The sequence below is a fragment of the Aulonocara stuartgranti genome (assembly GCF_965226115.1).
Source record: "Aulonocara stuartgranti genome assembly, chromosome: 20".
NCBI lineage: Eukaryota > Metazoa > Chordata > Actinopteri > Cichliformes > Cichlidae > Aulonocara > Aulonocara stuartgranti.
In genome coordinates this window covers 33,708,858-33,997,215 of record NC_138956.1, presented here as the reverse complement: position 1 = coordinate 33,997,215, position 288,358 = coordinate 33,708,858, and the positions used below count along the sequence as shown (strand labels likewise).

The following is a 288,358-nucleotide window of genomic DNA, read 5'->3' as shown; positions in this document are numbered from 1 at the left end:
TTTACACATCCGAACTGAGCTCCACACTTCAATAAATAACACTAATCTTGGCCAAGAAGGACTGGATTGATGATGATGTGGGTACAGTAACGCAGAATCATGAAGATACTTCCAAAACAGGTCCTCTGTTTATTTGATATAAAACTGCTTTCTAAATCCTGCCGACTACAGTCTACTTAGCAACATAAAAACAATCACCACACAACCCCCGTGTGCCAAAAAGTGATTCCCGGTATTTACACTTCCATAAAAAAGACATTTTGACCTATAATATGTGAGATATATGTGAACTGTCTCCCTCATGTATGATATCATGAGCCACAAACAACATTCCTCTCACAAGGTAGAAGTCGCCGTCAGTTTGTGGCAGAGTGACTTTTGTATTTATCCTTTATTTATCCAGTTAAAAGGTCCCGCTGCCATAAAAATGCTCTGTGTAGGTCTGTGATTTGGTTTAACAGAACATAAGCTCCTCACGTGAGAAGCTGTTAGCATGTTAGCATCATATCGGTTATCGTTGAATCAGTAACCCGTCTGGGTATCAGCTGGACCCGTCTGCCTGCCGCTCCGGAGGCACTCGATCGGCTCTAACTCACCTGAAGAACTGGCCAGGTTTGAAGAACCGCTCGGACTCCCTCTGTGAAGACCTCACGTGAAGCCGCGGAGGCCGCCATGTTGGGTCTGACAGACAGAAGGAGCCGAGTGCAGAAACAGAGATCAGACAGAAGCGATCGTTCAGGAAAAGCGTGCTCCTTCCAATCGAAACGGACTGTGACAAAAAGCTAAAGAAATAAACAGACATGCATGTAAACTCTGAACTGCTCTAATTGTCAGATTCATCAAGGTGCTGGAAACTTTCCGCCCATGTTGACATTATTGTACTGTGGAGGCCCAGGAGTGCCAAAAGGAATTAAATAAATACATCATTTAAAAAATGAATTGAATGTGTCAATAATTAATTAAATATATCATTAATTAAAATGTCATCAATTAAATACAACTGAAAATAAATAATTAAATGTTTTAAATGAAATGAATGGCCATTTAATTAATTATTGAAATATTTATTTAATGAATTAATTCCAATTTTAAATAATTAATGAAACATTTAATTCATTATTTAATTAATCAGTTTTGTCACTCCCAGCTCTCCACAATTGTCCATGATGTGAATGTCCTTTTCTACCACAACCAGAAACCGGTTTAAGATGATTTTAGCTTTGTGACATTGTATGTTAGCCTGGTATCAGAACACGGGCATACTGTGGTCATAAATGGATGAACATGACATGGAAGATCTAAGGTTTTACAGATTATGTAACTGAAAGAATGTCTTCCCCTAGGAAGACCATTGACTAACCGCACTTACTTTTAAATAGCAAATGAGAAAATGAGAAACACGTAAACTCTCATAGACTGTATATAAATGATGGATGTAGCTGCTGGTTTCCACTGTTGTCATTTTAGTTTGTTTTTTTTTTAAACCAGACATTACACACACAGGAGACTGCTCAACTGTTATTGTACGGTGGCCCTGAGAGTTCAAATGGACTGCAACTTTTAAAAAAACACACACCAGCAAATAGGAAAATGCTGCAAAAGCACACAAAACACAAAGGAAATAGAAAAAGACAGCAACAAAAAACTGAGGAAAAAAATCAGGAAAGAAAACAGAAGCGTTTCTTGGGAAACAAAAACTTGACTGAACGCCGGGGGAAGTGACACGCTAACAGTAAACAGTAACAAACATGTGTGTAGAGTATTAAACGAATAATGTGATTAAATCACTCATTGCCTTACATCCTTAGATCTCACAACACTAATGAACCCTCTGCTTCTTTTGAACGTGCCTCACTGCAGTTCTTTGCAGCTGTTCAGTCAAGTGTCCCAGAAACACTTCCATTTTCTTTCCTGATTTTTTTTAAAGCTTTTGCAGCATTTTTTCTCTTTCCTCTCAGGGTCACCATCATCATCCTTTTCAACACTAATGTAAGATGAATGGTATGTATTTGCGCATAATAGAATCAAATATGTACTGTTGTCCAGTTTCGATCTGTGCAGGTTCTGTTGTCCACCTCCAGGTGGCAGCAACTCAACAGAAATCCACCTAAACATAAGCGAGACTTACAAAAAACAAACAAACCTACTGTCCATAATTTTTATTATTATTTTACTTAGAAATGTTCTACATTCATGCTGTCTTCATCTGCTGTCTGAGAAAGGATTTGATTCAGTTTGAGGCTTCTCAAATGTCTGCCTCTGGATGGAGGCCTGAGTGAAAGCAGGTTAGGTTCCAGATATCAGTTCAGCTCATATGAAAGCAATAAGTTCTCAGGAATATGGCATTAAAAGGTCTCAGTGTGCCATTCGTGAGAGTTATTAAGGAGTTTTTCAACACCTTTCACTGATTAACATCACTGTGAAAAAGAGATTCTCAGGGACGGCGCTGAGCTGCAGTCCGAGTGTTTCATAGTGTTTGTACAGGGATGTGATCCTAAACTGCAGACCCTGAAATCATTTACTTGTTGTTTGTGTATTCACTCTTCCTACGACCTCTAAACACAACCAGAACTGCATTTTGAAACTGTATTAAACAATTCATACATTTAATGAAATGGAGCTGATCTCCACCCGGCACCGCTGTTGAATAAAATGTTGGAGGTTTTGGCTCATAGGGATCGTTTTTATGGCCAAACTTAATATTTAAAACTTCAGCCATGTTTAAAGTGAACATCCATCATCGTAACACAAGACAGAGAATAAGAAAAAAAGCATAATAACTAAACTTTAATCGCACAATCAAAGCACAAAGAAGAATTTTAGTTCATTGGCTGACGTTACCTCGGAGTCTGCAGCTGTGGAGATTGTGTTATTGCAGCTGTTTCACTTTTCCAGACATTTTCAAATATTCACCTAATGAATGGATGCAACGCTTGCTTCCTCACCTCCCCAGTGATCCTATTAATATTAACTCACATGTTCACAGTCACATTTTTGCAGGTTTCCTTCAGCACCGGCAGCAGCAGCTGTGTTGCTTTTAGTCTGTATTATATTTTTAAATGTGACCCTGAAGCATGCATTAGTTCTGTCGCTATAGGCCCGGAGGAGCTTTCTTCATCTCTAATTTCCTTCGCACTCATTGAATTTATTTATGTACTGCTCTTGCATGCCGTTGCCTTTCTGTCTTCTCTCTTCAACAGTTTGTGCTCTATCTCTGTGCCTTTCTCCTGGAATAATATAAATTCCCACAGAAAGGAATCTCTGACACTGGACCTGCATATTCCTGATGTTTGGTTGATGGCTCCACTAACCTGCTGAGTTGTTTTTCATATATTCTTTTGCTGTTTGTCATCCCTTTGGGCCTTTGTGTTCATCTTTTCTCTTTTCCAGTTACTCCAACCTTTTAAGGCAGATATTTGGTGTCCGTTCTGATGGAAGCTTCTTCCTTTTAAAAGGGAGTTTTTTTCTCTCCACATGCTTTTATCTCTGTGATCGTTGCTATTTATTTTACCTTACAGTTTAAAGTGTCCTGGGAATGCATATATTGGAAATTGGCAGTGTATATAATTTATAAAAATAACCAGAAATCCTCCAAAATGATCATTTGAGCTTTCAGTCATTTACAGGTAGGTCCATAAATATTCGTATACCCTCAAATGAAAGCTGAGGGTCTGCACATTATGTCCATGTCCATTATATAACTAGAATTGGAATATGCTTCAGTAAACAGGTGAAAAAAACATAAACTCGTGTCAATGTCCAAATATATTTGCTAAGTATTTCTGTGTTATGCTTCCTTCTTCTGCGTTATTAAAATTTTGGATGCAAACTTTGTCCATACAATTATTGTAGAGTTTTAGAGCCTGAAGCAACTGCTGTTTCGATTTGGCACTATAGAAATAAACCTGAAGGGAAATGTTTAAACTTACTGTGCAGCCATTTTTCATGTAATACATCAGTAGGCAGGCCCAGGGCTGCACATGAGCCCCGTGATCACCAAAACCAATGCACTCTGCTCTAAACCAGCTCTTTACACTGAATGTGTTCCCTTTCTGCTTTGTTCAGTCCCCCATGTGCCGCTCAGGGTGAGCAGATGTCCCTCTTTAGGGGGAATCTGATACATGTTGATGAAGATGTCGCCTGCTGGTGAGCTGGTCACCATCTTTTGCTTTCTGTGCTCCGCCAAAAGTTGAAAGTCATATGCAAAAATTATTTGGGGAATATGATGAAGGCTACCTCTGATAAAAGGAAATAAAAACTGCAAATTAACTGGGTTAAAGTGGTGGAAGGTGGTTGTATTGTTTCCATATCTATTTAGAAACATTGATGTGTCTGAGAATTTAGTTCGTGGACGCCTCAGAGAAAGAAAAATGATCATTTTTCTTAAGCTTATTAAAATAAATAATAATAATAACAATAATAAATCCTTGATCAGTTTAACAGAAACCTTTATTGTCAGTGCAGAAATGACGATCACATCAACTTTATAAACACAGCAAATATAGAAACAGTTTATGGCCAAAAGTATGTGGACAGCTGTACACACATGACAGCGTAACATGCAGCTGTTTGTGTTAAAAACACAAACACAACAAATCCCTTAAAAACACATTTATGTGGAACTAAACTGTAAAATCACCACAAACGCCCAAAAGGACTGATGACGTTTCTCAAGACGAACTTTAAAACCGCAAAAATAATCTTTCAGCAGTACCTTAAAATATTTCAGTAATCTCATCCTCAAAAAGTCGTCTAATTACATGATAAATATAAAGTAAAACAAGTGTTTATTTCAAGATAAAACTTTCAGTCTTTATAAAATAAGACATGTCATTAATATTTGATTTAACCTGGAAAAAAACTAACCTCGTCTAAATAATGAACACTTCATTATGACATCACCACATCATCTTTGCACACCACAGATGGAAACTGGGAGATTCTTCTTTAACAGGCAACAAAATGCTAAATATTTGGCTACACCCAGCCGGTGCCGTCCACGTACTTTTGGCAGTACAGTATGAAATCACGGGTCCTCACAGACAAACAGAAAAGTGAGGGTCGAATTAATCAGCTGCTGACCTGCAGCTTTCTGTCTCTCTGACAACAAATTTATTGTGAAAATCCTGCTGGTCTTCTTTTTCTTTCAGAATAAAAGCTCATTCAGACAGGATTTCACTGCAGGCTTTTAATCCTCCTCCTGCACTCTCTCCTTCTCGTGCTCTGTTTCTTCTTTTACTGATTTCAGCACCCACACGTTTATCTGTGAATCCTCTGTATGTATGTGATGTTTCCTGCAGTGCGTGAGGGCTGATCTGGATGTGAACTCCATTTTTAAGAACTAAATATGAATTTAGAAACCTCAGAAAAAAACAAAAAACCCTTCATGGCTCCAGAACCCAGACCAGATCCTGGACCAGCAGCTGCAGGTGTTTGAGTATCAGACTAATATTTCATCACCTGCTCTGTCTGAAATATTAAATCCTGTCTGAATGAGATGGGAAAAGAAACACTTTGACATGAATGGATGAATAAATGAGGAGGTTTAAAAGCAACGATGGAGCTGCAGCTGCAGAAGATTCTCTGGGTCTTAATCCAGGACACTGAGCACTGTGATTGGTTCCTGTCTATGACCACGCCCACTCTGAGCAGTCATTGGCTTATTTCAGTTGTGTCTAGGTTCTGATGCATATATTTGTAGAAATGTTTTGTGTGTCTTCAAATGGTAGCTGGTTTAAAACACATAAAGTCTGTGCAGCAGCTGGATAAAATTTGTGCCTTGAGGCGACTGTTGTTGGGATTTAGCGCTGTATAAATAAAACTGAATTGAATAAACGTTACTGAGCGTGAGCGGGGCAGAAATCCTGGTCACCTACAAGGTGAGTCATCCCGAACTCCTCTGACCATCAACATCTGGCACACCGATCTGAGTCTGAGCGCCAACATCAAACTGATGCTGGTTCGCGTGACTTCACCATCAAACTAAATCCTCTTCATAAAATAAATGCTACGCGAACAGGAGTCCAGAAGCCTCATTCATAAAACATGTTTACACGCATGTCAGGGAGGAAAAGAATAGAAAAGTGCCATTTAAGTACTAGTCCATTTAACCATCATTGCGCATTAGTTTATCTGCAGTATTTGTACGTTTACACCAGAGAAAATGACCCACAACTTTCCGAAACTATGGCAACTACAGTACCTTCACCTCTGGATTCTCACGTGAACATCATTTATTTTTTTATTTGACAGGACAGTTGTGTTAACTGCAGTAATTTTCCACAAAACAAAATTAAAACTAACAGGATCACGTGTTGCTACAATCTACTAGTGCATCTAAAAACCATTGAATATCACAAAAAAATAAATTTGTGGTGATTTCAATAAATAACTTTTGAATATTTTGACTAAAAATGATGGTTTTTGTTTTCATTTTGGTGTTTATGGCTAATTACACCATTACAGCTAATGAAAATCAGAAATCCAGTATCTCAAATTATTAGGATATTTCCAAAGATCAATCTAAAAAGGAAATGCAGAAACCTTTGAAAACTGTATCTATTATATAATAATAATAATAATAATAATAAAAAGATTTGTCATCTTCAATAAACATGAAGCAATTATTTTGAGTAAAAACCCGAAATATATAAAATCAAAGGTTAAAATTAGAATTGTGGGCAGAATATATTTTAATAATAATAATAATAATGTAATAATGTGTAGTTTATTATGTTTTGATTGTATACACAGTACTCTTTTGAGGCTCCATGAATTACTGCATCAATGCAGCGTGGCATGGAGGTATGGATGTTACTGAAGCTCAGGTTGCTTTGACAGAAGCCTTCTGTGGATCAGGTTTTTCTCATCTTCCTCTTGACAATCTCCACAGATTCTCTGTGGGATCCAGATCAGGCAAGTTGGCTGTATGATTAAGCATGATAATAACATGATAATAACACGGTCAGCAAATCATTTGGGAGCAGTTTTAACATTGTGAGTGGTGCTAAGTCCTGGTGAAAAGGAATTTGGCTTCTCCATAAAGCTTTCAGTGAAAGGAAACATTACTTCAAAACCTCCTGGTAGATGTCTTGGTGTAGACTCAATGATCCAGATAAGGAAATCTCAGAAAGTTGATTTTGTTCATCTGGATTCAGCATTGTCTGTGGGAAAAAAGGTTTCATCACTCATGTCAGCTGACTGCAGGTTTCCCCAACTTTATATGATCATTTCTGTCACCTATCTCCAAGTTTCTGGCTTTGGTACTGAATTGCTTCGTGTGCAGCACCAAACGCAACATTCGAATCACGCTGGACGACACCAGATGAAACAATGGCCTCTTATGAGGCCGTTACATCTTCTTCACTTGTGTTGCAGCTACCGGACCAGCTCATAAGAGATTAGAGGACAAGCCCACCCTCGACACCAACCAAGTGTCTCTGTCCAGTCAAGCTTATTTATAAGCACATTTGAAAACAACAGATGTAAAAAGTGCTGTATATCTAAAAAAGATTAGAAGATAAGTAAAACAGCGTGGATAAAAAGTCATCGGAACGCAGTCCGGTTTAAAAGCCAAAGAATAAAAATACTGTCAACTGCCAGAGCATCTAAAAGCATCTAAAAATGAAAAAAGGACCAAGAATGGACTCGAGTGGCTCCACATAAGAAAGGAAGATGCACGCCTAAGCTGTAAAATTGTTTGGTAAAGCAAGATTTAAACCATTCCAGCCCCTTTTATTCTGAAACTCTTCAGTAACACTGCTTTGACACAAAAAGGAATAGAGAGAAGGAAAACAGCTTTCTCCAGGACCTTAGACTAGAAAGAAGTTTAGAAATCAGTCAGAAGTTGGATAAAACTGTGGGCTCAAGGTTTTGCTTTTAAACAATAGACTCCACCACAGTATGCCACGGCCATTGATAATAGTGAGTAAACTCTTTGCTATAGTGCCAAAAATATCCATCAGTCGCCAAGATGAATGTCCAGGAGACATTTTGTGGGTTTTAAGGGGCAAAGACACAGACTCAAAGTGGTCAAAAGCAACAGAGGATGTGTGAAACGATGGGTCAAAGCCAGGAGGGATGATATGAGACCGAATACTTACAATCCTGGCATCAAAAGCAAATTCTCATCTACTGCTTTGGACTCTATGAGAGGAGGAACCAGGAGGATTAACAACAGAGTTAATAATGCTGAATAAAACAGGGTCGTCTGTGACAGTTGTGAGAAACAATATCAGACAAACACTTTGTTTTTACTGGAACGCCTCTGATAATTTAACAGAGACTCTCTAAGAACATGAAAAGACACCAGAAGTCTATCCTTTATTTTTGTTCAGCTCTCCTACACACCCGTCTGAGTGCTTGGGTGGCATTATTTAACCAAGGCTGAATGTGAGGTTTCAGATTTTTGAGAGCTGTTACTTCAAGCTACATATTTCATATACAAAGGCCAGGACTTCAGACAGACACATTGATGCACCGTGGGTTTTCCACTTGACCCTATTGTGACTAACTTGCATATGGAGAAAGTCAAGAAGAGGGCTCTGATATCATTCCTGAAACACCACCGAGCTAATGGTTCAGGTATGCGGATGACACCTGGGTGAAAATCAAATCTCAGGATGAGCCACAGTTCACTGATCTTATTAACTTGGTGGACACACACATCACGTTCACCAGAGAGGATATAAAAATTACAGCTGTGCATTTTCAGACTGTGAAATTACCACATTACACAGGACTCTGCAAAACAGAGCGAACACCAGTCCCACAGACAAAGTGGGCAGAGAAGCAGAAGAACATCCAATCAAAGAGACCCAGATCAAATGTGCTTATCCCAGCTGGTCATGTGTCAAAACTAGTAAGATACCCAAAGAAACCATCGGTAAGCCATTATGAGTCAGAAGTATTGGAACAGGTGAGACATATTTTACAGTACATCAGGTCTCTGTGGCTTTCAAACGTGAAAACGCTGCATGCCAGAAAGTAATCCGGCGCATGGATCAGGTTCTGAACTGAGCAAACCAAACAAGTGCTGACTCAGGGAATGGCACAACACGGAAGAGATACGTCATCAGGCCAGGACTGTGTAGTCTATTTACACCTGAAGGCAAGCAACCACTCTTTCAGAGAGGAGCATGTGTGCATCCTGGACAGGAAGGAACACAAGTTTGAGCAGGAAGTCGAGGAGGCGGTTTACATGAAAAAGGGAAGACCATCTCTGCACCAGAGAGGGGGCCTCAGAGTACATATCTCACCATCTTACAACCAAAACTAGTACCGTTGCTTAACAATCTACAAGCTCAGTTTCATGATTGTTAATATGTGCTGTTATCTTGTCCAAGGATATTTAGGATGCAGACTGGAGCAGGTGACCTGCTCTGCTTCCTGAGCTTCAGCCACCCAACTGAATCTGTACTGTTAAGATAAGATAAGATAGAACTTTATTAATCCCTCAGGTGGGTTCCTCTGGGAAATATAAATAAAATATACAAAGGGGATAAATAGAATAAATAGGAATAAAAAATAAAAATACAAGTGAATTGCACATTTCAAGTATTGAGTCTATTGCACTGTTGACTATTTACAAAAAGTATTGCACAAATGGTAAATGGCCTGCATTTGTATAGCGCTTTTCTAGTCCGTAGGACCCCAAAGCGCTTTACACTACATTCAGTCATTCACCCATTCACACACACATTCACACACTGGTGATGACAGCTACATTGTAGCCACAGCTGCCCTGGGGCGCACTGACAGAGGCGAGGCTGCCGGACACAGGCGCCACCGGGCCCTCTGACCACCACCAGTAGGCAAACATGGGGTTAGTATCTTGCCCAAGGATATTTGGCATGCAGCCAGGATGCAGCCTGGGATCGAACCACCGACCTTCTGATTAGTGGCTGACCTGCTCTGCCACCTGAGCTACAGCCACCCACAAGGTATTGTACAGTGAGGTGAAGAGGCACTACAGCTTAGTTGTTCCCCCCTCCTTTGTCCTCCTGTTTCCCCTCCCTCTCCCCTCCAGAGAGGAGTTAAACAGTCTGATGGCGTGTGGGACAAAGGAGTTTTTAAGTCTGTTAGTTCTTGTCTTGGGGAGAAGCAACCTGTCACTGAACAGACTCTTCTGGTTGTTTATGGCCGTGTGCAGAGGATGCCCAACATTGTTCATAATGTCCATCAGTTTCTTTAATGTCCTTTTCTCTGCCACTGTCACCAGAGTGTCCAGCTTCATGCCCACCACAGAGCTAGCCCTCCTGATCAGTTTCTCCAGCCTGCATGAGTCCTTCTTTGCTGTGCTGCTCCCCCAGCACACCACAGCATAGAAAAGTACTCCAGCAACCACCGACTGGTAAAACATCCTCAGGAGCTTCCTGCAGATGTTAAAAGACCTCAGCCTCCTGAGGAAGTACAGTCGGCTTTGGGCTTTTTTATACAGGTGCTCTGTGTTGCATGACCAGTCCAGTTTATTGTCCACCCACAGCCCGGGGTACTTGTACTTGTTGACCACCTCCACCTCCTCCCCCTCTATCTGAACCGGCAGTGGACCTTCTCTGGACCTCCCGAAGTCCACAACCAGTTCCTTAGTCTTTGAGGTGTTGAGTTGCAGGTGGTTTGTGTGACTCCATGCGACAAAGTTCCTCACCAGACTTCTGTACTCCTCTTCCTGATCATCCCAGATACACCCCATGATGGCCGTGTCATCTGCAAACTTCTGAATGTGGCATAATTCAGAGTTGTAGCAGAAGTCAGAGGTGTACAGGGTGAAGAGAAGAGGGGACAGCACAGTTCCCTGTGGTGCTCCTGTGCTGCTGACCACAGTGTCAGACGTGATGTAATTCAGCCTGACGTACTGTGGTCTGTCGGTGAGGTAGTCGGAGATCCAAGCCACCAGGCAGGGGTCCACCTCCATCCTGTTCAGTTTTTCCTGAAGCATACAGGGCCGGATGGTATTAAAGGCACTGGAAAAGTCAAGAAACAGGATCCTGACCGTGCCTTTTCCCTCATCCAGGTGCGAGTGGGCTCTGTGTAGGAGGTACAGGATGGCATCCTCCACTCCGACACCCGCCTTGTATGCAAACTGTAGTGGGTCCTGGGCATGTTGTACCTGTGGTCGGAGGAAGTTGAGGAAGAGCCGCTCTAGAGTCTTCATAAGAGTCTGTTGATAGCGCTGGGGAAACCTGCAGTCAGCTGAAGACTGAAGAACTCACTTGGATGACTTAAGAAATGTTAAGAAATGTTCTTCCTGTTGAAAATGCTGCGTCCAGATGAACCGAATGGCACCTGACAGTGGGTGACCACCAACAGTAGATGATACGACACTCCAAACTTCACTCTGGACTTCAAACACCTTGGATTCACCTCTTCTTCCAGACTCTGGGACTTTCTCTAGCATCCTAGGATTGGACTTTCACAAAATGTGCTTTCTTCTAAAACCAGACCACTGCTCAACAGTCCAGCTCTTTTTCTCCTTTGACCAGGTAAGATGCTTACGGTGCTGTCGTTGGTTCAGGAGTGACTCGATGCATCAGTGGTGATTCTTGACACGCTGACACCAGCCTTAGCCCAATCCTTGTGAAGCTCTTATATTCTCGAACTGACTTTTCTCGTAAATCTTTTCGAGGCTGTGGTCATCCCTGTTGCCTTTTCTCCAGGCATACCTTTACCTTACAGCCGACTTTCCATTAATATGCGTCTATACATCACTCTGAACAGCCAGGTTTTTCAGCAACCAACTAGACTGAGAGATACACAGTAATTATGCCGTCTTAATAGTAAGTTATTTAATGATTTACTTATCAGGACAGAATGAAATGTCCTGATAATTTGAGATATTGGATTTCTTCAAAGTTTAAACAAAAAAAATCTTTAAATATTTCCTAGAAAATATGAAAATTCCTTTTTGAAATAAAAAAAATCTCACAACTATTAAATGTTTTGTGATCCACTAAAACTGGGACTTGGTTTTCTTGGTTAGTCGGTGATCGTCTTTTTTGTGTGAGGTGAAGAAAATTTCTGACAGGTTAACAGGTTAATATTGGGGAAAAACTGAGTCTGATTTTCCAGAATCCAGCTGCTACATCCCGGCATCATAATGCATTTCATTTGAGCTACTCCACTAAGTAGACATAACATTAGCTCTGGTTTGCCACTCAGTCAAGCTCAGCCAGCAGCTCCAGTATATCAGCTCACTCCAGTGCGTGCCATTCGGCACACCTTTTTTGAAAAATCTCTGCAAGCCACTTTGATACCCACCACCACCCCAACACCTCTATTTCATGCTACTTCTGACTTAAACAATCACTGTCACCGGTGGCTGCTCTGTTTAGTTCTCTGCCTTTAGGCTTTACACATATTTGCTTTTAAGAGCGGACGTGTCCCAGAACAGAGCTATATCACCAAATATAATTAGTGTAAAAGGAATAATAAAAAAAAAGAAACAGTCCTGGCAGGAAATCCTCAGGTTTACCTTTTCCGAGTCACAGCACACAGCCTGGGCCTCTCATCTGCACTCCAGGGCTGGTGAATGTGATGGTGACCGTGGTAAACAGAATTTGATTTGAAGTTTAAGCTGGTTGATTTAGTTGAAAGGTTTAATGCAGGAGAAAATGATGATAAAATGACTGATTTCAGTGTTTAGGAATAAGTTGGAATGATGAAAGTGAGAAATAAAATGTGTCGTATTTCTGTTTCATTTTCCCTCGTTTCCAAAATGAGAGTTTAGATCACAAATATTACCTGTGCCGTACTAGTTTTGTGTGTATGTAATGGTTATGAATGAGGCTCCCGGTGTTGCTTTATCTGAAAGTCGAGGGGGTGGGGTGGGGGGGGTGGGGGGGGGGGTGAACCTTGGGATGAACAGCCGAGCCAATCAGACTGACCACAGGATATGCCACAAACGGGGCTGTGGACCAGTTTAACCCATTCAGGTTTTCACTTTCATGAGACAAAAATCTTCTGTTTGTATTGTTAAGTTGTCGGTTGTTTTCAGACAGGAAGTTCTCAGGTTTACCTGGTTATCTGAGAGCTGTGGAAAGGTCACCGTGTGGCTTTAATCAAAGGGAGAGGCTACAGGCGCTTCAGCATGACCTCTCTGAGATGTTAGAGGATCCACTGTGACTTTTTGTCCTCACTGATATTATCTCTTTAGTGACAACAGAGCATCGTCAACATAATGACCAATGTTATGCTTCAGCCAATCATTTGAGCCAATTAGCGCACGTCTCTGTAACATTTCCTGTTCGTATTTAAGTTTCACAGATGAGCGATGAAGATTTTCTGCCTGAACCCACAGGAACCCCTGATGCTCCAGCAGATAGTTTCATTTTGACATAATATTATGCACTTGAGTGTACTGTTGTTCTGAGTGTGTGTGTGTGTGTGTGTGTGTGTGTGTGTGTGACCATGTGATCTTCATGATGATGTCATCAGGCTCTGCATGGGGATTGGTCCACAGCTACCTAAGGGGAAAAAAGCAAAAAACGAGTGAGTGCTTGAGTTGTGTTACCTGACACGTTTCCATTAGTCCTGATTATTATTCACATTTCCTTTTTGATTTAATTTTTAACTGTGTGAAAGTGCCTGCCTATGTGACGGCCCACCCTCCGTCACCAACACCAAAAACAACACGTCCTGAATGCTCATGTAAAGCAGGGGCACTAATCTGATGCTTAGTGGAGAATGGCTGGCTTTTTCACTCTAATACCGAAGGTCTTGACCTTCCTATGAAAAAGTGGCTCTGCGTTACATAACTTTGGATTTGGGACTGAAAATAAAATTGATTTGAACTAAAGGCAGGTGAGGCTGACAGCCAGCTGCTGTGCTGCACTCTGAGCAGTCAGCAGACGTTGGTATTTATTTATCGGAGCAACGAGCCACGCTGAAAGTGATGGGTTGTCTTCTGCAGTGTGGATCTGAAAGTCTGCTGCAGGTGGGCACACAAACCTCTAATGGTATGATGCCTGAATCTCATGCACACGTCTGAACAGAAAGAAGCAGGAGTCGATCAGACAATGAGGTGAAAGAAGTTTTATGTCTGACATGCGCTCGTTTCATTAATCTGATGGCAACTAAACATATCTGAATATGCAACCTCTTCATTTTTCTGTAGAAGTCAACAATAGATGATTAGTGAGTGTACAGTGTACAGTTTGTGGTGTTATTTGGATGCATAACATCCCAGAGGTTCTCAGTTGGATGCAGGTCTGTCCTGTCAGAAGCTTAATCATCCAGGAACTGTCTACACACACTGGCCTTGACATTGTCCTGGACCAGGATGAACTGAGGACCCAGTGCATCAGGATATGACTGACAGTAATGTGAGGATTTTAACCTGGTACCTAACAGCGGTCAGGGTACCACTGACTAGCACATGGTCCATATATGAACCTCCAAGGACATGAACTTGGACCCAGTGATACCTGCATGCCTTTAGCTGGCGGAGCTAAAATCATCAGTAATCTTTAGTTTTCCATTGTTCACTTTTCTCTGCAGTCTCACATCTATTACAAACTGACCAGACTGCAAGAACCAGAAGCTGGTTTGATGTAGTCTTTCCAGTGCATTTACTGTAAAACTCCAGATTTACAGGATGTAACTGGTGCTGAAAGGTCCACACGAGACCAAAGGACGAATGTTTTGTGCATTTCGGGAGCTACCCACACAAAACCACCAGGCTGCACTGAGGTGGTGCAACAGCCTCCTGTAGATGTTTTGGCTGAAAACACATCTTAAAGTTCAACCTCGTCATAAATAACCAGGTAGTTTTAGTTTGGTTTAGTTGCACTCTTTAATCTTGGTGATGTTTCTCACTCACACACACACACACACACACACACACACACACACACACACACACACACACACACACACACACACACACACTGGTGTTTATTATACGCAGTGTGCTGATACTTGCTTTTATCTGTGGATTTCCAAATGTGAAGCATTTTCTAAATGACAATGAAACTATTAATATGATTTAAAGAAAACGTAGCTGATGCACTGTCCATTTCTCTCTCTCTCTCACTGTTGTTTCTGACTGAAGCTGTAGAAAACACCAGCAGAAGAGTGACCCATATCTGACTGACAGTATGTCGCCACTTTACCAGATTGAATGTCTTATAAGGGCAGAGCAAACCTAGCTGTTGAACTGACACACAGGTATGTGCTCGGTGTTACACCCAGCCTGCTCTGATTCTCTGTCCGACCTGCAAACAGCTGAGCACGATCTACCAGTGACACATAATGAAGTGTTAAAAGATCCTACTCCACATCTCTTATTCAACAAAAATTCCAAAATTAGAAAAAAACCCAAACATGGGCATTTATTAAAAGTTTAGTGCTACAACATTTGCTATTTACAGGCAGGTGGTGGGAGTGTAACATCGTGCTGTTGTTTATTAAGAACAAACTGGATATCAGCCAATCAGGTTTGAGACAATTGCAGGATACAAACATAAATCCTGACTGACATGGGCTTTACACTTCACACTCTTTGCACACTGTAAAACATCACAACTTCCTGTTTCATAAAAGTAAAGTCATTTTAGCTTTTGACATTTTTGGTTAGAGATTCAGTTCCTGATCTTAAGAATCTATGTGCCTGAAAATGAAGATAGGTGATCTGAGGCAGCGGTCCCCAACCTTTTTTGGGCCACGGACCCGTTTAATGTCAGACAGCCTTTAAGGTGTCGCGGATAAAAACAACAAAATAAAACGATACGACTGAGACAAACTGTGGTATTTTGTAAATATAATAATAAACACGAATTCACGGTGTAATTGTGTAACTTTATTAATGGTGTCCACCTGAAATGCACCAACAACATTGAGAGTAACATCCTGCTCTCTGCCCCTTAGTGCTCTCTGGTTGCTATGGTAATGTGTAAATATTTCTTTCAAAATAAGACACAACTACAAATCTGTCAGTGCGCCTCAGGGTGGCTGTGGCTACAATGTAGCTGCCATCACCACTGTGTGAATGGGTGAGTGACTGGATGTGTAAAGCGCTTTGGGGTCCTTAGGGACTATTAAAGCGCTATACAAATACAGGCCATTTACCATTTTACAACACAGGAAAAGACCCAGGGAAACCGAGTTAACTATAAAAACCCTGAAAACCATAAATTTGCCCCCCGAGCTTCACGTGGCCCGGTACCAAGCGACTCACGGACGGGTTGGGGACCACTGATTGAACAATAGAAGGCTCAAAACCGTTGCCTGGTCTGATGAGTCTTGATTTTTTTTCTGCAGATTTTGGATAATAAAAACAGTTTTAACCGACTAGAACTTCAATCTTAATGTCTTGAACTTATATATCAAAGTTTGAAGCAAATAAAAAAAAAAAAACCTAGAAGATGCAGTAATTATGACTTCTTGTAAGTGCAGAAAAATACATTTTTTAAATCACTTTTTATCCTTCCTGCTCCACTTCACCCACCCATCTTCTGTGTTGGCATCCCTTTCTATTAATGCTTTGTGTCTGCGTTATGGTCTGCCTTCAGAAATGTACTTTAGGAGCTGAGTACATGGACAACGTGCAGTTTGTATTGAAGTGAATGAGAGCTCAGCTGTGGAGTATCCATCGATTAGGGTTTCAAATTTGAAAACATGAAACCCCAAATTAGAAGCAGCAGAACCTCTTTATCAGCAATAATCAGAGTTGTGTAACAGTTGAAAGCTGATCAAACACAACACTGGAAACCACTGGACGTGCAAAGATGGTGTTCCTCTGCTCTCTTAAGTTCACCCTGTGGCTAACAGTCTGGTGCTTTTCCCCGAGGAGAAAGGTAGCAGTCGCATCAGCCAGCAGAGAATACAGAAGAGGAATAAGATGCTACGCTAAGCCCTGTTCCACAGGGAATAGAACCGCCACCCGTTAGTGCTAGTGCCTTGCTTCTGAGGACAAAGAACCTCAGCTGTTAACATCAAGATAAATCTTTAACCAGCGGCTGAAATATTCATCAGAAGCTCCAAAAATATCTGCAGTGGCTTCCACGAGCCAGGAGTCGTCTGCCTTCTGTTCATTAGACACATGTAACCTCCACCTGCCATCCATGCAGGAGTCTTGGACTATCAGCAAACCAGCAGGATAAATTCACATGAGTGTTGGAGTCATCTCAGCTTCAGGGTTGTGTTTCCTCACATCCTGCCCGTCTCTTACTAGTACCAGACAAAGGCGGAAGTGCAAAAAACTGCAATTCCTTTAATGGCCACTTGAAGCTGCCTCTAAAAATGAGTGAATTATCATAAACTCACATGTTAGGAGACCTAACAGCCTGGTAAAGAAAAAAGGCTCAGCCTCTGTGGACAGCTTCATCCACTCATCCAACACTGGTGTTAGAGGGGCAGTTGCTGAAGGTTAACCACACTGTTGCGTTAGCAAAAGAACCACCACCAGAGGGCACTGTGAGATGCCTCATAAGCCGAACAAACTGTGCTGACAGGAAGAAGCTAAATATTGGAAAAGTTTACCAATGGCAATAAAGGGGAGCTCTAATTATCCCACATTTAAGACTCATCTCAAACAAAGGCCGATCGTCAGTGTGTACAGTTTGTAGTTTCAGTACCTTTAGTTTGTAGTATTACTGCAGCATTACTGCGATCTGTCAGGTTCAATCCTTGTCTCTCCATTCTGTTTGTCACTTGTAGATTTTTGAGACAATGTGGCAGCCTGGACAACAGCCTGCAACACAGCAACACAGCAACTGTGAGGCAACACAGCAACTTGGAAGCAACGACAACGACAGGAAGACGAAGATGCTCTCAGACCTTGAAGCTTCTCTTCCTCTTCTGGACGTTTTGCTCGGGATGGAAAACGATAACGTAAACTTTGGGCATGTAGAGCATCCCGAGAGAGACGGACGCACTGAGAGACATGGAGACGGTAAGAGTGGCTGTCTGGATGAACATCTGTGGAAAGAGAGGCTGATGCTGAAGAACGTTTGTCCACGTAAAGGTGACCTCTGTACAAATTCATTACTTTGACTTCTAGCAACCCTGACGTCCAGCAGATTCACCAACAGTCACGATTTTTTAAACTTTTCATGGTCGAGGCAGATTTTCTTTAGAACTCCAATCAGCAGAAAATTGCTCAGTGGGATATCGGTGAACGCCCGGAGTTCAGTAAGCCTTTGTAACAGCCTGAAAAGAAGAATTTCAATCAATTTGTGACCAAATCAGGCTTAAAGGGACATTTTTTTAAAGGTCACAACTGGACGACCAGTTTGCTATTCGAATGTTTTACTGGTGCACCTGTGAAATATGCAAAAACACACACTGCAACACGGAGGTGTAAACAGTACTGGGTGTTGCTGTGCAGTTTACCAGTTTATGCTTCACGTGAAACAGGAAATTTATCAAAACAAGTAGAAACATAGATGGAAACACAGAAACTAAGACAAAAACTGAATTTGTACAAGACTGACAAGCTGGAAAATAAAAGTTTGTTATGAATACTTTTGTTCTTCAACACATGCTGAAATCTCCAAGGCAGCTTTCTGTAATTTCTTTAAGTAGTCTTCAGGAATAATTTGGTACCTCAGCTTCTTCTTCCTGTCTCCCTTTTTACTGAGGCTTCAGCGAACAGTAGACAGATCAGCTGAAGGTTCATCTGCTGTAGATGTTTCTATACGCCTGTCACTTCTTCTTTTGTCCTCTACTTGTTTAGTTTCCTCAAATTTGAAAGAGAACTGCTCACGGTGCTGAGATATGCCACGTTTTCAGCTACAACCTCGTTGTGAATCACCTCGTCGGTGCATAAATAATATTTCATGCCAGTCAAATTTTGTTATCTCTGCCATTTTTCCTAGATTCGGCTAAAGAAATGTGAGTACATTGTGTGTTAGTAGCAGTGCCTAAATATACAAAACAAAATTGTCTGTTATGTGTAGACACTACACTTCCATAGAGAGAGTTTTTATGCCTGAATGATTCATTGGTCAACATTAAGATCTTTAATGAATAAAAAAATGATGAGGTACAGAAACTGGACTGAAAATGAGAGAAAAAGCAGCGAATGTCCAAAGAAAAACCTCTTCAGAAAGCCTGACGAGCGATGGTTCAAGACCAGTTTAAAAAAATAACTTGGAAGCAAAAAATAAAGAAAGGAAGAGTTCAGGACATTTGCACAATGCTGTGTGTGACATGTGAGGACATAAAATACATACAGCACACACACTGCAGCACGCACAGGAACCCACAAACACAGTGCCAGCAAGTTTCCATCGCGTTGCTTTATTTAAGTGCGTGTGAACTCCTGCAGACATGTTAATTCCCTCAACCACACAGCTGTGTTTCCATCACTTCAGACGATATCACACTAAGCTGGATTCGCTTTCTGGGGTCTGACCTTCACTCGAAGTCTTACTGCTGAACCGCAGTGATTTACAGGAACCTGTTTTTGTCTCCAGAAGAGAGGCGAGTGGCCACAGTGTGTAAACAGATTTATGTCCCCACAGTCAGAGTAAAACCACACACGCTCCCTCTCTCCGTTAATCCTCCTGCAGCTCTGTGTGCGTGTTTGTTCTCTCGGCCTCAGATAAAAAAAAAGACGACAATAAAAACAGCTTCTTTTATTTTCTCCTCCATCCAGCATCCGTCACTCCTCGACTCTGAGGCAGGAGGAGGAGAGACGAGGAGCGAGGAGGACTGAATGTTATCAGAGTGAGGCAGGAGGAGCAGAGGAGGAACAAAAGAGGAGGAGGCGGAAGGATTTTAATTCTAATTTTAGTGATTGCTCCTCCACAATATCGCACACTCTTTCCTGGATTTTACACAAACAAACAAACAAACAATCGCACTTAATGTAGTTTTAGCGTTTCTCGGTTTCCGTGGTGACGGCAGCTTATTCCGTTCAGGCTGACGGTGACAGGCAGGAGCCCGTGTGAGCTGATTGACTCCAACACGGAGGAAATCTGGCTCGTGCTTCACCTCTGTGCTGTTTCTGGCAGCTCTGGTTGGTTTTCAGCTGGAAGGAGGGCTGCTCAGTGCAGGTCTAATGAAACACCTGCCAGACTGGCTGCTGTGGTCTGCTGTACAGCTTCACACAACATGCAGACAACATGTCACCAAATCATTCAGCAGGACTGCAAACTGTGCTGTTACCATGAAAGTTTGGCCTAAGCGGTGACCTCAGGCTACAGGATCCGAGCTATTAAAGTGGAAAGAGCAGAAGCAAAAACACACGAGGATGGTCTGCTCTGTATCTTTATGTTTGCACTCGTGTTAAATCTCTTCTTCCCAGAAGCCTCTTTTCTTCTTCCCCTGTGGTTTCCTCTCCGCTCTGAGATAAATCTGCTGGACGTGCTTCTTTCTGACGCTGCTCTTTCCTTCCTCTTATTTTAGTCTTTTATTGTCTCTTTTATCTGTTTGGTGGAGCTCTTTGTAACTTTGGTTTAAAAAAGTTATTCTATAATTACGTCCTGTGTTTGTCCATAATCTGTATAATCCAGCTGTTCCCCTCTCAGCCTGGAAATGCCTCCACTTTGTGTCTAATTCTGCTCCGGTTTATCTGCAGCATTAAAGACTCGTCCCTCCCTCAGCTCAGACTAAACCACATACACTAAAACCCGCTTTCACCACATTTCTGGGTCAATTCACAGTTTTAATTTTCCCCTCACAGGAAACAAAAGCAGGAGCTCGTCGCTCTGCAGGTGAGGACGTATTTGTTTCCCCGTGGCTGTAAATAAATAAGCCCAGCGTTTAGGCACAGCTCGCGATTATATCACATGACCTTCCTCAGCGTGATGATGAAGGTCCTATTGCGGACATGCAGGAAGGACGAGTTCAGAAATGAGTTCAAGCACAGCTCACCAGAATTCAACAGTGACTCCTGGTTTCCTCCTTAAAGAGTAACGAGATCCTATGAGGTTCACCATTTCAGGTTATTTGTTAATGAGAGTAAAGAAATGCATTTTTTATATTAGCATCAAAAGACTTTTTATGTGTCTGCTGGGTTCAATCTCCCTGACGGTCTGTCACAAGAAAAACTGAGGATCTATTGATGTATATAACAGATGAAGCCAATATGATGTCAGCCATACCGTTCACATTTTGAACCCTGTGTGTTAGACTGATATTTGGTAATTAGTGCATAAAAATAAAACTAATTTGTCCAATCAAAGCACAGGCTTCCTGCATGGACATGCGTTTGTCTGATAAGTCCGTCACAGAGGCACCAGCACCAAAACATGACAGAGAAGTTCGATTAACCCTGAAAACAATATGCTGACAAGACAGTCAGCCTGGTACCGCCCGCTCTGACCAAGTTGACTGCAGTTCTTTGAATGTCCACCTGAGGCTGCGTCCAAAAGTGAATCATCTTCTACAAACAGGAAATTAGATCAGAAATAAACATGTTACAACCTGCTACATAAACGCCTTTGTAATCCTTAGGTTATTTCCCCCCACCGTAACAGCAGTATGGTGGCTTTATTTTTATGTAATTCAAAGATCTACATATTATTAATACATTATGCATTTTAGAAGCACATCTGCTCAGACTCTCTGCTGAACTTCAGCTAATATGTGCCAGTGAACTGGGTCACTTCACTGTATTTGTGCTGTTGGTGTCTTGTGGAGTATTCTTAATGCCATTATCTAACAGATAATATAACGCGGTGTGATTAACTCTAAAAAGTCTGCAGTCTAGTTTTGGTGAGTGAAACTCCAGCATCTGAACGTCACGTTACTCAGCATTAACTGTGTGTAAATGTGTGTATGTAATGCACTCCACCACAAAACAGCTCTATGCAAACCAGTAAGTCAGGTCACATGATTATATCTATGTTTTTGTACGTGCCTTCTTAAATATACCCGATTCTGGTTGCAGCTTGACCTAGCTTGGCTCGGTTTGGCCTGGTTCTTACCTTCTCGGTGGACTGTGCGGTACCAAAGAAGATGGGTACGAATGCGAGCCAGACGATGCAGGTTGTGTACATAGTGAAGCCAATTGGTTTTGCTTCGTTGAACGTCTCTGGAACGCCACGACTCTTCACGGCGTACACCGTACACGTTACCTAACAGCGAAACAAGCAGGATTGATAAAGGTTGCCTAGCAACATCGATGAATCTGTGCTCTATAAGATGGTCATTGACGTATCTGCTACAGGTCAGTGTGTTACCATGAGAACGATGCTGTAGCTGAGGCAGCAGATGATTGACAAGTCAGACATGTCACACTTCAGGATCCCCCGGGCCAGGTCAGGGTTCGGAGGGCGGAGCTCGTCATAATCGATAATGGTGTGAGGGGGGACGACGCCAAACCACACAAACACACCGAGGACCTGCCGCGCACACAGAGAACAAAAAGTGGGAATCATGTGAGGAGATGCTATAGGCGGAAACAGGAAGCCATGTGGCGCCTGTGGACTCACCTGGACACAGATGAGGATGAAGGTGATGACCAGCTGGGATGTGGGGCTGATGAATTTGGGCGGGGTCACCGACCTCTTGCCCTGTTCAAAGATGCGGTAGATGCGGTTGGTTTTGGTCAGCATGGCAGAGTAGGTGATGGCCATGCCGAGGCCCAGCAGGAGGCGCCGGAATGCACAAACTACCACACCTGGCTCCGCAATCATCAGGAAGGTGATCAGGTAGATCAGGAAGATACCTGCAGCGAGTGAGAGAGAGGGGCGGACAGGTGATGGCACCCTCAGAGCTGATGACGTCATCATCACAGCTGATGATGTAATTACCGATACACACCTGTCAGCAGTACATAGCTGAGCTCCCTCCCTGACGCCCTGACAATGGGCGTGTCATTGAAGCGGATGAAGGTGATAACCACAGCGCTGGTCGCCAGGATACCGAGCATAGCGAGAGAGGCAGGCACTAGGGCCCAGGGAGAGTTCCACTCCAGTTTGATGATGGGAGTGGGACGGCAGGCGGTTCTGTTGGGGACCGGCCGCATGTCTGACGGACAGGTCTCACAGTTAAACTCATCCAGCTGGTACTGATACCCATCACACAGCTGCAGACAGGGGAGAGAAACTGTTCAGACTGAAGAACGACTGTCATCGGTTTTAGAAGCACAACATTCAAACGATCAGAGAAAAGACAGGTTAGAAGACAAACTCGAATCCAGTGATCTGTAATGTGCAACACTTGGTGCCAGTGAGGGACAAAAATCTTTTTAACAGGAAGAAAACTGATGAAGCTTAGTGCTTGAGGGCTTTGCATGTCAGCAGAGTGATGTTATATTAAACTGTAGTCAGATTTTGTTGGGACAATAAAAGGAAGCTAATAGTTTTGATTTCTAGTTTCTGCTGCAACGTCTTGCATCAACTGCAGGCTTTCTCTAAGACAGGATGTTCCTAATTTTAATAATAGTGCACAGATAAAGCGAAGATGATCTAAACAGCAAATTAATTATAAATTCTCAGAATTCAGATAAAAAGATGCATGCATGCTGCACGTTTACCTCACAGTGCCAGCAGCAAGGAACCCCCTTCACCATCTTCTTCCTTTCTCCTGGTTTACAAGGAAAACTGCAGATGGACTCTGGAACGGATCTATCCCCTCCTGACCACTGCATCTCCTCCAGCTACAGACAGGAAGAAAGAGAGAGGCATACAGCCACACAAAGAAAGACAGAACACTAAAACCCAGCAGGAGTACTTTCATGTTCACTCTTCTTACATTGAGTCTCAAATTGTTGGTCCACTGGCCGATGACATGGTAGCCAGGGTGGCTGTGATTGGTCATCTGAAACTGGAAGATGTCGTAGCGTCCAGGAGCGTCTCCGTTCTCGTTGAACAAAACGCTTGTACCAGCACTTCCTGCGAGACAGACAGGCCACGTCACCTTTAACAGCTCATCTCCGTGAGGCCACATGTGGCATCTCCACTTTAAGGGGAAACAGCAGCTACACCCAGCTGCACAATAACTACATTATTTGGCTGATAGAAAGCTGGACAAGACAGTTAAAGACCCAACAACTCAGAGTGTAGCTAGTTAGGACACTTAGCTAAAAGTTGGTCATTCTCACATGGACGTGGACCTGAGCTGAAAGAAATAGCAGGAACATAATCCAGTTTGACAGTAGGACAGAATGAATCAACATATTAATGAACCCAAAGGGAACACTGAAGCTTCAGGTGGAGGGATTTAAAGGATCAGTTTGACAGAGCTGGACTTCCTGCTGGGATTACCTCTGACTTTCAAAGCTCTGTGTTGGTTTAACTTTGGTTTAACTGCTCTTGAGGTCTATCCCAACACAAGCCAACCTGCTGGTCTTTTTGCATTTGTGCATACAGACAAGACATCAGAAATTCATGGTTGTATTAAATCTGATTTTATCCTGAATAGTTCAGCAGATCACAGAGAGCAGAACTACCTTTACTGCCTGTAACTGCAGCACATTCACTCAACTCTCACAACTCTCTCGCTAGTCCTTTAAGCAGAAAGCTTCTTCAGAGTTTTCAGCAGCTGCATCCTTTAATTATTAACACACACACACACACACACGGTACATCAGAAAGACCGAGTCCACAGGGGAAACAGGCAAAGTGCATTAACTTATTATCTCTCCGTGACTCTGAATAAAAACAAAAACCAGCTGTGGAAATTAAACCAACACCTGAACCACGCAGCGATCAGAAGATAGAGAACTCCAGCTGATCCAGAACGTGTTGTCCTCGTAGAGTCATTTCCATTACAACTTGGTAATAACATGGTGACAGTGTGGTAATAAGCTGAAACAAGGCAGTAATAGTATGGAAACAAATTTTTACCTCTTAATTACTGGAAATTGCCAAAGTAATATCCAAATATTTATCTTGCGTCAACAGTGGTTTTAGCCGTTTAGTGGTTTTATATCAGATTGAAATGTATGTAACTGGGTAAGAACAGGTAATAACGAATGCCTGTAATGCAATACCAGTTTGTAGTAGTATAGTGATGTTTTGGTAACAACATCATAACCTGCCAGCAATAAAATGGTAATTTTCTATATCTTGACATGTGGCAATAACCTCATAGTATGAGCATAATATTGGTTGATTCCATACCATATTAGGATAAATGGCATGGCCTGTATTTTTATAGTGCTTTACTAGTCCCTAAGGACCCCCCAGCGCTTTACACAACCAGTCATCCACCCATTCACACACACATTCACACACTGGTGATGGCAGCTACATTGTAGCCACAGCCACCCTGGGGCGCACTGACAGAGGCGAGGCTGCCGGACACTGGCGCCACCGGGCCCTCTGACCATCACCAGTAGGCAACGGGTGAAGTGTCTTGCCCAAGGAGAAAACGACCAAGACTGTGCAAGCCGGGGCTCGAACCGGCAACCTTCCGATTACAAGGCGAACTCCCAACTCTTGAGCCCCGTGGCTCAAGATATTATTACCATGTAATAATGGTTGAATAAATCCTACCTTATGTCTGCAGTAGTATTTTTTGTTTGAAAGTAACATTATAAATAATGTGTTTAACATTGTGTGATATTAACTGAAAACATGCATGGTGGTCCTGTTTCTGTCTAATTCCACATTAAGAATGAACAATGAAGTTTTGCATTGTTTAGGGAATTATAAATAAACGATCACATGTGTTTCCAGGTTATCATCATTCTTCTTGAGGTTTACTTTAATAGGCTATTAACATGGAATTAGATATAAATGTGAAATTTTGACTCTTCACGAGTCACTTTATAAAAATTTGCACATTATGCAAAGATATTGTCATTTTATTGGTAGCAGGTTATGACATTGTTACAAATATATTACTGTCCTATAAAAACTGGTTTTGCTTCAAAGGCATTAATTTATTATAACATTATTATCCCCAGTTTCTTGCCTATTATTACATAGTTACATAGATTTCAATGTAATAATATTATCCTCCCCAGTGTTACCAGGTGCTCCTCAAATGGGATTGTCGATCATTGTGTAGTTCGCAATAATGTTATAAAGACTCGATTTTACAATAAAAAGTACCTTAAACTGGTCATTATTGTGATTATTACTGTTAAAAATAAGAATTATTATGATTTCAAGGCACTTTGTATTTTTTTTATATAAATAAAACTTGAAAAATCAGAGCAAACAATCCCCCTTCAGCACCCGCTGCCCATAACACCGAGGTTACAGTAATAACCGAATATATCAATATATCAGCAGGCTCTCCTTTAAAAGTAACTTTCAGTCTAAATGAAGAGAACATGAACTCAAAACACTGCTCCTCGTACTCTGTTGCTCTTTATGATGCAATATTTTCATTATAGAGAAAAATCCCAATATTAGTATGAGAGGGCCTCAGAGATCACATGACCACCAGGTGTCTGTCTGCAGGATTCAACTTTGGTTGTGTTGTCCCTGTTCAGGTTTGTGCCTAGTCTCACAGAACCAAAAATCAGCCTTTCTTAAAGTTCAATCTCCTAAAAATCAGAAAGAACCATAAATAAGAAAACAGTTGGACTAAAATGATAAAATATTGATGATTTGAAGAAGATGAAGTTTATGTAGAGGGAGACGAAGGAATGAGAGAGACTGGCGTGCTTTGTGGCATGCAGCTCCGGTGGTTACAGATGAAATCCTCTCGGTCTTCCAGCTGCTGCAGCTTCACATCTTTATAAAATATGGATTTGATGTCTAACAGGAACAGTTTGTTCAGTTGCTTGAAAAAAAAAAAATCTAAAACCTGGTCCTGAGGAGTTTCTGTAGATGTAGAGAGATGCTAAAAAAAACAAAAAATAAAAACCCATCGATGGGGTTAGATTGATTGGTTGATTCATTCTAAGTTGCTTACAGGTGTGAAAGTGAGTGCCAATGGTTGTCTGTCTCTTTGTGTTAGCCTTGCATCATATTGGTGACCTGTCCAGGGTGTACCCTGACCCTGTGGTAGCTGGGATAGACTCCAGCCCCTCTACGACTCCGATAAGGATACATGGAAGAGAATGGATGTTGGATGGATGGATGGATGGATGGAGACTCCTTCACTGGGACAGTGAAATCCTGCAGACCACCCGGCTGGTGTCCCTGATGTCTATGAAATGCTAACGGTTAAAAATGTGAAACTCCTCTTGAAAATTGAACTAAAGTTGCAGTTAACGCATTTATGCAGCATTTAAATAGATTAAAATGTCAATCATGTATATTTAATCTCTGTAATATTCTGGATATCTCTAATTGAGCTATTTGTAAGTATCAGAGCTGTTTCTTATATTCAGTAACTTTGTAATATGCTGTATTATTTAATTTAATTCAGTCTGTTGCTGTTCTTATCGTCTTCGAGCACCTGTAACCACATCATTTCCTTATGGATTAATAAAGTATTCTGATTCTGATAACAGAAAGAGTTTTTTGTAGCTTCTCTCTGGTCAAAACTGGTTGTGATACAACGGCAAAAACTGAACTGTAGACGTGTGAATGTTGATATTGATCCACAAAGATTAGAGATCTTTAGAGATCGAAGATCAAATCGTCTTTACAAAGGTAGAAACAGAGATCAGAATGAAACACATTTATCTGTTTTTCTTTTTAAAAGACAACTAACAGCAGCATACTGTGGACAGACGTGCACAGGCTGCAACACGAGTTATTTAAATTTCACTTCTGTTTCATTTGTGGCACGCTGAACTTACAGACTCAGGAATGCTGCTTGATTAATGTCAAGTCAATTATTCCAGTAGGAAACATGGAGGTTTCTTGTTATTCTTTCTATCAAACAACTTGCTTAAAAATGTGTTTATATCATTTTATTTGACATTTTATTCGATGCAGAGATTGTAGAAAGTAACTCCGGAATAAGGAATCATTCTTATTAGAAACTAATGAAACAAAGATGTAACTCAAGCCGACATCATGGTAAAGTCCAACTATGATTGGACGTCATGAAAAGACCAGCAGCTGACGGTTAATCAACGTCTAAATGTTTGATGGCAAAAACAGAAAAAAGTTCATTGAATTGACTGAAACATATTTGTATATGAATTAAAAGAGAGAAAAAGGCTACACTGCAGTCATACGGTAAATATTTTAGTCAGAAGATTATTCATCTGTCTCATGTTCATGTTGTGCTTTATTTTTTTTCTACTCTTTTGTCCTTCTGTGGTCAAATTGGGTGTGTTCCTGGGATTTGGTGGCATCACTGAAGGTTACTTGGCAGGAGCTTCAGTTTTTGTTGTGTCTGTTTAAACATGATAGATTGCATAAAAATGGTTGCTTTAAAAAAAAACAACCCTCAGCCCTCGAGGTTGCTGCTTGCTAAATGTGAGCTGTGCAGCTTCTTCTTCCACTCGTGTTGCACTGAGAGCAAACTACACAATCCCATTCCCTGCTATAAACTCTCACTGTTCCTCAGTCTGAGTGTAGCTCTTCTCCCCCTGCATATGTTTGATTTATGAAATCCAACGTCGTTTCACCACATGGCACACCTTTGACTGCCACATTCATTGTATCGTCCATTTGTGTTAACATTAAGCTCTTAGTTAACATAAATGATTCATGAGCCTCCTCCCTGCGTCTCCTCTCTGCCGTGATGCTTCACAGTCAGGTCCCGAGCCTTCAGCATCTTCAGAAGAATCTTGTTCACACCTGCAGACTCACATCAGCACACTCGTACATGGATATGTGTGAGCTTTTCTCTAAGTCTTACAGATTAGCCTTCTCTATTAAGGACAGATCCGTCACTTTCAGGAGTTCCTCAAAGGATTCTTTCCACTGCTTGTCAGTTATCCCTGGTCAGTGCATGCAAATCATCTTCTCACTCAAAACAGCCAGGACTGATTCTGCCCTGAAGCTCTGCTCCCCTCTTAACCTCAGTGTGGAAGATGTACACCTGACCACATCCTGGTCCTCAGGTGTTTTGGTGCTTCAAAAATGCCAATTTAATGTTTACCACCCACATATGACAGCATCCGCCCCTCGGGCCACTTGTTTTTCTTACTACTGCCACGTAGTGTGAATCCCAACCTTGATACCTCCGGAAAGGCAGTCCAGCTGCTCTCCAAGGGTTTGTTTCCAGAGTGCGGAGACGAATTACACCCAGTTGGCATCACGTTTTTTCCCCAGAGAGATGATGTCCATGGAACCAGTTTTACAATAGCAACCAAACCAAGCTCTCTGCCCATTCCTCTAGCAACCACAATGCCTCACGAGCCAAGGTTCAAGACCAGGTCTGAGTATGAGGACACATTCGTATCCTTACTTCAGGTAAAGCACTGTTACCGTAAAACAGTGTAATGTTTTGTCTGCGTGTTTTCTTACCATTGAAGTTGACGGTTCTAATGTAGTTCAGCAGCACTTGTCCCTCCACAGGGTCCATGTTGTTGCAGACTCCGGAGCTGCCGGGACACATATCCTGGTGCATGTTGTGCAGAGCGTGAGCCATGGCGTAGACCGCATCGATCACAAACTGAACCTTTCCTTCCTGCTCGTAGAGCGAGTCCCGTCCGATCCTCTCGTCACCTGCAGGAACACACACTGTGTCATATAATGGGAAACTACTCGATAAGTTGACTCACAGCTGGTCCCAGACGCCCTTCAGGTGTAGCCACACCTGTACATTTCTTCTTATCGGGGTCCAGTTTGATTCCAGGCCGAGTCAGTTTACATCTGAAATCGTCTTCCCAGAACTCAGCAAACCAGATGTTCCTGCGGTTGTTCTCCAGGGAGCGAGTCGTGAAGTACTGATCAAACCCTGCACAACAAAAGTATAACACGCATAAAACACAAACAGCATCGAGTCTGAAAACGTCCAGATGAATCAACTTTTTGGGATTCCAGCCTGTTGCGTTTTTGTTTTCTTGGTTTTACCGTCAATCGAAGCCCGCTTTGGCAGGATGGTGACTGCACCCTCGGCAACATCCTCCAGCTCAGTGACCGGTGAGCTTTTTGCACCCCAGCTGTCTGACCCCACAAACAGGAAGTGGCCCGTCAGGTTAGCACGTTTTGCTGCCTCAAGGACACGCCTACCAGAAAGAGACAGAAAGAATCAGACAGTAAGTGATGTGACAACACATGAGGATGAGTCCGCTGCCATTGCTACTCCTCAGCCTCTGAGCAGACACACATATGGTATCGATTTCAAAGTCGCCTCATTCCCCAGAAAACTTGACCTCTGACCTTGAGGTCAAGGTCAAAGAGATTGAAACTCATCTGAGTTTTTAATAGATGCAACTATGGTATTAATTTGAAAATTCTGACTTCCTTCTTGAGTTATCGCATTAACAAGATTTTCAGAACACTTCGAATTCCATCAACCTTAAACGGTTGAGAAGTAAAATAAAATCAGTTAAACCTGAGAAAAGTTCCAATAAGTTCTTCATATTATGACAATGTTGTAAAATATCTGCTGGTGGTTTTTGGAGGTCACTGGTTTTTCATAGTGTCTAATCACCTGCACTGCTGGTCAAAACTCCTGATCTGGACTAAACGTAAAAGGATTAATGGACTTAGTTGTGGTCAGGTTGGGTTTTTTGTTAAACAGACTTCTAGGACCGCCCACTTTCATCTGTGCAATATTGCCAAAATCAGCAACATCTGGTCTCAAAGTGCTGATGAAAAACTAGTTCATGCATTTGTTTCTAAGCTGGACTATTGTAAGTCTTTATTATCCGGTTGCTCTAAAAGCTCCATGAAAAGCCTTCAGTGGACACAAAAAGCTGCAGTGATTACTGAAAGGGACTAGAAATGGAGAACATATGTGTCCCATATTGGCTTCTGTTCATTGGCTCCCTGTTAAATCGTTTTCCTCACATACAAAGTTTCATGATCAGGCTCCATTGTGTCTCAAAGACTTCAAAGTGTCATATTATACCAAAAGAACGCTTCGCTTTTAGACTGCAGGCTTACTTATGGTTCTTTAGAGTTTCAATAAGGAAAATGGGAGGCAGCGCCTTCAGCTATCAGTGGAGCCAGCTCTCAGTTTGGGTTTTATTAAAGGTTAAAGTAAGTGCTGAATCAGCTGATCCTGAAGCATCCCTTATTTAAGCTCCCATAGGATTGTTGAACCTTCCTATAATGTCACCAGAAATGGCTGCCCCTGGTGTGTTGGAGATCTCTTCTTGTTACAAAGGAGTTCTTCCTTCCCACTGTTGCCAAATGCTTTCTCACTGGGGATTGTGTAATTGTAGTTCTCTCTTTAATACTTCATGGTCTTTACCATACAGTGAGACAGTTATGAAACGGACCTTGTTGTGAACTGTTGCTACATAAATAAAAAGGGGATTTCTACAAAGTGATGTTTGTGTGTTTGTGTGTTTACTTGATGTCATCCTCATTGGCAAAAATGATCACGCCTCTGGCATTACTCGTCTCCATCAGACGTTTGATGATCTTGTCAAACTCTCCAGCTGTTGGCTCGCGAGGAATCTTCACCGACTGAGCGATACACACCCCACCTGACATAAAAAGAAAGATGTTACCAAGAGATGGACAGATCAGGAAAAACACGCAAGTTGAAAGAAAGCTCTGTGTACCAGCCTCTCTGGAGATCTGCATGAAGGCGTCGACTCCGCTCTCTCCATAGTTACCCTCCGAGGCCAGGGTGGACACGTAGTTCCAGCCCATGGCTTTGACGATGTCCAGCATGGCCTGAGCCTGGTATGAGTCCGGAGGAACCACCCTGGAGAAGTAGTCGTACCGGTTGTTATCACTGAGCTCCGGAGCTGTGGATGCATAGCTCACCTGAGGGATCTGAGAGACAATCATCCAACAGGTGACAGGTTTAAACAGAATCTGATCAAAGACGCGTCCTTTATCCTGACAGTCAGCGCTCAGGTTAAATTAAACACACTGGTCAGACTGGAGACACTGCTGGAGTTTAACAGGCCAGGAACACAATACGCACACACGCACGCACATAGAGGATTAATGTTGTGTAACAGCTGAGCAGAATGTGTGTCAGAGCCTCAATAAACAGAATAACAATCACATTAACGCACAACACTGCGCCTGTGTGTATGTGTGTGTGTCTGTGAGCAAAATAATGAAGGTCTTCACATTAATGAGAGCAGACCTCGTTATGACAGCCATCATCATCATCAGGGAGAATCCTCAGTGGAGCGAAACAGACATGAACTGAGTCTCACTTTACAGCCTTCACTTTTATCTCTGCACTTAATTTATGTCAACAGTGAGCACCTAGGAACGCTCCATGGCACCATCAACCCCCCACCAACTCTCTGTGACATCACCTAGCAGGGGTGCAGGTCTGTGCTCAGGTGATCGGGTCCTCTCAGCTTTCGGTTCTCTATAAAAGAAGGCGTTAACGCAGATAACGCTGCTTGCAGCTAATTGACCAGTTTGCTAAATTTGGTAGCTATGGCTCATGGGATCAATTGGGTTATAATTGTAAGGTTGGTGGTTTGACACTTGGCTGTTCTAGTATACATGCAGCAGTGTCTCTGAGCACGACACCCATCCCAAATCATGAGCTTAAAGTACGTAAATGGAGAAAATGGCTTTCAGTGCACTTTCCATTCATCGGTCAAAACATAACAGTCATGATTTAATACAGATGGGGCTCCATATGTGCCAGAAGCTGAAGTTTGTGATGTGTGATTACGTGTATTCTGCTGGGGTTTGCTTTAAAATTCAGCTGCTGAAAATATACCCGAGACACGTGTGTGTGGTTCACGGACACTCAGTCAGGAGTGTAAACCCGGTTCTAGACTGAACCTTCAAACCCGGCTCTGAACGCTCAAAAACCCTTTAAAAATCTGACCTAATTTGAGGACACACATCTTCACAAAAACGCACACAGAGAGCACCCGTAACAGAGTCATTAAAAGCTTTCATTAGAGTCAGTCAGTCATCCAGACACAAAGTGTCTGTTTAAAACATTAATCCACCAACCAGACGGCTTCATCCATTCACTGTCTGCCCTACTGTACCTGTCTGTCTCTAAGAGTGTATGTTAAACCAGATTAGCCATCCTTATATATATATACACAATCCATAAGAAGTTATGGGTTGTATAGAAAACATGGGCGTGATCGTCGTGACATCACCTACTAGGTTGTAAAATCAATGCCGTTGCTGTCTGGGTTGTTATGAAAGAGGGGCGGATCTGACTGAGAAACCAAACAATACTGCACAATCATCTGAAAGCATACCTTTGAACCCAATGCCCTTTCATGTTTTTCTAACAAGAGCCACTGCCTGCTGACCACAAAGCTCTTATAAGGAGGGCAGTTTTAAGATAGTGGTGTCTTCACCATCCACACCTAGAAGATACGTACATATTGTATATGCATGGGTCTGTGGGTGAAATTTGTCTGTGGCATCTGCAAAAAGCACCATTACAACACACATGCACAATCAACCTACACTTGACTGCTCTTAGTTTTGCACCCAAAATGGGAAACCTGAACTATAGATACTGAAAATGAAAGCCAGACACCACATTTAATTATTATAATACAGTCACTCTTGATATATGACAGAGAGCGGCGATCTAAAGTGTACTCCTACATAAGTCGATTAAGTTGATGCAGCCCCTTTGAAACCAAAAGAAACAACTCAGAGAAATTGTACAATTCAAAAATGCTAATCTATAGAAGTTGTGGTGGCGGGTATACTCATATTCATCATTAAGAAACCAAGAACAACTTCAGGCTTCTTTTTAACACAAAAGGGTCACAGCTCTGTTGAGCCTTGTAATCCTTTAGTTCTCAGAATTAAATACTTTATGAAGTTCTATATAAATAAAGGCTGTGGTTCGTTTTTTGATCTTCAGCTGCTTCCTGCAGATGGCCCAGATACATCACCAAGCACAGATGCTTGCTTCTAAACCAACCTCAATATTCCATCCAAACCCGGCTCGGGTGTGAAATTTATGGTTTTGAGGGGTTTTGTTGTTAACTCAGTTTCCCTGGGTCTTCCCTGTTGTAGTTTTGTGTCTTATTTTGAAATAAATATTTACACATTACCATAGTGACCAGAGAGCACTAAGGGGCAGAGAGGAGGGTGTTACTCTCAATGTTGTCGGTGCATTTCAGGAGGACGTTGCTAATAAAGTTACACAATTACAAACAGAATTTATTATTATATTTAAAAAAAATACCACAGTTTATGTTTTGGTCGTATCATTTTATTTTGTTGCATTTATCCACAACACCTAAAGGCCGGTGGTGGAAATATTGTCTGACATTAAACCGTCCGTGGCACAAAAAAGTTTGGGGACGGCTGGGCTGCATATATAAACCTTTAACTTTGAGCCTTTTTGCTGATATCCAGCCTCTAACGCTGACAGCCTCTAACTATCTCCTCAAAGACTCACACATGGACTCGTCTCCATATTTGTCCTGCTGGATCTCAGTCCTGCATTTAGTTCATGTTAATGAAGAATGATGCAAACAGGCTTCTGTGATAGAGCCGGTACTTTTTAAACTTTACAGGTCAAAGTCTGGGTCACGGTCTTATCGTCAGCGCTGAATGAGGTTACTGAGATCCATCCATAAGGTTATGCTTCAATATTGCCCAGACTGCTGGGGGGCTTCTTATAATGCACTCACCACCTCAACCAACTCTGCTGTCTTTTGCTCTCCCTGCATTTATGTGTTATTAATAACTATTGAATATCATTAACTTTGCGTTTTTGGTCTCCTGTAGTTTGTGCTTTGTCACTGCTATTCTTACACCTCCTCGTACTGGTATCATCGGCTCCTGGGCTAAATCAACAATGTGTGTTATTATTATTTTGTTTGTTGTCTCCCTATGATCTTTTCTAAGTGTGCTCGAGGCGGCTTCCTGTTAAAAGGGTGTTTTATTCTCCCTCATGTTGCTAATAGGAGAACAGTTGGCCTTCTCTCTATAGAGTGAGTCCAAGGGTTTTTATCTTGAAATAGAAACTGCTTTGAATGGATCAGTGCTGGTGTGCTCTTACTTCAAAAAGCCGCAGGATGTTGGCCACCATGATCGACACAGAGCTGGCTGATGCTCCGATCACTCCCACCACCCTCTCCGGCTTTCGGATGATGGGCGGCTCGCCATTGGAGCAGCGAATGTCGGATGTGTCTTTCTGGATAAGAGCCTGAACAAAGGTGAGTGACTGTTCCAGAGCGTAGGTGTCTCTGGAGCAGGTGTCCAGGATCCGGGCCCCAAGTGTGATATTTGGCAGCAGCTCAGGGTCGCTGTTAATCTGGTCCAGAGCGTACAGCATGGCCTCCATGCGGTGGATCCCCTTTTCCTTCTTTAGCTCCCCACAATTTACACCATGGGGTCCGCGGGCATGGATGGGGAACAGCCCGCCCAGAGTGATGTCACCTGGTATCTTTATGGAGTGGGGGTGGAAGTGCTGGTGAGAAGCGCTCACCTGGACCACCTGTCCACCAGTCCAGAGGCAGAGAGATAGCAGGAGGCGGGGCCACAGATGATATTGGTAGAAAGTGCAGAAGAAGACATGAAGGTAATGAAGATGACGATGATGGCGGAGGGGGAGAGAGGATAGGGCAGGGCCTGATGATGTCATACTGAGGTGATGTTCAGAACTGAGCTTTCATCCTGCTGTGGAAACCTAAGGAGACAAGAAACAGTCAGTGGTGTCAGTAACTCCACTACGACTCAAAGATTGTCCTGGTTTTTGTGAAGAAAATAAGACCTGGGTTGATCTAATATAGCCTGAAAATGATCAGAACTGTTGCATAATAATCATAACTCATTAGACTGGTTCTCTGTGTAGGCATACAGAGGCAATATTTCACTACATTAGGAAAAAATGTGTCTAGTTCAGAGTCAGAAGAATCAGCTTGTGTGGGTTTGATAATGGCCAACAGGATGGCGTGAACTTTATTTCAGCTCCATGATGGAAATTAACAAAATGAAATAAATTTGATACAATTTGTGTTTGCTGTGCTATCACATATCACCACAAAAATGTGATAAGCAAAATACAAACAGAAACTGGCACAGGTCCTCAAATGGCTGCTTCATTAAACGGTCAGAGCCAAACTCTGCGAGGCTGTGAAAGGACAAGCGCACAGTTTAGCTTTTAGGGGCATTTTGAGGCTACAGTCAAACCCACAGTTGCTTCACACACTCAGTTCGCCAGATTTATTACTTCCTCTTTGATGATCACAGCAGTTTTCAGCTGTGCTAACATTTTAAAGAGATAAACTTTATTAGCAATCACAGTTCCAGTGGAACAGAGGAAAAGCTGGCTCTGTTCTTCTTCTTCCACCTGCTCTCTTTTGGGGTCACCACAGCAGATCATCTACCTCCACTGCACCCTCTAAACCATCCCCTCAACACTCTGCATGTCCTCTTTCACTGCATCCATGAATCTTCTCTGTGCTCCTCCTTTTCCCCTGCCCGGCAGCTTCATATTCAGCATCCTTTATCCAATATATCTGCTCCTCTGCACATGTCCAAACCTTCTCAACCTCATGTCTCTAACTTTGCCTCCAAACCGCTGAGCTGTCTTTTGCACCTTGCACCACCTCTTATCCTTTTGTCAGTGTCACTGTCTCCAAACCTCCGTTAGAAATAATAAACTATCTAATGATGAATGACTCCAATAATCACTGCCATTTAACACACTACTAATCAAATTAAAGTTGAATCAGATAAAATGCTCCAAATCTCTAAGCTCTACTGTACTCTTTATTTTTTGCTCCTTCAGCAGTTTGACACATCGTACGTGGCAGATGAAAGCACCAGAGAAGACCAAAGATAAGCTTAATTGCATGTTTCAAACTCACCATAAAAAAAAGAAAAACCGCTTTTTACACAAATTAAACAAAAGTGCGAGCCATGTTAACGAGACTCCAGCTTCACTCAGATCTTTTCCTCCTCCTTCCTTCTTGATTTTCCCAGAGGAACACTTCCTGATTAGATTAGCAGTCTAGTAATGATCAGATGATGTATTCTCACTAAGCACTCCCTGGTAAAGCATTATCTCTATATTCATGGAAAAATTTTGTTTCCTAGTACTGAAAAAAAATGCAGACTTAACCTTTTTTACTTTTGAGTGAAAGTCAGAAACTTATGTCTGTGCTGAATTTAATTAAGGATGTTGGATCCATCAGCAGCTCAGTTTGTTCTTGAAGTAGAAAGTCAGTTTGATATGTGTCATATTTTAATCTTAAATTTAGATTTTATTAACAGGATCATCCAGTGAGCCTGGTGGTTACTGAAGAGCAGCGAGAGCCTGTTATCAGTGAGCCGGAGGGGCTTTCAACAGAATGAGTCTTCAAAGAGGAAGATGGAAGTCCTGAAAAAATGATCTGCAGCGTGTGAGGCAAGAAGCATCTCTCAGCTCAACATCCTCCAAAAATTCAATATTATTGAAAAAAGCAATCTAAAGTTTAACAGTAATAGAGCGACCATCAGAACATAGACATTAATCACTTTCATGTATCTATTTATTGATCAGTTAAGTCACAAATATATTGATCAGATGAGTTCAGCTCATTGAATGTTTACACAGCCAAATGCGTGCTGCACATCACATTCACTCCTCCCCGGAGGTTAATCAGTTATCTGGGTTTAAAAGAAAAATAACCCTCACAGTTGACCATTACATAAAAGCAGCTTGTTTTCCGTGTTCGCCTGATAGTCCTGCTGTATCGTGGACTGGTTTCATTCACTGGTTCTGCTGGAATCATTTTCTCTGACTGGTTTTCCTTCACCGGGTTCTGCACTCACCGCAGCGGGATCCCTCTCCTCGCGGTCCGAGCTCAGTCCCGAACCCGCTCCGCCTGCAGGTCCGCAGACAGCCGCCGCTCCTCTCCGGTAAACTCTCCGCTGGTCCCGGCGACTGAGTCAAACTCCGGTTCACCTCCTGCTGCTCCTCCAATCAGCGGACTGAATATCCCGTCTGTCTCTCCACCTGCCTGTCTGTCTAATTAAAACATGCCCACTAACGCTCGGCGTGCACTGGTTTTACCATCCTTATGAGGACTGGGCTGAGGACTTCCCTGCAGCGCGAGGACCACGTTTTGCTCGCTGCTGTTTGAAGGTTTCCGCAAATCAGGTTGAATCATGTTAATGAGGGTCTTTGCGAGCACACAACGAGAAAGTAGGTGTGTGTGTTCCGTGAACATGTTTTTACTTTATTATTAGCTTTTTAATTTAGCCCAGTGATTATTTTAGAGTCGATCTCTGAAGGTCAGGTGTGACAAAAAGTACAATTTTACTTATATAGGACATTTCAAGGTAAATATAAAATGCTTCACAACCAAAAAGTTACCTATAAACAAGTTTAAAAGAATGACATTGAGTAATTTTTTATAAACAGACTGAATCCACCGATCTCAGGCTGAGAGATGGGGGTGATTCACCGTCCATACGGAGCTCTACAACTAAAAACCAGATTCTTAAAGTGGACTCTGAAGCTAATGAGGAGGTTTTACGAAGACAAATGAACAATGAACAACAGCAATCCAGGGGTGATGAAATAAAAGCATTAATGACAAAACATTAACATTTTTAAGTGAGTGAACATCTGTAGTGAAAGCCGAGGTTTCTGAAAAGGACCTGCAGTTTCCTTTAGCTTAGGCACAAATCTGTGCTGAAGGACTTCTGTTTGGTCTTCACTAAGCTGGAGAAACCAGTAACCACCCTACTTTTAATAAAGCATAGGCATATCCAATTTCTGTAACTCAGAAACATCTCTGGGCAGCAGTTATAAGAAATGCCCTGAAAAGTGCCCAAAATGTACCAAGCTGACCCTTTGTTTACCGACAGCCACCACTGCTGGCTTCCGTCACTTCTGAGTGTTTACCTGCTCAGGTGTCGGACAGGTGTTCAGTGTTTACCTCCTGATGTTTAAACCCACTTTGATCTTCCTGTGTGTAGTGATAACAACATCTGTTGCTAGGGAACATCTGCCTGTAAATATTCAGTGTCAAAAACAATAATAATAACAAAAAAGTTCGGAATGACAAAAACTTCTTTGAAATTATTTCAGTTTATTTCTGCAGCTGCCAATCATGTCAGCAGAAGTGCATCATGGGAGATGGTGTTTATTTATTAGTTGCCCTTTCTCTCCTTACTTCTGTGTGGAAAATCCACACACTGAAGAAGCTTTTTTCAGCTGCTCCCTTATTCACAACAGCACAGCAGGCAGCTCGACATGTTTTAATTTGCTAGATTTGTATTTATGTCAGATGTCCTACCTGAAGTAACCCCAACAGGCTTTGTGTGTGGACCCTCCCATGAGAAAAGACAGACTGTATATAAAAGATGGACACCGGGCATTGCTGTTAGCGTCTGGATTTTGAAGCCATAACCACGAGTGCCTCCAGAATTTTTTTCATATGGGGGCCACTAAAAATATTGAGATGGCGCACCAAAAACAGAACAGTGCAGGGACACAACGAAGGAAGGGACGACGGGAAATCGTGAAGGCATGACAAAAGAATTGTATACAGTTAATTCAAAATGATACACAATATTTCAACTCACTGTGAAGTGTCTTCCTGTCTCTTGTGCTCATGTTTAAAATAATAACCAAGACTGGACAGTCTTGTAAATTTTGGGGGGCGGCCAGTGGCCCCCCTGGCCCCCCTTGGTGGCGACCCTGGCCATAACATTTGTCCAAAAATGGCTGGATCTGAAAGGTGCTTCATCAATGAAGTTCATTATTTTAATTGTTGCTGTCACAATAATAAAAGAAAAGAATAAATCCATTTCATGTCAAAAAACTTTATCTTAATTGCCCCTCAGGGATAAATAAAGTTTTTTTGACTTTGACTTGACCTAAATGAAATTTAAACTCAACAGGTGAAAATTCCAGACACGATTTCTACAAGCAGTCATGAAGCTCTCCATTGTGGCTTGATGCTTATAGTCATCAGTCAGTAAGAAGCTTTAACACATCAATCCTCTTGTTTTCCATCAGTGAAAAGCGAGGACATCCCAAAGCTCGCCGCTGTATTTCTACCCCACCCCTTAATTAAGCGACCCTTAGGCACTCTAAACAGAATCACACTCATCATGGACTGAGAAGGTGGACTGGAAACGAGCCAGTGTTTCTGCCTATTTCCAGCAGAAGAAAAGCTTGAACACAACAGTAATGTGTGTTGCACCTGAGGGTAAGACAAGATCGTCTCAGTAGAAACAACAGAAACAATGTTTTAATAAACTAAATGAATCCAGATGTGTCTGTAGTGCTAATCTCCCTCTATAAATATTGACATATCTAAATATGAAGAATATGCAAGCAAGAGGGCCACCCTCTAACCTCTGACCCCTGCTCTTCTGCAGAGCAGCTTCTCTAAACGCAGAAGTATTCAGCATCTGCTCGGGAAAGTCAGGGATGAACGGCGCAGACAGGAGGAGCCACTGACTGATAACCAGTTCTGTGTCTCCACCTGCTGGACTCAAACTGAACTTTATTTAAACAGGAACCTCCTGTGTGAACACAGCAGTGTCATTAAATCCACACAAGACAAATGCTCAATCAGCCTCTTCTTACTGGACAGTTTCCCAATAATCAGCTGCTTGTGTCTTTTGGCTCAGCAGCTGATTGGTCAGTGTCCATTCGAGGCCGTTTGCTGTGCGCCATTTCTGATTGATCGGCATCTCTGAAGCCTTCGGGGGTGATCTGGTATTGCACCATGGTTTCCATGTGACATGGAGACTTAAAGATGGTCGCCAGACGCCGCGACCCTTCCCACTGTAGGAGGAGCCTGATTGTAGGGGCGTGGCCCCAACACTCCCCAAGGGCAGGGACAATGTGCGATTGGCCGTCCCGGATCCGGGTCGTCATCTGGTTGGTGATTACCACTGCAATGTTATGGTTTATTGCCATGGTGATTAGCTGCTGGCCGACGCCATTAAGGAGGTGTGTCCTTTGTGAAAGCTCGTCAAAGAGCAGGCGGAAAGGAAATGCCACACTGTCGATCACCAGGAGGCGGATCTTTGGATGCTGGGACAGGAAGTCAGGAAGTAGATGGAGCTCAGCTAGCAGCTCCACATAGTCATGGCAACGCACCTGAGTGAGGCGAGATAGAGAGCCAATCAGAATTTTAGAAGTTTGCAGATGCATAGTGACATCACTGCATACATCACTTAGTAGACATTACCAAGAAGATGTTGGACAGGATGGTCTCCACGGTGAAGGTCTCCATGGCGGCTCGTTGCTCATCGTCCTCAGCCAATAAGGAGCAGTGTCTAACGGCGGCTGCTGCGATGTCGGTGACCCTCTGAAGCAGGAAGCTGCCCACTGTGTCAATAAACATCACCTGACCTTCGACCCCCCCGAAGCACTGAGGCACCTGAACATCCACCGCCAGCTGCAGACTGAAAGGGCGACATCATCACTCACTTTACTGATCCACATCACGGTGACTAATTTTCCTCGACTGTTTTCCTCACGCCATCATCACAGCTCCAAAACATCTGTAAGGTTATAGATGATGGTGTGTGTGTGTGTGTGTGTGTGTGTGTGTGTGTGTGTGTGTGTGTGTGTGTGTATTTCTTACCACAGCTGCGTTTTTCCGATTCCCGGAACTCCACAGACTTCCGTTATTTTCCCGACAGGGATTCCTCCTCCGAGACATTCGTCTAGCTGAGAGGAGAATGTCACGATGCTCCTTAACTCCTCCTCCTTCTGCAGGAGCTCCAGAGCGGTCAGAGATGCTGAGATGTCACCACTTCCGCCTCCTCCTCCTCCACCTTTCACAGCCTTCAGCACCTCCACAGCCTCCTCTTCGCTCAGGCCGGTCTCTGAAATGAAACTCCGATAAATCTCACGTACTTGTTTTCTTCCAAAGGCTCAGCTGTGTTTCACATAAAAAGCAGCCTGATGTTTATTGTGATGAAGAACGTGACTCAGTTCAGTGTCAGTGTTTTGAGCACCTTCCTGTCCATAAGTCTGCATTTCAGCAGAATATAAAAGGTAAACAAACAAACTGTTTTCAGCCATCCCTGCTCCTTATTACAAACGGTCTTCTCAGAGGCTATGAGAAAACCATGAGTTAGCAGGACGCTGTGAACCTGTTTTAGCTGTGATTTTTACTGCTGCAGGGCTTTAAAAGACAGACGAGCTAAAATGTGACACATTTTGACCGGAGTTTTTGGGAACTGTGGGGGGAAATGGAGCGGTACCTTTGCTAAGCTTGTCCGGTTTGAAGTCCAATAGGTCCGCGGTGAGCTGGAAACCAGCACTACCCAGTTTCAGCCTCACAGCCTGGCTCAGAGGCAAACTGGACACCGGTCTCTGCATCTCCGCTGCTAAACGCTAACAGCTTCAAAGCAACCCGCCGTCACCGGCGTGCGTTTCACACGCGAAAACAAAAACTTACATCCGGATTGAATTTCAAAATAAGAGCCGTTTGACTTCCTTCAGCTGTTAATGATCTCTTGTTTCACTTTTTGAAAAAATAAATAAATCTAATATTGGTCCTGAATTTGGGATCCTCCTGTTTGCAGCATTTCTCGCCAGGTTTCCTGAAGGTTCGATGACTGAGTGCAGAACATGGTTCCTGGGATTTATTAAACTGAAAAAACAAGGTGGAAGAAATACAGCTTAGATTAAAGTTTGTAGAGAAAAACACTGCAGGATTTTTAGACTCATGAACCGCCAATGTCCTAAAGATGGAGCTGCGCTAGAATTCAACATCATATTGTTTTTAAGAAATATTTTACAAAGTCGAGAAAGGATTTTTCAGACTCTTTATTTAAGTAAATATCATAATCTACAGAAGTAACAGTACATGAAGTTCAGCATGTGAAAATACTTTATAACTAATTATTCAGAATCATATCCATGGCACTAATGAATCAGACATACTAGTCCATTAATGTGTATACCACTTTAATGTTGTAATTGAGAAGTTTTTCATTATTTCTGTACTGCCAGGCAGCGATGGCTATAATAATACAGCAGAACGTAGTAGTAAAATAACAGGTAATACCTAAAGCTTTAATAAAAATGCTATGGAGTTTAAGGTACATTTTGCCCACCTCCCCCAGCTTTGACATCATTTCACACAATAAATAAATAAATAAATAAATAAATAAATAAATCTGATTAAAAAATTGTTTCAACAAATAAACTGCTGGGGAAAGACAAAATTTTTTCCTTTATGAAAGAAGATTATACAACGCCCACCTAATGTTTTATTTTGAAGGCATAACCGGAAGTCAACTGTCAGCTGATCTTTGTTAGTGCGACGCTCTGTTTCGTCAATCACATGCGACGGTTTGCGCACGTGAAACGTAACTGTGACAGAAGTTCGTCAAAGAAACCTAAAGTAAGCATTTATTGTGAGTTTTAAGTGTTTTAGTTTGAAAAAGTCTGCACGCGGAAGTTATTCTGGGTCCAGTTTTGCTGCTCTCGCGATTATCTCTTCAGTCTGAGTCACGTGCAAACACGTTTTGTTTTATAGAGATGGAGAGAAGAGAGGAAGACGAGGACACGAAGGCGCTTGCTCAGACTGAAGATGAAGAAGAACAAGACGAGGAGGAGAAGCGGGAAGATGGTGATTTTGATGATGAGGAGGAGGAGGAGGGAGCTGCTGCAGACAGAAGAGATGATGAGGATAAAGATGTTGGTGACAAAGACGCTGTTGAGGTAAAAGAGAAGAAGAAGAAGGTAAAGAACGTATTTCAGGACAGGAAGTGCGTCCCTGGAATCATCTACCTGGGTCATATTCCTCCGAGGTTCCGCCCCAAACAGCTGAGGAACCTGCTATCAGTGTACGGAGAGATCGGACGCATATTTCTACAGCCTGAAGGTACAAGTACTACCAGAATACACACAGATATTACTACCACAGTATAACACAGACAGTATGTGGTGCAGATATACTCATTCGATACACACACAACACTAACGAATGAACGAAAACAAACTGTACCTGGATCAGTAATCTAGAGTACCAGCTCTCTGTGCTTTCTGGGTGTTTCTGGGAGTGATGGAATTTAAAAAAAATGAAACAAGGGTCACTGTTTCCATTTTTCACAGTTTATGTCCATCCATCTATGCATTTTCTTCCGCTTATCCGGGGTCGGGTTGCAGGGGCAGCAGCCCGAGCTGAGAAGCCCAGATCTCCCTCTCCCCAGCCATCTCCTCCAGCTTATCCGGGGGAACACCAAGGCGTTCCCAGGCCAGCCGAGAGATATAATCTCTCCAGCGTGTCCTGGGTCTGCCCTGGGGCCTCCGTTCGGTGGGACATGCCTGGAAGACCTCGCCCAGGGGGCATCCTTGTCAGATGCCCAAACCACCTCAACTGGCTCCTTTCAGTGTGGAGGAGCAGCGGCTCTACTCTGAGCCCCTCCCGAATGGCCGAACTTCTCACCCTATCTCTAAGGGAGAGACCAGCCACCCTTCGGAGGAAACTCATTTCCGCCGCTTGTATTCGCGATCTCGTTCTTTCGGTTTATGTCCTGAAAAAAAAAAAAATACACAATTAAAAGCTTCTCCTGGATATAAAAATTCCAGAGGGTCCAGTCCAAAAATGCCTTTTTTTGATTAACCTACAGACAGGCAGTGCTCTGAACTCTCAGACTTAAACCTTGTGTGGATGCCTTTTGTTATGGAGCAATACTAAATGTTTAAAGCAGAATTTTCAGCGAGTGTCTGCATTCTGCTTGTTTTTGGTTCTGTTTCCCCTCGAGGGGTTATTTTATACGAAATAAAACACTCCACGAAACGCACTCGAGCTGTAATTTTACAGTCAATGGTTTTATATCACATGTGGGCAGGAGTCAGCCTTCAGAACATCTCACTTCAGCCCACAACATCCTAAAAGGAAAACAGAACTCCTCCTCCAGAAATCAATAAGAGGCAGCGTTAAGCCAAGATGTCCCGAACTGCAACGGGACTGTACTGCTCTATAACTCGACTCCAGATTTACCGCTGACCTGATCATCCCAACAAAAGATCTTTAACTAACAAAGATGTTAGGGCCTTGGGAGGCTTACTGAAATAAAAATAAATAGAGGAAATATCCTTACTTCTAGTCTGTTTGGTGACATCTTTATTAAACATTATTTAAACTCTTAACGGATGTATTTATTGAGACCTTGGATGTCTATAAGACTGAGTCAGCTGCTTTCAAAAAGGTTTGTTTTTATTGAAATATAGGAAACATAACATGTTTAAAATCTTTACGATAAATATTCTAAATTTATCACCAAAAAAGTTTAAGGGACCTAATCTGTGTTGAGAAAATGTACACTCAAAGATCAAATGAGTGACAAATTAAAAAACCTGAATCAGTGGGTCTGATGTGGAGTTGGAGAACGTGGCTACCAGTTTTGTGGGTCCACCTGTCCTGTTGGGGGACAGGTAAAGTTCTGAGAGGCTAACCTGATCCTGTGATGGTACGTTTCAGCCATGTTAAACACTTGATCTCACACGTCAGCGCCACTGCATGAACAGAAAGTGAGGAAAAGTGAAGCTTTCACCATAGCCCCTCAGATATTTATCACCTGTTAATGTTCGATGCGCTCATCTTGCAGACAGACAGGTGAGGAAACGGAAGAAGAAGGCTGGGCTGCGGAGGTGTGACTTCACAGAAGGATGGGTGGAGTTCAGAGATAAACGTGTGGCTAAGAAAGTGGCGGCGTCGCTCCACAACACGCCGATGGGAACCAGGAAACGCCAGCGCTTCTCCTCTGACCTGTGGTGCATGAAGGTAGGTCTCTTCTTCCCTATTAATGCACACCGGTTACGCTGAAAATGCAGACAGACAGTTGTTTAATGTCATCATAGTGTCAAATAATTTGTCCCTACTGCTTACCTGTGTCCGCAGTACCTGCACAGGTTCCAGTGGATTCACCTGAGTGAGCGGCTGGCCTACGAGCAGACGGTCCTAAACCAGAGGCTCAGGACTGAAGTTTCACAGGCGAAGAGAGAAACAAACTTCTACCTGAACAACGTGGAGAAGAGCGCTCACCTGGACAAGCTGAGAAAGAAGAGGCAGAGAGACGGAGAGCAGGTAAATGCTGAAGCACGAGCTGAAGCGACGAATGTTAGCCCTGCTCAGGCAGAGACGCACGTTCGCTCTAAAACTGTTTGTCATCGTCAGGTGGAAGAGAAGACGTGGGACTTCACTCAGCGCCAGACGGAGGAGGAGATCCAGATGAAGAAGAAGAGGAAGAAGGACTCTGTTTTGCAGAAGCACCTGGACAAGGCCCGCCTCATGGAGCAGAAGAGCCAATCGAATGTCTCGCTTCTGACCAAAATTTTCAACTCCAAACCGTCACAATGACAACAGAGAGATGCTTCATGAACTCCTGGACCAATGTTTCCATAGAAAGTGTAGATTCCTTTCCCCAACCAATCAAAGGCCAGTTTTGGCAGGGGAGGGGGTGGAGCAAAGGGAGTGGAGGAGAGCCAATATGGAGGAGTCATTCCACTTCCTTTTCAGCTCATTGTATAGAAATTGTTGTGATTAACTTACAGGTACAGAAGAGGGCGCCCAGTGAAGCTAATGGCAGTGCCGCTAACATGTCTGAGCTGAAATACACAACACTTATATTTAGATTTTATTAAAGCAAAGTTGAGTTTGCTCATAAGATGCTAGCATTCTGCTAAAACATGCTGATTGGTCTGTCACCTCGAAGCACGTTTCCCAGTGATGACTCCCAACAGGCGTTACAAGCTTAGTTTAACCAGAGCAGGAAGTTTCCATGTGTGGATCCGGGCTGCTGACAGAAATTCTCTGATACTCACTTCAGCAGAATGTGGTGCTGCGAGGTCTCTTAAACCTTCAGAAAGATATTTGACTGCAGTCGAAGATCCACAGGGCCTCATATGGTACACGCTACCCTGTGAGTGTCCACTGAGAGTCTGGAGTGGGAGTTCTGGATTATATTAAAATATTTTTGGAAAGATTCAATATTTTTTCTTCACGTGTTATTTTATGTTAATGTTTGTGCGCTGTTCCAGCGATGCAGTGTTGGTGAGCAGACATTTCTGCCTGGGTATCTTTTCGGGATCAGCTCACATGTCATCAGGCTTGAGGACAGAAGCTGGGGTCATTTCTGAGAGAAGAAAATCACTGGGGACAAATTCTGTGGGCTGGATCTGCTGATCACTGGAGAATTACTATTCAAAGGTCTTGAGCCACTCCTGGTTTCTTGATATTTTGTTAGGAAATTGGGAAACAGTTTGAATAAACTCATGGGTTCATGAGCATGAAATTCGATATTTGATATGACGCCTTTATTTTTTCACCACAGCCTTCAGGAATAGTTCTCCAAAGTTGTTCTTTGGATGTCGGCTGCCTTTTGTTCTCTGTGACGATGATCCCACACTGCTTCAGTGATGATGAGGTGTGGGCTCTGGGGAGGCCGATCCATGACTGATTGTGTTTTTATATGCAGCTTTTACTGCATTGGCAGTATGTTTGCAATCACTGTCATGTTCAAAAATGAAGTTGTTGCTAATTAGACCCCACAGATGGTATTTTATGTATCAAAAGATGTTGATACTCTTCTGCATTCATAATTCCATCAATTTTGACAAAATCTCCAATAACACTGAAGTCCAAACCCACATGATGACAGAGGCTGTTTTATAGATGGCTGCAGACACTCACTCTCTCCTGACCTCCTCCATACGTATTGATGACTACTTAAACCAAACTCTGTACAACCTGAGGCAGGATTTTTGAGTCATGTTCCTTTGTAGCCACCCTTCCACTGATACCATTTGTGATGAGGCTTCAGTGATGAGTGGATCAACTCAAAGACCAGACATGTGTCAGGGCTTTTTTTCCTGTTTCTTAAAGGACATTACTCCACGTGTCCAGTTACTCTCCACATTATGTCAAGATATGGACATAACAGCGAATCAGCTTGCTGGTCTAACAGTCATGTTTGGTCATTTTTTTATAGATTGAAAAGCAATGAACGAACAAATTATGTGTTTGTGACGAGCTACTAACAAAGTGATTATTTAACTTTTTATTTAGTAAAAGTATAAAAAATATCCCTCATATCCAAGTGTGACTTATTAACTAAATTGTTTGTATAGCAAACAAACGACTGGCTTCTTTTCGGAACAATTTCTTGTTGTTTTTAGCTGCTCTGTTTGTATAATCAACATGTTTACATATTATTTAATAAAAAATATATATAAAGAAATGAAAAGGGGCGGGGACACGTGCCGGGTTGTTACGTCACCGACGGTGCCGTGAGCGTCTCCGTCAGGACGCACCGGAGGAGCGGAGCTGAGCAGAGCAGCAACATGGCTGCAGATTACTGGGAGCCAGGAAGATCCGAGAAGCCGTCAGACTGAACCGAGCCACGGATAACCCGGGACAGACCGGGATAAACCCTCCCGGTGAGTAACGGTCACCCCCGGGCCTCGCGTGTAACCGGAAAACCGTCTTTATCAAATGGTGAGTGAGTCGTTGAGGGAGCAGCGGCCGCTCCGCCTCCGCTGCTATTTATAACAGTGAGGAGGACGGTTTACTGCAGGAAATACACGGCTCCCGTCCTCGCCTCTCCAGCTCAGAAACACACAGGCGTAGGCAGGTCCACGGAGACGCGACACCCGAAGCGGCAGAACACAAACAACAGCTGCCACGGGGACACACACACGTAGTTTCAGTTCCCGTTCCGTGCCGTCAGATCCACGGGCAGTGACGTAACGCATCTGTCAGGTACATGTCCTGTCACTCAGCCAGGTGTTAGCCGTCAGGTGTGCACGTGACATGAAGCGGATCTAAGTGGCTGTTTGGGTTCATTAGTGAGTGCGGGTACTTCCTGCTACACAGATCCGAGGCCTCGAGTCTTTTCATCAACACTGAGTAACATCACACTCACCTGTGTGCGTCAGATTCACCAGTGGAAACTCGTGCCCGCGTTTTCAGGGTGTTCCGTGGGATTAGTTTTAAGTGTCACGCGATTACCTGCAGGTGAGATGAGAGTGCATGTAGTGATTTCAATGTGAGATGAGCATAAAGAGGATGATGTCTCAGGTAAACCAAATCCATAGGTGACATGAATACAGGTGAGCCGAATCTATAGCTGATGATCTACAGGTGATGATGTTCAGGTGAGACGAGTGATTCTTGTGAGGTAGACCTATTCGGCTGTGGTGTGGCAGGTGATGATGGTGAATGAATGGTAGATGAATATGCATAACTACTAATTCAGGCATGATGAGTCAGATGTTGAGGCGTTCAGGTGTTTCCAACTGTTTGGCTATTTACATTTCTGTCCTTTTATTTCTACCTGTCCAGGCGTGGTCTCCAGACTGGCAGCCCCGCCCCCCTTGGCGTCACGTCCCCCTCTCCCCCCTCAGCCCCCGCTAATGGAGAGGATGAGGAAGATCAAACGGCAGCTGTCACTCACTCTGGGGAGGGGTGGGTCAGGGGGAGGGGACAGGACACTGAGTGACACCATCACTCAGGAAGCAACGTCACACAGCGACTCAGGTAATCCTGTCAGGTGTGAACAGAGGCCTGTGCCGAGATTTTAGAGCTCAGCGCTGGGTTTTCAATTTTTATGATGGCGGCTTTAATTAATGCCACACACCTGGCTGCTCAGGTGCAGGTTATGCTTGAGATGAGAGATCAGCATGGAAAATTGCTGTCCACTGGATATAGTGTCACCATTCCTAGAAGATGTCTTGAACCTTGATGGACAGATATATATATATATATATATATATATATATATATATATATATATATATATATATATATATATACACAACAATAAATGGGAAATTAAAGTACTCTTATTTTCCCCTTATACAACATGTCATAAAGAGAAAAAAGGTAAAGTCCTAAAAATAAATAATGAAACTGGGAAATTCTTTGGTGCTCCCATTCCTGGGACATGTGAGCTTTGTCCAGTTTCCCTACATTACTGACATCTGTGAGAGAGAGAGAATGACCAGCTAACTATAAATTCCCTTGGAATTTACCTCCGAGTGATTTTTATTCACCGCGTGGGTGAACATCACCCGACGTTAGTGTTCTAGGGTTAAATACTTTATATGTTATATGAAATTTGCAAGGCAGCCTACTTACCATTTAGAATTATGTTTCCATTTGTTCTCAGACAGTCAAAAAGCCTCAGGGAAACAATAATGCTAATGCTGTTTTACACATAAGAATGCAGCGAGGCAACGCGTTCATTTAATGCAATACACAGTTGTAATTATAGTCGTATCCACTCGTGCTGCCATGACAAGTCTATTAAAGGAGACTTGTGCTCATTTTGTTTCTAATCTCTCGTTCTACTGCAGTAGTTTAGCTACTGATCTGTTTGGGGCTTATGTGTTTATCCTCCGTGGTGACCACGTCGGGGTTGTCCTCGCTTTCTGATGTCACACAGTGCAAAGAGTAACCCACTTCCCATCAGTATGTCCTGGCAACACCTGACACAGAGCTTGTTAAGCTGGGACTGCTTCCATGCTTACCTCGCTCATGTTCCAAGGTAGGCTTGAATAGCCTGGATGCTTGCTCTACCCGGGATTTGAACTCCGGACTTTATGTTCCAAAGACTACGCACTTGATAAATTTCCCAGCCCTAGCATCGACTGTTTTACCAGTATATGTATATATGACAGAAAATAAGGAATCCCACCCCCAGTGTTAGTTCCTGGATATAAATGCTGTTTATCCAATGCTTTTCCTGTCACACGCTTCCATTTGAACCACAGCAACTGTATAGTGTTTATGTTTTTGTGTTTTTCCCACATGATCCCAGCAGATTGTCACAGCTCGTGGGAACTCACTTGTAACTTGACTGAAAGCTTGTCGAGTTGATGGCCACCTTTGTGTGACTGTTCAGTCTGACTGTGGATGTCAGAGAAAGTGAAGCCCGATAAGGCAAAGATATTCTGGGCATGTTGGACATATGTTGTAGTACGGGCGACCACATGACCGGCTGTGCAGCGCTGGCTTGCCGTGATGCATGCTGGTTAAAGATTTGTCTGAAGTCCGCTGGTGCTGCAGAGTGTCACTGTGTCACATGGTGACATAACCTGCCGTGAGCTTGGCGACTGCAGTGAGCTGCAGACTTTTTCCTCCGGCTCCACCAATAGGGAACCACCTCTGTGATGGCAGAACTTTGTCCTGATTGGCTGAATGCTTTAGTATGTAAATAACATGAATAAAATATATTTATTCATTTTATTTCCCCCCTCTTTTTTTAAATATGTAGCTAACTAATTAAAATTATTCCCAGTTAAAACAGTCAAGAACTAACCAGCTGCTAACCAGCTTTATAAACTGGTCTGCCACTCACACAGCAAACCAGTAACTGGAAGCTCGCTGGTTTAATTCCTGACACTTCCCGCCTGATTCCCTCCTCTGATCTGACTGGTTGGTTGGATCTGTGATTTGATTGGTTGCCTCTTGGATCTGTCAATCAATCAATTAATCAATAATATAACACTTGTTTAATTTGAATTTATTTTTTCTCCTTTAACCCCACTTTCATTTTTTTTCCTTCCAAATCAACCAACCGTTACCCGCCTCCTCCCCTCACCTCCTCCTACACCTCCCTCATCCCTCCATCGCCCTTCTGTTACTTCCTTTCCTCCCCACATCCTTCCCTCACTTCGCCCCTTCATCTCTCCCCTCAGAGGTGGTGTCTCTTCGTTCCTCTGGAGGTTTGAAGGTTCGATCTTCATCCTCTTCAGTTCAGTCTTTACTTCAGTCGTACAGCACCTCACTGAGGAAACCCAGAGGCCTCGGACGCAGCCTGAGCTCCTACCTGAACCACGCCACCAGACTGGGTACTAATGCCGCAAATACATGTACATGCACAAGTACTGTACCACTAATACACACATACGTGCTGAATATATACAGTATAATCATGTACTGTGCATCTATCAACATTAAAATAGAAGTTGATTTTGCTGTATGCTTGAAAATGTAGATGAGTTTAACTGGTGATGTTTTATTTTAACGACTAAGTAAATTTAATTTCTCCTGTGAAGTGAAAACATAGATCAGTTGTTGGCTGTGAAACAGGAATGAAGTCATAATTGGTGAGTTTAAATCTGAATGCTGGAGCAGTGAAAGAGGCATTCCCCTCGATTTAAATTCAGTACAGCCAGAAAACAACAGTCTGACGGACGCTGTGGCTTCATGTGTTGGCAGGCTGAATGCTGCAACGTCACACTTCTGCTCTAATCAATGAAAGTGGCTTTTCTGGGCTTGAGAGTGTACGTGCTGCAGAGATGCACTCCATAAATATAAAAACACACCAGTCAAAATACTTTGTTTTACACACGGCGTGCACGATCATTTTACACAGAAATGGTGTTTGTATTTCTTCTTGTAATTGTAAATTTACAAAGTCTACTCTGTGGATGTTTTCTTAGCCACGTCATACAAACAGCGCTGCGTTTTGTCCATGAACTGATGAATTCTTTCCCAAATTTTTGCAGACTGTGACTGTGCAGAACATGCGCTGCATAGTTGCATTCTGCTGCATATCAGCTCTCTAGTAAAGCGCTATACAAATACAGGCCATTTACCATTTTTACCATTTACTCTGAACTGAGAAAGAAGAATTTGCCTGCAGCTGACCCAGGCCGTCTGCTGCAACCGGTCGCAGTGACAGGAAAAAGCAGAGTGATGTAGAAATAGAAAGAATATAAGATGAAATACTGAGCAGGTTGGCCTGCAGAACAGATACAGAGAGAGCAGAGACTGTGGGGAGATAGACGAAACCAAATGGATGCATGCAATCACAGCATATAAAAAGAGAGCACAGGAGAGGTGCGTAATATGAGAAGTTGTGTAACATGACCAAGGAGCGTTCGAGTCACCTGATCCAGCCCGAAATGTAATTGTTTCCAAAAAGAAAAGCTTAAAATCAGGGAGGGTGTCTGACTCCCGAACCCAGACTGGGAGCTGGTTCCACAGCAGAGACGTCTGATAGCTCAAGGCTCTGCCTCCAATTCTATGGAGTGTCGCAGGAAATAATGTCGTGCCATAGAAGAGATCAGCGTGGCTCTGCCTCTCAGTCTCCAGGAACCACAATAAGCCTGCACTGTGAGAGCGAAGTGCTCTGCTGGGATAATGCAATACTATTAAGTCTTTAAGATATGATGGACTCTGCTCATTCAGGACTTTGTGTGTGATGAAAATGATTTTAAGCTCTATACTAGAGTTCACAAGGGGCCAATGAAGACAAGTTAATATGAGAGAATTAATATGGGAGAAATGGCTCTTTCTCTAGTCCTCGTTAGTACTCTTACTACAGCATTTCTTTATCAGCTGGAGGCTTTTCAGAGAGCTATGAGTACATCCTGATATAAATGAATTACAGTAGTCCAGCCTGGAAGTGACAGATACAGCGGAGTGCGTTTTCAGCATCACTCTCAGGCAGGATATTCCTGTTTTTGACGCTACTGCAGAGGAGGATTAGTTGTGAGTCATGCCACCAAAACAGCTCTGACCTGCCTGGACACGGGATTTCTGAGATGAGTTGTAGGGAGGAGCCTCTGTAGATCGGACTTGTTTTGGTGCATTTGGTGATATGGGGAATTTAAGGCCTGCTCTACTCTTTGTATGCGTGTGACTGTTATTCGTGTGTGTTTTCAGAGATCGTCCATGAAGATGTGAAAATGAGCTCAGATGGAGAAAGCGATCCAGCTTCTTCTTCTGATGATGTTCAGAGTCCAGTTAAAGTCAGAATGAGGAATAAGAAGATCTCTACTGAGGTACACACACACACAGTGAGCTTACTAGCAGAGATGTTGGGATATTCCCCAGTCTTTAAGGAGCACTCACTATTTGTTTTCTGCAAAGCCTTGAGGACCTTTTAGCGGTTTGGTGCAGCTCTTCGCCTCCTTGGTTGGTTTCGTTTTTGATATTTTCTTACATTCCTTCCAAAGGAACATCTTCAGCCAAATGTGTTATAGAGCTAAGTCTGGTTTGAGATTTCTTGTTGCTTCTTCAGTCCAGCGCGTCGTAGCTGCTGACGGAGGGCCTTCACACTGCTCTGACTGAGACGGTGCCGTGTGTTTCTCTAACATTAATATTTATCAGATGCAAAGATGCGTTGGAGTGGTTTAGCCTGCAGCTTCCCAAACATGTCAGCGAGCTTGTCTTCATCTTTTTCACGACTGAAAGACTCGGCTGGTCTCCGGGTACAGATGCACAGCTGTCATGCTGGCTGGTCCAGGTCCTGCTTTTAAGGAACGAGCGAGCAAAATGTGTTCGTTTCAGCGCCAGACTCGAACTGGTGCTTAACAAAGCTGGGTTTACCTGTGCAGTGCTGGTAAAGCTGTAAATGAGCCAATAGGCTACAATAACTGTCAGGCTGAAGTGTGGGCTGATTGAGCTGCTGTGTCATTAAAAGCAAACCGCTTAGAGAGTGAGGACTCTTTCATCTGTGAGCTTTTTATTTTCTATGTGGGCTTTTGTTTTTGCAGGCAGATGTGTGACCCCCCCCCACACCACCTCCCCTCGCGGCTAATGGGTGATGCCAGTCTGTCACACATCTGTGGACAGATGTTCTGACTCCTGGCCGGAGGTTTTGTTTCTCTGCCTTCTGTTTTAAAATCCTCTAAAGGTTTTCTGATGGATTCAGGTCAGGGGACGGACTTTATCCAGCTCATAATTTCACATTGTTCTTCCATTAGTCTGTAAAGGTCTTCTCCTCCGAGGAACCTCCATGTGTCTGGCTCTGTAGCTACCGCTGGGTCAGATCAGGTCCATCAACCTGTATTTTCTTTTGGCTCCTCCTGTAGATCCTGACCTCTGCTGCTACATTAAAGCACAGGTACAGGTGGATTCCTCACCATGTTGGTCTCACCCTGAGAGCCAAACGAGCAGCTGTGGAGTTCGTGGGTTCTTTTTATAATCTCGCTCAGGCAGCCATCTTTAAGAGGAATCGGGTGCGATTACTGTTTGCTGCAGTGGTCACAGGTTGCATTCAGGGCCTGCATTTCCAGTGCTGTCTGCCCTTTGTTTGTTTTTAGTGCTACTTCAGATCCAATGCAGACATTTCATGTTAAAATGAAACGGTTCCTTTCATGATGACTGAACATTTACCTGCAGCGGTAAAAGGTCTTTGCTGATGAAAATAAACTGTCAGGTGCTGCGGAGGATGAAGGTGAACGTTCACGTGAATTCTGTTGTGTTTCTTCTCTGTTTCAGGACATCAACAAACGTCTGTCGTTACCGGCTGACATCCGTCTTCCAGACGATTACCTGGAGAAGTTTAATGTGATTGGTCCAGCTCTGTTCGAGCAGCCAATCAGCAGGCGGCTGCGTAGAGTGTCTCTGGTATGTGTAACTGCTTCTTTTTGTTTTCACGCAGGTGTTTGGGACAGTTTTGGGTAGGCCTGCCACAAACGATGATTTTGATAGTCGACTAGTCACCGATTATTTTTGTGATTAGTCGACTAATTGGATCATGCATCCAGTGGACGTGGAAAGTATAGCTTATTGGACCAGCATCTGCTCTAATATAACTATCATTTCTAACTAAAAATAAAGACAAGATGATGGTTTATTAAACTTTTAATGAAATTTGCAGATTGTCTCAGTGAAGTTTAATAAACTCTGCCGTCTGCTCCTTGCTGTTCAATATATAACAGGACATTGGAGTAAATTCGACCATCTCACACTTCTGTTTAATCAGTTTTCTGTGTGATGTTTATTCAGCTGTGTGAAAACTGTAACTTTAATCTCAGCCAAACCGATTTACTCAGGAACTAATAAAAGACTGAACAAAGCCAAACAACAACATTTTTAATTTATCTAACTGACTTATAAATCATGTTTAACCTGAGTAGCGAAAGATCGCGAGGGGGGGGGGGGGTTGAAAACGATGTGCTGGGAGTTCGCTGTTCTTGCCGGATCTAGTGAGCCTTGAACCCGGGCTCGCTATCCAGCTGGTGGGTAACAGACGTCTCCGAAAACGTCGGAGCGCTTTTACAAATATGTGATGTCTTGATAAACCGAGCAGATACTCGAGGTTTACACAGCTACATTCTCGCCTGGAAATATGTTAAACGTTTATTTTGTGACCCAGACATTTGGGCAGGCTTTGTCGCGCCGCTGTAACGTAATCGGCCTACAACTGCGGCCTCCGAAGGATGTGGCCCCTGAATTTGGATACGCTGGGCTGCAGACTGTGTGTCTGTAGGGGGGGGATGCAAGTGTGAAACCGGTTTCTGATTCTGTTGTTTCAAGTAATGCAGGATGTTTGTTGTGTTGTTTCTCTTGCATTTAGTGTGCCAGTGCAGGTTATTTTAACCCTCTCATCTCTGCCTCTTTGCCTGCAGTCAGAGATTGGTTTTGGGAAGCTGGAGACTTACATCAAGCTGGACAAACTGGGAGAGGTGAGGCCACATTATCTCCTTCTATCGGTTGATGTCAGACAGATCTTTGAAACTGTTTAATAAAGAACACAAACAGCATCTAAGTGCTCCGTGCTGCTCTGTGACACTCCTTAAAGGTTTCATTTCAGACTCACTAACTAATGTAAAGTTTTCTGACCTTTTCTACAAATTAAGTGTAAAAAGCTTTGCCTGACAGTCCACTCTTTTTGTTGTAATGTTTGCTTTTGGCTCCTGAAATCAATAAATAAGATTCCGATGGCCCAAATGCCCCGCCTCTCTCCTCTCTGTGTGTCACCTGTGTGTAGGGGACCTATGCCACAGTGTATAAAGGTCGGAGTAAACTGACTGAAAATCTCGTGGCTCTGAAGGAAATTAGACTGGAACATGAAGAAGGAGCTCCGTGTACTGCAATCAGAGAAGGTACTGCATCACTGACACTGAACCAACAGAAGTATTACTGGTACTACAGTAGTAGAAGTACTAATGACAGCATGTTTGTACTTTTTACTCCTCAGTGTCTCTGTTGAAGGATTTGAAACACGCCAACATCGTCACGCTTCATGACATCATCCACACGCAGAAATCCCTCACACTGGTGTTTGAGTACCTGGTAAGAAATGCACACAACAATACACAAACTCCTCTTCTTCTTCTTCTTTGGTGGGTTTGAATGTGTGTTCATGTGTTTCAGGACAAGGATCTGAAGCAGTATCTGGACGACTGTGGAAATGTCATTCATGTTCACAATGTCAAAGTGAGAAAAGTTTGTTTTATTCTTAGTATAATGAAATTAAGTGTGTGTGTGTGTGTGTGTGTGTGTGTGTGTGTGTGTGTGTGTGTGTGTGTGTGTGTGTGTGTGTGTGTGTGTGTGTGTGGCACAAACTGATGTGACAAACCTGCTGGTGATTTAACTTTTCTGATTTTGGTAGATTTTTAAACAATGATAAAAAATGAATTTAAAAAAGCAGAAGGAATTCTTCTTCTCTTGTTTCCCTGTTTTTGAGGGTTTTTCTTTGCATCGTGTGCTCATCGACTTTTCCTGTAACTGCAGTGGTGTTTCTGTCCTCAGCTCTTCCTTTTCCAGCTGCTGCGAGGTTTGTCGTACTGCCACCGGAGGAAAGTTCTCCATCGAGATCTAAAACCACAAAATCTGCTGATCAACGAGCGAGGAGAGCTCAAGCTAGCAGACTTTGGTGAGTCCTGCAGACACTGTCTTAATGTTTTTTTTTGTTTTTTTTTGTTTGTTTTTTTTGTGAAGTTAGGACCTATTTAAATCTTAGCGTCTGAGGTTTTTCTTGTGCAAAACTCACCTTTTGAGTGATGTAAATGTGTAATGATGTAAGCGTGAGCTACCGGCACCTGTCACGCTAAAACTAAGGAAAAGGCAAACAAGAAAACAAGAACAGTTGGCTCTGAAGGTGGAACAAAACATGAAGAAATGGACCGACATTCACGTCCATTATTTATTGGTTGGAGGAACATCTTGCTCGTCTGAGCAAAATATCAAATTTTATTTATTCTCAACTTCTGACTTCAGTGAAGCTGCGTAGGGAGAAAATTAAGACACTGGAAGAGGATTACAAGAAAGTAAAAGACCAAATCAACTGTGTGTGTGTGAAGAGCTGCCCAGCTGTTGCCAAGCCCATCTGTGACACACACACACACACACACACACACACACACACACACACACACACACACACACACACACACACACACACACACAACAAGTGCTACTTATTAAATTGCAGACCGAACCCTTGGCCAGTGGGAGCCCCCGGCTGAATCCCTGCCTTTCCAGCTCCACGATTATCACTAAACCTCGTGATTTTCTTCATCTTGTTGTTGTTGTCATTCCAACCAGCTGGCAGTTATGTCATGTTAGTGATGAAGATGTGAAGTTCTTCAGGGACCTCTCTCAGACCTTCACTTCATTTATTTATCACAGCATCGCAGAGAGCCGTTCTTCCTGTATTACCAGTGGAGACAGTTTTATTGGAAGAGAGTCGATTTTTGGTTCCCGTGAGAATTGGATATTAAAACCGCTTCGGGCCGTGCGGTTAAAGACACAGAGGGCGACCGATCCCTTTTTATGCCTGGACTTTGACGATGAGCCAGAGACATGGATTTGCTCTGTGCAGTTTGGCAGAGGAGGATTACAGACACACATCTGACCTCCACAACCAGAGACAGAATGACCTCCTCGGTGAATTCAGGACAGCAGAGTCACTGCACATCATCCCATCGTGTATTTGTAATGCAACACCCAGAAAGTATTTAAAATGCCTTTTGAGGCAGTGTGAGTCGTGGTCCTTACGGAGAATGAATACATTTATTTTAGCTGTTAGGATACAAATGTAATCTGAATCAGTGTAAAGACAGTGATGATGAGGCTTTAATGACACGTGTGTGTGTGTGTGTGTGTGTGTGTGTGTGTGTGTGTGTGTGCGTGTGTGTTTGTTTCAGGTTTGGCTCGAGCAAAGTCGATCCCAACAAAGACGTACTCCAACGAGGTGGTGACGCTGTGGTACCGACCACCTGACATCCTGCTGGGCAGCACCGACTACTCCACTCACATCGACATGTGGTCAGTGATGCAGTACACTGTACTACTCTATTGTAGTACTGCTACTAGAAAATTTGATAAATTACATTTTAAAAAAATCGATTCTTCTGTGGTGAAATGATCATCTATGGTTAAACCATCTGATGAGACAAACCTCTTGCCGTGTGTGTGCGTGTCTTTGCGCTTGTCTGTCTTTCTGTTTTTAGGGGTGTTGGCTGCATTTTTTACGAGATGGCGACAGGTCGACCTCTGTTTCCTGGTTCCACAGTCGAGGAGGAGCTTCACTTTATCTTTAAATTGTTGGGTGAGAATCATCTTCTACTTTGTAATCTTTTGAGGACTCCATCGACCTGTGTTGATTAAAAGCATGCCTTAGGTTGGACGTGGGAGGGACGTCACACCACACCTCATCATGCTGCTGTTTTTAGCTTTATTTTGTAAATTAATTTAAATGTATGTTTCAAAAAAATAGCTGTTAAGCTTTTGCATTTATATTTATAATAAACCTCGTATGTATTTTGTGTGCAGGTACTCCCACAGAGCAGACCTGGCCTGGGATCACGTCTAATGAGGAGTTTGTGGCGTTTAACTATCCTCAATACAAAGCAGAGAGACTGAGTAACCACACTCCCAGGTGCAGAGCTGCACACATGTACACCATGTTTTAGTAGCCGGGGGTTAAAACACTAAGCCTCCTCATCCATATGTCCAGCCTGTTGCTGCTGACCCACCAGGATCCATGTGATTCCTTTGCAGTGGCCTCCAGAGAGCCTTCCTCTTTACTTTATTTTAAGTCACCAGATCTGCAGTTGCACACAGATGTGCAGTAATCTTAAAGGCTCACTGCACCAGATAACGAAGTTTGTGTTTTTGTGTTCAGGCTCAGCACTGAAGGAGTGGAGCTGTTGTCAGAATTCCTACAGGTCAGTTAACCTCGCAGTGTTTGTGCGTCTCCTTTTCTTTCTGAATCATAACGAATAAATAACCTTTTGGGGTTTTTTTTTTTTTTTTTTTTGTGTTCATTTATGTGATGGGGAAAATAAAAATTTAAAGTTTAAACTTTATTTAAACTTTAGTTTGAGGGGAAGAAGAGGATCTCTGCAGACGAGTCGATGAACCACTCTTACTTCAGTAACCTTGGAAAGAGAGTGAAGTTACTTCCTGACAGTAAGTTTAAAGTTCACACCGGTCCCATTTGGTCCCTGTTGTTACGGTAACATCACAGAGGCGCTGTGGTTGTTTTTGTTTCAGCGACGTCCATCTTCACCCTGCCAGAGATTCAGCTTGAAAAGGAAACGATGAGACCAACAGCAGCAGCACCGGATCCAGGTAACAGTCTGTGTGGGAAGGAGGCAGAGCCGGCGTGGCTCCCTGCTGGGTTAGTCTGACACTGACATCGTCTATTTTTGTCTTTCTGTCCAGCAAACAGTCCAAACAGGAGGCGGAGTATGCTTTTCTGACATCGTGGCGAGGCGGAGTCAGCTGCTGGACAAACAAAGGGAAACTGACAGGACAGGAAGTGACGATGATGATGATGATGCTTTTTTTTTTTTGCTAGAGGATTTACTTTACTGACTAACAGCAAGTGCAACAGAGTAGAAGAAAACAGAAGTTACTATTATTTATGACGAGAAGATGAAGCCCGTTGTTTACACAGAGAGGAAATTATGATTCGCTGCAGCTACCTGACCAATCAGAGCACAGAATATTGGGACTAACGGGCTTCAGGGCTTCACCTCGGTACATGGAGAGATGAACGGGTGAATTGTAGTAAAAGCTTCTCCAGGAGGTTCTGTCTTCCATCTTCACTGCAAAGATTAAACACATAAATATCAAGTTGGTGAAAGTCCTGGAAAACCTGGAATTCAGCTCTGCTGTCATGGAAACCCCTGGAAACAGCCGTATACGTCATATCATCCGTGTGAACATCTGCGGCAGCAAAGTCAGCGTTAAACTGAAGCCACGATCCAGTCCCAGCGTGCTGAACTGTACCTGCTTAAAACTTTAATAACACCTGATGAAACACAATAAAAATTCAGTTTGTTAAACACACAAAAAACAAAAATTCAGAAATTTTGACTCCAAAGTTTTCCCTAAATTGCAGCTTGATTTATTTTAATATTTTTTTTAACGTGCTACCGAACATGAGATGAAACCGTCAGAGTAACGTCGAGCCTGCAGCGAGAGGAAAACAGGCGCTGTTTTCACATTAAAGGCTGAAGACGAATGTTCTCTGTTTCAAACCCGCAGCTCTTCAGCGGTCTCCTTATGTGTCGAGCTGCCGATTGTGTTTCGGTTTGCAGTATTACATTTTACACTTCAGTGTTACTATTAAACAGCCTGCAGGAGAAGCCAAACACACATCTGTGGAAATTTAAACCTTTGCTTTTATTTTGAAAGTGTGAACCTGATTTCTGCTGTTCTGCATGTGTGTGTCGTACACTCGAACTTTATACTGTAATACTGTTAATATATATATTAATACCAAGAGACGGTAACACCATAAATCTGCCGTATATAGCTTATCACAGAGAATTTATTTCAACTGGAGTTTTATTTATTGTTTTTTTTTTTGTGTTTATTGGAGATCAGTAAGTAGGGTTTTTTTTTTGTCATGGAGACTGTTGAAAAGTGTGATGCCTTTGCCTCATTAGACCCCATGACATGTCAGAGGAAAATGCAGGGCACTGATTGGCTAATTCGGTTTAAACAGCAGCAAACAAGTTTGTTTCTGCACAGACTCAACCAGCACTCAGCCGATTGGGAATTTCCTATGAAATGCGCAACAGACAATTTTTGATGGCAAATTACACGCAGCATCGCGTTCTCTTTCATAAAGAACTTTTTGCAGCTCGTGGTTTTTAGCCTGTGTGTAAACAGACTGCAAAAGAACATTTTAAAGAGATTCACATCCTCGTTGAGACCTAATCTTCCCCTGCACAGAGTCCAGGTGTCGCTGGATGGGATTCATATAACCTTCAGGTAGTTTTCAGATTTCATCCCTTCAAAAACAGATGTAATTTCAAAAAGCCAGTTTTTATTTTTATTTCATTTTTTTTGTATTCTTATCAGTTTTAAGAGTGTTCATATTTTTAAGAGATAAGCTGTTCTTGATGTGAATCTTTATTTTTTAGCTGTGAAGAAATCTTAGCAATAGAGAAATAATAAGACAATAATAACCATCGAACAAGGTGTTTGACTCAGAGGAAGCTGACTTTTCAATCTGCTGTAAAAATGTTGCATACAGTTGTATGTTTGTGGGAGGTTAGAGACATCCAGTGCCCGTAAACGAACGCACCTCCTTTATGTTTGATTGTTTTATTGAATGGCAGCAGAAGTCTGAAGTCTTAAAAAGTTAGAATGGATTCTAGAGGTGTACATTTTTTTAAATACCAGAAAAAGATATCAGACTGAAAATATTCAGACTTTTGCTCCCCGTGAATCATTGAAACGAAACGATAAAACATTGTGGAGGTGAGTTGCCGTTATAGGTAGTAATTCAGAGTGTTTACTGTGTTTCTGTGAATAAAATTGGACACTGGCTGCAGTCAAATGGTCAAAAGAAATGATCACCTGTGTAATTTTCTAATCACTTTTCCTTAACTTCAATGAAACATGTTACAAAAGGATGATTTATAAGGACTTCAAAGAGCCACAGTGCTCAGACTGCTCACACACTAAACTGGCAGCAGATGCTTTGGTGTTTCTGTCTCCAGCGATGCAAAAATCTCGTCTTAGTTATTTTGTCCCATGTGTTCTGTTTCAGGAAGAGTATAAATATGACTTCCTCACCAACCTTTGTCTAAGGCTTCCAGTATCTGTGACTGAAGTAACAGTAATAATCCTCAAAGCTGGCAACACAGCAAGGCACAAAAAGAGAACATACCCATGCAAACTGAGGTATACTGCAACCTTCCCTGTGGCTGTTTTATTTGACCTAATTACATATAATTGTTGCAAATTAGGCATGGGTATTAGCTGCTTACCTTTCCTGAGGAAAACTGACTATTTGACTGCAACCTGTGTGTTTTTCTTTTAGAACTTAAATGTGTTCAAAGTGATGTGACGGGGGGAGAGTCAGACTAAAGGTGAAGCTTCTGTGAGCCGTGCTAATGCTGGGTTAAACAAATGACTGTTGAATGTAACTCTAAACTGTTGATGTGGTCAGTAGTTTAATGTTGGCTGGGTTTACAGTAATAATGTGTACAGAGTTACTGATTATTAGAGATAATCACAGGTTTTAATCTGCACGCTGCAGTGTTGTTGTTCCTCAGCTGCTGCTCAATTGCACAGGAAACGGCGTATAGATGTGAAAGTTCAGAGCGCATGTTTCTTCAGAGGTCACTGATTGATCTGCATTTTTGGTTTTAGGAACATGAAATAATGGAAAAGAACTCAGGAGCACACTACGTCCCAGTTGTTGAAAGAAAAGCACTTTTGCTTTAATCTGAGATTAAAGCAAAATGGTCAGAAATCCTTCAGGACAGGATTTTACAGGTACATTTTCAGCAGTCATCACTTGAGTTTTCCACATACAGTGTGTTGCCTAATGCAGAGTTAACAGATCATCATACAGCATGTACTACTTTATTAAAAGGTGCACGTAAGACCGACTGGGCTGGTTCTCAAACTACAAACGCTGTATTTTCACATGTACACGTCTTCTCTCTCTTTTCCATTCTAATAGTATCCAGTCACTGAACCTCAGGGAAGGGAACAGTACATTGTGATGTATGAAGCCATTAGTTTCCCTTCTTTAAACAGCCTCCATTTATAACAACAAAAAGACGTCATTAAAATCAAAAGCTGGATCATCGTTTCGTGCATTGGTGTGTGCTGCTCCCACCACAAACCAAGCGTTTCACAGACCCTGAACTGGCAGCTTTGTTAAATGTGCCCATATCGTGCTGCTTTGTGGGGAGACTGTACATGTACATATGTGTCCTCTTGCTTAGATCCAGTTTGCACGGCTCTGTGATGGGAGCAGTACATCCTGGTGCATGAAATCTTCAGTTTGCCTCTATTTCATACAACAAAAACACACTTGATGCCTTTTAGAGGGAAGTTAATGTCCTCAAAATTGAAAGCCGGTGCTCCTGATGCTAAACTTCAAATCCGCTGTTGCTAAAGGGGATTTTTTTTTGTTGTATTAACACCTTTTATCAGATTTGGACATTTTGCTTTTACATGAATTATTAAACAAAACGGGACACAAAACAAGAATCATTCAAAATCATGCAAAGCGAGGCAGCAGCAGGGTTCATGTCTGCTATGTTTGTCACGTTTAGGAACATTTTAGTGACCTATGGAGAAACATGCATGTTTCTGGTCCACATAGATGCAAATGCTGTTTTCTCTGCTTTTGTAAATGAACTAACATGCTTTGTTTTGGTCGACACCATACCAAAGTTATCTGCAATATACTGCACTGCATGATGGGATTCTTCCAGATAACTTCTATGCTGTTCATTTGAATAATCTTCCATTTGCCAAGAAAGCACTGCGACATATCTGATGCTATAATGGATCTGCATACTTGAAATATGAGTCCAAGTATGAAAAAGAAAGTATATCCTGTTATTGTGTACAATTATGTTTACTTCATGTATACTGGATATATTTAAAGTACATAAATATTAAAATTCTTTATTTATTATCAGTGTTGGCTGTTTGTTTATTAGACTTTATTAGTGTTTCTACTTTGATATTACAGTTAACAGGTACGCTGTACTGTAGTATTCACTCGTCCATCCAAATCATTGAATTCAGGTGTTTCCATCACTTCCATGGCCGTGTTGCCAGGACAACAGTACATGCCTGACTGCATTGTGCCGAATTGTGGATTATGGTGTGGCGTTGTCCCCTTAGTTCAGGTCAAAGAAACTCTTAATGCTTCAGCACACCGAGACATTTGGGACAATTTCATGTTCCCAATTTTGTAGGAAGAGTCTGGACCTCAAGCCCGATAAAGCACCTTTGGGATCAGAGCGGAAACCAGGAGCCAGGCCTTTTTGTTCAATATCAGTGTGCGACCTCACAAATGTGCTTTTGGAAGAATGGTCAAGAATTCCCATAAACAACTGTTAACCATTGTATGGTGTTCGGGTCTGTGAGACCCGTTTTCAGGTTTTTTCAAAAGAAAAATTAAACAATTAATTATTTTTTCAACCTGAAATTCATTGGCTTTGGCTTATTTTCTGTGAAGAGCATGAATCTGAACAAATTTTCAATGACCTCATACTGTACCTCCCCCCACGCAATTACATTACATACAAGGTGTTCGGGTCCACTGGACCCAGGTCTAGTAAAAGTGTTGAAAGTGTAGGTCCTGTGTTCCCACACTCTGTCTTCCTCCTTTCTGGTGCTGCTGATAGTGTTTTCTTCCCCTCCTGCTCCCGCACAAAGTTGCAACATTGTTGAAAATTCAACTATCAACACCGTCTGCTCTTACATTCCCGCACATTTTACCCTCTTTCTTTAGGGATCCAAATTTTATTTTCTCATACCCTGTCCCACCTGCAAATTAGGGGCATAATACTATAAATAAGACTTTGCCAGTGTGGTTCTTTATCACAACTGATCAAGATGGCAAAATATTATCTGCTGCGAGGGCCATCCAATTGATTTTGGAAGAGAGAGGAGCTTCTGATGATGATGTTGACAAAGAGGTTTCAGAATATTTCACATTTCTGAGTCTGACAGTGACTTTGAAGAAGAGGATGAGGTTGAGCACCATTTAGTAACAAAACGAAGACGAGTACCCCATCTGCTGCCAGCTCCAGGACCAGAACAAGCCCACCAGACAGCAAGTAAAGAAATATGGATGTCAACAACTGGTGAAATTGAATGGTCTTCTTGCCCAAGAAATGAGCCACCCTGCAGAGCTGTTACTGTGATAAGCCAGGGCCAACACGGCTGACAGGTACTCATGTGCAGGACATCAAGTCTTCATTGGAGCTTTTCATCCCAGATTCCATCCAGAAAATTATTCTGGATTGCAGTAATCTAGAAGGAAGGTGTGTTTTTGGAGAGAGGTGGAAGGAGATGGACCAAATCCATCTAAGAACCCCAAACATAGCTGGACTGGCCATCGGGCATACCGGGCATTTGCCCGGTGGGCCGCTGGCGATTTTTTGTTTTGATGGGCCGATGGATTTTTTATTTTATTTTTTTTAGGAAGGGTATATATAATGAAAGGTGTTGGATTGGCCAATTGGTCATGATCGACTCTGGGCTGGACCAATTACAGCCGAGGAGGCCGGATGCACCCTCCCCCCTGTTTAGCAATCACGTGATTTTCGCGCATTGCATGCCGGGAACTCGTGGCAAAACAATCCAAGTACCGCATCAAATGCAAGCATTTGCAGCACCGCAAAACGTTCATTCTCCGGTTCCAACACCTTCTTGTTTTTTCTTTGCCGCACAAAAAAGGAATGTACAAAACAAAAGGAGAACAATGCTGGTCCGTAAAAAGACAGACTCGACGAAAAGACAAAGAAAAGATACGAGGAAAACATCAAAGGAGTGAAAGGGTCAGACCCTTACGAGCACACAGAGGGACAAAAGACGTTAGCGTGCTGCCCAACTTTCACCACGCTCATATTTATAATTATACGGTTCTTGGAGTGAGTGCATACACTCATGAAGTTTAGTAACTTCAGGTCACTGCAACAAGCCCAGGTACAGTTTACCGACGGATGGGTACAGGACCTTGAAATGCACCGTGTAGAACGAAAGACCATCGTACGAACAAAGGTAAGTTTACCAGTCTCACAAATCGTCGTCATAGATACATATTCGTTAACCGTTTATTAATAGGACCTTTGAGCTCAACGGTAATTAATTAGTAGTGGAAATAATTTCTGGTAGCATCACAGAAATGTAGCAGTGACAATAATACTGTATGCTGTAATCGTACTGGGCAATTAGTGATACAAAAAACCTGTTTTATCCTGTGAATAAAAGTATGTTTTTGTCAATGTACCATAATAACAGAAGCGAAACGCAATATTGTGTCAGGACAATTTACTATTTATGCACAATAAATAAAGGAGCATAGCGCGACAATTTCTGTTCAGCGCCAGACTTGCTTGTAACCTATATCACCAATTATGTTAAGAAAAATGACGTATTAACTACAAAACTCTGATCTTTGTGGGAATGCTTGGAGCAGACTAACATGTGAGCTGGAGTGTTCTGAGACGTTATATTTGGTATATCCAGACCATCCGTCGGCTATTACTTCGGAAACATGGCTTAAAAAATTTCTCTTCAACTACGTAAAAAAAACGATCTCTTTACCCGTCGGCTTTCCGTGGCTGTCATGCGACCGGCTATTGCAGTTAATAATACAACAGCTTCTTGCCATTTTTTGGGTTTCTTTTATCGCTAGTACCTCTTGCCACAAGTTCCCAGAATCCTTTGCGGTTTTACACCCGAATGACGTCACATTTTCAATCTTTATCCTGGTGGGCCGGTCTCTAGTCAAAATGCCCGGGCCGATTTTTTGTCCCAGTCCAGCCCTGACCCCAAAGGCCTACTTTGGGGTTCTTATCCTTGCTGGAGTTTTCAGGTCCAAAGGGGAATCCACAGAATCCCTGTGGGATGCAGAAACCGGCAAGAAACTTTCCATGCATCAATGTTTCTGGAAAACTTCAACAAAATTTCCAGGATTATCCGTTTTGATAACCGAGACGACAGACCAGCTCGACGGCAGAGAGACAAGCTAGCTGCCATCAGGACAGTGTGGGATAAGTGTGTGCACCACCTCCCCTGTTTTACAACCCTGGGCCTAATGTCACCATTGATGAGCAGCTGATCCCATTTAGTTGTGAAACATATTGCTTCACGTGTAAATGTGTTGTGTCTTTCCACTCACTCCACTTGATTATAACTGATTTTTTTATAACATTTTATATAAAAGAAAAACGAGAAGCACATTAATTCATAAATGTGATCTAACAAAGGTAAAGGGAAAAAATTAACCATGTTTGCTGTTCATATGGCTTGTAATTGGGATGAAGTAAACATCTGTTGAGTAATTTAACATAATGTTGTTTGATAGTGTTAATTTGGAAAGCCAAAACTCTAGCGGGTCCACCAGACCCATGAACACTGGCTGAGTAACAAAAATACAAACACCACACAAGGGTTAAACCTTGTGGGAAGTCTTCCCAGGAAGGTTGAAGCAGTTATAGCCCGAAAGAGTGGATCGCCGTAATATTAGACCTGTGGATTAAGAGTGAGATAAGTTCATATGTGTGTGAAGGCAGAGAAGCAAATGCTTTGGAAATATAGAGTAACTGCTAAAACAGGTTTGTTTGGAGGACTGAGTAAAGTGGAAATCCTGGATAAGGTGCAGACAGAGAGGGGTAATAAAAATGCAACTAAATCTAAAACAGAAAGAAAAGTAACTTAAATGACCGTGTACAAAAAAAGGACTCAGGCAGAGAAGCTGTTAGGAGATAAATGAAGTGAATCTGACTTGTGAGGAAACTTCACACAGCGCTTACAGACAGTATCTATTTGTTTTATGTACAAACTTCTCCACAGTAAAGTTGGTGTAATCGATACATGTAATTAGGGAATGTTTTCAAGCACAGATACTGTGTGAAGTCAGTCACTTTTACTAACTTAGGTGTGGAATACTAACCACAGGAAACTAGGACATCCCTCAATATATCAAACTAAAGTCATTTACAACTTATATAGTCCTTATCTTCGCCATTTTCCTGCCCACTGCACTTGTTCTTTATCTTCACGTCCTCTTCATTTTCCCGTTCTGTCTTTCTGAGCCTGCTGAGTCTGCATGTTGAGGCTTCCTACAGGCAACATTTGTGAGAGTGATAACCGATAAACTGCATACAATGGGCTGATACGTCAGAATTCATTTTGTGCAGAGACAAATGAAGATATTGGTGCTTTTTGCCAGAATGGAGTCAAAAAGCTGCTGCAGATTTGAGCTTCTCTCTCCATAAACATGAAACGTGTAAGCGCTGCTGCTGACGTGCACGAACATTCAGCGCTATCTGTCTGAGCACACTCTTCTTTTCTAAAGTGATTTTGTTTTTATAGGCTGCTGGAGAGTGTTTAGTCTTCTTTTCTTTCTTTTAGTGTTTGTGATGAAGTCGGTTTGGGATTCAAAAAACTCACATTAAACCCGAGGCTTCGATTCAATGCAGGTAAAAGTTCAGCATGACGTACCTTCATTTGAAGAGTGTGTTTTTATGTTTTTCCTGCCTAATTTATAAAGTTCTTTGTTTTAATTTGGCCGTTTCACATTTTTATTCTTCTTGAACACAGATTTATTTTTTTGTTTTTTTTAGATTTTGTTTTCCTTTAAAAAAAATCCTCTCAAAACTATTTTTTGTGTGTCTGTGAAGGTTTTCCAGTTGATCTGCTGCAGGTTTTGATTTACATTGTCTGGCTGTTAGTTTGTTATTGCATGGACAAGCAGAGGAAAATGAAATACTGGATAAAAACCATCATCTTTGATAAAAACTTCATAATGACCTGCTCAAGTCTTTTTCTATATAAGAGCTCAGCAGTCTCTCGTAAACTGTGAGCAGAGATGTTTTTCATTTGAAACAAAAAACAAAATGTATTCAAGTTAAAAGTTATATAATTTAAAGGTTTCAGCTGGACGCTCTGAGTTCAAACCAGCTGAATTATAGGACAAGCTGTGAAGCTGGATTCAATTATAAGATTTTTGAACTAACTGCAAAGTTCCACGATAACACTTATAACCAAATATCTTACTACCAAATCAGTTTGCTTACCGTCTGAGCTTATTATTATTATTATTATTATTGTTTCTGCATGGAATTTGCAACTTCTTCCTATGCTTGCATGAGTCTTCTCGAGCACCCAGGCTTCCTCCCACATGGGTTAGACTAATTAGCAATTCTTAATTGGCCACAGGTGTGAATGTGACTGTACGAGGTGGTCAGTCTTTCTATGTTACCCTGGCAAAACTGGTAACCTGTCCAGGGTGTACCCTGCTTTTTGTCCTGTGACTGCTGGGACAGGTTCCCTGAAGTGGATAAGTGGATGGATGGATCTTAAATTGCCTCTATGCTAAGACTATATTAGTCTTAATTCAGAGTTGACAGACACAGGCAGGCAGAGAGGGGCAGAGCAAAGTTCGAGTGGACCTATTACGCCTTCCTTCATCTCCTTTCATATGTATGTCCTGTTACAATAATGGATTATTTATTCAAATTATTTGTTATATTATACATATTCTCTTTAAGAAAGTTTAGCTCTATGATTTTGAAACATTTTAACTTGCAACATCTGAGCAATCAGTGGTTAATAATAATTAGCCAGTGCCATCACTATTACTAATTAAGGAAAAGTAACTATTAATAGTTACTATTAAAGGTATTATTATTATTTTTTTAGATTTTCAGTGCATCGGTTCATCTTCTCTGATCGTGATGTCATTACAGACTGTAATCAGCAGATGGCAGCAAGACAGCATCAGTGTCCCATCAAGCCAGCGTAGGCACCCTGAACACAGAAGTAAAGCTGATAGATCAGAAACACCAGCACATTACTTTAATGCTATAGCTGTCAGCATAACCCTCTCTGCTTTCAGATGGTTTCTTCCAAACGCGGGCTGTGAATGCAGCTTCTGTGTTAAAGCTGTTAAGAGGCTTTTCTATCCTGATGGAGTGACAGCGACAAAGATTGTGCCAGAAGCACGGTATCAGATGTGGAAGGCAGAGGATGGCTGGGTTAAAAAGTGAAGCAGGGACTGTGAAGACATGTGAAGTTCTGTGTTTATGCGATACTTTTAAAGACAATGAGAGAGCAGAGAGGTATCTCACAAAGAAAATGTTTCAGAAAGTGAGGCTGGTACAAGGTTATTCCAGTAAAAGTACATAGTACTAACTGAAAGAACAATAAAAGGCAAACAGTTATGTCTGTAACTTCTGTTCCCTGAAGATACAGGGAAGTGAGATATAGCGTAGTATATGACATGTGAGGTTGTGATATTCCACACTGTGTGTTGTACCAACTGAAAGGGAACCTGTGTTTAGATACAAACAAAGACAGAAGTCATATTATTCATGCAAAAGTAACTATTCTGCTCTCCTCTTGTGCCTGGGTGCAGACATAAGAGTTAGGGTATAACAAGCTTTTAAATTTGTGTTTTCAGGCCATTGTTTCCACCTTAAAAGCTCAGAAGTGTGTCAGAATGATTTCTGTCCAAGATTTCCAGCACATTACACAACATGACACACAATCTGTGTTCTAGGTTGCTTCTTAGGAACGTGCACATCTCAGCTGTATCACTGAGGCTGGCTGAAAACCACAGGTCAAGCAACACTGTCTAAGGATTATTTAGCAAACTAGCAACAACACTTCTAACCTTCTTACTCAGATCTTAGGTGTTTGAAAAAATGTCCTAGTATGTGACTTCCTCTGCCTCCTCATTTCCTTCTACTTACTGCAGCCTTAAAGTGCATCGACCTTGAAAAACCCAGGCTTGCAAAATTACAGTCTAGTACTCTCAGTTGGTAAACAGCTCCTTTAAAAAATTTATTTTGGTGTCAGATTTTTAAATATATTTATAAAAACATTTTAAGTATTCATGAGCTGCAGCATCAACAGCTCTAATCGATGTGAAAAATGACAGTCTGCTCTATGGGTTCAGCTTCTGTGTCACAGACGTTACCTCACTGTTCTGCTGTGATGTCACTGCATCTCTCTCCCTCTCCCTCAGACTGTCGTCTTTTTCCTCGGTTTCTGCTCTGTACTCTCCTCTGCATCTCCTTCATCTGTCTTCTTTTCTTCCTCTGCCTGTCGTCTTTTTATTCGTTTCTCTCTTCCACTGGTTACAGCGCTGCAGCAGAGACTCTGATATATTTTCAAATCTGTGCTTTAAAGCCTGTTTATATTTAGATAAGTGCAGCATTTGTACACATGCAAACACACACACACGGACAAGAAAAGTCTTCCTTTTCATTTCAGCTCAGGGGTCCGCCATGGAAACTGGGAAAGACAATTGAACTAATAGTCTTCACCGCTGACAGTGTCATCTAGAGTGGATAGCCTACTATTCAAAACAACACAACTTTCCCAAGGCATCAAGTGCAACTGCTTTGTCAGATGCTTTCTGCATCTTCCCGCTGTGGCATCAGCGCCCTGACAGAGTGGCTGCCTGGATGTAACGTTCTACTTTTAGAGATCTACAAAGTTCACATTAGGTGGTTACTGGAGCAGTGATGTTGACATAAATTGCATGTTTGTCAGCCAGGAAACTGTGGTTGGCTTCAGAATTGGTGTTTTGCACATCAGTTTTTTTCATAGGTAGGTTTAGGAGAGGAGTGGGGCCTGGTACAATGGTATCCTGCTCATCCACAGCACACTTCTACTGGCATACAGATATCTAATTGTTATGATATGCAGGGAGCAAATCTTATGTCTGGACTCAAATGCAGGACACCAAGCAGGCGGAACAAGATAAAATAAGCCTTTTATTAAGTGAACATCAAAATCGACGATGATAAAACATAAATCCAAAGAGAAGTCAAAAATGAAAAAACAAAATAGAGGAAAGAAAAAGAATGACAGTGGTGAGTGGAGATGATAATAACAAATAAATGTAATTATAAATAACTAAATGCTGCTAGTCTAGCAGTAAATGTGGGGGAATATACTTCAATGAGGCAACTTCCACCAGCAACAAATTATTTCATTTGTTTACTTTGACATTAGTTAGCTCAACTAGCAAAAGTTAGCTAAGTTAGCTAAATTATCTTAGCTAACTTCCACTAGCAACAAATTGGCTGTGTCCCAATTCCTAGGCTGCATCCTTCGGAGGCTGCATTTGAAGGCTGATTACGTCACAGCCAGGCGAGAATATTTTCAGGCGAGAATGTAGATGTGTAAACTTCAAATATCTGCTCGGTTTATCAAGACATCACATATTTGCAAAAGTGCTGCGACGTATGCGGAGACGTCTGTTACCCACCAGCTCGTTAGCTAGCCGGGAGTTCAAGGCTCACTAGAGCCGGCGAGAACAGTGAACTCCCAGCACATCGTTTTCAGACCCCCCGCGGTCTTTCGCTACTTAAATTAAATATGATATATAAAAATAAAAATGTTATTGTTTGGCTTTATCAGTGTTTGTTCCTGAGTAAATCAGTTTGGCTGAGATTAAAGTTATAGTTTTTACACAGCTGAATAAACATCAAACAGAAAACTGAATAAACAGAAGTGTGAGATGGTCGAGAATAGGGATGGGTGGGTGGGTGTCCGGTGCCATGATGGCACCGGTTCTGACATAAACGGTAGTAACCAGACCGAAAAGCAGCGCACATTTCGGTGCTTTATTTCGGTGCTTTTTTTTCCTGAGCTGTGATACACTTCTAGCCAATCATTTTACGTTTCCGAGGATAGTAGGCGGGTCCAGGTACGTACGTTCTTTTAGAGCAGAGCTACAGATTAAAAATGCCCAAGGCGAAGCGGTCAAAGTCTGGCTGTACTTCACAGCAAAATATGCAAACTCAGCAGCAACAAGTGCTTTAAGCTGATACTGTGATACTGTCAAAGGAGGTAACACCTCAAATCTGATGAAACACCTGGCGACGCACAGCGTTTTTTTTAAAAGCCGAGAAATGCGCCGTATTTAATAGCTTGCTGCGAGACCTCACACCGAGCGCATCTACTGCGGGTGTGGTGCCTGTTATCAGACCCGGAGTTAGCAACATACCCAAAAACCCGAAGAGGAGAGTCCTGGCCCCTAGCCCTGCCAGTGTAGCAGAAATGATGAGGATGATGATGCAGCAGCAGCCGTTCTTCTCTGCGTGAGTAGCTTAATGTTGTTTGTGTGTAATTTACGTTGAGTAGGCTCGTTATTACATTGTTACACAGTGAGGGGTGGTGAGGGAAACATCAGACTTCACTCCATCCCAATTAAAGTAATTGTTTTATTGTCTCTTGCCAACATCATGCACATGCAGACAGCAACTTTTCAAAATGGCCCCCAATCCATTTCCTGCTCCCTTTAAATACTCTAAAGACACACCTTCTTAATACAAGACCGGCCTATAAAAGAGCTGCAATTGAGGCAGGCTTCCTCTTTACTGGGAAAACAAGATGGCCACCACAAAGGTAACCTGCAACACTTTGTTACTTAAATGCTTCCCAACATACATTAATGCATGTAAAGTGAACTAGCAAACATCATCATAGCTACATGCGGCTGTCTTCTTGTTTGATGGCAGATACTTCCTTCACCCTGGCCAAAAAGGCTAAAATGACCAAAGAAAAAGTGGGAAACAGCTAAACATGAGAGGTTTTTGGACAAAGTTTGTGTTTTTTCCATTGTTTAAGCACTGCTTCCAGCCAAGAGTGATACCATATATGCCCCACAGCTGCAGAAAAGGCTAACATTGTTATCTTTTTACAAAAAACAGCTGAACATGAGAGGTTTTTGGACCAATTTTGTGTTCTCCATTCTTTAAGCACCGGTTTGAGCACCGTTTGAGCACCGGCACCGTTTCAAAAGTACTGATTTGGCACCGGTATCGGATAAAACCTAAACGATACCCATCCCTAGTCGAGAATATACTCCAATGTCCTGTTATATATTAGATAGCAAGGAGCAGACAGCTGAGTTTATTCAACTCCACAGAGACAGCTGGGGACGCAAATCTGAAGCCTAGGCCGTCCCATTCCACAGCCTCTTCTCTGTCTTCAGACCCGCCCACGTAGAACGCGAAGGCCGGGTCCTTTGAAGGATGTGGCCTAGGAATTGGGACAGATCTATTATTTAATTTGTTTACTTTGACAGTAGTTAGCTTAGTTTGTGGGAGTTAGCTAAGTTAGCTTAGCTAGAAGTAAAGCCATGTCCATCTCTGCATCATGAGTCGATTTTGCACACCTGGGAGTTTGAGTCATGTCACTGGCTGTCAGCTTGTTAGAGTAGCTAGCTGTATTAAAGTATAAGCTAGTTACAGTCAGCATAGTCTTGGAATTTGCTAACAAAATACACATGATTTCTGTCATTTCTAGAGTCATGTTTTATGTTTCTTTTTATAGGACTGGTGTTGTTGGTGTCTGATTATTTATAACATAACACGTTCTCATCCCAACGCGTAACATAGCGACGCATGTGAATTCTGTTGCATTCAATTGAAAACCTAGAGTGTCTCATAAGGACACTGAAGGGTACCTTTTGCATCCTGAGACGCCTCAGGCCATGAAAAATCGTGGGTATGTTACGTATTGGGAATGAGAATGCTCTGAACATAATGGCGATGAAGGCAAATCACATAATGGTAATGAAAACGTGTGCGGTTTTTTGGAGGGGGTGGGGGGATCCAGCTCCCTGTAGGTGTGTATTCAGCAGAGACTGTCTATCTAAGCACAGTCCAACTTGTTGCTAATGGTATTTAAAAAAAAATCTTATACAGAGAAACCTGCCGTTGGGAATAAGAGATGCCTCTTTCAGCATCATTGCACTTTCATCGTCTGTATGACTGACTTTATGCAGCTGAACATAATAGTAAGTATCGTGCTCGTGCAGTTCAGCTGTGTGCCTTTTTGTGTGTTTGCTCTCATTCAGACAGTTGGATAAAAAGACCTGATGTTGGATGACTGTCGGGCCACCTGAAGGTTTAATCTCTCTGCCTCATTGTGTTTTATTTGCACATTTTAGTGTGTGTGTAATGCTGATGTTTCTGCACTATAATCTACAGAGCAGGTTTCATTTTGTAGTGTAATAAAAGAAAAATATTTAGCCTAAAAACATAAGCTACCAAGCTGTTTTAAGGCTAGATTTAATTTGGCAGATCACTGACATCCAGCTGCGAATTAAGTATTCGGGCTATTTACTGAATAACTTTAGTTTTAACACAATGCAAAAATACTCTGTTGTGAGAGTTTTGTGAAAGTTTCTCATTTCTTATCCCCATGTTTCATTCTGTCTGAGTTACTGTCGTTTCTAACTGCTTCCACTGTTATTATACTGCTAACAACTGACTGTGGAGTATTTAGTAATTCAGTGAATTCCAGTTGGCACCACACTGGAATTCACTGAGCTCTTGAGTGAACCGTTCTTCACAATTTGTTTGTATAATGACAATAGAGAAAATTAATTCATTCATAGTTTTGAGACAAATTTAAAGCTACAGTAAGATATTTGTATCTTATACCAACTCATGTTTCACATTTTTGTGTTATAAATTACACTGAATGATTTGTTAGACTTTTAAAAAAGCTACTACTACACTGAGGTCTTAGTTGTCATTGGTGTCCAGCTGTAGCCTGGAACTCTAAACTTTTGAGTTGGAGACAAACAAGAAGTACTTTTTCGTTAAAAAAAAAGTTAACAGATTTTTATGTATGCCAGACTTGTGAGAACATTTTTAAAAAGAACAAAAATTACATATTCTTTTTTTTTTTTTTTTTTTTTTTTTCTTTTTTCTAAAATGACATCAGAAACAGCAGTATGCGACATTACGTGATGGCAGAGCTTCAGTTCATCCTTTGTCATTTTTTTTTTTTTTTTTTTTTTTTTTTTTAATAAATAGGACAGGGGGAATGAATGAGAGAGAGAGGGGGAGAGAAAGAAAGAAAACCCAAGGGGAGAAGAGACGGTGAGAAGGGGAGGGAAGAGAGACAAAAAACTCCTGGGTCACCTGTATGGAGAAAAAACAAACAAACAAACAAACAAACAAACAGAGGAGACAGCAAACAACAAAGAGCAACATAATAATAGAGAAAACAAAGCACCATCACAATAAACTAGCTAGTCATAGATATCAGTATTTACTAAGTAATAAACGATATTGTGCAGCACGCAAGATAGACAGCGCACAGTGTGCTTTGAGGTAGCAGCCAAGAAAGCTTTAGTCCGCGTCTGTGAATACCCATGTGTGCATACCTGTGTGGATCAGCATGCTTGCATTCCAAAGGTTTCTCCATGTAATGATCTGCTAGGGAGTGTGGGGGGGCCACAGCCCCGTCCTCCAGGGTGTGAAGCGGGTATGGAGGAGATCAAAACTCCAGACATCCAGAGGCCCCCAGAACACAAGAGACCATGGAAGACCAACAGAGGGGCAGCCGCGCCACTGTTCCAGTAAGAGCTGAGGAGAGTCCCAGATGAGGGCTCACTCAGCAGCCGCGGAGCAGAAGCCAGGGGGGGTTGCAGTGACGCGCCCGTGAGCTCCGCCGGCCCCCAGCTGCGCCTGAGTGACCGAGCCCTAGGCCGAGAGGCCGGGGGCACCCCACCTCCAAAGGGGCCCGAGCGAGCCCCAGGCCCCAGGCCCCGACAAGCGGCCGCCAAGGAGTGAGCCGGTGTGTACCCGGACGCCCACCCCCAGACACAAAGAACCACCAACACACCGACACCTGAGGGAGTCCGCCACCGGCAGGGGAAGTGGTGGTGGGTGGAGATAGGCCTCCAAACCTTGGAGGGCCTGAGGTGTCCCCAGAGAGGTGGCGTCTGATACCCAACCTGACATATAGACACAGACATACAGGCACATACAGACACAAACATCCATTCCCACCCTCATGCTCTCATATGCACTCACTCCACACTCAACCAACGTGGAGACAGACATAAAGAGACGCTGTACACACAATCACACTCCCCAAGCGTACTCTACAAACCGGGTCTAGGTACCCTTGCCCCTGGAGGGGGGAATTGCACCCAGACCCAGGTGGTGTTACCCTTTTCCCTGCGGTGGGGAGAGGCAGACCACCCCGACTCCGCAGCAGCAGGGAGGCCCCACACCCCAGACCGCAGTCGGACGGCCAACTCCTCCTACTAGCCCTCCCGCTCCAGCAGGCCGCAGAGAATGGGGGTGGGAGAAGACTCCAAACCTCCCTCCACCCGCTCATTGTAGTGTTGATGCATATGTGTTCTAAGGTGCAATTAAAACCCAGGAGGGCATGGAGCTACCTGCCAAGGAGCAGCAGGTAAGCGCATAGTCCCTCCTGCTAACCCTCAATGACTAAGTGTATTTAAAATTGAGAGGTGGGCAACGACGTCAGGGGTGAGGTATACACCCTGATGATGATTTGGACTCCGTGATTGTGCCCACCCCCAAGATCCTATATGTATGTGTAATGAGAGTGTGAATAATGTGAATGTCTAAGTTGTGGGATAAAATTGAGGCAGAGGCAGCCAGAAGGGGACAGGGGGGGGGGGTAGCCTCCTCTGCACCCTGGTGACATACCCCCACTCCAAGGCCCTGCATGTGTGGGTGGTTGTGGAGGAGCGGGAAGAGGGAGGCAGCTGGAGATGGGGAGGGAAGGAAGGGAGGGGCAGGTAACCCCTCCCTGGGGCCAGCTCCCCCGCTGACCCCAGTAGGCACTCCCACCCTCCGCGACCCGCCAGGGAAGGGGGGCCCAGGCCCATCAGACCGGGGCCCAGTGCAGTAGCGCCCCCCGGCTCCACAGAGCCCTGGACAGTCCACCCAACCCCACCACAGAGAAAACTGCACCCACCCCACCAACCACACATCTTCCAGACTACATAAGACGGTAAACGCCCAGGCTGAGATCTTCCTCCACCTCTCCTGTATCTCCCCCTCCTGCAGAGAGTTCCTGAGAGAAGAAAGCTCCTGCCAGATGTGACCATCCCCCCCACCAGTTGAAGAGCCCCCCAGGCGGCTCGATGCACCGGCGGCACCCTGCTCCAGGGCCGGGCCCCCATGCACCCACCCGCCCACAACCCCGGCAACACACCAACCAGGACCCGAGCCCCCGAGGCCCGGCCCGGGCCCCCGCCCAGAGACGGAGCACCCCCAGAACCTCACGCCCATCCCGGACCCACCCAGGGGCAGCCAGGTTGCCAGGTCAGTAACCCACGTCCGTCAGCACAGACCCTCCCCTAGCCCCGCTGCACGCAGCCGCGAGGAAACAGTCACCTGAGAGCCAACAGAGCCCTCAACCGGACGTGACCGCTACCCCGGGTTGAGCCCCCCAAGGAAGATGCCTCCGGGGAACCCCCCGACGCCCTAAGCCTGTCCCTACCCCCTCACCAATCACAACAGTGAAGGCGGGACCAAACTATGACCCCCCACCCCCACTAGGTGATGGAGCTGATAAAAGGGGCCCAGAGCAATTGATCTGATGTGGTGGCAGAGGCTGTGTCAAGACTAATGTAATCTAATAGATAATTTCTATATTGGTTAGAATTAAGATTATTTTTATTTTTCCAGTTCATGAGGACTGTTTTCTTGGCTATGCATAGGGCAGTGAAGATCATATGGGCTATATTCTTTTCTGAAGTGACATTATCTAAGCTGCCCAACAAACACACTAAGGGGGAGGTTGGAATGTTACATTTCAGACATTTTGATAAGTCTTCACATATCTCGCGCCAAAACTTTTGCACTGGTGGACAGAACCAAAGAGCGTGGATGTAATTGTCTGGTGTATTGCCTTGACAGTGTGAGCAGTTGTTGGAAGATGTAAAGCCCATCTTGAACATCCGATGACCTGTATAGTGCACTCTATGAAGTATTTTGTATTGTATTAATTGCAGACTGGGATTTTTAATTAATTTAAAAGTTTTTAAGCAAATCTGAGACCAGAAGTTTTGGTCTAGGTTGACTGATAAATCTGCTTCCCACTTTGCAGTAGGAAGGGATATTGATTCATCTAATTTAGAAAGTGTTCTGTATATTTTAGATAATAATTTGGGGGATTTAAGAGTAAGAAAATGTGCCGCACTTAGTGGTGTTTGTAATTCAACTTGACTGAGGTTAAATTTCTTTTTTACTATGGATTTAATTTGTTGATATTCTAAAAACCTTGTCTTGTTGATCCCATATTGTTCAACTAGTCTGTCAAATGGAATAAATTCTGTTCCCTCTAATATATGTTCTAAGTATTTAATTCCTTTACAACTCCATTCTGGGAAATTAATCATATTATTGTTTTGTAATATGTCAGGGTTATTCCAGATAGGTGTACGTTTGCATGGGATTAATGAAGACTCCGTTATTTTTAGAAACTCCCACCATGCTGTTAGAGAAAAGCTGATGTTGATACTTTTAAAGCATTCATGTCTTTTGATGTTTGAGCTAATAAATGGTAGGTCTGAAATCTCTAGATCCTTGCATAGTGCCTGTTCAACATCTAGCCAGGGCTCAACTAAGAAGGTATGTTTTAACCATTCTGAGATGAACTGAAGCCTGTTGGCTAAGAAGTATTGGTGAAAATTAGGCAGATCTAATCCTCCTCTATCCTTGGTTCTTTGTAGCGTTTTTAAGCTAATACGCGGGGGTTTATCTTTCCAAAGGAATTTGGAAATATATGAATCCAGAGATCTGAACCAATCTTGTGATGGTTTGTTAGGGATCATCAAAAATAAGTAATTTATTTTTGGCAAGATCATCATTTTTATAGTGGCGACCCTTCCCATGAGTGATATGGGTAAAGATTTCCATCTAGTCAGATCGCCTTCTACTTTCTTTAGAAGTGGGATGTGGTTTAGTTTAGTTAAGTCTGAAAGCTTAGGAGAGATATTAATACCTAAATATTTAATATTTCCGGATTGCAGTGGGGCAGAGGAAGAATTATGGAAGGAGCAGTTAATGGGGAGAACTGTAGATTTTGGCCAGTTAATTGAATAATCTGAAACTCTTGAAAACCAGTTTATTAGAGTAATTACCTCAGAGAGGTTGGTTTGTGTGTTTTGCAGAAAAAGCAACACATCATCCGCATAGAGACTGATTTTATGTTCTATGTTCTTACATTTTATGCCCTTAATTGTTGTAGCCTGTCTAAATGCTGCTGCTAGAGGTTCGATAAAAATTGCAAAAAGTGAGGGGGAGAGTGGGCATCCCTGTCTGGTGCCCCTCAGGAGACAGAAGCTGGAGGATGTCTGGTCATTTGTTCTGATACGAGCCGTTGGGGAATTGTATAATATTCTTATCCAGTTTATGAAAGAGTTTCCAAAACCAAATTTGTGTAAAGTTGCGAATAAAAATTTCCAATTAACTCTGTCAAATGCTTTTTCTGCATCTAGAGATAATATTATGGCTTCGATGTTTTTATCGTATGAGTAGTCTATTAAATTAAGTAATCTACGAGTGTTTGTTGAGGAGTGCCGACCTTTTATGAAACCAGTTTGGTCAGGATGAATTAAGAGGGGGGTCATTTTCTCTAATCTCTTTGAGAGAGCTTTGCAGATTATTTTAAGGTCTACATTTAAAAGAGAAATTGGACGATAGCTTGAGGGAAATAAAGGGTCTTTGCCTGGTTTTAGCAGGAGACTAATGTTGGCAGAATTCATATTTGGTGGTAGTCTGCCCTTTTCCTCGATTTCCTGCAACATGCTGTGGAATACTGGTGCCAAAATTGTCCAGAATTCTTTGTAGAATTCTGCAGGGAAGCCGTCTGGACCTGGAGCCTTATTATTGGGCATACTTATCAGGGCTTCCTGGAGTTCACTTGGCGTCAGTGGCGAATCCAATTCCATTGCTTGACTGTCTAGTAATTTTGGAAGAGTTACGTTGTCAAGAAACAGATCAATTTCATTTTTAGATGGGTTTATTTGTGGTGAGTATAAAGTTTCATAGAAATCCCTAAAAATGTTGTTTATTCTTCCAGGATCATATATTGTGTTCCCCGATAAATCTTTAGCAGCACATATAGTTGTTTTTTCTTTATTTATTTTTAGCTGGTTAGCTAGAAATCGACCTGATTTGTTACTGTGTTCAAAATTCTGCAAGCGAAGTCTTTGTATAAGGAATTGTGTTTTTTTATTAATAGTTTCATTTAATTCTAGTTTTGTTTTGCATATTTTGTTCAATGTTTCCTGATCTTGGTGGGACGCGTAGGCTTCTTCTAGTGATTTGATGTTTTTTTCTAATTCCTGAATATTTTTGTTTTCTTCTTTCTTTTTGTGTGATGAGAAAGAAATTATTTTACCTCTCATCACAAAAAATTACATATTCTGATAGATCAGGATCCTCACAGATGATGATTTAGACCTCAAAGGGTTAAATTCTATGACAGTGCTGCAGAAAACAACCTTCAAATTACTTAACCAAAAATTACATCATCTGAAAAGCCACAAGAAAAAAAGACACGAAACGTAGCCACAGTATATGAGAAATATTCCCCAGAGGGTTCAGTGCAGAAGAAGCAATGACTGGAACCACCTCACCCCCCCCTCACTGTGGCAAAACTGCAAACAAAATGAAAAATATCACCAAGAAGTGACAGTACTACTTTAAATGCAAATAAAAGCAGTTATAAAAGCAGGTGCACTTCTTCCCAGTCATTTTTCCTCTTAAAGGCTCTTTCAAAGTTTAGAGTCCCTGACTTCAAATACTTAAGTCAGGAGAAAAACCATCTGTCCTCTGTATTGATTGTGGACGCTAGCTTATGCTATCCCTGAATTGCCCATTTCATTATGCTTTGCTTTTGGTTTATTTGTTTTAAGGCATGAGGCTCCGAGGGGAGATGCGTTTAGCTTATTGCTTTGGCGGGATGAAGCGGCACCTGCTTATTGCTGGAGTCTGGAGGTCCAAGTGGCTTCTGCACCACAGGTACACAGTCATCTGTATTTCTGTTAGACACCAATGAGCCCAGTTTAGGTCAAAGCTGAAAACAACGCCTGAACAGGGAAACCATAACACTCTGTCCTCTCGCTCTGAACGGCCACAGTCTGTTGTAGCTACAGACTTTATAAATGCTTGAAAACTTGCAGCAGCACAGTGGAAGGTTGCCTTAATTTTGCTTTGTTTACAAGATGGATGGAGCCACCATAAGTTGATTTCCAGAGAAGGTTTTACATTAGTGTTCTGCCCCCTGATAGCTTGGTTTTTAGATCCAGAAGTGACTGAATCGGGATAGGAGGGTGGAGTGCTAAGTTATCTGCTAATGCTAGCCAAGCTAGATTGCATGAGTGCTTTGCATAGATACAGGCACTGTTAATTGATGCTATTTTTCGGACTATAAGGTGCACTTAAAATCCTTTAATTTTCTCAAAAATCAACAGTGCGCCTTGTAATCCGATACACCTTATGTATGAATTCTGGTTGTGCTTACTGACCTCAAACTGATTTTATGTGCTACATGGCGCTCAAAAATCTGTCAAAAAATGTTTTAGTACCACTTTGCTAAGCTACGAAGCCGCACTGCTTGATGGATTGTTGGAACATTACAGCTACCATAGTCAGGAGCCTTGCAGAGTAACCTGGGTCCAAAACTGTCTAAATTCTTTCATCTTTAATAAAATGATCAGCGTTGCTGCTTTACCGGGTGTAACAATTAAGTTTAACTGCCAGGCATCCATGAAAACAGAATTTATGAAATTTAACGGAGTTAGAAGTTAGCAGGAAGTTAGCTCGCTAGTTTCCACCTAAATATGACAGAGATTTTTGAAAAATTAAAACGTACAGCTGTGCTTTGCAACATGAATGAAGACAGAAAACTAAACAGCAGTGACGTTTGTAGGGTTACTGAAGTTGAGCTAGCTGGTATATAATGATGTGCTACGTGATTGCTAGCAACACAGCTATGTTAGCATAACATAAACACTGGAGGATGTAAGCTAACTTTTTCCCCACTTGATAAAAGTAAACGTGAGGGTTCCTGATGGTTAGGAACAAATGCAATCATATGGGTGGATGCTATAAACGGACCAAACTTCAGAACAACTGAGATGATCCATCCACAATACGAGGTTAGTTATACTGCAACAACATGGGAATAGAGCAGCTGCGAGAGAATTCAACATTAATGAATCAGTGGTACGGAAGTAGAGGAAGCAAGAAGAATGAGTTGAGTCAAGTTTGACTTATCTTACTGTTCTGTTTCGCTTAATGCACCTTATAACCCAGTGCACCTTATGGTCCGAAAAATACAGTAAATACTAGAATTTCACTCCCTATAAATGGGAATAAAAATAAATGGGAAAATGCGTGCACTGCTACAAAGTTAACATTACATTCCAGTTCATTTCGAGTTGGAGATTTTTGTTATAAAAATGTTATTTTAAATGTATGATGATGAATCCTTTCTAGGCCATCTGAAGGAGACAAACAGCTTGCACAGTATCTCAAAGAACCTAATCAAACACCCAGTGTTAGTATCATGCTTGTCTACCAGCTGTACCGTCTCAAATCCACCACTATTTTTAAATCATTGTGTCAGTTATGATACTGTGATTATGATGATCATAATCCACTGACCATGTGATTGTGCTGCACTTAAAAAAATCCTTTTAATACCTCTTCATTTTCCTCTGCACTTCATTTTTGTTCTTCTTATAGCTGAATCAGAGTTTCTTTCACCCTCATGTACATTTATGTCTCTCCTTAATTTCCTTCTCACCCACCCAGATGCACCTCTCACATTTATTCCCAGTTTTTTTCCCCCTTCACCTTAATTTTCTCTCACTTCATCTCCCCCCTCTGTCTCCAGACCCTCCATCAGTGATTACACATAACCCTGAAGTAATTAAGCTAAGAACACAGATGGGGATCTGGGTCGTAAATAAACAACTGTAAGTGATATTAAACTATCAGGCAGAGCGCTGGCAGGAGGAAAGACGTCGTCAGGAGTTTTTAAACCGACGCTGGCTGAGCAGCACTTCTGACCCCACAAATTCAGAAAATGACAGTGTTAGGAAATCCTTTTCATAGCCAGTGATGCTCAGGCCAAAGCCTTGTTTAAAATGCACCACAGTTTTTTTTCTAAACAATTTCTTTTTTTGATTTAATACTATCGAATAATCTTGTTAAGATCTAGAACCCTCAAAATCAGGCTGTTTTCACAAAAACCCCCAAAAAACAAAAGACAATGTGATACCTAAAACAAGCTACCGTAACTTTAATTTTCCTCCTCAGGAATTCCAGTGTTTTCAAGAGCGCCAATCATGCAGAAATCATTGGAATTAGTAGAACATTGTAAGATGGGGGTGAAGTGAATGAGTTGGTTAGCTAAGCGTGTGATACGTCAAGGTGAGTGTAGATGCATCTGCTCTTAAAGGAAAAAGGACACTCTTTTGAGGATGCTCACTTTTTTGACTGAGAGGACAGATGACATCGGCTTTCAGTCACTTACACTGCAGGCTTGATATCCTTTCCCAGGCAATTCAGCTCCCGCTTGACCCATGTGAACTCAATAGCTCAAATGATGACAGGTGGTCTCACAAAGGATTCACATCTTGGCTCCTGTGATGATAACAACCCATGCTTTCTTTCACACCTTGGTCCATGTGACCAGTAGTGATTCTGGAGTCCTTTGGGGCCTCACATTCATGAGTGTGACTCTCGGCCATGCACATTTGATCAAGTGTCATGATGACCAGCACAGCCAATTAAGTTGACCCAATCCTCAGTTATACTTTCTGCATCCATGAATCTGCCAAGGTCTGCTCTGGTCCAAATTACTACACATACCACAGCAAACTTAGAGCTGAAAAGGTGTTGACTACTAAAGGAATGACTACTCAACCACTGGGTCTCCAGGTGTCCGTGTCCACAATAGACTATTATTAAGGCATAATGTTAAAAATCAAAGTAAACAAAAGAAACAATGTAATCCCCCACAGTTATTACTATCTACTCATGACTGTCCACCTTTTCCCCCTCTTCCTCTTTTTTCTTCTGTTTTTACACATTGCCACAGCTGTAGTTTAAAGTTGTCAGTGTGCGTTGAGACCCCACTCTGGACACCAAACAGTTGCCCGCCCCACTTGGTGGCAAGCAGCTCCTCCCCATGTAACTCACTCACATGATCAGTAGTGGATCAATGACCCTCAGGACCACCACCAAGCAGACAGCCTTGCTAAGGTCTGATTTAGAGTTAATCAGGGAATCTCTGTAGAGCCTACGACGTAAGCGGCTGACGTTGTTGCTGTCATTTATAGTTGGGCTGGTGCAATATATGTTAATTAGCCTGTGGTTGTGGACAAAAACAGTAAAAGAGAAGTCAGAGATTTTAGAGTGATCATTGCTTGAGAGTGAGCAGGTAAGTATTCAAAACTTAAAAAGAAATAAGCCAGTAGGTGTGCTAGCCAGGGTGCAAATGTAAAGCCAGTCTTCTAGGAAGGAAGAGAGTGTTACAGGCCCCACTATGATGGGCGCGTAGCCAGATTACGATCCTGTAAAACAGGAGAGAAAGTGAGCACAGGAGACACGCTGCCGTTCGCCTGGTCAGTCTTGCCAGAATGGAAAACTTACGGCAGCTATGCACCCGACTCAGTTCCCAAAGCACGCTGCTGCCCCCTACTGTCCAAAGTGTTATACACTCTCCTGGCAACAGGGAACTTACATGACATTGTGGCTTTAAATTACACCAATAAACCAGCAAAATAAAACATGCAAAATAATCTCCATATATCACGACACTTAACTCACAATTGTGACCACATTTCTGTGTGGATCACATGCTCCCAAACAAAAAAAAGATGGCTCCAGACATTTCAAGAAAATACACAAAAAGTTCACACTTCTTAACACTTTAACTCGCTCACCTAGAAACAGTTCTTGATCTTCATATTTCAGAGCGAAGGTATTTCGTCAGTGTGTGTATCAATATGGGTTTGTGTATGGTACAACAGTGCAGGGGAATGGTTGGTATGGGATGTAGTGTGGCACAGTGAGGGGTGGCATTCCCCAGACTGGCAGGGCCTGTACTGTACAAAGTCCAGCGGGGTTAAGTGACCCGTGTGCTCGGTAAGATGGCTGGCCCAGGGACTCGTATGTGAGAACCCGAGGGGGTTTCCTGCCCCTGGCGGATCTCCTCACTGTGGCTTCCTGAGGAGTCAGCGGTCGAGCCTCATCACCCTCAGTCATTGTCTCTGGACACTCCTCCGCATCAAGGTGTTCTGGATCAGCAACAGAGCAGTCTGCAATTTGGTTTTCACCTTGTTCTTGTTCAACTTCTCTTTCAGGAGAAGTGCCTCTGGGTTGCTCTGCCATATGACCTCCTGACCGTGGCATGTATATTTGTTTTCCAGGGACATTCTGGGCTCCTTCAATATTTCTCTGGGACTGATGCATTGGTCTCAGATTCTTTGTTTGGCGTTGAGCCTGTGGTGATACTCTGAGCCAGTACTGCACTCTGGGTGCTTCACTGTCTGAGTTTTCAGAGTTGCTGCTTTCGGGCGTCTCCATCCCATCATGTCCCACAGCAGGGTCACTCCTTTTCCTTCGAGCCCCTCTGGATGGCAATGGCCCCCTCTGCAGGTCAGGTAAGTCCACAGGTAGATTATTTACAAGGTGTAGAAGGTTTCTGTGAAGTATGCGGGTTTTAGCACCACCTGCCTCAGAGCATACTTTGTAAATGGGACTGTCACCCACTTGTTCCTTGACGACATACACAGTTTGCTCCCAGTAGGGTCTCAATTTTCCAGGTCCTCCCCTCTCACTCATATTACGGACTAGGACCCTGTCACCAGACTGGAGAGTGACTGTGTTCTGTATGTGACGATCATAATACTTCTTACCCCTTGCACTGGAGTGCTGGCTATTCTCAGCTGCAATACGGTAAGCCTCCTTCATCCGTGATGCCCACTTTTTGGCATAACTCTGAGGTGTTTCAGATTGATCTCTGGTTAACAGGCCAAAAATTAGGTCTACTGGGAGGTGGGGGTGCCGACCAAACATGAGGTAGTGGGGTGAAAACGTCCTGTTAAATCGCTCGGCTGGGTTGCCCTGTGGATGATATGGTGTCGTCCTCGAGTGAGCAACCCCAGCCAGGCGTCGTAGGGCCATGAACAGGTCATTTTCAAATTCTCTGCCCTGGTCATGGTGTAGCCGCCTTGGAAATCCAAACCTGGGGATGAAGTCATTGAATATCTTCTCCGCCGCCGTCCTTCCCGACTTGTTTTTCGTGGGGTAGGCCTGAGCAAACCTGGTGAAGTGGTCGATGACTACTAAGATGTACTCGTAGCCCCCCCTACTGGCTTCTAGGTGCATATAGTCCACAGACACCAGTTAAAGCGGCGCAGAAGTGGAGATTGATCCCATCGGGGCTCTGATCTGTTTGACCGGCTTCTTTTTCTTAATGCAGGGGCATTTCCTGGTCACATACGCTTCAATGTCCCTCTTCATAAAAGGCCAGTAAAAACGGTCCCTTGCCAAGTGAATGACCCTCTCTGCCCCAATATGACCCAGGTCATCATGAAGATGTTTCAGCACTAGGGGGTGGTATTGTGTTGGAAGCACAAGCTGTCTCCGCTGTCCTGCCGTGCGATACAGTAGTTGGTTTTCGATATTGAGCTTTCCCCACTCGTGCATCAACTTCCTCACAGGGCCACTGGCTCTCCTTCTGTCGTCATTCGTTATTACTGTTTTTGTTTCTTTCCGTTTGATCAGTTCGCTGATAACAGGATCCCCCCTTTGTGATGTCACCAGATCACTGTGACAGACTGTAAATGGTGATCCGTTCACCGGTGGCTCCGGGCATGTTAAGCTCAGGGCAGCAACATATGCAACGTCCTCTGTCTTTGCTGACTCACAACCCTCCCAGGCAGCATGGACAGCGTCTCCCGTGAGCTCTTCCGTACACTTTGTGAGATAGGTGTCGATGTCAAGTGGGAACCGGGAGAATGTGTCCGCATCTATGTTCACCTTCCCCGGCCTGTACTTGACATCGAACCGGAAATCTGCCAGCTCACCCACCCAGCGGTGGCCCACCGCATTAAGCTTTGCAGTGCTCAGCACATAGGTGAGGGGATTATTGTCCGTATAGACTGTGAAATGGGGTGCATAAAACAGGTAATCCCTGAATTTCTCACATACCGCCCACTTAAGGGCGAGGAACTCCAGTTTCCCTGAGTGCAGGTTATAATTTTTCTCAGCAGGGGACAGAGTTCTCGAGCCATAAGCGATGACCCTCATTCTTCCACCCTGGCGCTGATACAACACAGCGCCTAGTCCCTCCTTAGAGGCATCTGTGTGGAGTACAAACGGGAGTTCAAAGTCTGGATACGCCAACACGGGTGGGTGCGACAGAGTGTCTATCAGCTGCTCTAGTATCCTCTGGTGCTCATCTGTCCACACGATAGGTGTCTTTGATGGCAGCTGGGCCCCCTTTCCCTTCGTGAGCTTTCCACTTGTTACTGCTGGGGCGGTTTTCACATTCAGCAGCTCGTAGATTGGCTTAGCGATGCTAGAGAAGTTTTGGATGTACATTCTGTAATAGCTCAGGAACCCAAGCAGCTTCCTCACCTCACCCACTGTATTGGGTGTTTTCTCTTGCAGCAGCCTGATCGCATCAGTGTCTTTTGGGTCAATCCTGACACCATCAGCTGAGACCAGCCTCCCCACATACCTGACCTCCTGCCGGAACAGCTCACATTTTGTGGGCCGAAGCTTGACACCATGGGCTTTTAGAGACCTCAGGACCTGACGTACTCCCTCGACATGCTCGTCAAAAGATTTTGCGTAGCAGAGGATGTCGTCGAGATAAGGGATGCAGCAGCTATCACGCAGGGAATCTAACATCTCCTCCATGCTGAGTTGAAAAGCGGCTGGGGCATTGGAGAGCCCAAATGGGATCCTCACCCATTCATAGAGACCCCAAGGAGTGATGAATGCTGTCATGTGTCTGGATCCCTCTGCCATGTAGCCCTGGTGATAGGCTTTGCCTTGATCCAGGATGGTGAACCAGCTGTGGCCTCCTAGTGTGTCTATGAGGTCCTGGATGCGAGGCAGTGGGTGGCGGTCTGGTACAGTCTTTTGATTTAAAAGCCTGTAATCGATACATAATCTCAATGTTCCATCTTTTTTTCTGACACACACGACAGGTGCTGCGTACGGTGACTTTGACTTAACTATCCACCCTTTGGCAAGCAGATCTTGGATGTATTCTTTAACCTCTTTGTAGAGGGGTTTGGGCACTGCAGCATAGGTTCGCTGTACTGGGATGTTGTCCTTTAAATTTATGGACATTTGCAGGCTTGGAATACACCCTATGTCTTCGTCATCACAAGCAAAAGCTCCTGACTCCTCGTATAGCATTTGTTTCACCTTTCTCTGTTGCTCATCACTTAGGTGACTAACATCCACTGGCGGGTGCCACAGTGTAGTAGGGGGCAGGTCACTCATGGAGCTTGGTGGCGGGTCAGTGTTGCCCCGGGCTTGACTGTGCTCGCCGCTTGGGCTGCCTGTTCCTATTACTCCATCAATAGCTTCAATGGTGCCTAGGACCGTGGAGCTGGGCAGGACCACCGTCTCGGTAGAGTGGTTGGAAACTGGTACCTTCACGAAGGGTCTCTCATCCTGCTGGATTGCCAATAGCCCTTCACCTATACTCAGTGGCAACAGTGGTGTGTCATCTAGGTTAGGTTCAAACAGCATGAGTGGGCTAGAGTCACTAATGTCTAAAGATACTCCACACCTAATATACGCTACTTGACCAGGATTAATAGTGGCACCTTTCCTGCCCACCTTTACAGTCGCATTCTGTTCTACTTTTGGTTTGGTCTGTATGAAGCTTACAATAGCCTCTGCCTTTGCACTGTTGATCTCTAGGGCACCAGTCAGCAGGTTGACGAGGATGGACATGATTTTGGGTCTGCTCTCGTTACTCTTGATGAGTTCTTGGATGACATTAAAACCAACCAATGGTCTTTCTAAATCTAGTCGACTAACTAGAAAAGGTACTCTAATGGATAGATCTGGATCGTTGTTGCCTTGCAGGTTTACCACCACTTCCATCCACCCATCATATGGCACTGCCTCCCCCGTGACAGCAGTTACACTGAGTTCCTCATCCATTAGTTCACTCAGTGGGCGGATCTCTTTTTCAGGTAGGTACTTGTTCTTCCAGGCGTGGTCTATGATGCTCACATTTGCCCCTGTGTCTAACATGGCAGTCACTGCATAGCCGTTCATGCTGCATTTCAATAGGGATTTTCGGCCTATCAGTGGGGCAACTTTCTCAGGTGGGGGTAGGTGGTTACCCATCTGTAAGCTCATAGACTGGTCCCTCTTTCCTAACTCTAGTACTGTGGCATCATGGGGCTGGGATTTGTCCCTTGGATTGGTCAGGGGTTGCCCCTCAGCCCTGACTGGCACTCGTTTCCCGACTGCATATTCCTTTTCAAGCAGCCAATAGCACGATGGCCTACTTCTCCACACGAAAAGCAGTGGTTACAGCTTGGCCTGCCTTGGGCTACACACTGTGGACACCCATATGATCTTTGTGTCTTTCTGTCCGATTTGGTCTTGTCAGAGGCACTCTGTTGGACAATTTGATGGGCAGCCCCGGGCACCAGGGCTGGAGCAGTGAGCTTTCTCAGTGTCTCCATGGCCTCCGTTAGAGCCTCGACCTGAGCACTCAGTCTCTGAATTACATTGTCTTTACCTTTGACTCTAGTCTCGCCCACAACGGCGGTCATTCCCTCTGGCTCTGCAACTGTGCTGTGGGCTTGTGTGAACTTCCGGCTGGCGCTACGCCCCAGTCGGCGTTTTCTCTCGTTGTCCTCCATCGTGGTCTGGATAACCTGTCTTAAGAGAGCTTCATCAGAAACAGTGGGGTTAGCCAGGAGCGGCTTCAGGTCCCGCCTGAGGTCCTCGTGCCTTTCTCCCATGCCTTGATAAACTGCGTTCAGGAACACGCCCTGGAGTGTGGAGGCATCATACTTTATGACTGAACTTGCCTGCTTGGATGTTATGCCCTTGAGTCAAAAGTCAGCGGTTGGTGTGTGTGCTGATTGAGCCACATAAGCAGAGTGATAAATAAGCTCAGAGTGAGACATCATTGCCACAAGAGATCTTTGTATCCTATGTGCGGAAATGGAGCGAGGGAGCGCTCTGTTCACTAACCTATCTTTGATGTACCCTTTCGTTTATGATGTCGTGAAAAAGTGCTCCGGCAGTTATTAAATAGGGACTAGTTCATGTTCACGCTAAGAGTGCTCTACACGTTCGCACCTCGGAAAACGTTCGTCTTTGTGAGTATTGACATGTGTAGAGACAGTCGTTATGTGTGTTTACATGGAGCGAACTGTATGCTGATGTAATGTACATGTTAAGCTAGGCTAATCGGCAAGTTGTTATTAAGATGTGTGTTAACCAGCGATTCATTTTCATTTTTTCTCATGTTCTAGTTACATAAAAACAAGAAAGTCAAGCCTTGTGTGGAAGACCTCTTCTATTTGTTCGCTAGCTGTCTAACCTCACAGGGTCACGTGTCGTGAGGGCAGCATAGTAAAAAGACGAAGGAAAAGACGCCTACTCAGCGGGTTCAAACATACAGAGCTACTTTAAGCAACATGAGTCTACGCTCAGGAAGAAATTACCTAAAAGACTACGCTGCTGAAGAGCTAGACGAAGCAGCCGGTGGTGAACAGCAACCAGACGTTGCCACTCAACCAGCTACAACGCAGCAACGGTCTCAACCATTCGACACCAAGTCGCAGCAATCCAGAACCTCGACAAGGCGTTCTCAACGGACATCCTCATCAACAGCTTCTGCAGCTGCAAGGGCCTACGCCAAAGCTCAAGCAGCACGAGCTCAACTGGCCTTCGCTGAAAAGGAAGCTAATGCAATGAAACAGAGAGCTGAACTGGATGCTCATCTACATGTCCTCCAGTGCCAAAAAGCAATAGCTGCAGCTGAAGCAGAGGCCTCAGCCTATGAAGAAGCAGAGATTCAGAGCGGGGAGCTCTACGGAGAACTTTGTGAGGAAGCTGAGCCCATCAGTACAGTGCACCGCACTAACGAATATGTTCAACAACAATGTGAGTTACTCTACCCAGACACTCAGCACGACTCAGCACAGCCTCCTAAAGGAAATTGCAATGAAGTAGATGCACAAGACAGTACACAAATAACTAATCCTTTTATAACCAACACTCAGACGAAAACACCACCTGTAAATAGAGAAAGGAAACAGGAGCAAACAGTGAACACTGGTGTAGTCGACACGTACTGGTCCAACTCCACAAAGCACACCCCCAACCTTAACAACTGTGTACCTGAATCAAGTGAAATGCAACAGTTTGCAAAATACCTAATTCGCAAAGAACTAGTCAGCACAGGTCTTTTGCAATTTGATGACAAACCTGAAAACTATTGGGCATGGAAAACCTCATTCATCAGTGCAACCAAAGACCTAAATTTGTCTCCAAGAGAGGAATTAGACTTGTTAACAAAATGGTTGGGTCCAACATCATCCGAACAGGCTAAGCGCATTCGTGCTGTACACACCCTCAATCCTGCTGCAGGTGCGAAGATGGTCTGGCAACGCCTTGAAGAGTGCTACGGCTCACCTGAGGCTATTGAGGACGCACTCTTAAAAAAGGTAGAGGACTTTCCCAAACTCACAAACAAAGACAATGTTAAGCTGCAGGAACTTAGTGACATCTTATTGGAGCTTCAGTGTGCTAAACAAGATGGCGTGCTTCCAGGACTTGCTTACCTGGACACAGCTAGAGGAGTCAGGCAAATAGTGGAAAAACTTCCCTTCAACCTACAGGAAAAGTGGACAACTGTAGGAACACAGTACAAGGAGACTCATAGTGTGTCATTTCCTCCTTTCTCAGTTTTCACACAATTTGTCCAGCGGCAAGCGAAAATGAGGAATGACCCAAGCTTTGCTATGTCCAAGGCCAACACCCATGTCCCTTCTCCCCCAACAGAAAAACTGAGGTCTTATAGTCGCAAACCTACTGTGTCAGCACACAAAATGGACATTACGGCAGAGTCGGACCAGAATAATCTCAGTCCAAAGAAAATGGAGGAACCGGATCGCCAGTGCCCAATCCACAAAAAACCACATCCACTCAAAAAGTGTAAGCTCTTTAGAGACAAAACTATTGAAGAAAGACAAGCCTATCTCAAAGAGCACCACATATGCTACAGATGCTGTGGGTCTGTCCAACACATTGCAAAAAACTGTAAAGCAGTGGTTAAGTGTATCGAGTGTGACAGCCTTAAACACTTATCTGCAATGCATCCTGGTCCTACTCCTGCCCCTAAGAGTACTACACCAGGAAACAACGACAATGAAGAGCAAATCGAGAGCTCACCTTCAGTCGAGTCGAAGTGCACAGAGGTATGTGGCCAAGGTGATAGCCCACGTTCATGTTCTAAGATCAGTTTGGTCAAAGTGTATCCCGCAGGCCAAAAAGAGAGAGCTATAAAAATGTATGCAGTAATAGATGATCAGTCCAACAGGTCACTGGTTAAGTCAGAGTTTTTCAGCCTTTTCAAAATCAATGCCAAACCCACTCCATACACCTTAAAGACTTGCTCTGGCAGAGAACAAACCTCAGGTAGGAGAGCTGTAAACTTCTTCCTCGAGTCTTTGGATGGAGAAGTCAACATCCAGCTACCCCCTTTAATTGAATGTGACTCTGTGCCGGACAATAGATCTGAAATACCCTCTCCAGAGATTGCCCAGCATCACCCACATCTTCTTCCAGTGACAGATAACATCCCACCTGTCGACCACCACGCCCCAATCCTTTTACTCCTTGGAAGGGACGTCATCAGGGTCCATAAGGTACGTGAGCAAATCAACGGACCCAATGATGCACCATACGCCCAAAGGCTAGACCTGGGTTGGGTTATTGTGGGGGAGGTGTGTCTAGGAAAAGTGCACAGTCAGTCAGAGGTCAATGTCTATAAAACACACACCTTAGATAATGGACGTGCATCCTATTTTGAGCCTTGCCCAAACACAATTCACGTTAAAGAGAATTATGGGGTCACTATGAATGCAACCTGCATCACAGACGATTTGGGACACTCTGTGTTTGTTAGATCTGAGGGTGATAACAAACAAGCCATGTCTATCGACGACAGAGCATTCCTGACAATAATGGACAGTGAAGTTTATCAAAACCAAGAGAACAGCTGGGTTGCACCTTTACCCTTTCGCTCACAGAGAAGGAGGCTCCCTGACAACAGAGAACAAGCCCTAAAACGCCTCTGCTCTCTCCGAAAGACTTTGGAAAAGAGACCAGAAATGAAAGATCACTACATCCAATTCATGCAGAAAATGTTGGATAACGACCAAGCCGAGCCTGCCCCTCCTCTGCCACTAAGTAAAGAACATTGGTATCTGCCCACGTTTGGGGTATACCACCCACAGAAGCCACAACAAATACGAGTCGTGTTTGATTCAAGTGCAGAATGTGATGGAATTTCGCTCAATCAAGTGCTTCTTGGCGGACCTGATTTGAACAACTCCCTATTGGGAGTGCTGTTGCGCTTCCGCAAAGAGCCCATAGCCCTGACAGCCGATGTGCAGCAAATGTTTTACTGCTTCGTTGTGCGCGAAGACCACAGAGATTATCTGCGTTATCTGTGGTATGAGGACAATGACATTACAAAGAGCATAGTTGAGTTTAGAATGAAGGTCCACGTGTTTGGAAACAGCCCGTCACCCGCTGTTGCTATCTACTGCATGAGACAGGCAGCACAGCAGGGAGAACGAGAACACGGATCTGATGCAAGACAGTTTGTTGAGCGTCAGTTTTATGTTGACGATGGTCTCACATCAGTCGCCACGCCAGAGGAAGCAATCAACCTGCTCACAAGAACGCAAAACATGTTGGCAGAGTCTAACTTGCGCCTCCACAAGGTGGCATCAAACTGCAGTCAAGTCATGGAAGCTTTCCCTGTTGAGGATCGTGCAAAGGACCTGAAAGATTTAGACCTAGGAGTAGACCCTCTTCCAGTTCAGAGAAGCTTGGGACTCTGTTGGAACCTACAATCTGACAGCTTCACTTACCAGGTGTCAAATGAGAGCAAACCATTCACACGGAGGGGAGTATTGTCGACAGTTAATAGCCTCTATGACCCTTTGGGATTTGCTGCTCCCATAATAATGCAGGGCAAAGCATTACTCAGAGAACTGTCATCTGATGGAAAAGACTGGGACACACTCTTACCCCCTGAGAAACAGGAGAGGTGGGACTCATGGAAAGACTCCTTGCAAGTCCTTGAGAACCTCCAAATACCAAGGTGCTACAGCCCAGGTACGTTAAGCACAACGAAAGCGAAAGAACTTTGCATTTTCTGTGATGCCTCCACTGTCGCTATAGGTGCAGTAGTCTATCTGCGTACAGTTGACAGTGAAGGACAGTGTCATACTGGGTTTGTGATGGGGAAGTCTAAACTCGCACCCCGCCCCGCACACACTGTACCACGCCTGGAACTATGTGCTGCTGTGCTCGCGGTGGAAATGTTTGAGCTCATCAGAGATGAGTTAGACATTAAAGTAGACAATGTGACTTTTTACACAGACAGTAGGATTGTGTTGGGGTACATACACAACACCTCCAGACGATTCCACATGTATGTTGCCAACAGGGTTACGCGCATTAGAGCATCCACCCATCCGAGTCAATGGCATTATGTACCAAGTGAGTTAAATCCAGCTGACCAGGCCACTCGGTTCATTCCAGCAGCAGACCTGCAGAACAGTACCTGGTTCTCAGGTCCACCCTTTCTGTACCCTGACCCACACACAGAACCACACACTGGTCCTTTCACGCTCATCGAACCTGAAAAAGACAGAGAGATACATCCGGAAATAAAAGTAATGAAAACTACTGTAGCAGCGCCACAGTTAGGTTCTGACCGTTTCAAAAAGTACTCAAACTGGATCACTCTTTGCAGAGTCATAGCCAGACTCATTCATGTAGTTACATCCTTTGCACAAAAGACAAGTGGACAAAGGGGATGGAAAGGTTTCAGTGAGACACCGAGCGTCCAAGAACTCACCCGAGCCCAAGCAGTCATTATTCGAGCCGTCCAACAAGAAGCTTACAAAGGGACGCTTGAAAACATTAAAAAAGGAAGGAAGGTCAGTGGCATATTTGATGCACTCAAAAAGCTCAATCCTGTAGTGGACAAAGACAGTCTCTTACGAGTCGGTGGACGTCTTTCCGCTGCCGATCTCACAGAGAATGAAAAGCACCCTCTGATTATCCCATCTACCAGCCACATCGCCATGCTAATTGTAACTCACTATCATGAACGAGTGGCTCATCAAGGAAGACACATAACTGAAGGAGCTATCCGTGGTGCTGGGTACTGGATAATTGGAGGGAAGCGGCTTGTGTCATCTGTCATTCATCGGTGTGTCACCTGTCGCAAGTTGCGAGGCAAAATGCAGATCCAGAAAATGGCAGACTTGCCTGCAGACCGAGTCACCCCTGAACCACCCTTTACCACTGTAGGCCTAGATGTATTTGGGCCATGGACTATTGTGACGCGTCGTACAAGAGGTGGTTGTTCCCAGAACAAACGTTGGGCTGTGTTATTCACATGCATGTCAACTAGGGCTGTGCATATCGAACTGATAGAGACTATGTCTGCTGATAGTTTTATCAATGCATTAAGAAGGCTCTTCTCTATTCGGGGCCCGGCCAAGTTTCTGCGCTCGGACAGAGGCACGAATTTTGTGGGCGCTTGTAAGGAATTAGACCTAAACTCAGGAAACAAAGAAGTAGGAAAGTACCTGCAAGAGAGAGGGTGTGTTTGGACTTTCAATCCCCCTCATGCGTCTCATATGGGAGGCTCGTGGGAGCGCCTTATAGGCGTTGCCAGGCGCATTCTGGATGCAATGTTGTTACGAACTGAACAAACACGTCTTACTCATGAAGTGTTGTGCACCTTCATGGCCGAGGTGATGGCAATTATTAATGCAAGGCCTCTTGTTCCCATATCCACCGACCCTGACAGTCCTGCAGTACTCACTCCAGCAGTGCTACTAACGCAGAAGATGAGTGCTGTGTCCGCCCCACTTGGGAACTTCTCATCAGGGCAGCTGTTTGGGAAACAATGGAAACATGTTCAACTCCTCGCTGACACTTTTTGGAAAAGGTGGAAGGGAGAGTATTTATCCACCTTACAAGGTCGTGCAAAATGGACAGAGACTAGACCTAATGTCAAAATAGGAGATGTGGTCCTGCTAAAGGACCTCCAAGCCAGCAGGAACGAATGGCCCATGGGACTAATAGTAAAAACATTCCCCAGCAGCGACAAGAAGGTCCGAAAAGTGGAAGTGCGGACTGTAAAAGATGGGACTGTTAAAATGTTTCTCAGACCAGTTTCAGAGATTGTTGTTTTGCTTGCAGAGACTGAATGAATATTCTTCAATGCTAGATGATGTTTGAATATGTTGTATTGATGTTTATTGTGATATAATGTGTGTATATCAAGCGGGGAGTGTTATGCCCTTGAGTCAAAAGTCAGCGGTTGGTGTGTGTGCTGATTGAGCCACATAAGCAGAGTGATAAATAAGCTCAGAGTGAGACATCATTGCCACAAGAGATCTTTGTATCCTATGTGCGGAAATGGAGCGAGGGAGCGCTCTGTTCACTAACCTATCTTTGATGTACCCTTTCGTTTATGATGTCGTGAAAAAGTGCTCCGGCAGTTATTAAATAGGGACTAGTTCATGTTCACGCTAAGAGTGCTCTACACGTTCGCACCTCGGAAAACGTTCGTCTTTGTGAGTATTGACATGTGTAGAGACAGTCGTTATGTGTGTTTACATGGAGCGAACTGTATGCTGATGTAATGTACATGTTAAGCTAGGCTAATCGGCAAGTTGTTATTAAGATGTGTGTTAACCAGCGATTCATTTTCATTTTTTCTCATGTTCTAGTTACATAAAAACAAGAAAGTCAAGCCTTGTGTGGAAGACCTCTTCTATTTGTTCGCTAGCTGTCTAACCTCACAGGGTCACGTGTCGTGAGGGCAGCATATTGGATGTGAACGTTATTCTCTGTTTCAGTCCGATCATGCGATACAGGAATTGCTGTGGAGATTCGTTCTCGTGTTGTTTAGCACACATCAGTTCCTGAAAGAGCCCGGTGCTGGTTTTCTCTCTCAAATGGGACTGTAGGAAACTTTTCAGTTCTGTAACTGTCAGGTCTTCCTCGTTCACAAGCATGTCTTTAAAGTTTCCACCCTTGATTACGCGTAGGACTCCTCTAATTATGTCGTCATCTGTGTGTTGTTCCCTGCGACCGTCATCAATCTGTTTGCAGATACTGTTAAAACTAATGTCCGATGCAGTATCAGTTATTTGCCCACCATGTATTTTGAATTCCTTCCTCTGTAACAGGGGCAGGTCGCGAAGGGCAATCACACTCTCGTGGGCTGGGGCAGGCAGTGCTCCTGCAGCCATGTGGTGTTGCTGGGGAATCAGTGGATGTCTGATGTCAGTTGGTGGTGAGTTAGTGGCACGAGGCCCGCTGATGTGACCGCAGCTACCCGTCCTACACTGTGGTCCCTCTGGGTCAGGTGCGTTGATGCTGTGTCTGTGAGATTTGTTCTGCCCCTCCCCTGAATCTGTGAGCAGTTGGTGTATGTCAAAGTTGGGGGTTGCCACTTCGGGAGCGTAGCCACCCATGGGAGATATATGTTTGCCATTAATGTTATCACTGGCTGGTGGCATCACAGGCGTCCCTTCACCACTAGCCAGATCTTTGGGGGGTGGTCTACCCTTATCCCGGTTAGTAATAACCAAGTCAATAGTGTCTTGTAAACATAACAACATGACCAAGCCCTCATCCTCTAGCTGTAGGAGTGTGGAGCTGTTCATATAAGCAGTGATGTACTCAATACAACCTTCCTCATCGTCCTTGTTTAGCCTTTCTGAGTCCAGTTCAGCCACCGGGTCAAGGTGAGTTGCAATGTCGTGTGCTTCATCAGCCGTTAGCTGGTAGAGTTTCTTTTTGATGGACCAGCTGAGTCTTCTCCTCTCGTCGCCTGACATGACTTTTGTTGCAGCCTGGTGGCGTTACCGGTCCCACCCTCTTTAGCAACACTGTCACTTTGGGTCCAATGATCACTGGATCAGCCGGACGTGCTCCTCAGACGCCGCCGATCCCGGACGAGCCCCCAGAAATCTGTTACAGGCCCCACTATGATGGGCGCGTAGCCAGATTACGATCCTGTAAAACAGGAGAGAAAGTGAGCACAGGAGACACGCTGCCGTTCGCCTGGTCAGTCTTGCCAGAATGGAAAACTTACGGCAGCTATGCACCCGACTCAGTTCCCAAAGCACGCTGCTGCCCCCTACTGTCCAAAGTGTTATACACTCTCCTGGCAACAGGGAACTTACATGACATTGTGGCTTTAAATTACACCAATAAACCAGCAAAATAAAACATGCAAAATAATCTCCATATATCACGACACTTAACTCACAATTGTGACCACATTTCTGTGTGGATCACAAGAGCACTGACCAATGCAGAGAGAAGGATACAAGGAAAGGTAGAGCAGTGAGAGCAAAGATAAAGACAGAAAGAAGCTGGGAGTAAAGGTGGGTGTAGCTGCTTTGTATCCTGGCTTTGTGACTTTTTACAACATGGAACACACAAATTAACAACTGATGGCCCTGATAATTAATCATGTAGAATCAGCTGAATAATTCCAAGATGGCTTCATTGTAGCCAGAGAATATATTTTACATAACTAATAAATAAAAATCAAGAAATAACATTTGAACTGACGTCATATTATCATCATACAGTATTTCCAGAGTTCTTCCAGTTAATAACGCTGTGTTATTCTCTCTCTCTTTTTTACTGTGGGATCAGCAGCAGCAGACCTGTAACACTAAAACCAACACTCATGGATGTTCACTTGGAACCTGACACCTGAAAAATAAATCTGGTAGAATTTGAAAAAAAAATTGCATTTAATTTTTTTCTTAAATACTTAAAACGCTGTGAATTAAAAAAAAAAACTACCGATGAGAAATCCTCTAAAGACCTAAAAATATCTTCCACCCAAAATAGCGACGAATGTGTGGCAGTAAAAATTGCCTTTCACCCATCCAGTTCTCGATCATTTGCCTCTCTTCTCCCATCCTTCTTGTAGGGGGCCCATTAAAATCCTAATGAGACTGTTGCCATTTCTGGAGAGCGAGATCGGAAAAGTAATTCATCCTCATTGCTGAAGCTAAATAATTGAAGCAGCTAAGGCTTTGGGAGATAGAGGCTACTGAAGTTTGGTGAGGAAAGTCATTGTTATTCATCACAGACGCTTATTTTTGAATCACAATCTGTTAGTAGCCAAAGTTTTAGCCCATGTGTGAGGAGTTTCCACAAAATGAACAATAACTGCTAAAGGTTTGGAAGGGAATTATACGGAATAAAGAACCGTGCAATCCATTGAAAACTAATCACAGCAGTTACAGACTTCAACATGGTTATTGTGTTCGTATCCAGGTTGAAATGACGATGAGGTGATCAAATTTTACTCTGCAGTGCAATCTAGATGTCAGTTAAGCCTTAAAATATAAATGGAAGACTAAAGGAAGAAGATTCAGCTACTGAGAAAGATCAAAGGTTTAGAATAAATGCATTTCTTAGAAAAGGCTTGATGAAATCCACTTGGCAGTTCAGCACAAGTGGCCTGCACGTGATACCTGTGTTTACCCTGCAGCGGTCTTCCACATGGTGTGGAGATGATCTACTTAAAGGAAGATCATTCTTAATCCAGTCGCTTGTGCTCCTGAACTGAAACAGTGCTCAGTATCCAATCTGAGTATTAGGATTTTAATCAGGCCGAATTAGGATGAATTACTTTGGAGGTTCAGATTGCTGGCTTCTGTTCACCGTCACTAACACTAAACAGACATGAAAGAGTTAACCAGTGACTAGCTAAGTTTTTTTTTGGTAGAACTCTGAGCTTGTTCTCTGTACAGTTTTCTTTTTGCGCCTACCATTTCCCAGTTTCTCCATGTTTGTGTTCATGTCTCTGTTTTAGTCATTTGCTGTTTTATTAATGTAATTTCTTTCTCTTGGTGATTTGGCTGGTTTTACATCGTGCCTTTGTCTGTTTCCCTCCATCCCGATGGTCTACCCCACCCTCACTCGTTGCACCTTTTGTGCAACAGTCCAAATGCATTTGCAGTGTGTGCCCTTTGTTAATTGTTGGTTTGTCCTTTTACTTACCTGAAACCCTCACTGTGTCCTCTTTGTACTTTTGAGATTTTCTTTTTGGCGCCCTTGATTACTTTTTTTTGTCCTTGATTCTCCAGTCCTCTGGTGTTTTGCGCCCACCACCATTTAATTGCACATTTACTTGAAATGAAAAAGACCTCCTGGTTTGCTATTCTTGCCTACAGTGTCCAGTGTTGTTGGCCCTTTATTGACTTTAACATTTGAGGTATAAAGCTGATGAGGCATAACATAAAGAAATGGGACAGAGTTTTTGAAGCTAGGTTGAGAAGAGAGATAATGATCTGTGAGCACTACAGATGTGATGTTTTCTTTGAGAGTTCTGATGGAGAAGTGTAGAGGAGGTCCGGGGGAGTTGCACTGTGTCTTTCTAGAGAAAGCATATGATAGCATGCCATGAGAGGAACTGTTATACTGCATGGGGACGTCAGGAGTACCAGAGAAGTACGTCAGGGTGGTGCAGGACATGTATGAGGACACAGAGAGAGAGAGTGGTGAAGAGTGTGGTAGGAGTGACAGATGGGCTCAAAGTGGGGGATCAAGCATTGGCTCTGAGCCCCTTATTGTTTGCAGTGGTGATGGACGGATTGACAGATGAAGTCATGCAAAATTCTCTGAGGCTTTGATCTGTAATGAGAATAGGGAGCAGGTGGAGGTATGCTCTGGAGTAAAAAGGAAAGGAAGTTAGACAGAATACATGTGTGTGAATGAGAGGGAAGCAGGTTGAAAGGTGAAGCTGCAAGGAGCAGAGACTGAAAGTAGATCAGTTAAAATACCTGGCATCAGTCATCCCAAGCAACTGCAACTGCACAAGAGACATGAAGAAGAGAGTGCAGGCGGGGTGGAGTGGGGGGGGGGAGTAGAGTGTCAGGGGTGTTTGTGGGGTTTGTGACAGAATTATAGCAACATGAGTGAAGGAGAAGGTTTAGACGATGGTAGTGAGGCCTGCTATGATGTGTGGTTTGCACACAGTGTCGCTAACAAAAAGACCGGAGGCAGAGCTGGAGATGTTAAGGTTTTCATTGGGAATGTCCAGGATGGACAGGATTAGAAACGAGTCCATCCGAGGCTCAGGTCAAGCAGTTTGGAGACAAAGTCAGGGACGCAAGGCTGAGATGGTTTGGGCATGCACAGAGGAGGGCTGGTGGATATAGTGGAGCTGTCAGGCAGGACGAAAAGGGAAAAACCACAGATTTGTGAAAGTCATGAAGGAGGATATGCCAGATATGTAATCGTAATGTAATTCTTGGTGTGACAGAAGACGATGCTGGAGTTGATCCACTGTGGTGGAATTTATTCATTATAATATTACAATAACTACATCGCTCGCTACTATTTCTTACAATAGGACACAGACTGTTCTCATTCCTGGGGCAATAAATACCATTGCTATGTCAGACGCTTTGGCATTGCATGGATAAGCACGCAGTGTCCTTCTATGGCAAATTTAATGAAGAATATATGAAAACACACCCAAATGTGCCTCAACTAACCAGTAAAAGTGAAAACAAAAAGTGAGTAAAACTAAAGTAAACTGATCAGTGAGGAAAAACTAAGCAGTGTGGACGTGTGGACGAGGAATACAGAGTTCATCACGCAACATCAAAGGTATGTGCCTTTTTTCATGTCACGCTGTGCGCACGTTATTTTTTTACATGAGATGAATTGCAGAATGGCAGATAGAGGCAAAATACTGTTAATCTGACTGTCTGCAGGTTTTACATGCTTACATACACACACGCAGTTACTGTCCCTCCATTTACAAAGGCAGAGGCGTCACAGTGTGATTATTTTACGTGTAGTTGTTTTTTTTCATGTGTAATAATATTCAACATTGCTATCAATACATTTTTCAAAAAATGCCTCTCTGTGCGAAATGGGTTTAAAAACATAAACAACTGTTTGTCCGTGATTTGAACAGCCCAGCGCTGCTCCCAACGAAGGGAAAACCAGTTCTGCAGGGAGACCTACCTCGGCACTTGTGCAGGTGGAACCAAAGGGAAGATTTGCTTCACCATATATTCTAGTCTTTAGCTTAGCATGAAGTTGGTTTGGAAACATATTCAGCTATGCTTCATCTCCTGCTTTGCGTTTGTGTGGCCACCCGTGATAGCAGTGTCCAAGCGTTTTGTTCCCCCCCCCTTAGGGGCCGGGCCCCACACTTTGGGAAGGTCTGGGTTATAGCATTTGTCTTGTGCAATAAGCAGGATCACCTTTGCGGTGTGTTCTATCTCTATTCCCAAAACCTAATCAAGGAAGAAAAAATGCCAGATTAGCTTGGGTAAAAGACTGAAAGTTGAGGCACACAACGAAGTGTGCAGCTGGTAAAGTTTCTGGGTTGCCTTTCTTCATAACAGCCATCCTCAAGATTCCCTCCATTTAAAGCAATGGATTATCAGGGATTCTAACATCTAGTCCTTTTACTGAATCAGAATAACCAATACAACTTTTTCCTGGTTGTAATCAAGTAGTTTTAGTGTTTAAACCTCACCATGAAATAAAATTATAAATAATGAGCTATCAGTAAGTGTAAAAAGAGCCAAACACAAAAAGGCTAGCACATAAACCACGGTTGGTCTGTCAAAACAATGACAATGACACTAGCATTGTAAAATACATTGGCAAAAACTAAGATATACCACCAGTCAATTGATGTTGAGCCCACCCTAATGATGCGAACCTCTAATGCTTTTTTGCTGCTGTCGTCGGCTCTCTAGCTCACTGTGGGCGATGCTGCCACGAGCCAGTCAGCCAAACTAGTACCAACCGTATCCACAATGCCTTAAAGAGGAAATAATCAGTACAGATTTAGCCTGTTTTCCCTGATTTTGATGACTATTTTGTGCTTGGCAGGTCCACAAAGGACCCTCATGTTGGCTTCAACTAAGAAGCCTCTCGTGTTTATATCAGTGTTGTGTTTTGGCCCGTCTCATCATTCTCTATCTTTTCATACATCTCATTTCATTTTAAGGGGTAACAAAGTGCTGCAGATAAAGGAGCAAGACTTACATTATTTATGGTGCAGTACAACTAGTCTGCAGAGCTTAATATGGGATCAGTGCTGTGAGCCAGTGGTGGCTCTCAATCACATTGTTCCCCGGTGGAAACATCAATCAGCCTTTAGACAGTGAATGATGGATTTACTCAGAGCTTAGACTGTTTGGACAGACAAGTCAAGCCTTGATTTATTGATGCTATGACAAAAAGTTTGGGGAATATATGCCCAAATCTCTCATTTCACTTCAGCTGAATGAAGGTATCACACAGAATATTGGTCTTGGTCGCAGAGAGTATAAAAGAAGTAGACACATCCACTGTGCTGCCACTCACTGGTTTGTGGGCTATCATTCTGATCAGACTATGATTTATTGGAGTGGCTTTCATGGGTGGGTTAAAGATTTAGGCGTACAATAAAAAGGTTCAAAGGTTTTAGTCCTTGCATTGTTAAATAATTCTAATCATTGCTTAAATCGATTAAATAAGTCTTGCTATTAATTAAAAAGCAACGTGTTCCTTCCAGTTTTATCTGATATCATCTTGTATTGACACCTACATCTATGCATACCTACAGATATTTTGGCAAGTCAGGTGTGATATCAAGCATTGTTATGGGAGGTTTCTAAGTTTGAATGTGTGAGAGCATGAATGTAATGCAAGGTGTTACTGGAGAAAAACACTATATCTGATCTTCTTTTGTTTCAGTTTAAAACATTATGAATAATGCGAGTTTTTCTTTAACAGGTACAAGTAACTATTCCCCTGCTTAGTTTCTCTTCTACATCCCTCCTGCCTCTCTCAACCCTGATCTCTCCTCATCCCAAGAAGAAAGAAGACTTTCCTGTAAATCCTCTGTGCAGATTCACCCATAATGCTGTGTCGTGTGACTTCTCACATACAGTGGATCCCATTTACACACCTGTCCACATAATAAGTTTCTTCCATTTCACCCTTTCCAATACCACGGCCAAGACCAAAGGGCTGTCAAAGGACATCACAAACTGTGGACCTGCACAAGGCTGAAAGATCATCAGCATGAAGGTTGGGAAGAAGGTGACAACTGTTGGTGTGATTATTTGGAAATGGAAGAAATATAAAATAACCATCAGTTGCCCCTGGTGTGGTGTTCCATGTAAGATCTTGCCTCATGGAGTGAGGAAAGAGTTTGTTAATAATCTGAGGGCTGAATGATTCAGAGAAAGTTTGGGGGAAAGTGCTGTGGTCATATGAAACCCAAATCGAGCTCTATGACATCAACTTGACCCGCCATGTTTGAAGAAAGAGAAGACCATCTCCACTGTGAAGCATGGAGGTGGAAACATTATGCTATTTGGCCTTTTGTCAGCTAAAGTTTGTCACGGTCCTGGGTTGGTGACCCAGTGTTTTTGAGTTTTTGGTTTCTTTCTCACGGCGTCTAGTTCCTTAGTCTTTTAGTATTTCTCGAGTTCTAGTTCTAGGTTTTGTTATGCGGCTCCTCTGTGTTCTGTGTTTCAAGTTTTACTTCGAAGGTCCGTGTCCCTCGTCTCATCATGTCAGTTGGAATCAGCTGTGCCTCCCTCCTGTTTTGCATTCCTCGTTTCCCCTCTGTATGTATAGTGTGTGATTACCTGTGCTGGTTGTCGGTCCGTCTGTGTTACCTCCCTGCATCACCCTGTGTTTCCTTCGTGTCTTCCTTTGTATTCGAGTTTCAGTTCTGTGCTGTTAGTTTTTCCAGTTTAGGTTTTTGCTTAGTTCTGGTCCTTGCCATCTCCGTTGCTGTTTGTTTCACCAACCTTAAATAAAGCTCAGTCGCATCTCAGCCGTGCCTGCATCTTGGGTCCTAATTTCCACACACCACACGGCTTGTGACAAGATTACATGATGGCTTCACCACACTGAGTAGCCAATGGACAGAGGCATGCAACATAAAAGCTATTGAGAGAACCTCTTTGCTTCAGCCAGTAGCCACTAAAGATGAGTCACGGACAAGGCTTTCAGCATGACAGTGACCCAAAACCACCAAGGTAACAACGGGGTGGCTAAAGAAGAAGCACATTAAGGTTATGGAGTGGCCTTGCCAGTCTCCAGACATCAATCCTATAGAAAATCTGTGGAGGGTGCTGAAATGTTGAGTTGCCAAGTTGCAGCCAAGAAAGTTAGAAAGTTTACGTAAAGAGGAGAGGGCTAAAATCCCTCCTGAGATGTGTGCAAAGCTGGTGACCAGCTACAAGAAACATCTCAGCACTGTGCTTGCTAACAAGGGTTTCCTCATGTTTTGCTTGGGGACCAAATTTTTTTAACTCAGTGACTTATAACTTACACACTATTATCAAATGTGGGGTTTTTTTTCTGGATTTTGGGTTTATTTTCTTTATCTCTTCATTAAAATAAAACTACCATAACAATTAGAGACTGTTTGTTTCTTTGTAAGTGAGCAAACTTTCAAATTCAGCATCAAAAATGTATTTGTGTATTTCCCACACTGTATGGTAAACGACGAGCGGCAAGACACCGTTTAAAAAGACAAATATAAGTTGTAGTCTCCAAGCACTGCAATGCAATGAGAGATGAGTTAGAAAGCTGCTCAGGTGTGACAGATGGAAAATAGAAATAAGACAACATCAACATTTAGTGTTGATGTGGTTTATAAAACAGTATTATGTTTAATAACCAAATATAATTTAAATATTCAGTTTGAACGTTGAACATTGTTCTCTATTGTTAGTGAGCAATCAGTCTCTGAATGTCTGGTTTTAGTCAGCTTGTCAGACATACATTAAAACCTCACTGCTCACATTTATATAAGATTAAGCATTTTCAGAGTGTTTAAATGACGCTCCATCCATGGGGTCAGTTTGTTTGCAGGAAGTATTCAGCAGTAAAGTTAGAATTTCTGACTTGTTAGGTCATTTTGATTGTTTGCAAAAACAATAGTTTTTCATTCGACATATGGAGTCTGAAAATTATTCTGTGAGCTCACCAAGTGAAACAATGAACAGAAAGACTGCAAAATATAAGCAACACCACAAGTAATCCTTTCATTTTACACCGAGTGATTTCTTCTGCTGATACAGTCAACCCCTGAGGATCGAGGTCTTGGTCTAAGCAGTGTGTGACAATCTACTTGTCCCAGCAAATCTGGGGCAAGCGTGACTCACCTGCATGCCCGTAGTGCCTGAAACACCCGAGGACCTCAGGTATGTCACTAAAGATGGAATTTTAAAACTGTTATGCGTTATGGAAATTTAATGAGACCAGGTTTTCCTCGTGCATGAAAACTTCTTTCACAAGACACGAGATGTGAGTACATAAAGATGAACTCTTATGAGGATGTTATATAACATGGATATAAAAACACTTAAGTATGAGCATGACTCACAGGATGTATGAGGGTTTTCTTTATACCTCTTTTTATAGTTACTCTTTCCTCTCATACTGAGCTTAAAAATCTCCCATACTAGCAAACAAACGTGCAGGCAGCGCTGAAAATGGCTAGCAGAAAGTCTGACCTCACCTGAGGCCCCATTAAACAGAAGGGTCCACTGCAAATGAGCCATATACATTTTTACTATACAGTTATTACATTGTGACGTTGAAATTTAAAGATTTTACATGCTTGAACAATCCAAAACCCTTTGGTTTCATACTTCACGAGCTGATAATAAGTTAATGCAGTTGCAGTGGCAGTGGGGACTCCACTTTACCTGATTAGTTGCAGAATAATCATCAATCTGGTCTCCATATTAGATGGATTTATTTGCACCCCCCCCCCCCCCCCAGACATCTCGTAATGTTTCTGGACATTTATAAGTTGTATCTAAATTAATTTTAGTTGCCATTAAGATTTAAGAATTGCATGTGTAGAATTACACCTTATTTAAAAAACAAATAGACAAAAGTTTCTGACCAGTTGTTCCGAATTAATGTTTTATCTACTCTTTTGAGTGCCATGTCTCTCTCTTATAATATCAAGTGTATTTTTAATGGAACAGCAGATCAGGAGTCTGTGTTCATGGTCAGTTTCAGTAACAACAGTGCAAATGATCAATCCAATGGTCCAGTGTGACTTTAGAAGTCACGTGTTGTTGGTAACACAGGGACATGCAGCATGAGTTAATGAGGAAAAACACGATTATGTATCGTAATGAGGCTGCCAGTTTCTTTGTCTCCTCTCCCTAATCCCCTCTTTGCTGTGGAATTACTTGTTTTCATGCACAATGTATAGCATTTGCATTAATACCACTGAGCCCAAGCTGCGTAATGTAAAACAAACCCAGGCTTAGAAATCTATAATTCCCTGAGTGTGTAAACACAGGCGTTGTTTCGTCTGAGTAGATCGCTGTAGCCTCTCAGTGGCTCTCTGTGGCTGTGCTCTTTAGTCCTCTCAGCCCTCCAGCGAGTTTCAGGAAGAAAAAAATCCTAATGAAGGGTTGGGTAATTACTCCTCTTAATATAAATGTTATAATGAGATTAAAATGATCCCACATCCTCCCTTCATTTCCCCCCCTCTGGACTCAGAGTTGTAGCTTGCCCTGGAAGTCTCTCTCTCTCTCTGTCCTTGCATGTCTTTCTCTACCTCACTTTATCTCTTGTTTTTAGTGCTTATTTCACGCTGTTGCCGAGACATTGAGCTCTTGAGGGCCAGTCAGCTAGACGATGTACTTAAATATATATACACATGTGTGTGTGCATGCCTTTATCAGACAGTGCACGTACAGATTGTACAGTAGGTGATTGTATTTGAACATTTCTCTCTGCGTTCGCTGTGATTGTATGTACTGCTGAAGAGCTTATTTTGCGTGTGTGTGTGTGTGTGTGTGTGTGTGTGTGTGTGTGTGTGTGTGTGTGTGCACTCGGAGCAGCATGAGACTAAACAACAGAAAGTGAACATGGCAGCTGCCATGCTGCACAAACTCCCACTCCTTAGACGAACCATACACTCTCACACGCATGTAATTCTAATATTGTGAGGACCGTCTCTGACATAATACAGCCCCGGCCTCATTACCCTTAAGATGAATGTAACTATTACAAGTTCTCAAATGACAGGGCAAATAATCAGTGAGTGGACTGATAGTGAAATGGTCGCGTTGGATTTTTATAATTAACTAATTGCTCCGGACATGAATCGTGCAAAACTGTTAAATGGCCTCGAAGTGGACCTCTTATGCTTTTTCTTATTTTCTCTCACATAGATTGGATGTCTATATTTAAAGAAGGTAAATGGCCTGTATTTATATAGCGCTTTACTAGTCCCTAAGGACCCCAAAGCGCTTTACATATCCAGTCATCCACCCATTCACACACACATTCACACACTGGTGATGGCAAGCTACATTGTAGCCACAGCCACCCTGGGGCGCACTGACAGAGGCGAGGCTGCCGGACACTGGCGCCACCGGGCCCTCTGACCACCACCAGGTTCAAATAATGAGGTCTCTTGGCTCTAATATGGTCATCGCAGGACAGCAATACCTGCAAGCACAGAAGCCCCGCCCACAGATGGGCTGGATTTGAACAGAGAGCAGTGGAGATAGAAGCGTCCTAAATGGCTTGGTTCAAGCTGCACCAAGGCCCAGTCTAAGGTAAGGATTATTTTGAACTGTGAATCATGCAAAGCTACAGGGGTTTAATTTCCAGGGAGGGTAGGGGGGTTATGACCCCCCCCCCCCCCCCCAATAATCAGACCCAGCCAATATAACCCCCCCCCCCCCCCCCAATAAAATTACGATTTATCTTGCATAAATGGGCTGTTGATTTTCTCTACTCATTTCAGTTTTTACCAGCAAAGTAGTTGCATGTTTAATCATCTGTGAACTTTATTTATTTATTTAGACAGAGATCTTGAGCCCCCCATTGTTCAGCACAAAGTTACGCCCATGCAAAGCTACTCTAGCAAAGTCCAAGGATACAAATTCAGGGCAGAAAATAAGAATAGGTCCATTTTACATTTAAAGGTTTTAGATAAATATGTATAAATATAAATTACTTGAGCAAAAAACAAAAACAAAAACAAAGAAACAAAAAAAACCAACCAAACAAACCTTTGTTAGCAGGCTAGCTTAGTTATCTTAGTTCTGTTTACAAGATTAGTTGGATGATGAGCTTCTTTTACCGTTTAAGTTTGAACACAATGCCAAAAACACAAAGAGACGTCAAAGCAATGTCACTACTCATTACTTCTTTTGTTACCTGCTGAAGATCAGGATATAAACACTAAGCAAAGCAAGAACCACAGATTTAAATAGAAAAAGAAAAACCAAGGTCCAAAAAACTCAAATTCACTCTGTAAACAGAGCCAGGACCATAAAAGCATTTTACCAACAGATCTATCAAAGCAGTTCTAAGTGATTTTTCTGGATGGGTTCTGCCAATATGGAAGCAAGGTACTGTTCAGATTTTAAATCAGAAAAATTTGCATCTCCAGCAGACCATCACTATCACTACCACACCTCTGCAATATGTTAAAATTGGCCACCAATCAGCAGTTGAATATTTGCAGATGTGTGTGAGGGAGAGTCTCTGCCTGTTTAGCGAATGCATGTCTACCTAGTTAAATTTTGGATGAGCCAGGCTGTCACATTAGCAAAAAACCAACAAAGTCCAGGCAAAAACTCGTCAACAAACTGGTTTGCAGTGCACTTGACCAAACCTAGTGTACAAAGAGGTGTGTGAACGGAAATTATTCTAAAATGTTCTGTCACGACTTGTGGAGTTATGCTTCAGCTGGAAATCTACAACCATAAACTTCCCTGAAACTTGAAAATACGGTGCAATCTGACGCGCAACTCCCACGAAACACGTGGCATTGATGGAGCCACAACTATTGCAAGTGGCCTGTTCAGTATTGTCACTGTTAGCTTCTGTGCATATCCAGCTACTGTTTCAGAACTGATGCGAGGGAATGTAGAAAAAGGTGGAAACAACAGAGTGATTTTGAAGCGATGGCCACAGTGATTTTACTTTAGTAACATGAACAGGTAGAAACGGAGGCTGTAGCCTGATTGCTCATCACCACCTTTGTGGGATTCACTCGGCTTCAAAGTCTCTCTGGGCTGGTTTGGTGGATCTATAGGTTTATACTGGTAACTTGTCATTATGTGACAATGTGTTTGAGGCCATGTTACTTACAGAAAATATAACGAGTATTGCAACACACCTTTTTAATTTTTCTTGAGTAATGATCCCAACATTGATCCAGCAGTGGCTCTTGCACTCCTGGCAGGATGGCAGGTAAGTATGTTGACATATAGCTCTGACAACCCAGGTTAGCAAGTAAATAGGAAGATCAGGCAGAAAAGCATTCACATAGCCGGTCCTTAAATACAATAATCCAGATGATGTCAATGAATTTCTGGTGAGTAACAGCCACAGTGGGAAAGCTCAGCTGTGGTCACACAGGAAACCTCCCACAACTCCATCTAAAAGTGTTGCGCCATTGTCACATGGTGGTTTCCTTTATACTTCTATGTCATACTTTTACTCATGTTTTAATTGTTCAGACATTCAGCCTAACAGGAGCTGAATCAACCCGTCAGCTGTTTGTTAAGATTTGGTAGGCATACATCTCAGCAGGTTTGATTACCCATAACCAGCAATCATTCTGCACTGAGAACAAAATGCATCCTTGTGAGGACACGCCCATGGGGTACATTCAGCTTGCCTAACCCGGCACATCTAACCTTAACATAAACACTGCTTTACCAGGCTTTCAGTTCTCCTTTCATCTCCAGCCGACCATAATGAGCATTGAAAGACTGCAGCTGTCACTTAACAGAAAAATGTAGAAATGTAGAGTGCCATCCCCGCTCCAGGCATCCTCCCTGTTATGGTGACGAATATCTTCACAGCTGTGATTTTATTGAAAAATAACTTTCTGGTGAAAGAAGAATCCCATGTGAGGTAAACGGTGAACAAACACAGATTATTTTCAGTGGGCTGATTTTTCTATCGAGGGAAATTTTTGCAAGTTTTAGATGTAATAACCACAGTAAAAAAATATTAGAGGAAAAAGTGAGACACAGGAAGTAAAATAGTGTTGGTGGTTTTAGGCAGTGCCTCAGAATCACATACTCAAGTTCTCTAGCAGCTGTAGTGATCATCATGAAGCCAAGGAGTATGAAGTGAAGAGCATGGAGTGAATGAATGGGGTCAATAAACCATGGCAGGCTTTTAGCATGACCGCAGCTGCTTAATAACAGTGTTGACCGAGGTCTACTAACATTAATAAGTTGCCATTTTAACGTTACTCACTTTAGTTCCCTGACCATAGCAACACTTTGACATCTGAACTTAATTAGTGTGGATGCTGATTAAGCATCCACACTATTGTTCTCCAAATCTTTATTCTATTTTCTTTATAAATATTATCTCTTCTGCACGTTTTTTGTACTCTAATTACTTCAACCACCGTTCAACTTAGAAAAACCATTCAACCAAACCACAAATATATTTTTAACTTTTATATTTTTTTAATTATTCAACTTTATTCAACAAAAATTTAGTTGTAGTTTTTTCTTGGGAAGCATATGTTTCGAGGTCACTTTTCTCTTTCTTTAAAGCAGCAGAAGAGAGGCGTGTGTGTGTGTGTGTGTGTGTGTGTGTGTGTGTGTGTGTGTGTGTGTGTGTGTGTGTGTGTGTGTGTGGTGCCACTGGCTGGAGTCGCTATAGCAACCAGGCTCACACCTGCCTGCTCTGTCTGTCACTGCTAAGATTAATCCTAAAAACTTCTCTTTCAAATGCTGCTGTGTCCACAGTGTTTGCTCTACACTGTAAACCCGGATAAGTTCAATACACTTAAATCGTTTGAGGAAACTGATTCCCTTCAAATGATTTGAGTAATCAACCCAAAACAAAAAATTAACTGATTTAGTCAAGTAAACTTAAAAGTAAAATTGTCACAATTTACTATATTGAGTCATCGCTACCTAAAGTGTTTAAGTATTCAATATTTCAAAAATAATTTGTTTAAGTACAGTTAACTTAATACTAATAGAAAAAACTAAATTGTTTAAGTGGTGCTAATATTACAAAACTCACTTTTTTGCGTAGTGTTTAATTAAAAGCGTCTTTTAATTAAATGTATTATTATTACTAAAACTTAATATGTCAAGGCAAACACACTCAAAACCAAAGACCACTAAAGTGTTTTTTTTTTTTTACTTTATTTATAACAAAACAAGACTTTTGTTTTCCTTTGAACAGTATTCCAATTTTTACACATGGCGCTTCTAAGAAGACATTTCTTTCAGAAACAAACACAATATTTCAGTTGTTCCTAGCCACTTTTTGACAAGAATTTATTTGTGGTCTCTGAGGTAGTTTTTTTGAACAGTAAGTTTTTTGTTTGCACAATTGGACTTCCAATAAAACATTTTCTTTAAAACAATCCTTTTAAACAGATAAAACTGTGTATCACAAGTAAAGAACTTTGGTGCGACACTCTGGGTAAGTTGTAACAGTAAAACTTATTTTCACAAATATTTTAACTTGAAAAAATAAAAACTATGGAATAATGAATGGCCCCAGCGAGACAATGAAATTAAAGGAATAGTTCACTGATTTTACATAATAAGATATGTTCTTACCTTAGCTTTGACGAGTTGATGTGTACCAGTCTTGTCTTTGTGCGTGCCCTCAGTCATGCAAATGGAGCAAAGCCTCTCCCATATATTCCAAATACCTCCACTTTTTGCTCCTTTTAGAAGCTACCGAGCTCCCCCACGTTTTCCCTATTTATGTAAAATTACATGAAAAGTGACACTCTCCAAGTTTAGTTTAACTAAATTGAACGTGTGGATTTTCTAAGCCGATAAGAAGGGGTACTATATTACAAGGTGTAATAACACTGTAGGAGCACTTCTTCATCCCCCCAGTAACTCAGTCTATGCTCCAGAGTGCACTAGGGTTACTGCGCGCTTGTAATATAGTGCCCCTTTTTATCGGCTTAAAAAATCTATACGTTAAATTTAGTGAAACTAAACTTAGATAGTGTAACTTTTCATGTAATTTTACATAAATAGGGAAAACGTGGAGGAGCTCGGTAGCTTCTAAAAGGAGCAAAAAGTGGAGGTAGTTGGAATATATGGGAGAGCCTTTCTCTCGCACAAAGACAAGACAGGTATCCATCAACTCTTCAAAGTGTGACCAGGAGATATTTTATTTTGTATTCTTATGATCACAGTTATAATTAGAAGTATCAATCATTAATCATTTACCATTGTGGAATCTGATGACAGTATAATCTTTGTTTTATATCTATGGTAATCTGAGTAAAGATTAATGTATGCAGGTTATCATCATTGTAATCAAGTCTCAAATGGTATCCACAGCATTGTATTCACCGTCCATAACTGGAGGGTCTAGCAGGACCTTGTTCTAATTCATTTGCAGGCCTACATCAGAACATGCACATAGAGAGTTATGTAAACACGCACGTTCACCCTTATTTACACAGGGAGGTCATGTCAGGACATTCTCTAGTTGGACACACAGGCTCACCGAACTGCACAACATGACATGTCACACACTTGGTTTTCTCTAAAGTATCATCTGATGTTTGTATAAGGAGAACTTTGGACTATGGGGAGACTGTTATCATTTCCAGTAAGGTCTAACTGTGTGATGTCATCATGGGTTATATAAGGATGGGGAACGGTCCACTCTTTGGAGATCTGTGGCTGTACGCTTGTCTTCCCATGCTTCTGTCTTAGAAGTATGTAATAAAATCACTATGTTTGTCACCTACACGGACTCGGCTGTTTTTCCTTCTTACCCAAACTGAACCAGACGCAACAAAAGCTAAGGTAAGAACATATCTCAGTATGTAAAATCAGTGAACTACTCCTTTAAGCCCTGGTTTTGCCATCCACTAAAAACAAAAAAAGACAATTACAAACACAATAATGACTTCCTGAACTTGAGAAAAAGCTGCTCAATGAAGAGTGAACATTCAATGTATCTACGCACACATTGAAAGCTCATTTTTTAGCCTTTGGAGTTTTGGAGGAGGATCGTTTCGTCCCAGATTCAGCATAATCTGCTGGACAAACAGGAATGTATTCTTCATGCACTTTGGGTACTCCAAGTGGAGTGCATAAGTCAGTCCAAACAGGAGACACATTGCCAAAGGAAGACTGCAGATGGAATCCATTACCACATTGCCCTCTAGAAGGATCCCCAGCTGGGAGGGGTTCAGTTCTTGCTCTGGACTTCCGTTTTCACCATTGAAGATGATTCCTATTGGGATTTCAAGGTCACCATCAGCAGCATTCTACAGAGGGGGGGGAAAAACTGTGAGTTAACCTGTTGGTGGAGAGTAACACAAGTATAAAAGGTCAAAGTATTGTATTTCTATAAATGCTGTTTATTATTTAAGTACAAGTTAATTGTTCAAATAAAATAAAAAAACAGGAAAATTTGGGGAATCTGTAAGGCTTATTGTCATTAAACAACTGTATAATGAAGTTTGTCCTCTGCATTTGACCCATTCTTCAATGTTGATAAGGCAGCAACCCGTCAAGAGAATGGCGCTGCAGCGGTGTCGTGCCAAACTAGGTATCCCCGACAGAATTTGTTTCCCCTGCGTCGGGAGCACACGCTGGACTGTCCAAATCACGGACAAACAGTATCCCGCATTGTTGATTTTTAGTTTACAAACACTTCTTATAATGACTAACTACTCCTGACATTTTTGAGATCTTAGCTCTTTATACAACGAAGTTATAGTGGGATACAAATAATATGGGGCAGGGATAGCTCAGTAGGTAAAGTGGTCGCCCCATGATCGGAAGGTCGGCGGTTCGAATCCACTTAACGGGTACCCTGAGGTACCCCTGAGCAAGGTACCGTCCCTATAGACTGCTCCCTGGGCGCCTGCTTAGTGGGCTGCCCACTGCTTCACTGAGTGAATGGGTCAAATGCAGAGAAAAACAAGTAATTTCCCCATGGGGATCAATAAAGTATCCATTATTATTATTATTATTATTATTATTATATCAGGCTGGTCCTGCCAAAATTTGTTCCCCCTGTGTAAATCACGGACAAACAGTATCCCACATTGCTGATTTTTCGTTCACAAACACTTCTTATTATGACGCATTTCTCCTGAAACTTTGGAGGATTTAGCTCTTTATATAATAAAGTTACAGGAGAATAAAAATAGTTATTAGCCAAAATGTTTATGGTTTATTAAAATAATCCCATCTGATACCCCGTGAGCAATAAATATATAATTTTCTGTTGTAACCCTCAAACTGAGTGGTAATGTAACGATACTAATTTTTCACAAAATGAAAACATCAGTACTTCCTGCGTGCTCCCAGCACAGGGGAAACAAATTCTGTCGGGGATACCTACTTTGGCACGACACCGGGAAAAATATGGGAGGGGCAACAAAAACTTAAAAATAGTGAAAGTGCTTTCAACTAAACATGATCAGTAAACATCAAATTTACTTTTATTATTTGAGTGTTGAGTTTAAAACTTATTCTCTTATAAAAAATTGAACTTAAACTATTTATTAGAATGAACTTAAAATAGAAAGGACCATGTTAAATGTATTCATTTTAGTGCATCACATGCAAAACAATATAGGTTAAGTGCAAAAAGCTTCCACCAATGAGTTCTGTCTGACACAGTTATATGATTTTAGTTTTACAAAGAAAATTAATTACCATCAGTGATTATAGCTAAACCATTTGAATGCAAATAACTTTTGGGATTACAGTGTAAAGCCATTATTTTACCCTCAAAACGTCGCCATCGTTGTTCTCTTTCCAACAGTGTGTCTTTCAAAGCTCAGAGATGTAAACTTTTTGAACTGTGTGGATCCAAGTGAAGGGAGTACCTTCTAACTGACCCATAGAGACACATTGTATTTTTAGTCTGGAGTTTGTCTCAACAGCAGGAATGACCCCACTTTTTAAATTGCTCCTGTGGCCACATTTCTGACAACAGGAACATAAAGAACACACTGTTATGGAGAACAACTCCTTGGGATCCTCACAGTTTAAAAATAATATTAACAGGAGTTATGGTCCTTGAATTAGAAACAGTTTTTCAACAGGTGCAACGAGGCAGATTTGACAAGGTTTTGCACACAGTAGTTAGTGTAGGCCAACTGGATTCTGATTGGCCCATTAAATTCAAGCTCATTGTTCATTGGTGGATTTCTCTTCTGCACACAGTTGATGACTTTTAGAATCATCTTTTCTGACTGGATGATTAAAACTCGGATTTTCCCACATTTCAGTCATTCAGTGATTAAAAGAATATGAACTTTTAATATTCATTCAGATGTTTTCTGACTCTGAATTTTCTTGTCATTACTCAGCTTTTTCAAATTTACATTTTAAACATGTTCAGCTACTTTTCTTTACTTCTTCTGTGTGAACGTCATCTTTCAACAGTTCTGCACTTTTGTTTTCAGGTGGAAAATTCTGTAATTTTTCGCTCATTCAACATTTTTAACTTAACATTCAACAATTTCATTTCAGCTCAAAACATTCAGCTATCAGCATTCACACTGCAGTTTCTTCAGAAAATGCTTTTTTTTTTTTTTTTAGTTTTAATTGTTTCACCGTCACCCAGGAATTAATGAAGTCAATGCAGAAGTTTGAGAATCTGCAGGTCCTTAAAGGGCCACTTGAGGCTGGATCCAAAAGCAAGTGCATCCAATTAAATACATTTACAGCCTTGTGCAAACTTTCTTCTCTGTATCTGCTTTACCTTATCATAACAGCTGTATGGGGGAACAATACATTAACACAGCAATAAAACGCAACACTGTTGTTAAGCATGACACAGTATTGAAAAGTCTGGATTTAATTTTCTTTGTTAGTGTTCATGTTCTGCTATTATTTTATTTTTATGTTCAACAGCAAGCTCCACAGCATTAAAAATTATTAGATGGTGTTTAATGATACAGGAGAATGGATGGATGGTAAGAAACAAAGTAAGCCTATGACTAGGGGTGGTAAACATAAGGCCCGTGACCCAGAATCGCTCTAGCAAAGACTCCAAAGACCGGATGACTTTGGAAAATGTTAAGGAGGGTATTTTTGGACTTAACTGTAGTCAGCTTAAGTAACTTCCTATTTTCCCAGCGTGATTTATAAAAGTTACTTGCTACATATATATTGTTTGAATTATATTTAGGAGTGATAGGTGAGCCAAAGAATCCTCTCTAGTCCTGTTTTTCCACCTTATTGCTGAAACTGCACAATAAAAGACTGAAAAAGCAGTAAGCAGTGGGACTCTGTTTTCATTTTGCTGAATGGATTCTGTTCTGCTGGAAATGAGTATTTACCAGTGACAGGAGGGAAAGAACATTCATTTGTAGGGAGCGAACAGATTTCTGAAATCCATCTGAATCCCCCAGTTTCAGAGAAATCAATCACAGATTTACACACATCCATCCATCTTTACTCGTCCTCCGAGTCTTGCAGTCTTCACACGCTGTTGTTTGCTATCTTCCTGTGTTGTTTCATCCACCTACGGCCCTCTGCTGTGAGAAATCATATTTATAAACGTGTTAAAAATTAAACAGCATTGCCTCTTGGACAGTCGAGTCAAGTACAATAGTGATTGTTTTTCCAGTCACATTAAGTCAACGAGGTTAACCCTCAGTGTGGGTCCCAGTAGACATGATATGTACAATTTATTTAAATTATGCATCAGTATTTACAGTATAATTTTCACAGCCTTTAAAAGCTGTTTATACTCAGATGAAAGCAGTGTAGTTGTACTTTTCCTTGTGCGATCTAAAAGTGTGTTAATCTGTGTGCATTCAAAACTTAGAAACATTCATTTAATTAACACAGTTTCTGTCTAGATAATATGTAGTAAAGATTTATTATTGTTACGATTTTTAACTGTTTGGTTTTCCCCACACACTCTTTTACTAAAATGAAACAAATTGCAATGATTTCTAAACATCAATCAAAATCAGAACCTCCATGTCAGCAGTCAGGGAAATGGGATGCTGATGTATCTCTACAACTTCTTTTTGTTGTGTTACGTTCAGTAAAAAGTAAGATTTAAAATGTCCAGTCTGCTTAATCTGAGCAAAAAAGTAGGTGCAGCCAATCCTAACAGCTTCTGTACAGTTTTATAATTCCCACATTTTCCAGATTAACCAGCAGCTGTGGCTCAAGTGGTAGATTGTGTTGTCTAAAAATCAGAACGTCGGTCGATCCTTGTGCCAGAGACCGCAAAATACTCAACGCTGAGTTGCCCCTGATGGATCCTTGGGAGTGTGAGTCGCTCGATGTGTGTGAATATTAGATTGAAAAAAATGCTTAGGTATAAGTAAAGGCACAGTATGAATGTGTATGTGAATGGGAAAATCACAGACACATTCCTTGAGTGGCCAAACTGAGTAGAAGGTGCTATGTAAGCAGTCTTAATTGGCCCTTGGGGATAAATAAAGTCTTTCTTATTCTGTCCTTTGAAGTGACAGGAAACAAGTAGTAGAAGACAGACTATATAATATATACTGACTATTCACATCCAATGCAAAGGTTATGGTTTAGCGTCAGTAAACATTGGCTACTACAAATATGCTTCATCATTTTTCTCAGTTTGACTCCAAACCCAGTTTATTTTATTCAGTTGCAGCACAGTATGTGTTTACTCTTGGCAGATTTTGTAACAGATTTTATGAAATTTGCAACAAGAGACCATTTCTTTATCTAGGAGTTTCTTAATTGAGATTTTAATTACATAACAAAAAATTCAATCTACTTGAAAATCTACAAATTGGGAATAAAGCTACTTTTTTCCATCTACCTAGGAACATAAAAGATACTCAGAAAGAAAGAAGTAAATTAACCAAACAGGACCTTATTCGTAGCAGCAAGAATTCTAGTGAGTACCTGTTGTGTTTGTCAGACAAAGGCTAATATTATGAAAATAATAAATAGGCATGTGTGTTTAAGTAGAGGAGCCTGAAGCCATGAGCTCTCTCAGACTGGATGCTCACTGATGAGGAGGCAGAAAAGTCCAAGCAAAGGATTTATGAGAGCGAAAGAGCTAAGCAAGCTGATGGGGCCAAGTTAATGGACAGCTCTCCACTCAGCAGTTTATACACCATTCACAGACTGCTGCTGGCTGTACATGAAAAAACATTGTTTCCTTATTACTCCAGTAATGAGTTAACCTTTTTTTTTTTTTTTTTTTTTTTTTTTTATCCCCAAAATTAAAGAACCGCATTATGTCATGAGTTAACATAGAGGATTTATCTTCTACAATCATCTTTTAGAAAACAAAAACCAGAACTACCAGATGTGTACATCATCAGCTTGTGTGTGCATGAATATTCACATCAGTTCACCAGCATTTCAGTGTTTACAATAAACTATAAACGTGGTTCGGTTTAAAATGTCTTCCTTCCAGAGTTACTTTTAAAGTTAGCTCTACTATGTTCAGCTGTACCTCCCAGTGTTTCCAATGGTTACCTGTTACCTACTCAGGAGCAGAGCTGCACAAAATAGCAACCAGTAGAGAAGAAGGAAAAAAAACGTTAGGTTTAATATACGCAGGCCAATTACCACTGACTTAATCCTCAGAACAGACTTGGTATTTAGTTTATAGTTTAAATAATACAAGACTGAAAAATCCACCAGACAAAGTAAAAAGGAATCTGTGTAAATGCAACTGAATGGACAGCTAACGTTCAGCCTCACTCCATACATCACGTTCACCCAGGGTCCCCGAAGTCCAAATGTGCCACACGCCACTGTTTCCTGACTGCAGACCTGCAAATCTTTAAGTGTGGATTCACACTAGGCTGTCCACACTGTGCCTGAGTGCATTTAACCATAAAGTCCAGTTTATTTGTTATGTGGTCTCTGTATACTGTGTACATGCACAAAATACTTAGAATCATGTTACTTGGAATGTTTTTCTGGAGTGCATTTATCTGCAGATCCATGTTCAGCAGAGAGCAGACCTAGGTGCAGGACTCAGAGACAGTCTTGAAAAATAAATAAATAACATATTTTTATTCAGGTCAAGCAAAAGGTCCAGTGTACAAACTCCACAGGGCCCTCACAAACAACATCCAGAGCAGGCAGGTAGCACACGAGAAGGACAAAGACTACAGGGAAGACAGGACTATTTATACACGCCAGATAATCAGGTAAAGTGGAAACAGGAGGGAAACGAGGCATGGCTGAACACAATCAGGGTAATGACACACAACAAGTAAAACTGAAGGAAAGACACAAATGACACAAATTAAAGTAAAACAGACCAAAAAACACAGAAGCAAAATACTAACACACCTGACATGGAGCCATACTGCGAGGCTAGTAAAATAAAGCAAAATACAAGGAATCAGATCTATAGAAGAAAAACAAACCACTGAGAGAAATTAGATTTCAAAACTGCAATAACTAAAACTAAAGATCATTAAAGAATAAAGTGAGAACATAGAGAATTAAACTAACAAGAAATAATTATTTAATAAATTAAAGATCATATTAAAAATCAAAGAGACTTAAAAACAGGAAACAATGGGAAATCAAACTGTGGCTGAAGCACAAAGAAACACAAAAAGCTAATCCTTAAACCATAAGTGTTCTAACTATGATTACAAAAGAGAAGAAATCCCCAACCTGAAAGCTATAAACTCCGTCTCCAAACAACAAAATTCACGGCATAAAAATGCCTCAAAGAGAGCGAACAAAGACGAGAGAGGAGATTTGAGGTAAACTGACGCCCGCTGAGACCTGGATTGTTAATGTAAGCGCAGGTGAGCGCAGGGAGTGGGGATAATCACACTAGAGTACAATAAGACACAGCCGTGCCTAATATTGTGGGTATACAGTGTTGTGCTCCAAACAGGTGGCCATTATCTGTCTGTGGTCAGTGTTTCCAGTGTCAACAAAGGTGTTCTTTAGCATACAGGCGTTACAAGTTCTCTGCAGTGTGTGGCACCATTAACCTGTTAATTATTTACTGAACTGAAACAAAAATGAATGTATTAATATTAATAAAACAGTGTCCAAATTAATGAACCAGGATCTGCATCTGCTCACCTCAGCTTATGCTTCTCGAAGCCGGAGAGGATTATTAGTGGGAGAAGCATCGGCTAGTGAGAGGTTTCTATCTCTCACCAGCTGAGAAACGACTTCTATACTTGAAAAAAGGCAGTAGAGGCTGATCTGTCCCGTCACAGTACAACCGTGAAGTGTAAAAGGACACATGGGTAACTTCACCGTCAGTGCTTATCTGGAGAATCTCAGGAAATCTGCATGTGCCTCCAGACAATTCAGCGATGTTTTCTCTCTCGTTCCTTTAAAGCGTGATTTGATGCGATTGGTTTGAAATGGTTCCCACAGACCCTGCAGGCATTTAAACACCAAACTGATGATGGGATTTTTAACATCCGTGGTTTAAAATATAAAATGAAGTGATTTTTGTGAAAAGCTTGACATTTTGGGGTATTGGAGGATTTCTCAGATCAGTGAATATTCTGCAGGCTTCGTGTAATTGTCCATGTAATAAATCACTTTGAAGAAGTGAGTTTTGTGGACGTCTTTTCCTTTAATGACTCTGAGGCACTTTCTATTTTGTCTTAATCCTCTGACTGATGTTGAAAGTGAGTTGTGCACGCTCTATGGCATGCTCGTCTGACCTCAGAAACTCATCTGTTGGCAATTCGGCTGCTGTGCTAAATGAGAACGAGTGTTTTTGCTGTATTTGAAACACCTGTGCACCTGCTTATTTACGTGATTATCCAATCACCTAATCACGTGTGAGCAGTGCAGGGCATAGCCTCCAGCACCAGCTTGCAGGTTTTTCTTTTTCTCACTTTCTTTCCTCCCCGTGTATTTATATTTCCATGTTTCTGTGTCACTTCACAGGGGTAGCTTCTTGTCTTCCCACTAGACACCTAGCCGGCACACTCAGACATCTTTTAATCAGGCACCTGCACTAAGACTGGCTTTGTTTGTTTTTAAAATCAACTCTCTGACAGATTGTGGTAGCAACATTCAGGCCCTGCTGATGGTTTCTGGCTTTGGTCCTCGTTGCTATTCCTTCTACTAACCTGCAATTCTTTGTGCACTCCAGATTCTCCAGCCAAACACAACCTACTTGTTCAGTCACTCAAAAGAACCTCTTCCTCTCTGCATCACTTTCCTTCTTCCGACTCTGTGAGAAACATCTGGTACATTCTTCAACTCCGTCAAAAACCCCAGAGCCTCGCCTGTGTTCTGCTTTCTTTTTGTTAACTTTGCCAGTTCCTGTTACAAAGCCGCCTCCTCGATGACCCATTTAGGGTTAGGGCTTCGTTTGTGTTGCTAAACAAGCACATGTTCATAGACTCTAGTTTTTTTCTTTCCAAGTGAAGTCCTAAATGTGTAGTTTTTCCTGTCACAAACTTTTCCATCTAAGCCAAATAGACAACAATTCCACAAAGAGGGTAAATGTTAACTGAGCTCCAGCCTTGACCGTAGCAGGTTGCCACGGACTTGTCCGATGTTAAGAGCCGAGCAGATTCTCATAATGTTCACTTTGCATGTGCAAACTAATTCAAATGGTAAAAACTGATAGATAACACCCACACATTGCTTTTATTGTTAAAATAATCTTGGTCAAACTCTGTGTCTAATACGTTATATCTGCCATTAGCATCACGAGGCATAAAGGACAATGGGAGAATTAGGTTGTTTGCTTTTCTTCATTATCTCGCTTCCCTCCTTCCTGTCACTCTTCACTGACAAGCAATCTGAAATGTAAAAAATCATTATCCTAAAAACAGTGGACTGGCACAGATGTTTTAAAAGTCCCTCTGAAGCTTGAAGTCTGTGTGCATTCACCAAAGTGTATCACAGCAGTGGCACCACTGATCTGAGACCTCTAATTAGCTCCCTGCGCTCTCAAACTCATAATGACCCTCATTTGTCAGGAAATGCGCAGCTTGTGAGTGATGCACGGGCAGAATGTGATTTAAGGTGAAGCAGACTCTGAAGGGGAGCATTTTGATGCCCGAACTCTCTCTTTTACACCGAAAAGATCAAAATTTAATTTGGACATGATCTCTCAGACAGGTCTTACTGAGGAGCAACTGGAGTGGCATGTATATGAAAAATGGATGCTAGCCACCCACTCGTTAAAGAAACCCATTATGAAGCCTCAAGCTGGGTGTTTCCACTGTCACTATTTTGATTTTGGTCTTTTAAAACTAGATTTTAGGGTGACTGAATGAGAAACCAAGGCCGTACCAAAGGCATGGCCTCCTTTAGCATCCTTTTTTGACTATGAAGGGAACTTTAATGTATAAAATAAACATTATGTCATATTCAGCAAGAGTTAAGAGTTCAATAAGTGTTTGCTGTGATCAGAGACAAGGCAGCTGAAGGCTCAAAGAAACACACTGATGTGACTTTAAATGGGCGACACGAGCAGAGGTGAAACTGGATCGCTAAGCTTAGATTTGATTCCAGCTGTTTATGGTGGTTGTACTTCTTCTCCTGTTAGCTTTTGAAGGTAAATATTTGTGGAGTGAATGCATTAATATGAGTAGCACAAGGAGAAACTTCACTTTAAGTTTGCTGTAAACACACCACATGACGTCTGTATAACCAAATGTCTTTTTTCATCCAGAACAGTCTCCCCCTGCTGGCCGTTAGGGACAATGTAGCTTTAAAGCAAACTGCTGTTGCTTTGCATTTCCGAACCGAAGCTTCATCTACTTTTAAAAATATTACAGTTTTTAGCCATGACACAGCACTAGTTTTTTTTTAAGTTTGCAGGAATACCTTTTTCCCCTCACAAAAAAGGTATTTACCAAATTTGACTTCTATGATTTTAATACATTTTCTATTTTTCTAGAAAACAATATCTTTTGCATTGGAAGATTTTATTTTAAGGTACTAAAAAGATAGACTTTATGTTATTGTTGAGTAAAATCATTATAGAGTATTAAAAAGTAGGCAACAATAATTGCAATAATAACATAATTTCCTTAGGGATTAATAAAGTATTATTAGACTGGTGAGCAGGCCACCAGTCTATGGCAGGAATAACAGGGACACAGACCAGTACATGCTAACATTTAGCAAAAAGGCTCTGGGTTTGAATCTGTTGGCATGTTCTCCCTGTGTCTGCATGGGTTCTCTGGTAACAACACTTTTGCAGATTTCCAGAGCCATGTCACTGTCCGTTTACTCCGCTGATGGTTTCTTTCACTTCCTGTATCTTGCACAGAAGAAATGTCCAGATAATCATGCAGATAACTGGTGGATGGAGCTGAGCAGGCAGAGAAACACGAGTATTGTTTGCAAATTAAGGAAACCCGAGAAAGACTTTTTAATGAAAATGTTGGAAAATAAAGAATGTTTATGAAAAAAGAAAAAGACTTTGCATCGTGTTGATGTTCTAAAATGTTCGTGTGAAATGTGCCTCACTAAACTACAGAAATACAAACAGCGAGAAGTAGCTGGAGCTGCCAGATTCATCTTTAAAAAACGCCGATTATCACAGAAAGAACTGAACGACTGAATAAAAGCAGAGATGCTTGCAGCAGTGCTGGAATTACACATGCTGTGAAGCACAAGTTTAAGGTACAAGAAAGCTTTATCCCATGTGGGGATAATAGATAAGCCATATGGTAAATGCTTTGCATGACTCATAAGCACTAAGTGAATATTATTTTGCATGAGACAAATCTGACAGGTTACCTTAAAATATTAAATAATTTTGCATATAGGAAGGATGTTTGGTTAATGCCTCCTGTCCTCTGCCTGTAAATGGTCTATGCTGGGGGTGAATGGTAAATGCATGCATTTGTATCCAAAGCATGCTTTGCTGTTTCACTCTCACTCATCATTTCACGGGCAGCTAAGTGACACCTGCCATGCAAGATGCAATCCATCAATCCGTCAATTTGGAGGTCCTGCCCATGGACACTTTGTCATGCGTGCAGGAGAAGCTAAGGATCAAACCACCTGTGACTAATAGACCATCTGCTTTGCCTCCTCAGCCATGTATGCACTGGTAATTGTTTATGATAATTTGTTTGTTTTATTTCAATTCATTCTGCATAGTTTGCTGCTGGTTTGGAGACGCGGCTCACACTTTATTAATGGTGAAGCACTTTAACGATTTTTATTTTTTATCCTCATGTTGGAAACATCCGTATCAGTGAGTTTGACGGTAGCATGACTGTTGGTGCCAGACCAGCTGGTTTCCCGAGCTTTTCACCACGACAGTCTGTCCAGCTTACACACACTGGTGCATTAAAAATAAATATCAAGCGAGAGGGAGTTCTCAAGATGGAAATGCCAAATTGAAGAGACTACAGAGGTTAGAGCTGACAGAAGGGCTGTGGGACTCAGAGAACCACTCTTTAAAAGTGATCAGAAAGGCTTCTCGGGATTCACAACATGTCCAACCTTGAGGGAGAGCACCTATAAGACCACCTTTGGTTCCACTCCTGACAGCCAGGAGCAGAAATCTGCAGCTGCAGTAGGCACAGAAACTAAATATTGTATCCTGGTCTGATTATTTCCACTTTGTGCCGAGGCTGCAGACGGTAGCCTCAGAATTTGGTGACTGAAGCACAAATTAATGGTTTCAAACTGTCTTGTGTCAACAGTCTGGGCTGCAGCTGATAATGTATGATGTGGAAATATTTTCTTGGCAAACTCTGATCCTCTAATAACAATGAATCACGGTTGGATGGCTGCACAGTATCTATTATTGACCATGTCCGTCAAAGCTGGATTTTAATCAGGATAAAAAGGGTCCGGGGGGCCTTCAAACCCAAAAGATCAGAGAAGATTTACTGTGTTGTTTGGTTTTTCACGATTTATTATTGTACATTTTTTAAGAAATTTGACCAGGTCCTACTTGCAAATTCATTTCCCCCCTCAAACAGGTCTATCCCATAGGAGGTGTGTTACAACTGCTCACCTTTTGGCCTCTAGTTAAAAGAACATGATCTCAGTTTCCTGATCAGTTTGTTGGGCTGTTCAACACAACATGATATTTAGTAAGTTTGATAAAAGTCATGTTAAACTTTTATGCTTTTCTGTATAGTTTCTGGGATGCTTAGAACTCAAATTGCACTGCTGGAAATAGTTTATTTTGATGCACATGCTGTTGTTTTTTTGTTTTGTTTTGTTTTGTTTTGCAAATTTGCATTATAATATTTCTTTTCATCTTTCCTGCAGTACATAAAAATTGGCGTATCTCAAAAATAAAACTATGAAGACACTCAAAATAAATTTCTTGTGGTGGAAACTATTTTGTGCAACTTCTTTGTATTTAAAGTTTTGAGGGATAAACCCGTTAAATTTCTCTAACTAGAAATATATGTAAAAAACAAAACAAAAACGACTTTCAATTTTTTTTGTAGTTTATTGCACTTTTTTTTTGCAATTTATGTCATTACTATGGAGTTGATGCATACATATTATTAGAATTTGGGCTATATAAGTATAAATGGTCCCAAAAATGGGACTATAGCATGTAAAAATATAAAGATAAGCTCTGGTGGACTTGGTTCTATGGTAGGTCTTAAAGGCTTAAACAGGCGACAGTGAAAATGCTCATCTTGAGGCTTCACAGTGGGGCTTCACTCCAACCAACCAACCAATGGGTGAAGTCGCTGACCACACCCATTTTTTATACACAGTCTATCTAAATTGGAAAAAAGTAAAGCAGGCTTTGTCTTTTCACTCCGGTTACTTCTCAGTCAGACCTACGAGACATCACATCTGAAAATCTGACCTTTCATTAAACTGCTATAATTACACTACTAAAGGTCAAAAAGGAAAGCGGGTGTCCACCTTCTTTTTATTCACTCTTAAAGTCAGACCAGACTAAAATACTCAATGTCTCTGTGTTTTACATTTTATGGAAAACTTTGCAAAAAACTTTTATTTATGTAAATTGTGATAAGAAAGTATGATGAGAGTTTTGTCCTCACTGCAGAAACTCAGAAGCTGTATTTTTTTTAAAGGCTGTCAGAGACGGAGCTGTGACGATCTGGGATCTCTAATTAGCTCCCCTTAGTCGCAAACTCATAATGGGCATCATTTATCAAAAAAAATATTCAGAGAAATCTGTGTATGTCTAATATGCTGTGAAACAAAAACCAGAACACTCCGAGCTTTGAATTATACAGCACTGAGCCATTAAAAACCATTTGGGATTGTGAAACTTCATTTAGGAAATCTTCTTTATTCTCTGTTGATCCGAGTATTTAAATGTGTGAAATATGTGGGCTTACAGAACATTTAAGGACGTTTTCTAATAAATTGAAGCTACCTAATCAGAAAATGTTTTAAATAGTTTGGATTCTGTGTATTATCTCTGCGCTACTGGCAACAGCTACAGCATCATCTTTAAACTTCTAGAAGTTGTTAAACACCAAATACCAGCTGTGTATGCCTTTGCCCACATAAAACAAAACTTTGACATTTACAAAGGAAGAATATGTGGCTCGCATTCATATTTTCAACCATGAGTAAGTTAAATAAGCAAGTTGATGATGATGATTTTTTCTGTGCTATAATAAAAAGTCTCGCCAAATCGTCTTGTGTGAACTTTTGTTTTGCCTTTCTCTGAAATTCCAAGCTGAGAGTTTGTTCCCCATCTTTTTTTTTTCAGTGTTTTCTTCCATCAAAACTGAGATTGACAAATAAAACATCTTTCTTTTTCTCTACATCCTCAATGACTGTCTTAATTCGACAATTGTTGCACCTTCTTTGGATCTTTTCAATGGTGTGTAATAACTTGTGGTGGAATTTGAGTAAACCATGAAACAAGGGAACGTCTGCATCCATTTATTTCTTATGGCAGGGGTGTCAAACTCCAGGCCTCGAGGGCCAGTGTCCTGCAGGTTTTAGATGTGTCCTTGAGCCAACGCAGCTGATTTAAACGGCTAAATGACCTCCTCAACATGTCTTCTCCAGGGGCCTGGTAATGAACTAATCATTTGGTTCAGGTGTGTTGACCCAGGGTGAGATCTAAAACCTGCAAGACACCGGCCCTCAAGACCTGGAGTTTGACACCCCTGTCTTAAGGTAAATGATGGCACAGTGGTGCAGTGGTCAGCTGGGGCCTTTCTGTGGCGAGGTTACATGTAGTCGTAGTGCCTGCGTGGGTGTCATCTAGGACTGAAAAGCCATGAGCGTTTATGTTAAGTTAACTGGTGATTGTGTGGTCGTCTCACTCACGGTGTGATCCCTGCAGTGGACCGTTGACCTGTCCAGGGTCTACTTTGCCTCTCGCACTATGACAGCTGGGAAAAGCTTTTGCTGTTAGTTATGTTTTACCTATAGAAGATCGTAGAATCTAGGCTATGGTGCAGTCTTGAGATCAGTCTTGACTGAGTCAGTCAGTCCCTATCTGGACCACCTGCAAAGGGAATTCCTCTCCATGGATTAAGTAGCTGGGATACCTGCACTCTATATGGCACATGTGGAGTCACCAAAAGGTGGTAAACGGGTGTGCTTCAGCCTAAATTTGGACTTTTTCCAAAAAAAACCAATCATGCCTGTCCAAGTAGTTTAGTTCCCTAAAACCAAGCAAAGAGTAACTGGAACTAAAATATTGACACAAAAAAATGTGAACAACTCAGCTACGTGAAAAAATGCTCCTCATAACTGAACCCCCAGGTGAAAGTAGGAGGTCCAGTGTGATCTGTCAGACGTTTTAGTTCCTCAGCCATCAACATACTGAATTATAGTGTGAACTGTGGGAATCTTCTGCAGTGTGGTTGTGACAGTCATCCTTATGAGCTGAGTTTGGAGTCTGAATGAATCTTAAAGAAAAAGAAAGAACAGAAAACCGAGGCAGTCAATTTGCAGAAAGGAAGCTTCAAATGAACTTAACTGGATCTGCAGATATTTTGGATTGAATTTGGCTCTTTAAGCCCTCCTCTGCCCTGATGTGGAAACATGGCAGCTGATTAGTTTATTGAGGGCAGTGAAGCACAGAGAAGTAATTCACCAAAGAATTTTATTGCCTATTCTGCTCAGAGTTTATGGGATCTTTTCAATTAGTATGGTCACTGCTGTAAACAGACCAGTTGCTCTGTGTCTTGTCAGCTCTATGCATCACTGCCTCATTACAATCAGACAAATGCACTTTAAAGACCCTGATGCTAAAACAGAGGCTGCCTGTGAGGTTGGAGAGTGGCTGCTCCGGGACCAGCTGAGGATATTAGGAAATGGATACGGCTGAATTGCTGCCAAATAAATACACCTCCTTCAACAACTGATGCTAATGAAATCTTCTGGGATGAGTCTCACATTTTTTTCCATTTCTTTTCTTGGTGCCAAAAAATCCAATTAGAAAACCAAAAGTGAGTTAATCCCACCGACTCATACTGTCAGCATATCCAAATCCTGATATGTGTCATTGCACTGCACCCTAGAGCTCCATTGTTGTCCAAAAACCCATCAACATCACACATCACGGAGACGTCGTTGCAGCAGGTGACACGTTCTTTCATTACCCGTCAATATCTTGTATTTTCTTTTGATCACACGTCACACACAGCTTCTTTTTACTCTGATTCTTCACAAGCAGCTAAAATCAGAAACAGTACTGAAACAGGCACTTTCTCCAATCTAACACATATTTCATATATATAAGAAACATTAAAAATTAGTGCACCCTTTCTGGCTGCTCATCAGTGTGCAGTTTAAAGCTGACATAGCTGGCGTAGCTAATACTCTGCTGCCCGAGTCTTCTTTTTAATTTCATAGTCTGCAAACAAAATCAAATAAGACTTTTTCGCCATTGCCATATCTGTGTTTCAAAGCTGGACATGCTGCGACCGATTGCACATCCACACAGCTGCAGTAAGGCCACCCTGCAGCACGCTAGGCTTATTCTCCCTTTTGACTTTAACTAGAACCATAACTTACAAAATAAGGAGCATATTGTATTCAGTAAGATTTGAAACATGAAAATAATCACAAACGTTAATCAGGACGAACACTCACATGATCTGTAGCAATAGATCAAAGCTTGCTAGTACCTGGTTGGACACGATTTTACCTGCAGACACTCTGATCATAAAGGGATGGACATGTTCAGCAACAGTACACGGGTAGGCTGTGGCACTTAAGTGATCTTCAAGAGATCCAAAGTGTGTCAGGAAGATATCCCACTCCACCACCAGCAGCCTGAACCATTGATACAAAGCAAGATAGACGAATGCTTTCATGTTTACACCAAATTCTGACCCTATCATCCAAATGCTGTAGTAGGAATTGAAACTCATCGGACCAGGCAACATTTTTTATCTTCTATTTTCCCGTTTTGTTGAGTGTGTGTGAACTGAAGGAGGAGACAGGAGGGGGACCCAGTGTGGTGCTCTGTTGCTGTAACCCATCTGCTTTAAGGTTCAACATGTTGTGTGTCCAGAGATGCTCTTCTGCATACGTTGGCTGTAATGAGTCACTGTTGCCTTTCTATCAGCTCGAAGCATTCTAGCCCTTCTCCTCTGATTTCTGGCATCAATAAGGCCTTTTCACCCAGAGAACTGCTGCTCATTGGATATTTTCTCTTCTTCTGGACCGTTCTCTGTAAACCTTAGAGATGCTTGTGTGAGAAAATCCCAGCAGATAAGCAGTTTCTGAAATACTCAGACCAGCCCGTCTGGCACCAACGACCACGTCACATTCAAAGTCACTGATGCTCAGTTTGAACATCAGCAGGTCGGCCGTGTCTGTGTATGCACTGAGTTGTTGCGAGCCAAACAGGTGCATCTTTTATATACAGTCTATGGTTCTTCTGTGTTGACAGCAACTAGTAATTACAGCCTAATTACCATATTACAGATTAGATGTAACACATGCAACGAAGGCATTGAAACCAACCTTGGCTATTTCCTTCAGTCCACCATGCTTCTGTGTTTTTATATATAATATCAACAACAATTGTACCAAAATCAAGTTTTCTGTTTTGCTTTTCTATTTATTCCAACAGCCAGCAAATGCACAATTAGTTACACTGTTACCTTATTTTAAAGCAATCAAAAACAGGTCTTGCTATTGTCTGTCATATTGTCATGACACGTGTGTCACTGTGTCCCTCATGCAAATAAAAATCATCATCCAGACTGTGGCTTGTTACTCTGAGAGGATAAAACGAGCCTGTGAAACTGCTGCTGAGTGTATGCAGAGAAGAACCCAGACAAAAATTATTTAAAAAACTGAGCGTAACCCTTTAACCTTTCCGCCCCAGACTGTGGCAAGACTGTAGTTTTACTTAAGAGCTCCTAAACATCTGTCTGAATGTGAAGCAGCTTCCTCTGCTCTGCTTTCTCTCGATGATAAACCCAAATGATGTCAGTCGAACTACTGCCGTAAAGACCGCTGAGTGCAAAGCCACCCAGTGTCTTAATGATCAAGGGGTCGTGGTTTTTGAGTGAAAGCACAGGACATTTAACATTTACTGCCTGAAGGCAGATTGAATGTGCATAAAAACGCTGAGTCCTTCACTGACAGTAGCCAGCTAAGTCGTTAACTCATATGGTGCATGCAAAATTACCTTAATGTGAGTGTAACATGTGCGCTGGTGGTGCGGAGGTAGGGCAGATTCGATAATAGGTTTAAAAGCACAACCCCGCAGGTCGTAATTATTTGCGGGACTGTCTGCCTGCACACTGGATGTCCCGAAAACATCGCGCTGGTGTCACGGTGTTAAAAGCGCTCTTAGTAATGATGCCTCGCAATTAATTGGCTGATGATGAGGCTAGTTATGATGTAATCTCTCACACTCTCTCCTGCAAACAGCCAGCCCCCTCCCTTCTCCCTCGCTTTCTCTCACTCTCTCTCCCGTTTCCCCACCTCTTTCTCTGTCTTTCTCTCCTATCCTAACCAACATGGCCGCTAAGTCGGATGGAGCAGCGGTGTCTGTGGAAGATGACAACACGCCCAGGAGCCTCTCGGAGCCGGGGAACCCCGCCGCCCGGCCCCGCTGCACCGCCGCCGGCGGGAAGCCCTACACCCTGCTGGACTGCTGCTGGGTGCTCTGCGCCCTGCTCGTCTTTTTCTCCGACGGCGCGACCGACCTGTGGCTGGCTGCCGACTACTACCTGAGAGGCGAAAACTGGTGGTTCGGCTTGACGCTCGTCTTTGTCGTGGTGCCCTCGGCTGTCGTGCAGGTGCTGAGTTTCAGGTGGTTCGTGTACGACTACGCGGAGCTGAGCGGCGGGGAAGGAGGAGCAGCGAGCTGCAGCGGGAGCGGAACAGCGGCAGGCGGAGCAGCCGCGGCGGGAGACGGCACTCTAAGCACCAAGGACAGCGACCAGCGCGGCGGGAGCGCGGTGGCGGTGAACGCCGCGAATGTTACACCGGTGTACGCGTCCTCTGCCCCGCCAGCGACGGCGGGGAGAGTCGGGACCCCCTGGAGGTGCTGCACCGTCTGTATGTGGGTCTTTCAGACCGTGCTTCACGTCCTGCACCTGGGGCAAGTGTGGAGGTAGGACCGCTGGAGTGGCGTGGAGTACGAGAGGGGCGTGCTTGCGTGCATGTGCGCGCGTGTGTGTGTGCAAAGCGCACTTCTGTGTGCGTAATATGTGCGCTGGCAATGCGTTCTCAACGCTATCCTGCACGGAGATCTCCATGTGTGTGCCAGAAAGTGTGTCTGTGTGTTTAGGCTCTCGATGTGTGTGTGCGCGCGCGTCATCGCATGTGCATGTGTCCGAAATGTTCCCTCTCTCTTCCATGTGCAGAAATAAACGAAGACAGCGCGACTCCTTCCTCCAAAGCTGCCGTGTAGTACCCACGTTCACGCACAACTTTAAACAGTCGTAAAAAATGCGATGAGCTCCCCTGAACTGAACCTTTTGGTCCACCTGCCACTCCAGTCCCGCCTGTGACAGCAGCTGCACGGCTGCATACAGCTCCAACATGTAGTTTCTGCCCCCCCCCCCCCCGATGCCTCCGACTGTCATGGTCCTGATATGTTGACAGGAACATTATCAAGGCGCTGTGGTTTAGACCTCGCTGCTGCTCTCCTCTGGCTGCTTGTCATGTCAGTGATTTCCACACTGGATCTTTTTCCCCTTCTTTTACAAGCAGAGTAGTTTGGGATGGTTAAAATGTATGGGCTGAATCTTTAAACGAGCATTCCCACAACACATTTCAAACTGATTTCCTTTCCTGTTACATTAACTCTGTTAGACTTTACCCATCATGCACCAAAAGTCCATTTATGTTGAAAAATCTGGTTAACCAGTCAAAAGAAGTTTGAAAGTAAAAGTGAAAGATGAAACATAGATATTATACCAGAAAGAACTCTAAACCTCACATCCAACCTTGTTGTAGAATTTATATATTTTAAACACAGCATTTGATTGACTGTGTAGCTTCTCAGTCATCCAGCCCATGGTAGTCTTAGGAGTTTGGAGCATTAATAGTGGGCACAGCATCCACCAGGGTTTAAATACCTGGGAGTCTGCACGTTATTAGTTTTAGAACTGAAGAAGCCTCTTGGATCAGAGGTTAAACACCTTCACCAAACCTAAAGAAGTCGAGTCGCCTTCTTTGTAAACTCCTTTTTTCGACCAATCAGACAGCTACAGTTTTTTTCACTGTGGCTACACAGACTAGTTTTACAAAACAGCATTTTTTAAACTATAAAAAAATTATTTATAAATGTTCATATATCTGTATGTAAATCAAGTTTGGGGTTGGATCTCTTTGAGCGTTGGATGGTGAGCTTATTCGCACGTGCCTGGACAGTCAAAACCTGAAACATGGAGTCACACTGCCTCACAGGACGCTCCGGGTTACAGTCTGATGGTTGGCTGAGGAGTCTGCAGATGTGCTGAGAAAGAAGAGGTGTCTTTTCACTTTTAACTAAATTTAGAAGTGAAGGCGTGTCTTTTCACTGACCCGAAAAGACGTCTTTTCACCTCTCGCTCTTCAAATCTCGACGTACTCGAGACATCTGACAAAGTCGTCTTTTCAAGAAGTTTTTGCTGGGTGCAAAAGGGTTGACTCGAATATGAAAGTTTCACATAACCCAAATCTCTAGAAATGAAAGACTTTTTTTTTTGTTAGACAACGTGAAGCACTGTGTATATAATACATCAGACTCACACATGAAGTTGTGTGTCCATTTCAAATGTGAAAAAACATTATGAAACAAGTTTTTGTGAACGCTGCCAGAGTCAAAATGAAATATATTCTAATTACAACATAAGACATTTAGATGTTTACAAATTTATGTGTGGTGACAATTACAAAGTGCTGTAATCAAGTAACCCAGTTGTATTGCCACATATTTATCAAGTCAGGCAAAGTACAATAAATAAAAACAGTGACAAACAGATGAAAATACAAAAAACAATTACAAATAAATGTGTAGGGAAAAGTCTGAAAAAGACATAAAAGACATTTTCCTTCTTTAATGTTTTACAGATAATCATAAAACATCACAGATTAAACTCTGGACTCTTCAAACCTCTAAGCTGCTGATAACTGGACTAAAGCACCTTCCTGTAGCTCTGCCACAACCAGCTCAACCATTACCAGTTAGTAGAGTAGAAGGAACTTTTTTACTATAACATTTTAATTCAGTTCAGTTGAATTAAACTCGATTACACTCACGTAATTGCAGTCACCTCTAGGCACTGCATAATTAAGGTTATATTATTATATTGTAAGGTCCCTGGGCAAGATACTGAACCCAGGTTCCTTTAGATGCGATCGCTGGAGTGTGGATGTGTGTGGCTGTTGTGAAAAAGCACTTGTGTGAATGAGACATGCTGCTAAAAGTACTCTGAGTGCTCGAGTAAAAAAGCAGTAGATAAGCTCCAGTCCATTTATCGTGCGTCTCATTTGAGGTGCATGTCTCTCAAGCAGCCTTTTAAATATAGCATAATCCTTTACTTAATGCAGCACACCACAAAACACAAAAGTATCTAAGTATAAAATACAGGAGCCAAAGAAAACCTGAAGTCAGTTCTTTTTTAGTGGTCAGACCACCAGGGCATCTGCTCCACCACCAAATCCATATGGCTCTGAAGCTCTATGGTGCCTCCTGCAGGTAGTGCGCCCACAGGAGGGAGAGCCCATGTTGCTTCTTTGGGCTGTGCCCGGCTGGACCCCACGTGCTAAGCCCCAGCTACCAGGCACTCTCCCTCAAACACCTCCCCCCAGGCGTGGCTACCTCGGTAACCCTCTCCTGGTACCTTGGTCCCTTTGTAATTTTACTCATCCTAGAGGTGTCTGAATGGCTCTCTTTCTGTTTTTTTTAAACATATGTTTCCACTGTCAGACCAACAGACCCAGAGCTATGTGAGCATGCAGCACAATTATTCTCAGTGCTTTGAGGGTCCGCCTGAGCATTAAGCCCGCATCAGTGTACAACTCTCAGCTCGAGGTCAACACAAAAACACGAAGCCAGCACCATTATCACAAGTTAATTGTTTACCATGTTGATTCTCAAGAAGGAAGTGCACTAAACTGTTAAAGTGAAACAAAAATCCTGCAGAAATTGCCTTGAAATACCAGCAGTCCTAACCCGCATGCTTCCCTCATAATTACTGCAGCCATTAGAGACGCCAGTCACACTAGGAAGTAATTATGGGTCATAATAACCCGCTTAACTGGTTACCAGTGGGATCTCTCTTTTTTTTAATAGTAGAACCTGTTTACCGACTCCAGAGCAACTCGTATCATCTGTTCCAAGAGCAGTAAGTAACACTGGCCAGATAAATCGAGGCGAATAAAAAGGAGAGACTGAAGGGAAAGCAAAGACCTGAGGGTGAAGCAAGTTACAGTCAAAACACCAGCTGGATCGAGACATGACTGAGATGATAGAAAAAATATCCTGAAGTCAGACCCAAGACTTGAATAGTGTAGTAAAAACCCAAAAAACATTTGTTTGCAACAAAGAAAGATTTAAAAGAAGCGCACAAACACTCGCTGCATTGTTCTACAGAAAAGCGTCTCAGTTGTGCAACAATGAAAAATGATATTTTCCAGCAACAATAAGGCTGACAATTCAACAGAGCAATTTTTTGCTTGTTCTTGTTGCATAATTTATTTCAGCTTTCAGGAAAACAAACTGAAATTTGTACACGACGAGCGGCCTGTGCCTTTGATTTACTCCCATATAACAAAAATCTGACACTTTGAAGAACCGGACCAGTGTCTTATTCAAAGACACATTTTATTGTGACTGCATAATTTCCAAAAAGATTGAAAATAGCTTCTTAGATTTTCACTGAGCAGAAAGGTCCGCTAACTCAGACGGGCCGACTGAATCATCCTTTAGGCGAGGGCGGTGGGCGGCAGCTCGCCTCCGAACCTCTGTAGACAAACACGGAAAAACACGAGATTAAATGGAGATTCACAGAACATCAACTATTTCAGGGGAAAAAAAGAGCATGCGGGAATTCATATGAGTATAATTACATGCAGACTCCGTAATGAAGCGCATTAATGAACAACAATAAGATGCTGAGAGCTGGAGAATGAGAATAAGTTGGTTTTAATGGGGTAGTTGCTGCCGGGAGAGTCGGGCTGGGCTCAGACTGTCGATGACTCGACTCTGACTGCAGGTTTACGTTTGAGAAGCTGAGATTTCTTCAAGGCGGAAGTGAATTCAAGATGTTTTCCCTCCAGTGTGATTATTAGGATTTGATTATTGCAGTATGAAACCTAACGTATGCCTGTGAAATGCATTTTGATAGAATGAAAGTCAACATCGCAGGCATTCTGGGGGAAAGCTGATGAAATTACACAGGCAGGCTGAAGTTTGGCTTTGGCAGCAGATAATAGGCCGCAAGTAACATTCATTGTCCAAATAACACACAGGAGCTCGCAGGTATTTGGGACATTTACACCAGTTTGCCTTTTCACTGCTCATTATGATTTCCTTCACTACACAAATGCAACTTTTATCTCTTTCTGTGAAAATGAAAGATTAAAAAACAGTCAGGTGAAAAATATTTGTTTATTGTCTTCATAGCCAGTGGTCAGATTTGAATGGATCGTGATATTGTTGTGATATTATTGTAGTGGTCTCAGAAAAAAAGATGTTAGAGTTTGTTTGGATGGTTGAATGTGCAAAGTGTCTGACAACCTGTTAGCTACACTCATAACCTCGATGACAGTCTGTACATTTGCCCGTTTTAGACCACTTATATAAATATGTGGAAAGGCAAGTTAGTGAGTTTGCAGCACACTGGAACACAGCATTAGCAGTTTAAGGGGGGAATCAGTAGGTACCTGCAGGATCATGTGGCACATATATGATTGATGACACCAAAGGGTGTGTCCACATGCATCTACAGTGGGGCAAAAAAGTATTTAGTCAGCCACCGATTGTGCAAGTTCCCCCACTTAAAATGATGACAGAGGTCAGTAATTTGCACCAGAGGTACACTTCAACTGTGAGAGACAGAATGTGAAAAACAAATCCATGAATTCACATGGTAGGATTTGTAAAGAATTTATTCGTAAATCAGGGTGGAAAATAAGTATTTGGTCACCTCAAACAAGGAAAATCTCTGGCTCTCACAGACCTGTAACGTCTTCTGTAAGAAGCTTTTCTGTCCCCCACTCGTTACCTGTATGAATGGCACCTGTTTGAACTCATCATCTGTATAAAAGACACCTGTCCACAGCCTCAAACAGTCAGACTCCAAACTCCGCCATGGCCAAGACCAAAGAGCTTTCGAAGGACACCAGGAAAAGTATTGTAGACCTGCACCAGACTGGGAAGAGTGAATCTACAATAGGCAAGCAGCTTGGTGTGAAAAAATCAACTGTGGGAGCAATCATCAGAAAATGGAAGACATACAAGACCACTGATAATCTCCCTCCATCTGGGGCTCCACGCAAGATCTCATCCCGTGGGGTCGAAATGATCATGAGAACGGTGAGCAAAGATCCCAGAACCACACGGGGGGACCTGGTGAATGACCTGCAGAGAGCTGGGACCAAAGTAACAAAGGTCACCATCAGTAACACACTACAACGGCAGGGAATCAAATCCCGCAGTGCCAGACGTGTTCCGCTGCTGAAGCCAGTGCATGTCCAGGCCCGTCTGAAGTTTGCCAGAGAGCACATGGATGATACAGCAGAGGATTGGGAGAATGTCATGTGGTCAGATGAAACCAAAGTAGAACTTTTTGGTATAAACTCAACTCGTCGTGTTTGGAGGAAGAAGAATACTGAGTTGCATCCCAAGAACACCATACCTACTGTGAAGCATGGGGGTGGAAACATCATGCTATGGGGCTGTTTTTCTGCCAAGGGGACAGGACGACTGATCCGTGTTAAGGACCGAATGAATGGGGCCATATATCGTGAGATTTCGAGCCAAAACCTCCTTCCATCAGTGAGAACTTTGAAGATGAAACGAGGCTGGGTCTTCCAACATGACAATGATCCAAAACACACCGCCCGGGCAACAAAGGAGTGGCTCCGTAAGAAGCATTTGAAAGTCCTGGAGTGGCCTAGCCAGTCTCCAGACCTCAACCCCATAGAAAATCTGTGGCGGGAGTTGAAAGTCCGTGTTGCTCGGCGACAGCCCCAAAACATCACTGCTCTCGAGAAGATCTGCATGGAGGAATGGGCCAAAATACCAGCTACTGTGTGTGCAAACCTGGTAAAGACCTATAGTAAACTTTGACCTCTGTTATTGCCAACAAAGGTTATGTTACAAAGTATTGAGTTGTATTTTTGTTATTGACCAAATACTTATTTTCCACCCTGATTTACGAATAAATTCTTTACAAATCCTACCATGTGGATTCATGGATTTTTTTTTCACATTCTGTCTCTCACAGTTGAAGTGTACCTCTGGTGCAAATTACTGACCTCTGTCATCATTTTAGGTGGGGGAACTTGCACAATCGGTGGCTGACTAAATACTTTTTTGCCCCACTGTATATATTTTCTGGCTGCTCTCTCTGGGCTTGCCACAGTGGACCATCTCATGAAATCCAAGCATCCTCTTCCCTGTGATCTTCCTCTTTTCCTCCTGCCAGGGAGCTCCATATTCAGCATCCTTTTCCCAATATATCATCCATCTCTCCTCTGCATGTGTCCAAACCATCTCAGTTTGATCATTGGTTTTCTAACTCTGTCTCCATATATATATAATCAGCTGTAATCTTCTCTATCTTCATCACTCTGAATGAAAATCTTAACACTGTCAGTCCTGAATCTTTTTTTAAGCACCACCTTCTCTGAACCGTACATCACAGCGGGCCTTGTTACCACCCTTCCTCATTTTTCTAGTCCACACCTCCACCTCTCCAGGTTCTCTTGCTCCTGGTCCCTACTCTCACTACACATCACAATGACAGCATATAAGGATAAAGATAACTGTCCTGTTAAAGGCTAAACAAACTAGTGGTTGAGAAACTGTCAGATAGAAATGGTGTGTTTATATATTATTACACGACTACTACGAGCACTTTTTTTGGGGGGGATGTTCAGTATCTTCCCCAAAGTCACTTTGCCTGCAGGAGCTGCAAATCGAACATCCGACATCCCAATTAGTGGAAAACCTGCTCCATGTCTCGAGGAAAAGCTGCCCTAACAATCACAGCCATCCAACAGTTCATCATTATCTTGGTACCGAAGCTTTTCTCAGTCCCTGCTGCGTAAATTAGATTTAGTAAAGTTGACAGACGGTCAGAAGTATCAAATGCATCACTAATCTCTATTTAACCCTCGACACTTTGAGGTGTTCTACTGTGTATAGTTTTAAATTCTGCCTGTTGATAGCGAGCACCATATGAACTCTTTGTACAAGTCGGTTTAATTTCCTCAAACTGCCCTTTATTGAAATTTCTGTGAGAAGTTATGAGCAAACATCTACCTGGTTCTTAGGATTTTATTTTATGAAGCCCAATCAAAGAACAATCCCCAGCTTTGCTGACCTTTATCTTTACTGGTATCGTTTTGTGTTTAACTGTCAGTCGTTAGAGGATGAATCTGTCTAAATGTGTGTAAACACTGATAGAAAGACCGAAGCCAGTTTTAGACATCTTCCTGAATGTCCCTGATCTCACTGTGCAGATGTTTGCAGCAGCACAGTGAAAGCAGAGGCTTTTATTGACCTGAAACATGAGGTGTAGGTCAGGCTGTCATTTACCCGTGGTGTTCAACAACTGTGTGGGGGAAAATCCTTCTTAAGAGATACAGACCGCTATTGACAGCTGCAAGTGCCAGACCAGAACCCACAATGCCTTTCAGTAGAAAGACACGTCAGGTTTGGAATCAAGGTCGACTCACCTTTTCTAAAGTGGAGACTCGGCTGTTTATCTTTTTTCCCTCATCTACATTTATCCTTCCTGCCTTCTTGGGACCTTTTTGTGCCACTGCTATGTGTTAAATGGCTGCCATTTCCACTGTGTTCAGTGGAATATAACCAAACTTGCCACAGGATAGTTTTTACCTGTCAATGTTAATATTCCAGTGTGAATTCCTTAAATCAGCCTAAAATGGCTGAGCAGCAGAAATCCCCACACCCATCACCCTGGGGACCATTTTCTGCCCATTGACTTCCATTATAAACGCTATTTTTCAACCCCAAATTATCATCATATGATTTTATTTTTTCTTCTTTTCTTGGATGTCAATGAAGACTCAGGGCCTTGAAGTTTTAATTTTTAAATTGCAAAAAAAATGCAAAAAAAATAATGGCAGGTCAAAATGTATGTTGGTGCCAATCTTTGGTCCATCTAAAGGCCTACTTATAATGACAATCACATATTACTTCAACTGGTTTTTTGTGGAAATATTTAGTTTCGTTTTTTGGTTTTTGGGGCTTATAACACAGGGCGCTCATGTAATAACACTGGGATTTGAAGGGTTAAAACAACGAAAATATAATTAAAACTTTACATGAATATTTCAGGGAGAAGTAGTTTTACAAGGTTGGCTAATTTAAAGTGGAATAAAATATGGATATATGGTCTTTTTATGGCGTGGCTGAGAATGGTCCCTAGGGTGATGGGTGTGAGTTTTTTAAAGGATGGCAGGAGGGTTAAAATCCAGATGAAAGCAGCAAGGTCACATTTCTTTATCTGGGGGTTTGTTAAAAAGGTTTTCTGAGAACTCCAGGGGATTTCCTACTGAAGCTGGAAAGACGTGAAACACTTTTGCAACAATTTACTCGGATTTTGTATGTTTATGTTTGGAGTTGATCACGAACACTACGAGAGGACTGAAACAGTCATCTTCCTGATAACTGCAGTCAGTGGTACTTACTGCTAAAACCTAACATTGGACTCCCTTTGGTATATTTCACAATGCCTGAAGACTGCCTGTCCCTCAGAGGGCTGTGTGGCAGGCAGACGGCATAAACTCAAAATGCAGCTTCATTGCCGTCCAAAAACCCCACACACGGGAATGAGACCAGGAAAACTAAATACTAGGAATCATGGAGTCAAGGAACACAGAGCAGGGGAGCACACAGCAAAGTGGGATCACATGGCAAAGAGAGACACTGACAATAAATACACAAGGCAGTGAGGCCAGGAAAACAGGTGGGAAACACACAGAGTACAAATCAGGGATAATGAGACAAGTCAAGTTAAACTCAATACAGGAAACAGGCGACCAGAATTGTTTTTAAACAAGTTAAACAGATCGACTCACTCGTGGAGCCTGCCCCAAGTGGCCATTCAAGAAATTGCAGTTATTGACACTTTCAGCCCCAGAGGGTGCTCGTTTATATTCAGTTATGGGCTATATTGTGTCAGTTTTTATGCATATTAGGAGATGTTTCTAAAGTCTCCTGATCGAATTTAGCTGAACAGCTGCAGATGACAGATATATGAATATGTGATGAGTGTTATTTGCTGTTTGTTCATATGCAGTTTGCTCGTTGAATGTCTGAGGTCCTAAATGTTTTGTCCTCAAAGGGAATTTGTGATTTTCTTTCTGATCTTATGCACCTGTCATCAAGAAAAGTGCAGGATATATTTTAAGTGTTGACGGTTTCAAAAGGTACCATCAGACATGAAAAGCCTTGACATTTGTGGACGGACTGACGAAGCATCAGCTCCGGTCCAGCTTTGATTTCAGTGGTCAGCAAGCATTGCAGTTTTTTAGGACGATCCAATCGGTTCCTGTCTGTGCCAGACCGGATCAATCAATCCTAGAGAGAAGTGACTGAATCATTTCCAAATGGACACTCAGCTCAGGTGACTGCTGGCCACGGCTGGACGAACACGGCTGATAATCAGCCCGAGTGACTAACTGGCAGCCGCAGTGTAGCTCAATACGCTGAATCATTCAAATCTGTGTGTGTGAGCGTTCGAGGAGGGGCTGCCTCACTGTTCATTCACAAATGAAGTGACTCACAGTGATTATTGCTCTTACTTTTCATTTTAATTTCAGGGTCTGTCACTCAGAGACTCCCCATTGGTTGGAGAGGGTAACAAGAGAAGAAGAGTGTCAATAAAAGATGTTAGCAGGGCCAGCTGTCGGGTCTTTTGCTTTGTAATCTGTGGCCTTCTGTGTACTTGTGAAAAAATGAGTCGGCATTTTTCAGACCCCAAAGCTATTTGCCAACCTTTCATTCACGCAAGTGGAAGCAGATAAAGTGTTTCAGGCTTCGTGTCCTCCTGTTCTTTTAGTGTTTATCTTAACATCGCCTTATTTAACGAAGCCCTTCAACGCCGATCAGCGATCTTCCCCAAACCTGAGCTGTTGCTGAGCCGAACGTGGCGACCCTCTTAAAGAAGCGTGCGTTGGTGCGGCACTTTCTCTTCCAATCTTTGCTTTCACAGTTGTGAGTTTTGATTCGCAGCTGAGGCCCAGTGTTGTAATAATTCCTCCTACAAACTCAAATTCTAAGCAGGTTTTGATTTTGCTCTGTGTGCTGAGTACCGCAGTTCTTGGACAAAGCATCATAACGAGAGTCAGCATGTATAGAAAATCAGCCTGATTTTTAAATTGGCTTTAAATGGTCGTAGTCGTGCCACAGAAGAAAAACCTAATTTCTTTTATAGCTCACAGCTAGAAATATTTAAATATTGCTGTGGGTGGTGGTGAGATCTCAGAAAAAGTTTAATCTTTAAAAACGTTTAAGTTCTTCAAAACACAGGGCTGATTTTCAGCTTTTAAGAAAGGGTCAGTGAGAGGCATGTGTTTGCTATGTATATATAGCTGTGTTATGAAATGAAATTTAAAATATTAGAGGTATAATCAGCTCTCTCTTGGACAGAAGTTTACTTCAGGAGCAAATCAAAGAGAGCAGAGTGACCCGGTCATCTGGTTGGTAGGAAACTAAGGATGGGAAGTGCTGGTGCTCGCCAGCCAGCAACAAATGAATGATAAAAACAACCAGTATATCAATTGCAGATGGTGTTTTCTTTGAAAAAGGATAATAAAAATAAAAGAAATGCTACAATGAATCACCATTAATAATTAGGAGGGCTGCCTTAATAAACTCTATGAGGAAAAAATAAAAATAATATACGACGTAAAAGATTTCATCTGAGTCCTTTCTGGTCTGTGTTCTTCCTCCACACGCAATCTGTCTTGGCATAAATGCGTGGGAACCTACACTACTCATCTTTCCAAAAATGGGAGCTTTTGAGCTAAAACTGGTCCACTGTGGAGAATTTGTTTTTAACGTAAACCCCTAAGGAATTAAGAGGAGCACAAACTGGGGCTGAAAGATGAGAGATGTTCATGGAGCTGATTGAACATATGTTTTTTGTTCCAAATAAATAATATGATATAATAATTTAATTTAATATAATTTAATAACATTTCACTGCAGACAATGACGGCATTTCTGACATGTCATGAACAGGAGTTATTATGTAGGCAGGTTGCAAAGCAGCTTACAGCCTACAGGCATGGGCAGGACAGCTGAATGTTTAGGAGATGACCTAAGTGGAGCTATCAGCTGATGTGAGCTGGTATTAAAATAAGCTGCTGTCAGATCTTGCAGTGGGATTGCGGTTGAGCTCGACTGCATGAAGTAATATTACACACAAACAGAAATGAATGAATAAAAATAATAATTTGTAGAAACACGCATTTGCATGTTGTCCTCCTACTTCAGTGTTTAATCACAGCCGAGAAGAACTTCATTTAACCTGTGATAAGAAGAATTTTTCTGACTTACTACTGTATGTTTTGACAGCATGTTCACACCAGTTTCGACTATAAAGAAAATATCCTTTATTTAACTTCAAGAAAACCTGAAGGTTCTCAGGATTCTCCGCATCTGCAAGTCTTTCAGGTTCAGTCTCAGTTTCTTTGTCTGATCTGTGATTTAAAGGAAGTTTTGAGGTCTCTTGCTATTCCTTGACCCACTAAAAGAACATGACTTGAAGTGATAGCTCTTCTGTTGTTTGAAGCTTCTGATATGCTGATTGGATGGTAAACAAGAAATAGCAGCTGTTTCTTTCATTTCTGCTGAGACAGAGAGAGACGGGGCAATTTAAGACAATGTGCTGTCATGTAAATTTAAGCCTGTGTCGCCATAAATATCATATGGATTAGACAGCTGGAGCTCTGTTTTACTCTTTTAGCCTTCTCTGGGGGTTTCCTCTGTAAAGTCATTTCCTCTGACAGCGCTGGAATTATTTCTATTTTTTCACAGCTTTTCTGCATTTTCTTTTGCCCTTAGGGCGTGATCCTGCGGCATCCAGCGGCCTGTAGGGAAAAGAACTAGAGAACCATGAAAGTCAGGCTGAAATGCAGCCCAACAGATGGACGTAATGATAGAATTAGAAAAAGTCAAATGGCTCCTTTTAAGCAGCTGTTTTGTCTCTGGCATCAGAACCTGCACAGGAGTGTTTTAAGAAGTACAAACCACACATTTGGAAACACGATCTCGATCTCAGATCTGTGGCTCAACTCAAGTGAACGTTTCTCTACTGAAAATACGATTGAAACCCTCGAGTAAAAGATTTTCCTGATTTTGCCAGTTTGTTTCTATGAAATTCACAGGCACTGTTTCTATGGGAAAATATCTGCATAAAATATGGTTTAGGTTAGCCAGTGAACCTTACTAAGCTTAATCCTCCAGTGTCAGCTGCTGATTTCAGGACATCATTTAAATATGGGCTCCACTAAAAATCACGTCCTAAACAGTGTCAACACAAAACACCTTAAGCCTCTAACACCAAGTGTATCATGTTAGACGAGTAGGGCTGTTCGATATAACGATATAAAACGTCTATCGTTTGTTTTGTGGTGTCACAAAATAAACTGTTTACAGCAATGTTTTTAATCGTTTTGATGGTCACTGTCACTTTCTCTTATAATTAAAAATAACCACACTACAGACAGACAAGCGACTGCTTTTATGCGTTGTCGTTAGCAACGTGGCTCCGCCATCCACTTGTTTTCCACATAAACCTTTCACAATAAAGCTGAAGAGCCTGTTGAGATTTTTCAAAATAAAATAAATCACGTTAAATAGTATGCAGAGTGTTTACCGATGAGAAGCGAAAAAGAGCCGTCAGGTGCTTAAAAATAAACCTTAGAAAACGCTTTTCCCTGCAGCACGCCGTGTAATAAATACTGACAAAGAAAATGGCGTCGCTACATGCATCAGTCAAAACTCTCGACTCCAGGCGTGCGACGCCCAGCTGCAAACGCTTCACGCAAGTCGAGCTGGCCGAGATTCACAGAATCTACAGAAAATGTAACATTTTTGTGATTTATATTGTTGTCGGGACGATAAATGTCTTATATCGGGATATGGGATTTTGGTCATATCGCACAGCCCTGTGCATGAGTTTTTCAGACCTCGACATCATCAGTGTGGCTTTTCAATGCTAACCCGCTTATATGTTTTTATTTGTTTAAGATAAACTGTGAGGAAATAAACTCAAGAAAATACTGGATACAGCAAAAACTGATACAAATTAATTTTTTAATTATTAGTTTTCCTGTTTATATCATGTAAAAACGCAGATATCATAATCTGTTTTTCCCGTTTCTGCACAAACTTCCATACGAGGTATATGTCATTCGGCTGTAGCAGTCTAGCCAGAAGCCTTTATTGAAATGAGACACATCGTCCTGGGCTAACATGCACGGCAAACTGTGAGCTGATTGGCCAGGCTTTGCTGTTGATTGTGATGTGATAACTGCAGGCTGGTTTTTAAATGTTTGCATGCACAAACTGGTTTCCTTCACGGTGGTCAGCAGCAGCTGAAGGAAGGCACCGAATTTCAAAACATGTTTCTTTAAGAATTTAGAGTCCCAGGACTATGAATGCGCGTAGGTTGATGTAAAATTTAATAGAGTTATTGATTATGAATAAAAATGTGCCTGGAGGGAAGTTTTGATGATCCACAGCCTTCTGCGTGCCTGTCTGTCCGTCTCCCTCTCAGTCCGTGTCTCTGACGGATGCTCTGTCTCTCTGTATGCTTTCCTGTCTGTCGGTCCGTCACACTGTGCTGAATAATTCACTACAGCCCTTGAGGGAGCTGCCAATCACATTTCCAGTGTCTGTGTATGTATGTGTCAAGAAATCTTGCATTTCCTGATAGGTGCCCCTGTCACCCGATCCCCCTCTGTCACTTGCAGTCCTCCCTTTCTCTCTTCACGCTGTTTCTGCTTTAACTTTTAATTGTTCCCCTAAAATCCACACAGATGGGGGAAGAAGCTGGACGAGGGGTTGCATTTAAAGTTCACAAGATCTTACACATGTTTCTCACCCCTCCCTAATCGTCCTCCGAGTGTGTTTGCATATCTGGGACAGCGCATGTAGTTAGCGCATGCTCTGTGAGCGCGTGCTGCGGCGATGCATGCCGTTACCGTGTGCTCTGCAGGTATGGATGCATGAAGAATATGTATGTATGATGAATTCTGATGTTAAATGAAAGCATGCTCACAAACACACTGTATACCATCTCTCATATAAATATATTTACATCACTAATTCTGCAACCAGCTAACGTCTCCTCACTTTCAAACCAAACCTGCACGCTCTTATTGATGGATTCTGACATCCCAGCAGCGGCGAGGAAATATCAAAGGAATTACAAATAGCAGCTTACATGCTGCACTTAATTTATTTGTTGTTTGGGCTTTTTTTGATGAACATTTGTGACATGCAACATGTTCATCTGTAACCCTGCAAAGCCACAAGAAGCACTGAGCAGATGAAGGGAGATGCCACGTTAGGGTTGCAGAAGAAGCAGATGATGGATTTATAGCTGAGGGAAATGATCAGTGAAAACAGCCAAAATGTTGAAAAACAATTTTAAACCAAGCAAACCCAGACTTGTGTCCAAAACACACTGAAAATTCAGGCTGGTTGTGTACCTTCTTCAGTGAATAAAACCTCTGTTTTTGTCTGTAATCTCAAGTTTAAAACATTGATGGAAACATTTAATTTGCAAGAATCAGACTGCACAGAAGTGCATGGATATACTGTGGATTTTTATTTCTTAGATGCTGAAAAATAACCGATTTTTAAAAAAAAAAACAAAAAAACCCCCCTTTTTAAATCTTAACTTTGTGTAGTCGTTAGTGTTGAAACATGCATAGTCGAGCTTGGTCTCTCCTAAAAACCTAGTATTTCAGTTTTAAACCAACCACTTGCTTTAAAACTGAAACAGCTGCATGTAAAATGTGCACCAGTGTCTCTACTAGTCGGAACCCTGGAGAAGGAAATGTTCAAACATGTATGAAATATTCTAAAGCGGTGTTGTTCATGACCTTTAATAACCCCAACAAATGATTTCTATCCCTTAATCAAACCAGAGATTTCTCCCAAAATTCAGCCCAAGCTTTCAGCCAACAGCATGTTCATATCACCACAACGGGCCTGCTTCCTACTATACAAGTTGTTGGTCCTTTAGCCGAACAGCACAAATTGAAGCCTCTATTTTCAGATTTTTGGTGATTATTCTCAAACCCAGAAGTGACAACATTTGGACAAAAGCGTGGAATGCTAAATTAGCGGCTAATGGGAGGCAGCTTATTTAGCACACTGCATCCATAAACTCTACGAGTGCATCACACAGACACGGAGAGTTGCTAATTAGTGCTAAGTGAAATACAAATAAAATTGAACTCAGCAAAACTGGATCACATATTTCTTGGACAGGCTGTTAATTAACCACACAGCAAGCCATGTTTTGTCAGATAATTGCATATTATTGACCATAAGCACAATTAAGCGCTCCGGCTCAGTGACTGGAACTGGCTGAGGTGATGCCTGTGAGACAGATACCAGCTACAGAGCCTGTTTCAGCATTCCCCTGTCATTCAGAGCGGTCACGCCTTTAGCTTTAATAACTTTAAGCCTTAATGAAATTTGTGAGTTATAAATATGTTCCACCTCCATACATTAGGTGTAGAAACGTAATTGTTTGCAAGCAGGCTGTAAATAAGTTTACATTTTAATATTGAAGTTCATAAGAAACAACTAATGTTTGGAGCGTTCCTCAAGTGGCGAGATGAGGAACTGCAGTTTGCTGCATGTGTTTCAGGAAGAAGTAGACGGGTTATTTGAGATTGTAGGGACAAACTAGCAGGATGATAATTTCACTGCTGGACTTATTTACATTTTTGGTCAGAAGAAAAACAACAAAAATAAGGATATATAGGTACAACAGATGTCAAATTCACATTATTGCAATTCTTTACGACCGAATCGACCGCAGAGTTCAGTGTAATAATGTCGCGGGCAGAGTTTTCAGCTTACTGAACAGTGAACCATCTCACTGCTTGCTCTGAGCCTCAGAGCTGCTGTAATGACCCAGTTTCTCCTCAGGGATCACAAAAGTTCATCTAGTTTTACAGCCTTTTGCTGTAAATTAACGGCTCAGCCAGAATATCTCCACTTTAGTGTTTGAATAAGATCTTTATCGGCTGATAGACTGGGAAAGGCAGACTGTATCTTTTTTTTCTTCTTTTTTTGCAAGACACTGGAGGGTTTATAGTTTGATTCAGTTTAAGCCCGACTGTTGGGGAGTACACGTCTCCCTTGTGAGCTTTATGGCTGCATCAACAAGCCTTGCTTAGCGGCCTTTAATCTTTCTGACCAATGCTTGGACTCTGTTGGTGAACACTTAAAACAGTATATATCTCAAAGGCAATTCCTTTAATCTGCTTCACACTGGGTTACATTTTTTTAGGATATATACATGTAGAGTAAAGGGAACATTATCACTTGGAATTATGTTCATATTGAACCTAATAATTTACATTTAGCGTCAACATTTAGAGCCAGAAAGAAAAAAACTTGGCATTAGGGCTTCATTTAATCTATGAAATGGAAGTGGAAACCTCAGGGCTGAAAACTGAAGCCAGCATATAAGTGCCAAAAACTGTCCCCCTTATATACTCCCATGTTAAAAATATCGTCCATTAGAGCAGAATAATTTACAGGCCCGGACAAAAAAAGCTTTGGCCATTTTCCCCTTTGTGACAAGTGATGTGGGTGAATTTTTATGACTCGCCCTCTTGAACTGCAATAAAGCTTAAAGTTAAGAATGCCGATGCAGACGTCTGCAGGTTTCAACGTCACCGCTCTTAAAGTCACTGAACTGGACCTTCTCATTTGTGTTTGCAGTGTTGGTGTCTTATGGAGCCTTTTTAGTGCAAATATCACACTAATGATATTACCTGCACCAACAGGCCATCAAATACGTCAGTCCTCCAGTTTTGTTGAGTGGTTTACATGTAATATATTAATTCCCATATATTTTATGTAAATTATAGTATATTTACAATATAAATCGCCTTGAAGTGACTGTTGTTGTGAAATAATACACCCCAAAACAGGGTGATATCTGCAGGACACTGGCCCTTGAGGCCTGGAGTTCCCCACCCCTGATGTACAGACTATGATGAAAGCATAGACATGAGTGTGGAGGTGCATGTAGCCACAGTGATGTCACCCGTTATGAAACCTCAAGTTCAGCATTGTGACTCTTGGCGTTTTGGTGTTTGGAAATCAAACGTTATGAAGGAGTCTAAGGAGTTTATAAAGAAAAGCGTCTGGACTTCTTTGAGTTGCTTGAAGATGTTTCACCTCTCATCCGAGAAGCTTCTTCAGTTCTAAGGTCAAATGGTGGAGATTTAAACCCAGTGGGAGTTTCCCCCCAAAGAGGGACAAAGGACCCCCTGATGATCCTCTAATCACAATCAGCCAGGGTTTCGGGTGAGCTCATTGTGAAACCTGGCCCCACCCTATCATGTGATTTCCTGAGGTCAGATGGCCCAGGATGTGAGTGGGCGTTAAGGCGTCTGGGAAGGGATCTCAAAACTGGATTATAGATGGCAGACAGTTGTTGTGTCGTATGAAGGAGTCTCTTGCGTTGCCCCCTGTTGGCCACTAGAATAAATGCAGATTTAAGGCACTTTTTATAGTTTTATGTTATGTAGTGAAAAGTGATGGAAATTCCCCTTGTAAGCACCAAAATGTAGAATTAGTGAAATTAATTAACATTTCAGAACTGAGTTGACCTTCTTTGATCTCATGATTATCTGTTTTTTTTTATTTTTTTTTATCCCAAACCGATTAGAGTCATATTTCCTACAGCTGCTGGATGGTTCTCATAAACATGAATATAAGCATGTTTACGCACATGTGTTTTTTGGAAGGAAGAAAAAGAGTGTAATTATTTAACAATACTACATTTTGTTAAACTGAAACGCAGATGTATCATCAGGTAAATAGCAGCTGAACTCCAAATGTCATCAACGAATTACTGAAGCACTAAATTTAGCCATGAGCTCAAAACATCCTCCTGTCCATCTTTTGTTGTCTGCTTGTCGGATCTGCTGTTTTAATGTGAACATCCCTGCTTCTCTTTATTGTGTCAGCGTGGGTTAACCGCCCAAAACCGATGATCGATGCACGGACAAATGGGGGGTTGCATATAGATAAATCGGCGCGTATCTATATATGCAGATAGATGGTGTAATCTGGGACAGGACATGGACTCGGGCCTGCACAGGGTTTGTTAGTTCTTCTCTGCGTGCGCTTCAGTGGTGCATGTTATTAGCGTGTACCCTGCAGGTGCACACACACGCGCACGCACGCACATAGACACACAGATTTTTCTTTCACTTTTGGTCTCTCCCTTTCCTTCGTTCATACAAACACATTCAGACACGTTCTCCTCGAGTGTGTGAACTTTATGTTCAAAGCCCAGAGGAACAGTTGTATCGCTGTGGATTCTAGTTTTCTCTTTCTGAGCTCTCTGAACTCGCACACTCTCTGATCTGTCTCTCCGGATTTTCCTCTGCGCGGCTGTGTGTTCGCGTTCGAGAGGAAAGTCCTCCAAATGTGAGGACCCTTTGTCTTTCCAGAGACCATTTTTGGGCTTCAATCAGTTCCGAATTCAATTTTTGACATTTTATCAAGTTTTCATTTTGCTTCTCATTGAACACTTTAATGACAACAATAATTCTGTTTGTATGCACTGAAGGATTTGCATTTGATGCTGTTATGCTCCCAGGTTAGTAACCACTTTCCTCTCAGAAGCGATGCATTTAGTGTTTTGACTCCATTTAGAAATGGGAAATCTAGCACATGATGCACTTTGTTCTTGTTCAAGCTTTCTTGTGAACCTGCATTCGTCTGGTCTACTCTTGCTAAAGTAACAGAAGAAGAGGAAGGTAAAACTTTTTTTGTCTAAAGATTCTGCCACCAGCTCTCCTTGCTTCTACACTGACATGGCCTCTGATGTTATCCAAAGTTTGCAACTAGCAGTGAAGCTACGTGTTAACTATTCAAGTTAAAACTGAGACATTTTTAAAATATTTGATATTTCTCACTTGGTTCTTAATGATTTGGAAGTGCACAAATACACAACACTGTGAAAGTAGCAACTTTATTTCCTATTGGTTGACTCATGTGGGAGTGGGTTGGTACCTGTAACACTTCATTTCATTTCATTTCATTTCATTTATTTGTTCATTTTCAGGCACAACAAATACCTATATTGAACATAAAATGCACAAAGCAAAAAACAAAAATTGCCTGAAAAAGGAGTGGGATGAAGAAAACTCATTAAATCCCACCCCTATACTCACTCATCAACAAAAAAAACCCAATAAACTTCCTGCAGCTACGCCCATCATTGCATACAGACCCATCAACAGCCCCGGGCACATACAAGCATCTAAACGGCAGCTCGCAAACAACAATTAGAGCCTTCATAACTGAATACAGAATATATAAATTATAAATTGCACTGACATTAGGAGACACTGAAGGAAACCTGATTCAGGTGGAAAGTTGTGCAATTTTTTTTCAGTCCCGTTATTCAGCTCCTGCTCAAACTGCTGAAGTTCGTAGGTCACGACGCATGGTCTTTTCAACAGTGCGATACCCTCACGAGGGGCGACCAGGATTTCAAACAGGTTTGATTTTCTTGCGACCATACGATTGCTGATCGGGAGCTGGTTGTGAGGTGTTAATTGCTTCTCATGTATGCTACACAATGTACGACAAGCGATTAAGGTGAAAATCGCCTCAAAATGGGCCAGAAATCGCACCGTGTATGCCCAGCTTTACAAAAACAAATATTTTTTCCATGTTTATTTCTGGAAGTTTCAGGACACAGAGTGACACTGTAACAACTGACAGTTACTTCACATGTGAAAAATATTTCCTCAAGTAAAGTTGGATGAAGTTACTGTACAGCGCACCTGCTGGAGTGGTTTAGCCGATCGTGCTGAAGGACAGCGACTTCATACCACGGCAAGGCGTCTGCCCCTTTAACCTGTTCCGTCACCTGATGGATGTTTTTTTATCATCTCATTGATACTTTTCTGCGTTCATAAGAATCCCTACTCCTCCTAGAGCCATTCTGTGACACATGCACACAATGATCTCCTCACCCAAACTGTGCAGCTCACATTCGTTTTACTCAGTGGATTTTATTCTCATTAGTTTATCCAGTACAGCCAAAAGGTTCTGTACTTCACCCATTACAGTCACCCGTGAGTTGTAGATTCTGAGCTACTGTGTGGTTGTTACAGCGGTTAACACATTTGCCTTAAATGTGACCGATCTCCCAGCCTCAGGCCAGTGCTGGTCCCAGTCCTGGATAAATGGGAGGGTTGTACCAGGAAAGGGATCTGGTGTAAAATCTGTGGCAAAGCAAATATGAGGATTCATCCTCTGTGGTGACAGAACAGGAGCAGACACACATGCTATTATACTGTTACTTCATCTCTATAAACAGGTTTGTTGTTTTCCTGCATGCTGTAGAACTATGTCTATAAAATATAGGTGCATTTTCCCATATAACCTAAGTTTAGCCTTTTTCCTCCTTCTGTCACTATAACAGGGGATCATTTTTTCCCCGCTATGACCTTTCCCACTACTGCATGCCCACTAAAGGGATTGTATTGAACATTAACAACTGACTTGAAGACGAATGCTGGCCAAAAGTCATTAATCACCACAGGATTATTGGTGGCTACACTTTAATGCTGTTCTTTGCCTCTGTGCCACACAAACACTGGAAGCCAGATCGCACATCCACAATAAACAAAATCTAAAACATAAATGGAAAAAAACAAAAACATATCACTTCTAAATGAATCATGGCGACTGTCCGTTATTCCCGGGTTGCTACAATATTTCATACCTAGTTTTTGATTTCTCTTTATCGATTGCGTGCTAAATGAGGTAGTCGGTGCAACAAGGCTGTAGGGTAGAGTCGAGCAAAACAGTTAGACTGAAGTCTGTGTGAGCTGAAAAAACAACTTACAGATAAACTTGCTATTCGAGTTCCATACTGATGCCTGTTGGTTTGTTATTCTGTCATCATGCATCAGTATATGAAAGCTTGTCATGGTTTTAAATAATTTGAACAGTTTAATCTAGGGCCGGGCCATATCATACCGTTCACAGTAACGGTTGGGCAACGATAAGAAAATTAAATATTGCGATAGAATATGGGTAAAACGTGCATGCGCAGTGCCTTTGTTTACATACGCACATCTAGGAAAAAGCATGCCGGCGACGGAGAATGAGAAGAGCGAAAGCAGATCGCTGAATGAAACGGATGAACCAGAATTGGTTTGTAAAAATGCTGCAGCTTCAGTGGTGTGGAACTGGTTTGGCTTTCGTCCATCAGATACACAACAAAGCACTATTTTTGGTAGAGCGTGATAGCGGGCCGTTCATTATTACCGTGTTTCTTGGAAAATACGGCACACTTAAAATCAATCCTTTGATTTTTCTGAAAATCGACAGTGCCCCTTATAATCCCGTGTGCCTTATGTATGAATTCTGGTTGTGTTTACTCACCTCGAAACGATTTTATGTACACGGCGCTCGAAAATCTGTCAGACGTTTTAGTACGACTTTGCTAAGCTATGAAGCCGCACCGCTTGATGGATTGTCGGAGCATTACGGCTATCGTAGGCAGGAGCCTCGCGGAGTGATACGTACTGCGCTTCAACATAATGTTACCGTATTGTGTGTGTATAACCTCTGTTTAAGTTTTGTGGATATTATACATGGTTATGCTGAGGATGTGTCGGCCAGTTTCTACTGGAAATGCATTTTGGTTAAACTGTCAGCAAGGAATTTGCATTTGCACTGTTACATTTTTATATAACTTTAATGCACTTAAAACAGCTGCTTGTTTAAGTGAAAATACATTGATGGGGTTTTTTGCACTAATAAAGTTGCGGAGTTGTAAAGTATTTTGTCTTGTGTCAATTATATCGTCAGTCATATCGTTATCGCCAATTTTCAAATGTATATCATGATAAATGTTTTTGGTCATATCGCCCTGCTCTAGTTTAATCATTATGTAATATGAAAAAGTACAAAATGCTCGCTGATGTGAGGCACATACACGCGGTGCATACACGACTGGAGCGTCTCGGGTTCATTTCAGGCACCATCTCCACACACAGTAACCTTAATCACAGCAGCTTTATCACATTTTGAACCACCGTGTTGCGTTTTCTGGCTAATTGCCCATTGCTCTTGGCCCACTGCGACCTTCTTTTTGTTCAACAGTGGCGCAGACCGAGAAATAATAGAGTTATAATAATACTTTTAAGCTTAACCCGTGCAACCCCAAACCCTCTATTAGAACTCATGAGCTCATGTTACTGAAATAAAACATGAGAGAGATCTGATGTAATGCTACCAGCAACTGCTGTGTTTGGCCCCGAGTCTTTGAGCATAGTCCTAACAGTCTAGACAGCCTCGCTTCACAGAGAAGAAGTTGTATAAAGTGTTGATTTAATTTTGCATATCAACCGTATCATAGTGAAGAATAAAGGAAGCAGAGTATATCTGCTGTAACTGACCTCGGTCTCCTGAGATAATGAATCAGCTGTTGCATCTCGCGGTAGATATTCGCAGACATTTCTCAGCTTTATTGGAGGTAATGTGTTCGGATCTGAATGTAACGGACTGAATGAATGATTTCAAGGTTTCCTACGACAGCCGCGGTGAAAGAGAGTAAAATGGTGACTGTGTTTGACAGAGGCAGACTGTAAAAGATGAACTTAAATATTTAGACACATTTGGAGTATTGATCTAAGAAGAGCGATGCTGACCTGTTAGTTGGTCTTTGACTAAAATATATCTAACTATTACGCAGGAGGTTATGACAGTGTCTCATAAGGGTTTAGCTAATGTTTGTGACGGGGAAGGGACACATAAAAGTTAGCAATGAGTCTCCAGTGACTCTAATTCTTCTTTTTATATGCAACTCTGCTGTCTTGCAGAGAAGTTGTTTTGCTTTGCAGCCTCTGAGAGTTTGATGTAGCAGCACGTGGACCACTTCTCCAACTGCTGCTGGTTTAGAACAACAACTACCGTCACCAGCTGCAGTCGAGGACAGAGACTTTGGAGGATGTTCATGAGAATCTCACTGAGGAAGCAGCTAATGATATTAAGGAGTGCCACAACACTGGTAGAGAACACAGGAGATTGGTATGACTGTGCTAGCAGATTAGCAGCAACTGATCTGTCAAAATAAGAGTGGTTTCCCCCCCAGAGGGACAGACAAATTAAAAACAATGACTCTCCAGTGAAACATCCAATCAAATGTGTGCCATTTGAGGTCCTCAGATGATGAAGATCAGGGAGTTTCCCTGTAGCACCAACTGTTTAGTGGACTTTACAGTAAAATGTTTTGAGATCTGTTGTAAAATTGACAGTGACATCAGGGTTCTCATAAGAGTAAGTAAGTAAGTAAAATTTATTTATATAGCACTTTTTAAGACAAGAAGCTGTTACAAAGTGCTTCACATGGGAACGAAGGCATGTCAAACAAACAATATAGCAATAGAAAGGAAGTATAAAAGCATATCAAACAAAGCAATAGTACACGAACATTACCCAAATGCCTGTCTAAACAGATGTGTTTTAAGCTGTTTTTTAAAAGAAGCCACAGTGTCGATGGTGCGTGGGGGGGGGGGGGGGGAAACCTTTCCACAGTATTGGAGCCAGGGTTTGAAAAGCCTGATCCCCCTTCGTTTTCAAACGGGTCCATGGAATAGATAGAAGACCACAATCAGTGGATCTAAGAGTCCGCTTTGGGTAGTAGGGTTGGAGGAGCTCCGTGATATAGGTGGGGGCATCACCTTGTAGAGACATAAACGTAAATGTGAGGATTTTAAACTTATATCTATACCCAACCGGAAGCCAGTGCAAGGATTTTAGTATAGGAGTGATATGGGAAAATTTATTACTGTGGGTTAAAAGCCTTGCTGCAGCATTTTAAACCGCTTGGAGCCGATTTAGTGAAGCCTTAGATACACAGGAGAAGAGTGCATTACAATAGTCTAGCCGGGAGGAAATGAAGGTGTGGACAAGCATCTCCAGTTCAGTTGTGGAGACAATAGTCCTGAGTTTGGCAATATTTCTTAAATGAAAAAAGCAGGAGCGGGTCACAGATTTAATATGAGCATTGAAAGACAAAGATTGATCGAAAATTATCCCAAGATTCCGAGCAGTAGTTTTTATCGAGGATGAAAAGGCACCCAGATGTTGACTAATTGGCGCCAGTGTCCGGCAGCCTCGCCTCTGTCAGTGCGCCCCAGGGTGGCTGTGGCTACAATGTAGCTTGCCATCACCAGTGTGTGAATGTGTGCGTGAATGGGTGGATGGATGACTGGATATGTAAAGCGCTTTGGGGTCCTTAGGGACTAGTAAAAGCGCTATACAAATACAGGCCATTTACCATTTACCATTTAATTTGGGGCTTGATATTCTCTGGAGCAAGGATTAAGCACTCGGTCTTGTCTGCGTTCAGCTGCAAAAAACTTTTTGTCATCCAAACATTAATTTCCTTAAGACAGTCCATAAGAGTGGATAGCTTATCTAATTCCCAAGGTTTAAAGGAGATGTATAATTGGATGTCGTCTGCATACAGATGGTAGGAAATATTTTTGAAACCGCTAATGCCATCCATCCATCCATCTTCATCCGCTTTATCCGGGGCCGGGTCGCGGGGGCAGCAGCCTAAGCAAAGAGGCCCAGACCTCCCTCTCCCCAGCCACCTCCTCCAGCTTATCCGGGGGAATACCAAGGCGTTCCCAGGCCAGCCGAGAGATATAATCTCTCCAGCGTGTCCTGGGTCTGCCCCGGGGCCTCCTCCCGGTGGGACATGCCTGGAACACCTCACCCAGGAGGCGCCCAGGTCACCCAGGAGGCGCCCAGGAAACCGCTAATGATCCGGCCTAAATTAAGAATATATAGTGAAAATAACAGGGGGCTTAAAACCGAACCTTGTGGGATTCCACATAGAAACTTAGCCGCATCTGATCGGAAGTTTCCCAATGAAACTAAAAGCGTTCTATCCTCCAGAAATGAGGTGAACCACTTTAGGACAGATCCAGATATCCCTACCATAAGATTTAAGCGCTGGATTAAGATCTGATGGTCAACGGTATCAAAGGCTGAGGTCCAGAAGAACTAGGACTGAGCAATCACCCCTGTCTGCAGCCATCAAGAGGTCATTTGTGACTTTCAGGAGAGCTGTTTCTGTAGAGTGTAACTTTCTAAAACCCGACTGAAATTTATCAAGAATATTATGCTTCTCCAGCGCTTTCTTTACTTGTAGCCAAACGACTTTTTCTAAGATTTTAGAGATAAAAGGAAGTTTTGAGATGGGCCTGAAGCTTGACTGAAGTGTTGGATCCAGGTTAGGCTTTTTCTGCAAAGGTTGAATAACCCCCTGTTTAAAGCACCTGGACACAGAGCCAGATAGCAAGGAACAGTTTATCAGCGTGACTACAGAGGGCCCGATGGTATCAAAAACTTTACAAAATAAATGAGTAGGTAAGACATCAGCTGAACTCGTTGAGGGTTTCAATTGGGTCAGTATTTCCGATAGATCTTTTAAAGAAACTGGGAGGAAAGATTCCAAAATTATGGCGTGTGGAAGATCATGGTTGGTGGGGTTACCTCAGGGAGTTATGTTACCTCTTAGGCAACTAATCTTATCTTGAGATACAGTGAGACGATGCTACTCACTGTATCAAAGACAACTTTAGGATTTCTTTTTCCTACTGCAAGTAGTTGGGAGATATAAGTGGCTCTTGAGTCTTTCACCATGTCATTAAAGGTAGATAATAGATAATAGCGGGCATTTAACAGTGGAGCCTTTCCTGATTTTAAGAGGAGCCACTTTATCTAGACTTTTTTGACATTGCCAGTTGAAGGAGGCCACCTGCTGATCTATATCATCTGTTTCAGATAAATTGTTATCAAACAATTCCATAAATTCTTCTACCACAGAGTCGTTAATAAATCGTGAATGCTTCATATAAACAGAGGGTAGAGTGTCACAGGTAAAAGAGAGATCAAATAAAAGATATTTATGATCACTAATAAAAATGTCTCTGCAATGAACTGGGCCGATATCCAGACCCAGTGATAAAATTAGGTCCAGGGTGTGGCCACCGCTGTGTGTTGGCCCAGTCACATGTTGGGCAAGGTTAGAAGAGTCTAAGAGAGTGAGAAAATTCGTACTGCACACTCCTCGGGATTTCTTACCGTTTGGTATAAACCGTGGGACAATGAGATGGTCACTCACATGGTCTGGGAAAACTGTTCTCAGACACGGCGTCCTGACGAAGCCCGTGCGGGGAAGCCGTGCATTTAGCTGGAGGTCCGTCTTAGCAAAAACATCCAATGTTGAGAGCTCCAAGCAGGACGTTAAATCAGACGTACTCCTATATTTCCGTAATCTCACTTGGATGCCCGCTCTCCTTCCTCGTCTCCTCTGACGGTGATTTGTCCGGGAACGGCGTCTCCGGTTTTTCCCTGACACAGGCAAGCAAGGGACGTAATGGGCAACAGCTGATCGCCCAAAAGGTGGAGGGAAACCTCGAAAATGTTTCCAGGTTTCATCCATAAACTCCATAGTTGATTTAATCTGAAGTAAAGTGTGGCGATCGTAAACACAGGTAGCTGTAATCTCATCCACAGACAGCAGCAGAATAGGTAATGCAACATAAAACAGAAGAACACAGAGTTTGACAGCGGCATTGCTGATCACAGGCGCCATCTTGCCCAAAGGTTAAAATATCAATTCTACAATCTAAATATCAGGAGAGCAAATCAATATGCTTTCAGATGTGTGGCTACATGTTGGTGACCTTTTCCTGGAGGAACAGAAACACTCCAAACAGCCCCAACAATAAGACTTCCTGCCACCAAAACAGCTTTGGTCAGTCTCGGTATGGATGTTGGACCTCTCGGGTGTCCGGTGCTGATTGGTTGTGACTCAGGAGCAAGAGGTCGTCTGCTAATCTGAAGTTCGAGCTGCAGGCCTTCAGCAGGGCCACCTGTGTGTGTATACATGTTTAGACATCTTTCTGAGGACAGAAATTTGGCATGCTACTATATTTGTGGGGGACCAACAGTGTCTTATGGGGACAAAATGCCCGTCTCCACAAGTTTGAAAGCATGTTTGAGGCTCAAAATGTGGTTTTGGTGTCAGAGTTACAATTAGGTTATGGTCAGGATTAGGCATTCATTTTTCATGGTTAGGGTTAGGGTAAGTGGCTAGGGAAAGCATTATGTCAATGAAATGTCCTCACTAAGATATGAAAATGAGTGTGTGTGTGTGTGTGTGTGTGTGTGTGTGTGTGTGTGTGTGTGTGTGTGTGTGCATGACAGGTAAAAGGCATCTAAAGACAGACGAAATCACTGTGTGTAACTGTGGACTGTAGTGTGCCTGTAAGAGCAGAACAATATCATCATGTATTGTTTACTTCTGTGGTGCATCCTGCAAACGTCAGTCACACTTGATTCTGGTTTGTTTGGAAGTCGGGTCAACACTGTAGACTTGTTGAGTGGTGACAGCAGCTCCTGTATCCTCCGTTTGCACATTTTTAAACTATCTTGAGAATATAATTTATACAAGAGCAAATCAAATCCTTTATTGATAGGCTTTCATATCTTCTTGGCTTTCTGACTGCATCTTCTGAGTAATGTTACATTGCAAATAGATTTGTAGAGCAATAACAGTTGCTAACTCGCTAGCTCGAGGTCACTCCATTATCAGCAATCCTGGGCTCATTTAGCACATTAGCAATGTTGAGTTTCTCTTTTTCGTCGGTTATCAAATAAGTGAATACATATGAGAAGATAACAGAAGGCAAACTCGTATAAAGAGTGCCTGCAAAACTAACAGTAGTGCTAGCATGATGACGTGGAGCTAAACAGCAAAACATGGACTTCAAGAAAAGGCTTTTCTCTTCACTTTTTAATGATGGTTTTAATGATGTGGCTCATCAGTGGAGTTAGTTGTTTCCCCCCATTTTTCCATGTGTAGCCTTCATAATGTTTGATTTATTTCTTGAGTTAGCTAACAATCAGCTGGAGTGAACTTGTGTTATTTTCACTTGGCCTGCATGATGTGACGGGAGAAGTTAACGTAGCATTTTTCATGCAATCGAAAAAGTTATCTTTTGTAAATTGGCATACATCGACCCATACAACTGCATCAATCATCATCCAAACTTGTTGTTTTCGTTGCTTTTGCGGGCTTGTTTTTCTTGCCGTCGCTCATAAATAAACCAGAGCAAGAAAAACATTCTGTTTTTTGTCCGCTTGCAAAGATTAGATTACACTGGATTGGTTGCCTTTCTAGTCAGGGGAACAGCAACATTTAAACTTGCGAACAAGTCAGAAGTGCTGATCATGACAATATGGATGGCATGAAATAAAATGAATGAGGTGCTACTGAAAATAAATAGTTTTTTAAGTGCAGCCTTTTCAGTCCGCGGTGATGTGAACTGTACATTGTTGAGTCTGTGTCGGTGATTTACGTGTCTGATCAGCCCTCTCCTGTTTGCAGTGAGAAATAGGGCTCTGAGGGAACAAGTATGATAAATCAATCACCGGCCTACCCACAGCCTGTGCTCTGTTCTGCTGTTGTTCCATCCTCAATGGACTCAACTTGCCAGCCTTCAGCCTGCTTGCTGTTTGCCTTCAGCTCGACTATAAGAAAAAAGTATAGATTTTTTCATTTATTAGTCTGTCCCGATGTTTCCCACAAGCATTTGGATTGAAGGTTTAGTCTCCCCCCCTTCCAGTTTTTGTCAGCTCAAACAGAAACATAACATTTTTAAGTCTTTTTCTTGCTCAGCTTTCATTGTCTGGAGTCGTCTTACCGATGAGTACTGATGATCGTGTGTATACAGTTTGGCTGAAAAGGGAGCTACTATGCCCTCCTTACATTAATCTTGTTAAAGCCAGGTGCATCAGCATATGTTTATCTCAGTTTGGTGTGAAAGAATTTAACTGTGCTAAGAGCCCTCACCTTATGGGCCAAACATAGTTCTCCATTTGCGGCTTGTTTTCAATCTGCGGGGGGCTTCTGACAGCCCGTCTACCTGCAGAGAGCGTCTGTTGCCAGATGGAGGCAGTGTCCAGAGTATGCGGTCCAACCGGCGTGTCGGCCACTCTCATTTGTGTTGTTGTTGTTGGTCCATTACAACACGAAGAGTTGAAGTAAAAAACAATAAAAGGTATCACTGCACTCTCTCTGTCCTTTAAATACTTTACCTTTTGATCACTGAGGATTTCTGCTGCTGATGAACTCCCACCCACTTGTCAACCATTCAGAATTCGACCTGCGCACAAACGAGCGATGCACTTTTTTGGAAGATTGCATGTGAGCACATTTGACGACGTTGAAAACCCCTCTCTGTAGGCTCGTCATAAGCAAATACCCACAACAACAGATGCAACTGTGGTATCATAAAACACTCCTTACTCTGGACTCTGGTCGACGCCCTAACGTGCACCTTACACGGGTGCACTAAATCTATGTAGAGCCAACAACGTATTTATACCTGGGCTACATCAACAGAAACGTGTAGTTACATTTGTAAGGAGGTGCATTTATGGTTTCAGGAGTTTGAAGTTACGATGCACCTACGGTTAGATTTAACACAGAAGCATAAATATCCTGCAAGTCTGAACGAATATGAGTGGAGCAGGCATGTTGTATAGCGTGCTTTGGTTGTTCAAATCGAGTAGATTTGTAGGTGCTTTCTAAGAACCAGTCCATTTATCTTCAGGGGCCACGCTGAGGGGGATTTTGAAGCACCAGCAGTGTGTACAGGAAAACTTACTTTACAGGACCCTGAGGCCCAAATTCTTTCCCTTTTTTGTCTCTCCCCAAGTGGACCTCGGCTTTAAACACCAAACTACTGGAACTGGAAGAGAGACTAAGACCAGAGCCTATCACCAAGCATGTGTTGGACCTCAGTGATGCTCTGGAGGCTTAATGGGAGCAAATCTCTTCTGACAGTTTCCAAAATCTAAAAGACTTGATACCCCAAGACTGTTAAAGCAGAAATATGAAGTTTGAGATTCAGGTGTCTTCATCAAAACAGCCTTAAATTGTACATTTAACAACATATTTAGATGCAGATTAAAAATATTTTTAAATTTAATGGATTTTTAAGGATTGTGCAGTCTCTGTAGCGGATGAGCGCTCTGCTTTGTAGTTCCTATTGTTTCGGCTCTTAAACACCAAGTTTTGCCCTCCCCTCCTGCCAATCAAACTGACTGTAGATTGGGAAGCCTGACATGCAGACAATAACATCAAATCTGACATTTTCAATCTGCCATGTTTTCCTCTGTCTCTCCCTCTCTTTCACCTCTTCCTCCCTCTCAGCTTTTCTCTTTGTTCCCTCGTGTTTTGTGCTTCTCCGGCTGAGAGAGAGACAGAGAGAGAGACATGTCTGCGTTTGACAGACAAAATGCTTCTGCTGGGATATCCTCGTGAGGGAGTGTGTGCGTATGTGTCCCTTTATTTAGAGCATTGAAAGAAGCAACTGTCCATAACGTCTCACTAATCAAGACCTGTGCAAAGGGTTTGTAGATGAGGGTGAACAACAGGAGAAAATGCCCACAATGAAATAAAAAGAAGAAAATATTTTTTTAAAAAGTAGAAGGTGAAAAAAGATGGTGGATGGATGTTTGATTTTTTTTCCCTTAAAGAATTAAAAAATTTGGTTCATCCCAGTAACGACAAGCATATCATCTTAGATACATGAAATTCTCAATTTTTGAGATGCAAATCGTGTCATGTAATGTATACACAGACCAAAAACATTGTGAGTTTGTAATAAATAGGTTCTTAAAAAAGCTGGAGTTGACATCATGTGACGATGAGCTGGTCCTGATGTTTCTAAACCAGAGGTGGGCAATTCCAGGCCCCGAGGGCCGGTGTCCTGCAGGTTTTACATCTCACCTTCGGTCAACACACCTGAATCACATGATTAGTTCGTTACCAGGCCTCTGGAGAACTTCAAGACATGTTGAGGAGCTAATTTAGCCATTTAAATCAGCTGTGTTGGTTCAAGGACACATCTAAAACCTGTAGGGACACCGGCCCCCAAATCCTGGAGTTGCCCACCCCTGTTCTAAACCATAAGAGGAAGAAACTGAGATTCTGGGTTCATCTACGACCAGGCAGCAGCAGGGAGATGGTTCATGGTTTGATCCAGGAGTTGAATCTGTATCATGCCTGCTGTTGTGCATATTTCAGCATGTTAGTGGGGCAGTTTGAGATCTTGTTTGCAGAGTTGGGACCAACTCTGAGCGGGCACAGAGAAATAACTTCAGAGAGCTGATTGACCTGGAGAAGCATCTATCCGTGCATCTGAGGTAAAATAGTATTATTCCACTATATCATTACCATTGCATATTCACTATTGGCTTTTAAATGCAATACTCAGTGTTCCCCTCTCTGTCTTTTCCCATGTTAAGTTTTAGTTATTCATACTTTGTTAGTGAGGTGTCTTATGCGTCTTCAGTTTTTCTTCCTCCCCTGTGATTGTGTTGATTGTGTGCACCTGTTTCCTCCCAGCTGTGTCTAATCCCCATCAGCCCTGGGTGTGTGAGTCGTCCTGTCATTGCTTTGTTCAGTGTCAGCATGTCTATTAACCCCCCAGTCAGGATTGGGTGCTATTTGTGGTTCTGGTGAGCGTTGCCTACGAAAATAAAGACTCCCTTTTTGTTTCTGTTTCCACGTGTCTGCATTTTGGTCCTAAATTTTGTGATTCATGATAGAAGTAAGAAAAGAAAAAAGAAATCTAAGGATCTGAAATGGAAGACAGAGGGCTAATAAGAAAGAGGACAATATGGCTTAACTGAGAGCTTAACCTCTTTGTGACTCGTCCCAATGCATATTCATCTCTGTCTCCTCCTCTCTGTCGGGATTTAACAGAAGATATATGAGGTTTAAAAAGAAAAGGCACCGGAGTTGAGAGGAGGATGTCTGAGTCTCACACAGCCTGGCTTTGAGTTTCTACACCTGCGGTGGTGTCTGTATGGTTATACTGGGAAGATGAGGCCTTCAGGTTTTATTTTACTTAAAAGTATAAAAGGTATAACTAATATAGGGTGATAATTTATAGTGGGAAGGCAAATAAATATGTCAGTGAGCATTTTACAGTTTGTTGGACGTTTGCTGGGATTTTAAAATCTGAAACGTTCCTGATTATTGTCTTTGCACATGCTCAGTTACAGTCAAATACTTTGTTCCAACAAAAGTTACTTTTAGATCTATAGATTCATTTAAACGTTGCACCTTATTGTCATTCCTCGCCTCCTTCCTCCAGTTCCTCCTCTCCTTGTCATTTGTGTCCGTCTGCTCAGACAGCTTCAGTATTTCTTGGCCTTTTCAATTCATTTCTTTTTGTCCTTTCCCTCCACCTCCTCTCTCTTCAGGGACAAAAACACAAGAAGAAAAAGGTTGGCTCCCTCTTACTCTTCTCACCTCTTCTTCTCCTCCTGCTTCCTCCATTACATCAATATTTCATATCTGCTCTTTTTGGTTTATTTGTTTTGGTCTTGTTGGGTCTCCTTGTTTTTACTCCTGTCTGCAGGGCTATTTGCACAGAAACATACTGTATTTGAGGGGAAGTGTCATCCTGAGTGTGGTAGTGCACTGGCATGCAAAAGTCAGCATCACGGCAAATAGAGGAGTAAAAGATATAAATTCAGAGACTTTCTTTATGGGGCAAGATTACATTTTTACAGCTTGTATAGTTTAAAAACAACAAAAAAGATAAAGGATGTGAAGCAAATGTTTAGACATCTCCTGCTCTGTACCTGGTAAAACTCTGTTTGGCAGCTTGTGAAGGCTTTTGAGCAGCTAAGAGCCTTTCAAGTCCTGCTTTCGGTATTTTGGCCCATTCGTGCACAGTTTGTTTAGGTCAGCACGCCGCGAGAGACGTGACAAAACCTGCTCTCTTCTCTTCAGCAACCTTGTGGCTGCTTGTGGATTTTGAAGTGTTTTTAGGACCCAGTTTCATCAGCAGCTTTGTAACAGATGCTGATATTTGCTACTGAACTGAATCAATTTTTTCCCTCTCCCTGTGAAATCTTTCTTCGTGCCACCGGCTGTAGCACTCTTCACCATCAACAACAACAAAAAGAAACACCAAAAAATCCTTTACCCGTTGCTTTTATGTTCATCAGACAACAGGACATGTCTCAAACCGGGTTTTCATTTGAATTCATAGAAGTTCTATGAGAAGATGTCAGACCATGACCTTTCAGACCCCAACTTGACCTCCAGTTGACCATGCTACTTATTTTAGAGCATTAGGCTACATTTTATAGGGATCCAAAACTTGTGTGTGTGTGTGTGTGTGTGTGTGTGGTTACCTGGTCTTTCTTATAGTGAGCCACAAGCCTGACAAGCTAAATGAGGCCTGCAGTGGAAATGTTTTTGTGTGCTTAAACTTTTTCATTTGTTGCTATAAAGAAAAACTATTACAGACATCTGCTACTCACTGAACTATTCAAATTACATTTTACATTTAGATGTGGTCAGTCCACGACATACACACATGCACACAGAAAAAAGCCAATTACATTAAAGTACTCCTGAATGCATATGCTCACTGATCCATGCAGAAAAGGGAAACACACACACACACACACACACACACACACACACACACACACACACACACACACACACACACACACAGGTTAATGCAAACCTACTGACCTGTAACGCTGCAAGTTTCATGAATACAGACCAGCAAACACACAATCCTGTAATCCACCAAATCCAATTATAACACCAACAGAGACAGGTGCTTAATGAATTAAGGGCTCAATTCTTCATTCAAACAAACAAACAAACAAAGCTTTGGGTGTTCTATAAACCTGAAAACACCCCGGTATGCAACTGCAATGAAATAAGTACAGTGAATACAAAGACAAACAATCCAAAAGGGGGAAAAACACCAAGAAGATTAAAAACGACAGAACATTTTATCAACACGTCTTTGGGAAAAATTAATAGAGCTCTGCACGTGGATTTTTATCTCAAAGTACTGCAAACAATTACCGCTAAAAGCCGTTAAGAATAATAAACCGAAAGAAACTAAAAAGCAACATGTTAATTAACAGCAGAGCACAAATCTCTCGATTGGGGAAAAAGAAATCAGGTGCAGTTAATAAAGTGGAAAACACAAAAGACTCCTCTGAAGTCTGTTGATGAACCAGTTTTCAAGAGAATTTGAGCAAATGTGTATTTTTGCACTGATCAGCAACTAGAATCAGCCTTCTATACAAATTTAACCAAACAACAACAGCAGACCACAGGAACTGTGATAGACCCACTTGTAGCTACATGCTATTGTGTTAAAATAAACAGCATTTTCCCCAGAATGTTTGCTTCTGTGAAGTTCTGTCACTTCTGATCCTTTAAGATCATGCACTTGGAAACAGTGGGGAAAAAGAACTCCACTTTAACAGGAAGGAGACTCCTGCAGAACCAGGAAGGAGTAAGGGTAACGAAATGGAAAGAATAGAGACCAGGGGTCCGTTCTTCGTACCTCGCTAAGTAAGTTAGCTGGATTTGATTGTTGACGATTTTGCGTGATCTTGGATCGTTCGGTTCTCCAAAGCTCATCCGGGACTTGCTGTCATAGCAACAGATCCGTAAGCGTAAACCTGCTCGGGAGCAGGCTTACTTTATGTAAACAGGATTAGATCGCGGCCACTCAGGTATGTCCGCTTCACTTATACGAAAGCAACAGCGATATTTTACCACTGTTTTACCATAAATAAATATTATCAATGTAACTAAAGTTAATGCAGTATTTGATCCTTTTATTGATTTCATACAGATACATACAGGTCATTTCCTAAAAAAAGGGAAATGTAGGGGAGACCGGGGATAGTTGTAACATTTTTGACATTTCTGTCTGTAAATTGGAGCTCGTTTAAGGTAGTGGATTCAAAATGTAATGCAAAGTATTTACATGTCTCTGCTATTAAATAGTGCAGCTATTTTCTCTGCAGCACAATTACCCATTGCATGGTATGGCCTCAAACACAAAGAGTTAAATGTTACAATTAACCCCATAGTCTGGGTTAGTTGTAACATATCCTGGGGTGAAATGTAACACAATGAAATAAGGGTACTGACAAAATATTAACATGTAATCTTTGTTTATTCAACACATGAATGCACTTACAGCCATTTATGTAGCTATGTGTGTGTGTGTGACAGAATGCAGAAATCTAGCTTTTGAACATATTCCAACCCCCCAAAAAAGACAAATTATGGAATTTTCTGCAACTGAATATTTCATTAATTTTGGTTGGTCTTCCTTGAGTTTGGCCTCATTGGCTCAGTGGGCATTATAACCTACAGCTCTTGCACCAATTTTGAACATAACAATGAAGCTGAAAAAATGTAGTTGTTCACCAGCATCGCAATTCCATTACTTTTTATCATGGTTTACCTTGGTGTGGTTTGCAAAGTGCTTCAGAAAGATGAGGAAATCTGTTTCTTGCACCCATCCTGATTTATTTCCACTACCAGTACTTCCTACTGGTCCATCTCTGACACAGTGGTCTGCATAATGTATGTGTGGGGAACACAAACAGTGAAGTAATTGTGTTGCCAATGGCATTAACCGCATATACAAAAGCGACCAGTGAACCTCTCTCTGCTGATGTCGTTGCCCCAACTTGTTTAATATAAGTTAAAGTAATAGTGTGGTAAGTTGTAACATCTGCATTATTGTTACAACTAACCCAGACTGTTGCTGTTACAACTGACCCAGACTCCTATAGCCATGAACTAGCTAACATTACAGCCAACGGCTAAAACATTAGCACTAAAGACCTACACAGAATATATCCCCATAGACAAACAAATAACATAATTTAAATTTGATGAGTTTAACTGCAAAGCAGATAATGCTATTAAACATTGAAATAAAGTAGAAAAACTTACTTTTTGGCATACAAATTACTTTTTTTCATGTTAAATTGTCTGTGTTTGACAAAATGTGCTGATTTTTCACATGTGATAGCAGAACTGAATTGGGCATGCACAGGATGAGTCACATCATTTGAAACTTAGCCCTGATTGGAGAAATTGGAAGTGTTACAACTGACCCACGTTACAACTATCCCCGGTCTCCCCTACTATTAATCATTCTATTTCATGTATTTGATTATTTCAGATGTAATTCATATTTTAGAGTAGTAATTGTAAATTACTTCGTGTAATCAAGATGAGAGACCACGGCTATAAAAGCGAAGGTGGATTTGGGAAGTCTGTCGCAGCCATGTCCTGTCCGTATACGCGAGCCACCCATTGCGGAAGGTGCAAGATTGATAAGGAGAGTTTTCAGAATCCAGCGTATATTGCGGGACAGACAGGATCCTTTAGCTCAGCGCGACAGTGTGCTCATAGAGAGATATCGATTTTCCCGTGAGGGTATTATTTACTTAACCAACTTGTTGACGAGGGGGTGCAGGACCACCACCTGTCTTTGTTTGCTCTGCCCTTTTCTTGGTTGCTGTTATAAACAAACAGATTATTTCAGGGTCTCTTTCCAAGAGACTAAAAGCAATATAAGTGATAAATATTACCATTCTGTAGAATATTCTTATATTTCACTTTTACTTGTTCCCATGTTCTAGTGGGTCCTGTCGTGGCTCTAATGTGAAAGAGGATATAATGTAATATAATATAATATAATATAATATAATATAATATAATATAGTGTAATATAATAAATTTACCCTACTGCCTACTGGTGTTGGCCAGAGGGGCCGATGGCGCGATATGGCAGCCTGGCTTCTGTCAGTCTGCCCCAGGGCAGCTGTGGCTACAACTGTAGCTGCCTCCACCAGTGTATGAATGTGAGAGTGAATGAATAGTGGTATTGTAAAGCGCTTTGGGTGCCTTGAAAAGCGCTATATCAATCCAATCCATTATTATTATTATTATTAAATTACTTACGAGTTTAATTTGTCAGCAACTTTCTGCCAGCCCTCTCTCCTTGCTTTTGCAGCCTTTGCAGTGTTCCCTTGCGTTTTAATTAAACTCTGAAACTCCTGAAATCCCTCACTCAAGAGTTCTTGCTCTGCTGCCAAAAAATACAGAGCGCGCTCCTTCGACATTTTCGCCGACCAATCAAAGGGTTGCCGATCAATGTTTCTACTATCGATGCGTAGCCCCTGTTAAGCCACCCAGTTATCTCACATTACTTCATCCAGCTATACTAATCGTCAACAACAGGTGTGTTCGGAGAACCGGAATAGTGAGCTCAAAGTTAGCGCGATGATTTGATCTTGGATGTGTCATTTGATCTTGGATGTAGTAAGCGAGGTACGAAGAACGGACCCCAGGACAAACAAATAAAGAGAAAGTAAACAAATGTTTACTGGATGGATGGATCTTGTTGAGATGCAGTAGAAGTCTGATGGAACAGGCTGAAGTGCCCCGAGTTAATTTCTGCCTCAAGTGGAGGAGTCCAGGCTTGAAGTTATGTTCACAATTAGCGGGAGAGTGAAGCAGGAAATTGACAGATTGGTGTAGCATCTGTGCTAATGTGGATGCATTAACTCCCTGTTGTGGTAAAGTGAGAGCTGAACAGGAAAAGCTGTAGAATGACTGGTCTGTCTCCATTTCTGCCTACACCTACAGCCATGAGCTGTGGGTAGTGACCAAAAGAATGACGTCTCCAACAGAAGTAGTGGAGATTAGACGATTTCTGTGCTCAGCCTTAGCGGTAGGAGGAGCTCAGTCATTTTGGAGAGACAGAGTAGAATTGCTACTCCTCCACATCTCTCAGGAAGCAGCTGATGTGGTTTGGGTATTTGTGTAGGATACCTCCTCGTCATCTAGATGAAGTGTGCCAGCCATGTCCAACTGAGAGGAAGCCTGGGGGAAGAACCAGGACACCCTGGAGATAATAGCTTATTCCGGGAATGGTTCAGTGTCCCCCAGGGAGGTAGAGGGAGGGTAGGGCATCAGCTTATGTTGTTTACCGCGTGACCCTAACCCTGGACGGACTGATCATGGCATAGCAGAATTGTAACCTACCTTGTTTTAGTCTCTTTTTTTTGAGTTTTTCATTTTAGAAACAGTAAAAAAACCAACAAGTTTCATTTACAGTAAAGTAAAATAGAGAAACACAACAAATCCCTCCATTTGTGAAGCTGTACAATATTGCTTCACGGACAATTAGTTGACTTCAGCTTGTCAACCATCTTCTCTATTATAAAATAATATGATTAAAAAGTTTCTTAGTCCCTCTGATCAGCCACTGTGTGCTGTCTCCACATGGTATCTGTGGCAGCTGTAGTTACACTTTTGTGGATTATGACTTCAGCTACGCACATGATTCAACACTGTGCACATGATCTGTTTGACACACCATAAAGAGAAGCGCTAATATTTTTGTTCTTTTCTGTCAACCTTCATCAAGTCTTGGAGGCAGGACGCTGGCATGTCTTGAGCGTCGTCTGTTATGACATGCGACTTGACACCGGTGCGGTCGAAGAGGGCGTGAAAACAAAAGGGTTGTGTGTTCTGATGCACATCGAACATCAGCAGTGCGATTTACACCTTTAGGGAGACACCTGAGACGGACACACAGCTCTTACTCCGTCTGCACCGAGAGATTTAAATGGTCTTTTTTTACATTTTCATCTTCTGACGCGCTTTGTTATGCCTTTTGGTCAAAAGTCAGTAGTTAGTGCATAGTCTGATTAAGTTACATAAGCAAAGTGATAAATAAGTTCAAAGTTAAGAAATATTATAAGTGATTCATGCTAAAAACAGTTAAAATGTATGGGTTCGTAATTTGCTCAGAGTGAGACATCGTTATCACAAGTGATCTTTGTATTCTATGTGCGGAAATGGGAGCGAGGGAGCGCTCTGATCATTAACCTATCTTTGACGTATTTTCTCCGTTAATGCCGTGAAAAGTGCTTCGGCAGTATTAAAAGAGTGAACGAGTTCATGTACACGCTAAGAGTGCCCTACACGCTTGTACCTTGGGAAACGTTCGTCTTTGTGAGTATTAATATGTTCAGAGATAACTTTTATATGTGTTTACATGGAGTGAACTGCGATGCTAATGTAACGCACGTGTTAAGCTAGGCTAATCAGTAAGTTTGTCATTAAGATGTGTGTTAGCTAGCAATTTATTTTCATTTTCTGTATGTTTCAGTTACAAATGAGAAATAGCAAGGAGAAGCCTTGAGAGAGATAAGGCTTTAAAGGATCTTCATTAAAAGCAAGAAAAGCAAGCCTTGTGTGGAAGATCTCCTCTATTTTGTTCGCTAGCTGTCTAGCTTCACATGGTCACGTGTCGTGAGGGCAGCATAGTAAAAAGACGAAGGAAAAGACGCCTACTCAGCGGGTTCAAACATACAGAGCTACTTTAAGCAACATGAGTCTACGCTCAGGAAGAAATTACCTAAAAGACTACGCTGCTGAAGAGCTAGACGAAGCAGCCGGTGGTGAACAGCAACCAGACGTTGCCACTCAACCAGCTACAACGCAGCAACGGTCTCAACCATTCGACACCAAGTCGCAGCAATCCAGAACCTCGACAAGGCGTTCTCAACGGACATCCTCATCAACAGCTTCTGCAGCTGCAAGGGCCTACGCCAAAGCTCAAGCAGCACGAGCTCAACTGGCCTTCGCTGAAAAGGAAGCTAATGCAATGAAACAGAGAGCTGAACTGGATGCTCATCTACATGTCCTCCAGTGCCAAAAAGCAATAGCCGCAGCTGAAGCAGAGGCCTCAGCCTATGAAGAAGCAGAGATTCAGAGCGGGGAGCTCTACGGAGAAGTTTGTGAGGAAGCTGAGCCCATCAGTACAGTGCACCGCACTAACGAATATGTTCAACAACAATGTGAGTTACTCTACCCAGACACTCAGCACGACTCAGCACAGCCTCCTAAAGGAAATTGCAATGAAGTAGATGCACAAGACAGTACACAAATAACTAATCCTTTTATAACCAACACTCAGACGAAAACACCACCTGTAAATAGAGAAAGGAAACAGGAGGAAACAGTGAACACTGGTGTAGTCGACACGTACTGGTCCAACTCCACAAAGCACACCCCCAACCTTAACAACTGCGTACCTGAATCAAGTGAAATGCAACAGTTTGCAAAATACCTAATTCGCAAAGAACTAGTCAGCACAGGTCTTTTGCAATTTGATGACAAACCTGAAAACTATTGGGCATGGAAAACCTCATTCATCAGCGCAACCAAAGACCTAAATTTGTCTCCAAGAGAGGAATTAGACTTGCTAACAAAATGGTTGGGTCCAACATCATCCGAACAGGCTAAGCGCATTCGTGCTGTACACACCCTCAATCCTGCTGCAGGTGCGAAGATGGTCTGGCAACGCCTTGAAGAGTGCTACGGCTCACCTGAGGCTATTGAGGACGCACTCTTAAAAAAGGTAGAGGACTTTCCCAAACTCACAAACAAAGACAATGTTAAGCTGCAGGAACTTAGTGACATCTTATTGGAGCTTCAGTGTGCTAAACAAGATGGCGCGCTCCCAGGACTTGCTTACCTGGACACAGCTAGAGGAGTCAGGCAAATAGTGGAAAAACTTCCCTTCAACCTACAGGAAAAGTGGACAACTGTAGGAACACAGTACAAGGAGACTCATAGTGTGTCATTTCCTCCTTTCTCAGTTTTCACACAATTTGTCCAGCGGCAAGCGAAAATGAGGAATGACCCAAGCTTTGCTATGTCCAAGGCCAACACCCATGTCCCTTCTCCCACAGAAAAACTGAGGTCATATAGTCGCAAACCTACTGTGTCAGCACACAAAATGGACATTACGGCAGAGCCGGACCAGAATAATCTCAGTCCAAAGAAAATGGAGGAACCGGATCGCCAGTGCCCAATCCACAAAAAACCACATCCACTCAAAAAGTGTAAGCTCTTTAGAGACAAAACTATTGAAGAAAGACAAGCCTATCTCAAAGAGCACCACATATGCTACAGATGCTGTGGGTCTGTCCAACACATTGCAAAAAACTGTAAAGCAGTGGTTAAGTGTATCGAGTGTGACAGCCTTAAACACTTATCTGCAATGCATCCTGGTCCTACTCCTGCCCCTAAGAGTACTACACCAGGAAACAACGACAATGAAGAGCAAATCGAGAGCTCACCTTCAGTCGAGTCGAAGTGCACAGAGGTATGTGGCCAAGGTGATAGCCCACGTTCATGTTCTAAGATCAGTTTGGTCAAAGTGTATCCCGCAGGCCAAAAAGAGAGAGCTATAAAAATGTATGCAGTAATAGATGATCAGTCCAACAGGTCACTGGTTAAGTCAGAGTTTTTCAGCCTTTTCAAAATCAATGCCAAACCCACTCCATACACCTTAAAGACTTGCTCTGGCAGAGAACAAACCTCAGGTAGGAGAGCTGTAAACTTCTTCCTCGAGTCTTTGGATGGAGAAGTCAACATCCAGCTACCCCCTTTAATTGAATGTGACTCTGTGCCGGACAATAGATCTGAAATACCCTCTCCAGAGATTGCCCAGCATCACCCACATCTTCTTCCAGTGACAGATAACATCCCACCTGTCGACCACCACGCCCCAATCCTTTTACTCCTTGGAAGGGACGTCATCAGGGTCCATAAGGTACGTGAGCAAATCAACGGACCCAATGATGCACCATACGCCCAAAGGCTAGACCTGGGTTGGGTTATTGTGGGGGAGGTGTGTCTAGGAAAAGTGCACAGTCAGTCAGAGGTCAATGTCTATAAAACACACACCTTAGATAATGGACGTGCATCCTATTTTGAGCCTTGCCCAAACACAATTCACGTTAAAGAGAATTATGGGGTCACTATGAATGCAACCTGCATCACAGACAATTTGGGACACTCTGTGTTTGTTAGATCTGAGGGTGATAACAAACAAGCCATGTCTATCGACGACAGAGCATTCCTGACAATAATGGACAGTGAAGTTTATCAAAACCAAGAGAACAGCTGGGTTGCACCTTTACCCTTTCGCTCACAGAGAAGGAGGCTCCCTGACAACAGAGAACAAGCCCTAAAACGCCTCTGCTCTCTCCGAAAGACTTTGGAAAAGAGACCAGAAATGAAAGATCACTACATCCAATTCATGCAGAAAATGTTGGATAACGACCAAGCCGAGCCTGCCCCTCCTCTGCCACTAAATAAAGAACATTGGTATCTGCCCACGTTTGGGGTATACCACCCACAGAAGCCACAACAAATACGAGTCGTGTTTGATTCAAGTGCAGAATGTGATGGAATTTCGCTCAATCAAGTGCTTCTTGGCGGACCTGATTTGAACAACTCCCTATTGGGAGTGCTGTTGCGCTTCCGCAAAGAGCCCATAGCCCTGACAGCCGATGTGCAGCAAATGTTTTACTGCTTCGTTGTGCGCGAAGACCACAGAGATTATTTGCGTTATCTGTGGTATGAGGACAATGACATTACAAAGAGCATAGTTGAGTTTAGAATGAAGGTCCACGTGTTTGGAAACAGCCCGTCACCCGCTGTTGCCATCTACTGCATGAGACAGGCAGCACAGCAGGGAGAACGAGAACACGGATCTGAGGCAAGACAGTTTGTTGAGCGTCAGTTTTATGTTGACGATGGTCTCACATCAGTCGCCACGCCAGAGGAAGCAATCAACCTGCTCACAAGAACGCAAACATGTTGGCAGAGTCTAACTTGCGCCTCCACAAGGTGGCATCAAACTGCAGTCAAGTCATGGAAGCTTTCCCTGTTGAGGATCGTGCAAAGGACCTGAAAGATTTAGACCTAGGAGTAGACCCTCTTCCAGTTCAGAGAAGCTTGGGACTCTGTTGGAACCTACAATCTGACAGCTTCACTTACCAGGTGTCAAATGAGAGCAAACCATTCACACGGAGGGGAGTATTGTCGACAGTTAATAGCCTCTATGACCCTTTGGGATTTGCTGCTCCCATAATAATGCAGGGCAAAGCATTACTCAGAGAACTGTCATCTGATGGAAAAGACTGGGACACACTCTTACCCCCTGAGAAACAGGAGAGGTGGGACTCATGGAAAGACTCTTTGCAAGTCCTTGAGAACCTCCAAATACCAAGGTGCTACAGCCCAGGTACGTTAAGCACAACAAAAGCGAAAGAACTTTGTATTTTCTGTGATGCCTCCACTGTCGCTATAGGTGCAGTAGTCTATCTGCGTACAGTTGACAGTGAAGGACAGTGTCATACTGGGTTTGTAATGGGGAAGTCTAAACTCGCACCCCGCCCCGCACACACTGTACCACGCCTAGAACTATGTGCTGCTGTGCTTGCGGTGGAAATGTTTGAGCTCATCAGAGACGAGTTAGACATTAAAGTAGACAATGTGACTTTTTACACAGACAGTATGATTGTGTTGGGGTACATACACAACACCTCCAGACGATTCTACATGTATGTTGCCAACAGGGTTACGCGCATTAGAGCATCCACCCATCCGAGTCAATGGCATTATGTACCAAGTGAGTTAAATCCACTGACCCTGACAGTCCTGCAGTACTCACTCCAGCAGTGCTACTAACGCAGAAGATGAGTGCTGTGTCTGCTCCACTTGGGCAGTTGTTTGGGAAACAATGGAAACATGTTCAACACCTTGCTGATACCTTTTGGAAAAGGTGGAAAGGAGAATATTTGTCCACCTTACAAAGTCGTGCAAAATGGACAGAGACTAGACCTAATGTCAAACAAGGAGATGTGGTCCTGCTAAAGGACCCCCAAGCCAGCAGGAACGAATGGCCCATGGGACTAATAGTAAAAACATTCCCCAGCAGCGACAAGAAGGTCCGAAAAGTGGAAGTGCGGACTGTTAAAATGTTTCTCAGACCAGTTTCAGAGATTGTTGTTTTGCTTGCAGAGACTGAATGAATATTCTTCAATGCTAAATGATGTTTGAATATGTTGTATTGATGTTTATTGTGATATAATGTGTGTATATCAAGCGGGGAGTGTTATGCCTTTTGGTCAAAAGTCAGTAGTTAGTGCATAGTCTGATTAAGTTACATAAGCAAAGTGATAAATAAGTTCAAAGTTAAGAAATATTATAAGTGATTCATGCTAAAAACAGTTAAAATGTATGGGTTCGTAATTTGCTCAGAGTGAGACATCGTTATCACAAGTGATCTTTGTATTCTATGTGCGGAAATGGGAGCGAGGGAGCGCTCTGATCATTAACCTATCTTTGACGTATTTTCTCCGTTAATGCCGTGAAAAGTGCTTCGGCAGTATTAAAAGAGTGAACGAGTTCATGTACACGCTAAGAGTGCCCTACACGCTTGTACCTTGGGAAACGTTCGTCTTTGTGAGTATTAATATGTTCAGAGATAACTTTTATATGTGTTTACATGGAGTGAACTGCGATGCTAATGTAACGCACGTGTTAAGCTAGGCTAATCAGTAAGTTTGTCATTAAGATGTGTGTTAGCTAGCAATTTATTTTCATTTTCTGTATGTTTCAGTTACAAATGAGAAATAGCAAGGAGAAGCCTTGAGAGAGATAAGGCTTTAAAGGATCTTCATTAAAAGCAAGAAAAGCAAGCCTTGTGTGGAAGATCTCCTCTATTTTGTTCGCTAGCTGTCTAGCTTCACATGGTCACGTGTCGTGAGGGCAGCATACGCTTTGTCATAAAAATTTCTTTGCAATTTGTGCTTCGCAATCAAAGTGTCACCACATGTCCCCGACCGTGTAACACCTGCTGCTTTTATGTGTTGAATGTGTCAAATCCTTTAAATGACAGCATCCAAAATGGGAGGCATTAAGCAAAGTGTCTTTGATTTCCTCGCTGCAGTAGCTGTTGGTATTACTGAACCCTGCTGAGAGAGTACACTGACAAAGAAACAAAGGTCTCCACAATTTCCTCTTTTTTCCTTTCTGCTCTGTTCTTTTGTTATATACACTCCTTTCAATAAAACTGGTGGAGACAATATAGCCGTCAGGGAGTCTGTCCTCCTGTAGGAAGAGCAGAGCAATTAAGGTGGAAGGCAAGGGGTGACGGTGAGGAGGTGAATGAGGCAGATGAAGGAAAGAGAGGATGGCAGATAAACGTGTAAATGGGAAATAATTAAAATCGAGGTTGAAGGATGGATTGGAGATGACGAAAAGATGGAAGATGAGAGGGATTAAAGAGGAAGAGAAAACAAGAGTGAGGACAGGAGGCTGAGGAAGGCAGACAGATAAGGAGGCGATTGGAGCAGAAACAATAAAATGTCCCAATTTCCCATAATCCCTTGCAGTTGTAAGTGCCCACAGAGCAATATGAGCCAATAAGACTTTGGTGGCTGTGCTGCTGGTCACAATGTTCCCATTTCTTCTCTTTGCTCTGTGCACTCAGAGCAGAGATAACAGAGCAGCAGGCAGGCTGAGCCTGTAGCCAGGAACTGGGGGTGACAGCAGCCCAAAGGTCAAGGTCAAAGGTTCAAATCCTCAGAGCGGTGCTGTGAAGAACAATGACTAACGCAGGATAACAGCCCCAGAGAAAGACAATTAAAGTGATGTTGGATTTTGGGTTATTCAGCTTCGCGGACATGAGCTCAGACCAAATGTTGTCAGTTGTCTTTTTCGGTTGCACGTCTTTGGTAAGAAATACTCTCATCGTTCAGCGAAATGGGTCATAAAATCTCACTGCGCGTGAATACAAGGAGAGAAATGGCTTCTGCCAGTGTACATACATAAAAATGTGTCCCCTTGTTATTTTTACTGAAGTGAATCCAATCACTTTTTGTCAGCTGCTGAAATCTTTCCTTGAAATGTCACATCTATAAATGCACTGGCTAAAGGTGTGTTTTTAAGCTCAAATAGAAATTACTGAATATTTACGATGCAGAGGATTTACTGCTTCGTGAAATGATTCCAGCTCGGTTTCATTATGACATACTCTTACATTGCTGGGTAACTGACAGCATTTAGAAGCCAGTTTCAGGAGATTTTGAAAAGCAAGACGCGAAGAGTAAAACTTGTTAAACTGACAGTCTCATCTCAAGGTCTATTTAGTATTTGTTCCAGAAATTGAAAGCATACAGATGTGGCCTTTCTTAGCCTGTGCACTTTGCTCAGTTGTCAATGCCAAAGCAGTCGTTCAAATTTCAGTTCTTACTTGTGTGGACCTTAAACTTTAATACTACAGTGTGTGGACAAGAAAAGAAATCAGGCAAAAACCTTATTTAAATAAATGAAAATGGGCCATGCAAAGCACACCCCATATCATATATGCCCATATCAACATATTTTATGGAAATTGATCACATGTAAAATGTTTTTTCACATTACTGTTGTGAAAGAGATGGTTTCACATGTGACATGCCTGTTGCTGCATGCATGAGATATGTCAGAGGCTTGTATTCTTAAAGGTAAACTCGGCTTAAACTCTCTCTAAATAATGCAAAGAGACTCTAGTAGAGTTCAAAATTAATAATAATAATTATAAGGCTCTGGAAATGAAGTCCATTCATGATTTCCACTTAAAAAAACATTTGAATATCAGAAAATAAATTTTTTTTGCCATTTAACTCATCTAAACAAAGGCTATTTTAGCTGTAAACCACAAACTGTATATAAAAGATGGCCATAACCACCATGACACCACCCTGTGGTTTTTACTTGTATTTTGGACCTTCTTCTCTGGTGTTTTGAACCAAAAGTTAGAGTTTAAGCTGCATCTGTAAACTGATGGCTTTCAGATCAAGTACAAACCAAGTCTGGACTTTGAAGGAATGATTTTTGCTAAGCATGGTTGTCTTTGACCGTTCAGTTGGGCATCTAAACCGGGGAGTCTGACTCAAGAGATACATCCACAACCACCGTTTGTTTCCAGCCCTTGAGGTTTTTTTTTTTTTTTTTTAACTCCGACCATATGAACGTATCTGGACAACAAGCTGATGTAAGAATAGTTAAACCCAGGTTCAGCCTGTCAGAGTTACAGATGCCCTGGAGGTGCCAATATAATCCTGTTCAAATATGTTCGAGTTCGGCTGCTTTGTGCACACTGTAATTACTATTCATGGGGGGCACTAAAGGTGGGTTTAGTCTTTTAAGCTGCATTCAACACACACACTTTAACGGAAACACTCACAGAAGCATAGTTCCTGGTGGGGGACATCGCAACCTCCCCAATGGAGCTCTGTGCACTGCTGTTTGCTGTTTAAGCACTTTTACATCTGAGACACACGCACACACACACACACACACACACACACACGCACACACACACAAGCCCGTTCAGCTGTCTTACTGAGGACCATCATTGACATAATGGTTTCCCTAGCCCCTTACCCTAACCCTAACCATTAAAAATTAATGCCTAACCCTAAACCTAACCATAACCTAATTGTAACCCTGACACTAAAACAACATTTTCAAACTTGTGAGGACTGGTGTGTTTGTCCTCACAAGTGACTGTTGGGTCTCACAAGTATAGTAGAATGCAGATTTCGGTCCTCACAAAGATAGCTAGAGAGGAACACACACACACACACACGCTGTGTTTTCATATCTTTGTGGGGACGGCTAATTTCCTAGCCACTTACCCTAACCATCAAAAAATTAATACATTTTGAGTTTCAATAAATGCCTTCAGCAGCCCTAATGCCACCGGTGTCAAACTCCAGTCCTCGAGGGCCGGTGTCTTGAAACCTTTCCATGTGTCCCTGCTGCAACACACCTGAATACAATGAGTAGGTCATTGTATTTTGTCCCCATAAGGGCTTTTAGTCCCCACAAAGACATCTAAACACAGTCACACACACACACTCGTGTTCACTTGTCCTGATGCAACACAGACACATGATCAGAGATTCAGGAAGCGTCTCTTTCACTCTGTTTTAAGCCTCTTTCTCTTTTTCATCATCTTTCTCTCTTTGGACTCTCGGGTCAAAAACACCTTCACAGCTAAAAGTTGTCTCTCTTTCTCTGGATGTGTCTTAGCTATTCCCTCTTCTACTTCTGTAGTTCCCACCTCACTAACACCCACGTTCTGTATCAGTGAGTCGTTACACCACCATCGGCGGCAGGTCATGGGATCTCACCACTTTCGCTGATCCACCTCAAACGAGGTGCAAACTGCAACTTTCAGCTTGAAGAGAATGAACTGAATGTGTTATTTTTCCACTCGGTAGAACTAAACTGAGATTCTAGGAATGGTTTACATGATTTTGTCTACAGTGTAAATCAGATCACTTTTATTTGATGGCTCTCGTGTAAATTCACCTTCCGTTCTTTGTGACAGATTAATGAAAGCCCAATGAAACGAAATGAAAACGAAAGATTGGGTCTTTAAAAAAGAGGATAAACAGAATTAAGAATTTTATCCATGGAATTTATTTTTGGGTTCTTGAAATGTTGTAAATAAATAAGATAATAAATTGAGAGGTGTTTTGACTTATTAAAAACAGGAGTAATTATTAAGGTATAATTGCAGACTGACATCTGGATCTAAATTAGTTTTTGGCAATTTCTTTCAACATTAATATGATCCAACATCCAATTTATTTTGTTTCAGTCTTGTAGGTGTTTGTGAGGATACCTCACAGTTGTACAGAATAATTCCAAAAATTCCTGTATCCAGATGTGGACGTCGCATCGACGTTAACCGAAGCCCCAAATCTGGTCGGCTGTTCACGCACTCATAACTTTAATCCTGCTAAGAAACAGACAAACAAACCAACCAAGTTGCCAACCCTCACATCTTTGGGAAAGGTATTAACAGTGCTCTGTGAAAATACGTTCATCGGAGGTTCATCCAGGTAACTTCAGAGGGAATCGTTATAAATCCATATGCAGGATTTGATTCTGTGCAGGTAAGCCGTCTGTGTGGAGAGCAAATGAGGGTCTACAGCTGCAGCTCTCACTGAGGCATATCTCACAGTTAAAACCAAAATTTTTAGGTATTTGTTGTTCCAAATATTGGAGAACTTGACTTGCTGCAGTTGTTTTGTGGATTCAGGCTCTCTCAGCCTTCCCTGCCTCTTCTTGTTCTCCACAACGCTGAGATCTGAGCTCTGTGACAGCTGCACAATCTTCCAGGACTTCTTGTTCTTCTCAAAAGAAGGACAAGAAGTTCTGAAGAAGCGTGTCTAAACAGAAGTCCGATAATTCTTTGTGACTCTTGTCTGCTTATTAAGACACTTTTCAAACTAAAGAATTAGTCTGGGTTCAATCAGAAGCTGTCAAACAATAACACTGGTGTTATGTTTTGCATGGTACTCTGACTGCTGTGTAAGAAATCCCAAGTCTTGTGTATGGTATTGATATTCACATGAACGAAACATAAACGTCTGCTTTTATTTATGTACTTAAATGTCGCAGTGGAGCAGCGGTATGTGATGAGTGCTTTTTGTAAGAGACGGCTTTGTGAGGTGGGCTGTCACATTAAAAATGTATCATTTTTGAATTTCTTTTGAAGTACAGGTTCCTCAGTCATCTCACTCTTTAGATGATGGCGGGGGAAAATAAGTATATCAGACACAAAGTAGTTCATGCGCTGAAACGATGCGAACAGAGTAACTCTCCTCTTTCCGAGGAGGCCCTGAGAGGAGCCGAGGGAAACCCCTTTGATTCCGACCTGAGGCTTTATTAAAGCCAGTATTGTCATGTTCGCTCTGAAGCCCATTTTCCCCGGCAGAAACACGACCTGACATTTACATTTCTCTCATCAAACCCAGCCGTCTGCTCGCTGATGAGAGGAAGGGTGAGGCAGAGAGGACGAGATGATGAAGATGAGGAATAAAATAACAGTGGAAAAAGGAGAAAAAGTGAGAAGAGCGTGAGAGGGTGGGGGATGGAGAGAACATAGTGAAAGAGAGACCGACGAGGAGATACAGCCGGAATACAAAGCAGAAGATCAAACGGGAAGATGAATAAGAAGACAGGGAGACGGGAAGCGAGCGTACGTGATTCACTGACTGACATAAAAAAAAAAGGAAGCGGTGAGATGGACGAGTGACAAGAGGGATGGAGGGAGGAAGTGAGGGAAGGGAACATAGAGCAAGGAAGATTGGCTATAAAGAAGTGATGAGTGTACAGAAGAGTGTGAGTATATAAAAAAAGAGGTAAATAAAATATATGGTTAATAGTAGAGGTGTGTGTGTGTGTGTGTGTGTGTGTGTGTGTGCTGACAGTAGTGTATCTGTACCCAGGAGTCACACACTCTCTGAAAATGTCACAGTTTAACCCTGAAATGCACGCACACACAGACTATACACACACTGCACACAGTCATATACTATATAGATGTGAACTTGACACACACACACACCTACACTGTGGGTGTGTATTAACATCTGCTCTTCTGGATTCCATCACACTGTAAAGGGTTTTTCTATAAAAATTAAAATTGAATTCAAGGCATCACTCTGAAACCACAAGCTGAATGTGATTGAATGCTGATCGACCGATTGTAGCTGCAAGCTTCCGATTCATGAATGCAAAGCAAATCAGTTTGAAATGACCAGCAGTCACAAAGTGCAGGTAATTTGTAGTTGGAGCCATTATTTTTATATTAACAACCAATTGAAAGACTAAGAGTAATTTAAAAGGTCTCACTTGTAAATTATAAACTTGGAGAGAATTATCGTCCGACAGTAATTCCCCTCAGCTCTAGACAGCCTTTTAAAATTTTTTGGATCACTGGTTTAGTTTTCACTTTGTGCAGCAGCAGCAGCAGCAGGCAGCTGTATTTAGTTAAAACGCTTTAAAAACCCACTGCACACTGCCTGCCCACACAAAGTTAGTAAGTACTGTAGCTGGGGAAAAAGAAGCGTTTAGCAGCTAAAGAAACAGATTTCTTGACATCTCTTCCGAGTTTTCTGAAGATTTAACTGAACTTTGTCCCTTCGTGCTGTTAGTATTGCTTTGTTGCTACCTTTTAAACGTCACTATAAATTATATGTATTTAATCAAGCGTTGTGTTACAAAATTTTCAATTTCAATTTTATTTCTATAGCACATTTAAAAGTCACAGGTACAACAAAGTGCTTCACAGACAAGCCATACTTGCAGGTTTACAGCAAAAGAAAACAATTAACAACAAAGAAATACAGTTGTAGGATGGTAATATTGCAACAGGCACGAACCGGGAGGAAATTAAGCTAAGTAGTTTGAAAGGCAAGCTTAAACAAATGGGTTTTTACCCGTGATTTGAAAGATTGAATAGTTTCCGACGCACGGACATCAACCGGCAGGCTGTTCCAGAGTTTTGGTACAGCAAAGGCAAAGGCACGATCCCCCTTCGTCTTTAGTTGAGACATTGGTTGCATTAGAAGCCCCTGATTAGAGGATCTGAGTGCCCTTGTAGGGATATATAAATTAAGAAGGTCAATCAAATAACTGGGTGCCAAGTTATTTAAGATTTTAAAAGTGTATAGAAGAATTTTAAAAACAATACGGTATTTGACAGGAAGCCAGTGGAGGTTAGCTAGAATAGGAGTGATATGATCCTGTCTTCTAGTGCCGCTTAAAAGGCATGCTGCGGCATTCTGGACTAATTGTAGGCGTTGGATGAGGGAGAGTTGGAGGCCTAAGTAAAGAGAATTACAATAGTCCAGTCTAGAGGTTATAAAAGCATGGATGAGCCTTTCAAGGTCCTTGTGTCGTAGGTAAGGCATTGCCTTCGAAATTTGGCGTAGTTGGTAGAAGCTGGTTTTTACCACTGCAGCCACTTGCTTATCTAATTTGAGGGAACTGTCCAGCACTACTCCAAGATTTCTGACAGTAGACGATAGGTGACTGGCATAAGAACCTAAGGTCCCCGATAGCTGTTTCAACGGCATGTGGCTACCAAAGACGATAATTTCTGTTTTGTTTTCATTGAAGGTGAGCGAATTATGCAGTAGCCAGTCTCTGACATCACACAGTAAGTAAGTAAGCTGAGCCCTAATTCCACCAAATCAGCTGACTTGATAGCATCTCGTCTTAATGTTATGTGACATCATCGAAAGAACCATCTGCTCTCCACTTTGCAACCCCTCCTCAACCCAACCTCCTCTTCTTTGGGGCTTGCCTCTAATGTTTGCGTGCCTCCAAAATTTTGATTTTTAAAAAAAATCTATTTTATGACTTTGTTGCCAATTCTGAATTTATTTGTACAAGACTGTCACGATCTGTGGGTGCAGAGCATGTGGGGTGTTTAGAGGACCCAGGTGCAGACACAGGAGACTGAATTAACTTTGAACAAAAAGCGAGCCTTTTATCGTGGCTGGTGATCATGAGCAAAACAAACTAGAGCGAGAGCAGAACAGGAGCAAGAACTAAACAGGAACCTAAACTATGAAAACTGAGATAACTATGATAACTCTGAAGACTATGAAAACATGGAGTGAAGTAACACAGATGACGTGACACTGAACACAAGAAGACAGAGGACTTAAATACACACATGATTTGATCAGGGCGAGTGGAGACACATGAGTGGAGACACATGAGGAAACAGATGACTAGAATGAACATAATGACGCACTGAAAAATGTAAATCTAAACACAATGACATGGAAACCGGACATTCAAAATAAACAGAAAAACATGACGGGAAGCAGACATGACACGAACTTGACAACATCAACTATGCAGACCTGAAACATGACAGATAAGACACTCGCAGCAACAAGGGGAACTTTAACACACAGTGTCCGGCAGCCTCGCCTCTGTCAGTGCGCCCCAGGGTGGCTGTGGCTACAATGTAGCTGCCATCACCAGTGTGTGAATGTGTGCGTGAATGGGTGGATGACTGGATATGTAAAGCGCTTTGGGGTCCTTAGGGACTAGGAAAAGCGCTATATAAATACAGGCCATTTACCATTTACCATTTAACACAGGGATGATGACACAAGGTGAACCTGATGAACCATGAACTAAAACTGTAAACTAGGCATGACCGAAAAGAAACTACAGTATAGATGAAATAAGACAAACAGTTAGAGCCATTTAAAATGCCTCAGATCATGCGTATGAAAAAGTGAAAGCTATGCAGAGGTTTTGTAAACAAACATCTTTAGACTGATGACTACTCCAACTAAAAACAATTGGTCGTCGTCCCGTACAGTCTTATTTCTTGGCACTATCTCACTGCCTTGTTCAGTTTTTTTAGCGTTGTTGTCATCTCTGATGTCAAACCTTTCTTTAACATGCGGCACAGTAAACGTCTCAGGGTAAATGGTATTTAGATCTTCTGGCATTTAAGCCTTAACTTTGCCTTTCTTTTTACACATGGTGACAATGATTAATTAAAGTTAGTTAATAAATGATTAATACAGGTTTTTAAAGCGCTTCCTTTTTTTAGTTTCTTCAGTTGGACTTTGCTTTCTCCCGTTCACCTTGAGACTTGACCTTCTAAACGTATTTCCTTATACAGAGAAATGGGGGCGTGGCAGCACGTAGATGGTATGTAAATTGTATGTGTCTGACTATAATTTTTTATTGCATATTTTCTTTTTTGTTATCTTTGGCTGCTAGACTGTTACAGCGGCCGGCCTTCTGTCTGCCTGAATGGAATGTACTAACATTTATCTGCTTCCCTTCATAAGAGACACTGTGCATATAAAAATCTGTGCCCACCAATGAACTCTGATCCATTTTGCACTTGTTTTGAGGTCTTACGGCATCATCAGACACTGGCTGCAGTTAGATGCACCCATTTTATTTCACTGAAGTCATTCTCATTTATGGGTCAACCATTTGGTGTTTAGTTGCACTGATGCACATTGACATAATCGATAATAGTGTTATGTTTTAAATCTAGACGTGCATTGAACGCAACAAGAAATTGGCCCTCACTCACGCACCACCCAAGAAAGAGCAAAAACAGGAGTACCTTTTAAAGTGCTACGCAGCCGTTTATTTGCTTCAGCAGTGAGCAATGCCAAAATAATAAACAAAACTCCCCAAATGGCTTCTCACGCCTACCAGGCTGCTGCAGTGAACAATATATACACGGTGAAAAAAAAGGTACACAAATGCTACTTTACAAATCTATTTACAAGACCAAGGCTCTAATGCCAGACACACACACGAGGTTAAACTTGCGAACCAATTGGCAAAAACACTCTATGTAACAACAAATCAAAAACACAGGCTCTTTGTGGATGGTGGCGGCTGGGAGAGGGGGGCCAGGTGGCTGTCATCTGGTGGTTAAATACTGGAGGTGATCAACCAATTATCCAGTCCCAGGACAGGAACAAACTCCACCCAACAACTCAGCAGGCACGCGCAGGTGTCCACCCTCTAAAAAAGAAAAGGAAAAAACACCCATCCATCCTCTGGTGGGAGGAGACACACACATAAAACTAACACTGAATCATAACAATAGTTTGTCGTGCATAAATGTGATGCATTTGTCCTCCTCAACACCTATTTTATCTCTTTGACACAAGTTGCATCAGCTACCTCAATATAGATCTCTATCACCGGTTTAGGGTTTAGTGTTGTTGTCGAGTTTTGTTAGAAACACACTTCCTGCAGTGGACGTCTTTAGTTTGGAAACACTAGTTTTGGAAAGAAAGAATATTAAAACATTTACATGGTGTAATATTCCTACTGATTAATTTATGAAATCATTACTTCCACTCATCTGAAACTGACTTAAATTTTAAACATGTTCGGATGTTTTGTTTTTCTGATTAATTCTTATTGATGTGTTTTTTTTATGGAGCATTTTTCTTCTGTTGGAGTGATACCCTCACAGACAAAGCTCCAAAGAGCTTCTGGTTACGTCATCAGGAAGGTTTAGTCTTCCAAGTCTTAAAGTGCCCTGCAAATGCCTGACAGGGTTCAGGTCAGGTGGAAGAAAGACACACTGTGACAGTCGCTGTATTTGGTCTTTAGGAAGTCAAAACTTTGAGGTTTGAGCTCGTTATGCTGTTGCAGGATGAATCCATGTCCACAAAGATAAAAGTGGAAAATGGAAAATGCAGTGCTGCTTCTACTCGCTATAATATTCTGTGCTTGTGTCCCACTTGACTTGAATATTCCCACTGCCATTCTTCACAGTGGATTTGATACACTGCGGTATCGTTCTCTTTCTGTAACAGCGACAATCATCAGTCAAAATGTCCGTTTCCATCATGCTGGTCTGTTTTAGCCCAACTCAAGTGTTTGGCCTTGTTTCCCCTCCCGAGGAGTGGTTTAGATGCACTGCGCGTCCTCTGGGACCGCTACTACACAGCTTTCTTTTGGCAGGAGTTTTTGTGTGATTAAGTTATTTTTCTTTCCCTCGCTGAGAGAAAGCCGATGCATTGATTTTTCTGGTGGTCACTTTTGTTTCACCTGATCATGCTTTGGATACCGCTGATCCTGTTTCTGCACAGTGTGCTGTGCACAATTTGAAACCTTTACTCTAGCAATGATTTGATGCAATGAATGCTTGTTGGAGTTTTTATGTTTGTGAACACTTCATACCATGATAATCAGTATTCACACTTCTTTTTTGCCTTAGTTTTAGATAAGGCCTAATTCAGGAGAATGGTAACCTCCATGCGGTGATTGCATTGACTTTTTTTTTTTTTTTTTGCATTCGGCAACTGACGCCAACTGTTTGCATGCTCAACCTCTAAGTTGCGGTCGACTTAGAGGTTGAGCATGCAACACCCTCAACTTCTGCATTACTGCTTTTGATTGCAAAGCGATTGCACAGGTTGCCTGAGGGGAGGGCAGCCTGTATCCAAACAATGGCAGTCTGACTTGGACCGACTACAATCACTCTCAGACAGACTGACAAAAGTCTGCAAATAATAATAGTCTAATTTATAAAGAGAAGCAGAATGCCAACACTTTGCAATCTATTTGAGCCAGTCTGCAAAATGAATCTGTGATGCATCTCTGTAAGACTCAACTGATTGTATTCTGGTTATATTTCCATATACAAGTTTGCTGAGAGCCCATACCATTTTACAGTTAAATAACTATCCTAAAGCTAATATCTCACCTGTTTCAGAACTAAAAGCTTGTCGCTCAACTGAATGTAGGGGTTGATGTGTCTCACTGTCGTTTAATCGCTGTGTAGATGCACCAAACTCCTTTGAAGACAGCAACTTGGTCCCCATCTTCAGGAGCAAAAATTTCAAAGGCAAAGCAATTCCAAGTTTATTGCACACAGCCGCAGTAAGTTTGGTCATGCTGCTGTCTCCAACCACGGTTTTCTCAAGTGTGACTGTAGCATTCGTTTATCAGCTCTTTCAGTTTGAAATGTGGATGAAGTGGCTGGACCGAAAGGACCAAATAACAAATACTATGACCTGAAATCTGCTAAAAGCTATTCTGCTCACTCCTGAGTTGATGTTAAACGTGGAAAAACCTTTGACATTTAATTTGGCAGATAGAATAAAACAAAAACAAGAAAAACGTATTGATTGTTCGAGCCATGAACCACTACGTTCTTTTCTGTGTGATCAACATTGTTCCATTTCACCGCATCATAAACAAGTTTACTCAGATTCAAATGCAGCTTTAGTCAAAATGCAGCTCCTCACACACCAACCGCCCATCAAACTGTCAGTTATCACAAAGAAATTCATCCCACTTCACTGTGTTAAAAATGTCTGCAGAGAACTCTGAACAAACAGGACGCCTCAGATATACAAATGTGCGTGCACACACACACACACACACACACACACACACACACACACACACACACACACTCGGGGAGTTGAGTCATAGGAGGGGAGGAGTAACTGTCAGAAAGATGGATGGATGAAACAATGAAAATCAATGAACTGTGTGTGTGTGTGTGCGTGCAAGAGAGAGACATGTTGCATCCATACAAGTGCGTATGACAGATGGAGAACTGCAAAGTGAGGCAGAAGTGTGTGTGTGTGTGTGTGTGTGTGTGTGTGTGTGTGTGTGTGTGTGCATGTGAGCGAGACGGGGAGGCTGAAATGTGGTGGGCGTGTCTCACTCTTAATGAGTTTTTCTTTTTAATTACCTTCGTTTGACCACAGTTTGTTTCCTGGGAACACAGCCAGAAAAATGCGTAACACACACATATACACACATAGATTCAACGAGGAATTTAATGTTTGCTGTTTGGATGAATTTGCTCCAATTCAAGCTGATGAAAGCTGTTCTTATTAGCGTATTTACCACAAAGCTTTCAGCACTTGCTTTACTTTTGTCTGTTAACCTGCTGGGTTTCCTGTGTGTTCTTTCTCTGGGTTTGCATCACCCTGTGAGTGGCACACAGGTATTAGTCTTCTTCCCTGACGTTCTGTGAGGTGTTTTTTAAAACCCACATTAACGTTAACACATAACCCATGTGCTGTGAGTCTGTTTGTTGCCTAATAAGCTGAGGAATGAGGGGAAACTCTGTGTGAAGATGGAGGCTCAGAAAAGTATTCCACAGTAGAAGTTTTTGTGGACAGCAGCTGTCAGAAGCCTGGTTGAGATTTCTGCAGGGAATTCATCTTGCCAAGGAAGAACAGAAAGATACCAGGTGTAAAGAGTATCAACAAATTCCAACAAAAGAGCAAAAACACACATTTAAAAAACATTTAAACCTGCAATCCTCGCTTTACCAAGAAATACACCCTTTATTAACCAACAGTGAATCAACAGTGGGTATTTAGATGATGCTGCAGGTTCAGCTTGAGGTTTTTATACCTGGTTTTGCCTTTATTCTTGGGTGCCAGTGCTGTGCATTGTTGCTGCTTTGAATTCAGGCTGACTGCATCTGCTGTCCTCTGTGAAAAGGCAGGAAGCAAACTTCCCAGAGCCACCATGTCTACAGGTGGAGATCAGCTGTGGTCAGCTTTGATTCATGGTGTTAAGAATTTCTCTCTGTGTCTGGCTGTTTACAGCGCATTTCACACCCACTACAGAAAAAGGAAAGGCCTTTGGGAGGATAAGTTAAAAAACTACCCACATGCTGAAGGCCAAAAAACTACCGACATAGACCGATGCTTTTACACGATGAAGGCAAAAAAAACTGTTTTGGAAGAATGCTGTTGCACAAAGAGTTTATCTGAGGTTTATTGGATATATTTGTCATATAAAAACAAATATAAATATCTGTGATATTTACATTTATTTTTACATAATTTGTAACAGAAATAGTCACATCAATTTTACACATTCATAACCCAAATGAATTGATTCAAACTGCCAACTCTGACCTCATTAATTGGACCTTTCGTACTATTTGACTGTCCACTATTGTAAAGGGGTCAGGGAATAAGGTAAATTTCTATTCTAAGCATCTTTGGCCCACGTGGAGCATATAGGCCACTGACAGCTCCTCGCCAGTGCACTTGGCTCTGGGCAATCTTCCCCAAATCCCTCTGGGAGTATCAGTTTCACTGCATTTCTGTTTCAGTGACCCTGCACCATGTGTCAGGCTTTTCCTGCAGCACGTCATGCTCCTTCATGGGGAAAGCCCTTCCGTGTTCAGGTCTATTTGCTTTGACTTTGCCTTCAATGTTTGTGTAACAGTTTTGCTTTTTTCAGTCTGGTTGTGTTAGCCTCCTAGCCCTTCAGCCTCTGGAAGAGGTGGTCCAAAATTGCCTTTCCTGTACCTTTTGAATTGTCCAGCGTGGGTGTCCCTACCAGGAGCTTATTTTCCTGCTGGCAAAGCTCGTTGATGCTTTTACACAATACAAGCACAATACAAAGCACACGAGCCAACACACGAGGGATGGACCGAGTGTTAACGGAAAAAGGAAAACGCTTAATCAACAAAGTTGAAGGTGTCTCAAGCCTCTCTAGTACAACTGAATTGGGATTTATTGGGAACAATTAATTTCATCTTCCAACCTGGTTGGATGGCGTTTCTTTAAATATTCAGGTCGATCACCCCTGTTTTCCCAGAGATCTTGGTTGGTTCTACAAAGGCTTTTGCTAATGTCATTTACGGATATGATAGTTACAGCGAGATTTCTATCTCACCAGTATACAGTTACATATTGGGAACACAGTTAACTACAGTACAGAGTCCCACCTCCCCAGCTTAATTTCACTAATAGGATTAACTTTGCTGTTTTCTTGCTGCTGTATGGAGCTGTAGCTACATCTGTCCACTGGATGTGCAAGTAGGCCAAGTGAGGAAGGAAGGAAGGAAGGAACCATCTACCATGGTCCCCAGTCCTGGACCTGGAGTTCTGAGTTTTAGGACTTTTCTTGTTTCTCATTGGATGTTCTGTTTGAGTCTTAGTTTTAATAATAATAATAATAATACATTTTATTTAAAAATAGCGCCTTTCAGAGCACCCAAGGACACTGTACAACAAATAAAAACACAAAAACTGGAAATATACACAATGATAAGAATAACAGATAAAAGTTAAGAGCATACAGAGGTTTAAAGAGGTTTTAAGCAATTTTAAACAGGTGAGTTTTGAGGGTGGACTTAAAAAGAGGGAATGAAGTAATGTTTCTGAGGTCAGGGGGCAGAGCAACTAAAAGCCCCGCCCCCCCCCCATGTAATCAGACGAGCAGAAGGAACAGAGAGAGAAAGAGAAGATGAAGATCTGAGGCACCGAGATGGGAAGTTCATCTGTACTAAATCGGAGAGGTATGGTGGAGAGAGAGAATGAATAGCCTTAAATGTATAAAGGATTATTTTAAAATGAATGAGAAATTTAACCGGGAGCCAGTGAAGCTGCTTCAGGATTGGGGAGATGTGGTGGGTAGACGAAGTCCTAGTAATAATACGGGCAGCAGAGTTCTGGACACGTTGGAGCTTGTTAATGGATTTTTGTGTAAGGCAAAATAATAGTGAATTACAGTAATCAATTCGAGAGATAACAAGATTATGGACGAGAATGGCAGTGGCATGAGGAGTGAGGAAAGGGCGGAGGCGATTGATGTTACGGAGTTGAAAGTATGCTGCACGTGTGACGTTATTGATGTGTGAATTAAAGGATAATGTGCTATCGAGAATGACACCCAAGCTTTTCACAGAGGGAGAGATAGGGATCAACGTATTATTGATAGTGAGAGAGAAATCGTTCATTGTGGATAGCAATCGTTTAGTGCCGACCAGGAGAAGTTCTGATTTATTGCTGTTGAGTTTAAGGAAGTTGGAGGAGAACCAGGAATTGAGTTCAGCTAAGCAGAGGGTGAGGGAGGGTGGAGGAAGAGTAGAATCGGGTTTGATAGAGAGGTAAAGCTGGGTGTCATCGGCATAGCAGTGGAACTGAATGTTATATTTACGAAAAATGTGTCTGAGTGGAAGAAGGTAAATGATGAAAAGGAGGGGCCCGAGGACAGATCCCTGGGGCACCCCAGTAGATAGAGGAGAAGGCTAACAAGTGAAGGATTTTCATTGAATGAACTGAGTGCGGTCAGACAGGTATGATTTAAACCAGGCTAATGGAGTATGAGAGAGACCAATAGAAGCTAATCTGCTAAGAAGAATGGGATGAGAGATGGTGTCAAAGGCTGCACTCAGATCAAGGAGAATAAGGATGGAGAGGAGACCAAAATCAGCTGCCATAAGAAGATAGTTTGTTATTTTTATAAGAGAAGTTTCGGTGCTATGCAGAGGACGGAAGCCAGACTGGAACTGTTCGTAAAGCTTATTATCAGTTAGGTGTAGATGCCCTTAGTGTGGGTAGGGAAGTTTATGTATTGTTTAAGGCTGAAGCTATCAAAGCAGGATAAAAGGTCCTTGGTTAGAGGATGATCACAGTTATCCACGTGGACGTTGAAGTCACCCAGCAATATTATATTAGGGGAAACAGTAGCTAGGTTGGTCAGCAGATCAGCAAAGTCACTTATAAAAACAGAATTTAATTTTGGGGGGCGGTAAATGACAGCTATGACAGTTGGAGCAGGTCCTGAAAGTTGACGAACAACAGATTCAGAGGGGCTGTAGGTAGGGACAGACAGCGGTGAGACTTTCCAGTTCTTGTGATAAATTACCGCGAGGCCACCACCACGGCCGGACTCACGAGGTTGGCAGGTGTAAACAAACCCCGGGGGGGTGGAGTCGCTGAGCTGCGAAAAGTCATTGGGCTGTTGCCATGTCTCAGTCAAGCAGAAAAAGTCAAACTTACAGGAGATCCTGGATGAGATGTCCTTTGTTCGTAAGCGAACGGATATTAAGCAGGCCGAAGTTGACGGAAGTACTGTCGGACTGGATGAGAGTGTTAGCCAACCTAGGCAGGTTAGCCAAAACATTGTGGTCAACAGACCTGCTGGGGTTCCGTTGAGAGCGACCAGAGGTGGACCAGAAGGACTGAATTGGCTTGGAATTATCCTGATGGAAATACAGACGGGAGCCCCGATGTACGCACTTTCGGCGAGGGAGGAAGGCAATGTCCGTGTGGAGATGAAGAGCAGCCAGGGAGAAGCGGAGCCGGAGGAGCTCATCAGCTGTATACTGATGGAGCCCAGTGCCGAGTCGGTAGATCGATGACATAAAGATCCAGACCCACACAGACAGTGCATAGATCCTGAGAGGCCACATCACGGACAGGAACAACCGGACAGAGACAGAGACACCGGTGGGCCGTAGAGACAGGAACAGGACAGGAATCCGGTAGCGACAGAGATAGCGGTGAGTAGCGGCAGCAAGTCGCGCCAGCGTTCACTCAACCGGAAGTATCATGAGATGATAGATCATGACACTTCCGGTTGAGTTTTATTGTTTATGTTTGAGTTTGTATCTTGAGCCTTTAGTTTTTTGTTTCAGTTCTTGTCCATTTAACTTCGTATTCTGGTTGGGGGTTAGGGGCTTTCTCTCTTATGCTTTCTGTATTAACTTTAAAGGTATGTGCTCTGTATAGTCAGTCACTTCCTGTTTTACCTTGATAGCTGTTTGTCTTCTGTGTCATGTTTCTAGGTTTTTACTTCACCTACTTCACCTGTCTCATTACCCTCGATGAGTTTCAGCTGTTTCTTGTTGCCCCGGTGTTTCCACTCTGTCTAACTGCCCTCTGTGTCTGTGGGTATTTAAAGTCTCAGTTTCCTCATGTTCTGTGTTGTGTTGTACTATGTTGTTCTTTCTGCTTACCCCTGTTCATGTGCCTTAATTCATAGTTAAAGTCCTAGATTACTCTTAATGTTCCTAATTTACTTGTGCTCTCTTGGATTCTGTGTTTTCCCCTGTTTGGAGTTTTGTATGGACCTAAACGGTTAACAGATAATAATAAATGGCTCACCTTTTGTTTGACTCTCTGCATCTTTGCATTTGAATCCTCACTTCTGCTACAATCCATCTTATCACACCATATTTATATTGTTAGATATGTGTACCAAAATATTGAACAAAATTTTCTCTTGTATTGATTCAGTAAGGGCCAGAGTATTGTGTTTTTCAATACTCACCTCAGACTAATACTGAGGCCAAACCTATAGCAAACCACTTTTTCCCTACTACTGTCCCAGATTTTCTGTCCCAAATGGGCATCGCAACGATTATCAGCAAGAAAGAGGCCGGTTGAACTCTGGTTTGGGCCTTTCTCTGTGGAGATTGCATGTTCTCTCTTTCCTCTGGGGACTCTAGCAGACCCAAAGACATTCATGTTAAATTAATTAGTGATGCTAAATTGGACATGGATGTAAAATAGATAAAGTTCTTTAACTGCATGGAATTAAGTGCTGTATGAATGCATAATTGAAACTGTAGCGGTCTGAGGTTCTGTGAGTGATCATCTTTGGATGTTGGCTGCCTTTTGTTTCATGTTTAAAATCAAATCGATGTGATGATCCCACCCTTCCTCAGTGATGTTGAGATCAGAGGACTGGGGAGCCCAGTCCATGACTTATAGTGCTGCACTGTATGTTTTTAGTTCAGGTATGCTTTGGTATGCATTGGCAGAGTGTTTGGGATTGCTGGCACGGTGAAAAATGCCTTTGCCAACCCGACAGTATGCATGATGATTAAGATCTGATGGTACACTATGTTCCACTATGGTTTACAGATGCTGTGGAGACTCGCTGTTCTCTCTCCTGATCTCCTCCATACATACTGATGACAATTTGAACCAAATATTTCCACATTTGGACTCATCACCCGATACAACTTGGTGCCACTGAACATTAGTCCAGTTCTTGTGTAATTTGGGATACCTCTGCCTTTTATCTCTGTCTTCCTTCCTTAAGAATGGCTTCTTGACAGACACATTTCCATTGAAACCATTTCCGATGAGCAAACAGAAGATGTGTAGAAACAACACTGCTTCATCCTTTCACCTGAAAACAGTCAGGTACAAGCACTGGACTGAAAATGAATGAAAAAGCAGCCAATGTTCAACAAAAGCTTTGGAAGGCCTTCAGAAAGCCTCGAACTCTCACTCAAGGCAGCTTGGGAAAAACGTACATGAAAGTCTGCCTGTTTGCAAGCACAATGCAAACAAATGAGGGGTGTCCCAAGACTTTTGCACAGTACTGCAGAACATACCCTGCTTTATCTTCCTTTTTGAGCCAGTGGAGATAACAATTTATAGAATAAGCATTTTGGATTAAGCAACACTAAAACTAGCAAATGCGTCCATAAACTCATCAGGATAGTGTTTAGCGCTCACTTGATGATCTCAGTAGATTTGTTTCTCATAGACTTTCTAACATCTTGACTAATATTTGAAACCAGAAGGGCTAACCTCTGGTTGTCATTAGAAAGAATGCATGTTTAGGGCACTTGAGCAGTGATTTCACCTTTAAGCTACTTCCATCTTTCAAATATGGTTTATAGTGACAACTGGTTGATGATTGTGGTATTTTTTTTAAAGTTTTGGTACTGATTATGTAACCCTAGAATTTAAGCAGGAGTTGGATAATGAGGGTTTTTTCCCCCCGATCGCTTATTTTGTCACTTCTCTATTATTCATCTTTGCATTCATAGTTTTAAATGGTCTCTTACATAACAGGTCAATTAACTTTTTCAGTTTTGAATCAATAAGTGCTTCTGGTATTTACTTTTCTTTACTTTCTGAGTTAAAATGGATTTCCTGTGAAGTTAATTTTGGCATATTTCCCTTTCTCCTGCCCATTTTCATTTTAGTCATTCCCTTTCTGTCTCTCTCTGATTACTTATTGTGTTTATTCATACAGGAAAACACACACACACACACACACACACACACACACACACACATATGCACACACTTGCACAAACATATATTTAAGGCATTTCCTTCTGGCCCATTTATTATGTGTACTAGTTATTATACACACACACAGTAAGTCTCATCCTGGTCTATTCATGGTGTGTATTCCTCATTAGTGTCATTCAGAGTTATTATAATGATATGAATGGACTGGCAGCTGCTGCAGTGATAAGGACTCTTTTCAGCTCATTCACTCACCCGTGTGAGTGCCCGTTTTGTGCATGGATGTGTGTGTTTGTCTGTGCTTTTTTGTGTTGTAGATGGATGAGTTTAAGGGTATTTTTTTGTACACAAGTGCCTGTATGGAAAGAAAAAGAGGGGAAAAAGGTGTGTGAGAATATGTGAAGGAAAATGGAGTCTGTGTGAAAAAAAAAAAAAAAAAGGAAGAGAAAGGGGAGTGAGGACGGTGCTTCACGTATATGGTTCATTCGCGCTTCCTCTCGCATTCCTCTGCATCTGTCGCCTGTCTTTTTTCCCCCCACCGAGTCATCTTCTCATTACATTTTCTTCACCTGTTTCTCTGCACGATCATTTCCCGTTCATTTCACCTCTCAAATTAGAAACCCTCCCCTCCTTCACCTCCTCCGGTCTCCTCACTCCAACGCTTCACTCCTTCCTTCAGACACGTGCCTCGTTCCCCATCTCCCCTCCTTTCTTCTCTTCCTGCCTTCCATCCTCGTCTCATCCGTCCGTTTATTTCTCCTTGTAAAAATTTGATTCTGTAGAGACGGCATTTACCTCCAGCTGAGATCTGGCCAGATTTGGGCTGTAGCACAGACAGCCTCGTGGTTGTGCGTAAGCTGCAAACACACATGAATTTGTGTTTTGTCAGGATTTTTTGAGGGGGTTGCCTAGCAACACAACTTTAATTATGGCCTACCTGTCGTCCAGTCTTTTGGTCTCTTTTATTACAGTGGCGATTAAAAACATTGTTTCTAAGTAGAAATGATCGGAATCCCATAATTTGATGTCAGTTTTGGAAAACCTAAGTTTACGGTCATAATTCAAAGATGTAAGAATAGTGAAAACAAATTAGTCAATAACGGATAAGAAAATATAAGACGGCTACATTTGAAGAATTATAAAAGGCCACAAAGTTCTGTGACTCCGCCCATAAAAAATCATTAGGTGGCCCAACGATGCTTTCGTCCGCTGGTTTCATTTGTCTCTTTGGTTTCCCATGAAGGTCATCTCCTAGGGTGGACTGTTTTTGACACTGAGGCTACGTCCACACGTCGTATTTTTGTAAACGTTTAAAAAAAACATCCCGTCCACACGTAAGCCCAAAAAATGAAGTCAAACGCTGTCGAGAACACGCCAAAGCAACAGGTGGCAAAATAATCCTAACCGTGTAGAAATGTTGGCCAATCAGAAGTGGCTAAACATGGCGCACAGAAGTGGTCTTTCTAAATGGAGGGACACTAACTGCATGTGTATATGTAAGAGTGTAAAAACTGCAGATAGTAATGTTAACAGCAACAGTATTTTGTCTCTATCCGCCATTGTACAAATTCATGTCATGCAAACAATAACGTGACGCACAGCGTGATGTCAAAAACGGCGCACACCTCTGATGTTCTGTGACTAAATCTCAGTTTTTCTTGTCCAAATGTAAACGCAAAAAAGAGGTTTCAAAAATCTCCATTTTCAGTGATACAAAACGCCATTTACGTGTGGACGAAAGAATAGAATGGAATAGAATTCAGCTTTATTGTCATTGCACATGTCACAAGTACAAGGCAACGAAATGCAGTTTGCATCCATCCAGAAGTGCTTTAGCAATAATATAGATATGTTACAGAATATAGATCTATTATAGATGTGTTACAATGTACTCGGTATGAAGGTATGTTATGAATATATTATAACTGTAAGTATGTACAGGCTATAACTGTAGTGAGTGTACAAGCTATGAACAAGTTATACGTATGGTTATAAATATGAAAAGCTATAGCAGATTTTAGATATACAATTATTAAAAAACAGTTGTAGAACTATAATTATTGTCTTGTACAGTATGATTTTCTATACAGCATTTACAGTAGTGCAGGCCCAAACGCATAGAAAAAACTGTGTTTTCAAAAATACCCATGTACATGTGGACGTAGCCTGAGTCTTGGTTTTGTTCTTGCACTTGTCTGCTGGATCTCCTTCGCTTTGTCAAAATGCCAAGTCTTAAAACTAATTTTGAGGAATTTAGATGAAGCCAAGATCCTTATGATGGTGCATGATGGCATCTGCCACAGTTCAGGTGGTTAGTGCTGAATATCTCCCTCAGTCTCTTCATTGACGGTCTTACCGTGCTCGGATGAATGCACAACTCCATGAATGAATGAAAGTGCCACTGCCACGCATGTCGCTCCCCTGACCCACTACCTGTGGTAGTGGGTCAGGGGAGGTGTCCACAGGTTTGGACACCTTGGATCTTCGACTCAAAGCTGCTGTTTAGTCTTTGGTTCTAGTCATGAGTGTTGATTCTTAACATGAAAGCTGGTTAAAGTTGGCCTAAAAATAGCCCCGGCACTGGAAGCGATCCAGATGTGCGCACGAAGATACCGATCAAGATATGACTAAAGAGTTCTGGGAATTGACCCATAAAAATCCAAAATCCTTACTGGATTTAAATTTGGCAGATGATCTTCCCGTGCACACCCAGACCGCTTTCAGCACAGCTGCTATTTATAGATCGCTCTCTGGAAGCCGCGATCACTCCCGTTGAGTTTGTGCCTGTGATGCGCACTGAATCTCCTCCACTGTCGATACTTTAGCTTGAAATTTCTTTTGAGGAAGAGGATGTAGTAGAACACAAATCTGGTGGTTATGCAGGCGGTGAGTGAAGACTTTGTGTGGCCAAGAAACTCTCAGAGGGGCAGGAGAAGATGATCTTGAAGTGGAAGCGAGTCATTGAACTTTTTGATCACATAAAACAATTTTCTGATGGCTGCAGATTACCTGGGGTGCAAAAAGCTCTACAAACCTAAAAAGTAGTTTGATTGGTTACTGGCACGCCCATGCTGGGGAAGCAGAATATGCAGAATTTCCAACTCTTAGAGGAAAAACATTCAGTCTGAAACAAAACACAGATGAACACAGATATCAGCGGGCTGTTAATGGTTTAATGACATCTTGTATCACTACACTGTGTTTAGCGCTGTAGCCGAGATGGCTCATTATAATGTGCCTGCATGTGTGTTTTACTCCAGAGGTAAGTGGAAAAACAGCAGACTTTAGACATCTAAACATGTTTCTCAAATACGCAGCTTCTCGTTTCATCTCAGTTAGTCTCCGGTCTCTCTTCAGCCACTCGTGTAGCTAATTTTTCCTTTTTTAACACACTAACCAGTCTGTGAAAGCACCAGAACGCCTCCATGAATCTTGGCTGAACATTTTGTTTCCAAAATGAAAACCACACTCTTTGAAAGAAAGCAACACCTGTTAAAACGTTAAAATAAATCCAATATTGTAACAGCATATTCACTTTCAAAAGAATCTTTGTTTGTGTAGCACTTTTCTTAGAAGTGTTTGAAAAGGTAATCATAAAGGTAAATGAAAATAGAAAAGGGCAAAATGGGGAGAATATAGTGAATAGAGAACATAAAGATGAAAATATAACACCACAGAGAACAGTGTGTAAATATCAAGGCTTCTTATTAACCAGTTGTTTAAGAAGGGATTTCACAGAAGATACAGATGTAACCTGTGTGCAGGTCTTAGGGCTCTGGAAATAACTAACAGAGGCGTATAAGTATAAACTTCACAGCCAAGTCAAATAGTTTTTCAAATCAATTGAAGAATCTACAAAATACAAAATTACAGTAGTGCAAACAGAGCACAACAAAGTAAACACACACTTCAAACCTCCAAAGAGCAGCAAAAAATAGATGGCACAGCTGATTTATCTCTTCGTGTCACTCATATGTTTATTTCGACAGTTTTGTTTTTATGAATAGAGAAATCAAAATATTACTTTGATTCTGTCTTGTAAAAAAACTGAGAAACCATTAAAAACATCAGTGGGGGTGAAAACATTTAGATCTGTGCATGTCAGCGACACAGGCGATGCTCGGTTTTTAGAAATTATACAAGAAATGAGAAAAAGTTGTTTTCCTTAGTTTTGTGAGATAAACTCTGTGTGACCTTTTGGCGCTATACGGCTTTGGAGTTGACGTCACGCCGCAATGCATTGTGGGAGCCATTTTAACACCATTTTAACAGGCCACGAATCAATACAAACACAGTTGGCCCTTTCTCAATTCTAAGTATGCAAGTACATACTCGCGTTCTCGGCGAGACCGGACTTGCCGAGAACGCGAGCACGGTCTCGCGATTTGTACAATTGGAACACCAGCGTAGTTGATGATGTCACAGGTCCGGAGTTTTTAGTGCCGTCCCCTCTTAATTTAACTGTGAGTAATATGTTATGAAGCTTAACTTTAATCACAGCCAAACCGATTTACTCAGGAACAAATAAAACACTGAAATAAACCAAACATTAACATTTAGAAGTGACCTAAGTGACTTATATATCATGTTTAACCTGTTTAATCTCTATTAATAAAAATAGCGTACATGTATGTCTTAATAAAAACAAGCAGGTGAGATGTTAGAACGCCTTTATTTTTATTTTAGTACAATAGACAGCTGCTGGGGTTTGTTTTACCTGAGTAGCGAAAAGACCGCGGGGGGGTTGAAAACGATGTGCCTGGAGTCCGCTGTTCTCGCCGGCTCTAGTGATCCTCAACCTCGCTGTCTGCTATGGAGCTGGCGGGTCACGGAGCACGTTTGGAAATATATGATATCTTGATAAACGAGCAGATTTGATGTTTACACAGCTACATTCTCGCTTGAAAATAACTTAAAAGTTTATTTTGTGACCCAGAAAGAGTAATGGTATTTAAATATTTATGTATATAAATATAAAATATAATGATAATATTTAAAAGTTTTCAGCCCCGCTCGTCCGCCATTGCCGCGTTAGAGTTTTGGACGAAATGCATTCTGGGATATTTAGCTGTACCAAGTCCACACAAGTCACCACCGATGCATGCTTGATAAAAACCCTGAAGACTAACCGCTATTGACTTCGCCTGAAATATTTTCGTACCTTGTCTGTGGAGTCAGCGCATACACAGCGAACCAATTTCGTAATTATAAATGTCTGGAGGCGCACATCCAATTCACCAAGGACTGGGTACAAGATTTGGCTTTTTTTAAAGCCTTCACATTGTGAATTCGCCGTCATTCAAACAAAGGTAAGTCAGCTCGAGTACTGCGAGTAAAATGCGTTTGATTTTCCCCCGAACATTCAGATTAGTGCAGCATAAATTCATTCATGAGGAGAAATTACAGTGAGAACATGTGGAGGCTCTGTTAGATGGATAACATAGTGAGTTCAGTGCACTGATGTGACATTGTCCTGAAGGATTTAGTTATTCTCTATGGTTAAAGAAATTGCACTAATTAAATTAATTATATACCTTGTTTCCATGTTTATGTCCTGTGTAACTAAAAATACATTCTATTTTGGTTTTATACATTGATTAATGACCTGCAGAATCTCCTTATCATATTAAGTGATTCATAAAAGTCGAACTTTATGCTTTCTCCATCTTGAAAATGATTACATCCTTGCATTACATACTTTAGGTTCATTTTTTGCTGGCAGATTAAAAAAAAAACAAAAAAACAGGCAGATTTAGAATATAGCATGCAGCGTTCTTTAGATGGATACATAAAGATAAAAAATTACATGCATGTGCTAACTTTCTAAACACTTTATTTGTTACATTTATGATAAATGGATTTGAAAGTAGATAAAACACATTTGTGTCGGCCTTGGCTCATTAAAGTTCTTTGTCTGTGTGTGTTTCAGGTCCTGCACTCTCAAAGACTGAACGAACCAGCATTGCAGCCATGGGTCACTGTGAGCATCACAGGGAAGGTTGAAGCCTCCCACTGCAGCTGTATGGCCGGAGTCGTGGAGACCTGCATCCATGTCACTGCTCTTCTGTTTAAAGTAGAAGCAACAGTGAGGATCTTTGGCACAAGGACTGTTACAGATGAACCTGCATAATGAGTTTTGCTGGGTAATGTGACCAAGATACAGTCAGATGTTGGCCATAAGATAGACTTCTCCTCTTCAGCTACCCCAAAAAGGCTCTCAATCAAAACATAAACAGACCATCCGTAGTGACAGGTAAAAGAAGCCGTCCTCGAAAAAGAAATCCCACCTGCTACTGTGGAGGAGTCGTCTCAACTGATGGGGAAATATTTCTCCAAGCATAGTTCTGTTCTGAACAACCATAATGTTTTATTTAGGGGGTCTACCTTTGTGCCTGAAGTGCATTGCCATGTAAATAATTTGCATTTACTGAATATGTACTTACTAAGTAACACTGTTCAAAAGTTGAATAAAGAAACAAACACATTTTTGCCTTTTTTTAAATTAAAACCACTTTGTAGAACATTAGTTATATTGTAGAATCAATGTCATGTATAGTTTACAAATGACAAATGTTTACATAAAATCATGACAGCATTTAAATAATATCAGCCACTACTAGCATTCTGTAATTTACTGTCTCTTTTGAAAACTTATCACTACATATACAGCACAAGACTTTTAAGAGTATTTAACAGGAGCATTTTTCCCTGGTTTTACTAACACACCGGGGCACATGTTCACCAAAACACAGCAAACCTTCACCATCTTATCCAGAAGGGTCACCTCTTCACCCTCACATGGAAGAAGTAATCTGATTGGCATGGTGGCGTGTAGCATGTGGTTTGAAGCAGGGATTTCGTAGTGTCCCATGTGCAGCATTGGAACCCAGTCAGGATTTGTTTCATCTATTTCATGGGCTTGTTTGCTGCAATAATGAAAAACAATTAGCAACTCTATAAATAGAAGGTAGTTCTACAAAATCACTCATTAGGATGTTTGTTCTAATTTGCTATGACCTCAGAGCGCATTGAAAATAAAACTAATAGGCTATAAAGAGTAATATGAACTTATTTAGAACTTACCTGAATGAAAATGTCTGGAGCACCAACAGATATCTGTGGATGGAAGAGAACTGGATATCCGCTCGTCTCACAGCTGCTATCCAGGCTAGACGCCTTCTTTTGGTAACATCCCATACAGGCGCTCCTTCACGTTGCTTCCAGGTGGGGAAAGAATAAAAAGAGAGCCCATTTTCCAGCTTATTCCCATCCCGATCGTGCAATCTAACATCCGACAACACAGCAAGGGCGGACCATTGCTGATGCTTTCGCTCCTTTAGCCCTTTGTTTGGCCTGCTAAAATGGCGCCTTGGTGGTCACGCCCCCTCCCATGACATCACGCTCCAAAGCCCTGTAGTGCTATTACCGGGGAAGTTGTGTTTTTGCTAGCATTTGCATGCCTGTCAGTCTGTCTGTAAACACGATAGCTTGAACAATTTTGAGTGAATTCTGGTAAAACTTTGTAGGGGTGTAGAGTGGGGTCATGTGACCAATTCATTCCAATTTGGCTCACATCCAGTAAGGTCTTCAAGATCAACTGGAACTGGAAAACTGGAAACAACTGGAAATTTGACAAATAGCCTTGTAAACGTAGAAACTATGACTCTTCCAATAGTGGTGCGTATTGTCAACATACCAAAAGTAGACATCAAATATTTAAAATAATGTCACATTTGACCTCTGACCTTCAAGATCAGAAGGTCAAAGTGAAAATAATGCTAAATCTAGCTATTTCCATTCTTTGTACTGACAACATATAAACATATAGTGATGATAAGTGATGATGATAATTCTAAATATCACAGTATAGTTTGTATATCATGTCCCATTTGACAAAAGCTGCACTTTGCACTTATTTTTACTGCACTACAAACTTCTTAATGTACCTTTGCAAAGAACAAATAAAACAAAATTAATATATATGTGTGTGTGTATGAAAAATACTACCTTGGAGGAAGATTGCACTCTCGTCTGCTGCTTGTTTTTATGTGTTTTCCTCTAGCCAAAGTATCATCCTGCCAGTGAATTACAGTATTTAGAGTGTTACATTTATCTACAGGACGGAGTAACGCGAGAGGATGTGGAACACTACAACAGCAAAGTTAGAGAAGATGCAGAAAACATTATGTAAACAATACTGCATTTATAACCCAGCTTTGGAAATGACTTGAGGAAGTGCACTTTTCTAGAGCTAAAGGATACACATAATAAGCTGATGAATCATGCTGAACATTTCTTTTGTGTTTTTACCAAAAAAATCTGCAGATGACCTTTAAATAAAATAAATGATTTGAGTGATTTAAGGCCAAAACACACTGCTGCCAAATGGCGTGCAGCCGCCTCTCTTATTTTCCCAAAATCCCACATTGGTAGCAGCTAAGCACAGCTCTGTGACTTTTATTACCAAGTGAACTATATTGTATAAGGATGTCCATATGTGATGTGATAATGATGGCCACCGCACCACCGTTATGATTTATCTATTTTTAAAGTGTCTCCTTTAGTAAATCATGACAAACAGACAGAACAGGCGGCCCAGATATATGATGACTAATCCACAGGCGATTGTTCCCAGGTCATCAAGCAATGACTGATGGGTAACAAAACCGAGTGCTGGCCATAGCCCTGCGAACCCCTATTTTGATGCCTTGAATTCAACAAATTACCTGTTGACCTGAACGTCACAAGAAGCAAAATAGAATATGTATGTGACGGAGATGGATGGAAAGGTGAACCTGCAAGGAGCAGAGATAGTAAAGGTGGATGAGTTTAAATACCTGAAAGTAACAGAGAGCGAACAGGAGAGGTGAAGAGGAGAGTGGAGTGGGTGGAGACAAGTGTCAGGGGCGATTTGTGACAGAAGGATAGCGGCAAGCGTGAAAGCGAAGGTTTACAAGATGGTAGTGACCTGCAATGATATATAGTGTGGAGATGATGACACTCACAAAAAGACAGGGGGTGGAGCTGGAGGTGGTAGAGTTAAGGATCTTAAGACTTTGACCTCTGAGGACTTTGACCCCTGTTGGAGCGACTAGGATGGACAAAATTAAAAAATGAGTGCATCAGCGGGACAGCTCAGGTTGGCAAGGCTGAGAGGGTTTGGACATGTGCAGAGGAGGGATAATGGATATACTCGACAAAGGATGTTGAATGTGGAGCTGCAGGGCAGGAAGAAAAGAAGGAAATCACAGAGAAGTGTCATGGATGAAGTGAAGGAGGGTTCGTGTGACAGAGAAAGATGTTAGTAATCGGGTGAGCTGGAGGCAGATGAGCCGCTGTGGCGACCCCTACAGGGAGCAGCCAAAAGAAGACGGAGGAGAGGCAGCAGCTGTCTGCTGACACTAGACTGTGTGGGAGATTAGACACACACAGACACCTGCTCATTAGTGTTTAATAAAACACAAAGAAAATATTAGAATTTCACTCACCAAAGCTGGAGACTTCTTGGATTGTCTGTTAGTATGCTGCAAAAACTCAGCCAGCCATATTATTTTTCACATAATGACATGAAAACGCTGCACAAAACACCAACCAATCACTAGCTACCTTGGTCCTCGATGCAGAACTGTACAGCTTAATTAAACTGGGAACGACTGCACAATTGTTATGAAGGGGGAAAGTATAGATGCCAAAATGTTTCAGTACTAGGGTGTGAACATGTATGCTTCTCTGAGGGTGGGTACTTTGCTGTGGGGAGGTGAGAGCGTGGGTTTGTTGGCTTCATTTGTTTTAATGTTACTGCTTGGTGGGGCTTAGCAAATATTAGCATGCCATCAGGCTAAAGTAACATTTTCACCATGGCAGACACAGTATTACCTGCTAAATCAGGTCACTGAAAGCAGCATGCAGAGGCTCTCAAAGCTCCACAGAGCTGTTGTCGCTGCACACTTCATATCTTCTTATTATGCTTTTCATTTTAAATATGTTTGACTTTCTGCTTTAATATAAATCATTAACCTACCAGCTTTGCATTGAAGCCACATGGGCCTTCATTCTGAATTAACATCTCTGTGTGCGCTACACACAGACACACACGCACACACAAATCCTTCTTAATTAAAAATTTTAAGGAAACGCATGAAACATTACGAGGTTGGTTAAAATAATCAGTGAAGTGCAGCCGGTCTTAAGTGTCTGCACTGTCAGCAACAAGTCTGCAGACAGCAACAAAGCTGCAATAAGTGGAATCAGGAAAAGAAAACCCACTGAAACAGGGTCACTTTAGCCCAAGATTTAAAGGGAAGATACAAATCTTATTATCATCTTTTCTGACATTTCAGACTTTAGCTTTTATTCTAAAAAGGCCTGACGATGCACGTTGGGGGCTTGAGGATTTATTTGAGGTGAATGTAAATGAGAAGCACATCTCCGCAATGACTGAAATGTGGGTCAGTATCCATAGTGACTGTTTGAGGAGACGTAACCGACATTTCGTGGTGCTTCAAGTGTTTCGTGCTGAATGCTGGGTGCAAGACGTGTTCTCAGTGTGAATATTTCTGCCTTTTCCAAAAACCAGTCTGTGTGTGTGATCAGTTGTGTTTCATTGCCTCACTTTATTTCAAACATCTTCAACAGTGACTTATCTCGGCAAAGGAGATTTGCGTTTCTGTAGATGAACACTATGGAAATGTGCCAGGAAAAATGTTCTGAAGCAGAAAATATGACTACCGCTTCAATGCTACAGTCTTGCTGAGTGTATACTTATTAAAAGAATACTTATATTTAACACATCATCCATCTGCTTTCAGAGTGCCTCCCTTCGGTGCTGCTGAGCTCGCGGCTTCCAAAGATAAATTCACTGTTTCCTCTTCTTCTTCGTCTTTTAAAACCTCATTTCAGTCTCCCACCAGTCTTTTCAAGTTTTATCTCTATTATTACATATCTTGTGAAAATCTCCTTCAGGCTCGACGTGAGATTGTAGCCGACACCTGTTGGACTGTTGAAAATTTCCTTTAAATCACCCAAAGGGGCTAGCACATTAACACAGTGCATCTCAGAAGGACCAGGTTCATAGGGTTTTGATATTTCCCTCAGCACATGAAGGCACCACACACAGGGTTAAAATGTTTGGTGATAGTTGTAAAAGTATGGTCCATAGAGATGTGTCTCCACTAACTTATAGTACAGGATTGCCATGTGTGCGACTTTTCTTCACAAGTGAGCTATTTATATTAAGAGTGAAAGCTAAACATATGGGTTTTAGCTGATCTGATAATGTGATAACCCTCAGGTTGCAGTTACTGCAATACACGTTATCATCTGGGTAGAGTTGCTTTAACTAAGACATGAAAAGAAACCTGAATAGAAATCTACGTGTGGGCCCTGCAGTAGTAAATCAGGTGGGGGGGGGGGGGACTTCTGGGGGGAAAAACAGATTTTTAAAACATTTCTTTGGAAAAAGTCAGAAAACGATTTAAAAAGTTTTTTATTCGAATTTTGTGTATGTGTGTGTTTCAATGACCATTAAGACAAAACTCCTAAACACAAACGTAACAATGCAGCGTATGCCGTACAGTACCAATTCATAAATGCATGGAACAACATAGAAGAGCCACAATGACAGGACAAGACTCGGCTGTCCATCTGCATCTAGAGGACAAAGGTCACTCTTTCGAGGATGGCAATGTTCACATTTTGGACAGAGAGGACAGATGGTTTGAAAGAGGAATGAAGGAAGCCATTTACGTCCACTGTGAGCGACCATCTTTGAACAGAGGCGGTGGTTTACGACACCAACTGTCTGCCATCTATAATCCAGTTTTGAGATCCTTCCCAGACGCCTTAACGCCCACTCACATCCTGGGCCTTTTGATCTCAGGAAATCACACGATAGGGTGGGGTCAGGTTTGACAAAGGGTTCACTTGAAACCTTGGCTGATTTTGACCCACACCCGTTTTCCCACCTTGGCTCGTGTGATTAGGCAGAGGATGAGGTTCATGACCCTTTTTGGGACACTCCCATAGGGCCTAAAATCTGGGACTCTCCACCAATTGCTCGTAGAACTGAAGAAGCTTCTCGGATGAGAGATGAAATATCTTCAAGGAAACTTAAAGAGTTCAGACGCTTTTCTTTCCAAGCTCCTTAGACTGCAGTTCTGGGTTAGTATTTATAGTTTCAAACAGGAACTAACAGCTCGAGGGTGTGAGGTGGAAACTTGTGGAAGATGCGTTGTATATTTGTGTTTGTATGTCGTTAACTTTTTGTATACTCTGTCCTGTAGTTTGTCTTTTGTCCTGTTTGCTGGTTGTATCTCTGTTACTTTGCCTGCCCCCCACTGAGCCTGGTGCTGTCAATTCCAGTTAAACACTGGTTCTTCTGTCCCACAGTCACCTTGCTCCTATTGGATCATCTGTTTGCTAGGGTTCTCTCGCTACTATAATCTTTACCTTACAATATAAAGCACCTTGTGATCTTGTAACCTGGTGCTGTCCGGGGTATAACCTGCCTCTACAGTACACTGACTTGGATAAGAGGTCAGCAAGATGGATAAAGAAGGGGGCTTTCAGTGAAGGGGAATGTGTAGATGTCATTTCCATAGTTTTTAAATGTCAATTTGATGAGTTTCCATTAAAATGTAAATTGGAGGGTCTACCTAATTGCAGTATAAACCAATATTTAGATATGAATATGCCAAACCTGAAGCCAAGTTGTTTTCAGACTAGTTGCTTTCTCATTTCTGTTCAGAGTCTTAGTCTCTGATCGACCAGTAATGCAGGCGATGGATGTTTTACAACCTAAAGTGAGTAAAGAGTGGCAGGACACAAAGCATCTCCTGAAATGTGATCTTGAGTCTGGGCATTCAGTGACTTAAAGGTAATCAATGAAACCTTAAAGTAAATTCTAAAATAAGCAGACAAGCAAAGCAGAGATGCTAAACGTGGATTATAAACTGGTTCTAATTAAGCTTCCGGACACAGCTTTTAGATCTAGACAGAGCCTGTTGAGTGCTTTTTGTTTATTTATGCTCTTTGAAGGATTCGTTTGAATGTAATCTATATTTTCTTTACCTTCATTAAATCAAGCTCAACAATAAATGAATCTCACTAACAAATATTATGTCGTTTCTGATGCATTTATCCTAGAACTCCAGCGTTGTCTGAAAGCTAAAGGGTCATGCTCCTGCACTGTGAGACATTCTCCTTCATCATGCTGAACAAACCCAGTCGATCACTGAGTCAGTCCCGTGTACCAGCTTCCCCACGTGCAGGCAGCCGTCTGTCCTGAAAGTGATATATATTTCTGCATTAATGAAAATATGAAATAATTTCTCCAACAAATCCTGACAAATGCCCAATTTATGTTCACAGATACATTTTTTTTTATTGAATGAATTTAACAAGCGCAAATTTCTGAACATGTTTTAAGTTATTGCAATTTCCTTCTAACACACTTTCGTGTATGCATTTATTCATGTGTTGACAGTTATGCTATTATCTTGGTTTAGAAGCAAGCATTTTATAAAATGGGGCAAATGTTAACCTAACTCGTTAACCCTGAGCTGGTCGTCAGTGACCTACTGAAGGTTGACATATTAAAACACTGAGAATATTTATGGTGGATTAAGCTAATTAAACAAGGAGACGCAAGTCTGAGGCAAGTCTGGGATCATTTTTAACTCATGTGCTTGTAAACAAAGGTTTTAAACAGCAGGTTAATGCAGCCAAGATTTGAGCAGCTGTCAGAAATTGAGGCTTCTTATGCTTGAAATTCATTTACTCTGTAAACGTGTAGCTTTTTTCTGGTCACGCTCAAAAAATCTCAAATTTAACCCGAAAGAAAATTGGGATGCATGCATGTAAATGTAATTTCTTAGAGAGATGGCTGATATTAGTTATCCACTGCAAAAAGTTGTCATTAACTGATTCATTATTTTCCCCAGTGGAGTTCCACTTTCTAAAATAAAATACCAAGCTGTTTTAGGAAATCACTGAGCCCTTCTGTGCAAAGACACTAGCTATTTGCAGATTCTTTTAAATGGTTATTTTCTTCAACAAATTGGCCACAGAAAATAAAGCCAACGAAGAGCAATTATCCCTCAGTACTCATTCTTGTTTTTTTCCTCTTTTGATGGGATGTTTTTACTTTCAGAAAAAGAGATTCAGGCAATTAACCATATTCTCTAGCAGGGAAACATTTTCTCTGTTCACTTACTCTTCAATATTTTCATCATTTTGGGCGTAATTCTCCAGGTTGTGATGCTATTTTCTTCCACCCATACTAGTGTTTTCAAATATTGCACTGATTGGCCTGAGGGGGCGCCACAATAATCTGTTCATTGCCGTAACGTTTAGCAGTTTATCACAAACTTCAGCTTCGTTCTGATTTCCTTCTGGCTCTTCTAAGGCAGCTCTGATTGGCCTGAGGGGTGCACTGCGTTTGTTTACTCGTTACTGGTTGGCCCATGGGCTGCCTACATCATTCGCATGGGACAAAATGTTTATTCTCACACACACACGAGCGGGTGCGCGTGTGTGCACGCACATCACAACCACAAAACACACACACTTCCTCTGATGCGCTCCCTTTCTTCTTCTCCCTGGATTTCTACCCCTCTCTCTGTCGTTCAAACACGAGGCTTAAAATAACACACACACACACACACACACACACACACTTTCTCTCTCCTGACACACACAGCTCAGTTGAATGGCTATGTGGGACAGCAGCTTGGGGATAGACAACTGATTCACTTTGAGTGGCACATGGATATTTATAGCACGTGTGTGTGACAGTAGGTGATTGGTGCTGACTCCATAATGGCTGTAAATTTGCTGTATGCTGGTGGATGTGTGTGCGTGCCTGTCTTTATAATCCTGTAATGCTGTGCCACTTGTAAACGTACCTGTGTGTGTTTGAGTCTGTGTTTCTGTGTGTGAGAGAAAAACAGCCAGGTGGTCCGCAGTGAGCATGCTCAAAAGTCACCGTTTGTTTCTGCGGCGTCTCATTTCCCCGTGTAACCATGGCAGCGGTGTGGTGGGAAAAGCTGTATTGGACAGCAAATCTTAGGCACCACACACACACGCAGGTCTGTGTCACCTTCAGATAAACTGCTGCAACCAGCAGTTTATTTTATGCTAAGCTAATGTTTCAATATAGCTTAATACGGACCACAACTGGATGGCATAATTATTTGTTAAATGTATACAACTTATTCTAATGGTCACTGAAGAAAAGAAAAGACAAGAGAACGTATCCCCTCATCCTCAGGTACTACTAGGATACCCAAGAGTATTATTGCTGTTCTGTCATGTAACGCTTCCGTCAGACAGATATGTGTTTGCTGTCTTTGGGCATCAGTGCTTTGATGCTCCGGCTCCCTCAGTACTGGACTGTTTCTAAACAGCAATGATGACCAATTACACCAAAACTGATTGAGGTGCCTAGGTTGACTTGAAGGTCACCCTTTTGGTCACTTAGTATGACCACATTGCCAAACAGAAATTTGATGTTGTGGACAAGATGAGAGAGTGATTTAATAAACTGAAACAGCAGTTTGGTCAGTTTGCCAGATTGTTAACCCAGACGTCTCTTCAGCCATGTCCTCCAGCTCTTCAGGAGGTGGGATCACCATAGCTTTTCCAAGCTACTCAAGAGATGTAATCTCTTCAGCATATCTTTGATCTGCTCCAGAGTCTCCTCGCAGATGGACACCCCCAAAAAATCTGATCCTAGGAGACGTCCATGAGTCATCGTAGTCAGATGCCCGAACCATTTCAAATTATTCCTTGTGATGTGGAGAAGTATCGGCTCTATTTTCTCCTGTACGACTGAGGTCGTTGCCCTATCTCAAAGGGAAAACCCTTGGAGGAAGCAGGTTGCAACAGGTCATGGCCTTAGGTGAGGGTAGGAATGTAGATCAATCCCTTTCACACTCAGCTCTCTCTTCACCACAGCAGAGCAATACTACAACATTGGCAGCACTGTCTTTGCTGCGCCGATGTCCCAGTATTCTCTCATCTGCCCTGAGTTAAGTAAGAGGTCGTCATTAGATGAACCACATCATCTGCAACAAGCAGATAACTTTACACCCTCTGCCCGTTGGCAGCACATTGTTATTCTATCCATCAAAGTTAAGAACAGAACCGGTGACAAAGGGCTGCTCTGCTGGTCCAGCACCCACACGGAACAAGGCTGACTTATTGCCGGTAATGCAAATCAAACTCTCACCAGTTCTGAAAAAAATCCCAATGAGAGCAGAGACACCATACTACCAAAGCACTCCCCACAGGACAAACCAAGTCTACAAAACCCATGTAGTCTGTGTTTGCATGATAGATGTTGCACGATTAACCAGTATTAATAACAAACATTGCTTATGTAATCAATAACCTAACTGTTTATATCAAGAAGATTTACCAATGCAACAAGCTGACATCTCAGACACGAGGCCTGATGAAATGTCTGTTGCACTGCAGTAAAAGAAAACAATGCATTGCTCTTAGGTGCCTGTATGCTATCTGTCGGCGCTGGACTGACAGTAAAATTAGCCAATTTGTCACTCTTTGTGAAACAGAACATTAGACTCAACAACCTCAAAAGCTTTTTAATCATTTCAGAATACACTTCCACCATGGCCTAAGGAATTTATTGTTTTCACCAACTGACAAAAGTGTTGTTTGCTGTTTGAAGGTTTAAAACATTTAGTGTCAATGAAAACTTCGACTGTAGCTGCTGAATATGTCTGAGTACCACCAACATTCACCAAAGGGATGGAAATCAAATCTATTATCGATTCCTTATCGAGTCTCTAACTGATTCTCATCGATTCTCACTGACTGCACTTTGAGAGTCACAATCATCGCCCGGCAGCATATCAAAAACATTACATTTGTGCAAATCAATTGCATGCTGTGGTCAAATGTTTGTGCATGTTGAAGGCATTTCCCCTCTTTTCCGGTGATCAGTGTCACATTACTGTTTTTGTGTAATGACTGTATTACATATATTACACAGAACACTTTTTGTTAAAAGTAATACAGTACTTTGCTTAAGTACTCCCAGTAGAAAATAACGCACTATACTACCAGTTACATTACTGTCATGTTACTTTGTCGAACAGCAGAAACACACTGTATCATAATTACTAGCTAACGACATAAATCTCAGGCTACAGTTCTACGCAGCAACACAAATCTCTATCTTAATGAGGACACACATATGATCTTTCTCTTAGTATTTAGGTATGAACACAAAGTCCACAACACAAGGAAAAAATGAAAACCAGCACAAAGAGACTTTAAAGTGATCGCCATGGTGATTTTGAACAGGTAAAAATGGAGGCTGCAGCTTGACTGCTCATCAGTTTGTTACCTGTTGAAGTTCAGGGTCTGGCTGCTGGGCGGGGGTCGGCATTCACTTGCTTTTATTATCACTTGGCTAGCTTAGCATTAGCGTGCTGTCTGGCTAGCTTAGCATTAGCATGCAATTGCTTCCAAAGAGCTGTAGTTGTGTTAGCGGCATCATGCAGCTGTTTCTGTTCTGGATGCTGTTTCCACTTCACCGTTGTTTTGTAAAATAAAAACAAAAGAAATGTCCATTTCCACACACCACTATTTTCCCCTAACACACAACCTAAAACCAGCTGACTGTAGAACAAGTGCAAGTGGAACCCATAAGCAGGATCGATAGGCAAGCAGACTAACAATTCCAAGAAATGGGACCACTAGATTCCCATCGCTACACACCAGAAATGATTCGGTGGCAGGATGCATCATGTTCCTTAAATATCCTGATGTCCTGTTATTTAGCTTCACCGCTAACTCGGATTATCTGTAACTATTTTTTTTCAGTCAGTAAGATGACAGAAGAGCACAAAACATATCCATGTCTCAATCACTTGATCCTCATTTTGTGTCCCACCTTTCCCTGTCTGCCTCTGTTTTCTGTGTTTGTTAAAAATTTAAATCAAAAAGGCATCATTTAGACTGTCTGACGTGAGAATCAAGTGTTGTTGTGGTCATTAAGTACAGTCCCACCCCGACAAAGGCAAAGACACATTAGATGCATTATGCAATAGACTTGCCGTCCATTCCATTTCTTGTAATGAGGTAGTCCAATCTGATCATATCCTTGATGTATTGTGCTCTAATTTACTTCACAGTCACACGGTAACATTCAATATTGCACCTCTAATTGGATCTGTTCCCGCTGCTGCTCCCTCCCCCCTCCATCCTTTCACCTTCTGGTTCACCTGTTTCTTTTAGATTGCAGCGTAAGTATGTACAAATCACTTTTACTGCTGGGATGCCTTATATAAGGTGAAAATAAATTGATTAGTAGTCTAGAATTTGTTTTATACTGACTGTTTTTTAATCACTACAGAAGAATTTAGCAAAAGTTGCAATGAGGTTGATGAGTTGGATGTTTGAAAATACATTTCTTCAAGCAATGAAGCAAAAGCAGTTTGATCTTTGCTTGGTTAATTTTTCTTAGAGCTACATTATTTGATCTTTTTCTATGTTTCTGCAACAACTGCACACGTCATATGTTCAATAACACTAACAGTCTACTAACAGCATACCTGTATGATCGCTATCATTTTGTAATTAGAAACCAAAGAGAAGATTGGCCACCTCAGGAGCATGAATTTGTGAAGTTCTTCATAAATAACTGATTTCAGCTTTCATTACATTTTTTTAAAATCTTTTTATTTACACCTCCTTAAAATGAATATAATGAATTCTTCCCCTCATTCCTGCTTTTTTCATATAGTGAAAAAATATTCACAATCAGATTTTAGAAAAACAGACTGAATTGAAAAGAAATCTCAGAAATCTTCAAAATCTCAGTGACCTGCAGCAGGAAGTGAACCCTCAACTCGAGCCGTGGTACTGCCTTGTGTAACCCATATCAACGACTGCCTGTCACATGACCCACGTCAGCTGATTTGAGGTCCCTCTTCTGATTGGCCCCTTTCACGTCGCGGCAACTCTGAAAACAGGCTGTGGAGGGATACTTCCGGGTTCGACTCCTGCTGTGGCTGTGAGCTTATGGCATTTAGAGCGGTATTGGAAAACAAAGCGTTTTCTCTCCTCAATTCATCTTTAAACTTTAAACTCAGCGGTAAGTGTCCTTAATATCTTACAACCTTTGTCAGTAACCAGCCGATCGTTTTCGCGATTAAAAAATGACTTTGTGCGGCGGCGTTCCCACCGCGAGCAGAACTTCGGTTCAAAAACCGCTGTTTTTGAACACTTTTGTTTACTTAAGCATTTTTATGGGCTTACTTTGAAACAAAGTGCGATTGAATGATTCTTGTTATGTGTTGCCTTGAATTCGGCTATGCTGTCTGTTAGACAGTTGTTTTTCTTTATTGTTGTTTTTGTATTGTTTGTAGCGAACGCTACTAGAATGTATAGATTAAGCTACGTAGCCAAGATGATTAATGATTTAACTGTTGTACATTGATTGATGATGATTTATGATTTGCATTGTTACCTAGACTTGCAGAAGAATATATTTGTTTACCGGTAAACTGAATTGAACTTGATGTGCTAATGGACATTTTTCTGACCTACAGGTCAGGTTTTTTTTCCCCTTTGAATTTGATCTTCTTCATATTGAAGTGGCGAGCCGGTAGGACCATCCTTTGTTTTCCCCTCTTTTCCCCCACTTAGCCGTCTTTGGAATACGGACATATTTCCCCCTTGTATGAAGCTGGACCCTAAGGAGGAATACCTTAAAAGTGAACTTTAAAAAGAAAAGGACCAAAAAAAGGACTCTTAGCAAAAGGACTCTTGCACAGAAAAATCACAGCACTGATTTATTATTTAATTGTGGACATTTACGTTGTGTGTTGTGTTAATTATTTTGTTCCATTTCCCCTTTCCCCTATTTATTCAATATATTTTTTGGTACAAGACATTGCAGTTTTTGGTCTCATCATTCACACCATCTAGGCTCCATAAAGAACTATTTCTTCTGCGCGTCAGTCAGTAAATTCATCCATTGCCATAAACTAGTCCTTAAATAACTTAGCGTTACACGTGGCGAGCCAGCCAGGAGCCTGATGGGTGAATGAGGGGGTTTTTTTGTGTTATTTGATGTAATTTGATATTCGGTAATTTCTGTGGTTTTGATAAGGTCCGCGACAAGAAAAAATGAAGTTTATTCAGGAAAGTGGGGTCAATGTTGCACATTCTGTCATTGTTTCTGGTGCCACAAACACTGAGAAAGATGAGGAAATTCTTGATTATTTGAAACAATACGGTTGTATAAAAACGGTTATTTTCGTGGATGACGCAAATAGTGTTTTTTACAAAAACCTGATCGTTGAATATTGTGATAGTTCTGCGATAACTGCTCTTAATACGTTTTTCCCATATACTCATCAGTCAAAGAATCACTTGGCTTTGACTTTTTGCGTAAGATCGCTTGCCGCAGAATGCACAGCCACAGGAGGAGTCAGGACCCCTGCAGATTACCTCGGCGAGCTCAAGCAACTTGCACACCGCAGCGGCAGGGAATTCCCAGATATTCTGCGGGAAATGATGGTACAAATTAGTGAGCATCTGGAAGGAATCGAACAAGACAGTGACTTAGAGGGAGCCTCAGTCCAAATTGTGGAGCCTGCATCATCTCTGCCTGGCCAGCAGGGGTCGTTGTCTGGACACTCCGCAATCCCTGAGACGGCTACCAGCAATCCCTCACCTGACCAACAGGGGTCACTGCCACATCCACAAAGATTTTCACTGTCACAGACTGAAATGAACCCCCCGGAAATACAAAAGGTAGTGGTGGAGCATGTTGTAAAAACAGACATCGTATCTGCATTCAGACTTCGTCCTTTCTCTGGGAAGATCCCCAAACCAGCTAACGAAACAGATTATGAGACCTGGAGATCTCACATTGAACTGCTGTTAGCAGATCCAAATTTGGCACCTCTACAGATCACTCGTCGCATCCTTGAAAGTTTGCTACCTCCGGCAGCAGATGTTGTGAAAGGGCTGGGCTCAAACACAATTCCATCCGTCTATTTAAAAGTGTTGGATTCTGCTTTTGCTTTAGTACAAGATGGTGAAGAGTTGTTTGCTCAATTCCTGAATACGTTACAGGATCCGGGTGAGAAACCCTCTGCTTTTTTGCAACGTTTACAACTCACATTAAACACTGTGATGAAAAGAGGTGGTATCTTGTCTTCAGACTTCAACAAACATTTACTCAAGCAGTTTTGTCGAGGATGCTGGGATAGCGATATCCTAAACAAACTACAGTTGGAGAACTTGAGGAGCGATCCCCCATATTTTGCAGAGCTCCTCCTACTGCTTCGAACTGAGGAGGGTAGACAGCTGGCCAAGGAGAATCTCATGAAGAAGCACCTAACTGCATCCAAGCCTCGTGCTGCTGGTCATTCCCAGAGCACATGTGCTTGTAGCCATTCAGACACCAAGGCTATTAATGAGCTGAAGCAACAGATGCAGAAACTGCAGAGTCAAATGGCTGCTCTTCTCTCACAGAAATCTCAATTCTCCAAGCCAGCACCATCTCAACTCAGATCAGCACAACCAAGACCCAGCAGCAGTGCAACCAGTTCCCGGCCTAGAGCAGGCTACTGCTTTAAATGTGGAGAGGATGGGCACATGTCAGCAGGATGCGCCAACCCTCCGAACCCGACACTGGTTCTGAAAAAGAAGAAACAACTTGAAAAAAGACAGCAGGCTTGGGACAGCAATAACAAATTGTCAAACTAGAGGCAGTCTCTGTGGAGGGACAGACGGAGGCTGCAATCGACCCATGTCCCAGTTACAAGCAGGATGGACGTTCCATCACATTGCCTAAAGGACTCATTGGAACCAGAAGCACAGCATAGGTCACGATTGGAGGAACTGTATTCAACTGCCTGTTAGACACTGGGTCTCAGGTAACCACCATCTCTCACTCCTTCCACCATGATTATCTTTCTGACCATGAGATTCAACCTCTGAAAAATCTACTGGAGATAGAAGGAGCAAATGGCCAAGCTGTTCCATACCTTGGTTATGTGGAGCTGAATGTCACTTTCCCTCCCGACTTCTTGGGTTCCACCACAGCTGTTGACACACTTGCCCTGGTAGTTCCTGATGTCCAATCAGCTCAACAGCCGTCAATACTGATTGGTACAAACACTCTGGACTTGGCATATGAGAGAGCATTCTCAGACCAACAACCCTCCATTCCAGCCCCACATGGATACAGAACGGTGCTGAAAATCCTTGAGCAACGATACAGACTGGCCAACAGTAACCATCATGGAATCATCAAGCTGCACACTGACGGACCACAGACCATCCCAGCTGGAAAAACTGTTGCCTTGGAGGGGTTAATTTGCGGACGCTACCTCCAGGCCGAGAAGGCTGTGTTGGTGGAACATCTTCGTCGCCTCTGCCAGGTGGCTTAATGGTCCCGTCTTGTGTCATGGATTTCCCTTCTCACCAGCCATACCACTTACCTGTGGTAATCTGCAACCAGTCTGATCATGATGTAACCCTCCCAGCCAAAGCCATCATTGCGGAGATCAGTGCCATTCAGTCTATTCAGTGTCAGGAAAGGAGTCATGACAGTATGCCTCCTAACCCTGTGACTTCTGGGTTCAACTTCAACTTTGGTAACTCCCCCTTAACACCGGAATGGAAGAGTCGTATTACTGAGAAGTTAAACGCCCTCCATGATGTCTTTGCAAAACACGACCTTGACTTCGGGAAAACCGACAAAGTGAAACATCAGATCAAGCTCTCTGACCCTACTCCCTTCAAACAGCGCCCAAGACCAATCCATCCTCAAGATTTGGATGCTGTGCGCCAACACCTGAAGGAGCTGGTTGACTCTGGGGTCATCAGAGAGTCAGAGTCACCTTTTGCATCACCCATTGTCGTGGTGCGAAAGAAGAATGGGAGTGTGCGGCTCTGCATTGATTACCGGAAACTAAATCTGCAGACCATCAAAGATGCATATGCATTGCCAAAGTTGGAGGATACTTTTACAGCTCTCTCTGGATCAGAATGGTTTTCAGTCCTTGACCTTAAATCTGGTTATTATCAGATTGAAATGGAGGAGGAAGATAAGAGCAAAACAGCATTTGTATGTCCACTTGGATTCTATGAGTTCAACAGAATGCCCCAGGGAGTCACGAACGCACCCAGTACCTTCCAGCGACTAATGGAAAAGTGCATGGGAGAAATGAACTTGAAAGAAGTCTTGGTCTTCATTGACGACTTGATTATTTTTGCACCAATGCTTGAAGAGCATGAGAGGAGACTACTGAAAGTCCTTCACCGTTTGAAGGAATTTGGACTCAAGCTCTCAGTTGAAAAGTGCATGTTTTTCCAGAAATCCGTTAAATACCTGGGGCATGTTGTGTCAAAGGATGGTGTGCAGACAGATCCAGATAAAATCGAGACACTTAAGTCCTGGCCGGTTCCAAAGAATCTTAAAGAACTTCGCTCTTTCCTGGGTTTCGCAGGATATTACCGTAGGTTCATCCAAGGCTACTCCAACATCGTTAAACCTTTGCATGACCTTACTGCTGGATATCCTCCATCACAGCGGAAACTCAGAGCCACCTTCAAGCGAGAGCAATATTTGGATCCTAAGGAACCACTTGCCAGTCGCTGGACTCCTGCATGTCAACAAGCCTTTGACACAATTATTAGAAAACTCACGACGGCACCAGTACTTGCTTTCGCCGATCCCCAGAAGCCTTACCTTCTCCATACAGATGCTAGTTCTACCGGGCTAGGAGCTATTCTGTACCAGGAGCAACAAGGACGAAACCAGGTGATTGCTTATGCGAGTCGTGGTCTGTCGAGGAGTGAGTCAAAATATCCAGCTCACAAACTGGAATTTCTGGCTCTCAAGTGGGCTGTGACGGAGAAGTTTCATGACTACCTCTACGGCACCAACTTCACTGTCATTACTGACAGCAACCCACTCACCTATCTACTTACCTCTGCTAAATTAGATGCCACCAGTTACCGTTGGCTCTCTGCTCTTTCCACATTTTCATTCAAAATCATGTACAGATCTGGTAGGCAAAATCCAGATGCTGATGCTCTCTCTCGCAGGCCACATGGAGAACTCTCCAATGACCAGATGTCCCAAAAGGAGAGGGAGAGAATTCTCCGATTTGCCCAACATCATCTGGATCAGTCTTCCTCAATTTCCATTGATCAACACACAGTCAAGGCCCTTTGTGACCGGCAGCTCGTTTATAGTATGGCTGAAAAGATGTCCACCACCGCACTCATCCAGTCACTAACTGCCCATGCCGACAGTTTGCCTGACAGCTTCGTCAACGACACTCAGTTTGCACCTCCTGTTGTTCCTCAGCTGACGAATGCTGAAATCGCTGAGAGACAGAGGGAAGACCAGACCCTGAGGCATGTCATATTGCTGCTAGAGACTGGGGAAAGCCCACCTCCCGTCTTGCGGGATGAACTCCCAGAACTGCCCCTTCTACTCCGAGACCAACATCGCCTGGAGCTCCAAAACGCCATTCTCGTGAGGAGGAGGCAAGTTGGGGACCAGCTCTATCACCAGTTAGTGTTACCTCAGAAATTTCGGGCTGAAGTACTGTCAGAACTGCATGACAAGATGGGTCATTTGGGCATCGAACGTACTCTTGACCTCATACGTCGAAGATTCTACTGGCCAAAAATGGCCAATGATGTGTGGAATAAAGTGAAGACATGTGAGAGATGCACCAAACGAAAAGCCTTACCTGAAAGAGCGGCACCCCTGGTGAACATTCGAAGTTATCGACCTCTGGAACTGGTTTGCATGGACTTTTTATCACTGGAACCCGACAGGAGTAGAACCAAAGACATCCTGGTAATAACAGATCACTTTACCAAGTACGCTGTCGCTGTCCCCACTCCAAACCAAAAAGCAAAGACTGTCGCCAAATGTCTCTGGGACAGTTTTCTGGTTCATTATGGTATCCCAGAAAAGCTCCATAGTGATCAAGGACCAGACTTTGAGTCACGCACAATAAAAGAACTCTGCAAAATGGCTGGAATTCACAAAATAAGAACTACACCATACCATACACGAGGAAATCCAGTCGAGCGCTTTAACAGAACACTCCTGAATATGCTCGGAACACTCACCACAGAAGAGAAAACTCACTGGAAAGATTTTGTTAAGCCCTTGGTCCACGCATACAACTGCACCCGGAGTGATGTTACTGGCTACTCACCCTATGAGCTCATGTTTGGTCAACTGTAACCGAACAACTGTAAAACCAACCAGGAAGCAGTCATTCAACCTTTCTGATGAGGACTGTGCACAACCTCAGTCAGACGATGAGGATGAAATGATACCGCATCAATGGTATGATCCTGTCTCAGAGCCTCTGCAATTCACCACTGTCCATAATCTACCAGAACCGTCATCCGCCGTTCCAGCCACTGAACCTTTACCATCTGATACACCAGTCTGTGAACCTGCTACGCTCCCTTTGCCTCCTCTTGAGCCAGCAGAGAGCGAAACCCCTGACTCGGAAACCCCTGTCAAGGAGGAAGCTCCTGATACTGTGGAATCAGAGGACAGTCTGTCCTCTGCTGAACCTACCAATGTTGAATTGCCGACTGAGTCCAGTATGTCCTCTGCTGCTGATCTACCATCTAACTCTGACACCTCCAGCTCTGAACTAGAACCTCTGAGAACATCAACTCGGACCAGGAAACCTCCGGACCGGTTACAATACTCTACGCTTGGTCAGCCCATCTTGAAGAGTATTCAGGCACTCGTCCATGGCTTAACCACTGCCTTTACTCATGCACTGGAGGATGAAGAGGACCATCTGCTTACTGCCACTGAACAACCTGTCATCCGGACCCAACCACCATGTACAGGGACGTACATGAGATCGAGGGGGGAACCTGTAACCCATATCAACTACTGCCTGTCACATGACCCACGTCAGCTGATTTGAGGTCCCTCTTCTGATTGGCTCCTTTCACGTCGCGGCAACTCTGAAAACAGGCTGTGGAGGGATACTTCCGGGTTCGACTCCTGCTGTGGCTGTGAGCTTATGGCATTTAGAGCGGTATTGGAAAACAAAGCGTTTTCTCTCCTCAATTCATCTTTAAACTTTAAACTCAGCGGTAAGTGTCCTTAATATCTTACAACCTTTGTCAGTAACCAGCCGATCGTTTTCGCGATTAAAAAATGACTTTGTGCGGCGGCGTTCCCACCGCGAGCAGAACTTCGGTTCAAAAACCGCTGTTTTTGAACACTTTTGTTTACTTAAGCATTTTTATGGGCTTACTTTGAAACAAAGTGCGATTGAATGATTCTTGTTATGTGTTGCCTTGAATTCGGCTATGCTGTCTGTTAGACAGTTGTTTTTCTTTATTGTTGTTTTTGTATTGTTTGTAGCGAACGCTACTGGAATGTATAGATTAAGCTACGTAGCCAAGATGATTAATGATTTAACTGTTGTACATTGATTGATGATGATTTATGATTTGCATTGTTACCTAGACTTGCAGAAGAATATATTTGTTTACCGGTAAACTGAATTGAACTTGATGTGCTAATGGACATTTTTCCCCCTTCGAATTTGATCTTCTTCATATTGAAGTGGCGAGCCGGTAGGACCATCCTTTGTTTTCCCCTCTTTTCCCCCCACTTAGCCGTCTTTGGATTACGGACATATTTCCCCCTTGTATGAAGCTGGACCCTAAGGAGGAATACCTTAAAAGCTCAGCGGGTTTCAGGAGAAGGCTGGATGGGATTAACAGGAGTGGGATTAATTTAAACTGTGGAAAACTGGGAATGATTGTTGAATTTTTTGGGGAGGAGATCGAGGGGGCTGACCCTCGGTAGCAGGAGGCTGGGCAGAATCGCCACTTTCTGCTGTGATTAAACGTTCTGAGAATAACGACCTTCAAAATCTGTGGAGACGCTGCAAAGAGCAGGAGGAGGGGAGGGGAAAGGGGTAGTGCCTTGCTCCACTACCACCATGTATCAGAATTAGAAAAGTAAAGAAAAACACGAAGAACATACAGAAATAAATAACGAGCGAAAGAAATAACAGAGAGGCATGAAAACAAAGAAAAACGATTTTTGATAATTGGATTCATTTAGTTTCTCATGTTTATCCTTATTTATTTATTCATGATTGCCAATAACTGTTTAAACATGTGGCGATGCTCAAACTAGAAGCTGGAGGAAACGTTTCTCTGACAACTTTTTTGGCCCTGGTTAAAAAGCTCAGCAGCTATTAGATTCATTTTACCGACTTTTACATCTGACTTTGGGTTTTCTCTCCAATGCCACCAGCGGGTCAAGGTTGTCAAACATCTAAAGAGCTACTTCATGAATTGGAGAACCATTTTTTTCACAGACAACAATAGTTCCAACAAAGTGTTTTCTCATTTCCATGGCGATGCTTTGAGGTTTCCTTTAGCGTCAAGTTTAGCGGGTTTGTGTCGCAGCACTTTTGTAAAGGATTTCCATGACATTTAATCACATAAAGCTCACAATCTTCTCTCCCTGGTTTTTGTTCTAGCGTCATATTTTATGTGCATTTAGATTTTGCATTCTTTTGCTATTTGATGATGTCTGAATACTACGTTCACATTTTGATCCACAAAGCACTTCAAGGACTAAAACAGAGCATTTTAAGCATTAAAAAAACCATTGCTGCAGTATTATCAGTACTATGAATTCTTTTTGCTACAAGTAAAAAATTATAATGGCAGTTTTTATTCACTTTTTACTGTTTGCCGGAACTGTGTGTTGGCTGAAAAATGGCATTTTTTTCAAAATGATATGAAGAGAATGGCGTGGGAAATGTTGTAAGACCAGGTTTCTCATGCAGGACGAACATTCAGGAGACTCGGTTCTTTCACGCAGGAACACTTATGTTCCTTGATGACATGGTCCATTAGATCAGAGTATAGGACGGAAACTTTGACAGAATATTAAAATCATTTTTAAAATTCTGATTTTGTTGGTTGAACACATGCTTGGTTTGTTTGGCTCCACGCTGAGCTGACCATGGGGGGTCAAGCTCTTCACATCAGTAGGGATATTTTAAATAGCCAGTGTTTGCTTGTCTTGTCACTCTGCTACACCCTTGTAACACCATCACATCCAGTATGTTGACATGGATGTGCATTGCTGTCAACTTGAAATTTCACCGTTGTCAGATGGATACAAATCCTCTCCTCCGCCTGTTCGCAGCAATCATGACTACACCTCACTTCACTTAAAATACTGCAGTAAAGTTGAGGCTCTAAAACAGTTTACACCTCACTGATAACATCACCTTTATGCCGTGAAATCACTGCACGCTTACACACACTATACAGATTATATAAAGGATGCGTTTTTAGAGAAAAATACCCCAATATTTGTTATACAACTGTTATTTCAAGATCATTCTCAAATAATTTTATTCAATTTTATTATTATATCACCAAATCTCAACAGCAGTTGCATAAAAGATGCTATATATTGTGCACCCTATAATAATGCATTGCTGTAGTAGACTTGTTTCATGACAAGTGGTTCATCAGTCGAGAGTCTAAGATTTTTGTTTACTAACTGTGGTTAGCAAACAGTTTCTACGTGCATTACTGCAAGCAAGCTAAATAACAACATCACATCGTTTCATGTGCCAGTAATAAAATTACATTTTAAGACATTAAATAGTTAAACTATATTTTTTCATGTAATATTCAAAAGATAATCTGTTTGTTTGTGTATGCGTGGAGGCAGCAGCATGAAGCAGTTAAAACAATACAACATCCTTTCACCCGTTTTGTTGGACAATGTGGGCTAGCTTCTGAGCTGGGCATTAAGATTACAAACAGTGTCAAATGTAGACGTGGCCACTGTGATGTCACCTGTTAGTTAGTAAAACCCTGTTTTTGAAGCCTCAAGCTGTGCATTTTAAAAGCAGACATGAAGATAGTTGGATGGATCCAGTCAAAGACACCTCATCCTCACTGGCTAATGACTTGTGATTGACAGTCCTTAGCAAATAATCCCTTTGGCTCAAATTATGACCATAATTACAAAAAAAGATGTACTCTTCTATTTACTATGACCTGAAACTAGAGTTTAATCTACAGGAGTGTTTACTGAGGTCACAGAACAAAACTTTCAGTATAACCAGAACCTGTCAGTGAATGCAGGTTTAACGTACTTCTGCATTGGCTTGAACTTTAAGACCGAAAGCTTAAATGTCCATCTTCTATATACAGTCTTTGGCTGAGACTTACACTGCAACATGAGAAGTTGCTGATCTTCATCGCCTTTCCCCTGTTTTTCCACGTCAAGGACTATTGAAAATCAGGCTCGCCTTCAAAGAGAGTAAATCTTTGATTTTGACATCCTGACGTTGTTATGTGCTTCCAATGGGAACAATCTAATTCGCTGCAGCAGCTTTTAATTTGACACAGATCCACTCTATTAGAGTAGAAGCAATGTCAGACTGAAGATGGAAATGGAGTGTAACAAGCTGACAATTCTGTCTGATATCAGACTGTGATATTTCCGTAATAGCTGTATAGCTGAGTCATCCACTTCCACACTTGTTGCCATTTTTGTCTCCTTGAAGTAGGAAGATGACGTCTTTGGCTTTTTAATCCCGCCTACAAAGACTCCATTGGCTCGCTTATTTTATCTATCAGGGGGGTGGCTGTCAATTAGCACCACACCAGACCTGTTTGAATCAGAGGTTCGACGAACAGATGGAAAGAAGAGGAGAGCAGGGAGGAATTAAGGATTCAGTGGAGGGAAAAGAAAACAACAAAGAAGGAAAACAGAAAGAATTAAGGATTTGACTCTCAGCATCCATCTCTCTTTCGCTGTTCCATTATTATTTATTTCTCCCTCTGGAAAATAAATATCTTTCCTTCTCCTTCATCCACCCATCCATCCTCCACTCCCTATCTCTCTCTTTCTATCTGATTGTTCCATAAACAGTGATTGATCAGCAGCGGCAGCAGCTCACCGATCATCTCCTCCTCCATCCCTCTTTTCTTCTCTCCCTTCATTACCTTTTCTTCTCTCCCTTCATTACCTTTTCTTCACGTCATAAATCTCCACACCTGTCCTCCCCTCCTCTCCCTGCTGCTCCTCTTCACCTCTTCTCACCTTTCTTTATCACCTCCTCACCTTTTCTGGGTGCCCCTTTTCTCGCTTGTTCCCTCTCTCAAGGCTTTTTCGTTTATCGTGTTATTTCTGCAGTTTTTCCAGGTATCCTTTTACTTTTGTTTTCTTGCATTACCCTTTTTTTTTTTTTAGCCTTGGTTGGTTCCACCCTGTGGCTTTTCTTTTTCTCCTCCATTTCCTTTTTTGTTTGGTTTGCTTTTATTTTCCAGTCTCCCCTTATCTTCTTGATTGTTCATTCTTTTCTTTTTTTGCCTAAAATATCAAATTATTCCTGTTTTTCTTAGGATTTTATGTTTCTCATTCCTCTGCTCTTCCCCTTCCTTTCCTTCTATCACCTCCTCCTCCAGTGTGGGTTTTATTTCCTTTGTCTTTTCCTTTCCCACCTTTCTTTCCTCCTCATTAACCTTTTCCTATTACTTTCCCCCTATAACCTGTATATCTGCCTTTCCTCTCCTCCTCCCCGTTTTCCCCTTGAAGTCATTTCACAGCAGAATGACATCTTTGAATTTTGCAACTCCTGAGTGACGGATGCACGAGTGAGAGAGCGAGAGCGAGGAAGGCAGAGCAGCGGAGAGATAAAAGATCAAGCTCGAGCCCTTGAGTTAAATGATAACATCATCCGCTTCACACACACAATTCCCAATTAAACACTTCAGTGCTCGGCATGATCGTATCTGATCAGCAGCTTGGCAGATTTGGCAGCGGCGATCAATGCTCGCTCACCTCCGTTATGCGCACGCATGTAAATACACACATGTGCAGAGCATGCATTCTCTCTCACTCACACACACACACACACACACACACACACACACACACACAGACATCATGTCCTGTCGAGCTGTGTCATTCTCTGCATGTCTCTTTCACTTTATCCTTCTTCCCATGATCTTTGCATGCTTTTGCATTTTTCTGTCACTCACATAATCTCACACGGCATTCTTCTCCCTCATTTTGTCTCATTTTTCTTCATCTTCTGCTCCTTTTCCTCCTTTTTCCTTTCTCTTCCCTCCTTATACTCGCCCATAATCTCACATGCTCTCCTCTCTGGGCTGGGTTTCTCAGTCTCAGTGTGGCAGTCTAAGTAGGTCGGTGTTGACAGCTGAGCTCTACACAGACAGAGAGGAGACATTATTTCTGCTCTGTGTGGGCCTCTATACAATCACTCACTCACTGTTTATGGCTCAGCCTCATATCTCCTGTATGGCCACACTAAAACCAGAGAGTGACATGAACTGGGTAACAGATCCATGCTTTGGAGTCTCCCTCGGCACCAGTTCAGTGTGAACTCTGCAGCTCTTGACACATGCAAAATTTTGCTGGGACCCACCAGCATTTGTCAGGGGATGTGTGGAGTTGCATTTATTTGTCACCTACAGTGTGGACCACGCAAATGTAGAATTTCAGTGTGTCAGCATGGTCACTGACACACTGCTTTTAATTTAAGCTGCTAAACTTTCTGAAGGTTTGGTTATATTATGGATGTGACCTGAAGCTGCAGACGCTCGGCTTTAATTTGGAGGTTTGAACAGAATTATAATATTAACTGTTTTTATAAACGGTTCTGTTTTTATGGAACTAAATCAGGGAAAAAATCACGTAATAATAATTAAGAAATGCTTATGTTAACTAGTTTGCTGTTTTTAATCTGCACTGGGAAGCATTTGATTACATTTGAGCCTCTACTTTAGAGTTCATCCTGTTTCTGCCTTCATCAGTAAACACTAGTGAACCAATGGCACTGGAAACCACATGTGGCAACATTATGAAATTATGAAACAAAGCAGCTTGTATACCACCAACAATCATTCCACAATCAAAGTGGACTTTTCTTCATTCTGATGCTCGGTTTGATCATCATGACCGTGTCTGCATGACTAAATGCAGTTGCTGCCGTGTAAGTTGCTGATTTGAGCGAATGAGCAATTGAACAGGTGTAGCTAGCAAAGTGTCCAGTGAGCGTATAATGATGTATCAGCTGCCTGGAGAGTGATCTTCACTTGGCCGGAAGCTTTTCTTCTTCACCACTGAAAAGATCCCGCAATCATCAACCACTGTTCTCCTCCGTGGACCTCTAGGCCTTTTTAGGTCAAAGTCACCCCCATTTTTTTTCTTTGACTGCGTCAACATGTTAATTAATCTGGTCCTAATGTCTTCTCTTATCACTCTGATGGATTTGTTTGGTTTCTGAAACCCAGTACTAGCTGTCTAGAGGGAGGAAGGAGAAGGAAGCCTGAAATAACAAAAAGATGGCTAAAGACATAGAGCTGACTGCTGAACAGAGGACAGGCGAAGACTGAGGCAGAGCTGAAAGACAGGAAATAAAAGTGACACAGAACCCAAAACGAGGAAGCACTGAAGGAACTGCAGTAAACACACACGAAAGAAGAAAGTCAAAATAGTAACTGTGGTTTAATACAAACCTGAAATTCTAAACTAATAGAAGAACAGGAAAACAATCTAAACTGGTACTTTAAGCTCCAAAGAAACTAAACAATGACCAAAATTAAAACAATGCAAAAAGAACTAATGAATTACTAGAACGACAGTGAAATAAAAACAAAAACTAGTTACACAAAAACTCAAATTCAGAAATAACAAACTGCAAACACTAGAAAAACAGAATACATCTTCCAAAAAAAACAAAAAAACATGATCTTTTTTACTTGTAACACGTGCCGTGGTGTCACATCTACAGCATCCACATGCAAAAGCTACACTTAACTCAAGTGTCAACTTTAGCAGCTTAGTCAAATAATAAGTAACAGCCAACTAACATAAACCTTTAAGATGAGTTAATTGTTCATTCAGACTTGAGACCTTCAAAATAAGATGCAGTGTATGAAATAATCCAAATGGATGACATTTTATTTAAATCTGTACTTAAAGCTTCTATTAATCATACGAAGGTTGAGGTTTAATATGTTGTGACAGAATAACAGTGGAGACGACAAGAAAAATAAAATGAAATACACCTTTATTCTTCTTGGTTCCATTCGGTCTTTAAGTGTGACGTCATTAGCTGTTTCCGGGTGTAAACTCCGCTTCTGGTCCCAAAGTCAAACGAACACTGCGGCATCACTGAGAGTTAAAAACTGTCTAAATTCTCTCATCTTTCTTAAAATCATCAGCGTTGCTGCTTTACCACGTGTATCAATTAAGTTTAAAATCCAGGCATCCATGAAAACAGAATTTATGAAATTTAACAGAATTAGAAGTTAGCAGGAAGTTAGCTCGCTAGTTTTCACCTAAACATGATATATCATGCTCTGACTGACAGAATTCTGAAAAAATTAAAACCCACAGCTCTGCTATCACTTCCCACATAAATGAAGACAGAAAACTAAACAGCAGTGATATTTGTAGGGTTACTGAAATTGGGCTAGCTGGGATATAATGATGTGCTAAGTGGTGGCTAGCTACACAGCTATGGTTAGCATAATATAAACACATTAGCAAACAGAAGCTTTAGGATGAACGCAAACTTTTTTCCACTAAACGGACCAAACTTCAGTCAGGACAACAACTGAGATAATCCATCCACAATACAAAGTTAGTAATTATTTTCTGCTGAATGGGCTGGGCTGTAGTTACACCGTAAGGTTTTAAAAACTGAGCTTTAAAATGAAAAGTGATAATAAAAACCGAGAGAGGCCGACAGTGATCACTGCCTTTTTTTAGGGGCTTGTTCTGATTAAATAGAACAAGATACAACGCATTAAAACACGTTAAAAACTCAACAGCCTTAATACACGAAGAGTAGTTTGGACCCAGAAGCAGAGTTCATACGTCATCATTTAAAGACTGGATTGGAATTAAAAGGGTTCATTGGCTAATGAAATGCATTTGATTAGCTGCTCACCAGTCAGCGTGAGTACCTGTATAAAAGCAGAAGTTTTGACAGTTTGCTGCTGTGGAGCATTCAGAGGCGGAAACACATCAAGGAGGAAGCATATCAGCGATCAGCTTTCTTGTTGCTCTGTTTCCATCTATGAAGAGTTTTCAGGCCATTAAAGTCCATCATTCTACAGTGAGAAAGTGTTCAAGACATCTCAACAAATTTACCCCAAGGTCAGACCGTGCAAGGCTCAAAGAAATTGCAAAAAAAAAAACAAACCCAAAACCCATAGCTACATCTTAGACTCTACAGGCCTCAGTTAGCATGTTAAATGTTAAAGGCCTTGACAGTACAATTATAGAAACATTGAACAAGTATTGTTTGGTTGGAAAGGCTGCCAAAGAAAGCCAATTATCTCTAAACAGAACACGGGAGCATGGCTTCACTTTGCAAAGTTGCATCTGAATAAACTCCATTCAGTTTTATTTTTATTGCGCCAAATCACGACAACTGACGCCTCAGGGCATTTTATATTGTAAAGTAAAGAGCCTACAATGAGATAACACCAACAATCAGATGCACTTGGCGACAGTGGGAAGGAAAAACTCTCTTATAACAGCACAAGCACATAAAGCACAAGATGTTTGGAACAATGTCCTTCAGACAGATAAGACCAAGATGGAGATGCTTGGCCATAATGTACAGCATCCAAACCACACGAATCAGCACACCTCATGTTTACCTCATGCTAACTGTCATCACCGTGAAGGAGGGGTGACTATTTGGGCTTACACGGCTGGGGCACCTTGCAGTCATCGAGTCAACCATGAACTCCTCTGTGTACCGATCTAATATTCAAGGATCAAATGTGAGACAGCTAAAGCATTGCCCAAGCTGTGTCATATAACAGGAAAATGATCCTGGGTACAGCAGCAAATCTACAACAGATGAGCTGAAACCAAGGCGTTGCAATGATCTTAAGAGAGCTGTGCAAAACCCCGCAAGCATCAATTAGCTAAAGCAACACTGGAAAGAGGAGTGGGCCTCCACATTGTAAGAGACTGATAAAGTCTTTCAGAAAACAGTTACTTGAAGTTATTGCTGCTAAAGGTGGTTCTAAAAGCTACTGAATCATAGGGTGTAATTAGTTTTTCACAGGACTATATAGAGCTCTGTGAAAGAGCCGAATTCTGCAGCTCCTAAATGGCCACTCAAGGTCTAAATCTGCAGCATTTCCTGACCTAACCTGACTCAACAATCACTCTTCTATCAACACGTGTGCATGGGAAGAGAAGTGAAGCATAAATACACAAACTAAAGTGCTTAGTGTGACCAGGAGGGATGATTACAGCAAGTAAAACTCACATCATTGTTTGTATGAATTAATGAATCCATTGCTTCTCTAAAGAACTGGATTTTAATGAATTAGCTAGCACCAGTATTCATTTTTAAAGACCACAGGATTATGACGTTTGTGAATTTGTTGTGCTTTTCATGTGCGTCACAGCCACAAATATAAATAGATTTCACATTTGATGAAACATTGAATATTAAATTGATCTTTCTTGAGTGTTAATAAAGTTTAACCAGTAAATCAGTTAGTTTTTATCATATATACTAGTTTGGATATCTCAGTGTGCGTGAATGCAGCATGTTTGTAGTGTAAATGTGCCTGCATGGTGTTATGGTGTGTGTTGTTCGTGTGTATGCAGTGTACATATATGTCTGTCACCGTGTGTGTGCTGCAGAGTGGAGCAGAGCCCAGGGCTGTCCTGCCTCTATTCAATGTGTTTAATTTTGAGCTTTTTGACAGCTGCATTATTCACAGACTAGCAGCAGGCTGACTGTTCTAACCTCCATCCACCCACTGCAGGGGGCTTTTCATCTCTGCTGGGGGGGAAACTGCTCGTGCTCTGCCACGACGCTGTTACAGTAACGTATGCCTGTGTGGCTCCGTATCACCGCTGCATTTTTTAAAAATTCAATACTCCAAAACTGCTTTGTGTAGCAGTTTATGAAAACAAACAAACTGCAAATGACAAAGCGAGGCTGCAAAAGCACCCCGGTCTCACTACTTCAGATGCTGCAAATTTGTCTAATTTATATGTGTCAGGCTGCTTTGTTGCTACCATCACGAAACATTATGTGATCCATCCATGTATCCTTTTTAGATCAGTGGCTTTGAGCCTGCAGTAATGTGCTAATACTCCACTACTGTCCCAAAGCTGTGCTGAGGGCCTGCACTTAAACATATAAAAGATCACAAAAACTGATAGATAAACGTCGACTTGCAGGTTATTTTGAACAGAATTCATCTGACCGTCCTGGTTTACGCCTCCTGGCCATTATTTTGAGTTTTTAACTAAAAATACGCCATAATTTAAGAAGTGTTTGTTTAAATCTACTCTTACCTTGTGCTAAGCATGCTCAACAATTTAACATACTAGCACCACAAAGAAAACATATTTATATTTGTGGCGATTACCTAAGAATACATTCTTATACTGTAACAACAAAGCAGCTGCAGCCCACATTTCTACAAACGAGTCAAAGCCCAAAGAGGCCCGTGTTAAAAATGCCCAGCTCTCTGACATAGATTAACTTTACAACTTGGCACAAGAACTTCCTGTTTTGTTCTCTAAAACAAGCTGCTTCTACCGCACATCCAAGGCCAATTCAGAAATACCAGCTAACCTGACTTCAGTGCTCTTGGACTGTGGAAGGAAGCAAGTATATGTGGTGGAAACCCAAACAGACACACGTAGGACATGCTAGCCCCACACACAGGCTGATCTGGAATATTTTTAATGCATTTTCTTGACCAATAATATTGATTGCTGTGTCATTATTCATGCAAAGAGTGTCTATTCTACTTTTTTTCCAAGAAGGGAGATTATAATATTTATTTGAATATTACAGATGTCTGTGTGAAGTTATACTCTCTATTTATGCACCTTTCTTACCAAACTACCTAGATAGCTTTGCACTCCACCCTGCTGCAAAAAGTCAACCAAGATAATACTTAACTCAGTGTTGTTGTTGTGTTTTTTTAAGGGAGTTCACAACCCAGTGGGTCATGTTATGCTAGCTACATCCATTCTTTGTGTACAGTTTATACATATTATACATCCAGCATTTATTGATAAGCATCATTTTTAACTTGGATTTTAGCAGTAGCTAATAAATGTTTAATTCACATTTATTCTCTCCTCCTCTTAGCCTTCTTTCTTGTCTATTTTGCTTAGGAAATTACACTAAATGGAAGTTCTCAGCCATGCTCTTAATCTTTGAATTCATGTGGTCGCAATGGCACAGGTGCATAAACTCAAGCATGTAACCATGACAACCTGCCTTTACATTTGTGAAACACAGGGTGATTCTAAAGAGCTCAGTGAACTTGAGCATGCTCCTGTAATAGGATGCCATCGTTGCAGGAAGTCAGTATGTTCCTCGATCAAATGCAAGTTGTATTATTACAAAGTAAAAGCGTGCAGGAACGACAGCAACTCGCCCGACGCATACACTGCATAAAAATCACCAACCTTCAGATTTCCTGGGGCATTGTTACACGTGATACTGGGCTGCCTAGAGCGTCTCCAGTTAGTGACCATCAAGTCTGCACTGCAGCTGGTTGACTGGTATATCAGAGCTTTTCACCTGCTGCTGCCAAAGATGATACGATGGAAGCAGTGAGGGTGAGCCAAAACAGTAAAGTTACAAAGCAGACCGCTTAGCAATGAGATGAAGCACCTTATAAAACCCGTGAGAGTGAAGCAGAGCTGCAGCGTCATAACTCTCTGCAGGTTTATCTATGAAAGAATTACTTAGCTTACTTAAGATGATACTATACAGCTCAAAAAAGCGTAAAAGTGTAAGAATACAAATATTTTTTACATGTTATTTTTTTTACAGGTTAGCAGCTCGAACATCATAAAACTTTAGACCTATCTTCAAGTTTGAAGACACATTCTGAGGGAACGAGGTCAAACCAAACCCTCGAACCTCCCGTCAGCTGGACACAAGCTTCCAAACCAATGTGACCCAGCCAATCAGACATGAGAACCAGCACCGTGTGTATCAGAAGAGGCATTTGATCATGCTGTGTGTGTGTGTGTGTTGAGAGGCAATAAATGTCACTGATTGCTGGCGTGATAATGGGCAGGTTGAGAATCACTTCAGACAAGTGATGAAGGTTAAAGAGATCTCTCTCTCTCTCTGCCTCCTTTTAACAGCTGAAAGATTTGCAGGATGTACAGAAATTTGCTGTGTGTGTGTGTGTGTGTGTGTGTGTGTGTGTGTGTGTGAGCTAATAGATCAGCCGCTCGTTAAAAGCCTGGTCCTGGTACCAATTTATCGCCGTGTAGACTGACAAAGGGGAGGGTCAGAAGTTGAGTCCAGTCTTTGATCGACTGCAGGAGCGAGTTATTAGTAAACCTTTCATTCTGTCGTTCCTGCGCACTGCTTTTTCTCTTTTATGGATAATTTAGAGTGATGGCTTGACTAACACTTATGTCACTGTAGCCGGCATGTAGACTTATGCCATCAGAAACAATACGAAGGTGTCATTAGTCTTGTAAACACTAGAATAACATTAATCATTAGAAAGTGATTGAGTGATTGGAGATAACAGCCTCGTAGTGTCATTATTATTAGTGTAATTTGCTCTTTGAGGAAAACAAATCATTAATTACTCCTAACTCTAATATCTGTTTCCTGTTTCTAGCTTCGCAATGTGTCCCGAATGTGCATCTGCTGATCAATTTCAAGTCAATGAGGCGTAATGATGAGAAATTCGTGGCATGAGAACTGACGAGGTGACAGTTATTAGAATAATGTTTATAATTACAAAAACAGAAATGTTCACGACTCTCTGACAGCGTGATGCACGAGCCACGTGTCAGGATAAGGTCGGATCACATTCTCCATCAAAACCACAGGCGGTTATAACTGCCATCGCTTTTTTCTGGTTTCAGACTTTTGCATCAGATTTAGGAGCTTGCTCCCATTTAACCACAGCAGCACCAGTGAGCTCCATCCTTGGGTGTTCAGATGATAAGTGCCGGCTTGCAGGTCATCCAAAAGCTGTTGGGTGGCGTTTTAAGGTTTTAACCCAGCTATTTCTTTATGGATTTTGAAGCTACAATCATGTATTGTATATTAAAGCTGGGCATGACATCATCCCTTGATTTAGCTTTGAATTGAACAACATGCACTAAAAACGTGACCTCATTTGGATGAACGTGGTTATGGATAGCAAGCTTCAACTGTAAAGTCTATGGAAGCACCACATAAACACAGACAGCTGCTAATTGTTGCTAAGAAACATAGAAATAATTCATTTGCTTTATATTACTGCTCAACATTCCCTGAGATCACAGCACTGAACTTGCCAGTTACCTATATAAGATTAAAAGTTGCATTTACACGTCTCCATATTTGCATTTTATGATGACTCTCCTCTTCTTTTGTGTAACAAACTAAAAGTGACCTGTTAAAAGTTACAGACTGCTCTGTGTGAACTGAAGTCAAGCATTTGTTGTGCAGGTGCTCATGAAAAAGCACCTATCTGCACATCATGCAGCTATTGAAGAACTTATGTAACACGAAAACATTACATTTCTGAAATGTGCAGCTCTCACCGTATTAGCAGCACAGGAACTTGTGGTGGTAGACTGTACATAAAAGATGGATGCATCTTCCCGGTCCAAAAAGTGAAGCTGGTGTTGAAATGCCTTACACCTGCATTCCTTGTAATGGCCAGCAGGCACTGGCTACTGTAACAGCCAAACAACCAATGAGAAACTTGCTCTGTGACCTCAGTGGACACTTTCTTGGTCTCGGTATCTGTTTGGGGTTATATTAAAGACAACACAAGGTTCATTTTGTAAACAGTGCTCCCAATTAAAGGCACGAAGGAGGACATGCTCAGCAGCCGAATCCATCTTTTACAGTCTATGCTTCTACTCTGCTTCCACTGCTAAATCTGATACTGCATTACTGCCTCTCGTGTCACTGCTGGCAGCTGTGAGGAGTTTGTAGTGTAATATAAAAAAGAATGAAGAGTGAAAACATAACCCAATCCTGGATTGTTTGCCACAAGCATACACTTCAAGAAGCCCATTTTCTTGTGGTTCTTGCAGTTTCACCCGTCGACTTCTCGGCATTAGTTAAAGGTTTTATAACGTTATCAACCAGCTCCACTCATACAAACCTCAACAAACTCTCTCTACCCCTCAAGCGCTCTCTTAAAACCGAAATTCAGAAAAAGTCTTCAGCGGTGTGTGGTTCGTACACAGCTAGTTCACCAAATAATCAATTCACTTTTAAAATTCTGTTTATTTTTTAATCTTTTTATTGTTTTTACCGCTTAAAAAAAAGACTCCAGGAGGACAAACTTTGAATCCCTACTTTTCCAAATACTACATCATAATCTCAGTAATTTCCACCACATCCAGACGGGGCTGAACTAATGTTAAAAGTGCACCGTTAAATTGCAAATCTTATCCTCTGTCTCCTTGTGGGCTGCTGATCTCTGCGCTTCACTCCTTGACCTGTAATATTAATTTAAAAATGATTTAAATGAAGTGAGTATAACAGTTTAATTTCTCTGTGTGTAAGCTTCCCTCTAAGGGTTCATTCTTGGTTCAGCATTACACTTAGCAGCATTTCTCTTACACCACACACACACACAAGCTCAGGGTCTCCAACTGAGGAAGAGGAGAGGCTACTAGGGAGGAGAGGAGAGCAGTAACAGAGATGAAGGGGAGGAGGAGGAGGAGAGGATTCATATAGATTTGATAGATTGGAAGCTTGAGGCCGAGAGAACACCTGAGGGAAGAGAAAAATAAATTGGATGGAGAGAGAGAGCGAGAGTGAGCAAGAGAGGTAGGGAAAGAAATGGGAGAGAAAGACAATAGCTGCATGAAATTGGATTGAGAGAGAAACAAAATGAGAGATAACAAGCAGAGGACAGAAGGCAGAAAGAGAGACAGGAAAGAAAATCTGGAAAAGGGTAGAGGATGAAAGAGACGAGGACGAAGCAGGAAAGAGGGAACGTGGAAAAACAATTTTTAAAGGAAAGAAAGAAAACACGACAGAAAATAGAATATTATTTATTGTCACTTCACAGGTATGATGACATTTGCATGGTTTCTGTCATATAGAAATGAATAGAGACGTAAATAAAAATATATATATGTGAATTAATAAAGCATTATGAACTGACTGTTCCACCAAGTGTGACTTTAAGAAAAGCAAGAAACTGAATAAATTTAAGAATTAAATCTAAAAGAAAAAAAGGTGTGAAAGACAAACAGAGATTTAGAGGTGAAGGAGAGCGAGAGGGAGAGACAGAGAGACATAGAGAGTGAATAAAGAAATGCCGGCAGTGCTTGGCCAGCAAATTATTTGCAGAGCTACAGATTTCCAGGCTGCCTTGTTGGCCTTCCTGCATGTCTGTCACCCTGTGTGTGTGTGTGCGTGTGTGTGTGTGTTTCTAAGGGGGCTTGTGTGTTGAGGTGTGTCGACCACGTACACATGTGCATCTGTGCTTGTCTGTGCTAGGCAGGCTTGAACATCACCACATATGCTGACGTGTGCGTGTGCGTGTGTTTGCATGTGCATACACTCCCAGGTTATTTTTACCCTTCCATTTAAAATCTGCTTGGGGATGCAGAAGCACAGGAAGTGAGTGTCGTCTCACTTTTCCTCCAAGCGAGCTTCGGTTCTCCTCCACGTCCCGTCTGCTTGTTGTACTACTACCACTGTCTGCCATCCTCTTCTCCCATGATGCATCAGGCCTGCCTCCTATATACAGAGACAGAGATGAAATGTATGTACACCCAAAAACCATTTAAAGAAAATTCACTTGTATCTGTAGCCGATGATGACTCATCTCACACCAGAAAAATTAGGTGAAAACCACAAACTGTAGCTTAAGGAAAATATATTTCATACAAATATACAGATTATTTTGTTTTCAGCTCTGATGATTATGAATATGTTGGATGATTAGGACAGCGGCCAAGTTTCCTCTGAGTGCAGATTTCTAACACAGTGAGCAACATGAATGTTTCAGATGTCACATTTTTGTGTTTAGGTGAAAACGTGTTTAAAGCGATTCTTGCGAAAGTCATTTTTGCTTTTTGCCTTATTTATTTAAATAATGACATCAGCCTTTTACGAAGGGGTCATTGTAGACTCTACAAACATTCACTGCAGAAGTCTAAATCAGGCCTTTGATTGTGCTATTTCAGCTACTTTAACAGGCCACAGTTGCTGTACGCCTGCAAATCACTTTGCAACCCACCTACCAGCTCATGGTATGCGTGTGATTTAACTAGTGTTGTGTCCACCGTCAGTCATGTTTCTCTCCTGTTTTAATGAGGAGATCTTGCAGTTGCCACACCACAGAGCTGTACACCTGGATATAAATGACTACAGGTGGTATAACAATACTGAAACTACAGTTTAAAATCATTGTAGTGCCTCCTGTCTGTTTTCCATAAAGTTAGCCTGTTTTTTTCTTTGCTAATACATCATCACTTTAACACAGACGTTATTTTGCACCACGGGTAAAAAAAATATCAGATTTCATATCGTCACTTGTCACTAAATAAAAATAATACTGCTCACCTGTATAGACCATTTGAACCATTGTAACCAAAACTGTCACTGATGGCAAACAAACAACAGCAGGACGTCAGAGCAGAGCGGTGACAGCTGAGGATGAAGATGTTTTCCTCTGAGGTGTTTTTGTCCTCTCGGGAGAGCGGCATGTTGAGGTTTCATGTAATTCAGCCTCTATCCCTGCTGTACGCTACAGTCTGCTTCTCACTATGTTCATGCACAGAGCTGGAAATCAGATTATTCACATTTGCTAGAGACGCCAAAATAAGTGGGAAATAAAATGTTTACATCAAGTGATAAAATCTATTGTGAAATCTTTTTATTTCTTATTCTCAACAGGAGAAAGTCTTTATTTTACTTTATTTTACAGGATTTACTGGAACTTTTCTTTTTAACGCTTTATTTTTATTGGTAGTTTGGTTTTGTTTTTTGTTTTTTTCACAAAACACTCAGACCCTTAATAAGTACAGAGTATCTAGGCTAGCAGAGACGCATTAAAAAAAAGATACATCCATTTAAGGTACAATCAAATCAAATAGGTGAATTAGAGCAATGATAAATTTGGTACCAGAATTTATAATAGTTTTCCATTCAGGTAAAGGTCCCATTTTTTCCAGTACTTCTCAAATTTATCAGCAGCAAGTCTTAATGAAAAAGTCAGTCCCTCCATTGTGTAAATTTCCTTGATAACGCCTGTCCAGTCCAAAAATGACGGTGGCTCCACGTTTAGCCATTTGCGAGTTATGGCTTTCTTTGCACCAGCCAATAGTATTATAAAAGATATTTGTCAGATTTCCTCACTCCTTGGGGCAAACCACATAGATAAAACACAGTGAAATCAGGGGCCAAGTTCAAGCCCATCATGGTATTGATTTCTGTTATAGCGTCTAGGATTAACTGGAAGTTTTTTGCTGTTAAGCTTTTGAAATCTATTCTTTTTTATACTCTGATGGGAACAGAGCCAAATATAACCAGGGCCAGTGTGTTTGTGTGTTAGCAGAATCCCAACGAGGTCACGTCTGCCTCTAATACTCTTACGTATTTCACTTGTTGACCCCTGACAGAAGCTCTTGAGTTTGTTCACCTGATGTCATTTATCAGAAAATTCTTCTATTTTCTACTACTAATCTACTTCTGGGTCACTCTGCTGCAGTGTCTGTGTGGCATTCAACTTAGCCAAGAGACATAACTTCTCCTGGGTTTGCCCCGGGGTCTCCTCCCATGCCTGAAACACCTCACCTAGACGCCCCCAGAAGGCATCCTAATCATATGCTGGAACCAGCTCAGTTCCTTTTGAGAGCAGAGGAGCAATGGCTCTACTTTGAGCTCCTCCTGCAGGCCAGACCTGCTGACTCTGTCTCTGAGAGTGAGCTCAGACAATTTTATAGCCGCTGTTTGTATCTACACTCATTTTCTTTTCGGTCACCACCCATGGCTGTCGGTGGGGGTCAGAAGGATGCTTTAGATTCACTGCAGACAAATTCCCCAAACCGTCTCTCAATCTCTTGCTCCACACTTGTGAACAAGACTACCAGATTTTTGAACGCCTTCAGCTGAGGCGCCAGCTCATCCCCAGCTGCGAACAAGCAGTCCACCTTTTTCTGGCTGAGAGCCACAAACCCAGACTAGGAAGCTTACACTCTCATCCCCGATGACTTTTCAGTCAGCTGCAAATGCCCCAGTTCAAGCTCGAGGTCACTGCTGGATGAAGCCAGTGCACAGCAGAGCAGAAGAACAGTGTGTGACTTCTAATTCTAGTCAGTAGAAATCTGACTTGCTCTGATAACATATCTCAGAGACACAGGAATAATAAGGAAAGATCATACATGGAGATCCCAGTCTGTATCTGGTGCTAGAAAACCCCTCGTGTGATTTTAGAAAGGATGCCAAGCACGGCCCTTTTCAGTAAAGAGGCCACTTTTTTCGAAGCTTAAGAATAGTTTCACTTTCATCAGTTTATCCAGTTTTCATCAGTCATTTTTTCCCAGTTTTTCCCAAACATTTTCCAGTCTTGCTTGGTGAAAATGTCATGTATGTTCATCCATAAAGCCCAAACTTTTACTTTGCCACTACAGTTTTTAAAGTTATTATTGGTTTATTTTTGGGTTGACTTTCACGTTGTAACTAAAAACAAAGGCTGATGTTTAATGGGATAAATCACCGCCCTTAAACCTCTTTCTCTCACCCTCAGATACATCCACGCCCTCTACCTGGGTGCCAAGAGCCGCTGGAACAGCAACGGGCCCCGCCGCCAGTTCCACTGGAGGCTGATGTTTGAGAGCGCTGACATCACCATGCTCCGCCTCCTGGAGGCCTTCCTGAAGTCGGCTCCACAGCTCGTTCTGCAGCTGAGCATCATGGTCCATGAAAGCGGTGTTCTGCCTCTGCAAGGTGACGCATTCAGCTGTCTTCTCCTTTTTCAAAGATTTTTAAAATTCTTGTTCTTAGAGTGAATGATATACAGCTTTATTGTGCTTTTTTTAGCCATCATTACCAGTGGCTATCATAAGACAAGGCAAAGTTTTCTGCTGAGATTGGGCAAACAGCACTATTGCTGCAAAGACCAAGACGTGTAATAGACGAAGAAGCAGAGGGTCAAAGTTAAAGCAGGAAATCAGTCTATAAACTTACTTGATTTGAGCTAAGAAATAAGAACCAAACAGTAATAAAGCAAACTTATTCTGTGTGTGTGAATGTGTGAGTGTGTGATATCACTAGGAGAATCTATGCTTTATTCATGCACCTCTTACAAGAAGCAGATTGGCCTTTGATGAATAAAACAAAACAGTCTCTCTCCCCCGCTCTCTCTCTCTCTCTGTGTGTGTGTGTGTGTGTTCACTTCAGTACTTTTCACACTCCGTGTTCACACACACCTGGCGGGCACCAGCAGCAGCAGAAGACAAGTGTCAGAAACATATTTAAATAGCACAAAACACACAGCTGACTCATAAAACCCACAACGCACACATGTAGTCTGCAGAATCCAAAAAACTAACTTCCTGCATTTGAATATCTTTAAAGTTCACCTTTGCTCTCCTCCTACGACTCTGTGTTCAGTTACAGACGAGTGGAGGGCAAACATCTGTGCGAGGCGCAGCCATGGCTGCAGTGGACGCAGGGCGCACCGACTGTGCTCAGCGTAGCAGCGATATCGACGTGCATGGCTGCAGTGACAACACAGAGTCTGCGTCTCTGCAGGAAACATAGCACATCTGCTTTGACATTCATTAGAAGACGACTTACGGCCCTTTGAGAGTGTAACACTGTGTTATTTTAATATTTCATGTTAAAAAAACAAAAATGTTTAAATCCAAATCCCCGTACAGTCAAAGATCAGTAATATAATCCAGTCTTCTAATGCACGTTGTGTGAATATCACAGTTTAGATTGTTATGCTTAACTGGTGAGCTCACAGATTATACTCGTTCAGAAAATCACAATGAAGTCATCAGTTAATAAGAAATGGCATATTTAACAAAATAAAATCCCGTGATTTGTTCTGTAAAGTTTAAAAAAGTGGATCGAGTGCAGAAAGTAGTTATTAGGAAAAAACCTGTATGTTAATAACAGCTAAAAATAATAAAAACTGCTGAACAGTGATGGCATAAAAACATGAAACTACATCAAAATAATAATAAGCACCGGAGCTGATCAGACTAGAGACACAAAGACACGATGTGCACCAGAAGATAAAGCCTCATCACAATAAAATATTCAAGTGATTAACAAGTACCTCAATTTACTACTTAAGTACTCTTCCTGAGTAAATATACCTGATTACAGTACAATTTAGCCTTTGAAAGCATGTTTTTATAGGGAACCTATTGTGTGCAGTAGCTACAGTAGCTTTGCATAAGTTGCTACATCATAATCAGTCATAAACATGGACTCTGAAGTGTGTGAATGCAGTTACTCGAGAATCAGGCGATGTAGGATTTTCAAATTCTTAAAATAGGAGCATCTAATAAAAGTCTCACAAGTTTTAATCCCGGTGACCTTGACCATGTAAGACGTCACCTTTCCTGCAAATCACCCAGCATTCTGAAATTTATGCCATAGGTGTGTGACCTAGGAAGCTGAGGGGCTCTCATTAAACGAGCTGTGGTAGCTCCCATCTTCCTCTCTTTAAGACAACTTTCTTCTGATTGGCTGCCCCCTAAAAAAAGAGGTGAGTGGGCGTGGCTTCTGTGCTCACAGCCAGAGCTGTGCTCACTGAGACGACCGTATTAGGTTTAACCACTCTTTATGACATCATTCATATTAAGGATGAGGAAGAACTGTGACTCTCAAGCATTATTCATACACACACCTGCGTTATTTGTGGGTTTATTTAGGTTTATTATGAGAGCTTTAACATTTTGAGCAGTATGTGTGAAAAAACTGGGAAATGTATAATAGATGCTTTTTAACCTCGAACCGTCCTTTGTGTCCCTCCTTACCAAACATCCTTTATCTCATAGTCTAAAAGCGAAACTCCTCTCAGAGATAAACGTGTCCGAGCTCTCACACACAAATATCCCTGTCTACTTTGACCTACCATCTGTTAAAAAGCATTCATGTTTTTTAATGTGGGCACTCATACATACGCTCCTGCAGTGCCGGCAGTACTGAAGAGCTGAGAAGATTCACCATCATTGCACTATCATTATCCATTATCATTTTATCTGTCACACGAATCGAGTGTCGGTGTAGCCAATTAATCATTCAAGTCATCTGTTAAGGACAAATCCCAAACATTGGCTGGTCCCAGTTCCTCCAAATGCTGAGCTTTCCAAGCGTAACAAACTGCATCTGTCACTGTTTAGTCATAATTCCCTTTGGTTTGGGTTCATTTATTGCATGGATGTTTTAGTGTATTTTCTCAAGCTATGCTTCAGGATAGTTGCTGCGTTGCTAACCTGATTTATAAATTTGGTTGTGATTTATCAGCTACAGTAATGGAGGCAATTGTTGATTGAGAGAACAGGCTGCGGTTGGATTAAGTTCATCTCAGTTTGTAGACAGGTGATCTTGAAAAGGTGATTTTCCGATTACTTATTTATTTTTGCTTTTATTTTCTAATCTATTTCTCTTCCAGCTACAGTAACTTTAACATGATCAATGTTCCTCCTCCAGAACACTGATAGCTCCATCTCCATATTTTCCCTTAATATGAAATGTACCACTCCACTCCGATTGGGGGTTTTCTTTATCAGACTTGTTTTTCATGCTCGCAAATTTCCAATTTTGTTTCTATCTGCTGTGTTTAATCTCTACTCCAAACCATTTTTTTGGCCACAATTACCTGGGCAGTCCGGAGAGCGAAGAAGACTCGATCCTGAAGTGCTTTCACCCTTTGAAAGCAATTCCCTGTGATTTTATCCCAGGAAACAATCATTTTCCTGTTTTTTTTTTTCTTCTTTTTTTTGCATCCCCATCCACTAGGCGATTCATTGCAGATCTCTCATTGTTTATAGACAACATCATCCGTTCCTTGAAATCCCGGGGGAGATGGTCTGGGGTCAAACGTTTGGCTCTCTCAACTTTTAGAGATTAGAGACACTGTTTGGATCCCAGAATCCACATTAGCTAAATGAACCCACTGATCACTGACATTGTTACTAAAATCTGAAACAAATCGATTTACACACAAACAGGTTGTTGTTGTTTTTTGCAATTTTAATTTGCAAAGGGGTAAAAGAACAAATAAGGAACATGGCAGCATGGCTTTTGACAACAAATAATAGAACCATTTATAGAAACTCGCCATGGTCAAAGAATTGAGTCAGAGCCTTCCATTCAAAGACGGCTTGTACAGTTGACTTATTACGATCTTATAAAGACTGTATAAAGACGAAACATGATGCCACGGACACATCAGTAAGGCCAGCTTCACACAGAGAAGGGCACAATCATAAAATGTTCCATCACATTGATGACACTTTAAAACCAACAAAAACTACATAGAATAAAGAACGCTTAAACATTTCTCCAACATCTTAGAATTTGAAAAAACGAATCATGTCATTGGTTTTCTTCCAGGTCACGGTCATGGTGGCTGCAACCTAAGTGAATACACCAAAACATCCAACTTTTTCAGGGCGTTATTGAAATGTTACCCAGCCAGCTGAGAAAAGTAGTTTCCTCCCATCAGGAAAAGTGCAGTAAAGTAAAATAACTGAACGATATGATCTGCTGCCTCTCCAGCGAGTCTCTCATCCTACAGCTGGATTCCACAGCCTTGGACTCAAGTTATCTTGAGTAATCTTGAGAGGTTGAAACATATAAAGCAGTTCTAAATGAGCCCATGTTAGAGTGGATCTCCACCGCAAAACAAAGACTACCGTTGCCAGCTGTGGTCCAAGATGGTCGACTGGAAGTGCGAATAAACTTGGGACGAGATCCTCTCAGCTGAAGCAGCTGAATGATATCAAAGACAGCAAGCAGGACTCTTGGAAACATTGGTTTCCAATAATGTTAATTATGTTAAATAGCACAGATGTAAAAACCCAAAGAGTTCAGTTCATGCAATACCAGATGTTTCAGTTTCTGTGAAATTCATTGGAGATCATTTCCTTTCCAAAATTAAAGCAGCTTAAGGGGAATGACTCGTATATCAAATCAAAGTAGACAGAGGTTTGAAGTTTAAAGAACTCCCTTTCCTTTATTAATACATATATAGCATTTGTCTGGTGAAGGTAGCCCATAATTTTCTCTGTTCTTAATGCTGCTGAATCCTCTTGAGACATATTGTTTCAAGCAGGCTGTACAGTAAAGGAGTGACAGCTCTCTCCTTTAATCAGACCTCATTAAGGAAACACTCTGTGGTTTCTCTGGCCTGCCACTGGTCTGTGTTAAATTGTTTTTGTTCAAAGATGGAACAAAACCGTTGCTGTTTTGTCACGATATTTTCCATTTTCCAACCAAGCCGCACAGACGCCGAGAATGCTTCTGTTCGCAACGCTTGATGGTGTTTTAATAGTTTCAGCCATTTCCCCCCATTTCCATTCGTGTTAGACGAAACAAGCTGATGCATAAAGAGAGCCAAGTTTAGAAATAAGGAGACAAACTACAAACACTGCAAAACTGAAGACAAAAAGTATATTAAAAACCAAAGAAACATGTCACATGTAAACAAAAATATGTGCCTAGCGCTGTGTCCCTGCTGTGCTAGGAAAATCTTACATGTGCAACAGCATTTAAATTTAATAAAAGTGAAAAAGTAAAAAGAGATTTTAAACACAATAAGTTTTCTGACTTGTGAAAAAATGGCGCTCTCCAGCTGAGGACCAGTTCAAACTCTGCACCTCTGAGTCGACTTTAAACTTTCTTTTTAAGGTTGATCTCAGTTTTTAAGAGAAATATTTTAGAAAAATCTTCAGATTAATCAAATGCAAAGTCGGTGCCGCTCTTTCTCTGCTCACATTTTAATGCCTTCTCAGTGTGATTCACGGCTAATTTGAGACAAGGCTGCATGATTAACACGCATGAATATTTAATATGCTAAACTGTGCTCTGGGCGGTTCGCAGCAGGCCTGAAAGTTACATGTGCGGGCTAATGATTATTTGACTTCAGTAGAAACTGGTTCAAGTCCAGATAAATTTGACAGCCAGCAACCCTAACCCTTTTTTTGTGTTTGTCCTTATGTCAGTGAAGTTAAACCAGATGTCAGAGAAAGGTTTCAGCCATATTCCCAGTAAGTTCACTAATCTCATCCTTATTATTGTCCAAACCTCTCACATTCCCTATGCTGATCACTTGAACAACTCCAGCTCTGAATCCTGGAGTAATCCCAGACTTTCTAATCTTCCTGTTTCTGTTAGCAACCTGGGAGTGTCCCTTTCCTCATACAGTAGACTCATGAAGAGATCCCAGACGTCAGGACTTCCTTTGTCGATCCTCAGGATTATAGTACTCACTGTGGGAATGGATTGAGATCACTAGTAGACTTAGTAGTTATAAAACACATTTTACCTTTGCCTAAATCAAAATGAGAAAAAAGAACTGACTTTAGAAGATGACAGAGTTATTAAAATAAAAAGAAACAACTGGAAATGCTCCAGCAGGCCTCCACTCAGCACGGCGGGAAATAAATAAACACATTTTAAGCTCGGGGAACAAGCGTGGAAAAAAGAGAAAACTGTAGGAGCATGTTCAAAAAACGAAAGCCATACTACTGTAGGGTGAGATGGTTCTTAGTACTTCACATGTATTCCCACCTGAAGGATTAAAGCTGGGACTAAAGCTTTGTGACTCCAACTAAAAAAAGGCAAAACCATACCTGATTTAAAAAGGGCAACCTCCCCTGTGAGGTCTTCTGGTTGTGCTCCTCCGGATCAGTTTAAACAGTGCAGCTGTCAGTAGACGGCTCATTGTTTTCAGCACATCTATGTGATTATCTCTGATTTCACCAAAGATCTCAAGGATCAGTACTGGTGATGAGAAGTTGGCTGCTCCACATAGACTAAACTGCATTTTTCCTCACTGCTTAGCAGGTCACTGACGAGCATCATTACATTTACATTCACAAGAGTGCGCACCACGAACTCACACCAAAGCTGAGTGCTTGTAGCCGCAGTCTTGGGTCTCCACGTTTGACAATTTGGATCGCTGGGACTTTGTTTTTCTCCCCTAAACTTAAATTCAAGTTAAAAGCTGGAAGTTATTTGATCTGACTCTTGACCCACCGGGAGAGATTCAGTGTGCTTTCAAAATTGGACTCCCAAGCAGACGCCTAATACAGCAGCATTACTAAAAGAAGACCTTGATAAGAAAAGAAGGCACATTTTTATCAAGTACATTTTTTCTTAGTTACAGAACTCACGGACCACATCTCAGACATTTCATAATACAAGCAATAAATCATCTTACAATTACCTGACCACATTACTGAGCCACACGGGGCAATTTAAACTACCTCTGTTAGTTAACATTGAAGAATCCCTGATAGTGATTTTGATCCTTTGTTGTAAGTTGATCTTGTGCTGTCTGTGTTTCTTAGTCCAGTGTAGTGAAGCCTTTTAGTTGTGTGATTCTAGCCTCCTCTCGCCGTTTAGTTGTTTGTGTTTGTTGTTGTCCTTTCTTTGCCTTGTTTGGTGTTCATGCTTCAATCTGTTAATTTCTCGTCAGTTGTTGATATTCTGGTTAGTGTTACTCTCCTTTGCTAGTTAGCTGCATCTCGATGTGAGTTGTACATCATGCCTCTTGATTATGTTCAGCTGTCTCGTTACCCTCCTGTGTTCAGACCCCCATCAGCCTTCTGCGTGCAGCCTCGGGCTTCCCTTTGTTGCGTCATCTGTTTAGTCAGCGTACTTTGGCTGTCTGAGGCTCCTCGTGTTAGTCCCGGGATGCTCCTGTGACTATTGGATTTCAATTTGCTTGCGTTTTTGATTTTGTTTGGATTCTGAAATCAGCCTGATAAACGGCTCACCTTTTATTTGACATCTCAAACTCTTTTCTGCATCCGCACACCCCACAATCTACACACTGCGACATCCAAATTTAAGATGCAGTTTAAAGTTTCTCTTTCCAAGGTCAAAATTAAAATGCCACTTTTAGGGTTTTTTTCTCTTTTCTACCACTCTGCAGCATGTAATCTCCCTGCTCGGGTAGCTTTATAATTCTATTTAACAATATCACTGGTGTTGTTTATTATGAGCTATTCAGTCAAGTTAATAACTATAGTCCTCTTATGTTTCCCCCCCTCTGTCCAGGTCTATCTGCCTCGGCCTCCTTGGTCTCACTGGCCTGGATGATCGCCTCCTACCAGAAGGTCCTCCGTGACTCCCGTGACGACAAGCTGCCCATGTCCTACAAGGCCGTGATCGCCCAGATGCTGTGGCACTTCTTCACGATTGGGGCGAGGACCGTGGCCTTTGCTCTCTTCGCCTCCGTCTTCCAGCTCTACTTCGGCATATTCATCGTCAGCCACTGGTGCGCCATATGTGACCTGATGTTAAGAATCTGGACCCCAAATGGGAAGAATTAGACACCTGCTGCATTTTTTTTGTTATAGAGAGAAATCTATACTCTGTTCCAGTAATATTAGTCAACTTGCATTCCAACAGCAGGTAGACAAAAATCAAACTAAAGAAAGTCAAGTAATACAATATATAAAGAGCAAGTTTGGTAAATATATTCCCTTTATACATAAACCTTTTTAATCTGCTCGTTCTTGCTTGTTAAATCGCAGAAAACAGCTTCCTACACACTTTACAGGTTCTTCCCCCAAGCAGGGACATTTAGCAGGGCCTAATTTATAAAATACTTTCAGTGTTAATTGTAATTATTCATACAGCAGGTTTAGCAAATTGGTGCTCAAAGAATGTAGCCTTCTATAGGGAGAAGGTCAGTCTTAACGTTTTATCTCATGCCCAGCGATGATTTGCATTCGGGCATTCCTGTATGTGTTCGCTCTACTTTAAATGGCTTAGATGTGATATTCTGTGCCAGGAGCATTCATTAAATTCTCTAGAAATGGATTGCCTGATATCATCGCTTTGTGTTTAGGGATGTACTTTGAGGCACAACTGAGAGATTTATGTTATCTGTCTTGTATTGCCCCTTTGTCTTAGTGTTCATTTGTGACTTCCTGTACTCAAGGCAGCTATAATCAATATTTTTATATTACTGATATAAATCAAATGTGAAAACAATGGCACAATGTGAAAGGTGCTACTTGTGGTGAAGACCCTACAGAGCACTATCACCTGAATGTGCAACTCCCTCGGTTTTCGGGGCGTTGTTGCGAGCTGCATCGCATTGTTTGGCTGTTCAGCTCACGACTTTACTGGTTCATTTTTACTGCTCTCATACTGTGATTGTTCTCACAGCTTTTCTCAGTAACAAAGCTTTAAATATCCTCTCTTCACATCCTGCTCAGCACCAAACAGCATGCAGTCAGAGTTTGCAATTAGCTGGTGTACACTGAGAAGCAGTCAGCTTTTGAAGAGACCTTTAATTTCCCTCAGATGTTTGTGAAGTGCGCAGATTTTATTTAATAGATGAACACAGCCTCTGTGATGTCAGACACTGGTTTGTGGACAATGGAGAAATCGCTCAAATGAAACAAAATAGTGCTCGGTAACAGCTGCAAGCTTGTCCAGAAAATCAGCTGTTGCAGGCTTAAATAAATCTGGCATGTTGTTCGCTCGCATCACTTGGATACAGTAATTTGCAATTCTAAGGCAAAGACAAAATTCTGTGGATTTCTGTTAAATTATGTCAACAGCTGAGTTAATTTCACTTCTATTGGCCTCACAAACAAAGTTTACAGTAAAAAACAGTCCAGAAATATCTCATTAGTATTTTGACAGCTCTGGTGATTTTGAGCCTTTCCAATACTGGTTCTATAAACAAAGTATATCCTGACAGTGATGCTAATTGAAGGTTAGTTGGTCATTGGAATTACAAGTATTTGCCACTCGTAAACTTGTAAACAGAGAAAACAGAGAAGCTCGCCAAAAAGGTCGCTAAGCCCTCAGCTATGCAGACCTAGAGACTAATCGGCAACCAGTTTGTGAGTGGTTGCTGGAGTTTGTTGGCAGTTGTGAAAATGGTTTCAAATAGGGTGCTTTACCTGTAGTTTGCATGGAGGACATCATCATGTCTGCAAACATTTGCCATTTACTCTCAGAACTGTTGTAAAACTAGAAAACGTTTGATGGAAAATAGAGACAGTAAATGTTCCTCTTGAAAGTAAAAGTTGTGCAACCAACAGATTTCAAAATTATTTTGAAGGCGAACAGTCTCTGTTTCCAGTTTGTGGCACATTTTTCAGACACTACTGCATGCGAGTAGTTCACAATTGTTTGCTGACCAGTTGGTGTTTACTGACAACAATGGCAACCTGCTAGTTGCAACAAAGTTTTCATGGCTGCACTATATATCTCTTGTGACCAGTGGTTGCCAGATGGTCTCTAGGGCTGTTTGACTGGGGCATTATCTGGAGAGCACTGAAGCTCATGCCAGTCTTCTAGATTCTTATGTTTTGTATGATTTCATAATTGGTACTGCTGGGAGAACTAGAGGAAAAATGTGAGGGATCACAAGCATCTTTAGCAATCTTCCAGTGGGAATCATGACTGTCTTCAATTTTAAAACTTGGGCAATAAAGACAAATAAACTGAAACTCAGTTCCTACAAAACTGACTGCAAATGTCAGTGTCTATAAGTTAAGAAATGTGTTATGTTTGCAGATTCCTTATGTACATCTGTTATCTACAGTAGCTTATTAACACATAGGCTAGCATTAGCTTTCTAACAGCTGACTGTAGGGTCCTAAAATAATCTTTTGACATAGAAACATTTTATGCCACTTTGTTGGCGTTCTGAAGCATGTTCTGGGCTAATCTATTTTCCTTTTCAAAGAGTGCAAAGTTATAAAATACTATTACAACCTGATTGAAATTTTGCAAAAGAATCTGTATATCATATCTTATTATAAGGCCCATGCGCATTGTTGTCGAGACTAGCTGTATTGTTGTGTTGTCTTTCCAGGTGTGTCATGACCTTTTGGATTATCCAAGGTGAGACTGACTTCTGCATGTCCAAGTGGGAGGAGATCATCTACAACATGGTGGTGGGCATCATTTACATCTTCTGCTGGTTCAATGTCAAAGAGGGCCCCAGCCGTTTCCGTATGACTGTCTACTACTCTGTGACACTGGCTGAGAACGTGGCGCTGACTGCCGCCTGGTACACCTACCGTGACCCACAAACGGCCGATTCTTCTGCCCTGGTGGTTGTATGTCTGGTGGCCTGCAGCTTTGCCCTGGGAACCTTCTTCATGTTGGTGTACTACTGCTGGCTGCACCCAGATGGGCCTGTTCTAGGCTCACAGTGGGGAGGATGTGTTGACGAGGGCGTGGTAGGTTCAGGAGGGGTGGCGGGAGTGATTGATGCTTGCCTTACTCCATCCCAAGGATCCCAAACGGATATAGTCATTACCAGTCCTCCAAGGACTCTGCCCAGGACTAAAGACACAGGGGAGCCAGTTCCCGGGGAGCGAGAAAGGGACAGGGAGAGGGACAGAGACAGTTGCCTGCCTGTCTTCCAGGTACGTCCCTCCCCATCCTCCTCTCCTGCACTCCTTCACAGGACCTCCTCGTCATCTCGTGCACATGAGGGACCCGTGATCCGGATCGACCTCCCGAGAAAGCGATACCCAGCATGGGATGCGCACTTTATCGATCGACGTCTGCGCAAGACCATTCTGCTTCTGGAGACCACATCAGGCATCAGCCCCCGGATACAGTACAGGAGCAGCATGATGGGCAGCAAAGAGGTATTGGAATATGAGACAACTGTTTAAGCCAACAGTGGCTTTTAAACTTATAAACGCAGTCTGGGACCAAGGCTTAGCCTGAGATCAGTTCTCATCCCAGGACTATCTACGCCAAGAGAAGCACGAAAAGAAGATGCTGTGTGTCGGGCAGCTCTTTGAGAGGCTGTCAAAACTTGATTGTAAAATGTGAAGCGCAATCTGGGACCAAAGCAGTCCGGGAGTAAGTAGCATGAATGAGCCATGGGAAGTCAGCGGAGTAATGCTGAACTGGGATAATCTTCGAATTTTTTTTTCTAAAAGTTTTGAGGGAAGGAAAATATCCCTCATCCTGGGACCAAGGTGTGTTAGATTTTGTTTTATCCTGCACGGTCAGTACAAGAAGTAAAATAATTTGCAAGAAATTAAGTTGTGAAGTTTGAGATAATTGAGAAGCGGTCGGCTGCATGAACTTGAGCCTTTGACCCAAGAAAGACAACAGAGACTTTCCGAGGAATGTTTAGGAAACTAGAAATGCATGGGACATGCAATCAGTTTGGTTCGGTGTGATTTGGTTTTGTAAAGTCGGGACTTAAATTGAAAAAAGTCATTTTCCAGTCCTTCGTCAGACATTTGGTAACAAAGATATCTTGCTTTGCATCCAAAAAATAGACATTTTTTAACATCGCAATCACCAACTCATTGCGAACTTGTTATGTTTCATACTTTGAGAATCACAGTAACATGGAAGAACACATGCATATAAAGTCGTGCATTTCTTTTAGCAAGAATAAAACACAACAATATTTGCTAATTTGTGTCCAATTATGACACCAAAAGGTTGCATGTCCCTCACAACCATCCGTCAGTCGTGTCCCAAAAGAAACGTAATCTTGTACGCTTGGCTCCGATCTCATGCGACCACGATGATGGAAATGTAGGCCTGACATCTACATGTGATATATTCACTCATCCATATGTGTTATGATAGCAGCCATAGCAAAAGTCTCCCTGTTTACATCCCAGCTGCGCTGTCAATGCCCGACACGAGAAAGGACTCGTCTGGAAAAAATAAATCAGGACTAAATGTGAGGATGTGAAAGTGGGCAACTTCTGCCATGGCTCCCACCATATGGCATGCTGTAACTCACCACAAACAGGCCTGTGATGTACAGTTGAATAAATACAGATGTCAGATATAAGCTGTTATAATAAGCTGTAGTTAGACGAATGACTTTTGAGTGAAAAAGCTTCATTTTCTTGTGAAATTCTAAATCTCATCCAAAGTTTTTCAGAACTCGTAACATGTAGAATATGAAGGTTTCCACAAACAACATTTTTCAAAGAAAACAGTGAGAAATTACTCTTTACGGTATCAACACTACTTTGCTGAATACATTTAACAGTGAATAACAGACATTTGCTCAAAGCAAACTGAATACGAACAATTAAAGATGCAAAGCACCTTCATGTTTTATTAAGCTAGCTAGTCAGCATTAGGTGCCGTTTCTTCTCAGAAACAAGATGTTGGCAAGGGTCGAGTGAAAGGTGGCGCTGTTTACAAAATAAATCCACAATCAGGTCTTTGATTTAAAGATTTCTGAAGATTTGAATTCAGACTGATGTCTGCATAAGAATAAGAAGAATCTGAAATCTGGAAGCAGATGCTTTTGTTTTCTGTTTGTAGTCAATTTGTAGTCCTGTTGGTCTTCTATTAAATTAGCACAGGGCCTTGGTTGCATACAGGTAAACAGTCTGTCCATAGACCAAATAAGGGATTGAATTTTGGCAAATGCAATCTCAAAACAATCAGTTCTAAAATTAATCTGCAATAGTAAACAAAGACTTCTGGACAGAGCAGGAAATCCTGGCTCAGATATCCATTAGCTGCTGCTCTGGATATCCTTATGTACCCCTGCCCCCAAAGGCTGATAGATTTGCAGTACGTTTGTTGAATAGAAAGGAAAAGCAGATTGGCATAGAAATTCTCTTTGCACCTTTAAACTCTTGTTGCGATGACCTGCAGCAGGAAGATACACCTTGAACATATCCAGCAGAGCTGATCAGTAAGCAGCTTCAGAGGTCGAAGTTTAAATGCTGCTGCTCCCAGGTGTGGATGTGTTGATATTAATTAGAAGCTGCTGGATGCTGAAAGAATCACGCAGGGTCAGCAATACCACCCAAAGGAATAACAGTTAAAAGGAAATATAATATGCTTTGATGCAATATAAAATAGTTGCATCAAAGCCAGCATTTGTCCTCTTGCATTTTACACAACAGCTTTCTCTCCGGCAGCCTCTCTTTGAAGTTCTTTTCAAAGACGTTCTTTCTCCTTTTACTTAAAAGCCTTTAGGGTTAGTCTGTGCATTTAAGGTGATCTGATCTTTATGGCCATCCCAGAAATACTTCAACCTATGCTGTGGTTTTATTTTAAGGATAGCTGATGTAGAAAACATTACATTATGTGACCCAGATGCATATTAAGAAGTATGTTGATGAAAGCGCTTTTCAAAATGCATTTAGTGCACCATGCAGTGATGAAGACTAGCTGCTCATGATGCCAGTTTAACTGATTTATTAACCTTAGGACTTGGAATTGGAAGATCTTTAAAATAATAATAATACAATTTATGAAGTGATGCTAGATATTGACTGGGGATGGCACAAAACAAAACAAAACCAAGGCACTCTGTTTTCAAGTACAACGATGATTTATTCTACAAGCTTTCTGGCAAAGTCAGACAATACAGTGGGGCAAAAAAGTATTTAGTCAGCCACCGATTGTGCAAGTTCCCCCACTTAAAATGATGACAGAGGTCAGTAATTTGCACCAGAGGTACACTTCAACTGTGAGAGACAGAATGTGAAAAAAAAATCCATGAATTCACATGGTAGGATTTGTAAAGAATTTATTCGTAAATCAGGGTGGAAAATAAGTATTTGGTCACCTCAAACAAGGAAAATCTCTGGCTCTCACAGACCTGTAACGTCTTCTGTAAGAAGCTTTTCTGTCCCCCACTCGTTACCTGTATGAATGGCACCTGTTTGAACTCATCATCTGTATAAAAGACACCTGTCCACAGCCTCAAACAGTCCGACTCCAAACTCCGCCATGGCCAAGACCAAAGAGCTTTCGAAGGACACCAGGAAAAGTATTGTAGACCTGCACCAGACTGGGAAGAGTGAATCTACAATAGGCAAGCAGCTTGGTGTGAAAAAATCAACTGTGGGAGCAATCATCAGAAAATGGAAGACATACAAGACCACTGATAATCTCCCTCGATCTGGGGCTCCACGCAAGATCTCATCCCGTGGGGTCAAAATGATCATGAGAACGGTGAGCAAAGATCCCAGAACCACACGGGGGGACCTGGTGAATGACCTGCAGAGAGCTGGGACCAAAGTAACAAAGGTCACCATCAGTAACACACTACAACGGCAGGGAATCAAATCCCGCAGTGCCAGACGTGTTCCGCTGCTGAAGCCAGTGCATGTCCAGGCCCGTCTGAAGTTTGCCAGAGAGCACATGGATGATACAGCAGAGGATTGGGAGAATGTCATGTGGTCAGATGAAACCAAAGTAGAACTTTTTGGTATAAACTCAACTCGTCGTGTTTGGAGGAAGAAGAATACTGAGTTGCATCCCAAGAACACCATACCTACTGTGAAGCATGGGGGTGGAAACATCATGCTATGGGGCTGTTTTTCTGCCAAGGGGACAGGACGACTGATCCGTGTTAAGGACAGAATAAATGGGGCCATGTATCGTGAGATTTTGAGCCAAAACCTCCTTCCATCAGTGAGAACTGTGAAGATGAAACGAGGCTGGGTCTTCCAACATGACAATGATCCAAAACACACCGCCCGGGCAACAAAGGAGTGGCTCCGTAAGAAGCATTTGAAAGTCCCGAAGTGGCCTAGCCAGTCTCCAGACCTCAACCCCATAGAAAATCTGTGGCGGGAGTTGAAAGTCCGTGTTGCTCGGCGACAGCCCCAAAACATCACTGCTCTCGAGAAGATCTGCATGGAGGAATGGGCCAAAATACCAGCTACTGTGTGTGCAAACCTGGTAAAGACCTATAGTAAACGTTTGACCTCTGTTATTGCCAACAAAGGTTATGTTACAAAGTATTGAGTTGTATTTTTGTTATTGACCAAATACTTATTTTCCACCCTGATTTACGAATAAATTCTTTACAAATCCTACCATGTGGATTCATGGATTTTTTTTTCACATTCTGTCTCTCACAGTTGAAGTGTACCTCTGGTGCAAATTACTGACCTCTGTCATCATTTTAAGTGGGGGAACTTGCACAATCGGTGGCTGACTAAATCCTTTTTTGCCCCACTGTATGTGTTGACTTTAAGTCTTCATCAGAGTCTAACGAACACGTGATTCGTCAACTTCACACCAAATACAAGCATTTGTATTTGAAACATAAACCCCATAGATGTTTGTGCACTTGCTCTGGTTTGACAAGTCTTCAGGGGATCTATATTTATGGCTAACAGCCACAAGCACAAAAAACTACTTGTATGGCACAAATGTCACAGTAAATACCACATTAAACAGCCACGAATTTGTGCCAACATTTAGACTGTAGTCCTTCAAAAAGCTCACCTGACAGATTATATCCGGAAAACATAACTTGTAATTAGATTACAAGTAGACAGGAGCAGTGTGCCCTTTACTTTTGGAGTTTCTTCCTGCTTCTGTTTCCAGTGTGGCTTCAATTCAACTGTATGCCGATTGTACACAAGTTTATTGTAATGTCTTGCAGGAATAAGCGTAGGAAAAATTACAGTCTCTTGTGTACTTTAGGTCAGTTGGTAGAGCAAATCGCTACGAGCAGCTTATATACTTGCTTTTTAGCAATCATGGTTAATGATGTACTTTGTGGTTACATATCCTGTATTAGACAAATAAGAGCCAAATCATCCCTGGCCAGTACCTGAATAACATCCTCTAGCACACCCAGTTTCTCTAAGCTTTTGCTGTGGTCTGTTTAATCTGCTGCTACTCATACTTCACTACCACACAATGTTTGTTTGGATCTTGTGGATGTGCTGCGACTATAAGACTGTGTATAAAAAATGAATGGCTGTCGTCATCTTTGCCTTTTGCGACCTGAGGTCCCGAGCCACGGTAGATCTGTCTTATGGGAAACTGGTCCAAGCACTTCGCTTCGGTTGGCTGCTTTAGAATGAATGCAGACTTCCACGTCCATCTTTCATATGCAGTCTATGGTTCTGCCAATTTCCCCAGAGCCCTTGAAGTCACATGTGCACGAGAGCCACCATAATATGCTAATGTGAAAGTGTCATACAACTAAACTTGAGGGGCTCTGCAACCTCACCCCTAAAATTCCACTGCAAACAACAAGTCCTCGAAGGCGTCGTAGGGATATGTGTAGTAGCCAGTTTAAAGCAAGTAAAGCAGTGCTCTGATGCTAACAAGGTTTGCAGGTATGCTAAAAAACTGTTACGTGTTTTTAACACCACAGCCGTTGGTGGTCCGAAAAATTCAGGAAAGCAAATTTTAAAGAAAAAAAGAAAAAACAACAACAAAAAAAGTCTTGATAATTACAGTTTTCTTATCTGGACAGTGCTGTGTCCTACCTGAAGTTGTGGATGTTGGTACAATGGTGACAGTCATGGCGATGTTAATGGTGCTGAAAACAGTGACTCTGTGTCACACGTGATCATGTCATGTCGAACATGATGTTAACGGCTAATGTACAGACGATACATACGTCAACCACCCAGTCACGGGGCTGAGGGGCGGGCTTTCGCGTTCTCCGATTGGGTAATGAACCAGTACTTTGTTGTTGAGGTAAAATTATCAGTTAATAGTGGTGCGCTGATTATATATAGACTTGAACAAAAAAACATGTTTAAAAGTAAACAGTGAGTTAAAAAACTCAAATCATCTTTTATCAATTAATGCAAGTATTTATGTTTATTTATTTTTGTATTTGTTTTATATCTATTTATCTATTGTTTACTCACTTGGTGGCCATGTCTTTGGTATGACTCTTATATTGAGATGTAAAAACTGAAAATAGTTTTTCTTTTTTTTCTTGTTTTTTTTTACTCATTCTCTATATCTGTATATATCAGAGTGATGCTATTCTAAGACGTGCGTGTATGAGTACGTGTGCTTTGGTTTGTATGTGTCGTATGTACAGTATGTCTGTAAGGATGTGCTCTTAGTTTTTTTTTTGATAATGCTGCTTAAACATCCTCCGAGTGAACGAGCAGAAAATAAACCAGTGGTGAAAATATCTATGACGATGTTAAAAAAGAACTCAACAAGCTGTGCTGATAACTGTAGATGGGAACAATACTGTAGTAAACATGGCTGAACGGCCAGCAAAATAAGCTCCCCGTGTGTGCTTGTGTCTCTTTTTCTCGTCTCCCTTTACAGGTTACATCTATATTTGCTCAAAATATAATAAACTCAAGATTTTACATAGATCTGCAGCTCAGTGTACATTACCGTGCTAACTTCTGGTGCAGACCTAACCTGCTCAGGGCCAGATTATGTTCTAGAGCAGGTACGAAATCATCTACTGCCCAATCACTTCTCTGGAAAATAGCGTCACTAGTTCTGGAGGACCTCATTGTTTTTTACAAGCATGTGAAGTCTTCCCTCGATGAGCATTAGTGATAAATGTACAACGGTTCGATTGTTATGTAAGTCTTGATACACAGTGGACCTATATGTACTTTTTTGCAGTACTTTTATCATATTTGCACATATAAACTCTGCATCTGTTATCGTAGTACTCCTACTCCTACAATGTTTGCTTTAAGAGTGTTGATTGAGAGACTAGAGAAGAGAGAGGTGGAGGTATGCTCTGGAGAGTGGAGGAACAAAAGCAAAACAGAATATGTGTGTAAAGGACAGGGAGACAGGTGTAACTGTGAACCTGCAAGCAGTGGAGGTTTAAATACCTGAGGCCAACCATACAAAGCAACAGACAGTCGCAAAGAGAGGTGAAGAAGAGAGTGCAGGCTGGGTGGAGTGGGTGGAGACGAGTGTCAGGGGGGATTTGTAGTGAAAGGGTAAGTTTACAAGATGATAGTGAGACCTAAGTATGGTTTAGAGACGGTGCATATACTGGATAAAGGATGATGAATAGGAAGCTGCCAGGTAGGAGGAAAAGAGGAAGACCACAGAGAAGATTCATGGATGAACTGCAGAGGTGTGGTGTGACAGAGGATCTGCCATGGCAACCCATAAAGAGGCGAGCCAAAAGAAAAAGAAGCTGACGCATTTGATTAAAAAAAATAGTTGTTCTTTAGACTTGTTTTCTGAGCATTAAACCACACAGATGCTGCAGCTGAAAGAATGAGGCTAAAACTGTCTTCTGTCAAATCCTCTCATGTCTTAATGAGCTGTGATACTTACAAAGTCCATTAACAGTCAGTATTCTCAGCTGCTTTCCTTTCTGCCTTTGAATAGCCAGGCTTTACACGTGTGACTGACCAATGCAAAGGACACACACATTCATGCTTTGCTCTCACACAAACTCACAATCTGCTGCAACTGCGATGCGTTCAACCTGTGTTATATGTTTGTAGCTTTACCTTTGTAAGATCAGCCGTTCTGCTGAGACTTTCTCTGTTTCTCTGCCACTTTTACATGATTGAGAAACCCTACGTTGACTTACTGAGTTTGTAACTACCTGTGCTTGACTGCGTAGACACATAACAGCATTATATTTTATTTATTAGATTTAAACTGTGTTATATTTAGGGGCATGTGTGACTGATTGGTACACAAGACTGTGAACCTCAAAGTTATTTCTACATAAATTTGACTGAAAACCTCTTGAAATTCCAACACAATGTAAAGAACAGAGAGCAGAGAAGCCAAAGAAATGAAAGTAAAATATTTGATTGTTTATTATAAACATTCTTACAGACACAATAAATGCTGCACCACATTTCCAAAGTCTTATTTCAAACCTGTTTCCTTGCATTAAATAAGTTGCAAACGGAGCTCAGTCTTTAATCGTCTAACGGGGATTTTCCAGAGTGAGGCAGAGCTGAAAGCGAAGCTGGCGCTCCACCAACCTCATTCTCCCGAATGGTCCCGCCTTCTTTCTCTCATTTCCTCTCGGCTCTACTCCTCTCGAGGAGGAAAGACGTACTTTGATCTCTCCATCTCTCTCGCATCGGCATCCCTACATCCCGAGGATTTGTTGTTTATTTGTTTGGCATCTCTGGAGGACCGGCGACCAAACTGTTTGTGTCTTTTTTATTTTCTTTGTTGTCTGTTTTTTCTTATCTTTTTCTTCTTTTTATTTACTTAGAAGAAAACATATTGTGTACATAGATGAGTATTCTTAATACTTCTTGTTCGTTTGATCTCTTATTTCACCTTGTAAACTCCTTGCCTTCTTTACTCATTTCTGTCTAGTTTCTACTTCTCTGTTTTCAGTTTTCTACATGTCCATAATTCTTCTTTCTGTTTTTATTCATTTTTTCCTTTTAATTCCTCTTCTTATGTTCTTCCAACCTCCTCTATCCACCCTATTAGTGATTTTTCTATACTGTTTTAACCCTTGTACCTTTCTCCTTCACCTCCTATCTTTACTGATTTATTTCCTTCATTCTTTCTCTCTTCTTGTCCTCTTACCCTCTCTCTGTCATTGACCTTGTTTTTTACCTTGCCACCTTACGACTTAATTCACTGCTCCTTCCAGTCGGTCCTCATCTATCTGCCCACTCCCCTTACTTTCTTGCTCTTCAGCTACCCTCCCACCTTCCTCCTACTTTAAATTGTTGTCCTCTTTTATCTGAATCTCCACCATCATCCATTTCATCCTTCTCTCTTTCATCCTTTTTTCCTTCCTCTTCCTCTCGTCTCATCCTTCATGCAATTTTTGCCGCTTTTTTTTCTTCTCTTCTTGCGTCAGACTTCATGTTTGTGAAATGTTGGGTCTTTTAAGGATGCCGCTCCTTTGATTTCGCTCGCACAAACATTCACACAGATGTACATGAACACATTTACGTGGATTGCACCCGATGCACAAGCTCACACACACAAAGACACACAGTCTTTCAGAGATATACCATTGATGCAGTGCCAAAACATTTTAAGGTTTGAAGATTACAGCTGTATGATTGATGTGTGTGTGTGTGTGCGTGTGCGTCTGTGTGTGTGTGAAAGACAGAGAAAACATCAAGAGGAGTTGAATCCATGCAGATGTGAGTTTTTATTTCACTCACAAACTTGTGAGGGCACACGAGGCAATTTTGTGGTTATTGCTCATATCCATCCATCCATTCGCTTCAGCTTATCCTTTTCAGGGTCGCAGGGGGCGCTGGAGCCTATCCCAGCTTTCATAGGGCAAGAGGCGGGGTACACCCTGGATAGTTCGCCAGTCTGTCGCAGGGCCAACACACAGGGACAGACAACCATTCGCACTCACATTCACACCTAATGGCAATTTGGATTATCCAATTAACCTATCCCCACAAGCTGGGTGTCTTTGGGCGGTGGGAGGAAGCCGGAGTACGCAAACACGGGGAGAACATGCAAACTCCACACAGAAAGACCCCGGCCTGATGGTGGAATTGAACTCAGGACCATCTTGCTGTGCGGCAATAGTGCTAACCACCGTGCCACCGTGCCGCCTTACTGCTTATATTGGACTGTTATTTTGAAATCCTTGAAACTGCTGCTCGATAAGGTACAGGTAATGCTGAATATACACTAAGCAGCATTTCATTAGTTACACTGAGCCACTTATTTGCCATGAGAACGTCCTGGATTCTTCATGGCATGGATTTAACAAGGTGCTGAAGTCATTCTGCAGAGGATATGTTCCATATTGACATGATCACATGAGAAATCCCAAATGCTCTATTGAATTCATATCTGGTGACTGTTTGGTGGAGGCCGTTTGAGTCCCGTGAATGCTCTGCCAAGTACAAGAAACCAGTCTGAGAGGATTTGAGGTTTGAGACATTGTGTTACCTGCTAGAATCCTGCAGCCGTCCGATAGGCAGTGTTGCCACAGTTACTTTGAAAAAGTAAGATATTACGGACTACTGATTACTCCTTTCAAAAGTAACTTCGTTTCTTTACCGATTACTTTATTTTTAAAGTAACTAAGTTAGATTACTAGTTACTTTATTAGTTACTTTCAGAAGCTGCCAATAACACTCCCCACTGCCTCAACATAAAAACATCAACCGGTTTTGCCAATACTCACTTTATTGGAAGTGTATTTTAACAGTAATGTCAACAATATATCTGCTGACATTTGAAGTTGAACTTCCTGACAGAAATACTTGTTTGTATGAAAATAAAGACAGTCTTGTTACTTCATTTAACATAAATACTTTTTATTAAAAAACAAACAAACAAACAAAGAGTCTTTCTTGACTTCCCTTAAGATACTTTTTATACCATCCACATGTAAGCACTATTGTCCGCTTTTGTAACTTTGGACTAATCTTATGAAAAAAAAGAGACTGCAGGTCCAACTTAAATTGCTTTACTTCCTTGTAAGTAATTGATTTAAGTTAATCAACTTGAAAACTTTAATAAGTTTATTAAGTGACTTTGATAAACTTAATTCAATTACTTGTAAATAGTTATTTAAATTGGATTCCCCATTCTCTTTTTTTCAGTATATGTTGTCATCGCATGTTATGGGGGCAACAGACTGGAGCGAGTAAACCAGTGGTTGTACCTCATTAACAGAAGCTTCTCAAACCTTTTGTCAGAAAGTCGATTTCTTTTAGGCGTGAGCACCAAACCTCCCAGACTAAACAGTCGCTCCACAGGAGCATTTGATGGGGTTGGAGTGTTATACTTTTAAAAAATTGTCTTTATGCTTGAAAACGTATGCAGAATCTGAAGGTCGTAGCCTGACATCAGGTAGTCCATGACTTCTTTTTCTGCAGAATAGGTCTCCTCCTCTGGCTCTGCCTCAAAAGTGAAAAAGTCCATCTCACCTTGGCTGCTAGATGTAGTAGCACTGGGCACACTGGCAGGGTTTTTGCCAGAGGAGCAGTGGTGCAACACTCTGCTGTCAGAAGATGTTTTACTCGCTCCCTCCTTCCTGCATCTCTCAGCCATCGGAGTTTGAATTTTGGACAACTGGCAGCTGCGAGAAGGGCATCTTTGTCGTCCAGCACACCGGCGAAACGAGTCTGAATAGCCTAAAAAACATAATCGATATTTTTATGCCTACAATTTATTATGTTATTGAATTATTTGCAAACCATGCCTAATATGAGATCAGTAACATTTTAATTGTTTTAATCTTATTTTTCAATGATAATTAATATTCTGTTCCATGTTTGTGAATTGTATGAAGCAAACAATTTGACTAATTTCAAGATGGAGCGTACCTGTACAATGGCATCTGGAAGGCCCGCAGTCATCCTGGAGAGGTCATCTTTCACAGCCTGGTTCTCCTTGTAAAATGTCCAGTGCTGCAGTCAGAGGTTTCATGGCCATGCAGTACTCATGCAGGAACTGGTATTCTTGATCTTTGAAGCACTTCAGTCCTAGCTTTGTGCACAGAGTATTCAGCTCACCCATGGGGGTTTCTGCAATTCTCTTTACAGCATCAAAAAAGGAATTCCAGCTTGTGGATGTTGGCATTAGGAGCTTTCTTTTGCTGATTTCTTCCACTGTTTCTGATGCAAGTGTAGATCTACTCGATTTGGTCCAAAGAGCTGTGCATTTTGCTGTGCTGCTCCTATACGAAGCACACCTGCGGTGCGGGGAAGAGACAGCTGACCATCACTTTCATTCTCAGCCGAGAGGATTTCTGACAGATCAGAAAAAGTGACATCATCGTCTTTGGGGGTGGACTCTTCCTCCTCCGTCTCATCATCGGACTCCGTGACAGGATGATAAACTTGAAACGCCTTAACAAAGTTGGATCCATTATCAGTAACTGTTGCAACTACTTTGTTGAGTAATCCACAAGAGGAGTGAATGTTTTCGATTTCTGTACCAATGACATCATACGTGTGCCTACCACAAATTCGCCTACATGCTAATGCAACCTTGTGGCGCTCTAATGTGGTTCTACTGATCCAGTGGAGCGTTACTCCCATATAGCTTCTGTTGTTAGCAGTCCAAATATCCGCGGTAGTTGAAACAAAGTCAATCTCATTCAGTGCGGCCTTCAAATTTCTCTCCATTTCTGTAAACTCCTTCTCCAAGTAAGAAGTAAAAGTCGTTCGATGAGGCAGCTCGGCATTAACAGAAGTAGGGATCTTTTTTATTATGGCACCAAACGAGGGCGAGTCAACAGTGTTTATAGGTAGCATTTCTTCTACAATATACTGCGCGACCAACTTCTTCAATTCTTCATCACTTACTGGTTTTGCACCACAGTCCAACTTTTGTTGTTTGGGGGGTGTAGGACCTTCTGCGGAAGTCACAGCTCTCTGCTTCGGACCACTTGGTGGGACTCTCTCTGTGAGTTTGACTGTGCCGTGCTGCGACTCCAAATGTTTCTTATCACTGCCGATAGGCACAAAGGGATGGACATGATCAGCGACAATACACAGATCGGCTGGAGTATTTCAACTAAACTGTTACTAAGGGGCCCAAAGTATGTAAGAACAAAGCAAATAACAACAAAATCATTCCACCATGAGGGAGTTTATCCAGATTTTGACCTTAGTTTCTGAAAGTTGGAACGGAAATCAAAACTCATAGAACAGACAAACTGTAGCCTCACGCTGCTGTTCTTAGCTGACAGGGCTGACATCTGCTGTGGTCTTCTGCCGCTGTATCCCATCTGTTTCAAGGTTCAACATGTGCCTCCAGCATGCTCTTTAGGGTACGTTGGGTGCAACAAGTAGTTGCAGACAACGTATCCCAAAGTAACTGAGTTACTGTTGTCTTCCTATCAGCTAGAAGCAGTCTGGCCATTTTCCTCTGATCTCTGGCATCAACAAGGGATTTTCATCCGCAGATCTACTGCTCACTGGATGTTTTCCCATTTGTGGACCATTCTTTGTAAACTGTAGATATGGCTGTATGAGGAAATCGTAGTAAGTCGGTAGTTTCTGTAATACTCAGATTGTCCTGTGTGGCACTAGCAGCCATTATTTGCAGTTCTGTTGTCAGCATTGAAGCCTACAGGTGTTGAATATCAATGCTTCTGACTGTTTGATACTGGAAAAGAAAATTAAAACACAAAGAATCAAAGGCCAATAAATGAAACCAACTTCAAAGTGCCGAACATTGCTCTTCCTCTAAGGGCTCCCAAAGGGCCACAAAGTTCCTCCATCCTTTTATTTTGCTACCAAAGGAAAATGAGAGTTTTAGTCATTGTTGTTCTAACTAATTTTAAAATGCTAATTTCAGATGATATTATGAAACCTTATTACATTTGAAAGTTATGTGACCTCTAGCAGCCATGTGAATAAGCTCATGCAAAATGTATATCACCTGCAGATCGAGCCAAATGTAGAGCAACCTAGAAAATCTGAAATAAATGTGTGTAAATTTTGCAAGTGGAGTTATTTTTAAAAAGATATTTTCCCTTTGCCTGACTAAGTAGCTATTTTGCCTGAACCCATAGTATTATTGGCTTAACATGTCTCGCTTACCCTGAGAGGCAATGTTGCCCTTTTAAGCACAACAAAGTCCACACTTGGAGGCTGAAACGGTGGTAACAGAGAAAGTCACAGACTTTACAGCCAGAAGACCACAGTTCATGTCCTGTTATTTGCAACGTGAAGGTATTTGCTTCACTTTGCAAGCATTTGCTCTTTTACTTTGGTTTTCACTTGCTGGTAAAGTTCAGGCACCAAAACCTACCTGGTGAGTTTTAGGAAAGCTTTGTGGTTTGGTTTAAAAGACAAGGAGGAGTTTGAATTTCAGAGAGAAAGAGAGAGATCAGGACAAGAAAAAAAAAGAAACTCAAAAGATAAATGCCCCATCTTTGTCTCCTGTTACCTAGGTAACTGGACGATCGTTAAGCCCTCCAGTCACCATGGAGTAGTTACCCTGACAATAGCTGTGCGTGCGTGAGGTCTGTGTGTGTTTGTGTGTCCATTTCAGATCATACACTCAAGTAGTATTTACCATCAGCATGTGGCCACGTGACACGCTTGCATGCATGTGTGTATGTGTGTGTGTGTGTGTGTGTGTGTGTCCCTTTCTCAGAAAGGTCACAGGTTTGATGTTTCCTCTTCTGCCTCCATCAGTGTCCAGATTAGGACAATAAAGTCCCTCCCACCCTCCTTTGCTCCCCGTCCTCCTCAATCAGTTAGTCTTTGTCACAGTGCTGCCTCCTTCAGGTCAAATCTGCTCACTGCAGCAACTGATTCTTTAACGTTTGGTTTCAAACTGTTCATCAGCTGGGCATCAGGAAGCCCAGCGATATCACAGCATGTGTTTTATTTTGTTTAAGGAAACCTTGAAAAATGAGTAACACGCCTGCTGTGTTTTCCATGTTACTATTCTTTTTATTTGATCAAAAATGATTTCTTCTAGCTTAAAATTTTGATTTGTTATCAAAATCTCTATAATTGTAAGGGTGGAAAGGCCAAAACATCTTCCCTCCTTAAGTGTTTTGATCATCCATCCATTTTCTGCTGCTTGTCTGGGTTTTGGGTTCTGGGGACAACAGTCTAAGCAAATATACCCTATCTATCTATCTATCTATCTATCTATCTATCTATCTATCTATCTATCTATCTATCTATCTATCTATCTATCTATCTACAGATATGTACACACACGTACACACAGATATATATACAGATATATATATAGATATAAGATGCTTATTGATCAAAAACAGGACTGTAGTATCTTTTCCAAAGGCTGTTTTCTCCCAAATGAAAATTCTGTCATCATCAACACAAAAGACGCAGATGTGTTTTTGCTGCTGATTACAGTGAAACACAAAGGAGTTGTGAAAGTTAACACTGACTCATACTTAACACGATAACAATGAAAGACGGGACGTGAATACTCACTCTTCTTAAATCTAAACTACACCATCATAATAAACAGCTGGTAAAATGCTGAGAAGACAAAATGACCAAAGACTGTTGAAAAGCAACTTAACAACATAAAGTCACATTTATTCTAATGTTAAAAAGTGTTTTAGGAAAAAAGGGAAAGAGACAAAAAGACTTGGAAGAAATACAGAAAATAGCATAAATTGTATAATTCAAGGAGAATCTCTGCAACACTCGTGTTACAAAGGTACATCTCCTACTTTCCATATCAAGAGTGAACATTAAAAATCTATTTGCAGTTGTGTTCTGGATCAGAAGTAGAAATTTTCTTTAATGATTTAAATAGCATTAATGATAAAGACGGACAAGAGTGCTATTGGTAGGTATCAGTTCAATATTATTTATACAGCACTAAATCACAACAACAGTCGCCTCAAGGTGCTTTCTATTCTAAGGTAGACCCTAAAATACAGTTTTTCTCAGTCGCTTTGGTGCGTTCCTCAGAACACCATTAACATTTGCACAGCAGTTAGTGCATTTCCCAAAACAATTAGTGCAAACTGCAAAACCTAGTGGATAGCCTGCAAAAGCACGTCACATGCACAGAATTGATTATCCATACCTCAAAAGCAAGTATCCATGTCAATGAAACTGTCAGTGCCATCAAAATGAAAAGTCTTGACACCATCTTTATGAACAAGATAGTAAAATGGCATTGTCATGTTTCCACTATGACAGTTTATAATTTCAGTGTTTCCCATTGCAAAAACAATTGGTGACACCTGAAAATGCTGACGACAGCACTATGGCCTACCTGTACAGCCATCTGAAATGTGCAGTAAAGTCACTGTAGATGTTATGGGAGTCTTGGGAGTAACTGAGACACTGAATACGTACGTTTCACATTTCCATTGTGTAGAAGTGTTTGTAATCCTACAGAATTGTGCAAAAGAAAAATATGCTACAGTCACTTGTTCACTGTAGAATACATGTAAACATAAAATCACCCATTTGGTAGAGCTGTGCACTAATGTGAACAATAAACAGCACATGTAACAGTACAGTAAATCATTCTGGCACATCCAGGCGTTCCTGTCTGTCTGGCCACATATTTTCATCTACATCACAACAGATGTTATCCCTCGCAATGCAGCGAGGAAAGTATCTCCTGGAGTGGTGAATCCATCCTCTGCAGGACCCTGCTGTGATGTCGTCACATGCTGCATCCATGGCTGCTAGCAGGGCCATTTGCTCATGTGGATGCCGGTCATAAACTTTCCACCTCCAGGCAGAGAAAAACTCCTCTATTGGATTAAGGAATGGAGAATATGGAGGGAGATATTCAACCAGAATTCTGTCATGTGCTGCAAACCACTCTCCGACCTGATGGGAGTGGTGAAAACGGACATTATCCCAGACAACAACATACTTGCTGAGTTGGCCTCCACCTCTCTCATTCTCAGGGACTAGGTCCCTGTAAAGAGTGTCTAAAAATGTCAGGAGATGTTGCGTATTGTATGGATCAAGAAGGGGGATATGGGTGAGGACACCGTTGTCTGAGATGGCTGCACACATGGTAATATTCCCTCCGCGCTGACCAGGGACTTCCAGGGACCTCTGTCCAATGCGATTTCTTCCACGCCTTCTGCCTTTGGCCAGATTGAAACCTGCCTCATCAACATATATGAATGTGTGCAGTGTTTCCCTGGCTTCCAGCTCCAGTACACGCTTTAGAGAGAGACAGAAATGCAATGTCACAATATGCCTGTGTACAGTAACAAACAGTAATGCATGCATTTGGTAAAACACATTGTAGAGTATGTGCTGTGGAATTGCAAGTGTACTGCATGAAACTACGAAGTACTGTAAAACAGTTTGCAGTGCAGAACATAGAAGACCAGCTTTACCTGCACATACTGGTGACGGATCTCCTTCACCCTGTCACTGTTTCGTTCAAATGGCACTTTATACAATTGCTTCATGTGGATTTCATTCTTCTTGAGTACTCTGTCAATTGTTGAAATTGAAACAGATTCAATATTGCCAAATACCGTGTAATTCTCTATGACAGCGCTTTGTATGTCTCTCAGCTTTATTGCATTGTTTGCAATGACCATTGCACAAATGGCTTCTTCTTGCCGTGGGGTAAAAAGGGGCCCTCTTCCGCCTCCGCGAGGTTGTCTTACAATCCTATGTGGTGCAGAGTGAACTTTTTGTGAAATTGCAAATACAGTACAGTAACATGTGATGTGTCTGAGTTGGCACAGTACAGTACAGTGTATTACTGTTTGCATACCTGTTTTCCCTACGGAATGTTTGAATGATTGAACTGACAGTAGTTCTTCCAATATTGGGTTGCACCCTTCGACCAGCCTCCTCCATGGTGAGGCCGTGATTGACAACATGGTCCACAATTGTAGCCCTTATTTCATTAGGAATCCGCCTATATCTGCCTCTTCTCCCTCTTCCCCTTCCTCCCCGCATCCTCACCCCTCTTCCACGGTGCTGACCTTCCATTTTGTGTCACAGAAGTGCAGAAATGGTACACACTAGCTCCTGCGCAGTTTATATATGCTTGCCAATTGGGGATTCACAGGATTCATCCATAATTGACAGTGAACAAGTTGTTTGTCATTGGTTACAACTAAACTTTCACACGCCTCCTCATAAGTGACAGCTGTAATTCACCTGAGATCAATTGTTCAATTTCGGAGACATTTCCAGGAACAATGATACAGAAAGGTATAGGATTTGCTTGACAGATGGCCAATATTTGGCATGTGATAACTAGTTCAACAATTTTGTGTGTGATGACTCAAGCAATGGATGTATGACTATTAGTTTTATTGGGAACGACTATTCAGCATCCATAGGTATGATTACTTTTGACTGACATGACATAAGCAAATGGAAATGTCAGAAAGCAGCAGGGAAATGTATGGAAGCAACTGATTCATGTCCAAAATCATTTGCAGTTTGTTCAGAGAGAGGAGACATTGCTACTATGATGTGCACAAATGACTGAGTGTTGTGGAGGTTGAACTAATAGTTATGAGAATTTGGTAAATTGTGTGTGTGTGTGTGTGTGTGTGTGTGTGTGTGTGTGTGTGTGTGTGTGTGTGAGCACTGAAAGAATGGATGTTATCAGTCCCTGGTGGAGTTTCCTCTCGGACAGGAAGTGGGCTTCCTCTGCTTCCTGTTCGCCTCTCCTGTGTGTGTGTGTGTGTGTGTGTGTGTGTATGTGTGTGTGTGGTCCCAGGAGAAGTCTCAAAAGAACAATCAGTGTAGAAAGAGAAAGAACAGGAATGAAGCAGCTGTATCAGAAGCTAAAATAACTCAGAGGCAGAGACACTTAAGGAATAATGGAAAAACCAACGGAAAGAAAGAAGCAATGACAAAAAAGGCAAAGTGAAGCAAAAAATAAATTCAGGAAGAGTGTGACCTGGACCAGGACTGACCCACCACAGGATCAGCACAGAGAAAGACGGAACGACTATGGACTATGAACCAAAGAAATCCAAGAAGGTATTGTAGCGCCTCTTCCACATTTCAGTTTTTGTCTTTTCATTGTTTTTGTGTCATTTGGATGTTGATGACTTAAACTCATTTTGTCACATATTTTCAAAAGCCACTGACGTTTATGTTTATGCAAACCAAAGGTCCTTTCAAGTATCCCTTTAATTAGGCATCTTCACAAGCACAAGCTTAAAGTCAGCTGATTTCAAATGAGTTACAGACACGAGTCGGCTGAGTTTGACTTTGTCTGCCATCGATCAACAGCAAACTATCTTCACTTATCAAGCTTATCAAGCTTATGTCCTCCTAAAGATGAAAAAGAAGTGATAAAAGACAAGGAACCTTTTTTGTTGTGTGATTTCTGCTGACCGTGTAACCAGTTGGCCCTTGCTGATTGTAAAGATATCCTTGATCCATGATTGTGGTGCTAGGTTTGGCTGCTGGGTTGTCAGTATCTTGGCCAGCACAGCAGTTAATCCGTACGTCACTGACACTAAACCAAGGAAAGGTGCTGGGCCTTCCTTCCTTCTTTTAATTAATTTTTTGCAAATAGAATTTGCAATTCAAAACCAGTTAGTCTGCTAACATATGGAAAGCCCAGAGGAGTTCCCCCTAAAGGCCTAAATGTTTGACACCTCATCAATGACCTATGCCCAGATGGCAAACACATCTGGGGATAATCTGAGCCGCTTTTGGCACATTAGACGGTAAACAATGTGGTATGTTTTGAGCCAATCAAAACATACCACCCCATGCCCCTCCTCTACACGCCCCCCTGATTGTGTGGGCCTGACACAAGGCAAAAGCCATGATCCAACCTCATAGAAATATACAGATGCTATTTGAATTCTCTTGTGAGGATAGTCTCCTTCTTCTTCTATTCTACCATCTGTTGCATTCATCCCTAGCTCGTATATCCATACTACAACCACTCAGTAATGATGTTTCTCTAAACCAATTTGGTGTAATGGGGCCATCTGACTGTGACATGAAAGCCAAAAGTTCTTGATTTGGCTGGAATCATTTTTTAAAAACATGTTCTCATTACAAAGTTTACTAAAGCCTGAAATAAGACATTAGAGAGAGAAAAATATGTTTATTTAAAATGAAAGTTTGGAAAAATACTACGTGAAATCAAAAAGTTTCTAAAGCTAGGTGGGAAATTAATCCCTGCTGTGACCCAGGCAGGTTGTTAGATTGAACACATTCATTACAAATCCAATTATTTCCCTTCTTTTTGTCTCCTCAAAGACACAGAACCAGAAAAAGAACAAAACTCATTATAAGCATCCTCTGTCTTTCTTGTTAAATTCAGCTGACAAAAGAGATGTTCATCAGAAATCTGCCTACACAGAGATCTGTGCTTGTTATAATTCACAGAGAGAGACAAGACAGGTTTCTGACTCTAAGACAAGCTAATGTCCTCTCTCTGTTCAGTGTGTGTATGTGTTGTATTGTCCACTCTCCTTATGCCTTCTAGCTACAGTTAATGTGTGTTTGTGTGTGTGTGTGTCAGTGGGTGTCTAACAGTGTGCGCTGTGTTGTCAGTGAGTCTCAGCGATGAGCTGTCAGAGATCACTGCTCACCTGTCAATCACTGCTGGAACAGCCCAAGGCACATAGTGCGGTAACACACACGCATAAACACACACGCAATTATACCGAGGCATGCATTTACACACAAATTAACCTTCTCAGTGGCTGCAGCTCAAATTCAAACTCAAGACACTATCAGTCACTGAACTGTGCTCTGGTAATTAGAATCACAACACTCATTTTCTCACTAAATAAACACTTTGTTGATGATTCAGCTCTTTTTAATTGCCATTAGGTCTAAATCACCATCAACGAAGAAAAGTACCTTTACCATAATTTTAGCATTTTTAATCTAATTCACATCAAAAACTTAAAGTTAGAGCTAACTCTAAATACACAGAAACTGGGATGTAGCTTACGTTGTACAGATCCTTGTGGATGATGCTAGAAGAACGGTCATTAAATAAACACGATCTATCCTCTCGTAATCATAAATATTGGCCAATAAACTCTGAATCCGTTGCTCTAAACATAAACGTACAGAAAACATCTGCGTTTGATGCATAAGGACCACAAAATGAGACACAAGATAAAGTCTTGTTAGTAATACAAGGCAGCTGCACTTCACCTTGAGCTAAATGCTAATACTGAGAGACTATAAAAAAGGATGGAAGCACTCCAATAGATCGAGGAAGCTGACAAGAATTAGTGAGCTTGCTTTTTCTGGAGGTTTTCTCCCTGTTGATGCCACGTGGTAGCTAATAGAGAATGAAGTGCCCTGAGATGACCTATGTTGTGAACTGAGATCTTTTTTGTTTATCTCATTCTAACACGCTAACATTTGCTTTTGTGCATTTGTAGACGTAAAAATAAGACCTAAAACTCTCACAAAAGCCTCAGATTTCGTATCTCTTCGTGAAGTATTGAGCTATATAATATGTTGACCTTTTTGCTGCTCTGTAAAGATCCAGGAAACATCAACATGCTTACCAAATATCATGGCAATCCATCTAAAACTTGTTGAGACATTTCAGCAAGAATCACAATGGTGGTGCTACAAGAAAAGGCTGGAAATCACCAAACTCACAAGTCAAGTTTCATCATCTGGAAACTTGACATGAAGAAAATATTGGACCAATCAATCAAGCAGGTGTTTGTTAAGTGGCAGGTTTGACCTTCTAGTACAAGTATTAGAATATCCTCTGCACTCAATGGCTGTCGAGGGACTCTTCAATATTTAGCATCCTTGTTTTCCTCTCCTTTAGGCTTTTGTCTCTCCCATTAAGCGACTGGTCTGGTCCAAATCTGGTCGTAGACAAGTTGATCGAGGAAACATTTATCGCCGCCCGCTGCACACCGTCCCCCTCTACCCACCCGACTACCTCATACACCCCGAGAGACTCATCTTTGACTATGTGGAGAAGGAGGTCAAGGTAGGGCCATGAATAGGCCAGGAGAGCGTAAAATACAAGAAAAAAATATATACTTGAATACGCCATGACAAGTTGCTTTTCTTTTGATCTCTGCTCATAGTTCCTTGGTCACCTGACATGGGTCTCAGTTTCACTGAACCCCTCCAGTCGAGATGAGCTGCTACAGCTACTGGACACAGCCAGGGTTAGTAAACATTGGATACTGTCAAGGTGATCCGCGAGTTAAAGTACCTGAGTTAAACTGTGATGAGACAATGACACTGTCGTCTGACTCGTTCGTGAATAATCTACAACCACGTGTTCCTGTGTGTTTGTCAGTAGCAGCTGAAGGTGCTGCCGCTGAAGACCAGCGTGGACCAGGACTGTATCCTGAGCCTGTCTGCTCGCTGTCTGCTGCTCACCTGGAGAGACAACGAGAAGCTGCTGATGAGAATCCCCACACATGAGATCGCTGCTGCCTCCTACCTGAGAGATGATGCACTGCACCTCCTGGTCCTCAAGACAGGTGAGACCGAAGGTGGTTACTGAATGACAGAGGAACAACAATAAAACTTTTTAAATGATGCTTTCAGTTTTTAGTTAAATTAAACAAAACACTTGGCATTAAAGCATTTGGGGAATTATCATCACCGGAGGTTTCTTCCTGTTAAAAGGGAGTTTTTCCTTCCCAGTGTCGCCAGAGTGCTTGATCATAGGGGGTCTTATGATTGTTGGGTTTTTCTCTTTATGTATTATTGTAGGGTCTTATAATATAAAGTGCCTTGAGGCGACTGTTGTTTTGAGTTGGTACTGTATAAATAAAATACAATTGAACTGAAAAGTTTGTTTTCTCGTTTTTTATTTATACAGTGTGTTAGAGAATCTCATAATGAAAATATTTGGCTATCTGCATTTTTTTTTTTGTCCCCACTGGACAAACTTTCTCCTCTTTTTTCTTTCCCCTCTCAAATAATTCAGGATTACAAAAACACATTTTGCCCCTCATGTCCTTACTGCAAGTTCAAAATGCTGATATGTCTCATACTATAATCTAAAGAAAGTCCTGTGAAAACAGAGGAGATGCTGAAAATGTCAGATTTTGTGATCTATATGTTTTGTGTAGGTCTAAATGTGGACACTGTGGTTGCTGGGGATGACAGCCTGGACAGGAAAAAGCCAACTGGCATCGACGGGCGACGTCAGACCATGAGCTGCAATGCTGACCCCCGACCTGCCGGGGGTACGATGGAGAGGCGACACACCATCTGTGGAGTTGACTGGAGGCCATCACTGTCCAGGAGTAACCATGATAAAAATCAGAATGTGGAGCGAGGAGGGGGTGGTGGAGGAAGTGGGGAGAAGGGAGGTGGAGGGAGTTTAGAGAGGAAGAGAGTCGGAGGGAGCTGGGAGAGGAGGCAGCCAACATGTAAAACAGGAGGGAGCTGGGAGAACCGCAGGGCAAGACCCATGAGCGGGAACTGGGGCGTCGGAGTAGGTGGAGGTGGTGGTGGGAGCTGGGAGAGGAGGCACGGAGGAGGGGGTGGAGGTGGTGGTGGAGGAGGGAGCTGGGAGAGAAGGGGAGGGACTGGTGGAGGGAGCTGGGAACGGAGGCAAGCGTGCACGGGGAGCTGGGAAAGGGGGAAGAGCTACGGCAGCTGGGAGAGGAGAAACCACAACCCACTGGAGCCTACGCCCTGCCCCGACGCCTACTGCAACCTGGTCATCCTGGCTGTGGAGAACAGGGTGGGTCAGACGCGCTTCAAGAAATGAGAAATACTTGACTTAATTTAAATTACAGCTTTCAGAAGTTGTGCTTGGGGACCTCATTTTGTGATTTTTTTGTAATCTGTGTTTGACTTACAAGGCTGGGGCATGCGTCTCCTGGCTGTCTGCGAGTTAATGTGCAAGTTAAAGTCCCTCCATGACTAGATCATCAAATTACAGACACCTGGACACCTGTTTGGTGGGACCTGGCCAAGTTCATTTGATTATCAGGGTCTTTCATCAATAATTAGACGTAGCATACATAAATGTCAACGCACACGCACACAGAACCGCTCTAAAAAGAGAGCTCTCTTACAGCTCTAAAATAACTGAATAAAACGAACCAGCCAGCGCATTTTCATATTTCACAAGGATAACATCACATTTAAAACTTTAAAATACACAAGTGCGCACATGCACACACCCACACCTGTTGTTGTCTTGACTGTCTCTTCCTTTGAACACCTGTCAGGACCTCTTCTCTCCATTTATCTGTTGCACTTGCAGCAGAGTGGAGAAGCAATGATTCATACCTGAGCGGAGCTCAATGAGCTTTTCTCACAATCACACTGTGACCCGTTAGAAAAAGAATACAGACTTTTAAAAAATCCACTGTCAGTAATAATAATAATAATAATAATAATAATAATAATAATAATAATAATGATTAGAAATATTTCCAGTGGAGAGTGAATTAATTTATGTAAATTTCACTCTTATTAAAACGATAACAGATAAGTGGGTCTCTCTGCTGCTGGGTCTCTGCCACTGATGGTGAATTTTAATTGAACAACGATTTCAGGTCATAAAACAAAAAGATGAGTTTATGATTGCTGCTACAGCTAACCTCCAGATTAGCTAGCTTGTGATCTTGCTGAAGGCCATCTCAACCAGTTTAAAGGTAAATACAATGAAACAAAAAACATAAAAAAAAATGCATACAAAATGAATAAATACATACAAAAATTTAAATAAATAAAAAGTACATTATTTTTTCCCTGTTTTCTTCTGCTCACCTCATCTGGTTTCATTCATTTTGCCTGTACTGCCAGCTGAGTTGGAGATAGACTACTACCCAAAGTTGTGCAGGGGAAAAAGGTTTAGGTGAAATACAACATGAGTTGTCAAGGATACTTGGTGATATGTTGTTGATATACCTATCAAAAATGTATAGCTTCATGGTGCCTGTAGCTCAGGTGGTAGAGCAGGTCACCTACTAACCAGAAGGTTGGTGGTTTGATCCCAGTCAGTCATCCATCGGAGTGTGATAGGAAGCACGTAGGAGAAAGTGCTGGTGTGAATGTAGAAGTTGTGTAATGTGCTCAGATAGAGTACAAACGTGCTGTATAAGAACCAATTAATTTACCATAATCTAGTTTGAGACAGTAAAATTCTGGCATTTTGTTTCACTTGCCTTTATGATGGACCCTCAGCTGTGGTCAAATACCCAAAATGCCCACTGAATAATCTTCTTTCTGAAAGCTGTGGGCCACTGTGCTTTTTGAGTTTAGTGCTTTGAGTTTAGTTTGCCTGCTCTTCTTGTTTTCAGTCCACCTCGGGTCAGACACCTGAGATGAACATGATTCTTACAAGTCATCCCAAACCACATCTTCCCCAAATAAAAGACACAAAAGCAGCCCGGGAGAATCATCATTCCTTTAACTCCGGCTATGAGGGCCTGACCCAGGCAAACACAAAAGACGATGAAGGAGTAAATCATGAAAGGAATGTCATAAGAAGCTATAATAATTTAGTGAAACAAAATTGCAGAGAACCTCAATTAATAGAAAAAAATCATAAGAATGTATGAAATTTAATGCCCGCTCCCCCATGCTCAAGCCAACCCTGCCAGTGTGTGTGTATATTTATATGGCTGGTTTTATTATGACGCTAATAAAACCAACAAGCCAAAACATGTTAGCCTAGCATGGGAGGCAAAAAAAAGAAGCTCTGACAGGAAATAAAATGAAAAGCAAATGAAATGCAAAGCATTGTTTAATTAGGGGTCTCCAATCATTTGCCTCACATGCTGAAACAGTGGAAAGTAGGGCGACACTGATGATGATACACATTCATCGGCACACACACAAACAGTGATAGTGAGACTCTGCAGTCTTACATAACCTGGATCATTACATCACACTTACAGCAGAATTGCTTTGTCATTGCATGTGTGTGTGCGGTGACAGGGTTCCTCTGTCACTGTTAACCTCTTCTCCCGAGTAATAATTTGTTTTGCCTCAGCAGCAGCAGGGTGTCATTGTTTAACTGGCTCAAATGACGCTAACAGCCTCCAGCCGTGTTTCATCACATCAGTGGACTCCTGTTTCTGCTTTCAGTGGTTGCTGGTTTATATCCTGACACTTGTGTGCCTTTGAACACACTTACTTATGTGACTGCTGCACTGAAACTGGAATTTGCTGTGCGCAAAAGTGATCGAAGGGTAACTCAAGGTTTAAAAGATGATGTGTTTGATCGATGTGTCTGCTAATTCAGCCTGACAGCGGCCTCTGTGTGTTTGAATGTGCGTGCAGGATGCTGCAGAGGAGTACTGTTCCCTCATCTGTCAGATGTTCCAGATCATTTACGGCCACCAGACCATCGAATGTGTTGACAGGGCGGGCTTTCACTACACCATGCCGGACCGCTATTGGCTGCAAGGGAGTAAGTAATGCTGCTATATAAATCTCCAGAACTGTATATGTACCCATCTCCCCATAAATTTGCTAATTTTCTTCCTCCCCAGAGGATGAACCATTATGAATTTAATCACTGTTTTCAGGATTTGAGCAAAACATAATTAGTACTGTTTTATTTCCATTTGTCTTTTGGTTATTTTTTGAATTTATTGATAAACACTGCAGCCTCTGTGGAGATTTAAAGGCTAACTACTGTCTTGGGCAGGTGAATAGTAGAAAGCTTATTAAATGCTTCTGTGTCTCTGCACAGGTGACAGCTGTCTGACGGACATGTCTTACAGTTATGATCCAGAGTTTAGCTGCTGCAGCTCATAGTAAGTAACATGCTGCACCACCGCTTCTGTGAGACAGAGTCATTTAACCTCACAAAGTCAAAAAGTTTTTAAAAACTACTTTTACCAGGTAAAATATTCACATTCCTGCAGTTGACGTTTTTAGTCGGGATTATCACAGGTTTTCAGGACAGTAGGTCTGTTTTTTATGAGAGGTTTTATTCTGATGTCCTGAATACAAACCGAACGATGACAGACTGATGACCTGCCCAGGGTGGACCCCAGCTGTCGGCCTGTGATGGCTGAGGTGGACGCCATCGTTCCTGTGACCCTGAACTGGATAAGTGATGAAGATAATAATTGGTTTAAATAGTTTAAATATGAAAGAAATTGTATTTTAGTATTTATATTTAAACTCCCTTCATCCAGCATGCATTCTTATAGCACTTTATTCTTTGTAGATTAAGTACTGTATGTGAAACCTGCATGGATGGATGCAATGAGGACAGTATTTGGGGTTCATTGTCTTGAGGATTCTTTGCTATGTCAACTACCAGTTATAAGCCTTGTAATGTTGAATGGTACTGTGTTGGTTTACAATGTCTAACATGAAAATAAATTTTACTGTCAACTCCATTAAAAGCCCAGATAACTACATTAATTAATGAGCTAGAATCCCGTAAGAATGATGCTTTATAGACACTAAGTTTTATAAATAGCTACTATGGAAGAATGGTTATTAGATGCTTTGATGTGAACTATAACTGGCACAGAAGCATCGCATCAACTCAGTGAACAATTGGCAGCTTATCAGTAGCTGCTGTGATGTGATTATTGTTTATCAGTAATCCTCTCCCTCTCTCGCTCGCTCGCTCTTCTTCTGTCTTTCAGTGATGGTTCCCAAGATGCCTTCGATCTCTACTACAGCGAGACATACAGCGAGAGTTCATCCATCTCTCTGCAGGACTCCCATCGTAGTCTGGCATCAGTCAGTGATGCAGGAGACAGTAACCCTGGCCTGCTGCTCATGCAGGAGTACATGATCACTGTGAGTGTTTGTAGTGACTGCTGTTCAGCAGTCTCACCCACAGCACGTGAAACTGGCTCTTCATAGTGGAATCGATTTGTACATTTTGAATTTGGTTTGCATTATGCCACACGACACTATATAAACTAATAAAACTTTTGAATGAGAAGTCTGAACATTGCACTAAAATAATTGTGTTTGCACAAGTCAAACAGATTCTCCTGTTCACACACGGATGTGCTGCAGACAGGACAGTGTGTGTAAACAGATCATTTTTAGAGCAATGAAACTAGATGTAAAATTATTAACAAAGTACTTAGAAGAGGTTGTGATTACACTGCATTATTGCCACAAATGGGAAAATTCAATGAACAAGAAATGTTACCTGCTTGTTTGCATCATCATCTTAGTCTCCTTTTATGTGTGTGTGTAGCTGCGTAACAAGCTGGCTCCAGTGGAGCTGCAGAAGTTTGCGGTGTTGCTGAGAGAATACAGACTGGGATCAAACATTGACTACTTCTGCTCTGAGTTGCTGCAACTGTATGGAGACAACCGCAAGTTCCTGCTGCTGGGTGAGAGATGTACAGATAGAGTGGAACAGACAGAGAGAGAGAGAGAGAGAGAGCTCATTAACTTACTGAAACCCTGTGGCATACCACAACCTACTATCCATACTATGTTTGTGGTAGTGTTGCAGGGGAAGCAGAGTCTGTATACTCATGTGTGTGTGTGCATGTGTGAGTACTCTTGGTGTGTGTTTACTGCAGTCTGCGTAAACCACAGCTTCCTGTTTGTGAGTGAGAGAGAAAGGAGGATAGTATGATGTTTTCCTCCACACACCCTGTTAATCCTCAGCGTGCTGTATAATCATCATTATGAAAGATTTAGTGGTGGCTGAAGAAGAAAACTGGCTGAGGAGTCGTCACGCCTGCATTTTAAATAACGTAGAAAAGCTGTTTCTATTGAACTCTACTGTGTTTAATATTAATACATAGTTATTAACTATTAATAATATGAATTAATTGCGAGAGTTTATGAATTTAAGACAACATCTAAAAGATCATTTACTTGTGCATTTGATACATTTTTACATAAAAAATAGTAAATTCAGAAAATCCTGATATGAACTCTGCTCTTCTACATCCATTAAAACATGCAAAGAAGAGTAAAATATAATATAGTTACAGTGAGGTCCGTAATTTGTTGGACAGACTTTAATTTTGACTAAACAATTGATTGAAGTGCAGCCTTTCAGCTTTAATTCAGGAGGTCAAACAAAAGTTTTGCATTTACTCTTCAGGAGTTACAAACATTTTTATACACAGTAATATATTTAAATATAAAGATTACTTTTAATATGAAAATCTGTTGCTGTGGGTGTAAAAAGCTCACGCCAGCTGTCCAGCACGGTGGTGGAGGGGTGATGACCTGGGCTTTTCTTTTTGCAGTCATTGAATCAACCATGAACTCCACTCTGTATAACAAAGTATTCTTAAGCCATATGGGATGCCATCTGTCTGTCTGTTCTAATTTTTTTTTTTTTTTTAAATTGACAACTTATTACTTTTACTTCTTACACTGGTTAGTTCTTTTCTTTTACTGTTTAGTTTGCAGTTTTGTGGGGAAGATTACAATAATGCACTACGTTGGGCTGGTGCAATACAGGGTGTGGTGCTCACAGTCAGTGTAGCAAGGAAACATCAGCTTAAACTTAAGCTAAGCCAAGATTCTGACATGCAATACTGCACAGTGGCACTGTGGTTAGTACTAAAGGTTCAAGGGTAAAACTTGTTTCTTTCCAGGTGCTCCAACTTTCTCCCAAAAGCATTTTTTGAATTTTAATTGGTGATTGTAAATTAGAGACGGGACAAGCACCATCTGCCCTGTGTTTTGTCCAAAGGTCCCAGGAGCCTGATAAAGAGTAACCAACTTATAAAACCACAATAAAACTGTGAGAACATTAAAATAACTAAATAAATAAGAATGACATAAATTTGCAGGATTGTAATTAAAAAGCATGTGAAAAAGGTTATCATGAAACCCTTTTATAATGTTTTTGAAGATTGTTATGTAATTGTTAGAGAATGTTTTGGGAACAAAGTAACAATTTACTGCTGAAACATTACAAAAACCCTGAATTCTAATGTCCTCAGGTTTGTAGCCCAAAGACAGATTCCAGCCATCGTTTAGCTGCCTTTGCTCTGTAAAAATCAAAGAAATCAGAAAATTTGTAACATTTTAAAAAATAGTAATTTGCCAGCACACTACGTTAAAAAAAACTGCTGTATTTTGCAATATTGTGTAGTTGGTATAGGCCTATTGTGTTTCCTCAGAGTCCGTCATTTGATTGTTTGTCCTTCGTGTTCCAGGGATGCGTCCATTTATCCCAGACAAGGATGTCGGCGCATTTGAGAGTTTCCTGGAAAGCATTGGGATTCGGGAGGGTGGGATTTTAACCGACAGCTTTGGACGTATCAAACGCAGCATGAGCAACATGTCTGCCACCGCCGTGAGAGGGTATGTAGATGTGGTAGTGCAGACTGATATGATCTCAACACATGCTTTTATCATATAGAATTACAGTCAAAACATAAATGTGAGTTTTTCAGACCTTTTCTGTTTGTTTTCTGTTTTTCCCAGCAGGTATGATAATTGCTCTCTAGCCTCAGGATCTCAGGAATTCAACCGACGTATCACTGACATCACCCATGACATCGAAGCACTGGGTTTCCAGGACACGCACGATGACATTGAGGAGGAAGACTACTACCTCTGATGGAGCGACAAACCGAAGGAATTTAGACAGTCTTTCAACTGTGACTCCGCCCTACTGCCTCATAGCAAGCTCGAAACATCCACAGACTATAAATATAAATAGTCTGACAGTACCTGCCTTCTTTTATTTTATGTTTTCGATTGAAATTCAAGCTCTGAGGAATGAAAAAAAGAGTAAACAACATGAGAGAAATGCACAGTTTGTTAACTGAAATCCTTAATTCAGAATAAGAAACTCAACAATTAATTATTTTATTATTATTTTTCCTTTAAATTATGTTTGGCACTAATGTGTTTTCAACCAATGGAGTGTGCTTCCTTGCAAAACAATGCACGTAGCCACTGTCTGATTTTGAAATTTTCATTTGAAGCACAAGTGACACATATTTCAATAAAAGAGTCAAGTACAAGTACAAGTACATTATATTACGACATAATCACAGAGATTAAAGGTGTGAGCATATGCGTTGTGTGTTTTTATTTTTACACGTTCAATAACTTGACAGGAAATGCCTAAATAAAACATAAAAGTAATGAAACATAATTTGAGCTGTGTTGTCCTGTGAAAGTTTAGATGGAAAATCAAAATGGAAACAAAACATTGAAAAAATATCATTTTTCCTTTTTAAAAATGTGATATTTAGCATTCAATCATATCAGTCACCATTCTTTACACAAAGACACTGTAGTATTATTTTCCGATGGGAGTGTAATATCCACATGTCACCACAGGGAGGCATGGCAGGATTCAAAAAGAAAAAACTTGATTTACATCACTGGATCTCAAATAGAAACAGATAGATTTGTCTCCGTCCCAACGGTGCATTGACCTATTATCATGGCAGCAGCATCATGACCTTCCCATGGTACACTGCTTCCCTCCCCTCCAGCCCTCTATGCCAGCCTCACTTAGCATCAGAGCCCAAGAGAGTCAGTACACCCATGAGCCTCACCCGAGTCACTTAGTCTCATTATGTAAGAGAACAAAGCTGCCTGCATTTATTTGTAACTTTATTTTCATCAGAAGCGATACACAGTCCTCTAAACGCATCATCGTTAGCCAAAAGGCTGGTTTTAATCTCTTGAGAATGAACAAATGGAAGAAAGGCGCTGCGAACGGCTCTGCAGAAAAGTGCTTTAAAAATATGAATTCATGGAGAGTACTGGGTGTTCTAGAAGCAGAGAGGAGAAAGGAGATGTTTACAGTTTTCCATTTAATATAGAAAACCCCACAAAATACCTTGTGACTAAGATTCTTCACACTTGACAAGACTGACAAATAATGAAAGGCTTTCTTTTCTGTTCATGTAAGCTTTTCCAAGCTCCTTCTTCATTTTCCAGTTACTTCTTGACCCACATCTAAAGTCAGAGGTCGAGATTACAGTTTTTGTGTCCTGAAACTTAATTTGGCATGTGAGGATGATACCAGGAGAAGCAATTAGATAATGTTCAGTTCTATTATGAGAAATGAAGATAATTTATGTTGAGCTAAGCCTGTAGGAAATAAATGCAAGGCAAAGTAAAGTGTGTGTGTGTGTGTGTGTGTGTGTGTGTGTGTGTGTGTGTGTGTGTGTGTGTGTGTGTGTGTGTGTGTGTGTGTATAAACTCAATCCTCATCATCAGATTACAGCTCTGTAATCTCTGGAATCATCCATGTGGTAACGTTTAATAACATATCATAATGTCATCTTTCTTTCTATGCACGCACGCACACACACACACACACACACACACACACACACACAAAATCCCTCTTCCAGTGTCATATGAAAAACACTGGGTAATCCTGGGTTTGTGTTTTCCTAACTATAGATGAGTCCCTCAAATCCAAAAGATGTGTTTAAGTTTTTGTTAGTAACCAAATTTGCTAAATTGGCTTAAAAAAAGGATTTCGTGTTAAATTATTAATTTAAAGGCCCAATTTATTATTAGTTTTTGAAACAGCTGTTTTATCTGTTTGTCTTCTTTAAACTAAATATGTGCCACTTTGATGATATTGCATTATTAAAAAAAACTATCAAGCTATCAAGACAGGCTTTAGAAACAACTGCTGAACTTTATTTCCAAAATACGTGTGTACTGTGTGAAGAAATATCAACATTAAAGTTAGATTTCAAAGTTACTTTTATGTCATCCACACATTTACGGACACACTTTGGTTAAATTCCCTCCACCAGATGCTTTTAGTAGCCATCAACAAGATTCTGGAATAATTCCAGCTTTATATTTAAACACTCTTCCTGACAGACTTTATTTAAATTGGTTGGTTTGGTGGATTTTAAAATTTGGAAATTTAAAATAGGGCTGAATTCTGGGATTTGCGAGCTTAATGATAGCCTGCTTTATCCATACAGTTTTGATGTGTGTCAGGGATCATTGTCCTGTTACAACACCCAACAGTGTCCATGTTTTCACTGTCTAACTAACTAATCAGAGGTGAAGTTGCATATTTTGGAGGACGTTGTCATGCTTTTTTATTATTTCATCCTTTTTGTGCAGCGCATCAGTGACATTGGTGGCTAAACAGCTGACATCTGGTAGAGTGTTCTGAGGTTTGAAAGTCTCACCCTGACTCCTCTAAACATCCCTCGTGTCATTGTGGCCAAATATTTCCATATTTGTCTCATCTGACCATAAAATCTTTCTCCAGAGAACATTTGGCTTGTCCATGCGGGTAGCTGAAAATCTGGGTTACCTCTAAGCATCTGATGGTGACAGTTTATGTCTTCTTTCAGACCTCTGCAAATTGGTGACACATCTGAATATGTTGTATTTTGTGTACTTGTTGAAACTGATGATCTGCAGTTGTTTATGAATGGCTTAAAAAGACCTTCAAACGTATATACAGCTACAATTCTGTTAGATCTTCACTGAGCAAATGTTATAATAATAATAATTTATCTTAAATTGCTGTATGGATGAAAATAAAATGTAGCTTAAAAGGGTTGATATTTATTTTAGATTTTACTTTAAAAATGCAGGAAGGTGATCTGGTGGCTCTAGTTTGCTGCTGCAGGAGTTGTGCTGTATAATTTTGAGCCACTTGTCCCTTAGAAGGAAGGTACTCTGTAAATCAACGCAAAACTGTTCACCTTTATGATGAAAGATCTCTGTCCTGATGTGGTCCATTCCAGGATAACAGTGTCTCGATCTATATGGAATGAGCCATCACAGAATGGTTGACAAGAAAGAAAAGGATGTGAATTGTCTGCTAAGACCTTCATTGTAATCATATCTCAACCCAGCTGAAGACCTAAGGAAGATTTTGAACATATTACACAAAACTCACCACCAGCATCTCAACTTTTACATTGTTTTATTTCCATTAGTCCTAAGAATGCAAAGAGAATCAATTCCAAGACCAACTGAAGCACTCGTGGCACACATTACACGCCCTATCATAAATAAACTTACAGCATATTTTGGTCTTTGTTACAAGCCCTAATGTGAAGCTTTAGAGTTTCGGATAATTGTTTTTGTACATAACATGATATCATGCAATTGCAACAAGAATTTCCAGTGAAATGGAGCTGAGTTAAAATGACATCAGCTTTGGATCTCCATCCTGTTATTGTTCTAACTCAGCTGGAAGGTCGGTTGCAGTTCATCGGTTGCTCTGCAGATGTAGGGGATCAGGAGGGTTAGTGTACGATGACAAACTCCAAGCCTGTGAGGATTACAGTGTCCTGTGCCCTACAGGTTATATTTAGCAGGGTACCAGTCATGCTTCACAGTGTGGTTGTCCTGCCACACCGACCAAGTTCACTTAGCCCAGTGGTGGTGTCACTGCAGGGATCAGTGCAAAGAAAATCCACTGAGGTTTCATAACAAAGTGCCAACAGCCAATCAAAGCTGCAATCAGGCAACGCTGCAATGACAGCTCAGTTAGTGCCTCAGCAGCCCTCATACTGTGCGGTGATGTGTAGAAGAATTACATAGATAGTGCAGGAAATAGTGATGTTACCTAAAAGAAAAGGAGCAAGGACAAAAAAGAGAGGGGAGATATTAAACTCAGGAAATTAAAACAACATCCTGCTTTTAATTGTACAAATATTTGTTGGGTTTCTTTGGATTGTAACAAGGGTTACGGATGTATTTTTTATTTTATAGGTTATTTAACATGAACAAAGCAGAATTTACAATTAATTAATGTAGATTAATTAGTCTCAAATAAAGATTTGATCATTGCAA

General features: G+C 41.9%; 8 protein-coding genes across 16 annotated transcripts in view; 5 read left to right on the top strand and 3 right to left on the bottom strand.

Annotated features, from left to right (window-relative positions):
• The window catches only part of tsr2 (TSR2 ribosome maturation factor), a 4,768-nt gene extending 3,986 nt beyond the window's left edge, over nt 1-782 (bottom strand). Inside the window, exon 1 of the mRNA XM_082517949.1 lies at nt 597-782. Within this exon, the coding sequence (XP_082374075.1) occupies nt 597-674 (78 nt within the window). The 5' untranslated portion in view covers nt 675-782. The remainder of the gene's footprint in view (nt 1-596) is intronic.
• A 3,797-nt stretch (nt 783-4,579) lies between these two features.
• grm6a (glutamate receptor, metabotropic 6a) lies at nt 4,580-37,960 on the bottom strand. Of its 2 annotated transcripts, XM_082519426.1 has the most exons (16): nt 37,599-37,960; nt 34,840-35,469; nt 31,430-31,646; nt 31,216-31,351; nt 29,766-29,920; nt 29,509-29,649; nt 29,217-29,417; nt 23,641-23,780; nt 23,423-23,545; nt 22,708-22,972; nt 22,377-22,612; nt 22,125-22,286; nt 21,870-22,019; nt 17,773-17,913; nt 17,571-17,686; nt 4,580-13,460 (listed from the first exon to the last, which is right to left on the bottom strand). In XM_082519426.1, the coding sequence occupies exons 2-15, from the start codon at nt 35,422-35,424 to the stop codon at nt 17,597-17,599; spliced, it is 2,742 nt and encodes a 913-aa protein (XP_082375552.1). In that variant the 5' UTR covers nt 35,425-35,469; nt 37,599-37,960; the 3' UTR covers nt 4,580-13,460; nt 17,571-17,596. The 2 variants fall into 2 exon arrangements, with proteins under 2 accessions (XP_082375552.1, XP_082375551.1); XM_082519425.1 differs by having other exon boundaries at nt 22,125-22,612.
• An 883-nt stretch (nt 37,961-38,843) lies between these two features.
• On the bottom strand, nt 38,844-42,212 carry rad51c (RAD51 paralog C). The gene is made up of 4 exons (XM_082517425.1): nt 42,006-42,212; nt 41,381-41,624; nt 40,982-41,198; nt 38,844-40,890 (listed from the first exon to the last, which is right to left on the bottom strand). Exons 1-4 carry the CDS (start codon nt 42,121-42,123, stop codon nt 40,390-40,392), a joined length of 1,080 nt encoding a protein of 359 aa, XP_082373551.1. The 5' UTR covers nt 42,124-42,212; the 3' UTR covers nt 38,844-40,389.
• An 838-nt stretch (nt 42,213-43,050) lies between these two features.
• Nucleotides 43,051-46,747, top strand: abt1 (activator of basal transcription 1). Of its 3 annotated transcripts, none has more exons than XM_082518604.1 (5): nt 43,051-43,153; nt 43,289-43,636; nt 45,366-45,541; nt 45,659-45,844; nt 45,935-46,747. In XM_082518604.1, the coding sequence occupies exons 2-5, from the start codon at nt 43,291-43,293 to the stop codon at nt 46,115-46,117; spliced, it is 891 nt and encodes a 296-aa protein (XP_082374730.1). In that variant the 5' UTR covers nt 43,051-43,153; nt 43,289-43,290; the 3' UTR covers nt 46,118-46,747. The 3 variants fall into 3 exon arrangements, with proteins under 3 accessions (XP_082374730.1, XP_082374732.1, XP_082374731.1); XM_082518606.1 differs by having other exon boundaries at nt 43,065-43,166; XM_082518605.1 differs by having other exon boundaries at nt 43,066-43,636.
• Nucleotides 46,748-48,008: 1,261 nt separating this feature from the next.
• On the top strand, nt 48,009-64,406 carry cdk16 (cyclin dependent kinase 16). Of its 5 annotated transcripts, none has more exons than XM_082518600.1 (17): nt 48,010-48,253; nt 49,100-49,294; nt 51,457-51,609; nt 53,432-53,550; nt 54,992-55,120; nt 56,125-56,181; nt 56,487-56,601; nt 56,697-56,791; nt 56,873-56,935; nt 57,251-57,374; nt 58,648-58,768; nt 58,954-59,051; nt 59,276-59,381; nt 59,628-59,670; nt 59,824-59,914; nt 59,999-60,076; nt 60,170-64,406. In XM_082518600.1, exons 2-17 carry the CDS (start codon nt 49,171-49,173, stop codon nt 60,205-60,207), a joined length of 1,554 nt encoding a protein of 517 aa, XP_082374726.1. In that variant the 5' UTR covers nt 48,010-48,253; nt 49,100-49,170; the 3' UTR covers nt 60,208-64,406. The 5 variants fall into 5 exon arrangements, with proteins under 5 accessions (XP_082374728.1, XP_082374726.1, XP_082374724.1 ...); XM_082518598.1 differs by having other exon boundaries at nt 48,011-48,195; XM_082518601.1 differs by lacking the exon at nt 48,010-48,253 and adding an exon at nt 48,321-48,517.
• Nucleotides 64,407-133,121: 68,715 nt separating this feature from the next.
• Nucleotides 133,122-256,944, top strand: xkr7b (XK, Kell blood group complex subunit-related family, member 7b). Its single transcript, XM_082518930.1, has 4 exons — nt 133,122-134,058; nt 243,154-243,353; nt 250,656-250,875; nt 253,441-256,944. The coding sequence occupies exons 1-4, from the start codon at nt 133,460-133,462 to the stop codon at nt 254,252-254,254; spliced, it is 1,833 nt and encodes a 610-aa protein (XP_082375056.1). The 5' UTR covers nt 133,122-133,459; the 3' UTR covers nt 254,255-256,944.
• LOC309697203 (uncharacterized protein) lies at nt 174,143-180,587 on the top strand. The gene is made up of 2 exons (XM_082518929.1): nt 174,143-178,663; nt 178,821-180,587. Exon 1 carries the CDS (start codon nt 174,450-174,452, stop codon nt 177,105-177,107), a length of 2,658 nt encoding a protein of 885 aa, XP_082375055.1. The 5' UTR covers nt 174,143-174,449; the 3' UTR covers nt 177,108-178,663; nt 178,821-180,587.
• Nucleotides 256,945-272,364: 15,420 nt separating the features above from the next.
• Nucleotides 272,365-284,630, top strand: ccm2l (CCM2 like scaffold protein). 2 transcript variants are annotated; one of them, XM_082519767.1, is made up of 11 exons: nt 272,365-272,692; nt 275,484-275,651; nt 275,752-275,835; nt 275,973-276,156; nt 276,754-277,373; nt 279,929-280,058; nt 280,344-280,407; nt 281,257-281,413; nt 281,826-281,964; nt 283,762-283,909; nt 284,033-284,630. In XM_082519767.1, exons 1-11 carry the CDS (start codon nt 272,663-272,665, stop codon nt 284,166-284,168), a joined length of 1,860 nt encoding a protein of 619 aa, XP_082375893.1. In that variant the 5' UTR covers nt 272,365-272,662; the 3' UTR covers nt 284,169-284,630. The 2 variants fall into 2 exon arrangements, with proteins under 2 accessions (XP_082375893.1, XP_082375894.1); XM_082519768.1 differs by having other exon boundaries at nt 272,366-272,692; nt 284,036-284,630.
• Nucleotides 284,631-288,358: the final 3,728 nt, after the last annotated feature.

What these genes read in the sequence shown, in the direction of transcription:
- grm6a (XM_082519425.1), bottom strand. Translation starts at nt 35,424, where the DNA reads ATGACATCATCAGGCCCTGCCCTATCCTCTCTCCCCCTCCGCCATCAT. An exon ending in AAAGCGGGCTTCGATTGACG is followed by an intron (nt 29,650 to 29,765) that starts GTAAAACCAAGA and finishes TTTGTTGTGCAG; the next exon opens with GGTTTGATCAGTACTTCACG. An exon ending in CGATAAGAAGAAATGTACAG is followed by an intron (nt 29,418 to 29,508) that starts GTGTGGCTACAC and finishes GTGTTCCTGCAG; the next exon opens with GTGACGAGAGGATCGGACGG.
- abt1 (XM_082518604.1), top strand. Translation starts at nt 43,291, where the DNA reads ATGGAGAGAAGAGAGGAAGACGAGGACACGAAGGCGCTTGCTCAGACT. An exon ending in CTGACCTGTGGTGCATGAAG is followed by an intron (nt 45,542 to 45,658) that starts GTAGGTCTCTTC and finishes CTGTGTCCGCAG; the next exon opens with TACCTGCACAGGTTCCAGTG. An exon ending in GGCAGAGAGACGGAGAGCAG is followed by an intron (nt 45,845 to 45,934) that starts GTAAATGCTGAA and finishes TGTCATCGTCAG; the next exon opens with GTGGAAGAGAAGACGTGGGA.
- rad51c (XM_082517425.1), bottom strand. Translation starts at nt 42,123, where the DNA reads ATGCAGAGACCGGTGTCCAGTTTGCCTCTGAGCCAGGCTGTGAGGCTG. An exon ending in ACCGGACAAGCTTAGCAAAG is followed by an intron (nt 41,625 to 42,005) that starts GTACCGCTCCAT and finishes GTTTCATTTCAG; the next exon opens with AGACCGGCCTGAGCGAAGAG. An exon ending in ATCGGAAAAACGCAGCTGTG is followed by an intron (nt 41,199 to 41,380) that starts GTAAGAAATACA and finishes TCGCCCTTTCAG; the next exon opens with TCTGCAGCTGGCGGTGGATG.
- cdk16 (XM_082518600.1), top strand. Translation starts at nt 49,171, where the DNA reads ATGGAGAGGATGAGGAAGATCAAACGGCAGCTGTCACTCACTCTGGGG. An exon ending in TTCATGTTCACAATGTCAAA is followed by an intron (nt 56,936 to 57,250) that starts GTGAGAAAAGTT and finishes TTCTGTCCTCAG; the next exon opens with CTCTTCCTTTTCCAGCTGCT. An exon ending in AGCAGCAGCACCGGATCCAG is followed by an intron (nt 60,077 to 60,169) that starts GTAACAGTCTGT and finishes CTTTCTGTCCAG; the next exon opens with CAAACAGTCCAAACAGGAGG.
- xkr7b (XM_082518930.1), top strand. Translation starts at nt 133,460, where the DNA reads ATGGCCGCTAAGTCGGATGGAGCAGCGGTGTCTGTGGAAGATGACAAC. An exon ending in CACCTGGGGCAAGTGTGGAG is followed by an intron (nt 134,059 to 243,153) that starts GTAGGACCGCTG and finishes TCTCACCCTCAG; the next exon opens with ATACATCCACGCCCTCTACC. An exon ending in CGGTGTTCTGCCTCTGCAAG is followed by an intron (nt 243,354 to 250,655) that starts GTGACGCATTCA and finishes CCCTCTGTCCAG; the next exon opens with GTCTATCTGCCTCGGCCTCC.
- ccm2l (XM_082519767.1), top strand. Translation starts at nt 272,663, where the DNA reads ATGGACTATGAACCAAAGAAATCCAAGAAG. An exon ending in AACCAAAGAAATCCAAGAAG is followed by an intron (nt 272,693 to 275,483) that starts GTATTGTAGCGC and finishes CCTCTCCTTTAG; the next exon opens with GCTTTTGTCTCTCCCATTAA. An exon ending in ATGTGGAGAAGGAGGTCAAG is followed by an intron (nt 275,652 to 275,751) that starts GTAGGGCCATGA and finishes CTCTGCTCATAG; the next exon opens with TTCCTTGGTCACCTGACATG.
- LOC309697203 (XM_082518929.1), top strand. Translation starts at nt 174,450, where the DNA reads ATGCAACAGTTTGCAAAATACCTAATTCGCAAAGAACTAGTCAGCACA.